General features: G+C 47.3%; 1 protein-coding gene and 1 pseudogene across 3 annotated transcripts; one reads left to right on the top strand and one right to left on the bottom strand.

Annotated features, from left to right (window-relative positions):
* Window positions 1-74,304: 74,304 nt before the first annotated feature.
* On the bottom strand, window positions 74,305-75,185 carry LOC142456208 (non-selective voltage-gated ion channel VDAC2 pseudogene; annotated as a pseudogene).
* Window positions 75,186-91,473: 16,288 nt separating this feature from the next.
* Window positions 91,474-209,266, top strand: PTN (pleiotrophin). Of its 3 annotated transcripts, none has more exons than XM_075557740.1 (5): window positions 91,474-91,570; window positions 189,359-189,474; window positions 191,260-191,433; window positions 194,770-194,931; window positions 208,616-209,266. In XM_075557740.1, exons 2-5 carry the CDS (start codon window positions 189,360-189,362, stop codon window positions 208,669-208,671), a joined length of 507 nt encoding a protein of 168 aa, XP_075413855.1. In that variant the 5' UTR covers window positions 91,474-91,570; window position 189,359; the 3' UTR covers window positions 208,672-209,266. The 3 variants fall into 3 exon arrangements, with proteins under 3 accessions (XP_075413855.1, XP_075413856.1, XP_075413853.1); XM_075557741.1 differs by lacking the exon at window positions 91,474-91,570 and adding an exon at window positions 92,467-92,642 and having other exon boundaries at window positions 208,619-209,266; XM_075557738.1 differs by lacking the exon at window positions 91,474-91,570 and adding an exon at window positions 92,467-92,642.
* The last annotated feature ends 34,987 nt before the right edge of the window (window positions 209,267-244,253 follow it).

The following is a 244,253-nucleotide window of genomic DNA, read 5'->3' as shown; positions in this document are numbered from 1 at the left end:
GTAAAGTGGACGTCAGCAGCTGGACTTTGGCCGCCAGGCAACACTCTGCCATTTGATCTCCCTGGGGACATCACGTGGAGTTTTTCCTAAATGTTCAGTCGTCTGTGCTCTCTCTCGGATGGAAGTCTTTCTCTGTTTCATCCGGGCATTCTGGCTGGCTCCTTCCTTGTTTGCCCTTGTGCTGTATGTTTTATCCATGGAGGGAAACCAGGAGGGGGGATTGATGAAGACTCAGCTGGATGGAGGGTCCCCTGGGGGCCCGGAAGACGAGGGTGGGGAAATGGGGAGTCAATATCAGTGGAACGAGATGGAATAAAAGGTCCGTGGTGAGGATTGTGTAGCCCTTCTTGGTAGGACTGAACGACTGAATTGTATGACACGTTCATTATCGCTCAATAAAAATTTTAAGATAAGTTGGCAAGGGGACAAAAGGAAAAAAAAGAACTTTTTTTTTTTTTAAAGAACTTTTTCTTATTCCCAGAAAAAGGGATTTGGCTATTGTATCTGGTCTCTCCATCCCACTGGGGATTCTTAAGGGCAGTAAGTCATCTGTGGGCATATGGCAGGGGCCTTAAAAGTCCTGGAAGTTGATACATACCAGGAAGACTTTGTCGCTATGGTTGGCGCTGGGGAATTGATTATTCGAAGGACTGTTTGTTGTATGTGATTGGTTGAGGAAACATTATACAAATTAGAAGGTTTTTATATTTCCATTGCTTGAAGAATGTTATTTCATGTCCATAGCTCTGTTTGCTTCTGTAACTTATAGAAATATACTTCAGATGTCAAGTGCAAAGTTGGAGCCCTGGTGCTGTAGTGGTTACGCCTTATGCTGTGACTCGCGCGGTCGGGGGTTTGAAACCACCAGCAGCTCCTTGAGAGAGAGACTGGGCTTTCTACTCCCTTAAACAGTTGCAGCCTCAGAAACCCGCAGGGGCTTGCTGTTCGGCAGCATTGACTCAGTGGCAGTGAGTTTGGTTTGGTGAGTGCAAAGCTATAAGGCTGAGCTTTCTAATTTTATTTTTCATCATCTTCTAGCACATGCATCATTCATAAAAGTATTCTTTTTCTTTATCACGAAGGTTTTTCATACATCATTAAAATAGGTTTCTTTGTGCATTTTAAAAAGTGGGTATTTACTGTAGCTGACATAGAACCCCTTGAATATCGTATCCTCAATCATGTGTACCATTTGTTGATATCTAATGAAGTAATCCATTTGGGAAAGAAGTAAGAAATAGCAATATCTTTTTGTCTCCTGTTCATGGGTAGCGATATTGAGGCATATTGGGCAAATGGATTGTGAATTGGAATCCAAAACATCAAAGATTGCAGCTTTAAGGGTAGGATTATACTTCCATGCAAAGAAAACAAAAATCCTCACACCTGAACCAACAGACAGCACCGTGATAAATGAAGGCCCGTTTGAGGTTGCCCAGAATTGTATTTTGCTTGGATCCATAGTCAATGCTCACAACACAGCCATCAAGAAATCAAAGGCCATACTTCTTTGAACTAGTCTGCTGCACAAGACCTCCTTAAAGCGTTAAAGAGCAAGTATGTCACCTTGAGGGCTAGGATGCACCTGTCCCAAGCCACAGTGCTTTAATTTTTTAATCGTTTTATTAGGGATTCATACAACTCTTATCACCATCCACACATTCATCAATTGTGTACAGCACATTTGTACATTCATTGCCCTCATCATTCTCAAAACATTTGCTCTCCACTTAAGCCCCTGGCATCAGGTCTTCATTTTTTCCCCTCCCTCTCCGCTCCGCCCACCCTCATGAACCCTTGATAATTTATAAATTATTATTTTGTCATATCTTTCCCTGTCCAACGTCTCCCTTCACCCACTTTTCTGTTGTCTTTCCCCCAGGGAGGAGGTCACATGTAAATCCTTATAATCGATTCCCTCTTTCCAACCCACCCCCCCTCTACGCTCCCGGTATAACCACTCACACCCCTGGTCCTGAAGGTATCATCCGCCCTGGATTCCCTGTGTTTCCTGTTCCTATCTGTACCAGTGTACATCCTCTGGTCTAGCCAGAACTTGCAAGGGAGAATTTGGATCATGATAGTGTGTGTGGGGGGGGGGGGGTAAGGGGGAACAGGAAGCATTTAGGAACTAGAGTAAAGTTGTATTTTTCATCATTGCTACATTGCATCCTGACTGGCTCGTCTCCTCCCTGAGACCCCTCTGCAAGGGGATCTCCAGTGGCCAACAAATGGACTTTGGGTCTCCACTCTGCACTTCCCCCACACATTCACTATGGTAAGATTTTTTGTTCTGATGATACCTGATATCTGATCCCTTTGACACCTCGTGATCGCACAGGCTGGTGTGCTTCTTCCATGTGGGCTTTGTTGCTTCTGAGCTAGATGGCCGCTTGTTTACCTTCAAGCCTTGAAGACCCCAGACGCTATATCTTTTGATAGCAGGGCACCATCGGCTTTCTTCACCACATTTGCTTATGCACCCGCCACAGTGCTTTAAATCATGTGCTTTATACCTGTGGAAACTGGATAATGAATAAGAATGATTGAAGAAGCGTGAATATATTTGTATTGCGAGGCACGCAGAGAACATTCACGGTGCCATGAATGTCAAAAGAACAAGCGAATCTGTCTTGGAAGAGGTACAGCCAGAAAACTCTTTAGAAGCAAGGATGCTAAGACTTAATCTCACATGCTTTGGATACATGATGAGGAAGGAGCAGTCTCTGGAAAAGGACATCATGCTTGGCAAAGTAGGGGTCTGAAAAAAAGAGGGGGAAGACCCTGGATTCGGTGGATTGACACAGTGGCTGCAACAATGGACTCAAACACAAAAACTGTGGACGTGGCACAGGACCAGGCTGTGTTTCGCTCTGTTGTACCTTGGGTCGCTAGGCGTCGGGAAGGACCCCAGGGCACCTAGCAACAGCAAACTGATGCTGCTGTCTCAGCATCCAGGCAGTGGGAGAGACTGGCCGACTTCGGTCCGTTCACTCCATATTCCTCTCTCGTCTGAGAAGGTCGAAGATGGGCAGGGGGCAACTTGCCCTCCACAGTATTATCAAACACGACTGTACTTCACACACCTTGGATCTCAGGGTGAGGAGACTCAATCGATTAATACTCCATAAAGCTGTGTAGTGCTCACACACATCAGGCATAGAGAATGTGATCATATTGAACAGGTGATGCAGGACACAAATCAAATGGAAAGGTTTCTGTTTGTGTGGCAGACTATCTGGGGCTTTGAGAATAAAGGTTCTAGCTTAGGGACTGCTCATTATGCAGTAGGCGCCATGCTAAAGTGCATCTACGTTATTTCGTTTCCTCTTTAACACATCACACTTGCTTATGGCGAGTGCATCTGGTTTTGCAGCCAGGGACGCAGACTCAGAGTGCTCCAAAGTCACACAGCCAGTGAGTGTCGAGTTAATGTTCCACCCCAGTCCAGCTTCCAAACCCTTGTCCTTTTACCCACCAGGCCCCGATGGTTTCCGAGTGGGGCTGCTACCCTCAAGGTCAGCAGTTCGAACTGCCAGCTTCTCCACAGGAGCAAGATGAGGCTGTCGACTCCTTTAAAGAGTTACAGTCTCAGAAACCCACTGGGGTAGTTGTACTCTGCCCTGTAGGGTCGTTCGGGGTTGCAATGGACTAGACAGACAGGTTTGGGAGGCGAAAGCCATGGCTGGCTCACACTAAGGTGAATGCAAGGAATACCAGCGAAAAGATTTTGTCTAGAGCCAGAGTTTCTAAACCGCCACATAAAGTCATTTCTTTTTAATGACCATTAAAAGAGAACCAGTTATTCCCTTCTGGGGAAATTGATCCCCCGCCCCCAGCCCTTGTAGAAAAAGCAAATACCAATGTCACGTTTTCTCATAATTAGTTCACCGAGTGTAACTGGAGCTTTGGGGAACCTGCCATGGCGAATCCCAGGAGAAGCGTTTACGTTGTAATGCTACATCTGGAAGACAGGGCCCTACTCCTGCCAGAAGATAAGCACGGTGGTGATTGATTGCCTGGTCGAGAAAGTGTCCCTGGCGTTTAGTGCCTGTCCCCTCATCACCGAGCTGTTCCTGGACCCTGCCTGCCCAGGCCGCCTCCCCCACCAGCGCTGACGTCCCACCTCTCGGGCCATCATCTCAGCCTCCTCATTCAGCCACTGCTCTTGCTGTCACTACCTGGGCAGCTGCACCTGGGGGCAGGGTGTACGTCCAGCTGGTGTCTGTTCACTTACTGAAAAGACTTTCACGGGCCCATTGAAGAGTTCTGATCCCCAGGCTCAGCGACTCCATTCCTCAAGGCTGGTTGCTTATGTCTAAGAAGATTTCTAGTTTTCTAACTTTAGTGTGCTCGTTCTGTTGGTTTTGTGTACTTTAAAAAATATGGTTCTGCGCAGCATTGGTGGTAGAGCGGTAAACATAGCGGGCTCCCCAAAAATACGGTTGCTTGCTTTCTGAGATTTTCCCCAACTTTGCCTTTGGTCTTCGTCATCGAGGGCTGCTGTAGCAGGCGTGCCACACAGGGTTCCTTTAACAGACTCATTCATTTTCTCACCATTGAAGAGGTTGCAAGTCTAGATCCAGGGTGCCAGCTCCAGGGGGGCTTCCTCTGTCGTCTCTGGGAGGGGAGGGGCTGTGTCTCGTTGGACCTTCTGTTCCTGGGTGATCCTCCCTGATCTCTGCTTCCGTCAGTGCTTGTCTACTCGCCTTTATAGCTCCAAAGAGCTGGAGTCAAGACACGCTCTACACTCAAACCTGCTTCGTTACAGAACTGCAGGTGTCGAGGTTAGGAGGGGGTGGGGGAGACACCATTCAACCAATAATTATCCCTTTCCTCCATTTAATTTATATTTTCCCTTTCTATCCCCCCACCCCCCCATCCTATTTAGTTGTGCTCCGCTCCCAGCAGTTCATCCTCCATTGGTGTCCTGTCTGGAAAGGAAGTCCTGGAAGGGCTCATTCACAGTTGGCCGGGGCTACGGTGCTCCAGGCCCTCTGCCCTTCTGTAGGCCTTGCCATTCGTTTGCCATCGAGATAGCAAAAATGGGTGACACTCGGTAGCTCACCTCAGACTGCCCCACTGCTTTTAGGTGAACAGCTGTGGCTACTATTTGGAGGTTTCCTGCTCTTGGTTCCAGTAGATGCCCCCTTGCTTCCCTGCACAGATGGGGGTGGATTACAGGCCCTGCAGCGCCTTGGCTGTTGGCAGATTGTCCCAAGGCATTTGTATCAAGTCTGTATGAATATCTTCTCCCTTGATTTCATTTTAAATTCACAGTAAATTAGGGGTTCTATTATCTAGTCATCGTATCTCTGTGTGGAGACCCAGGAATATTCACAGAGTCTGTTTCAACCATTGTCACCATCGTCACAGATTTCCTGAATTGTATTGTTGCTATGTTTAAAATCCAACAGATTACACTTTTAGGGATGGTCAGTGTATATCTTCTCCTGTACCGTTAAAAAAAAAAGAGTCTAACCCATTGTAATATGATTGAGCTATTGGTATTATGTATTAATTATATCTCTTTATATATCTATAGACCTAGATATATAGACATTCTTTAGTCATTAAAAAGACCCAGGCATAAAGGTAAAAAAAAAAAAGTTTGAGAATTAATCCATCCATTTATATTATAGAAGGAAAATTGCTATTAAAAGTAATAAAAACTAGTATTAATGTATTTTATGTTTAAAAATGCAACTAAGACAAGTCTCTTCACTTTTTGTTCTTTTTCCAAGAACTTTGTAAATCAAATATAATCTAATGTTTAAAAAACTAACTGGGATAATCCTGAATAAATAAATTGCTTCATATAAAAAAAAAGTCTATGTTCATGAGTCAAGAGTCTATAGTCACATAAAAGTTAAGTATCGTGAGAGAAATCTATTTCATAATACCTTTAATACTGCCTACATATTTTCTTTTAAAAATAATTTTTGAGAAACTTAGATGGGAGGGCTCAATGGTTTAAGGCTTCAGTTTTACAGCAACGAAGTTTCAACTTTGTAATTGCCGGATGTAACCTATTTCTTTCTGTTCTTAGAAATAAAAGTGACCATTATTGATCAGACATTAAATACCAGGAAACATGCTCCCCGAGGTTCCCTTGAAGCTTAGAGAGGCTGTCAGTTCTTGGATGTCACCCCAACCTATTGTATGCAAATGAACTATGCAGAATGTTTTACGTGTGTTTCTTCTTCACAACCATCACATTAGTTTATCCTGCTTTTAGTCCCACAGGGTGTTGCTGGAAGGTGTCCTCCAGTCAGTTCCAATTCCTAGCAACCCTCTGGACATCAGAGCAAAGCCCTGCCCAGCCCTGCTAATTGCCACTGAGGTAGCCACGGGTCCACCCATGCAGGATGAGACACTCAGGCACAGCCTCATTAAGTGACTTGTGCAAGGTTACCGCGTATCAGATAAGGATTAGAACTTGAATGCAACCAAGTTCATTGGATCCAGTTCCCACTGTTCTTCTGTGCTCGCTCGATAACCTCGCTGAAATTTGAGTTTATAGAATGTCAGCTCTTGATTTTATTCACTGCCTGGAGAATTACTAATTTCCTACAGCCGCCATAACAAAATATCACAAAGTTGGTTGTCTGGAAACAACCGAAATGTACAGTCTTACAGTTCTGGAGGAGAGCAGTATGACTTCAGTGGGTCAGCAGAGCCATGCTTTCTGCAAAGGCTCAAGGGGATGACGCTTCCTCGTCTCTTCCACCTTCTGATACTGTGGGATGTGCAGCATCCCTCCAGGCTCTGCCGCCTCTTCCCAGGGACAGCTTCCTCTACCTCCGTGTCTCCTCTTCTCTTTGTAAAAGGATGCTAGTCAGATTGAATTAAGACATACCCTACTCCAGTAGGACCTCATGTTAACTTAGTGAATCACATCTACGAGACTCGTCTTCCAAATAAGATCACATTCAGAGGTTCCAGGGGGAGAGAATGTATCTTTCGGGGGTACATAAGCATGGAGATTCAGGTATCCTTCAAAAGTCTATAACTTTTACCACCTTCTCATTATTAAGTAAGTTTTTGAATTGGATGCTGTTGTTGTTCATAGTGACCCTATAGGACAGGGTTGAACAGCCCCTGTGAGTTTGCAAGACTGCAACTCTTTATGGGAGTAGAAAGCCCATCTTTCTCTAGTGGTGCCGTTGGTGAATGTGAACTTCTGACCTTGAAGTTAGCAGCCCAACCCATAACCAGTGCGTCACCAAGGCTCCTATAGGGTTGCTATGAGTTGGCATTGACTCGATGGGAGCGAATTTGGTTTGGGGTTTGGTTTTGTTGATGTTAGGTCCCCTCAGACGGGTCCCCACTCCTAGGGACCCTCTGTACAAAAGAGCAAAACACCACCTGGTCCTGCACCATCCCCACAATTGTTCTTATGTCTGAACCCATTGTTACAGCCAGTGTGTCCGTCAGTCTGGTAGAGGGCCTTCCTCTTTTTCATTCACTGCTGCCCTGTGTTTTATCAAGTATGGTGTCCTTTTTCTAGGGACTAGTCTCTCTTGACAACATGTGCAAAGCAAGTGAGACCGAGTCTTGCCTCTAAGGAGCATTCTGGCTGTACTTTTTCCACGACAAATTTCTCCAGTCTTTTGGCAATCCATGGTGTTGGGTAGGAACTGGTTATTACGGATGAGTGGCTTTGGTTTCCTTGCTTGCTTTAAATTTCAGTGAAGAATACTCTTGACATAGAAAATCAATTTAAAACCACGATTTCCTTGGTCCACTTCTCCCACCCCTAGATTTCTATAATCAAGGACTCAAGGAACCCAAGTTTCTGTCAATAGCTCTCATTCTTGAAAGACAGCATTCTTGGCCGGTAGCTATTTCTTAGGGAAAGATCCCAAGTAGGATGACAATTTTCCAAAGAGCACACTGGACTAAGAACGCTAGATGTTTTTCCTCTTTTCTATACTCCATTTATTCTTAAAATGGGATAAATAAATACAGCGGAAGATGCCAATGGAAACATTGGCCCATCTTCAGACGCCTAGTGGGAAAGCTCTCACAATATTGGCCATCACAGGAGACCCCTTTGCAATGCCGCTGGGCTGTCTGCTGGAAACTCGGGTGTGTGGCCTCCTTTGTTTTGCTCCCCCATCCCGAGTTCCTTCCTCTGGGATGTCCCATTGGCGCATAATTTAGACTCAGACTTGGTTGCTCTCTCTTTTGAGACTCTTCCTCACCTTGGTTTGGCTCTTGTTGCCATGGTGAATTATTTCCACTCCCCGACTCATGGGCCCTCTCCAGATCCCCTCTCCCTTGTATTCACTCAAATGGTTTTTTATCACCCCTACTATCTCTCTGACAGACCACCTTCATTGTCGTCCATTCAAGCCCCACTTCAGTGTTCATTAATTCCTTGTCTTGAAAGTACCCCCTTAGATCCTAAGGACTAACCATGATGAATTTTCCTGACAGCTCAAATGCCCACGGTTTCTCCTTCCCTATTCACTGTTTTCTTGTGCTCGTTTTTCTTTCTTTTTTAATATATTCCAATCCTCCCCACCCCTTGTGGGTGGCACTACCCTCCTATTTAACTAGAAACCCCATGAATAGAGATGCTGCCCAATTCTATGCAGCCCCACTGGCACGGAATTGCTTCCCCATACACAAGTCTTCCTGTGAAATTTGCCATGGTATGTGGTGCGGACTAACAGAACCTTTCAGTGCGCATCTTTGAATCTCTTCGCAGCCTCATGAATATTGTTCCCTGTTGTAGAAGGCAGGTCAGCCCTGGTCCGTTTCCAAACAGATTCGGTTACTAATGGCCTGAAAAGATGGCTTTTTAAGAAGGGGGTTGGGGGCGGGGGAAGTCTCCCCAAAGACTGTGCGAAAGGCATAAGAATGGTTTCGTATTTTCCCTCGGCTGGGCTGCTTTCCCCAAAATCCTAGGGAAGCAAACAGTCCATTGTCGATGAAACGGCAAAGGAGCCACAGACAAAAGAAAATCAAAGCAGAAAACCCCAGGCTTTGAAAAACCAGAGTGCTGCCACTTGGATGTAACCCGGGCCTTAGTGTAGCGTAGGCGCCGGTGCCCCTTGCCTGAGCCTCCAGCTTGACTGGAACGCAGAACCCATTGGATTCCTTGGGGAGGCTTCTTGGTGATAACCGAAGCCTGGCTGCAGCTGCCTTGTGTGGGAAAGGAAGGAGGAATTGCACCTCTCGCTTCTAAGAGTCCCCTGCGTGTGAGCTTTCCGTTGGCTGGCCAAACTCAGAGAACATTGTCTTGAAAGTATTTCCAACATGGCAAACCAAGAAAAGCAAGGGCCAGGAGCAGGAGCGAATACAAAGAGGAGAGAGGCTTGCCTCCTGGTTTGCTTTTGAGCGGACGGGTAGGAAGCAGCCTGCCCCTAAGGGAATGGGCCATGAGATCAGCCGGCAGCAAAGGAAGCCATCACGGAGTTCATCGCCACAGATCAATCATCATCCGAGTGCTTCAAAGGGGAGTGAGATCATCTTTGGAGCATACACCCAGAATGTCTCCCCCACCCCCACGTCTCCTTAAAACCAAACCGTGGTTTGGCTTCGAGGGTGAAGAATGTCTGCCCTGAGCACCCGGCTCTTTGAAGAGCGCCTGTGAGCCATCAGCCTGACAGGGGCAGAGGGCAGGGTTAGACAGTGAGTGTATTTTCACGTGGGAGGAACAGCTCAGAAATGGAGGGTGAGAGGGTGGCGAGGCTCAGAGGATGTCACCCGTGTCGCCGGGTTGCACACAAAGAAGCTCGCAGGTTGCCAACAACAGCAAAACAAAACAAACATTTAAAAAACACAAGAAAGAGAGAAAACGGTCGAAAGGGGAGTTGGGGAATGCCCGACTCCTGACTCCAGTGTCGTTGCTTATAACACAAAAGTTGAAGAGAGGAAATGGCGTAGACCTTTTGAAGCGAGTCTTGTTCATTTCCATTTTCACTTAAAAAAAATTACATGACCCGGGCAATAAGAGCATCTACGTAGCGAGGGTCTGGGTAGGTGACACGGAATGTATTGTCGTACAATCCTTCTGGGGAGGGTTTTAATTCTGTTGTCTCCGTCTTAGCTGGGATTTTAAGACCCAACTTAAATGTCCTAAAAGTTTGCTATTATCGTTGTCATTATTTATCTCTTCCACCCCCCACCCTCCATGATATTTTCATTCGACTCACATGCATGTAAAAGTTGGACCTTCGATAAAGAAGGCTGAAGAAGAATTGATGCATTTGAATTATATGCTGGTGAAGAAGATGGAAAATGCCGTGGCCTTCCAAAAGAACAAATAAATCGGTCTTAGGAGAAATATAGCCAGAGTGCTCCTTAGGGGCAAGGACGGCAAGACTTTGTCTCACATCCTTTGGGCATGTTGTCAGGGGAGGCCAGTCCCTGGGGAAGGATATCCTGCTCGGTAAAGTAGAGGGCCAGTGGAAAAGTGGAAGGCCCCGCAAAAGATAGATCAACACCGTGGCTGCAACAGTGGGCTCCAACAGAACAATTGTGACCGTGGCACAGGGCCAGGGGGTGTGTTGTTCCGTTGTACATAGGGTCACTCAGAGTCAGAAGTGACTCAGTCACACCTAACAACAACAACACCCTCCCCCACTCAAAGCCCCTCCTGAAAGGCCTGGGTGAATGCTTGTGAGTCATGTCCTGACTTAGGACGTGAGCTTGTATCTCTCCTGCTCTGATCTCCAGTTGCAAAATATTTGCGTGGGCGTCACTTTTCCAGTTGGTTCCTAGAAGGTTCGCTCTACATAACGGTACTTCAACCTGCCCGGTCCAATTTGGAAAGTGTGTGTGTGTGTGTGTGTGTGTGTGTGTGTGTGTGTGTGTTTCTGGGGCCTTTGCAGTTCAGGTGAAAGCTTGAAAGCACTCGTGCATCGGGCCTTTGCACAAAAGGATGAAGTCCGCAATGTGGTTCTTTCTGTTACTGTCACTCTCTGCTGGGGCCGTCCTTCGCTTCTGGGTCAGTTGGGCACTCTCCTGGCTGAGCGGCTCTCCTAGCATCACGCTACGGCTCTCGCCCCAGCAAGCACAGTCCACGACGTCACTCCGAGAGCGCTCAGCATTCCTGCTTTCGTTTCCCAGCCTTTGCTCGTGAGGGCTAGACGCATTATGTGGGATAGAGCGGAACAGGGAAGGGAGACTGCGAAGACCATGCCCCGCCCCCATCTGATCAGGTGCCAAAGGAGGCCCTTGCGTCTCCACGTATTGGCATCGTGAGCTTGCGTGGTAGCCTACGAACCAGAGAAGGGCGGCGGTATGGAGGGACGGATAAAGTCGGTCCTTCCCCTCCTGGGCTTGCCAGTGCTGGGCGCCATCCAGCCAACTCGGAGCCCTGGTGACCCCAGGGACCGAGCTGGCTGTAACCTTTACAGGAGCTGCCGGCCAGGTTTCGGCTCCAGCGTGCCCGTTCTCAGCCCAGCGCTAAACTGTCGCACACCGACTGCGCAGCCAACTGGGTTTTAAATGTCCTTAATAACACAGTGACGGTGCATGGGGGGGGCCTGGGAAAATGACTCAACCTCACGGCGCCGCGTTTCTCCTCCTTAAAACGAGAGCATGGCCGCAATTGCGGCACCAATGGCAGGAGAAACCCACTGACATCAAAGAGCAACACCTGAGCGAGATCCTTCAACAGACAGACGATCCGCGTCGGTCTGCCTGGGTTCGAGAATGTCTAAAAGCTTGCTGTGTTCTGGGCTTCCCTCCGGTGACAGCGCAAGGGCGGAGAACGGCTTGTCCCATTCCACCAGTCCTCAGGCTGGGTGGCCGTGGGCGCGTTCCTCCCCTTGGATCTTGGGGCAGAGGCAGTGGACCTCTGAGACCCTGTCTGCTCTGTGGAATATTGGCCAACGAAGAGCCACAGGCGGAGAGCCCAAAGGTCTCACCTTCAATTCCTGAAAACAACTTTGGGGACCCTTAGGTTCTGCCCTCTATGGTGTGGGTGATATGTTTCTTTCTTTTTGAACATTTTATCATGCTGTTGGCGAATGCTGATACAGTAGATTCAAGAACACACATACAACTGGTCCTACGGCATTGATTTTAGTCCCTGCAGTGTGTCAGCACTCTCCTCACTTCCGTTGTCCCTGCCCGGTTCCCCTGCAGCTTTCTGTCTTCTTCTTTTTGCGTGGGGACAGGCTGCCCCTTTGGTCTCCGACAGTTGATTGCTCCGAGAAGCACTTGATTCCTGGTTGTGATTGCTTAACAGGCCAGTCTGTTTCATCCAAAGGTGTCCTCCAAGTGTAACTTTAGTTCCAAGTCTGAAGGTTCTCTCAGGGTGTTAGTCTCAGGGTTCCCCTAGTCTTGTGAGACCCTGCAGTCTAGTCTTTTTAAAACTTGAACTTTGTCCTAGGTTCTTCACTCACTGAGACTGGGGCTTTCTGTTGTGTTCCTGCTCAGAGCCATCAGCAGTGAAGCCGGGCACCATCTAGTTCTTCTGGTCTCAGAGTAGAGGAGACAGTGGTTCGTGTGGCTGTTGCTTCCTTGGGTTCCCATTGCTTCAGTTTCTTCACTTTCATCTGCTCCAGATGGGAAGCGAGCAACAGTTTAACTGCCAAGACCCCAGACACCTACTCTGTGACACGGGGAAAACATCGTTTGCCAGCTCTCTCCATGCTCCAGGTGTCTTCCACGGCTAGCGTCCTTCAGCAAGGTAGCAAAGCCCACCACTATTCGTTCTACACCTTTCAGATCTCCTTCTGACAAAGCACAGCCTCACTGCATATTTAAAAAGGAACGTGTAGCCAGCCAAGACGCGCTCAACTTTCTTCAACCGAGTTGCTGTGGTTATTGTTTGGTGCCTTCAGATTGGCCCAGACGCACAACCACCCTGTGCACAAGAGACCAAAATTCTGCCAGTGTCTATGTCATCCTCACAATTGTTCCTATGTTTGAGCCCGTTGTTATACCCGCTGTGCCAATCCACCTTGTCAAGGGCCTCCCTTTTCTCAGCCCCTCTACTATCTCAGACACGCCCCTTTCCAGGCATTAGCATGTCTAAAGTATGTAAGATGAAGTCTCACCATCCTTGCTCCTAAGGAGCACTCTGCCAGTACTTCTTCCAAGACAGAGCTGACCGTTCTTTTGGCCGTCCACGGTGCGGTCAGTATTCTCCACCCACACCATAGTTCAAAGGCATCTATTTGTCTTTGGTCTTCTTTATTCAGTGTCCGGCTTCCACATGCAGAGGAGGCGATGGAGAAGCCGATGGCTTTGGTCAGGTGCATATTATTCCTCACAGTCTCCTCGTTTGTCAAGCTGTTAGGTGCCATCAAGTCAATTTCCACTCACACCAACCCCAGGAGACAGACGAGCGTTGCCCCATAGAGTCTTCTAGGCTGCAGATTGCCTGATTTTTCTTCCACAGAGCTGTTGGGTGGGTTTGAACCTCCAACTTCTGGGTTAGCAGCTGACACTGTGACTGTAGCCCTGCCTTTTCTGGACCTGCAGCTCTGCTTCTTGCCCCTGGGCCTCTTTACCTCAGTAAACCCAGCTGAATTCATAGAAGTGAAGAGCTTTCATTTTCTGAAATCCAAAGCTTAATTTTTCCAACAACAAACATCTGTCTCAAGCCTAAATCGGGGAGATTTAGCTTGTGTGCTTTATTATCACTTAATTTCAAGTACCAGCACTCTTGCCTGTCCTGACACTTATGAGTGGGAGTAGACTCCGGAAAGATTTCTGTGGGTTCTGCCTTTTGCTGCGTGTGCATTTGGCTGGTGTCTGACAGGGAAAGCGATCTGGGCTGGATTTGGCTTTCCTTTTGCTCCAGGGAGATGTCCTTTGGCTCATTGTAGTCTTCTCACTCCCAAGAGCCTTCTGCTTATGCAGCGGTCAGCTGGCTGCCAGATGCCGATAAGGTACTTAATGTGCATCCTAGTGACCGGCTGACCTGCAGACCCGTAATCTTCTTGAACTCTAGAGCACACTCTCTCTGGACACGGGCCCAACTTCCTTTGTAGTCTTGGTGGTGTTGGGCTAAAACCAATAGCCATCCATCACGGCCCAGCTGAGTCAGATCTGCCGGCAGCTCTCGAGGAGTGAAATGTGAGAACATTCCCGGCAGCCAAACGACCTCTAGAGATTCCAGGGGACACGGGGGAGGGGGGTGGGAGCTGTCAGTGGATCCAAGGAGGCTAGTCCCACGCACCTCGGTGGAGAGAAGAGACAAAGCCATACAGAGACGTCCCGCTCCGACTCTCTGGGAAAGTCCCTGGAGGCTGGATCCCAGCCCCTCCTCTCTTCTCTGAACCTCTCTCCCACCCACAAGTCTAAAAGAGCCCAATTTACCAGCTCTTCCTTGCCCCCCGCGCCTTCAGGGTCCCGAAGGCCAGGAAAGCAAGAACAAACACACCAAGTCAACCTACATGGAATTCTCTAACCATTCTGGAGATGAAAGCCCTTCTGAAAACACAAGATTAAAAAAAAAGAACAAGAAATTAAGGGGGAAAAACGTCATCTACTGATAAAACAGTTCACAAAGGACCAAGTATATTCAAGCATCCATATTTCATTTGGATGCATAGGAAGGGACGGCATGTGATTGTGCAATGTAATTGCTTCACGTTTGTGAATTCAGTAAGGTGTCAGCAGAGGAAGACCTTTTACCAATGTAAAAAACAAAACAAAAAAACACCCTGTTGGTAGAAAGGTAGTATTGACTCCACCAAAACAGCCGATAGGATTTTGTAATCTTGGTGGTAGAAGTAAATGTATGTGTTTCTTGCTGTTGTTGTTCATAGTGACCCTATAGGACAGGGTTGAACAGCCCCTGTGAGTTTGCAAGACTGCAACTCTTTATGGGAGTAGAAAGCCCATCTTTCTCTAGTGGTGCCGTTGGTGGATGTGAACTGCTGACCTTGAAGTTAGCAGCCCAACCCGGTTAGTAGTTTTGTCCATTGCTCTCGTGTCAATATTGACTCACAGCAGTTCTGTAGGACAGGGTAGAACTGCTCCATATGGTTGCCAAGGCTGTAAGTCAGCGGTTCTCAACCTGTGGGTCATGACCCCTTTGGGTGTTGGCCGACCCTTTCACAGGAGTCGCCCATTCATAACAGTAGCAACATGACAGGGATGAAGTAGCAACAAAAATAATTTTATGGCTGGGGGTCACCACTGCATGAGGAACTGTGTTAAAGGGTCACGGCGTGAGGAAGGTTGAGACCCACTTCTGTAAGTTGTTATGGAAACAGAGTGCTCTGTCTCCTTCCCTGGAGGGACCCCAGACCCCCACTCAGGGCCACCTAGTCGATGCCCACTCCTAGTGACCTTATGAACTAGGGTACAACTGCCTCTGGGTGTTGCTGAGTCTGTACCTCCATACAGGAGCAGATACCGACCTCGTTCTCCCATGGAGCGGATGGTGGTTTCGAGTTTCTGACCTTGCGGTTGGCAGCTTGATGCATAACCACTGACCCACCAGGGTTTCTCTGGAGAGAAGAGTGTGTTTGAATCGCCCCCCCCCTTCCCCTTAGCAGCCACATTCTTCACCGCTAGGCCAAACAAGGCCTCTGACTTTGGACAGAAAGAGAGAATAGAAATCTAGACCAGAAAGGAGGGGAAAGAATGTCATCTAAAAAGAGGCATGGCAAAGAGTGGGCCACACATGGGGCGGCCAACTGAGAGGTTGGGGGCTCAAACCCATGGGCTGTTCCACGAGGCAGGGGGTGTAACTGAACTTGGGGATTCGCTGTTACTGAAGAGAAACAGCGGTTCTAGGCTCTGTGAGGGGTTGGCACGCAGGTGGTGCCTGAACAGAAGACCAGTGTAGTTCTTCACGGGAAGTCCCGGGAGTGCAGTTCACACTCTCAGCTGGTCACCACCGTGGTGGAGGTTCAAGCCATCCACAGGTGCATCGGAAGAAAAGTCAGGTGCTGCGCTTCTGAACGAGTCTCCATTGAAAGCCGTACGGACCACGGTTCTACTCCGACTCCTGCAGGCTCGCCGTGAGTGGGACACAAGTCAACAGAAACTGCGGTTTTTAAAACCTCAAGGAGGTTTGGATGCCACGGGCGGGTAAATGCTGGTGACGATGTGACCCTCTAGGTCTTGCCGGCACCCATCTCGTCGTTACTGATGGTCCCCAAGCCCCTCTGGGCCAAGTTTCAAACCCAGAGGTCTTAAGAAAGGTTGAATTTCTCCTCTTTCTGTCTCTCTTTCCAGCCCTGAGGTGTGTCGTGAAATAATATTGATGGGAAAGCATTTCTTTCTCCTCTGTGCCTGAGGAGCGGCAGTCTTAGCCATTATACATCCCATGACCTTTGCCCTGTTGGGCGTCAGCACGGATCCCATTTCGGTGCCTTCAGTTTGTTGGGCACGCAGCATGGCTGACCACACATAGCAGACATTATACAGCCCAGAGGCGTGCAGGCCAAGTGGGGCCCCAGCGGGCAGCAACATTGAGAAAGCGCATAAAGACATAGTCCGGAGCTTCCAAGGGGACCCTGGCAGGAGAGTGGATTAGATATTGGGCAGCTCACCGCAGGGTCGACAGTTGATGCCCACCAGAGCCTGGCCGCACCTGTAAATACAAGAGCCATGGCAATTCTCAGGAGCGGTTTCCGCCGTGTCCTAGAGGGGCGCTCTGGGTCAAAACCAGCCCGAGGGCTGTGACGCTTCCACCGGTGGCCAAGCCAGGGAGTGGTGAGCACAGCACTGACAGCTAGTCCCCCAAACCCGGGGGCTTCAAAGCCCTAAGTTGATTTCATTTGGAACGTGGTGAGTCTGCGAAACCTTTCCCGGGAGCCCTTTGGCTTCGTTTGGGTCTCTCCTGTCCCTGTTGGACACAGGGTCCCGTAAGTCCCAGCTGACTCCATAGCAGCTAACAGCAACAACGACTCAGTTAAACAACTCACCTCCATCCAGTCAATTCCAACTCGACACCCACACCACACCCCCATAGGGTGGAGTAGAACCCTGAGACTGTAAATCTTTCTGGGCATAGATGAGCCTTGTCTATCCCCCCACCCCCCACCTGTCCCCGAGAGGTGTTGGTTTTGAACTGCTCAGCTTGCAGTGAGAAGCCAACACAAAACCACTGTGCCATTAGGATTCGCTCCCAAAATCCAAACCGGCTGCCATCAAGTCAGTGTTGACTCCCAGTGACCCTCTGTTGGTTTCTGAGACTATAACTGTGTACAGGTGTAGAAAGCCCAGTCTGCCTCCCGCACCAGGACTATAGACTTCAGAATATGATCAATCCCCCCAGGAGAGCTGGAGGCTAGGATTCTGCCTGGCAGGCCGCAATGGAAGAGCCGCAGGCACGCTGGGCTTGGGAAAGCCAGATGCAGGTCTGTGGTTCTCAGGAAGCCCAACGTTTCATTTGCCTAGCCGTTCACAAGCTGTTCTTTGTTCGCCATTTGTGCGGTTTTGCTTTTATTTATCTTGACTTGTATACAGAGTTTGAAAATATAGATGACTGCTAGCACCTACGGGGATAAGGAAACATTGTGGTGATCGAATATTAATGTAAGACGGGCCAACTCACTGACCTGGAAAGACAGAACTTTCCCAGATAGACATAAGTGCTGAGGGTGGGGACCTGATGGTCTGTCTCATAATGTAGTTATTTCTGGTCATTTGCTGGGCTCCACAAACCACCATCTGGCTGTGCCAAGTCCTGGGGACATCTTATGCTGAACTGATTGCATCTTCAGAACTGGGATCACAGCCTAAGCAACCGCTTCAGGGTTCGTCAGATTCCAGATCCCAGAGCCGTCATGGGTCTTAGTCTAAGCCTTTCATTTCATGGATGAAAAGGGGAGCTTTTTCTTTCGGGGGGAGTTAGAAACATCAGATTCTATGGTATTCTCCACAGAGGACCTTGTGTGTGGGGGGGGTGGGCAGAGGAGGAGGGGTTGTCAATTTTCTGGTCAAATGTGCAAGACAAGCAAAAAGCCCAACAAAGCCCTTTGCTGTGGGGTTCGCTCCCAGCCACGTGACGCCAGGCCCGTCAGCGGAGGGCAGTGCCCCAGAGGGTTGTCAGTGACCGGCCTTTTGACAAGACATCACCAGACCACTGTCTGGACTTGAACCTTCAAGTCCTCATTGCATCCAAGCATCTGACTATTTGCCCCATCCAGAGACTCATGTGCAAGAGAGGGCCCAACATGAGCCGTTCATAGCGAAGAAAGCAAATGGTGCCTGGCTATCAAAAGATGTGCGTCTGGGGTAAAGGCTTGAAGATAAACAAGCGGCCATCTAGCTCAGAAGCAACAAAGCCCACATGGAAGAAGCACACCTGCCTGGGTGATCACAAGGTGTCAGAGGGATCAGGTATAAGGCATCAAAGAACAACAAAGCATATCATTGTGTGCCCACTTTCCCGATACAACCATTGAAGACAAATGTGTGCATAAGCAAATGTGGTGAAGAAAGCTGATGGTGCCCGGCTATCAAAAGATATAGCATCTGGGGCCTTAAAGGCTTGAAGGTAAACAAGCGGCCATCTAGTTGAGAAACAACAAAGCCCATATGGAAGAAGCACACCAGCCTGTGTGACCACAAGGTGTCAAAAGCCTCAGGTATCAGGCATCAAAGAACAAAAAATCATATCATTGTAAATGAGGGGGAGTGCAGATTGGGGACCCAAAGCCCATCTGTAGGCAACTGAACACCCCCTTACAGAAGGGTCTCAGGGAGGAAACGAACCAGTCAGGGTGCAGTGTATCAACGATGAAACAAACAACTCTCCTCTAGTTCTTAAATACTTCCTGCCCCCACTACTATCATGATCCTAATCCCACCTTACAAATCAACTAGACCAGAAGACATACACTGGTACAGATAGTAACTGGAAACACAGGGAATCTAGGGCAATGATCCCTTCAGGATCAGTGGTGAGAGTGGCAATACCAGAAGATGGAGGGAAGATGGGGTAGAAAGGGGGAACTGGTTATAAGGATCTATATATAACCTCCTCTCTGGGTGACAGACAAAAGGAAAGTGGGTGAAGGGAGACATTGGATAGTGTAAGATATGACAAAATAATTTATAAATTATCAAGGGTTCAGGAGGGAGGGGGTAGTGAGCAAGGAGGGGAAAAATGCCAGGGGCTTGTGTGGAGAGCAAATGTTTTGAAATAATGAGGGTAACGAATGTACAAATGTGCTTTATGCAATTGATGTATGTATGGATTGTGATAAGAATTGTATGAACCCCCAATAAAATGATTTAAAAAAAAGAAATACAAGGAGAGAGATGTGAGCATAAAGGAGGGATTCAGTATCCCCAAGAAAGAAGAACAGGGAGCAGAGAGTGTGCTTGGGGCCTGGAGTCACTGCCCTAAAGAAACTTCTGGATCAAGAGCAGCAGTTCTCGACCTGTGGGTCTCGCCCCCTGTGTGGGTTAAATGACCCTTTCACGGGGGTCGCCCAATTCATAACAGTAGCAAAATGACAGTGGTGAAGTAGCAACCAACTTAATGTTATAGTTGGGGCGTCAGCACCACATGAGGAACTGTGTTAAAGTGCCGCAGCATGAGGAAGGCTGAGGACCACTGGTCTAGAGGAAGATGAGTGCCAAGTGCTCTTGGAGATCCCCCAGGGACACTCGGTTTGCAGGTGCTGGGAAGGAGACACGGACCTTCCTTCCTCCGGAACGCTGAGCCATCGGAGAGAGGAGGCAGCTCCCTTAGAGCTGGCACCCTGAATTCAGACTGCTGGCCTCCTCAACAGTGCGGGAATCCACTTCTGCTTGCTAATGAAACGCCATCCACATGTGCACTTCCTGTCCCAGCAAGCCCGGATAACCAAGAGATGCCCTCTCGGCAGTGTAACTTCCCAGGATCATTTTCCTGTCTAGAGACGTTGTGACGGAGGAGCAATCTGTTGGAAGGCCGAGTGCCCACGGGAACGTTACCCACAGCACGTGACCAAGGGATTCCCCTTGCGACCTCTGAAAAATGCCCTTCTCAGGTCTCTGCCCGCTTCCATTCCCGTCAGCTCACAGCCTAAGGTCATGGTGACTTCATCTTCCCGGAAACTCCTCTCCCATCTACTACTCACTAGCTTCCATGACCCCTTAGCAGCCAGGCTTCTCTGGCTTCTCTGAGATTGGGAGCCCCATTTCTTCAGCAGGAAGGGGTTTGGGAAGAGGCAAGAAGGCGAGCAAGGAACTCGAGAAAGCAGCGAAGAATACAGCTCTAGTCATAACAACGCCTTGTTTGTTTTTAGGCACGATCTTTGAGAGAAGTTATCATCTAGAGTGGAATACTAATGGATTCTGGTTCTCTTTATGCAGAAGGAATCTTAAACAACCTCGCTCCCAGGGAAGAACATTAATCAGAGGCGAGCAGCGAACCCTGTGTCTAATAATGTTTGCGTAACAGTTACCCTTGGGTGTGTTGCTCCACTTAAAGATACATATTCATGCTTTCCCTATCCAGTACAATCGGAAATTATTTGTGGCTATGATTCTGTTATATGATCCTCTACTAGCTTGCAGGGAGGGTGTCAAAAGCAACAAGTATAAAGAACAATGCTGGCTGAATGAGCAGGGAGTTGAATTTGGCTTTAATAGAGGCCATCTGGAGATGCTGATTTGCAGGGGCTAGGGCCCTGGGAGCAGACCACAGCCCCCTGTTTAGCTCTGGGAGAGCAGAGTCAGGCTGGCTGGATTTCCTGGAGTCTCCTTTAAACTCTGAGAGGACTTCTCATCGGCAGGTGACGCCCATGTCCCTTAGCTGGGCGCCAGTGGTCCTCACTGGGCGACCCTTAGGAGCTCGTCATCCCAGAGACACCTGAGCTCTAACGCCCACATCTTTGTCGAGATCGTTCCCGGATGTTGCAAGGATTTTCCCAGCCTTCTTTGCTAATTAATTCCACGATCATAGAAGAGGCTGCATAGGCTTCCCCTCTTCTCAGAAGCTTGCTTTGAACTGCAAATGCCGGTCAATACATTTTAACTCAGCTTCGCCGGTTCTCCTCTTATTCTCCTCACCTGTCTATCCTTCATGTGTGTGTCTATCCATTCATCCATCCACTCATGCACCTCTCTGCCCATTTTAATGGTTCTTAAATAGACCTTGTCTGGTGGAGTTCTTTTACCGTCTTGATGTCTCGCTTGGATGAACTATATTTTCTCATCCAGGTGTTTTAAATTCATGCCCTTTCTTTTCTTTCCTCCCTTCTTCCTTTCTTCGCACATCTCTGGCTCTCTTTGGTTCTGATTTGTGACTCCGAGAAGCATCTCGGTGCTGTCCTGAAGATACAGGCTGTACTGCGATTTTGACTTCCGTGTGTGAAGTCCAGGCCATTTTCCCAACCCTGTTTCTTTCCTGGAGTCCGTGGGTGTGGCGTGCCCAACTGCTCCCCGAAAGAAAGGCTAGGGATTCGGGTCCACCCAGAAGTGCCTCAGAAGAAAGGCCTGTGGACCTACCTCTGAACACTCAGCCCTGGAAGGCCCCGTGGAGCACCCATCCACGCAGACACACACACAGAGTTGCCACAAATCAGTCAGCTCTAGAAGATGAAGACTCCGATAGGGTGTTTTTCTAGGTGCTTTGGATCCATGACACTTATTAATTTTATTTCTCTTATTTTTATCTCTTTCTTCTTGCTCCTTTTCTCTCCGTGCTCTCCTCTGAGCCAGTTCCAGATCAATTGTTGAGCCTCACCAAAGCTCAAAGCCTTGGGGTGGGGCATGCTTGGGGAGTGGGGGAAGGAGTGTCAGAGGGGGGTGTTCCACACGGAGATGCAGGGACGATATTGCTTACGGCCTATTCTGGAGAGGAAACACTCTCTGCTTTCTCTGTATCCATTCTCAGCCATCATGTCTTCTCCCTTCCCCTTGCCTCCCATGCTCAGCTGCCCACCTCCCTTCTGATGATTTCCAGGGCACCTACTTTGGCCAAAGGAGAGGTCTCAGCATGGGGCCACTGGATGCGTCTGGTCTGCCTTTGGTCCCTCATGTTGGCTACCCGGTCTCATAACGCTTGCTCTAAGAACTTGGGGCCTTTGCTTGTTGACAGATGGGGGACGGGCAGGGATGTGTGGTGCTGTATTTCTGGCTAACTCTCTATGACCATCGACTAGGGCAAGAAGAATAAAATGATATTTTTGGAAATGAATTTAAATTCTCTCTCATGTACACTTTTGTGAGTTTAAAGCCTGAAAAGGATTTACTATTTGAGTCATTTCACAATCTAGGCATCTAGCTTTCTAAGAGGACCTTCTCTAACCCCGTGCAAGTAGTTCCCTGTAGAAACTGCCATCAGGCACTCGTCGGTCCTTTCCCCTTTTATCAGCCATATTCTCTCTCCTCTCCTGCATCCCACCTGATTCCCCATGTATCAGCCAACTCGTCTTTCCCCTCCCCTGTCCCCAACGCTTCAGAGTCTGCCATCAATTTGGGTCCCATGAGACTTCTGGCATTCTTCCCATAAGAGTCATCAATGACTTGAATGCCAAAGACAGGGTTCCTTCCCCCGGGCCCCATTTGAAAATGTTCCTCACCTGGCTCCATTCCTCTTCCTCATCAAAACATGGGCATTTATTTATTATTGAAAAACACGCAAGCAAACATGCTTGTGATTTCTTGGGTTCCAAGAGGGCAAAGTGGAAAAAAACTGGAAAACAGGCAAGAGTCCCAGGTGGGCACCTACTTCACATCCATCCATGGATTGGGACATTCATGGGATTCCCTAATTTTCCCACCAGCTCGATGAGATTCAGTCATGGCGTTAGGCTACTGTGGACACTAAGGCTCAGAGGAATCAGGTGCTTTTCCTGCTGCCCCCCCCCCATTTGTAAGTGTCACAGCTAAGACTTGAACCCAACCGTTGATTCCAAATTCCATGTCCTCTGCCTGGAGAGAGCATAAGTAAGTTCTAGAATGATCTCTGGAGTACGTGCCTGGGTTGGGAGGGGTTGGAGCGAGGCTTTCCAGAGATTCAAGTTTGGGTACCTGCCTCCTTTATAGACCCCTGCCCTAAATACAGACTACTGTTTCTGCAGCATACACACCCCCTTTTGCAGTACCCTAAAAAAGGGTCTTCTACTAATGAGACATCTCTCTTTTGTCTTCCACAGCAATTCTGCAGGCAGTAATAGCTGGTGATCTTATGAAGGTAAGCTGTCCTACTGCCAAAGCTCTTTCCACCAACCCCATCCTCAGTGAACCTTCCATGGGCCCATGTGGCATCCCCCCACCTGGGCTGGCCACATGGGAAGAGGAAGGATGCATTTTAAGGGAAGTGAGCTGCAGGACTGAATGAGCCTTCCCACCATCCCCACATTCCCCACCGGCAAAGTGCTCCAGGATCCTGCTCCCCAGAAGCTGCCATTTCAGAGGAGAGATGCTTCCTTTCAGACAAGTCTGGAAATGACCACAATCTGTAAGGACAAGCCCCTAAGCAGCCCCTAGAGGTGCATTAACCACGTCAGAGCATCTTGCTGCAGTTCCACTTTGGGGAGATCCTAGTGACCCTAACAAAGATAGGCTCTGATCCACCTGGAATGTCACCTGTACTTATCTGTTCCGGTACGTTCAATTCTGAGGGAAGGACGCTGGCTTTAGAAAGGACATGGTTTAGAGAGTGAGGCCGATGGGTCACACAGCCTGTGTGCAGGCGCCTACTCTGCTGGCCTTTGCGCAACTGAGTTAATTCTCCCTGTGCCTCAGTTTCTTTGTAAAATGAGATCACAATGTTGTCCCTCTTGGGATGGTGGGTTGGCATGAGGACTGAATGGAACAATGCATGGAAAACTCTCATTACTCTGCCTAGTGTGTAAACCAGAAACCTAAGCCCGCCCCCACTGTTCCATTCCAACTCAGTCCATTCCATTCCAACTCAGTCCATTCCATTCAACTCATTCCATTCCAACTCAGTCCATTCCATTCCAACTCCTAGTGACCCTATAGGACAAGGTAGAACCACCCCTTTAGGCTTTTGGAGACTGTAAATCTCTATGAGAGCAAACAGCCTCATCTTTCTACCTCAGAGAAATTAGTGAGTTCGAATTGATAGCCGTGGGGTTAACCGCCCAACAGGTGTAGACCTCAAAAGCAAGCCATCGAGCCAATTTGAACTCACAGCACCCCTATAGGACAGTGTACAACTCCCCTGTGAACTGTTTACTCTTTATTGGAGCAAAATGTCTCTTTCTTCTTTCTCCCTCAAGGGGGCTGGTGGTTTCAAATGGCTGACCTTGTGGTAACACGTAACCCGGTACACTTCCAGGGGTCCTAGGCTCTGCAACATCTAGGATGTTACCCATGAGACCTGCAATCTCTAGAGCACAACCTAGGGCTGACGGCCAGCCGGTCCCACTTGAGTCCAGGCATGAGGCACTGTCTTGGGCTCTGTGAGGGCTTAAGAGTCAGCAAAGCCTATCTGTGCCCTGCCCTTGGACACCTTGTCAGTCAGAGTCCACAAAACAGCAGGCACTCAGAATCATTTCCTTTCATCTTGATGATCTTGTTCGTTCAGACAACAGATGTTCCAGGTAGTGAGTGGGCTGTCATACTTTAAGAAAGACTGATTGGAGGAACCGGCATCGCTGTAGCTGCCCGGTCCTCTGCTGTCTCTGTTATCAGTGTCTCCTGAGTGATTACGATGAGGAGTCCTGGTGGCAGTGGTCAAAGAAACCCACCGGCAGATCTCCCTGACCTGCAGGGTCAGAACCCACTCGATGGCAGTGAGCTGAGCTTGGGCACAGCATGGCAATACCTTCTTTATTGAGAGATGAAATGTGGGCGCTTAGGGTTTTGCTTTTCTTTATTTTTCCTTCCCTCTTTCTCTTTCCTTCATCTTTCACTCCCCTCATTTCTGGAGAAAGCACCAGAGGTATATTGAGTTATCGATTCATGGAGTAAAACTGGAAACCAAACTCAGCCACTGAATCACGTCTGACTCATGGTGACTCTATAGGACACAGTAGAGCTGTTCCTGCAGGCTTCCAAGACGTCCACATCTGAATGGGAGCAGACAGCCTCATAGTTCTCCCATAGAGCAGCTATGGTTTTGAACTGCTGACCTTACAGTGGGCGGTCCAACTTGTGACCACTATGCCACCAGAGCTCCTGATTCATGAAGTGAGTATTAGTACAGGCAGACCTAGGGGATACCTTGGGGTCGGTGCCAGACCACTGCAGTATGAAGCGAGTGTCTCAGTCAACCAAGTCACATGGGCTTTGGGGGGTCCCATTGCATAGAAAAGTGAGGTTGACATTGGATTGTAGTCTATGAAGCGTTCACTAGCATGACGGAAACTTGGGAAATATTGTGAGAAGAACCAAAATGGGACAGGAACTGAGCAGAGGCCACTGAGCAAAATGGCGCCGGTAGACTTGATCCAAGCAGGGTTGCTGCCAACCTTCAATTTCTGAAAAAGCCACTGCTTTTGAAGCATGTTCGAGTGGTTGGGTGCACAAGAGAGAGAGACTAGTTTGTAGAGTAGTCCAGGTAAGCCAGTATCCACACCATGGGAAGCTCTTGTACCACTGGACTTTACAAGATGGTTGTGGACCAACCCAATATTCGCAGGGTCAACATATCTCAGAAGGGCCCTGATGGCTCGGTGAGCCTCACCTTTCTAGTTCTCGGGTCTCTTGCTTTGTCATGGTCACACCAGGGTGCAGCTGCCTTAGCAGCTCTCTGTTTCAGCTTACAAGGTTGACTTCCTGCAAGACATCCCCAAAGAGAAGCCACACTGACTGATCCCAATGCAGCCCTGGGTGCTGGAGCAGCCGTGTGGAGACCCCTGCCAACACTGAGATGCTTACACATTCACTGACTTGGTTTTCCTCCTGCAGTCGGCATCATTGCTTCTGTTTTGTGAGATGGAGGAGGACTTTGTGGATTGGTGGTGGACATATGGGTTAATGTTGGACTTGTGGGCTTGGGCAGCGTTGGGTTGGGATGTTTTCTTGATGCACACTTAATCTTTACATAAAACTCTTATACATGAGTTGCTATGGATTCGTTTCTCTAAATTACCCAGACTAACACAGGTAGCTAAGAGTTTCCCACCAAACTCTTCAAGAATATCCCGTGTATTAAACTGTGATGTCTCGGGTAATCCTTCCTTTCCTTGTGTGGGCAAAGGATTCAGACTCACGGAGCCACACAATCCCACGCCACCAGGTGCCTCGGCCCAGCCTTTCTGAAATATTCAACAACAAACAAGCAAAGCAAACTCACTTCCAAACGGCAAATCTTCTTAACAGCAGTAGACAGCCTCATTTTTCTCCCAAAGAGTGACTGGTAGTTTCAAACTGCTGACCTTGCTGTTAGCCGGGGAACTGAGTCAAATCCGGACAGGCCATCCATGAAGTCAGCAACAATATGCACCAGTTCACAGCCTCAAAAGTCCCCAGCTGGTCGGGTTCTGGTCAACTCAATGTGGACTGCCTCACTCAGCCTCCACAGGGTGCCCACTGGTCACCTTGCCTTTAGACACTGGGCTCTCACTAATACTCAACAAGCCTAGCCCCCTCGTGCTAGGTCATGAACCTGAGACCAGTCAACCCGCCCTCATCTTTTGCTTTCCCCCCCTCTAAACCAAGTCCTCAGGTGTGAGTGGCCAAACTCAACCCGTCTCTTTATTGCTGCATTTCTCTCACTTCCACTCAACAAGTAGATCCAGGTGGTCACCTAGCAAGCATTTCAATCTGCTCACGGGCTCCCTTTAACATTCAGTCCCAGAGAGGAGTTTTCTTCATGGTTCCAGATTTTTTCCAGCTTTCTGACAAAGACTACTGGTTCCTGAGTACTCCAAAGCACTGGGTGGGGCGTATCTTTCTTTGCAGATGTGGCCTAAACCCATCTAAAGATCAAAGTTTAATGGCTGAAATCAAGTGGGCTTACAAACTTTCTGTTTTCCTACTCCCACATTTTCCCCAGAGCAGACCTGAATAAATAGTGTGGTTTTATCTGACGTCTGGCTCAACCAGAGGAACTACCATGAGGGAGAGGTCACACAAACATCTACTCTCCATCTGATGATTTGTTTCTCTAGTACCCCACTCCCAAGGTACCATAATGTATTAGTCGGGGTGCTTTAGAGAAACAAATCTACAGCAACTCATGTATAAGAGAGAATTTTATGTAAAGATTAAGTGCGCATCAAGAAAACATCCCAACCCAACGCTGCCCAAGCCCACAAGTCCAACATTAACCCATATGTCCACCACCAATCCACAAAGTCCTCCTCCATCTCACAAAACAGAGGCAATGATGCCGACTGCAGGAGGAAAACCAAGTCAGTGAATGTGTAAGCATCTCAGTTTTGGCAGGGGTCTCCACACGGCTGCTCCAGCACCCAGGGCTGCATTGGGATCGGTCAGTGTGGCTTCTCTTTGGGGATGTCTTGCAGGAAGTCAACCTTGTAAGCTGAAGCAGGGAACTGCTAAGGCAGCTGCACCCTGGTGCGACCTTCACAAAGCAAGAGACCCAAAAACTAGAAAGGCAAGGCGTACCGAGCCATTCAGCTCCCCGCCCTTCAATTAACCCCACATGTGTTTATCGGCCAGGTTGGTACAATAAACTAAATAGCTCACTACTCTTCTCAAATCTGTTGGCTCCAGGTTTAGGAGGAAAGCCTGCAGGTCCCCTTCTTAGCCATGTTCCTGCATGTCTCCATCCCCTGTGCTACCTCTCTCCATCCTCCAGCCATCTGCTTCCGCCATGACTAGACCTGATTCATCTTTGTGCCCCTGGCTTCTGGCCCAGAGCAGCTCCATAGATGTATCTGAGTAAAAGCATGAATTGTGAGTCTGCCCTCCTAGACTCGAAGAAACATCTAATCATTCAAGTGAAACATCTAATCATACAAAGAAAATATTGTGTCGTCCAACTTCTTGGGAGTAAACGCCTTCCTATTTGCTTATTGGCTGGACTATTAACTTCTGATGTGTCCTAAAACCACCATTTATAAGTCTCAGAAATGTGTAGGAAAAGGGCCCATTTATACTTCCCTAAAATGTTCACATATACTTTGGACATGTTATCGGGAGAGACCAGTCGCTGGAGATGGACATCATGCTTGGTAGAGGAGAGGGGCAGTGACAAAGAGGAAGACTCTCAACACGATAGATTGACATCGTGACTGCAGCAATGGACTCGAGCAGTGATTGGGACGATGGTGCAGGGCCAGGCAGCGTTCCCTTCTGTTGTGCACGGGGTTGCAATGGGTTGGAACCACTGAGGTGATTCAATATGTCAACATGCCTAGTATCTCATGAGCTTTGACTGTATCTTCATTCTGGCTACCCTGTTCTCAGGATGCCAAACTCTTTGTGTCTTTGTTTGTGCTTGTTCCCAATTTATTTTTGTAGAAATGATTCCATTTTCTTGATTACTGTGTTTGTCTGAATAGACTAGAGAAACAAATTCATAGACACTCATATGAATGAGTATAAGAAAGAGCTGTATATAAATAGTAATTGTACATTAAGAAAGCATCCCAGTCAGTCCAGATCAAGTCTATAAGTCTGATATCAGCCCATATGCCCGATACCAATCTATAAAGTCCTCTTCAGACTCAAGAAACACATGCAATGATGCCAAATGCAGACAGATCACAGGCCAGTGGGCGGATAGTCTTGTGGATCCAGTGACAGTGGAAGCATCTCAGCACTGGCAGGGGTCTCCATGTGGTTCCTCCAGCTCCAGGGCTCTCACTGCCATCAGCGTAGCTCCATGTGCCTTGTCAGTAGAGAGTCTGTCAGGGAGTAAGCAGAGAGAGGAAGAGTGTCTCCCACTTCCAAGGTGAACTACCAGAGTTCCCAGAATCCTCAGGAGAAGGCCATGCCCACACAGAGGCCCCATTGGCTATGACCAGATTGACAGGTTAGACTCCACCCCTTCACTCTTAATCCTCTCAAATTGACAAACAGTTATCTGGCTACCACAGTTACTTTGCTTCTCCCTAATAAGTCTGTGTCGGGAGATTTACAGAAGACACACCGGCTGGGGTGGCGATTTGGACGAGCAGGGGAGCATTGCGTGAGTGTGCACAGGAGGACGGGAAGCAGCTTTCGTCACCATGGGTCAGATTCCCAGGCGCCGTCGTGGTGTAGTGGCCACGCATTGGCCTGCTAACAACACGGTCAGCCATTTGAAACCACCAGCTGTTCTTTGGGAAATGGTGAGACTCTGCTCCTGGGAAGAGGACCCTCCGCAGAGACCCAGAGGGCAGGTCTTCCCTGTCCTGTAGCGCCGCTGCCAGTTAGAACCGACTCGATGGCAGTGAGTTCTTGTGGAGTCAGGCTCCTATGGGGTCCTAGTGGCCCTGCAAGGTCAGCAGTTCCATCCCAACAGCCACTCTGAGGGAAAAAGCAGAGGCTGCTGCTCCCGTCAAGATGGATCACCCCGGAAGCCCTGTCTACTGATTCAGGTTCATTAGCAGTGGGAGGAAAACTAGGTTTCAGAAGGGAGCTTAGCTACCAGACACCACCCCGGTCCTGGGTGTAGCTATTCTTCTTCGACTCAAGAGACAGCTAAGTCCACGAGGGAAGCTCTTCTTCGCTTCTCCAGCCCTCACCCTCTGGGGGGGGGGGGGGGACGGGGACGGGGGTGGGGTGGGGGGGGTGGGTGGTGGTGGGAGAGAAAGAGCGCGCGCATTAAGCTGCCGGCAGGCGTGGATTTCCTCTGGCTGTTCAGTATCCACGAGTCGCGGCCATCTCCTTGGGCGATAACGCAGCCCAGGCCTGTCCCTTCATCTCCTTGACTTTGCTGTGTCCTCCGTGGCTGGGGCCGCCTGCCATTGTCGCACCGTGAAGCCCTGCCCGCGTTCTGGATCCCGCCCACGCACCTTCCCTGCGTCTCTTCTTCAGCTCATAGAAAGCTACAGAAACGGAGGCAGCCTGCTCATCCAGGGACCGGACCACTGCTCACTCCTTCACCACGCAGCTAAAACTGGCAACGGGGAGATCGTGAAATACATCCTGGACCACGGTGAGTAGGCGCAGAGAACTTGCCCAGGACCATGCCATCCTCGAAATGGGTCGGGTCTCGGAAGTTAGCGGCAGTGCTCTCTGACTTTACTGCCGACTCCCCGCCAGCTCCTAGGGGTGGCAGGGACCGCATGCCACAGACACCCACGTTCCTTCACCAAGGAATGAGGAGAAAGGATTTTCTTCTTGTTTTTTTTTTTCTTTTAAGAAATGATTTTCTAGCGGGGAGGGAGGGGGGAAAAAAGGACCTGATGCCAAGACCTTAAGTGGAGAGCAAATGCTTTGAAAATGATGAGGGCAATGAATGTACAGATGTGCTTTACACAATTGATGTATGTATGGATTATGATGAGTTGTATGAGCCCCTAATAAAATGTTTAAAAAAAAGAAATGATTTTCTTTTTTATTTTTGTAATCATTTTAACTGGGGGCCCGTACAACTCTTATCACAGTCCATACATATACCCATTGTCAAGCCCATTTGTTCATTTGTTGCCCTCGTCATTCTCAAAACATTTGCAGAAATTATTTTCATGTTGAGAACTTTGCAGTATTTTTTTTGGCCAGTGTGATGTGTATGTGTGAGTGTGTGTGTGTGTGTCTAATGGAAACAACAAAAGGCGGAAGCAAAGTGCATCCTGTGCTTTTCTTTTTCTAGAGCTTCTTGTTTGGGGAGGTCAGCTGGCTGCAATGAAATCAGTTACCCCATCCTTGTCCGTAGTTCTGCATCCGGAGGCCTAATTGGCATCCTTTTCTAGTTTTCTTTCATCTACATTTGCGGTTTGCATCTCCTTTTTCTTTCCAAAAGAAGCCCCTCTTTGTATCCCTTGAAAATGCCCGCTGTTGTGACAGCCTCTAACGCAGTGGTTCTCAACCTGTGGGTCCCGACCCCTTTGGGAGTTGAACGACCCTTTCACAGGGGTCGCCTGATTCATAACAGGAGTAAAATGACAGTGATGAAGTAGCAATGAAAATAATTTTATGGTTGGGGGGTCACCACCACATGAGGAACTGTATGAAAGGGTGCTTACCAACTGGGCTTCTTCATTGCCTGGAAGCAGCAGGCACTGCAGCACCCTCCTCTCACCTGTGCCCTCTCAAAGCCTAAACTCATGTGATGACACCGATGCTGGATGCTTAGCCTCAGCCTCCCATGCTCACAGTGTTTCTCCCTGACTGGTTTGGCTGCAAACTGAAAGGTTGGTGGTTTGAATCCCACCTAGAAGCATCTTGGTGGGAAAAAGGCCTGGCTCGCATGCTGCTGAAAGAGCACAGGGGTTGAAAACCTGACGGCGCCCAGTGCCACTCTGACACCTGGTGTCACCATGAGTCGGAGTCGGCGCTACCACAGCTGCTTAGGAGTAATGGGAAAGGGTGGTGCCTGGTAGCTGAGCTCCTCGCTGAAGTCTTCTAGTTTTTCTCTCTGCCAACTGTGCTTCTGAAAGGCCCCACGTTAAAATCCCTGTGGGAACAGCTCGGCTCTGTACTCTTGGAGGACCCTTGTGTCGCAGTGGATTCAGCGGCAATGGGTTTGGTTTGGAGTTTGTAGGCGGGAGTTAGGGAATCCCAAACCCATCTGCACTGGAAAGCCCAGGTACGTAAGACATTTTTGTGCTGTGTCTGGAGCATGCTCATCCCACCTTCTCCTTCCCTGCATTTAAATCTTGCAGTGAGCTAGACTTGAAACCAATGGGAACCTGTTTTCTGACTGCTTCCCACACACAAGAAAACCATATCCCTGGTGTTTTCTCTCCCCAATAGTGGGTTCTCCAAAAGCTGGTAAGAGACAAGATATTAAGACTCAGTCCCTCCGCTTTGAAAAAGACCCCATTGTTTCCGTAGTTATCTCAGGGTATCTCCCTCACAGAGCTCAGGTGAGTGGGAGGGAACACCGACCTCTCGTTTTCCTAGAGCTCAGGTGTAACGTTCTCCAGCTGTCTTCTGGATCCTTCCCAGTCCTTGCTTCCAGGTAGGTTCTTTCTCCTCGCCTCTCTCTCTACTTCCCCTGGAGAATCAGTATCCCCCCCCACATGCACCCCCATTCTAGGTTCCACCCTGCATCATTGTATAGTGAAGTCTCACTGTAAGGCCACAGTCAGCTGCTGCTGTGACTGTGACTGAATTTGAGATGAACTCTCGAGTGTTTGGGGTCTCTCAGCCATGAAGGGCCTCTCCGGACTCTCTCTACACCTGACCGCTCATTGCCAGCTTCTTCAGAGCAGAGGTCAAGGAAGGGAGTATGGAAGCTGCCAGACAGCATGTGGTCAGGGCTGAGACGGTGCAGTGTCTCTGGCACATTCCATTGGCCGCAGTGAGTCCCAGGGCCAGTCCACCCTCAGGGATGGGGGGGGGGGATCTACCATTATGGCCCTGGTGGATCTACCACCCTTCCTGGCCCTGCCCTCCCAAAGTCTAGACGTACCGATGTCCCTGGGGTTCCCTGAAGTTGTGTTTCATATTTTTCTTTGGTTTTCGGTCTTCATTGACGATTGCCCAGATTTAGCAAATAAAATACAAAGTGTTCCATTCACTCTAGTTTTCAGATAAAAAAGGAACCTATATATACATATGCATATATACAATATCTGCTGCTTATCTGAAATGTGAAATTTAACTGGGTGCCCTGTGTTTTATCTCGTAACCCTAGCGGAAGCATTTGTCTCCATTTTCCTCAGCTGAGTCTTCCCGAGGCGGGATGAAGAAAGAGATGTGGGAAGAGTCTCTTGTATCACTTTGAATTTTCTCAAAGTGCTTCTCTCTCCTTTGACCCAGATAATAGGCCCGAGAAAAGCCCCTCTCCCCCAGTCCCCCAGGACTTGGTGTTTCTACCTGCAAAAGTAGATCAATACACATGCCCTGTGGTCGAAATAGCATCCCCAGGACACAGCAATCTCCCCAACCTTCAATCAAATCCTGCCAGACAGGCCCTGTCCCCCAGCCCCCAAGGACTTGGTGTTTCCCATTTCCAGTTCCTATCTGTTCCAGTGTACATCCGCTGCTCTAGCCAGATTTGTAAGATAGAATTGGGATCATGATAGTGGGGGAGGAAGCATTTAGGAACTAGAGGAGAGTTGTATGTTTCATGGTTGCTACACTGCACACTGACTGGCTCATCTCATCCCCGAGACCCTTCTGTAAGGTGATCCAGTTGCCTAAAGATGGGTCTTAGGTTCCCAATCTGTACTCCCCCACATTTACAATGATTTGATTTTTTGTTCTTTGATGCCTGATATCTGATCCCTTTGACACCTATGATCACACAGGCTGGTGTGCTTTTTCCATGTGGGCTTTGTTGCTTCTGAGCTAGATGGCCGCTTGTTTACCTTCAAGCCTTTAATTAATACTCCAGATGCTATATTGTTTTATAGCCAGGCACCATCAGCTTTCTTCACCACATTTGCTTATGCACCTGCTCTGTCTTCAGTGATTGTGTCAGGAAGGTGAGCATAACGGAATGTCAGTTTAATAGAACAAAGTATTCTTGCATTGAGGGAGTACTTGAGTGGAGACCCAATGTCCATCTGCTACCTTAATATTAAATCTATAAATATATGCACATAGATCTATTTCCCCATCCTCATATATAAATATATTTACATATGTACATGCCTGTATTTAGACCTCAATATGTGCCCATTGCCTCCTAGTTATTTCCTTCATTTTCGTTTGCTTTCCTCTTGTCCCACTGTCATACTTAGCCTTCATTTGGGTTTCAGTAATTCCTCTCATTTATATTACCCTTGATCACGCCCTACCAGGCCTTCTACACCACCCTCCCCCCCACTGATTTGGATTTCAGGAGGCTTCTGCCAGGCTGGGATTTGGGGCTTGCTACCAGTCTCACAGAACTGAGTAGAACTGCCCCAGTGGGGTTTTCTGTGCTGTAATCTTTGCAGAAGCACATCATCAGACCTTTCTCCAGGGAACCACTGAGTGAGTTCGAACCAGCAACCTTCCAATTAGTAGACATGCACTTAACCATTGTCCCACCGAGGTCTCCTTGGTGCCATTGTATGAATTAGTGAGCATCACTTTCTAGTGGGTCAAATTGTATCGTTTCCTATAAATGAATGTTTACGGCTCACCCAAGACCCCGGGCTGCCCGTGTGCAGGACAATGATCCATCTTCGAGGAGATGGAGGCACAGCCAGGATGCGCCGAATAAGCGAGGATGGTGCACCTTCGACTCATGGGCTCTGGACACGTTGTGAGGTGGGGCCTGTCCCTGGCAAAGGACATCGTGCTTGCTAAAGTGGAGGGTCAACCAAGAGGGAACTCCTCAGGGGGATAGTTTGCCACAGCGGCTGCAACATCAGGCACAAACGTAGCGACGGTGGTGAGGATGACCCTGGACCGGGCGTGCCCTTGTTCTGTGGTGCGTGGGGTCAGTATGGGTGGGGACCAACAGGATGGCACCTCTGAACTCTGGGACGCTGCAGGTCTCTTGAAGCTGTCCTGTTTTGATTGCTCATTTGGCTCCAGTCTCCCCTGTAGCTTCCTGGAACGGATGTTGCCCGGTTACAATGGAGTTGGTTCTTCCTCCCAGTGTCCCGATGCACAACAGAACCGGACGCTGCCCGGTCCTGCGCCATCCTCACAACTGCTGCTGCTGCACGCGAGCCCGCTGTGACAGCCACCGGGTCACTCTGTTTCCAGGAGGGTCCTGCTCTTTTAAGACCTCCCACCCCACCCCCCCAGCACCCCCCGCTTTAGCCAGCATCGTGCTCTTCTCCAGGAGGAACCGGTCCCAACGTACGTGAAATGAGCTCCCACGGTCCTCTCTTTTAAGAAGCATTCTGGCTCTACTTCTTGTTAGACCAGAGGCACCGTCTGAAGGCCTGACGCTGACGGGGCCCTGGTGAGAACAGTCTGAGAAACCACTTGGTTGGCATTGGATTTGGGGTTCTGCATACGTACCCTTCCCTCAGAGCCCTCTTTCCCACAGCCATTGGGTCTGCATCAGAAGGGAAACAACACACACACACACCACCCCAGCCCCTCCGAACAGTAGGACATTAGTTCCTTTTACCCACATGGATCAGTGAATCCGTGTTGAACATGCTGCAGGAGGCCGGCCTTTCCCTTGTCCCTAGTCTCTGCAGGGCCTGCCCTTGTACACACAGCATGCCGCTTTTCTTTCCGAAGTCTTGGGAGCCAGACCTTGGAAGGAGGTGGGAAGAGAAAGAGGAAGAAGTGAGCTAGGAAATCCATAGGGCAGCAGGGGTTGAAGGATGCCGGAGGATCCAGGGGGAACCCCCAGCAGCGCAGGCTTTTCAGCTCCTTTCAGCCCTCCTCTCGCCCACACCCCCTCCCTGCCTGGCCTCCCAGGGACCTTTGTGCTGTCTCCTCCTTTCCCACCCTGCACATTCACCCCACCACCCTAACCATAGAACTCTCCTGCAAGCGTTTCCTTTCTGGGCTTCCATGAGGTCATTTTATCTCCCCTCCAGTGGGCCCAGCCCCAGTCTCTTTCTTTCCCTGACAGGAATGACCACCTTCCAGCTGGGAGCGAATGACAGTGCTGTTCCCCTGCTCACTGCCAGCCCTCCCACATCTGGGCTGCCTCTGTCCCAGCCAGGGGGATTTGGAATGGGCTGCTGGCAGCATCAGGGAGTGTCAGACTTAGGAAATGAGCCCCCAGTGGGGAGGGCAGCAGAGGGACTGGGGTGGACTGGGGGACTCAGAGGCACAGTGTGGGAAGAAAAGGGGGAAAGTGTGTCCCACATTACAAGCACAATGTGGATAGGAGAGTCACATCGGCTAGGACAGAGGTCCCACACCCTACCAGGCACACAGAAGGCCAAAAAGCCATGTTTGGAAACCTTGATTTCTTACTTGCTTGTGAAGCCTGGCTTCTGTCCTGAGTTCGTGGCCTGCAGTGAACACAAAGGTCTCTCTCTCCTGAATATAGGTGCCTTCCTTCCATCTTGAGACACTGCCCACCATAGCCGAGTGCCCCAGCTTTCAATGATGGATCTTTCTCAGCGGAAAAAAGCACAATGCTGGCTGGGGTTCCATTTGGTTTTTTAAAATGTCTTTTGTTGATTCATTCATTGTTAATAACTCTGCTGCCTACATCTTTGAAGAGAGGCTCAGAAGGCGATTGGAATGATCCCTGCTTCCCTTTGTTATAAATGTGTCCATGAACAGGCCCATCAAGGCTCCCAGCCCAGCTACAAGGAAGTTCTCTTAGTGTCTCCAGTCCACGATGAGAAAGCCGCAGCACGGCCAGGCTGGGCAACTTGTCAGCTTCCATCAGAGGCAGAAGAAGTTTCCGGGTTCCATCAAAGGCTGATAAACGTGTCCATGGAGTAACTTTACAGGGGCTCACCCAGGTATGCCAAGAGATTTGGAAAGCAGCCACCTGCCCTACCCACCAGAGGAGGTACCTATTCATGGCAGTTCCATAGAAAGGCAATCCATCAGAACGCGTCAATTATCCAACCACATCACACACAAGTCACTTTTGGGGGAAGGTGGTTAGAGAGCTATGGCTGAAGCGCATCGACGTGGAACCCCAAATATTCGAAGGATACTCAGAGGGGAAGGTGGAACAAAGAATGTCATTGCCGGCGTCAGAGGGACCTGGGCTGAAAGCAGAGAGCACCGGAAAGATGTTTACCTGTGTTTCTGGGACTGTACAGAAGCATTTGGCTATGTGGATCGTACTGAATCATGGACAGCGCTGTAAAGAAAAGGGAATATACCAGAACACTTGGTAGTACTCAGGTGGAAGCATGACACAGACCAAGGGGCGGTGGTTTGAACAGAGCAAGGGAAAACTGCGTGGTTGAAGATCCAGAAAGGTGTGCGTGTTGGGATTGTACCCCTTCACCACAGTTACTCAGTCTGTATGCTGAGCCAAGAATTTGAGAGCCTGGGCTCAGTGAAGAAGAAAGCAGCATCAGATCGGAGGAAGACGCATCTACAACCTGAGAGATGCAGATGACGCAGCTTGGCGTGCTGAAGTCAAAGACGACTGGAGGCATTTATTGCTGAAGATCAAAGGCTACTGCTTCCAGTAAGCAAATAAAAATATTTTTTAAATTACCCATGACCCACTTCATGATCCATGATGAAATACTGAAGTTGTCAAGGAGTTTATTTTTCTTGATCCATAGTCAATGCTCATGGAAACAGAAGTCAAGAAATCAGCAACGTATTGCATTGGGAAAATCTGTGGTAAATGATCTCTTTAAAGTGTTAAAAATCAATGAGATTCAAGTGCTATGTGCATGCTAAGTGAATGAGGAATGGATTAAGAAGAACAAGGAAGCCCAAAGAATCATTGATGCCTTAGAATTACAATGTTGGCAAAGAACCTTGGGTTGCCATGGACTTCTAAGACAGAAGTAATCTGTCTTAGAAGAAGTACAGCCGGAGGACTCCTTAGAAGTCGGGATGGGAAGACTTTGCCTCATGGACTTTGGGTATGTTGTCAGGAGGGACTAGTCTCTGGGGAAGTACACCATGCTTGGGAAAGTAGAACATCCATGGAAAACAGGCACAGCGCCAACACATACCTTTGCTGCCGCATGGATTCAAACAGAGCAATGATTGTGAGGGCGGTCCAGCACTGGTGTGCCAGACAGTGCTTCAAGCACATCACCTGTATTAACTTTGGGACCTCATAACAGCCCTATAAGGTATGGCTATTATCAATCCCAATTGAAATGTGTGCTCACCAAAGGACCATGATTAAAGGCATTCAGTCACCATCTGCGACGTGCAGTAGCTGGAGAACCCACACTCTTAGTCACCATGTTGAACTTCGACTCACAGGAAGAGGGGAACACAAATGATTTTTTTTCTTTAAGAACTAATGTAGAGTAGATGCCAGGAAGCCCAATTTTAACCCCCTTTACAGCCGAAGAACTTAGTAAAAATTATTTAGGAAGATAAAGTATATCTGAAAAGTAAATTCACAGTCCACAGGTAGGGCCAAGCTGGTTTTACAGAAATCAGAGAAGACACACCTTCAGTCCCGTGTGGTCTTTCCAGAGGACTTGGTCTTAACAGTGTGTTAAGTTCAGACATGTGGTTAGAAACCCGAAGGCCATTCTGCATAGAGAATGCGGAGGGAAATCATCATCTGCCACTTGCCTCCGAGCTGGGAAAGTCTGAGCGATGTCTGGGTGATTATACAAGCGCCAGCTCGTGTGGGTGACTAGATCCTGTGAGAACATGGAACATGGGGAAGCAAATGAGGCAGGGTAGTTCCAAACTAGGGGGTGTCACTTAGCTGTTAATCAAAAGGTTGGCAGCTCAAGCCACTCATAGGAAACCCTGTGGGGAACTTCTGCTCCATCACACAGGGTCTCACTAGGTCAAAACCACCTCAATAGCCACCACCTCCACCACCACCACCTCTACCACCACCACTACCACCACTACCACCACCTTCACCACCACCTCCATCTCCACCACTACCACCTCCACCACCACCTCCACCACTACTACTACCACCACCACCACTACCACCACCACCACCTCCACCACCACCTCCACCGCCAGCACCTCCACCACCGCCGCCAGCACCACCTCCACCACCGCCGCCAGCACCACCTCCATCTCCACCACTACCACCAACACCACGGACAGTGCCAAGCTAACGACTGAGAACTTCAGCGTGCAAATACTGGGGAGTTCGTACAACATATGAACACCTGGAAATCTAGATGCATTAAGCTCTTTTGCTTTTTCTCAGGCACAGGCGCTGCGTGCTCAGCATGCTCCGGGCATGGGCTTGGTTGGGCATCTCTGTTTCAAATGAGGCCAACAGAAGGGGCATTTCATCAACTGCCCAGTGGGTTGGAAAGAGGAGCTGGTGTCTCATGCCTCACCAAGAGCACTGTGAGGGGCCCTGTTTTAGGGTGTGTTCTCCAGAGAACCCAAACCAGTGATGCTTGTCTGTGTTGCACACCGAAAGATTTATATCAAGAAATGACTTACACAGTGGTAGAAATACACAAGTCCAGTCTTGTCCGAGTCAGGCTTCTTTGGAGCCATGAAAGCCGATGAACAGGACAGCAGGATGGTGAAGCATAAATAGGCGGGGTACCGGTTGGTGGATTCAGAGGTCCAAAGTTGGCCAAATGAATCTGCCCTCGGTAGTCCACTGAAGGCCCCAGGAATCGGCAGGTGACACACCAGGACATCACAGAATTACATAAGATCCAGGAGAAGGCGAAGGGCCCAAGAAGATTCGATCCTCTTCAGTCTCTCTCTCTCATACCAAAACGCTTATGACATAAAGGAGGTGTCAAACATAATCTGATACATCATAACATAACATTAAAGTCTGACTCTTCTTCCTCTTCGAAAAAAGCATAGGTTCACTGCCAAGGAGAGTCACCAGAGCGCAGGTTGCCAGGATTCTATTTTAAGGATCAGAACGCCCTTCTCGCCTTACCATATTAAAATATCCCATAACTGGAACCCGGTATGGCAGTCTCAAGCATATTTATCGGTTGGATCAACCAAATCGAAGCCTCTGCCTTTGTGCCGGCCTCTGTGCCAAGGAAGGAAATGGTGGTGGACAAGGCACAGCTGAAAATGCCGAGGAATTTCCTGGTATCGCATGGGGCGAGAGAAATCGCCAGCTGGTTTTGTTATGGTTTGACAAGTGCCACGATAAATCAGTTGACCACGTGGCCCACGTGCCTGGGAGAGACAAGTGGGTAATTTGGATGATGCATTGGTGCTGACCCAGCGATGTGAAGTGGGGTTCCTATACAACTTGGAGGAACGTTTCAGAGGGCAATGACTGTGGTGTGTGGGGTGGGGGCGCGGGGGGGGGGTATGTGTGTCTATTGGTATTGATAGGACGAATAGAATACGGGCCCCAAAGAGGGCTGGGGACGGAGCAGTGTTACTGAAGATGGTGTTCTAAGCAGTGTTCGTTGGTCGAACAGATTAATTAACGATCTAATAAGAGAAGGCCGGCACATCCAAAGTTTCAGCTCCTGGGGAGGTTTGTATAATTGCTTGAGGCTTATGGATTGCATTTCTTTCTGGTCTTGGAAGGAATATTTTTACAAAAAGGTAGAATGTCCCCCCTTTCCTAAAAAGAGGTGATTGGATTACATGACAGCTATGCTCCCTTGAATGTGGTGCTGCCCCAGACCCCCTCTCAGGCAACCTGCCCAGGAAAGGAGGACAAGATCCCCAAAGCCCCCCTGGACCGCCTGGCACCCAAGATGCTCTCTGTCGCCCATTTAGCTGTGTTCCAGTTATCCCATGGAAGTTAATTCCATTTCTTTCATTTTTATTGAAGCTGCCTGAAGGCAGTGGCCGGGTCTTCTCTGGACACATTGTCTGGGGTGGACCGGAGGTGGACAAGTCAGGTGTCCACGTGTTGGCTAGTTGTTTCCGTATTATTCTTCTCCTCTTACCTCTTTTTCGTTTGTATGGTGTGTGTGTGTGTGTGTCTGATTATCCCAATCACCCAGTGACTCTTCTTGACCTTGATGTCACGGCAGACTAACACTGTGCTCCCAGCTTTCCTGTTCATGGGGAGTTTCTGACCTTACTTTTGATGGACACCTTGTTTTCTTCCCCCTTAGGGCCTTCTGAGTTACTGGATATGACTGACAGTGAAACGTGAGTGTGTCCGCCCTTGCGTAGTCTTGCTTGCTATCTCCAGCCCCTACCTAGGAGAAGAATGGACCCACCTACAATAGGTGACTTCAATGACCAGGGTGGGGCTCACCTTGTCTGCCCCCAGTGCCGAGTGAGAGGTGATGGCCGATAGCGCCACAAGGAGGGCACAGTCACTACTGCCCATCATGTAGCTCTTCCCCTCGCCAGGCACTTCTGCACCGCGCCTCTCAGATGCCTGCAAAGTCTAAATGAATCCCCGACCTTTGCCACTGGCCTGTGGGAGTCCCAGGGGCTCCAGGAAAGGAAGAAAGCCTGAGCCCTAAGGCATCCTATCACAGGGCGCATTGTGAGCATGATGTGTGCCCCTGGGGAATGGCAGCCAGAGTCATCTCCTGGGCTCTACCGGCCCAAGTGGAGCCCTGGCGGAGAATGCTATTGGCCTCAGGATGGTCCAAGAGCGGTCGCAACCAGGTCCCTCTATCTCAGGCTGGGCGAGGCCTCTTTCCCAAGCCCTTGTCCATCTTGGATGACTGCGTTCTCTGTAGCAGGCCCCCAGTCCCCCAGGATGAGCCTTTTGGTCCTGGACTCTGCCCTAGACTGTGCCGTTCCCTTATCCCTGTGTCTGCTCTCCCCCAGTAGCCACTCGAAAAGACTCCAGGTGGACAGAATGGTGTTGGCCTGGGTCTGGGAATCAGTCTCCACAGCTGGTACAGCCCTGTTCCTTTGGGAAGTCTGGCCTTTTATGCCTGGGGTCCTTGGGTCTTTTATCCCTGTTCACTAAGGCCCCGGGCTCTGGCAGACAAACACAGAGATCCACTGCTGGCCAGAGCATGTAATAGTGCCATCAAGCAACGCCTAATCCGAACATTAGTCGTCTGCAAAATCACCAAGTCCAGAACTCAGCACTACTTGAAAGAGCCTCTGTGATTGGCTCTCGCAATTAAAACACCTGTTAACAGTTGATGGCTCACATGGTGGGAAAGGCCTGGTCATCTGTTTCCCTAAATATTCCAAAACCCAAACCATGGCCAGCGAGTCCATTTCCACTCATAGCAACTGGACAGGACAGAGGAGAACCGCTCCCCAGGGTTTGAGACTGAAGATCTGTGTGAGAACAGACACCCTCATCTTCACCCTGCGGGGCAGCTGATGGGCTTGAACACCAACCTTGTCCCACTGCACCACCAGGGCCACCAAGAAAACCTTATGCCACAGGAGAGATCTCCTGAGTCACAGATGAACAAGACACACAAAACCCACCTCAGCTATCACAGGTGCCCCCCTAACCCAAGATCCTTCTAGAACAGCGATTCTCAACCTGTGGGTCTCGCCCCCTTTGGGTCGCCTGATTCATAACAGTGGCAAAATGACACTTATGAAGTAGCACCGAAAATAATTTTATGGTTGGGGGGTCACCACATGAGGAACTGAATTAAAGGGTCGAGGCATGAGGGAGGTTGAGAACCACTGCACTAGAGGCAACCAAGGTCTGGGGCAGATGGGAGAGGCAGATCTGCCGGGCTGCCCACCCCATCGCCGGTTTCCATTTCCGTCTTTGATTTAGGGGCGAGACTGCGCTTCACAAGGCGGCCTGCCAGGGGAACCGGGCGGTGTGCCAGCTCCTGGTGGACGCGGGAGCGGCTCTCAGAAAGACGGACTCCAAGGTAACTGCCCAGCGTGTGCAAGCATCCCCGGCCCTGCTGCCAGCCCTGCGCCTGCGCCTGTGGTGCCCACAGAGGCGCCCTTTTGGTGTCGATGGCAGTGCCCGTGGCCTTGGGAAAAGGAGGGGGGAAATAGAGTGCTTCATTGAGAGGGACTGCATTGGAAACACATACACGCGGGAGAGGCTGTGTGCACTTTCCCCTGCGGCTCTATAAACTCTAACCACCTCAGGAACTTTCCCCTGCCCCTGTGCCCCAGGGACTGGGGGCTCAAGTCTACCCAGAGGGGCATCAGAAGAAAGGCCTGGCGACCCACTTCCAAATCAGCATCCTTGTCCCCTGACGCAGCTGGGATCACCATGGGTGGGAACCGACCCTAGGCTGCCGGTTTCCTGGTCCCTGCAGATGGCCAGTGGGAGCTCAGCTCGGTTGGTGTTCTGGTTATGAGCAGGACTGCTAACCACAAGGTCAGCAGTTTGAAACCACCATTCGCTCTAAACCCCTAAAGAGTTACAGTCTTGGAAACGCACAGGGGGCAATTCTGCCCTGCACTAGAGGGTCGCTGTGAATTGGCATGACTACATGACAGTGAGTTGGTTTCTTTTTGTTTGTTTTTGATTTGGCAGAAAGCCAATATAGCTTTTTGGAGAATTGAGGACCTCTCTGGGATAGGGCCATGTTCAGAGACATTAGACTGGTTACCCAAGAGCTCCTTTGGACCCCCCACCTCCACCCCACATCCCAGCTACTTAATCCAATGACGTTTCAATTCTGAAATTTGTGGGAGCCCATACTTGGGTCCCATTTATGTGGTTGAGTTTTGTTTTTTGGTTTTTTTTAAGGGTTTCGTTCCATGCCTTTCTCCCTAGATGAACCCCAGAACTTAGGCAGAATGTGGATGAGAATGACCGTCCTCACTGATGGATGCGGAAACAGAAGCCTGCAGAAAGTTAAACATGACCTCGTCCAAAGAGCTGTGACCCGGCCTCAATCCAGCCATTGCGATTCCAGTCCAGGGTGGTGTGAGCCGGCTAGCTGTATCAGGCTGGGTTCTCTAGAGAAGCAAACCAGGACACTTGTGATTATGTATTAAAGAATATAGCAAAAAGGAATATGTCAGCTAATTAGTCCACACAGCAGCACAGACCGAGAGAAGAACCAGCCTCCAGAAAGCCACTTATCTTGGACACACCTCCAAAGGAGGTCATCGCTGCAGCCTGACTGACAGGCTAAGCCCCTCCCTATCTTCATACAGCTGCCGTTTGGGTCATAAAACTTAACTATTGCAGTAGCTCTCGTCTGGTGGCAAACCACCCCACGGCCTCAGCAGGGCGGGCCTAGAGGCAGGGTTTTACTTGTGGGCTGTAGGGTCTGTTGTGCAGTCTCACAGCAACGTGGTCCAGCACACTGTTGGTTTCTCTGAAGTAAAAGTGATGAACATGTGGCTGCAAGGAGAGTTAATGTTTTAATTGGACACCAGGAATGGTGTCGCGGGGTAGAGGGGCATCTATATAGATTCTAATCAGAGAGGCTGAACAGGTAGAGAAGTGAGGTGTCTGAATAAAGTCTGTTTTAAAGGACGGAGATCATGCTGCAGTGCCGAGAAAGGCTTAATGTAGCTTATACAAGACACACAAACACACACACACAGAGGCAGAGAGAGAGGAATTGAGCAGGTGAGTGAGCGAGCAAGCATGCGTGAGCTCAGCAGCATACCCACCCTATCAAGGGAGGGTCTCGGATAAGCTCTGAACATTATAGAGCATGCTGGGTAAATGCCAAGATAGGACAGACCACTCAACTAACTGCAGAGGGGCACAGAAAAGAATTTGATATAGAAATGAAAACCCTGTAAGCAGATGCTAATTCATCTGAGTTTGGAGCCCAGATAAATGCTTCCAAAAGCCTAGCAGGGGTCCTCAAACTTTTTAAACGGGGCCAGTTCACTATCTCTCAGGCCCATTGGCAGGCTGGACTATAGTTTAAAAACAAAAAACAAAAACTATGAACAAATTCCTATGCACCCATCTTATTTTGAAGTAAAAAATCAAACGGGGTAAAAACACCCGGCAGGCCGGATAATTGTCCGCGGCGGCCGCCTGTGACCCGTGGGCCATAGTTTGAGGACACCTGGCCTAGAGGATGGCTTAAGTTCCCTTAGGTGATTCACTGCGTGAGAACTGTCCATGAGCAGTTTGTGCCCTGGGATTGTCTCTCACTTCAGCACAGTGAGCCCGTTGTCCCATGCGGACCCCTCTCTCACTCCTGAGGCAGCAGCACTGTGGACACCCCCTTTCTTTGCAACCCACCAGCACCCAACACTGACTGAGGCCCCCGGCTCCCTCCATTTCTCCTCACCCATCACCACTGAGCCAGTTCTGACACAGGGCGACCCTGTAGACGATTCCTGGGGCTGTAAGTCTTTCCAGGAGCAGGCAGCCTCGTCCTTCTCTCACAGAGCAGCTCTCATAAAGATGTGTACACATATGTACATATATATACACAAACCACACCCAATACCATCAAGTCCATTATAGTGACGCTATAGGACAGAGAAGAACTGTTCCTTAGAGGTACTGACGTGAGAGAGCTTTATGAGAGCTGACAGTCTGATGTTTCTTCTGGGGAGTGGCTGCCAGATTTGAACCTCCTATGTTGCAGTTCGCAGCTCAGTGTTTAATCCACTATGCAATGCAAGATGCACATCTGTGTGTGTGTGTGTATATGTGTGTGTGTGTGTATCACTGGGCAAAAGGCTTGCCCTTGGCTATGACCTAGCAGATTGGAGGTTTGAATCCTCTGGAGATGCCCCCCAAGAAAGTCCGGTGCTCTGCTCCTGGAGTAGTTCCGTGCTGTCACACAGCGTTGACTCGACCGCCGGGGTCTGGTTTGGTTTGGATAGAGCCGCTGTTGTTAATTGCCATCACTTCACAAGCAGGCACACGGATCACCGAGCCTCTCCTTCTTCCGGGCACCTCGGGGTGGGTTCCAGTCTCCAGTGTTTCGTTAGTGGGTCAGCATTTAATCATTGGCACCAGCCAGAAACTTCTTTGTTTGGGATGTGTTTCCTTTATACCCACGTACTTGTCAACTATATACCTATAGAGAACAATATAGATGTATACACGCACACGCACAAGTACATCTATATGTGCAAATGTGCATATAGCGTTATCTATAATACTGAAAACTGGAACAACTACAGTGTCCAAAATAATATAAAATAATCACAAGAAATCATGTGTTCATTTAAAACAGTGATGTAGAGGAATATTTAATGTTGTAGAACCGTTTATGACTTATTGTTAAGGGTGAGAGAAGTAATTTTATAATCATATGTAAATAGAGTTTTATTTCTATATATAGAAATATAGAGAAAGACAAAATAATTATACTCCATAGAAGGCTAACTGTGTTCACTTAACTTAGTAGAATTATTGATGATTTATCAATCTTTGTACTTTTCTATTTTATCAAGATTTTTAAAAATTATCATCCATCACTATTAAAGTTTAAAAAAAATACTTAGGGGGAATGAAACTCAAAATAACTCACTGCCTCAGAGTCGATTCTAACTCATAGTGACCCTAGAGGACAAAGTAGAACTGCCACTGTGGGTTTCTAAAACGGTAACTTTATGGGAGTAGAAAGCATCATTCTCTCCTGTGGAGCCATTGGTGGTTTTGAACTGCTAACCTTGTGGGTAGCAGCCTAACACATAACCCACTGCTCCTATAAACGGGATATTTTATGTTTTGTATATTCATTTCTCCCTCGTGTAAGGTCTCGACTTGAGGCTTCTGAGGTTGGTCTGGCTAGGAAGGGCCTGTACTGGAAACCTCAGTAACTGCTTCCCCGTGTTCCTATTTGGTGACGTATTTCCCACCTTCACCCACAAAAGGCTGTGGCTCCAGAATCGCTGTGCCCCTGTTTCTTCCTGTGCAGGCAGATAGATTCTATGAACCCCTGATTCCTTAGCGATAAACTCTGCCTGTCCAAAGCAATGCGGGGCCCTGGGGGCAGAGTGAACCCTGAGCCGTGCTGCAGACAGAAAGATGAGCAGCGCAAAGCCACCAGGGGTTCCTCTGGAGACGGCAGAGGGGGCCTGTCTGTTCCTCTGAAAGATATACAGGGCCGTTCTCCCCTGTCGTCTAGAGTCTCTCAGGAGTCAGAATTTGCTCCACAGCTGTGAGTTTGGTTTGGGTTTGCCCCAGACGATATTGTCTGTCTTTTTAACTGACCTGCCTCCGAGGTCTGGTATGATGATGGTGTGAGATTGTGGGTTTAGATCTTGCTGTGGAAGGTCCTCAACTGGAAATATGGAAAGATCCTTCTGGCCAGGCCCTTCTGACCAACCATGCGTCTGGGGTGCTGGTGTGTGTTCGTTTGGTGTCTCACCCCATCTGTCGATCTCTCCTGCAGGGCAAGACTCCTCAAGACAGAGCACAGCAGGCTGGGGACCTGGACTTGGCTGCGTACCTAGAAAGCCATCAGAACTATAAGATCCTTGGCCACGAGGACCTGGAAACAGCCGTTTGACCCTGGCAGAACGGCAGAGAGCACCTGAGTGAGGACATCACCTACGCCCTCCCGGCCGCCGGGCAGCTCCCCTGGAAGAAGCTGATGGAATCCATACACCTGTCTCTCTCCTGCAGGAATCTCTCTGAGACCGTGCCACCAGTTTAAGGGCTACCGGGGTGGACCGCAGAATTCGATAGCCCGTGGAGGCTGAGGCAGGATACCTGGAGATGTGTGGGCGGCACCCTAGAGGTTTGATCCTTACTGCTTCCAGCAAGTAGCATGAACTTCCGTGTTCACCCGTGTAACTTATTTCAAAGATTCAGAGGCTTTCCGTAAAATGGCACTGCTCCCCCCCCCCTCACAGTGCACCCCGCTTCCCCTCTCCGAACCCTTCCCTGCCCCGCACCTTTGACTGTAACTTTGCCCCACCCCATTTTAAGAATACAGTTTTATCTGTTCTCTTCCCGTTTCCATCTCCAAGATGAAACCCACGAAGCCTCCTTAGGGACTCTTGGCATGCTTTCCCCCCTGCCCCCTCCCCTCCTTTTTCATTCCCGAGGAGCTGGGACGTGCCACGTGGATAATGTCAACTTGTACCATGCTGTATCGCTGAGGCACGGTGAGCTGGCCGGGAGTTGTCTGCGGTGCTCTGAGGTACCTCCGAGAGGTCACCCAGGGCCCAGCCCCGGTGGCTGGTAGCTGAGAGGGCCTGGTTCCGCCTGGGCTGCAGACCCAGCTCGGTACTGCCCCGTGCAGGCGTCACCTTGAGCAGCGGCTTCAACAAGGGCCGGCGGCTGGTCGGCCAAACGGCTCCGGGCCCAGGCATGACAGGGCTGAGCCGAGGAGCGCGTGCAGAGGCTGTGGTCGCAGGAAGTGGTCGGAGGTAACAGCATGGACGTCCACACGTTTTCCAGCGAGGATGGGAAACAGCAACTGCAGAAGCAGCCTCGTGCCCAAGACCAAGCCATCTTTGCTGAGCTAAGGGGACCCTTGGAGACAGTGATTGGGGGTGGGGGTGGGGCCCGTTCTAGGCTCTCGTTACTCCACGACAGTCTTGTCCCAAGGACAAAGCCTTGCTTCGGGAGCTCCACTGCCAGATTTCCAGAATGCCTGGATCACCCTGCGGACCCCTCAGCGTAGGACTGGTCGGGGAACTGCAGTCCTTCCTGACACCACCGAAGCCTCCTTTTCTGTGCATGGGGTAGTCTGTCATTGCCCTCTCTACCTTCCCCCACCAGCACCCCCTCGCCCCCCTGAGAGATCCGAGCGCACACCGCCACAGGGGCCTGGCCACGCCTGATCCAGATGCAGCTCAGAAGCGACGTGCCTGGCCCTCCGCCTGGACACAGGATGACCAGAGGGAAACCCCTCTCTTTCGGTCCCAGATTTGTGCTCCCCGCGAGGATGAGGCAGAAACAACTGTGGGTGTCCTGAGCATCTTGCTGCTGTCGGGTGCTGATGAACCCGGAATCAGTGGCCTTCCATGTCACCCTTGGGCACAAGCCAAGCACTGCCCTCTCACCTTTCTGCATGCCAACTCCAGTGGCCGTCCCTCCGGAGGCTTGTAATTTAAGAGCCCTTTGTGGGGAGGGAGGCTGGGGGACACACTTATTGGACTTTCACCTGGCCGCAGCCCATCATTGGGAAAGCATCGGCCATGACAGACTGTACCCAGGAGGAGCGGCCTCTCAGACGCCAAGGCTTTTATCCACCATCGTCTCAAAATCAAATTGTTGGCGAAAGTTCCAGCTGAGCGAGCAGGGGCTGGCTGGCTGCAAGGAACCTCTTTCCATGCATCAGTCCCAGAAACGGACATGCCTCCTGGAGGCGGTGGTGCAGGAAGGAGGGGCTGCAGTTGATGGATCCCAGAAGTCTGCAGAGGAGGAGGAAGGAGAGGAGGAGGAGGGGAGGAGGGTGGGGAGGATGAGGGGAGGGCCTCCAGGGGAGTTTCATCCTCTGCCAGTTCCCCTGCCCCTCTGCTGGGGCATCAGGGAGATGTCACAATGACAGAAACAGAACCTAATCCCTGGATCCGACCAGAAGCTGGCTTTGAATGGTACCTTCCAGCACCATGGAGCCAAACGAGGGGCTCTGTGTTCACCGGTGGGGGCTCAGATTTCTCCGTGCGGGTTTTAGAGCAGCCCCGAGAAAGCTAGGGGTGCAGGTGGCCTGGCGCCAACCCAAACAGTTCCAAGGCAAACCCCTGGCATGAAAACAGGCGAGGTCTAACTACTGGAGGGGTCCCTGAGCGTTTGGAAATCATTCCCTCATACCTCCCACCCCCTTCGATAAATATCAAGTCATTAGGGCCCCGTGTTACTAATAGGGGTGATGGATGGCCAAAGGCAAACACCCCCAGGGACTTGGGCTTTCCAGAAAAGGAGCAGCAGCCACGGACAGAACAAGCCCCGCATTGAGTGGCTAGGACAGCCCATCTACCTCCTGTAGCCTTCGCTCTACTGGTCACTGTGTGTGCCCTATGCTTCAGGAGTGCTGACGTGGCTTGCCTCCTGTCCGCCAGCCACGGGGCCGTCCGAGGAGTCTACTAGCATGTTCAGCTGCTGCTGCTTAGGAATGGCTTTGGCTGGGAAGCTCTTTCTACCCCATTGCCTGGTTCCCTTTCCTCACTGAACCGATGGAAGCCAATGGCCTGGCCTCGGTCTGAACACACACACAGCTTCCACTGAAAAAGCATCAGGATATGTACCCATAGGAAAGGATATTTTCTGCAAAACCCACTGAGACAGCTTTTCAAGTGGTGGCTGGCTTCTCGGGCAGCGTCCTCAGAACAGCCCTTCCTGCCACACAGCTGTCGGGCTTGGGGTTCCACTCTCAGACCTGGCTATCGGAGGGACGACGAACAGAGTTGTCCCTCAAAGACCCCATCTCAAACCTTAAAGCCAGTCGCTGCTGCAGCCTGCCTCTCTAGTACTGCCCTTCTGTGCGGGGAGCCGGCTCAGCTGTGCGGTATCACATTCAAGCCCTTGAGAAAGGCCCGGAGGGCGGGGACTTGGCTCTGAGCAGCCTGATTTTAAGGCCGCCCTGCTTTTCGCAAGCACCTGGACGCATCTTCTCTTTGATGGAAGACCCGCGTTGGCACCTGCTTGCGAGAACTGGAGGACATTCAAAAAGGGCTTTGCCTTTCAGGAGAGGCAACCAATGAAACAACTGAGTAGCATCCAGGAACGACTTCAGACTCCTTCTCCGGGAACGTGTCTTCCAACGTCCCAGCATCCAGCCGCCATGGCTCTGAACGGTGTCAGTGACTAACGCCCAGTGTTAGCGTGAGTTGAGGGTTTGAGCGCTCTTGCTGTGATCCGGCAGGTGATGCTTGGGACTGAGCATGCTCCAAAGTGCCCCCCATGGGATCATGTCTGCACTGGGCCTCACTCTGGTCTATGAAGTGTTTCCTGGGAACACTTGGCTTTGGGATGATGGCGAAAGCCTGTCCTGCCGTGGAGGTGAGAACCTAAACACAGTGCGATCTCTGAAGTAGAGGCGTTGACTAGCATGTTCAGCTGCTGCCCCTTAGGCACGACTGTCGCTGGGTCGCTCTTCCTACCCTTTGGTCTCGCCTCGTTCCCTGTCTGGTCTTCGTCTTTCCAGGGACAGTGGTAGGAGGTCCTCATCTGGTGGTCCATGTGCATCCGAACCTAGTGCCAGTTCCTTTGCCGCAGGGATCATTGCAAGGTCTCCACTAGCACCCCCATTTCATCCATGTCCAAGGACACGTGGGCCCGCCATGTTGTTCCAGAACCGGTCGCTGTCATTGAAAATGCTTAGACTTTTCCATTGAGTCGATGTTGTCGAGGGCTGTCAAGCCCGCCCTGACTCACAGCAACCGCGTGTACCACAGGACTAAACACCCCCCGGCCCTGAGCCGCCCTCACATCATTTGGTGTGCGTCCATTACTGCAGTCACTGGGCCGGTCCATCTCTTTCTGTTGTTGACCCTCTTCTATGCCAAGTGCAATGACTTTCTCCCGGGATTGGCCCCTCCTGATGACACGTTCAAAGTATGAGAGATGGGTAGCACCTTCTTTGTTCATTGAGGAAGTTTGACTATCAGGATGTGTATCAAACTCAGTCGACATGCCACCTGTGTGGAGGTCTTCTGTCCACCTCGCAGAGTTAAACCTTATTAACATGGATGTATGCTGTGGCTTGTATGTTCTCCCAGAAATGCTCCGTGAACAGGAAGAATAACTACAGAGACTTGTATTTATTTGTATACATAGATATATATGCATTACACATGCATATATTGTACCACACATAGATTTATTGCATAGATTTTTTAAAGAGAAAACATCCTAAAAGCATGTTAATCATTTTTATGTGTGTAGTTAGACCTACAGGTAAAAGACAGGGCTTTCTACTCCCACAAAAATTCACAGGGGCTGTTCTACCCTGCCCCAGAGGGTCGCTATGAGTCAGTATTGACTCAGTGGTAGTGAGTTAGCTTAGCGACGTCTACAGGCAAAGGTAAATTGAGAGACATTTCATTTATCCTTTGTTGTGTCCAGTACCACTAAGCATGATTTGGTCTCCTCAGCCCTTACAAGCACACGCATGACACTGACCTTGGCTGGTCCCCTAAAGCCCGTAGCCAAGAGGTCTTGGAATTCTTTTTGTTGCCTTCCGTGGGACACGGAGACTTGCCCGAGCCCCTTCCTTTTTCCTTGCTGCTGCAAACACTTTATAAGGCAGCGTTTTCCAGGCAAACACTCAGACGAATACTTAAATAGGGCCAACTGCTGCCAGGAAGCTGGTGGTCACTTGGATGGGGCCTGAGCCGCTTGGCTTCCGTCCAGGCAGGGTGACTAATGAAATCACTGAGAACAGCATGGTATTTTATTCAGTTGTGTGGTTTAAAGCTAAAAAATAGATCTTGATTGAAATGGCGCCTCATAAGCATCAAGGGAAATGACAGATTTCTCCACGTCAGCATCTTGGTCTCATTTCAGAAGACTCTTCCATTAGCTAGCTTTCCAGCAAACCTACAACATTTATTCAGTAAGATGAAGTAGCTTCTTCTCAGGACTTGAATGAGCCAGCTCAGAATCCCTCCATTCTCCCCATTCTCTGGACTCTAGATCTAGCTGATTCTAGACCCCAGAGTTCTGTCTCACCCTTCTGACTGGTCTCACCCCTGCCCCTGTGCCTGGCCCAGCCATCGCTCATTCTCAGTTCCTCCGGGCCCTGGCCATGTCAGCAGCCCTGCTGTGGGCCTGCTGCTGCCTCCTTCATCTGCCCATCACAGTAGTCGTTATCCGTTGCCTTTGAGTTTGTTCCAATCCATGGTGATTCTGTGCATTACAGAGTTGCCTGAGTCTTCCATAGATAGCATGCTCAAAATGAGTCAAAGTGAAATTAGCCCAGAGGACAAACAGATGGCCCCTGACCTTGAGCATCGTATAGCATTGGGACACAGCCGATGGCGGGAAGGACTCCCCCAGACGGTGGTGCTTGTGGCTGTGGAGTAGGATCTGGCTTAGGTTGACCTTGCAGTTAACAGTGAGACATCGCCCGCCTTGCGTCATCCTCACGACCGATTGTGTCCTAACACAGTTGCACCTCTTGTGTCAATCCCCCTCGTTCACGGATCGTCTGTCTGTTCCGTGACATCTTTTTCTAAAGATGGGACAGTTTTGACGGCATGCCTTCAGAGTCTTTCGTCCTCACTCTTCAGACGCATTCTGGTTGGATTTCATTGAAGGCTGGTTTCTTTGAAGGTGATTTCAGTATTCGTTGCTAACACTACGGTTGAGAAAATTTCCAGCTTGGTCGCACCATGAGGCTACACCATGGCTTCCTCTTTCTTTCAAATCTAATGATAAAGTCACCTAGCTTGACTGAGGTTTTGACTAGCTGTCTCCCACAGGTTTCTTAGAACCTTAAAATTGGAAACTATGAAACAAATGGTGTCTCTGGACAGCCCACCTCTCTGGACCTTTCGATTCACTGAACTGACAACAGAAAAAGAAAGTAGAAAGCCCTAATTTCTAGGCAACGGAAATATAATACAACTTAAAAAAATTCAATGTTATGATGGACAGGTACAGGAGAATTTATGCATATATATCTTCAGTCATTGATTTATTTATGCAATCCTATGCTCACTAACCAACTATCAATGTATTCAATCTATCGGTATTTCAAAAGTTCTCACTGTGATGCAGACAGTATAATGGGGTATTGCATGACTGGAGCACACCGAACTCTGAACTGATGTCTGCTGGTCGTCTGGGTGAGAAGTCCCACTCGTCACATCAGCTGAGCAGGATGTGATCAGCCCCACACAGGAGGAGCCCAGGGTTACAGGACACAAGTCACAGGAACATGCATTGGAGGTCACCCCGGCTTTGTCAGCCACTCCTCAAGCACCCTATTTCATTGCTGCGAAAACCAGGTGCTTCAGAAATACGTGATGGTGGATTGCGTTTCTGTCTCCTTAGAGTTTTGGTCCTGGGACCAAACATTGCAAGGCAAGCCTTCATGATCAGACAGAAGCACCCCTGAAATGAGGGCTGAAACGTGTTCCCCCTAGCTCTTAAGGACACACCCAGGACAAATTAGCAGCATCTGCCTCTGGTTTTGACTAAACATAAGGAAGGTCAAGTATAAATATTATTGCCCAGGAGAGTGACGTGGGCACTCGTAGGCCACGAGTTATATATTCTTGGAGCCATTGGGAACATTGCAACAGAGGAGGCGGGGCCACCCAGAAGACAGTTCTGGTCAGAATGTGTGCTTACAAGGACCTGGAAGGCGGACTGTGCCTTTTTGAAGGTTCCTTTGAAGACGCTTATGAGTGCTTGTTCATATGCACCATTCATTTAAACCCTGCTTTTTAAAATTCAATCATTTTATCGGGGGCTGTACAACTCTTATCGCAATCCACATGTACATCCATTGTGTCAAACACTTTTGTACATTTGTTTCCCTCATCATTCTCAAAACATTTGCTTCCTACTTGAGCCCCTGGTATTCGCTTAAATCTTCATTTTTGTCGTTGTTGTTTGTTTTTTTAATCTTGATTTTTAAAAACAAATCTTTAAAATCGTACTTTCAAAGTGAGAGACTTTAAAATCTTGTGGGGAACGACTTTTCGTTATCCCTGAAGCTCTTTCAAGCCAAGTTAGGAATCAAGGAGCCGGTGGATGAGAAGAAGCCATCATCTGGTGAGGTCCAATCCCTCCACAGTGCTCTGGACACGTTATGGAATTTGATGATTATTCCTAGGCGTGCCAGGACAGAGTCATATGAAAAGCCTGCCTCACATCCAATCTGCAAAATACTGTGATGTGATGTTCCTGGCATTAAATGTCTAGCATACCCACAGAGGAAAATTCTGCCTGGACGATATTCGGGAGCCAAGTAAATGCACATGAATAGCCATCACGGGGGAAAAAGAAAACCTTGGATATGTTCTCAGCAAGATCCTATCAAGAGCCTTCCCATGGAAACAGGAACACCCTAATCCTGGCTTTCTCCCTGGCTTCCTCGTGTCAATATGCTGAGCCAAATGGCATCTGGAATGGGATCCTTCCATCATGGGAACAACTTAAGCTGCCTTGCTGCTCAACGCTTCCGTCAAACACACCTAAAGCTTTCAGTGTAAGATAATTTAAACCAGCCGTGCAAACCTGTATTATTCACTAGCTCCAATTTAAATACTTTTTTTTAATGTTAGTACTCTACCATTTCAGTGCATTCTTTGATACCCTGGGGTTTCCGTACGGCCCTGCGAGACGGTACATTTGAGATGAATAGACCAAACCTCAGAGCAACGCATTCATTTGCACAGACTCACGGCTTTGATGGGGGCAGTTCAGCGACATGATCTCTCAGGCCTTCAGAAATGCCAGGAAAACGTGTCCACAAAGATGGTTTCTAAGTGAGTTTCTGCTCTTGCCTTTAACACAGATTGCCATCAACCACTCAAATGTCCGCAAGGTAGAAGGTGCCCCCATGGAGGACACGAAGTGACTTGTCCATGGAAAGAATTGGTTTGAATGAAGGGAGAAAAGAAGAAAATCTCCTAGGCTTGCTGACAGACAGACAGACAGACATATCAACCTGGGTGCGTTTTGAAGGAAAGGGTGGCTAGGGGGGCTGGCTATGTGGGCCACAGGCTTGGCTTTCATAAGAAGAAATGAGCATCCAGGGTGATCCCCTGCCTTCATCTCATTACCGGCACTCAGCACCTTAAGCACAAGTGCTAGCCTCCTCAGAAGTCAGCACGTGCCCATTGTGCCGAATGCCTGCGTCCGAAGTTGATGAATGGCTACAGAAAGCTAAGTCCACCTTAAGACCCACCGGTATTCTGTTGATTCCCATTCATTGTTGTTAGCTGTTAGGCGCCATTGAATCAGTTCCGAATCATAGTTCAGCTATGTACCAAACACACCCTGGCACTGTCACCTCCTCATTCCAGGTGTTAAATGGGAGCCCACTGTTGCAACCGCTGTGTCAGTCCATCTTGCTGAGGGCCTTCCTCTTTCTCACTGCCCCTCTACCTTACCAAGCACGATGTCCTCCTTGAACTGGTATCTCCCGACAACGTGTTCAAAGTATGTGCAATGATATCTCACCAGCCTTGCCTTTAAGGAGCTTTCTGATTATACTTCTTCCAAAGCGGATGTGTTTTTCCTGTGGTAGTCCATTGCGCATTCAATATTCGTCACCAGCACCATAATTCAACCGCATCAATCAACTCATAGCGACCCTCTGAAAAGTTTCTGAGGTGGTAAATCTTGAAAGGGGCAGATAGCCTCAATTTTATTCCCCGAGGCTACTGGTGGGCTTCAACACCCAACCTTGTGGCTAGCGGTCCAACTTGTAACTGACAGCACCACCAGGACTAGACCACATAAATACAGATGTCATATAAATATATGGGAAGTTGTGTTGTATTGGGGAAGGCGTTTCAAAAGGGTTCATGGAAAACTTCTATTATCTTTTAATTCCATTTTTCCATGAACATTTTGAAGCTCCCCCCACAGAGAGGAAAAACACACAGGACTGAAACAGCCTCGTGTTCTTCATCTCATTGCCAAGAGGGTCACCAGATGGACGAATCTTACAAGGGCCTTCAAAAGACTCATGGACAAGTACAATTTTTAAAGAATGGGAGTTTTCCATGAACATTCCTCATAATTACATCGAATGGTGCCTGAAATGCAAAGAAAGGGCTAACATTGAGAACACAAACGTTTGGGGGAACCAGTCATGCAGGCCTGTTGAGAGCCAAATCCTGCCGGGTGGCCATTTGGACAAAACATGAGTACGTGGGTAGAGATGGGGAAAGAAGCTGTAGAACATATGGAAGGATTTACTTTTTCCGAACATGCTAGTGTTTTTCATAAGGACTCCTGCTGGCTGGTGATGTGGGGCCTTGAGATGCTAACCGCAGGGCCAATGGTTCAAGTCCACTAGCCCAACCAGGGAGAAAGATGAGTCTGTCTGCTCCTATATAGATGTATTAGCTCAGTAACCCTCTGCAGGAATCAACTCAATGGCAGTGACTTGGTTTGGTTTGTGTTTCTCATAGCTGAACTTTGAGCAAGCTCTCAGGGGCGATGTAGAAGGAATTCCTTAATTTTTTTAGGGAGCTTGCATTCCAAGTCCCTTGTGATATTTCCTAGGTTTAGATTTCTATGATCTTTAGAGTGGGACAGAGCTGAATTAGGACCCTTTTATAGCTTCCTGGCAGATAGACACCCATTAAAAGATCAATATAATAAAGACAGTCATTCCTCATTTCCCCCAAATCATTTGGAAACAGGTTTTATGAGCTTACACATTTACCTTGCTCTCCCCAACACACACAACACACACACACACACAGCACAGACACACAGATACTTTGACAATTCCTAGCCAATCCTCAAATCTACATAACATTTCTAGCAGGCAAAGCCATCACAATTTCAAATGAAAGCAAAAGATCTGTAGCCCCTTTTTCCTTCTTCTTAAGAATTACTTTCTTTTTGTCACTTGCTGTGGGTGGGGTGGAATTAGGCAGGGACATGGAGTAGGGACTGGGACATCTACAAGTGGGGCCTCACCTCATGTCCCTAGCTAATGCCTCTGTAGTCATTTGGTCTCAGTGGTCGTTGGTTGCTATTGAGTTGGCTCTGCCTCATGGTGACTTTGTGTACATCAGCACCAAACGTGGCCTGGCCCTCAGCCTTGCCCACGGCCTTTGGTGTACCCTTGTCAAAGCTATTGAGTCAAGCCATCTGATGGAAGGGGTTCCTCACTGTTGCTGACCTGCCAGTTTACCAAACGCGATGTCCTCCCCTAGCCATGGGTCTTTCTGGATGACGTGTCCAACATAAACAAGATGAGGTCCCGCCATCCTCCCTTCTAAAGAGTGTACTGGTGGGAGCTATTCTGAGACTGATGTATTTGCTCTTCTGGCAGCCTGTGAACTAGTTAATATACTTTGCCAGCACAAGATGTTGTTCATTTTTCTCTCTTTCTTTCTTAATCCGAGTTCCCAGATTTCAAGTTGCCTGGGGGAAGGGAGAATGTCACGCTGGAGATAGCCTTGAGCAATGGGCATTTCTCTGGAGTCTTGCTCGGAGAATCCCCCTCGGCTTTCCCCCGACTCCCGGCACTTGGCTTGGGAAGGAAAAGGAGAAGCAGCGATTCGGGCCAAGGAAACCCCATGTCTCAAAACTAGTACCATCTCAAAGCCCTGCTCTTCACACTCGCTCTTCTGGCGACTCCCAGATAAAGAATGTGTGTCCTGACTGAACACTGATCCTCATGACAATTACACTGGAAAAGCACAGGGAAAAAAGTAGCTAAGTATCATACTCCCGCAAGAAGACTGAGGAGTATCCACGAGGAAATTTACAACCTACACCAGTGGTTCTCAACCTGTGGGTTGTAACCCCTTTGGGGGTCGAACGACTCTTTCATAGGGGTCGCCCGATTCATCACAGTAGCAAAATGACAGTGATGAAGTAGCAACAAAAATAATTTTATGGTTGGGGGTCAACAACATGAGGAACTGTATGAAAGGGTTGCGGCCTTAGGAAGGCTGGGAACCACGGGTCTAGACAAAGCAGAAGACTTGGAGTACGTGTGGAAGTGAGGGGGGTGGTTCAACTGGATAGAAGGAACTTTCTAATAGAGCCCTTAAAGGAAGGTGCTTCCCCACATGCTCATGGGAGATCAGACCTCTATATTGGTCCATGATAAAATTTGGGAAAAGCCAATGATAATTTAGGGAGCTTCTAATATACCCAAGTACACTCACTCCATAAGAAAAATTCAGACACGAAGATGTTCCTGGTTGGGGATTTAACTATAACTTTTTTGGGGGGGTGGGAGGCTCGTACAACTCGTATCACAATCTTATCACATCCATGTATCAAGCACATTTGTACATTTTTAAAAGGAGTAACGGCATAAGAGATGCGTAAAATGGTCTTATAAAACATGAACCAACTAAGTTGGTTCACCCCCTCATGTTTGTTTCAGCTTTGTGGGTAATTCTCTCAAATGCATTGGTGAGATGTGTCACTTCCAAAGTACCTTTTAGCTTGACAATGTGTTGCACCGACTCCCTTGGATCCAAATGCGTCCCAGCCTTTGGGGGGGGGGTGGGGTTATTCATAGTACAACTAATCACACAGTCACTCGTGGCAGTTCCTGCAACTCTGAACACACAGCCTAAGTCCTAAGACAACGAGAATTTGCATCTGATGCTGTTTAACATGCGAGTTGTGCATGGGGAAGGCAGGGGGTATTGCCGTCCTGGGGAATGAAGCGTGGACGCCGTTATAGACAAAATATTCTGGGGCTGTAGACTATTTTGTGAAGCACATCTCTGGGAGGCCCACGTCTCAGTGTGTCGCCGTAGAGGTTAGCTGGGCCATTGCGTTTAGACTTGTTGTTTTTTTTAAAGAAGAGTTAGCAGTGCATAAGTGGGCAACTACGAACCTGAATATGATGTGACTTAAGACTGACTGAAAGTGGCGGGCCCCATCTCTGCAGAGTCAAGGAAGGAGCTCCCCCATCTCAGTGCCGTGGGAAGGAGGGTGTGTGACTTCCTTCCACTTCCAAGTGAGTCAGTCAGTGTATCCTTGTGCTCAAGAGTCCCGGGTGGTGGGCTGCCCCCTCTCAGTGAGGTCTCCAGAGAAGCGTTGCCATGACATCCCAAAGGACTCATGTGTTCCAGCCTCGTTGTAGACCCATCTCAGAGGCCTGCTTGTGTGTGCCCTGGGGCCAGCTGGTAGGTGGAATCCGACAGGCCTCACAGCCATAGAAGTCTGAGGTCCACATTTTATTTCCAGGGGGATCCAGATATTAGGAAGTAAAGGGAGGGTGGGTGGAAAGGGTGGGATGTGGGAGGGAAGACTAGATTTCTTTTTTGTAACAAAGTCATATTTTTCCCTAATTTTCTTGCATTTCCTATTTATATAAAGTATCTCGATCACTGTGTCGCTCTCCGGAGATTTTTCGGGTGGAATTAACTCGGGAGACTGGACTCATCTCTGAAAAAGAACCCTGATTAGCTCCAGTGGCTTTTTGGACACTTTTTCTGTATTGTGAATTGTGTGGAAATGTACAGAATAAAAGTGAAGAACTATCATGCATGGCTTCCTGGCTTCTATTTCTGACGGCTCGTTGCAGTCAGTGTGTGGATGCTATCCTTAGCTGTGGTTAAATTAGATTTTCAAAAGCTGGAAGGGAGGGCAGGCTGGCCTGTGAAGCAGCCCCTGATGAGGCGGAAATCAAGCCTTCAAAAATAATGAGGGTCCCGCTTCTGTCCTGTGGCCAGATTTTCCTCTGGCGCCAGAGAGAAAAACTTAGATGTGAACCTGTGATCTGATTGGGGAGAGGTGGGATACAAGGGAGGCAAGCCACTGGATTGCGCCTTGTGGCCTTCAGAGAACATCTGGGTAGTGGTTTCAGGCACAATCCGAGCGTTTCTGAGTTGTGTGGACGGAGCCTTGAGTTGGAGGAGACCAAGCCAGCTGGCATTGATCAATGAGGTATCGGGGATGGGGACAGCACACAGGTTAAGGGGCCCATCAGTCTGCCAGCTGTACTCTACTCTCAGGTGTTCAGTGAAGTACAGACCCCTGTACAAGTGTGTGTCCATTGTCTGATTCTGGGGAAAGCGCCACTGGGAAGGATTAGAAAGCATGATGATTGGGGCTCAAACAGGACTGGGGATTGTGCCCATCGCCCCGGGCAGACCAGAAACGCACACAGTTCTCACGGCAGCAAGAGAGTCTACGGAGGGCCTTGCTTCAACCCCGAGACATAAGGAACCATCGTCTAGATGCTGTCCTGCCCCTGGCTCACAAGGGTCCAAAGCAAGACCCCAAAGGACCAAAATTTTAATTTCTTCCCCAAACAAAACTGTAGTTATAGGAACACAGAATTGCCCAGCATGAAGTAGGGTCAATTTCACAATGTCTGATATCCAGTTAGAGGCGGTCGGCCTGCAAAGACTCAGTAAAGCATAGTCCCAAAGCAGCGAAGAATCAGACATTAAAACTGACCCAGGGCCAAGTAGGTGCTAGAATCACCAGAAAATGATATTAAAACAGTTCCTGTGCTGGCATTCCAGGTGTTCAGAATTAAGGAAGCACAGGAAAATCTACATAAAAGTTTCAACTAGATTTTTGGAGACAATAATTACACTATCTGAAAAGAAAATCATACTGCTTAAGACGTGCGGTTGGTTAGACCCAGAAGAAGAAAAGATTAGTGAACTTGAAGACGTAGTAATAGAAATCATCTGATGTGAAACACAAAGAAATTTTAAGTAGAAAAAGTGTCAGCTGTGGGATAATTGAAAGCAGCCCATGTTGTCTCAGAGAAGAAGGAGGAAAAAAAATTGCCAAAGCACTACAAATTTGATGTGAAACTATAAACTCACAAATGCAAGCAGCACCACAAATTCCAAACATAAGAAATTTGAAAAAATGTATTTTACCAAATTACAACCATATCACTGAAAAACATTGTAAAGAGAATTTCTTTTAAACCAACCAGAGAAAGAGGAACAGGTGAGCAAAGTTCAGGATGACCTTTCATACTAGAATTAATGCAAATGCTGTGGGTTCAAATAAAGGACAGCCACTATAGTGTCTTGATAATTTAGAAGAGTCTTTATTCTGTTATAACCAGACTGCTAGAAATCGAAGCAATGCTCTGATTGAAACCCAAACACCCATTATCAGAGAATTTTATAGAGTGAGAGGTTATAACAAAAGCAGAAAGCAAAATTAATGTTTTCCTTCTTTAGAGTAAGTGAGCATTGCAGGGCACAGCATTGATTATAACATCCTGGTTAATAAAATAAGAATAGTAATATCCTGGTTACAACATCAAAAGGAACACGATTATTAATTACAACATTCTGATGCCAGGAACATAAGAGTGCATCCTAAAATCAATCACCAGCGGGGATTTCCGAGATGGGAAGTGGAAGGAGGCAGGTCATTCAGCAGTCAACATGGCATTGCGTGGCTAGGCGACCTCACAATTGAGAAGACAAAAAAATAACCCCAAAAAACAAGACAATGAAACAACTCTAAGGTACTGAAAGAAAACAAAATTCTTTCAATGTTTGTCTGAACAAAACTGTCATTCCACAAATATTTTTGGAAGTTTTTAAGGGGACTGGATATTGTTTCTATTGCTAAACTTTTAAAGCCTATCAAAGAAATAGGAATAAAAGCCATTTTTAAGCAAAATAGTTACTCTGGTGTGGTGTTTACACACCTTGTGCTTGCTAACTACAAGGTCAGTAGTTCAAACCCTCCAGCTGCTCCTGAGGAGAAAGAAGAGGCTTTCTATTCCCATAAAGAGTTACAGTTTGGGAATCCCACAGAGGCAGTTCGACCCTGTCCTATCGGGGTCCTTAGGAATTCACTCCATGGCTGTGAGCTTGAAGTTTGTGTGGAGTTCTATTCCTTGGAAACTTTAGCATTCATTTTTCCTTTAAAGTGTGTGTGGGGGGGTGGAAAAGTAGACGAGCAACAAACTATTTATACAGTGTGTTTACACATACACATGTACATACTCAAATACTCACATATGTGTGCTGCTGCTAATGTGCTAGTAAGTCAAGATCAAACTGATGCCAACGCCCGAGGACTCCATGCATGATAAGACAGAATGATGCCTGGTCATGCACAGTCTTCATGAGTGCGGGTCTATTGAGTCCATTGTTGCTGCTGTTGGGTCGTTTCATCTCACGGAGGATATCCCTTCCCTTACCAAACACTTCTCAGCCCCTCCTGATGGGCCTCCAATGTCTAACAGGTTAACGTGTTGGGCAGTTGTGCTTGATCCATGGGGTTTTCCTGGAGAATTTCAGAAGTTGATTATCAGGCCTTTCTTCCTGGTCTGAGAGCTCTGCTCTGCTAGAACCTGTCCCCCGCCATGGGTGACCCTACTAGCCATTGAGCTACCAGTGACGTATTTGCTAGCATCATAGTACGGCACTTATCTTTCCCCACGTTGTTTGCATTTCCTACCCCCAGTTTGGTCCCAGAGGCAATAAGTTTGATGGCTGAGTGGGCTGAGTGTGAAGCTTACTGTATCGTCCCCCCTTCCTCTTTCCCTTCTCCCACCTCTCAACTTCTGTTGACTTCATTCTACTGCTATCATTGTGAACGTGTATCCTTACTCTGGACCAATTTCAAAGGCTCTGTGAACTGTCGTTTGCTTCATTTTAAGAGTTGAAAGCTGAGAACACAGAGTGGCGTGAGCGTGACGTGTTGCTAATACCGACTGCAGAACCACGCGGTGTGCTGCCATTACAATTTTCTCTGCGGTGTCACAAGATTGAGGCCTCAATGACAAAGAAAGACCCTTGTGTTTGTCATCCAGTGCAATGGTTGTGCGTAGACTCTTTTTAGATCATACCACCTTTTAGTTTGTTTTGTACTTGGAGTGTTTTTAATGATGGTAGTACGTGGGACAATGCCCATGAAGATATGGTTAAGATGACAAAGGAAAATATATCTCATTCTCTAAGTATCCTAATCACATCAAAGGGCTTCTTTTATCCGTAGTGTTTTCCGAATCAATACAGAGAGCTGTGTTGGTCTGGGTGGACTAGAGAAACAAACCCATGGACACACATGTGTGTATAAGAAAGAGGTTTATATACAAGAGCAATTGGACATTGAGAAAATAATCCCAGCCCAGTCCAGATCAAGTCCATAAGTTTGTTACTAGCCCATATGTCCAATACCAATGTATAAAGTCCTCTTCAGCCTCACGAAACACACGCAATGAAGTCAAATGCAGGACGAGCCAGTGGGTGGCAAGTCTTTGCGTCCAATGGCATAAGCATCTCAGCGCTTCTCCAGCTTCAGAGGTCTGGTTGCGTCCATGTGGCTTGTCTGGCTCAGGGCACGAGGGTAGTTCCATGTGTTCTGTCAGCTGCAATGTCTCCTAAGGAGTGAAGTAATGAGGGAGAGTCACTCCTGCCTCCAAGGAGGAAATACTGGATTTCCCAGAATTCTCAGGAGAAGGCCAAGCCCACACAGAGGCCTCATTGGCTATGATCTGATTGACAGGTTAGACTCCACCCCCACATTCTTAATCCTCAAATTGACAAATGATTATAAAACTACCACAAGAGCCCTGGTTTTGAAACCAGTCATTGGATGTCCTTGAGTTGATTCCAACTCATAGAATCCATAAGTACAACAGAACAAAACACTGCCCAGTCCTGTCCTGTATCATCCTCACAGTAGTTGTGTTCGATCCCATCGTTTCAGATTGAAATTCAAGGCTATCAGTCCATGTCCTGAATGATCTTCCTCTTTTCTACTGCCTTCTACTTTACCAAGATGAATGATGTCCTTTCATCTGATCTCTCCTGAAAATATCTTCAAAGTGTCTTAGATGAAGTCTCACCATCCACATTTCTATGGAGCATTCTGGCTGTACTTCCAAGAAAGATTTGTTCTTCTAGCGACCCATGGCACTTTCGATATTCCTGGCCAACACCATAATTCAAATGCACCGATTCGTCTGTAGTCTTCCTTATTCATTGTCCAACTTTCACTTGCACATGAGTTGGTTGAAAATACCATAGCTGGTGTCCAGTTATCAAAAGATATAGCATCTGGGGTCTTCAAGGCTTGAAGGCAAACAAGCGGCCATCTAGCTTGGAAGCAACACAGTCCCACATGGAAGAAACACACCAGCCTGTGCGATCATGAGTTGTTGAAGGAATGAGGTATCAGGCATCAAAGAACAAAATATCATATCCTTATGAATGAGCGGGAGTTCAGAGTAGGGACCCAAAGCCCATCTGTAGGCAACTGGACATCCCCTTATGGAAGGTTTACAGGGAGGAGATGAGCCAGTTGGGGTGCAATGTAGCAACAAAAAAACATACAACTTTCCTCTAGTTCTTAAAATGCTGCCTTCCCCACCCCAACCCCATCATGATCCTAATTCTACCCTACAAAACTAGCTAGACCAGAGGATGTACACTAGTACAGATAGGAACAGAAACACAAGGAATCCAGGACGGATGATCCCTTCAGGACCAGTGGTGAGAATGGCCATACCAGGAGGGTGGAGGGAGGGAGGGGTAACCGATTACAGGGATCTACATATAATATCCTCCCTGGGGGACAGACAACAGAAAAGTGGGTGAAGGGAGACGTCAGACAGTGTAAGATATAACAAAATAATAATTTATAAATTATCAAGGGTTCACGAGGGAGGAGAGAGGGGTAAAATGCCAGGGGCTTACGTGGAGAGCAAATGTTTTGAGAATGATGAGGGTAATGACTGTACAAATGTGCTTTATACAATTGATGTATGTGTGGATTGTGGTAAGAGTTGTATGAGCCCCAATAAAATGATAAAAAGAAAGAAAATGCCATGGCTCAGGTCAGGCGCACTTTTGTTGTCCAAGTGACATCCTTGCTCTTCAACACTTGAAAGTGGGTTTGTGCAGCAGACGTATCCAGCGCAGTAGGTTGTTTGACACCCACACTGATTAAACTGCCTGAGTGTGGTCAACTCTCCTTAGCTTCAGCTTCCTCATCTGAAAAATAGGAAATAAACAAAACCAGTCAAATACAGTTGTGGTGAACCTTAGAAGAGACACAGGCTGGAAAATACTTAGAACAGTACCTCAGCATAGGAAGTCTCAGTACATCGCAACACTGAAGATACACCGTGCATGACTCCATTGACGAGACACTTATCCTATTTCAAGTTTAGTTCTCTGTGCTGCTGGATAGGATACGGACAAAGGGAGAAGGACCTCGGGGCTCCCACCCCAGATAGCTTAGCCACTTTGCTTACTCCATTTGGGTTTGGTGTTTACATTGAACTCCTAAAGTTTGCCCCAGTCCTCTGTACTTCACCCTTCCCCTCTAGTTGCCAAAAGGAAACCAACAAAGAATGTCTTCAAGCCTGGAGCTATCCAAACTTCCACAGGAATGAATAAGGTAGGACTCTGAGACCTTACTGTGAGAGACAATGTGAAACAAGTACTCTCAAACGCTTGAGATGGAACTGGGAAAACGAATCAGCGTGTCCTAAATCTAGCTTCAAATTGAGTCGGACCGTGGACACTTCTGATATAAGAAGAAGCCCCCGGGCAGTGCCCTTCAGAAACACATGTACACACACAACCCGTGCCAACAATTCTACATCTTTGAACCGTTTTCCTTCTTCAAATTTGTCGTCCTTCAAATCATCTTCATTCTTCTGAGGAGCACCAAGCCTCCAAACAGACAGGATACACCGCCAGCCTTTTGAGGAGTCTTCTGTAGTATTTAATAGCTGAGTTGCAAAACAATTTATAACTGACAATTTGTAAGTTTTTACTGATACACTTTCCTACAGATACCCTACAACCAGCTGCTTGCTTGAAGCCTGTCTTTCTGTCTCCCCCATCCAGGACACTTCATCTCCACACTGAAATTACACTTGGCTCTGCTTCTCTGAATTTAGTTTCTTCTGTTTCCACAGAAAGGAAAAGGCTTCTTCAGTCCAAACCTAAGGCTGGCCAGGAGGACCCTGATAGAGTCACATAAATTAAGCCCTTTTCATCATCACTGATGTTGGCTGTGAAGCCTGGGTGTGCAGGCTGCTTCCAATGATCTGTATAGAAAATCCAATGGTAGCCACCATTTGTGCTGGCTCAATGGGCTGCTGGCTTTTTTGCAGAAAGAGGTTCCAGCTGCTCCAGCTGCCAATGACGCTCATTCTTCAAACAAACCATCAGAAACAGGGCCCTCCACTCCCCTAGCAGTAGCCTCTGGTCGGAAGTGCATGCATACATCCCAGATAAGGCATGGTCACGTAGGTTGTCAAGAGAACAGTGAAAAGACGGAATTCCCTGGCCCTGACCTTGACCCTGACCCAACTCAGACTGTCACTCTCTTTATCTTGCTTAAAGAGAAGTAGGGAGGAGGTGTGAGATGAGGAACAAACACTGCTGATGTGGGGCATATTAAAACAGTTCATTATTTACTTTAGTAGGTCCACCCAAGAAAAACAAACCTCCCAGAGAGTTATCCATGCTGCTGCATTACGCATAGACTATGGGAATCTGGGCCCGAAACTGGTTGAATGCAGTTGCTTGAGTCAGCAGCGCCCTGCTGGTGTTCTCTAATTGTTTCTTGGTTTCCATGAACCCTGCCTCCTGGTATCAATCTTCTGTGGCCCCTTCCCCATCACTCTGGGTTGTCCCTCTTGCTAGTGGGGCGTTAGCTATTGGCGTCCAATTGGTGGGTTGATTCACACGTTTACATTGAGGGTTTATCCTGGTTGCTTCTTCCTGGAAGCAGCCTCATTATAAGAAAGTCCAACAGAGAGAAGGATCAGCACCAGTTCCTGCCTGTTCCAGCCCTCCCGGCTGAGGCATCCATCAGACAGGTGACTGGAGAGCCCTGATTGGGCATTCCGGTCCTAGCAGAGACCACATGAACACAGTGGACCTGCCCTGACATCCATGAACAAATAGATTTCGAGAGCCACTACATTTCTGATGACTTGAAGCACAACAGATCATTGATTCTAAGCACTAATATTGAAAAGTACTAATATTGAAAAGACTAATATTAAGTCAGCCCAAAGGACTTAACCATTTGTGGTCCACTTTCCTTTTGAGAAGACGAGTATTACCTTATTATTTGTTTTTATTGCAACAAATCATGAATCCGTAGCACCAGAGTGGCTGAACTACAGCGACCTATAGAGTCACAGAATGGCAGAGTTGGACTACACTCATTGAGTGTGTATTCTGCACTTCCAAACCCTCCATTTTTCCTATTAAAAAGAAGCTAAAGAGGAGCCCAGAAAAGGTAAGCTGAGAATACAGTTCACAGCGAATGGTTCTCTCCAATAGCTGCACTGTGCGGAACCTAGTGATTGCTAACCCTGCCTTGGAGCTGGCCTTGGGCCGCTTTTCACCCTGACGACCGCAGGTTGTCTTGTTGCCCTGCAGCCCGCCGTTGCAGCCACCATCACCATCATGCCCTGAGGAACGTTCTCTTTTCCACTGACTTTCCCAAGCACGGGGTCTCTCCTGACAGCATGTCCAAAGAATGGAAGACTCACTGGTGGGATACAGACAGGCTTTCCCCAAACCTCAGACGCTGCTTGCATCACATGGTAAATGACTGTACACTTGGAGGTCAACACAAGCTGCTCAGAGGTTACCTCCCTGAGGGTTATCAGCCATCTAGAGCCATCAGACTCTATAGTCTGTCCCACCCTAATTAGGGCCCGCTCCCTGCTGATAAGGATAGTGGATTATATCCTCGAAGGAGAGCCCAAAGATAAGGCGGAGCCAACTCAAAGAGGACCAGGGTTAGGCTGCCATCTTGACTCATGCCCCTAGCTGCTAGCACCTCCCTTCTTATTGCGTGTGCGCCCCTAGCTCATCCCCTTCCTGTCATGCATGTGCCTATTGTACGGCCCCGCCCTGTTACTGTGTGGTTACCTTATCATCGGAGGGACTTGCACATCGCCCAAGTGTATGGCACCTGTGATTGGAAATATTCCCTCTCCGCCTCCTCCTCACTCTGCGAGGACCTGGCTGCTGAGATCATGGCCCTCCTGGAGGTGAGCTTGCTACCGTAAATGTCTGACTCCTTTATTCTACTCTCTCTCTCCTCTCTCCTATGACTCACTATGATCTGTATATATTATAACCGCACAATTGTGCCTACGGACCCTGTGATTGTCAGCTGGTTTACTCTGCATACAGTACCTTCTGATTCTGAGAGGCACTCTAGGACGGGGCAGAATTTCCCCGTGGACTTCTGAGACTAAATCTCTACAGCAGTAGCAAGCCTCTTCTTTCTCCCTTCGCTCTGGTAGGCGGCTTCAAACTGCTGAACTTGTGATTAGCAGCCCAACACACAACCATTATGCCACCAGGCTCCAAAGTATGTGACAGGAGTGCTACATGAAAGACACTTTATCTATCGGTAGTGTTGGGTTTTGTGCGCAGATTAGCCTAAGACCTCCAGATCTGTGATCACAGCATGTCAGAAACAACACAGCACATGCTATCATCGAGTCTTGATGAAGAAGAGGATGAACTGAAGGACGGAACATATGCCAGTAGGAACAGGGCTTCCAGCCCTTTCCTCATCAAAGAAGCAGCCATGTCAGTGGTTACTCCCCACAGCAGAGAACTTCAGCCTCAGAATCCTTGACCCAAGAGCTCAGTGTCAAGTCCCAAGGCCAGATGGTTCCTAAGGAGCTCCAGCCCCATGCTTTCAGAGTACTTGGGTACCAGTCTATGTCTTTTTTCTTCCTTAAAACCAAGCAATAGCTCAGCTAGTAAGAAAATCTGCCTTGAGGGTCATGCCCTTTTAAGAACTGTACAGGGAAGCAAAGTGACAACCACTCAGGAAGTTCCCCGGCAAGCTTAGCGGGCAGTGAGGATACGGTCATGGGGGTGGTGAGAGAAGGAGGGCGAGGCTGGCCACATGACTCAGAGAATAGAACCCCTGCCACGGCACTGTGCACGCGGAAATGGTTGGCTGGGCACGTGCTTCTCTGTGAATAGTCTAACAACAAAAACATTTTTTTAAAGATGGAAAGCAAACACACACCAAAAAACCACAGAAATGCAGATTCCTCAATGATTTGGAGGCATTCTCTTTTCTTCAGGCTCCTGGGAAAGACAGCCACCAGTGGTCGTTCATGAGGGTCGCTGATGGTGCTGTGCACTAGCCTTGGCTGCCAACTGAAAGATCAGTGGTTCAAACCTATCAGCCACTCTTTGGGAGAAAGATGAAGCCGTCTATACGAGATTGACAGTCTCAAAAAAAAAAAAAAAGATTGACAGTCTCGGAAACCCTCTAGGGCAGTGGTTCTCAACCTGTGGGTCGCGACCCCCTTGGGGGTGTCAAACAACCCTTTCATAGGGGGCGCCTGATTCATAACAGCGGCAAAATGACAGTGATGAAGTAGCAACGAAAATAATGTTATGGTTGGGGGGGTCACCATCACATGAGGAGCTGTGTGAAAGGATGGCGGCGTGAGGAAGGTTGAGAACCACTGCTCTATAGGATCACTAAGAGTGGGAATTCACAGGATGGCAGTTTGGAGTTTTGTTTTTGGTGAGAGGAAGAGGTTACTCCTGAGTGTCTAAAACCATTTACGCCATGCGGAGTAAGCGGTAGTGGAGGGAGGGGGACTGTTCATGAATCACAACATCTGAAGCCAGGGGAGCTCCTGAGAGTTGTTTCTGACTGAGTCCACTGCTCTGCTAGGCTGCGGAGGTTAAACAGTTAACATTAAAACCCGGGAAAACCAGAACCAGTGTAAAAGTGGAAGGCGACCTGTCAGGAAGGGGAGACTCTAATATTTTCCCCTGAAATGAGCAGCAGAGAAGTGGTAAGACTGCACCTGTCAAAGGCAAAAACCTTGAAAGATGCTGAACCACCAGGCGGTCCTGTCACGGCCCCACTCTCACAGACTTCACGAGGTTCCCGTGGACTCTCGGTACGGAATGCAGGCCACGCTCCAGGATGGAAATGTCTCTTCTCATGTGGCCTTCTCTCCGATGTCCTCCTAATTTTGGAAAGTAAGCAATCCCAAAGGTTAATATTCCTCAGAATCCAAATGTTATCCGGCATCACAAAAACATGATGCAAAACCCAGGACGATGACAACTCAGACAGAGTCCAGATGACCCTTTGGGTCCGATCTAGCAAGAGCCCTGCCAAGGTATTCCAGTGGAGCAACTTCATCAGACAAACACCGTAACAAGACCTCCCGGGATTGTGGAAGAATCTCTTGGGATATTTGCAGACAGCTTGCTCTCGTCCTTGGCATAGTACAATAATCAGTTTTGTGTTGTTATATACCTGTGAATCCATTAGCAAAATAAATGTCTAAATTTTTAGTCATCTTCTTGTTGGCTTGCACCTTACAAAAAATTAAAAGTTAAAATATATGTGTCTGGGCTCAAGTAGAAAGAAAATGTTTTGAGAATGATGAGGGCAACAAATGTAAAAATATCCTTGACACAATGGATGTATGTGTGGATTGTGATAAGAGTTGTATGAGCCCTCAATAAAATGATTCAAAAATGTGTGTATATATTAGTATATAAAATTTTTTTGGTCAGGAAGTCTTTCATTCTGTGTTTAGTTCTTAAGTATTCATTTTTTTCCTTTCTTGTCAGATTTCCATTGGTGCCTAAGTATCTTCAGAGTGATCACGTCCCTGCTTTAGAGGTTGCACACAATACAAAATCACAATCTGATTGCCACCCTCGCTCTGCCTCAGCTAACTGGGGTAAGATCAAAGTTAAAGAGTATAGGAGGTTTGGGTGGGAAAGGGTACAGGATTAGGGTTCAAAAATAGAGCAGGAGACAAGCACCCTCACCCTACAGATGTGAAGACTATACTAGAGAGATGTCAACCCACTGGCCATTTGAATAACTTCTTTGGTGAACTGTCGCTGCATGGTCTCTTGTCCTTTATGGATTAGGTGGGTTGTCTTTTTCTCGTTAAGCTATGAGGAGTTATTTTACCCATTCTCAGTCCAGGATCGAAAGTAAGAGCTCACTCATCCTCTCCCTCGTAGATGCCGAGTGTGCAAACAAAACGAAAAACCACAAAACAAGAAAGAAAGACACACAACTGATGCCATTGACACTGTATGCTGTAGACAAATAATAATAATTATTATGATAAACTGCCTCTAAGTTAGATATTCATTAGAATCATTAAAATGATTAAGAGAAAGGATCAGGGAGGAGGAAACAAGGCTTCATTTCCTCATCAACTTTGCAGGTAACCAGCTTTTTATTTGGGGCTGGGGGTGGGGAAGCAATTTTCACGAATACACTATGATATTAACCTGAACCCACTGCTGCAGAGTCCGTGATAATTCCTAGTGAGGTGTAGAACAGAGAACTGCCCCAGAGAGTTTCCAAGAGGCTGACTTCCACACCTGCTTCCCCTAGAACTGCCCTCACGGTCCAACATTTTGTTGATCAGCCGAACGCTTAACCACTGCGCCACCAAAGTACCTTCTACGATATTAGCCCACTGCCATGTAGTTGATTATGACTCACAGTGATACGACAGGATGGAGCAGAACTGCTTCTCGGAGCTTCTGAGACGTGGCATCTTTGTGGGAGCGGATAGCGTCAGCTTTCTTCCGTGGGGCAACTGGTGGATTCCAACCACTGACCTTGCGGTTAGCCTCTCAGCTCAGTGAGTCAGCCACGACACAGCAGTGCTCCTTCTGCACTGTATTCATCCATGTTCACCGTCATCAAGTCGATTCCAACTCAGAGTGAGCCTGTAGGACAGAGTAGACCTGCCCCTGTGAGTTTCTGAAACTGACTTTATGGGTCTCGAAAGCACATCTTTATCCCACTCTGCGCTCTATTAGGGACCTCAAAAATATGGTTTGAGAAATTCTTCATTAGCAAAGGGTTTTGTTTTCTATTTCACTTTGGATATTAACTAGAAACATCAAAAAGAATAAAAACCTTCCTTTTAAAGAGCAAAACTATACTTTAAAAATTATATATATTTGAGAGCTTCTTGCACACATTGACATTGGGAAGTATTATAACTGGACTGATTAAAGCAATTGGCTCATTGTTTTGGATTACTCATTGAAAATACATGAAAGTTTAACTTAAAGTTGTCACGTGTCTACGTCGTATGCAAGGATTCATTCTCCACTTGGCTCTTGGAACCAAGAGTCTGGGAGCTCAACATGTCTAAAGGTGGAGTCATTGCTAACGGTCCGATTCTATTCTCTTTCGTAAGGGCTGGCTTCACCATCCAAGAAGCCAGGGTGCCACAGGTTACCTATCCTTGTGTGCTTTCCCTGTCACCACCTGCACAGCCAGTTGCCCTCTGAGCTTGTCAATTCTGTCCTCTCTAACCACCATCCCGGGAAACTCACGGTGGGTCTCTGCATTCTCATCTCACGATCTCGTCGGTCGGACTTTCAAGCTTTATCTTCCTCCTTTCTGCTCTCTCTGCTCAGTAAGAGAACCGTGAGAGTCTAAAAATGAAAATCAGATTATCAGCTGTTCCATGGCTTAGAAAACATGCCTGTAACCACAAAACCACCTTCTTTCGTAATGTTGTCAAGGTTATTCATAGATCTGACCTTTGCTTGCCTCTTCAAATTAATCTCTTAAGCCTGCTCAGTACGCTGCAAGGGTTCATTTGTGTGTGTGTCATCTTGGCGAGGCTACTCGGCTTTCTGGTCAAATCGTGCCTGGATGTTGCAGAAAAGGCATTTTTTAAATTTAAATTTTACTTTATTGGGGGCTCTTACAGCCCTTATCACAATCCATTCATATATCCATTTTGTCAAACCCATCTGTACCTATGTTGTCATCATCTTTTTCAAAACATTTTCTTTCTACTTGAGCCCCTGGCATCAGCATCTCATTTCCCCCTTTCCTCCCCTTTTCCTCCCCCTTGATAATTTATAAATTATTCTTTTTTTTTCTTCCATGTCTACACTGACTGTTGTCTCATTTCACCCACATTTTAGCTGTCCTTCCCCCTGGGATGGGGGCCATTTATCAATCATTGTGATTAGTTCCCCTTTATTCTCCCTCCTACACTTACCCTCCTAGTATCGCTGCTCCCTTTATTGGTCCTGAGGGGTTTATCTGTTCTGCGCTCCCTGTGTTGCGAGCTCTTATGTGTACCAGCATACATGTCTAGCCAGATTTGTAAGATAGAATTGGGGAGGGGGTGAGATAGAATTGGGATCATGGTAGTGGGGGGCAGGAGGGAGAGCATTAAAGAAGTAGACTCTAGAGAAAGGTTGTGTGTTTCATCGGTGATAGTAGTAAAGGCATTCTGTAGATGCAATTTACATTCACGATCACCTGACTTCAAGGAAAGCCTACTACCTTCCTTAGTGTAAGTGGGACTCATAACGCTGAAGGACCTTACAGAAAGCAAAATACAAAACAAAGGAACAAAATGAACAAAATAGAATCCACTGAATTTCCTGTGGAAGCAGCAGTCAAGAAATCAAATGACATAGTGCCCCGAGCATTTCTGCTGCACAAGGTCTCTCTAAAGTGTTAGGAAACATAGATGCCACTCTGAGGACTAAGGTGTGCCGGGTCTCAGCGCTGGCAGTTTCAGTTGGCTCACATGCGTGTGAAAGCAGAATTGGTGCATTTGAATAACGGCGTTGGTAAAAACAAGCAAATCGACCTCGGAAGAATGGCAGCCAGCGTGTGGGTCTCGTGTACTTGGAACCATTGCCAGGAGAGAACAGTCCTCGGAGAAGGACATCATGCTTGGTAAAGAGGAAGGTCCCCGAGGAGATGGACTGACACAGTGGCTTCAGCAGTGGACTTATACATAGCAACTATTATTTGAATGGCGAAGACCCGGGCAGCGTTTCATTCTGTTGTGTATAGGCTATGCCTAAAACCTAGCAATAATATAGTTACAAGTCAACGACTTAAAATAACCTAAATCCCTTTCCCTCTACGCACACAGAAACACAGAGACAAGTATAGATACACAGAGGGTCTGCATATTCTCTTCAATGGGGCTGCCTTGAGTTTGATAAGGACATCTAAGTTCATAAAATTATATGGGAATGTCTCATCTCCTACTCAGATCAGAAGGACTTTTTCATGTACACTTGTTTTATTCATAATTTGTAAATGTTCTGGGATACCAAACGTATTTCTAATGTCGAATTTAACGCACACACACACACAAATTTAACCTCATCTTAAAACATCCACTGATCCATCTCATTCAAAAGCAGCATCAAATGCCAAAAGGATCATAAAGCAGATATGCACACAGCTGCACAGTTTGCATAAAGGTCTATTTCATTCTTGGTGGATAGCAGATTTAACAGTTAAACACATTTAAATGATGTATCCGTGACAGCACGACTGCAGCATTGGTGACTAGATGACCAATTGAACTAGAAACCAGCTAACACGTCACTGTCTAAATGTTTAAAATACAGCTTTTAAATCATCTTTTGTGTTTTGATCACCTTTGGGGGGGGGGTGCTGTGGGGTTGGGTGGTGGGGAAAGCCTGCTGGTCACAATGGGCATATATTAAGGCCAAATCTTCTGATACCCATTCCCACAGGTCCCCTCAGCTGGGTTAAGGCTCCAACTCGAGGGTAAGCCCAAGTTTGTGGCCTCCAGCCTTAATCCTCTTCCCATCCACCAGAGCAGACAGTGTAAGCGTCACCCCAGGCCTCAGAGTCTGAGTATAGCCCACTCCAATTAAACTAGAGTTGTTGCCTTTTGCAGAAATGGAAGCTGTGGGATCCAACTGGTATTTAGCAGCAGTGCCAAAACGAGTCCTGTTGGTACCTGAAGTCCAAGCCAAGTTTACTGACCTGTCCAGATCTTCACAGACTTCTTGATAAATTGATCCTCCAAATTCTGTCCCACATTGACATTAGGGTGTAGCTGGAAGTCCCCAGTCCTGTAGCCCACTGCAAAGTTATTCCTTGTCAGCTTTGACTTGGCATGTCAAAGGTCATCTGATAACCCGCAGTCCAGCCCTCATAGCCAGACAGCTGAACCATGGATTGCAGGTCCAGAAAAATCAAAGTCAACATCACAGCCAAGGTTTATACACTTGCTCTTGTAGGAAGACTTGATTTTACCACTTTTCTTTCCTGTGTTTGGTGAGAAGGTAGTATCAAATGTCAACTTTAAACCTTGGCAAATCTGGTCTTCCATTGCGATTTCTGTTCCCAGAGTGTTATCAGTGTTCCATTTTTCTGTGAAAGTCAGACCACACGCACACCATTTATATTTGGTCTCCAACGTTCCAGTAACTTTACCAGTGTCTGTGTTAGATGAACCAGATGTTGAGATTTCCACACCACTGCAAGACATTGTTTTCACATCCAGTTTCACCCACCCCAAACCAAATCCTTTGTTGAAAATATCTCTGGCAGCTTTGCCAAAGTCAGCATATGATGGAGGAATGCACATTGGCCGCGCCCACCTCTGCCCGTAGGTCGCCATGGCAAGACAGGGAGGAGTGTTCTGGTGATCCCCCAGGGCAGCGGCCGCGCTGCCCCGCCAGCAGCTCAGGACACTCGACTTGCGCAGAGCTGGGCTGCAGCTGCCGCAACTGGAGGGCGAAATGAAGGAGACCCAGAAGGACTCTTAAAGATGGCTAAGCCTATTATATTGTACAGATAAGAAAAGTCAAATCAAGACACATTGGTGGTTCATATGTACAAAGTCGGGAAACCAACCGACCAGCTTATAGGGAGTATAAACTAGTCTCTCTCAATGTAGATGTGTGTGTATGTCTTTTTCTCTATATAGCTATATCTTCCTGTCTGTCTGTCTATAATCTCTGTATCTCCATAGACCTCTGACAGTTACAATGCAGTAGAGAAAATCGACAACTCTGTTAGAAGCGGTCACTTGCATTTCAGTGTTGACTGCTCTTTCCTGCGTAGATGTAATGGATTGGTGGAACCCTGGGTTCCTGGACTTCTGCCTTCTCCCCAAGCCTTCATTGCCATTGAAACCTCCACCAGTGTCAGTCAAACACCTCCAAATACTCCGTGTCCATCAACCCACCAGCAGGAGGAAATCTGAAGGGAGTCCTTACCAAAAGGACTCTTTGTTTGGAAGAATGCAAACATCTGAAAATGATTTGGCAGAGTTCATTATAACAAGATGTTGATGAGAGCATCATGGAACTGCCTTGCAAGACGTTGAGCCACCTCAAAAGAAACATACACAAGAAACTCCACTTTAGAGAAGAAATAACGTGTGACATTAGGGCCCGGCCAAGAAGTTGGACCATCACCAAGAATCAACAGATGGTCCAAGAAGCCACCTCAAAAGTGTGGGGAACCCCTATAAGATTTGGCTCAACCTGACTGATGCCCCAAAGCCAGCCAAGCTGTTAGATCTCTCTGGAGACGGAGTTGTACCTCGGTCCTTGGCTCCATGCGAGAAAGAATTCACGCCAAAGCCTGGCTCATGATCCAAGTGAGTTTAATGCGAGTTAGAAGAAGTTTCAGGTGGCCTTCAACTTAACTTTTGTCAAGTCTGGTGTGTGTGTGTGTGTGTGTGTGTGTGTGATTTGCTCTTCCCTTCCCCTCAAGTGCTTAGAAATGAACACGGTCATATTGCCAACGGTGCATGCTTTGTTTTCAGGAGAAGATGGCTTCAGCATCCACTCTGCAAAGGTGCTGGACACAGAGTGACAACTACTCTGAACGTGACTGGAAGGCACGAGCCCGCGGAATCATCCAGAAACCCTGATGGAAACCTCAACCAACGTCCTTCCAAGGGGAAGAGTTACTCTCTGTGTTACTCAGGGTTCCGTTAACTCCCCAAGAGCTTCAGGGAACCACCACCAAGCAAACGGTTAAAAGAGAAGAAGGAAAGATTATTCAATGGCATTGCTGTTCTCTTGGGTTCGTGCCTGGCCTGACATCCCCCTACTTCAGGACAGCTGCTGTGGCCCCTGTCAAGGGGCAGGGAGCAGGAGGGAATAAATCAATATATGAGTCTGAAATGACCAGAGTTCACCAAGGGTGCTGGCATTAACCGCTTTGTGTTTGGCCTTCCAAAACTCGAGTCTTAGGAAGAGAGAAGATGCTGAGGGGAAGCAGCTCCCTAGGCACCCTCCCACCGCCGGGGTGGGCTCACTCTTGACGAACACGCTGGATTTAAGGAAGACCGTTCACGGGTGACTTTGACTATTCCAGACATTGGAAATTTCAATAATAGAATGAACTCTTGCATAAAATAAGGCAGGTTTCTTCTTCTTCTCCTCTGTCGTTCGTCTCTCTCTCTCTCTCTCTTTCTCTCTCTCTCTCAAAACAGGAAGAGAAGATTGAGTTCTCAGGCTTGGCCACCAGCCCCACCCCTGAACACTGTAAAGGACTGAGTTGAATGGGTTTGGGTCTCTGAAAGGGCTCAGCCATTTTCAAGAGAGCACCGCTTTATAAATAACCATAAGAAAAAGCCTTATTATTATTGGATAGACATGGTAGGGAGACAGTTGGAACTCTCATCAAAGCCTGGTGGCGCCCCCACATTCTGTGTCAGCGCTGACGAGGTGGCTGTACAGCTACCCGTCGCCAACCCTGGTTGGCTGGGGCCCAGGTTACGGTGGGATCTGGCCAGGGGCCCCCGTGCAATGGGGCAGCTGGCGCCTGGCCCAGGGATTAGAAAGCTTTCATTTTTTGTCTCATTGATATTAGTCACAGAATCTCTTTTTCATGAACAGCAGGGGGAGGGGGAAGGGGGGGGTCCCAGGGCGCAGAGGGAAGCAGGCTGAAGCAGAAATCACCGCAAACCCGGAGCACAGGAACCCCAGGAGAAATAAGAAACCCCCCGCTTGCAACCTAGTTATCCAACATCTGCATCTATTTCGTTCTGCACATTTCGCAGGAAATGGATCGTCTGGTCTGTCTTTGAAAGGAAAATTGCTTTAGAGGCAAAGATACTGCAAGTTTGCCTTGGACAAACGAGGTATTCAGTATCTTAAGTCGTTTCTGGCTGCCACACTCTCCTCTCTCCTCCCCTTCTCTCTCTCTCACTAATGAACTAATGACTAGTCTGAAATTTCATCTCAAGGAGCAATTTCGGTACACATAATTTGTGGGTAAATTTCCTACCACTCTTGGATGTGTGTGTGAGCTCGGCTGTACAGCCTCTGCAGAAGACCCTGTGTAATATATCATTGGTTGACAGATTTTCTTGGGAATCCTTCCTCTGGAGAGAGAGAGACAGAGAGAGAGAGAGAGAGAGAGAGAGAGAGAGAGAGAGAGAGAGAGAGAGAGAGAGAGAGAGAGAGAACTTGCACGATCATGAATTTGAGATTGTGTGTGTGTGTGTGTGTGTGTGTGTGTGTGTGTTGTATCCTTCGCAGAATCTAACCATAATGACCATGTCCTAAACCCCGATTCTATTTGAGTCTTGGAAACTTTTCCTGCTGAGGTACATAGGATAAAGTCTGGCCTGAAGTCGTAATCATCTTGTCTTAGACACTTCTGCCCGGTGGAAATGGCGAGTCACTTCCAAAATAAAACTGGGGACCAGGAATTACTAAATAGCCACTGCTCTTAAAAATAAACCACCGGGGTCCAATACAGCATGGCAAGATGACTGCCTCTCACGTCTGTGCCCGACGAGTCCCCAGAACAAGGAAGCCAACTGGTAAACTCGAGAAAGACATAAACTGAGCACACGGGCGTAACCATGGCACTCTTGGTTACGTGCAGGGCTGCCGTTGGAGGTTGGTTTATTTCCTAGATACATTTTTGGAAACCAGGTGAGCAGAGAGAACCCAAATATAGCACATGAATACTTTGTGAAAAAGGTGTCATTTTTTTTCTTATTCGAGGATGATTACACCCACGCTTCCTCAAGTAACTGTCAGTAACGGTGTGGTATCTGTCCTTCCAGGATTCGTTGTGCGGATCAAATAAGCACATGTATTGGAAAGACGTTGTAAAGCCCGTCTCATTCAAAGAAAGTAGTGTTGCTGCTGTCCCCTTTGAACCAAGGCCATGTGTGATGGGAAGGGGATTGAAGGGAAGCAAGGCTGTATTCCTGTGACTCCAGGCAGAACTGGGAGATGTGTGGGTCCCGGGCCAGACCACGGCCATCAAGTGAGTGACCGGACCCAAGGAGCCACCTGCATTTTTGTTTGTTTGTTTCCTGGTGCAGATAAAAGTCAGCATTACAGTTATTAAGTGTGAACTAGCATGATGGTAAAGTCGGAAGTCTTAGGAGAATGACCAGAATGTGACACAGAGACAGGAAGTGAGCATATGCTGTTGGGAAAATGTAGCCCCTAGAGTTGCCGGAGGCAAGGTGATCACAGACCTGTGTGAGAACTTGGAACCCGGGAAACATGATGCAGCCAAGCACTGTGAAACCAGGCCCGTGTGCACACATGGCTTACGAGCAGCTATCAGCTTGATGATAACAGTTTAGGTTTGGGTTTGGAATCTGTCAAGTCGGTCCCGACGCAGAGGGACCCTGCAGTTGAACTATTCCCGTGGGATCTCCAAGGAAGCTTTATAAAAGTAGACTGCCTCAACTTCAACCCTTGGAGAAGCTGATGAGTTTGAACCAACACCCATTTGGTATGCAGCCCAATGCTTAGCCCACTGAGTCATCAGGGTCCCTTTATGTTTGGTTAAACAAGCAAACAACCCCACCCAACCTAATGCCACCAAGTTTAATTCAGACTATAGGATTTCTGAGGATGTAAATCTTTACAGCAACAGACAACCTCATCTTTATCCTGCAGCATGACTGGTGAGCTTGAACTGCCAACCTTGCAGTTAGCACTTCAACATGTCACAGGCCTTCCTTGACTTTGGCAAAACTCAGTGCAGGTGAATCAGTTCCAGCTCCCAGTGCTCCTATAGGACAGAGTAGATCTTCCCTAAACCTTTGGTTACAAGACTGTAGTAACTCTCTGTGGGAGCAGAAAGCCTCATCCTTCTGAGGAGTGGCTGGCAGGTTCAAACTGCTGATCTTGTGGTTAGCAGCCCAATTTATAATCCACAACACCTCCAGAGCTCCTCTGAGTTTGGTAAGGGTCTCTAAATTCCTAAACTTAATGAGAATGTCAACTCTCCAATTCAGAACAGAAGGAATCCTAAAAAGGGCTAGTCCCCCTTTGTTTTAGAGATAAGAAAATGGAGGTCAAACACCACTATCGCTTTGTACAAGGTTAGAAGCTGAGCAGCAGCAGCAGCTTGGGGAATCCAGCTCTGCTCATTTTCCACCCCCCTTGCCTCTCTGCATTCCTTCCAAATGACAGCTCCCTGGAGTTTTGGACAAATTAACTGTGGCCACTGAGAGAACTGGTAGGAGTGAAGTGGTTGGCACGGCTCAGAGTGGTGGATAGTCCTGGAAAAGCTTCATAGTGTGGGTAGAAGCTGTCTGAAGGGAGGATTAGGTAAATGCAGTCCATCAGGGAAGATCTTCTAGGTGCAGAGACCAGCAGGAACCCCAGGCACAGAAGACCCACTGTGCACAGAGGTACGGGAAGCTCCCAGGGGACAGAAAAGACATCTAGAAGCCTTTAGGAAATTAGGTGCATTGGGAAAGGCCAAAGGTTAGGCAAGGGTCTTTGATTTTACATGAAGCTGGACAATGTTCTCCAGTCCCTGGAGAAGGACATCAGGTTTGGTAAAGTCAGAGGCAAAAAGGAAAATTCTCAGTGGGATTAGCCCTGGGGCTGCAACCATGGGCTCAGACATAGCAGTGACTGAGGATGGGGCATCCTTTCCTGTGGTACATGGGGCTGCTATGAGTGGAAACCAACTTGACCCCACCCAACAACAGCAATGATAATGTGATTTCATATTCTTTTCTTTTAAATTGGAGTATTTTCTGATGCTCATTATTATTTATTTTTTCCAATAGTTCTATGGCACCTAATTCACATATCCTACAATTCAATAGTTCAATCACATCAAGAAGAGTTGTACAATCACCACCACCATCAGTTTCAGAACGTTTTCTTCATTCTTGTGCTCATCATTATTAGCTCCCCATTTCCCCCCAACCTCCGGAGTCAAAACTCAGGAACCATGAATCCAATGACTGCCTATCTAGATTTACCTATCTTGGATTTCTGAATCTGGAAAACATAAAAAAAAAAAAAAACCCAACCCAAACCAAGCAACAAACCAAAACTAAAAACCATAAAAAGCAAAAGAGATGGAAAACTCAATTTGAAAAGAAAGGAGAAAATATTTTAAAAATATATCAGAACGAATTGCAATGGATCATAAGAGAGACCAAATGACAGAGTGCTCAATTTTAACCTCACTGCATCTGCAATGATCCATTTTCCAGTGCATTCTGCATGCTAGCCAGAATATTCACATGCCTGGTCTACAGTCAGGGGATTCACCTCTTCACCTGGGGCTTAATTCACATGTATTTCCCCTTCTTGAATGCAAGACTGACAGGAAGGCAGGTTTCTGATCGATTGTATTTCTTTCATGCCCTCTAGTTCCATCCTTGCCTTAGGCTGGTAGGTAGGCTCTCTGGTATGATGGCGAGTTAAAGTGATGAAAACGGTCACACTGATCTTAGACAGAAAGCTGTGTTGTGCAGGGTCCTAGACCACCCTGACCTTCCAGCCTGCCATGCGTCTTTGCTTGTCCCTGTGATCCTGGAAACCATGCCACCGTTATTTCAAAGGGCAGGTTTACCCACAGCAGACAGCTTCCAGACTCAGAGAGACTAGGAAGGAAGATCGGGCAATCGACTTTTGAAACATTTGGCCAATGAAAATCTTCTGAAGAACAGCAGAACACCGTCTGGCAGATGGTGGGGAGAGGAGCCCCTCAGGCAGAAAGGCATTCAAAATATATCCAGGTGACTTTGATGTGGAGGGAGTCAAGCTCTCAGGACCTGTTTTTTTTTTTTTTGATTGCTGATGTGACATGGCTTAAAATGAGAAGAAACAGCTACAAACACCCATTCATGGTCAGACCATGAAACACATTGCGTAAGAATCTCGGGAAATTGGAAGTCTTCAACAATGCATTGGGAAGCAGAAACATCAATATCGTATGTATATGTGAGCTGGCTTCTGAGTCAGAGAGACATGTGACAAAATGAAGAGGAATGACGTCTCATCCGTCATCAGAAAGAACAAGTCAAGATCTGTCTTGAATAATAGTGTGGTTAGTAGTGGGGTAATAGCACATGCCAATAAGGAAGACGAGCTAATACAACGATTATTTAAATTTATGCACCAACCACTAATGTCAAAGATGAAGAAACAGGAGCTTTTTTTACCATCGTCTATGGCCTAAAACTGATCAAGCAGGCAAGGAAGGGCCTGTGGGGTGGTTTAAGATCTGGAAAGGTATGAGTCAGGGTTTTAGCCTTTCACTGTGCTTATCCAGGCTGCACGCTGAGCAAATAACTGGGGAAGCTGGAGAAGATGAAGAAGGAGTGGACTCAGAGTTGGTGGAAGACTCATTAGCAAACTGCGACATGCAGAGGACACAACCTGGCTTACTGAAAATGAAGAAGACTTGAACCACTTAATGTGAAAGATCAATGGCTACAGCCATTTTATAGATAACATCTCAATATGAAGAAAGCAAAAGTCTTTATGACCGGACCAATAAGCAACCTCATGATAAATGGGAAAACCCACCATTTTCAATGATTTAATTTTATTTAGACCCACAGTCCATGCTCATGAAAGCAACAGTCAAGAAGTCAAATGACATATTGTAAGTCTGTTGAACAAAGCTTATTGAAAGTGTTTAAAAAAGTGTTCAGGAGTGACGATGTCACTTTGAGGACAAGGTGTGCTTGACATTGCGATGGTATTTCCAATAGCCTCATACGCATATAAAGCTGGACAGTGATGTAGGAAGAACAAAGAACAGGTATGGTGTTGAAGCTTATTGAATATACCATGCGTGTCAGAAGAATGAAGAAATCTGTGTTGAAAGAAGTACAGTCAGCAGTACTGAGAAGGGAAGATGGCAAGACTAGATCTCCCATGCTTTGGACAGGTTATCAGGAGGGATAATGTCCCATAAAAGGACATGATGCTTGGTAAAGTCAGCGAAAGAGAGGAAGGCAGTCAATGAAAGAGACTGACACAGTGGATGGAAAAGTGGACTTTCAGCAGGGATTGTGAGAAAGATGCAGGACAGAACAGCATTTCATTGCATTGTACATGAGTGGGAACCAATGTGAAGGCAGTTAACAGCAAAAGAACACCATCAGAACAACTTTCCATTCTCTTAGCAATGGTGTGGGGCAGCACCTGTTTAATGCTGCCAACCAGTGAAGCTCACCAGAGCCTTGGTGTCCCGTGTTTTCAATGAGGCTAAGTCAAGTAGACATGATTGACTTCCTGGATAGGAGATCTCAGCCTCCAACCTTTCTGGAGGTCAGGTGATCATATATGACACAGTGTCTCCACTGTAAATAGCATGGTTAACCAGGAATGTTTTGGCATAGCCGAAGGAACTCATTATAAATGATATTATTCGATAGTGACTGGGGTCTTAAAGGCTTGAAGATAAACAAGCGGCCATCTAGCTCAGAAGCAACAAAGTCCACATGGAAGAACACACCAGCCTGTGTGATCGAGTGGTCCCAAAGGGATCAGTTACCAGGCATCAAAGAACAAAAAATCATATCATTGACTGCACACCTCCATGATAGGATCGCTGAAGACAAATGGGTGCATAAGCAAATGTGGTGAAGAAAGCTGATGGTGCCCGGCTATCAAAAGAGATAGTGTCTGGGGTCTTAAAGGCTTGAAGGTGAACAAGCGGCCATCTAGCTCAGAAGCAAATAAGCCCACATGGAAGAAGCACACCGGCCAGTGCGATCACGAGGTGCCCAAGGGACCAGGTATAAGGCATATTGCAAAAAAAAAAAGATATAAGTGTGTGTATGTATGTGTATATATGTATATATGTATGTGTATATATGTATATATATATCATATTAAATGAAGGGGGAAGTGCAGAGTGGAGACCCAAGGCCCAAGTGTCGACCAATGGAGATCCCCTCATAGAGGGGTTTAGGAGAGGAGATGGGTTAATTAGGGTGTGAGGTAGTATCGATGAAGAACACAGCTTTCCCCCAGATCCTGGATGCTTCCTCCCCCCAACTACCATGATCCGAATTCTACCTTGCAGGGCTGGATAGGACAGAGGCTGTACACTGGTGCATATGAGGGTTGGAGGTACAGGGAATCCAGGGTGGATGATACCTTCAGGACCAAGGGTGTGAGGGATGATGCTGGGAGAGTGGAGGGTGAGTGGGTTGGAAAGGGGGAACTGATTACAAGGATCAGGGACAGCAGAGAAGGGGGGAAGGGAGACTCGGATAGGGCAAGATATGACAAAATAGCGATGTATAAATTACCAAGGGCATATGAGGGAGGGGGGAATGGGGAGAGAGGGGGGAAAAAAAAGAGGACCTGATGCAAGGGGCTTAAGTGGAGAGCAAATGCCTTGAGAATGATTGGGGCAGGGAATGTATGGATGTGCTTTATACAATTGATGTATGTATATGTATGGATTGTAGTAAGAGTTGTTGGAGTCCCTAATAAAATGTAAAAGAAGAAAAGAGAAAAAAATGATTAGGGCAAAGACTGTACAGATGTGCTTTATACAATTGATGTATGTATATGTATGAACTGTGAAAAGAATTGTATGAGCCCCAATAAATTGTTAAAAATAAATAAATAAATAAATGGTATTATTCATGTAGACTATCTGATATGGTCCATGTCGTCCAGGAAAACAAAAACAATCTAAGTACACAGGATATTCAAAGGGTTTAGAGTTGCCTACGGAGCCCTGGTGGTGCAATTGCTTGAGTGCTCAGGTGCCCCCTGAGTAGTTGGCAGTTATAACCCACCCAATGACTCCAACAGAGGAAGACCTGGCAACTCGCTTCTGTAAAGGCCGCAGCCTATAAAACCCTACTGGGCAGTTCTTCTCTGTCACGTGGGGTCACTATGAGTCAAAACTGACCAAGGGCACCTACCACCAGCAAAGTCACTTCCCAGGAGATGGGAAACAGTAACTTTTCTCTGGCAACTTCAAGGACAAATTCTTCCCTGCACAAAAGCAGTCACATCCACTACTGATTATCACTCTAGCTGCAGGATTTGTGTAGGTATCTGCTTTAGGCTGGGTTTTCTAGAAGAAAAAAAATCACTGCAGTGTGTGTGTATTATATATAATATTATATATGTGTGTATATATGTATATGGAGAGATTTATCTCAAGGAACTAACTCATGATGTTGTAGAAGCTCGCAAGTCCAAAACTTTTGTGTTAGGCTCGAGGCTTTCCTGACTTGCATCATTTAAAGGATTGATGGGCCGTAAATCAATAGGCCAGCGGCAAGATTTGGGATCCCAGGGCTGTGGGATAACAGGCTGCTGGCTCAAGTGTCAAGAGCTGGAGGCCAAAGGATGGAAAATGTATATATGATTGGGAGAAAGCAAGCATTGCCAGAATGACTATATATATTAGATGCAGACCGCCCCACCCCCTTTCCCCTGGTTGGCTGCTCACATCAGATAAAAAATGGAGGATGATTTTGTAATATCTGCCAAATCAGCCAGCCACAAGGCACAAAACTGGACCATAGCAGCTCCCCTAAGAATGAAGATCTTCCTTCATATTTTTAAATTGCTGAGGGTTTTTTTTTATCAAGCATGGGGACTGAATTTTGTCAACTGCTATTTTTGTGTCTGTTAAAGTGTTTCTCCTTGCTTTCCATACTTTATTCTGCTCATGAGGTGAATTATATCGATTGATTTTCAACTGGGAAACCAAGCCTACATTCCTGGGGAAAATACCATGTGTTTTGGAGTGGGCTTTGTAAACACGGCAGGCTTTGATGTGATAAACTTTGTTAAAGGCTGTGTGTCCATGTTCATGAGGTATTATAAACAAGCAATGCAGGTTCCCTTGAGTTGATTCTGACTCACAGAAACCCCGTGTCTGTCAGAGTAGAACTGAACGCCATTGGGTTTTCATGATGGTGAGCTTGTGGAAATAGATTGCCAGGCTTTTTTTCTGAGAGGCTTCTGGGTAGACTCAAAACCTCAACCATTTGGTTATTAGCTGAACTGTTCACCCAGCTGTCCTGAGGCCCATTGATCAGTTACAGAATCACCTGTCAACTTGGGTGAAGAGGTGGAGTCTACTTTGTCAATCAGTTCATAGCTAATGATGCCTCTGTGTGGGCCTGGCCTCTCCTGAGGATTCTGGGAACTCCTGTGTTCCTTCCTGGAGGTGGGACGCACACAATCTCTGCTTCACCTTCCCTTGACAAGCCTCATAGAGCTACACTGATGGCAGCCAGAGCCCTGGAGATGCTTCCACTGCCATGGGATTCACACGACTTTCCACCCACAGTCTTGTGATCTTCCTGCATCCAGCATCATTTCATGTGTTGTGTGAGTCTAAAGAGGAGTTTATAGACTGGTATCAGACACATAGGCTAATATTGGATTTATGGACTTGATCTGGACTGGGCTGGGATGTTTTCTTAATATACAATTACTCTTTATATAAAGCTCTTTCTTATATACATCTGAGTGTCTCTGAATTGATTCTCTAGTTGACCCAGGCTAACACACCTTGTAATTCTGAAACTGAGAGTTTTGGGTAAGTCTTGGTGTGGTAGGTATATAATCTGTTGTCAACTTGAGACTTAAGAGTGAAGGGTGGAGTTTAGTCTGTCAATCAGATCGTAGCTTGGTAACCTCATTTGGAGGAGCTAAGAAGATAAATAGCTTGCTGGTAGCAGGACACGTTCATTCCCTGGGAGACATTCCTGCTGACAAGACACATGGAACTATACTAGTGCCCTGGAGCTGGAGGAGCCACGTAGAGACTGGATCCACAAGACTTTCCACTCTCTGGCCTGTGATCTTCCTGAATTTGATATCATTGTATGTATTGCGTGAGTCTGAAGATGAATTTATAGATTGCTATCGGACATATGGGCTAATATCAGATTTATGAACTTGATCTGGACTGGGCTGGGATATTTCCTCAATAGACAATTGCTCTTGTATACAAAGCTCTTTCTTATACACATACAAGTAGCTATGAATTTATTTCTCATGTCCACCTAGACTAAAACACTTGGTTTTCTAGAATGGTTGAGTCCACGATCCAAGGCCTGCTCCCCAGCTTTGTGAGCTTGGAACCTTGGCGTTAGCAGTTCTTGGCAGAAAGACCAGCACTGAGAGGGTTAGGTGAACAAGTTGGACTCAGAAGAGTTACTGTGTAGAAGACTGTTTCTCAGTTTCGGGAAGGCATTGTGGCCGACACTGTTGGTTGCTTCTCAATACGCTCCACTCCCTCCTCTTGCTGGCAGAGTTTATGCAGCAGTGTGACTTGGAAGGCTGATCCATCCTCAGCTCAGTGTGGGGCTGGCCAGCTCACAGTGTTCTTCAGCAGTGGAAGGCAGGGGGGAAATACAAGGAAAACATTTTCGAGGGAATATGGATTTTGATGCAATTATGAGTGACACACATTGTACCAAGTGGACTCTGGTGCAAGGGTTGGTAGGGTGAAGCCTATTTCTTGTGGTGCACCCAGTTACATGGATCCCCCACATGTACCATGACTGCAATAGGAGATTCCCAAGTGACGCCCGCCCAGCCCTAAAGGGTAAAACACGATGGGTTCTATTGGTCCCAGTGGTCACGGAAGGGTTAAAACACAGACTTCACCAACCTGTGTGTCTTGTGAGATATTAATTATTAATCAAGGAAAAAAAGCATAATGACCCCTGAAATCTCTCGCTGATAGAAGTAGGCGCTGTGATCTTGTCACGGCCATCACGACCGTCAACACTTTCATCTGGCTCTGAAAGATTTCAGAGACGAGGACTGCTTCAATGAGCCTTCTATCACATCTCGGTGACGGACGAGCTGCCCCTCTGCCTCCCAGGGATGTGGGAGAACGTGGGTGATTATCAGACATCTCTGCTTCCTGCCGGCCGGCCAGTGTGGAGGCGCACTGAGGGTCTCTTTAGCTCCCCCCCAAGCTGTCACTTTGTGCTGATAACTCGCTTCCTCCTCGTACTTATCCCCTGAAACCAGCAGCCTCGTTCCCTGCACACTCGTAGGACATGGCGTTATCAGTTGTCTGATTTGAGATCATAGACTCAGAGCCACACCATCTCAGCCTGGGAGCCTCCTTGGTTCAGGGTCCTCACTGCATCACCCCTGGAGAGGCGGGTCTCTGACTCAGGAGACAAACCCACGGCCCCTGAGCGCATTTGGGGATGAGAGGCAGTTATGGGAATCATGTACAGTAAGATGAAGGTCCCCCCCCCAACTCAAAATCACTGCCATTGAGTCGATTCTGACTCAGAGTGACCCTAGACAGGGGGGCAGAAACTGCTCTTAGGAATTCTGACACCGTAAGCCTATACTGGGGTATAAAGCCTCATCTTTCTCCTGCAGAGCGGCTGGTGGTTTCAAACTACTGACCTTTCAGTTAGCAGCCCATTGTATAACCCCAGAGCTCCTTTGTGCTCAGCCACTCACTAAAGGTTGGAGAGTGCCGCAGAAGAAAGGTCTGGCAGTCTGCTTCTATAAAGAAGGAATCCCCTTAAACAGAAAGAGAATGTTTTGAAAATGATGATGGCAACGTATGTACAAACGTGCTTGACACAACTGATGTATGGATTGCTGTGAGAGCTGTAAGATCCCCAATAAAATGAGATATTAATAAAAAGAAAGAAGAAAACCCTTTGGAACCACTGTGCTCTGTAACACACGGTGTCATTGTAAGCTGCATTGACTTGATCGCAGCGGTGTGTGTGTGTGTGTGTGTGTGTGTGTGTGTGATTGGTCGTCACAAAAAAACCAGACAGAGGGCAGGGGGTTATAGCAGTAGCCCCAGAGCTGGCCTCTCAGCATCCACCTGGCCCTTGTCAGGTCTGTCCCCAGAGGCTGTGTTGTCACCCCAGAGGCTGTGTTGCACAACTCCTGGCCGTGGACAAAGCTCTGTCTGACCTGGCAGCCCTTCCCAACATGGCTTCAGACCATGTCACCCACCACGGTTGTGTCCAGGGGTTGGTGGTTCAAGCATACCAGCAACTCCTCCAGGAGAAAATGAGGCAGGCAGTTAGGTTCTGTACAACTTTACAGCCTCGGAAATCCTAGGAGCAGCTCTACTCTGTCCTGTAGAGCATTTGGTTATGGTTATGCACCCGGTAGCGGCAGGCTACCTTTGCAGCTGTTAATATTTAAGAGCAGCAAAAAGGATCGCCATGGTCTTCTGGCCAGGAAATTCAACCCCCAAGGAGAGACCATATATGTGGAAAAGTCCCTTTGAGTGAAGAGAATGGTACGAAGCACAGCAAGGCCCATCCCTTCGCAGGGTCTACCCAGCAAGCTGCAGGGGAACAAACCTGAATGGCTTTCCTGGAAAGATGGACTCACCAAAGGGGGACAAGTATCCTGAAGATGGTGTGCAGAGGAAGGCAGCATGCGCACTCTCTCTCCTGTCATTTGAAAGTGATGCATTGGCGATGTGGAGAGATTGGAGATGTGGTGGGGACTAGCCAGCACCTCTCTTTTAGAGGGTGCCCTGAGTGGCAGACCGGCAAGGCATTCAGAGGCTGACCTGCAGTGGGGAGCTTCAAGTCCAGAAAGAGATATCTGGGAAGACAGGCCGGATGACCTGCTTCTGAGAAATCTCGGTCATGGAAAGCCGATGGAGCACACGGGACTGCCGCTGGTGGAAGCTGTTCTCTCCTCCCTCCTAAAAACTTCATCCATTGGTTCATTCACTCTTGCAGCGCTCTACCTGTCTCGCCACCTCTTGTTCCCAGTCAGCTTCTTCATGAGAGATTTGTCTAGGTATTCTTTAACATAAAAGCCCAAACCCAAACTCACTGCCATCAAGTCGATTCCAACTCAAAGCCAGCCCTGTAGGAGAGGGTAGAACTGCCCCTGTGGGTGTCTGGGCCTGTAACGCTGTAAGAGAGTAGAAAGACTTATCTTTCTCCTGCAGAGTAGCGGGAAGTTTCAAACTGCAGGCCTTGTGGTGAGCAGTTGAGTGTGTAACTCACCATGCCACCAGGGCTCCAGAATCCCTAGAAACACCTGGCCACAAAACAGCCCCTCCTCCTCTTGGGATTTGGGCGTGGTGCTAAGTGGCAATGTTCAGGAAGGTGGCGCATACATAGACATTTGTCAAGCCGAGGGCAGAAATGCAGCGTCAGATTTTCAGAGGATGGCATGATACTCCACAGCAGGGTGGGGAACCTCTGGCCTGCAGGCTGCATAAGGCCCATGAGCTCATCAACCCCAGCTACCCTCTCACCCCTCACCAAAGAGAAGCAGTTCCAGCCATCGGATTAGGGGTGAATTAATAAACCGTCTGATCAGTGTGACCCAGGAATGATGTCATAAATATCCAACTAGCTCTTAGCAGAAAAAAATGTCCCCCACACTTGAATGGTAGTGCTGGCGAGGAATATTGAAAATACCAGGGATTGCTAAAAGGACCAACAAATCTGTCTTGGAAGACGCACAGGGTGCTAGTTTGGGTAGACTAGAGAAACAAATCTAGGGAGACTTATATGTTGTGGGATACAGAAAGGTTTTCCCCAGGTTGTCTCCCCCATATTATAGGACACATGGTAAATGACTGTACACTTGGAGGTCTCTTCCTGAGGGTATCAGCCAGCCTGAGCAATCAGACTCTATGGCCTGTCCCACTCCCTGCTGATAGGGATAGTGGATTGTTTCCCTGAAGGAGAGCCCAGGGACAAGGTCAAGCCAACTCAAGGAGGACCAAGGCTAGGCTGCCATCTTGAATCCAGGGTCCAGCCATCTCAACACCTGTATACCCCAGGTGCCGCTCCTTCCAATTGTGTGCACACTGCTAGGATGTCCCCCTCCAATGAATGTATGCCTATTTGTACACACCCCGTCCCATTATGATGTAATCAGGGGTGTGCACTTCCAAGAAGGTGTATACATGCTGTGATTGGAAATATATTTGCTATCTCAGTTGGACCTGGCTGCTGAGATCATGGCCGTCCTGGAGGTGAGTGATTGCATGTTTTATCTCTTCTGATGTCTCTTTAATTCTACCCCTCAATTACACAACTGCCCCTTGGACCTGCTCGATTGTGGGGGCTGGTACCCCACAATATGTGTACAAGAAAGAGCAATTATGCCATGCAGGAAGATCACAGGCCAGTGGGTGGAAAGTCTTGTGGATCCAGTGGTGGAAGCATCTCAGCGCTGCACGGGTCTCCACGTGGCTCCTCCAGCTATAAGGCTCTGGCTGCCATCAGCAGAGCTCCATGTGGCTGGTCAAAAGAAATGTTTTGCAGGGAGTGAGTGTGTGTCCTTCCAGAGAGCTATTTATCTCCTTAGCGCTTCCAAATGAGGTCATCAAGCTGCGACCTGATTGACAAGCTAAACTCCACCCCTTCGCTCTCAATAGTCTCAGCTTGACAACAGATTATATAACTACCACATACAGCCAGAATGCTCCTTAGAAGCAGGGACGACGGGACTTTGTCTCACCTACGTTGGACTTGTCAGGAGAGACCAGCCCCCGGGGTAGAAGGTCATGCTTGGTAAAGTAGAGGGACAGTGAAAAAGAGGAAGACCTCGACTGGATGGACAGACAGTGCTGCCACACGCAGGCACAGGCAGTGCTTTGTTTGCGTGCTTGTGGTCGAGATGAGTCAGATCCTAATCCATCCTAACAAAGGCAACACCCTTCCTTGGACAGCCTTGCTGGGTGGACTCCTGCCTTCCTGAGATGGATGCAGAGGAGGTGGAATGACCAAGGCCAGGAGTGACAACCCAGGGAGGAGACGGACCCTTTGTATAGTTCCAGGATTCTCAGGTACACGTGTCTCATCCTTCTAAATCCGGTCCCACCCGCTTTTATTTCCGCCAGTCCTAAAAATCCATCTAAGGTTACAGAAACAGCCTTCGTCGCATGAAGGGAAGGAAAATGCCAGAAAGTCCTCCGAGTTTTGTAGCTCTCTTGGGGAGTACTCCGCCCACCTCTTGCCCCCCCACCCCCAAGGTTTCAATGTCAAAGGCTTGTCACGAAATAGGTCACCAAGGGAATCCAAAACGGAAAAAGTCCCCTAAAGGGAAGTGGCAGTTAATTGGGCAGCTTCAGACACCTGCCACTCTCTGTGACAAGCAGGGAGAGAACTTGGCAGGTTTGGTGACATTCAGGCAGGAGGACTGACAGTGGAGGTTGGTTACCTGCGCTGGTGCCTGGAGGCGGGGACTAGGGGCTGGCATGAGGGTGGGGAGTGAGCTGGGAAGGGGAGGCAGTGGTTGAAGATTGTTTGTTCTCTACCTCCAACACCATCTTGAGAAACACTTGGGATCCGAATGCTCCCTATGTTCTATGCAGGTCTCGGCGCCCCGGGGCGCGCGCAGGCATCCGGTGAGGAAGAAGCCAGGGTGTGTTAAGTTTGGGGGAGACATCTGGTGTTCAGTCTCTTTGCTTAAAACAAAAAGAAAAAAGAAACCAAACCCAAGATGCAATAAAGTTTGGGGAAACACGCCTAGCGTTCCATCTGTTTGCGGGGAGGTGCAGGGTGGGGGCGAATTGGATGAGGGTTGGGGAGAGACAAAGGCGCGCCGCGGGTAGGGCAGGTTTAGCACGCGCGCACGCGCGCGAGCTCCCGCGGGGGGCAGCCGGCCTCCTGCGGGAACGAGCGCCCCAATCAGCGCGCCGTGCCCGCCCCGCGCGCGTCCCCGCCCTCCCGCCCGAGCCCGGTCTCTGAGCAGACGCGCGCGTCCAGGTGCGGAGAGAGCCAGAGGGACGCCCGGGAGGCGACCGCGAGGAGGGCGCGCGGCGCAGCGCAGAGGCAGCAGCCAGCACTGGGCTCCGAGTGGACCCCGCGCCCGCGCCACCGAGCCAGCTCCGCGCTTAGGGGACCTACGGACTCTGAGTGAGTGCCTGGGGGGCGCGCCGCGCCCAGGTGTCGCCACCAGGTCCCCGCGCCCGGCTGCCCTGGGTGCTGGAGGCATGAGAGAGAGGGCGTTCTGTAGCCCCGGTCGGGGGCCGGTGCGGAGACCTGGGTGCCGGGAGACCCTGGAGAAGAGGAGGCTGCGGCTTGGGGAGGCGGTCGGGGCAGCGCCCCTGCCTGCCCTGGGCGACCTCCCCGTGGGCTGGAGGGCGGAGGGCCTTTTGTGAGACCTTGGTTTTCGGAGGTGTATCTTCTCCTGGGCGCGCAGGTCGCCGGTGCCTCTTAGTCCCGGGCTCCCCATGGCCCTGGAGCCGGCCATTTGAGGGTTCTTGGCAGGTTTCTAGGTGAGATGGGGCGGCCAGAAGAGGGTGGGGTGGGGTTGTTTCCCCCGGGTCGCTCCTACCCACCCAAGGCAGCTGGCAGCCCATCCCCTGTCTGCCTACTGGAGAAGCTGGAATAGGTTCACTGCAAAGTTTCAGATAGACCCCAATCCCACCTCCCTTGGAAAGCAATTTCAGTAACTGCTCAGCTCTGGCGCTTGGACTTTTCATTCCACCCATGTGGAGCTAGGGGCTGTGTCTTTCCAAAGTGCCAGAGACGTCCGTAGTCTCTTTCCTGACGGACGATGTCTCAGCCAGGGAACAAATGGGGTTTTAAAAGAAGGTATCCAACTTTCCCCTACTTCCTACAAAGAGGGTAGCGCGCGCGCACACCACACACACACACACACACACACACACACACACACACAACTCTGAAGTCCACATATACACATAAACACAAGCACATCTATAGGCGTCTTCTATTGTTCACTCCCGTCCCCTGGGACAGCTGCTTTCTAACTTTGGGGGCACTTGGAGAAAATCCTCCTGTGAGAAAAGGGAAGAAAAGCAAGAAAGAACAAAAGTGAGTCGCCATCAAAGTTCTAGCCTGTTACCATCTCTCTGCTTAAGGGTTCTCTGGGCACTTGGTTTTAGCAGCCTGAGAAGTGTGTGTGTGTGTGTGTGTGTGTGTGTGTGTGTGTGTGTGTGTGTGTGTGTGTCTGGGAGGAGTTTCAGAAGCCATCAGGAGAAGAACATCATGAATCAATCCCACAATGGCCTTGAGCCCCACTTTAACCAGCCCCTGACGATGACATGATACTCCCCTATGCGTTTGTATTGATTGTCATAGAAATATTGATCAGTGATGGTGGAGGAACAAAAGAGAAGCTTCCGGGTAGAGTGCATAAAGCTTTCAGTTTCCTTCTCCTGACGTTGCAGGCATTCATAGTCCAGTGAGATTCAGAGGGAAGTGGGGTGCTCAGGACCTCTCTCTCAACCCTGCCTCTGGGGCTGCGTCGTCTCAGAGGCACTGTATGGACGCATTCCCATTTCAACCAGAGGATGTGATGCTGTGTTACCGTACTAGGGACACAAACCAAACGCAAATGAGACAAAATGAATGCCAGCTCCTTTCTTCCGGAGACTTGTAGCCTTGGCGTTCTCCCATTATATTTAAACCGTTAGTCAGACAGTCACTCTTTCCTTCCACTGCTGGCAGATCAGTGCTCTAGAACATTCTAACCTCGAGGAGGGAAAGCCCTGTGCGATGGCTAGCCCCCTGAAGCTGTGTGTGGGCCGCATTGGGTTAGCTTGGGGGTGGGAAGGCTTTATCATCTGTTTGCACTGGAGCTACACGGAGATGATGGCGCCCTGACTGTGTCACTGCCTGGAAAGTGAAGTGCTTTAGAGACGAAGGGCGGTGGTTTCCTAGGTCTCTTCTCATGCAGTTGGCTTACTCACTTATTTGCATGTTCTTTAGCTCTTTGCATACAATGAGGCGTGAGCTGTGCTCTTGGACAGCATTTCAGCCGTGAAAGAGGAGTACCTCAAGCATGTTCCCCGCTTGCATCAATTAAAAAGACGAACACAAAACAAAAACCTTAGAGGTGAAATCTTTACAATGAAAACAACTTGCCTCGTTGGTGATGTCCTTGTCATCTTACTGAACTGGCTTTCTCAACGAATGCACACTGTAGTCTTATTTTGGACATTTTCTTTCTAAGCAAGTTCCCCCCACCCCCATCCCCCACCCCCATCCCCCACGCCCCACCTCCTCCACCACCGGCCCCTAGGAAACAGAATTTATTTGTCTTGTTCAAAATGGTGTAATAAATGAACAGCCCACGGAGGGTCAGATCGCAGACTGTAAGTGTCAGGTTTCTACCCACTGGTTGCTTTTAGATTCTGTCCAGGAGCTCTAGTGAGCACCGGGTTTTCTAGCTGCTGTCTTTACTGGACCACTGGGCCAGGTGTTTCCTCCTGTGAAGTAGTTGGGTGAGTTTGGCACTGCCGACCTTTTCCTTAGTTGCTGAGCGCTGAGCTTTTGTGTTTACCAGTGCCCCACCCTAGCTCCTGTCTACACATGCGTGCTGCCTGTTCATAAAAATGGTGGCCTGGTAATCTAGGAGTTACCTTTGACCTGGCTTGGTGACTAAAGAAAAATTCCAATGTATTCTACTCCTGGGTGATCTCAGCACAAAACCCCCAACCAAACACACACATGAAAACACCGAAACCTCAAAGCCGCTGCGTTCAAGTCGATTCTAACTCCCACAGACCCTGTCAGACAGGAAAACTAACTCCTACGGTGTCCAAACTGTACTCTTTATGCCAGGACTCTTCTCTTGGTGTGTTGTATTGTGGTGGCTTGTGTGTTCTGTGATGGTGACAGTTGTACCATCAGTATTTCTTCTTCTTTTTTAAGTTGTAGTAACTTTATTTATATATATTTTTTCCTTCTTTCTCATTTTTAAAAATCATTTTATTAGGGGCTCAGACAATTCTTATCACAATCCATACATACATCAGTTGTGTAAAGCGCATTTGTACATTCATTACCCTCATCATTCTCAAAACATTTGCTCCCCACTTAAGCCCCTGGCATCCGCTCCTCATTTTTCTTTTAAAAAAATCATTTTATTAGGTGATCATACAGCTCCTATCACAATCCATACATCCACCAATTGTGTAAAGCACATTTGTGCATTCGTTGCCCTTATCAGTGCCAACGGTATTTCAAATACCAGCAGGGTCACCCATGGGGAACAGGATTCAGTGGAGGTGCCAGACTAACGCAGATTGGGAAGAAGGACCTGTTGGCCCACTTCTGAAAACACTGACCACTGGAATCCTGAGTAGCAGTGGGGCGTTGTCTGGTGTAGTACCACAAGATGAGCTGCTCAGATTGGAAGACACTCAACCATCCAAACTCTGACCAGGGAAGAACTCCCTGCTCACAGTAGAGTTGACTGTAATGATGCGTCAGGAGCAGAACTTCTGAGACTTTTGTTAGTTGATGTGACATAACTTAAAAAGGAAGAAACAGTGGCAAACATCCAGTAATAATCAGAACATGGAATAAATGAAGTATGAATTAAGGGAAATGGGGAGTTGTCAAAAATGAAATAGAATGCATGCAGATTGCTAGTCTAAGTTTGAGTGAGCTGCAGTGGACTGGCTCTGAGCGTTTTGAATCACATGGTAATGACAAACTGAAGAAGAGCGACATCGCATTATCACAGAGAACATCTCAAGCTCTAGCCCCAAATACAACATTCTCAGTGATAGCATAATCTGCCTATCACAGCTAAATATTATCAGTTATCAAATAATATGAATATTATTCAAATTTATGTGCCAGTCACTAATGCCAAAGGTAAAGAAATTGAAGAGTTTTACTAATTTCTCTAGTTGAAATCGGATCACACAGGCAATCCAGAGGCATTGATACTTACTGGTGATTGGAATGTAATAGGTGGAAACAAAGAGGATGGATCAGTATTTGGAAACCATGGTCTTGGTGATAGACATCAAGCAGGAAATTTCCTGGCAGGATTTCGCAAAGCCAATGACTTCTTTCGGCATCTCAGTACCATTTTCAACATTGTTCATGATGACTGTACACATGAACCTCTCCAGATGGGACACATAGGAATCAAACCACACACATCTGTGGAAGGAGATAATGGAGAAGCTCAATATCATTAGTAAGAACAAGACCAGGGCCTGGCCTGGAACAGGCCCTCATTTGATATATGCAAGTTCAATTTGAACTGAGAAAAATTAAAACAAGTTATGAGACCAAATTCAACCTTGGGTATATCCCCTTTGAATTTAGAAACAAATTCAAGATTAGATTTGACACATTGAAGACTAATGACCAGAGTCCATATGAGTTGCGGGACAATATAAAGGAAATCATGCATAAAGAAATTGAAAAGTCATTAATAGACAATGAAAAAACAAAATTACAGAAGATAATTTGAAATTTTTTCTTGAATGTAGAGTAACTAAAGAGAAAGGAGGAAATGGTGATATAAAAAGCAACCACAAAAACCCAACAATTGAATAGAAAATGTCAAAGGGTGGCACAAGACGACAAATTAAATATTATAATGAAACAGGTGAAGACGGAAACGAGAAAACCAAAGGAAGACCATTTCTCAAGCTGCAAGAAGTGAAGAAAAAATTAACTCTCACATTGCAGTATTGAAGGATCCGGAAGACAAAGGTGTGAACGATGCAGGAAGCATCAAGAGATGATGGAGGAAATACACAGCTATTGGATCAAGAGTTGGTTGCTGTTCGTTTCAGGAGGTAGCATATGATCAAGAACTCAGGCTACAGAAGGAAGAAATCCAGTTTGCCTCAAAGGCACAGGCAAAAAACAAGGTTCCGGGAATTAATGGAATACCAATGGAGATATTCAGCCAAGAGATGTAACACTGAAAGCGCTCAGTGTGTATGCGAAGACATTTGGAAAATAGTTATTTGGCCAGCCAACTGGAAGAGATCCATATATGTGCTGATTCCAAAGAAAAGTAACACTGTTGAGTGGAGAAATAATCACAGGCAAGTAAGATTATGCTGAACATCATTCCTAAGTGGTTGCAGTAATACATCTATAAGAGCTGTCGGAAATTCAGTCTCGATTCAGAAGTGCATGGGAAGCACGTGATATCATTGCTGATGTCAGATGGATCTTTGCTGAAAGCGGAGGCTGCTGAAAAATGTTTACCCATGTTTTGATGATGAAAAGACATTCAATTGTGTGGGTCATAATAAATGATGCGTAACATTGAGAAGATTGGGTATTCCAGAACATTTCACTGTGCTCCTGTGGAACCTGTGCACAGACCAAGCCGCTCTTGCAAAACAGAACCAGGGGTTACTGAGTGGGATAAAATAGGAAAAGTGTGTTTCAGGGTTGTATCCTTTCATCATAATTATCCAATTTCAATTGATGCATCGGGGTAATAGATGGGATGCTTAGCAAACATCTCAGAAATTGGATTTTATGAAGACAAACTTGGCATCAGGATTGGAGGAAGGTTTATTAATCACGGGCAATATGCAGGTGACACAACTGTGCTTGATGAAAACAAAGATGACTTTGAGCACTTACGGAAGAAGACTGAAGACCCCAGCCTTCAGTATGGGTTAAAATTCAACATACAGAAAACAAACATCCCTACAACTTGATCAATTAGTCATGTTATGATAAGCAGAGAAAAGATTGAAGTTGTCAAGGGTTTCATTTTACTTGGATCCACAACCAACTTCTTAGGAAGCAACGATTAAGAAATCAAATTGCATAATGCATCACACACAACGCCGCAAAAGATCTCTTTCAAGTGTTCAAAAAACCCCCAAAGGTGTCACTTGAGGACTGAGGTGCATCTGACCCAAGCCGTGGTATTTTCAGTCACCTCAGATGCATGGGGGTGTTGGACAATGGACTAGGAAGGCCTGAGGAAGAACTGATGCATTTGAATCATGGCGCTGACAACGACTATTGAATATTCCCTCAGTTGATGGAGGGAGGAACAAATCTGTCTTCGGAGGAGTACAGCCATCATGCTCCTTAGAAGCAAGGACGGTGTGGCTTCAGATTACATATTCGGACATGTTATCAGGAGGGCAGACCCGGGAAGAGGACATCATGCCTTTAAATAGAGGATCTGCAAAGAAGAGCCTCGGCCAGATGGGCTGATACAGTAGCTCCAACAATGGAATCAAACACAGCAACTCTTGTGAGGATGGCACAGTGCCGAGCAGTGTTTCATTCCGTTGTGCATGAGGTCACAGCAATTAAAGACAGCATTCCTTGCAGGCGCAGTCTGCCTCATCTCTCTCCCTATCCCAGCCACTGCTTGGTTCCTACATTGATCAGCCAGGTCCTGAACTACTGGGCCATGAGCACTCTGAACCAGAGGCCAACTCAACCTAACTCATGGTCTGAATTACTCTGGGGCACCCAGCAGCGCAGAGTCACCCCTCCTCGATTACTTTTGTCTCATACTTGGGGCAGTGGTACACAGGTGGAACTCTAAACATGAGGGGTGCTACCAGCCCTGGCTGCCGTTTAAGTGAGTAACCATCGGGGTTTTGAACTTGGGTTTCCGGTTGACTCAAGGCCGTGGCATTGCTCTGGGGTAAAATAATATTCACAAATGGACATTTTCTTCTTTCTTATAAATCATTTTATTGGGGGCTCATACAATTCTTATCACAATCCATCCATCCATCCATTGTGCCAAGCACATTTGTACATTCGTTGCCATTATCATTCTCAAAACATTTTCTTTCTCCTTGAGCCCTTGATATCAGCTCCTCACTTTCCCCCTCCCTCCCCACTCCCCTCTCCCTCATGAACCCTTGATAATTTATAACTTATTATTTTGTCATATCTTACACTGTCCAACGTCTCCCTTCACCCACTTTTCTGTTGTCCGTCCTCCAGGGAGGAGGTTATATGTAGATCCTTGTAATCGGTTCCCCCTTTCCACCCCACCCTCCCTCCACCCTCCAGGTATCGCCACTCTCACCACTGGTCCTGAAGGGATCATCTATCCTGGATTCCCCGTGCTTCCAGTTCCTATCTGTACCAGTGTACATCCCCTGGTCTAGCCAGATTTACAAGGTAGAATTGGGATCATGACAGTGGTGGGAGGAAGCATTTAAGAAGTAGAGGAAAGTTGTATGTTTCATCGTTGCTACACTACACTCTGACTGGCTCATCTGCTCACAATGACCCTTCTGTAAGGGGGTGCACAAATGGACGTTTGCTTTGGAGTCTAATCTGCTTTTTCCCACCCATAATCATTTGGATCGAAGGTTCACTTTTGAAAGTTGTTCTCCATTCCTGATGTTTATGGGCAGTCTGACGTGTATCCATAGAGCCCTTTCCCATCCATTTACTCCCTCTTCTGTATGTGGCATAGCTTATGTGATGCCATTGCAATGTCTTCCTGGATCATAAAATAAAGCAAGCTCTCCTGTCTCATCCTCCCATTTAGGAAATAGAAGTTAACGCTTCTATGGTTTAGCTCTCAGGAGGATCAAAGAGCATGGTAACGAGGCTAATATTGTGGGTGTGATTATGTAGATCACATTCATCTCAAACTTCTGGTTAAGGAGTAGGTAAGGAATTCAGTCAATAAATAGGTCATACTTCATATAATTTGACAAATACAATTCAATTTTTTTGTACTGGGCTTTCATTTTTTGAGCCATTTCTAAACAGTGGGTATAAGGTGACATTTCAAATAAAAAGATCATCGTAGTGAGTTTTTTAAAAAAACAAAAATTTTAAGATCTGTAAACTTCATATATAATTAGAGAGAGAGAGAGTGAGAGCATGAGAGAGCTCATGAGAGAGAATAAGAGTGAGAGACCATAAACCAAAGAGAGAGTGATTTTTAAGTCTTGAAAGACATGAGTCATTGTGATTGACATTTGGACTCTAATTCTAAGAACTGGTTTTAATAAAAACCCCAAACATCATTTTTCAACATGATTCTCATGTTTGCCTGTTTTGTTCCCACTTCTTCCAACTTGTACATTTATCCGTTTCCCTGTCCTATGACTTTCATTTATTACGTTAGTGAATTCACTTGCCATTATTTCCCTTCCAACCATGGGCTCTTGTTTATTTCTTTCTTGATAGTTGGGGTGGTCTTTATCCGTTTGTGTGCACACTTATCAGAGATGCTTGCCTAAACCTTGGAATGCATAGATGGTTTGATTTGGCTTGCTGAAATTTTGGCATCGTCAAGCCTGTGTACTCTTCAATAGACTTGACTATAATTTTCCATTTTTATATTTGGGCACTGACTAAGGGCAGCGACACTTTCGTCACAGCAGTAAATACTGACATCATTCTCTAGTCAGTGACTCTACTTGGCTGTCTGGGAGCATCCAGGGCTATTCAGCTCCATTACACCTACCCAGCTTCTTCCCCTTCAATACAGAGTTTCTTACGGTTACAAATGGTTGAGTTGGTTGATCAGTCTTCTTTGTTATCTCCAGATGCCAAAGAGTAGTGTGTATTTCAGGAGCACAACTGATTTTCTTTTCTCTAATGGCTCATTGTGTTACTGTTGCAAATAGTTTGCGTTTGGTAGGTGGTATGAAGGTGGGACATCTTTTCTTTGAAGCTTCATTTAAAAATGAACACAACCATTTTTTCTATTATACATCCTTATTTATTTAAAATCATTTTATTAGGGGCTCATACAACTTTTATCACAATCCATACATACATCAACTGTGTAAAGTACATTTGTACATTCATTGCCCTTATCATTTTCAAAGCTTTTGCTCTCCACTTAAGCCCCTGGCATCAGCTCCTCATTTTTTCCCTTCCCTCCCCTCTTCCCCCTCCCTCATGAAACCCTTGATAATTTATAAATTATTGTTTTGTCTGATGTCTCCTTTCACCCACTTTTCTGTTGTCCATCCCCCAGGGAGGAGGTTATATATAGATTCTTGTAATCGGTTCCCCCTTTCCACCCTTCCCTCAACCCTCCCGGTATCGCTGCTCTCACCACTGGTCCTGAAGGGATCATCTGCCCTGGATTCCCTGTGCTTCCAGTTCCTATCCGTACCAATGTACACCCTCTGGTCTAGCCAGATTTGTAAGATAGAATTGGGATCATGACAGTGGGGGGGCGGTGTGGGGAGGGAAGAGGAAGCATTTAAGAGCTAGAGGAAAGTTGTATGTTTCATCATTGCTACATTGCACCCTGACTGGCTCATCTCATCCCCCGTGACCCTTCCATAAGGGGATGTCCAGTTGCCTACAGATGGGTTTGGGTCTCCACTCCGCACTCTCCCTCATTCACAATGATATGATTTTTTGTTCTTTGCTGCCTGATACCTGATCCCTTTGACACCTTGTGATCGCACAGACTGGTGTGCTTCTTCCATGTGGGCTTTGTTGCTTCTGAGCTAGATGGCTACTTGTTTACCTTCAAGCTTTTAAGACTCCAGCCGCTATATCTTTTGATAGCCGGGCACCATCAGCTTTCTTTGCCACATTTGCTTATGCACCTGCTTTGTCTTCAGCAATTGGAACACAACCAATTTAACCCTGTTCTACCCCCACCAATTTAGGGAAAGAACAGTTTGAAAGTCATAGATCACGGGTCACAACATGGCTTCATTTCTTCCACTTCACCGTGGAGCTTGTGGTTGTCCTTTGCTGTAATCTTCTTGACCTGCTTTGATTGTATATGCCCCACTTCAGTCGTTGCTGCTCCTTCTCTCTGTTTTTCCCTTTCTAATATTTTCCCCAACCTTCAAATATGGACATTCATTTGAAAAATGAAAAGATTTGACTATCTGCCTATCTACCTACATATCTTCCAGCCCCCAGTTCCTCAGTGGTGCTCATGTCGCCCACACCCACACCAATGCTCATGGGGAGATTCTCAAATCTCCCCATTCTCTCCTGAGCTCTAACCTTCTGAATTGTTTTGGGAATGGCCTTCGAAGGGACTGATTGGAGCACAATCCTATTTGTCAAGGACATTAGTGTAAAGGATTATACTTCTAAAGCTAGTGAACAGTCTAGTAAATGAGCCTTGGAAGTACAGTGGTTAAAACACTGGCTGTTTTCTGTATAGGAGAAAAGACCTGTCAGTCTTCTCTCATAAAGATGACAGCATAGGAAACCCTGTGGAACAGTTATACCCCGTCCTATAGAGTCATCAGGAGTTAGAATGGAGCAAATGGCACCTAGTGAACAACAAATATACCTCAGCTCATGTGAGAGGGGACACAGAGGTACACAAATATGTCTTCAAGCCACTAATGATCTACTCAGTACGTGTGAGTAATACGATTGAGTTATTTCCACTCATCTGAGTAAAACAGGTACCACAAGATATTTGTCCTAAGCTGCTCCAGCAGATGAATGATTGCTTTTTTCTGGGAGAAAGGGAATTGGGAATCACAAGACACTCCAGGAAGAGGTGTGGCTCAGCAATCACTTCAGAATCATGGTTGTCTTTTTGTCAGCCTTACTGTGGTTTGTTCTGGAGGTAAGACTGAATTCTCCATTCTTTCTGTTGTCATTTCACATCTGCTTTAAAACAGCAGAGAGAGAAAAGAGATTACATTGTTAGAATCTGGTCTGAGTTACTTTGATTCACTTAGAATACATTTAAACGTGAGATAGCCTTAGTCTGGGCGGTCTCAGGAACTTGTACACTGCTTCTCTGGACCCTTGTTTCTCTGTCTTGGTGATGCTGGAACTGCCCATTTTTCAGCTCCTGTCTACTCACCGCTAGCTCTAGCTCCCCCCTCCCCTCGCCACACTCACACACAATCAGCCAGGCCCTCTGTGGAGGTGGGGCTCTCGTTCTTCTCAAGAACCTGGGATAGCGACCTTGAAACCCTTAAATGCTTCCGAAGCTGCCTGCAGAGGGAGTGGATAAGTGATTGACCTTGAATGCCACTTTCACTTCCCCTTCACGCTCAATCATTTTGACCATATTTACTAAGTCTGATCCTTTGCTGCATTGTTGTTATTAGTCCCCAGTGAGTTGGTTCTGGCTCATTCTGAACCTCTGCACCACAGAATGAAACATTGCCCTGTCTGTGCCCTCCTCCCAATTGCTGCTATGTTGGAATCCATTGTCCTAGCCTCTCTGTCAGTCCATGTCATTGAAGGTCTTCCTCTTTTCCACCGACCCTTTCCTCTATCAAGCACAATGGCCTATATCAAGCAATGTGTCTAAAATACATGAGTCATCGTCCTCCCATCTGCCTTTCTAAGGAGCATCCCTACTCTATCTCTTCCAAGAGAGATATGTTTGTTCTTCTGGCAGTTCATGCTATATTCAGCATTCTGCGTTAATACCATAATCCCAAGGTCTTTGGTCTTCCATATTCATTGTCTAGCTTTCACGTGCAGATGAGGTGATTGAAAATACCAGGGCGTGGTTCCCCCAAATGAAAGCCACTGCAGTTGAGTTGATTCTCACCTGTTGGATGCCACCGGGTCAGTTCTGACTCATAGATACCCCGTGTACAACCCAAGGAAACACTTCCTGGTCCCTAGCGTTCCACACACTTCTTCTCATGTTGGAGCCCATCGCTGCAGCCACCGCGTCAGTCCATTTCACCACGGGCCTTCCCTTTTTTCACTGCTGCTTCACTTTACCACGTATGACGTCTTCTCCAGGGACTGATCTCTCCTAATAACATGTCCAAAGTACATGAGATGACGTCTCCCCATCCTTGATTCTAAGGAGGACTCTGGCTCTACTTCTTCCAAGACAGCATCTGGGTAGACTAGAGAAACAAATTCATAGACACTCATGTATATAAGAAAGAGGTTTATATACAAGAGCAATTGAATATTGAGAAAACATCCCAGCCCAGTCCAGATCAAGTCCTTACGTCCAATGTTAGCCCATATGGCCGATACCAATCTATAGAGTCTTCTTCAGACTCATGAAATACATGCAATGATGCCGAATGCAGGAGGGTCGCAGGTCAATAGGGGGGAAGTCTTGTGGATCCAGTGGCAATGTAAGCTTCTCAGCCCTGGCAGGGGTCTCTATGTGGCTTCACCAGCTCCAGCGGTCTAGTTGCACCAGGGTAAGTCCATGTAGCTTCTCTAGCTCTCAGGGCATACAGCCACCTGTCTTGTGAGCAGAGTGGCTCCAAGGACTCAGAGAGAGAGAGAGAGAGAGAGAGAGAGAGAGAGAGAGAGAGAGAGAGACTCCCACCTCCTCCAAGGAGGAAAATACAGGAGTTCCCAGAATTCTCAGGAGAAGGCCATGCTCACACAGAAGCCTCATTGGTTATATCTTGATTGACAGGTCAGAGTACCCCTTTACTCATAATCCTCTCAAATTGACAGCAGATTATGTAACTACCCCAGATTGGCGTGTCCCTTTGGAAAGCCCCAGTACTTTCAATATTCTCTGCCAACACCACAATTCAAATGCAAATGCTTGCTCAGCCAGTGCTTCTGGTCCCTTCTCACTTTCAGCAAGCAAGCATGCGCCATCTGCACATCAGAGGTTGTTAAAGAGCCTTCCCCCAATCTTGGTCCTGTATTCTAGTGCATATAGCTCAGGACTAAACATTACCTCACTGCCAAGTTCTTGTTTATACCCAAGCACATCCATTCTCAATCTCAACCCCCTAGGAGAAAGCTCGCCATCTCTGTCGTCTTCATCTCCCACATGCCCCACCTCACACAGCATTGCTGGTTCTCTGTGGTGTCTTCCTAATCCATTTCCTAGTCATCTCCCACCCTGTTCAGACCTTGTCTGGTCTCTGCTGATCAGTGCTGCCCCTGTAGTGGAAATGTAACCCTACCGCTCCACGTTCAATGCCGATTCGCTTACTTGGGAAAAGGGACACCCAGAACACGTGACTATGCTCATGCCTGGACACTGGACACTGAACACTGGGCACATAACATCAGGTCTTCAACTTAGGCTGTTAGTGATTTGGCCTTTCCTATAAATTTTAGGAGGATTTTTGGTACCGGGGGACTTCCACCATATGTGGAGACCAGCTTCTGCAGATCCCTTGTCGCTGGGGTTATTGATGCTCTTAATCAAGTCTTCTGGAGTCCCTCCTGCTTCCGTGGAAGCTTAGATCAAAGGAGGCAGTCAGTGACTGGAACCAGGAACCCGAATTCCATCACAGTCCTGCCTAAGGTTCATTATGGGATGTTGACTAAGCCCCCACTCTCCTGCATCCTCAAGTGGTTTACCTGGAGGAGGGGATGATGCTGTTTCTCCTGCCTCACTGGATGGCAGTCAATTGGGACGATGTAACATTTGTAAACCTGCAAGCGGCGAGGCTAAACATTAGCGACTCTGACTGAAGTCAGTGGCCAAGCTTGGTCTTTTTCTTTTGCCCAAATTCTATGGTTGTGACTGTCATTTTCTCAGGACCCCTGGAGATGACCTAAGATGCCCGGAAGGTAAGTTCCATTTGAGTAAACCCGTGTGAGGAAAGGTATGTGACAGGTGTGAGGAAGAGAGAGTGAGTCATAGAGGGGACAAAGAAAATATTGACAGTTGGAAGCAAGTCTAAACTAAAATGGTCTTCCACATTTTTGTTATGCATTATGTCTCAAAGTTTTCTCCAAGGTAGCCATTCTCAACCTGTGGCCCACGACCCCTTTGGAGGTCGAATGGCCCTTTCCCAGGGGTCACTTGATTCACAATAGTAGCAAATGACAGTGATGAAGTAGCAACGAAAATCATTTTATGGTTGGGGGTCACCACCACCACATGAGGAACTGTATGACAGGGTCGCGGCACAAGGAAGGCAGAGAGCCACTGCTCTCAGGGTTCCAGGGGCCTGAGCACAGCCATGATGGGGAGGGGCCACAGGACCGGGCAGGGCTTCCTTGTGTTGAACTTGGGGTTGCTCCAGTCAGCTCAGACTCGGAGCACGCCATGACATAGCCGAGCTTTCAGGAGTCTTACACAACGCACCGCACATTTACAAAATGGGTTCTTCTTAGGAAATGCAGGGCCCAAGCAGTCTCTGTTTATAGGCTACGAGAACCGCCCACATTCTGATGCCTGTACACACACCACCCGATGCCTTGTAAAAATGCAGATTCTGATCGACGAAGTGGGTCTCTTTTACAGGCTCCAGCGAGAGAACAGGGCTGCTGCCCTGGGGCCCCCACTTGCAGCAGCCACTGAGCTTCATTCAGTGGATTTGAGAGCACTGAGAGGGCTCAGAACTCCCCTCCACTCCCCGAAAAAGCAGCTCACGTTTCTTCTCCGTATTCAAAGAATAGTCCTAATGTGTGATCATTTGCAAAGACATTTGTAGACATCACCTGGTTTGGCACAGATGTAATGGAAGCCTCTGGAAGAGTCAGGGGTCCCCTCGGACAGTCCTTGGTTGTCCTGTTTCCCAAGAGGGACAGGGTGTTCCAGGTGTTGCCTCCCTAATACCCTGAAAGCTAGTGAGAAAGCATCCAAGCCACTCGAAACTGTGGAAAGGATGAGCCTGCTCCGGCTCGCGGGTGAGGAGTTCTAACAGGTTTGCCTCATTGGGTGGTCCAGCCCCTTGGAAGCAGAGCTAGACTCACCAAAGACATTGTGCCCGGCAGAGATGGGCTTTTGTTGGTCTCAGGACCCAGATGGAAACAACCAAGAACATATACCTGGGAAATAATCTCTCTGTGTGTGTGTGTGGTGGGGGAGGGGGGATTCTGTGTTTATCATAGCAATTGGTTCCCCCTTCCTCCCTCCACCCCACTTTCTGCCTACCCTCCTGATATTGCTACTCCCATTTCTGATCCGGAGGGGTTTATTTGACCTGGGTTCCATGTGTCATGAGCTCTTACATGCTCTGGTCTAGCCCACAGTGGAAGGCAGGACTGGGGTCATGATAGTCGAGGGTGAGGAAACCTCAAGGAACCAGAGGAATACTGTGTTTCATCGGTGCTTTACTGTGTCCTGGTTGACTCATCCCTTCCTTGTGACCCTTCTGTGAGGGCTACGAGATATCCCATTGTCTTCAGATGGGGTTTGTGTCTCTGCTTTGACCCCCCTCATTCTCAATGTTTACTTTTTGGGTTAGTGGGGTGGTGGAATCTTCTGGTGCCTGTTACCTGATTTCATTGACACCTCATGATTCCACAGGCAAGTGTGATTTTTCCATGTGGACTTGTTGATTCTCTGTTACCTGGCCGCTTGTTTCACTTTAAGCCTTTAAGACCCCAGACACTATATCTTTTGATAGCCGGGCACCATCTGCTTTCTTCACCATATTTGCTTGTGTATCCATTTTGTCTTCAGCGACTGTGCCAGGCGGGTGAGCATCACAGAATGCTAGGTTGTTAGAACAAAGTGTTTTTGCAACGAGGGAGGGCTTGAGTAGAGGCCCAAAGTCTGTGCCCTTCCTCCGTGTATTGCCATATAAATACATGTACATGGGCCAATACCTCTATTTTTGTGAATTGATATATTTACATAACTGCACAGCTATGCTTATGCCTCTATCATTGCTTCCTTGATCTTTCCTCTGCTTTTTTTTCTCACCTTCCTCCTGATGCACCATCATGCTCATGCACCTTCTCTGCCTCTTCATAATTCCTCTCAGCTCGATTGCTCTTGCTCCTACACCAAGAGTAGGCTCTTCTATGATGGTTTCCCATCTTGAACCTTCACTGGGGAGTGTGAGAACACCAGGGGTTGGTGTGCCGCTGAGCTGGGGCGCGGGGAAGGAGCCAGGAGTTGGATCTCGGCCTTCAAAACACAGCCTGTGGCTGTGGATAACCTAGTGCCCGGGGTGGTCCATTTAGTTCTTAGTACAGAAAACATCACACGTGAAACATGCTTAGTAAGACAGCACTTAGTACAGAAAACATCGCCCCCCATGTGCAGTCGGATGGGGTCCAGGGACCCTGGGGAGGGAGGTCGCTCCAGAGGGGACTTTCTATTGGAGCATCCCTCACATTATGGTGCCCGCAGGCCACACTGCTCCCGCAGCCTCTTATCCTGCGCAGGTAACTTTCACTATTGGAGCTGAGTCTCTGGTGATGGGTGTTACAGAGCAGCCAAATCTGACTCTGAGCTGTCAGACGAGTGAGGTGGTTGATTAGCTGTAACCTCGTGCAAAGTAATGATGGGATGTTCTCGTTTTTCACCTCTGGTGTCGGGACATCAACACACACCTGAGCAAAGGCCGTGTTTTTTTTTATGTTGAGAAAGATGGACTCAGGGTACTAGGTCATTAAATTTGGCAACATTGAAAACCAACCCTCTGCCGTGAGGTGGATTCTGAGGAGGAGCGACCCAATGTTGGGTTTCTGAGGCTGGGAATCTTCATGGGAGCACACAGCCTCATTTTTTTTGCTGAGCATCAGCTGGCAGTCTTGAACAGCTAACTTTTGTGGTTGTTGAGAGTTCTACCAGGGCTCCTAAAATTATAAAGCAGGGAAGAGAATTACCAGTCTCCAAAATAGACACCACTCGTAAGATTCTGATATGTTTGTGGAGTTACTTTTTAAATGTAATTTAAGAAGAAAGTGGTATACATACTTCTGGGTAGTCTGTTTTAACCAGCATATGAATGATATGTACTACATATTTGAGAGCTAGGCATAGGAGCCCTGTTGGCATAGTGGCTTAGGTGTTGCACTGCACTGCTAACCGAAAGGTCGGCAGTTTGAAACCACCAGCTGCTCCAGGGGGGAAAGATGAGGCTTTCTAGTAAAGATTTACGGTCTTGAAAACCCCCCAGACAGTCCTACTCTGCTCTATAGGATCACTATGAGTTGGAAGCAACTCGATGGAAGCGAGATTGGAGTTTGAGAGCCACATTAACACATGGGCATGTCATTTGTTTCCTTCCAATGGGCTGATTCCTACAAGAATTGACTTAGCTGGCAGTGGGTACATGAGGGAGCTCTGGTGGCACAATGGTTAAGTGCTCTGTTACGCACTGAGGTTGGCAGATCAAGCCCACCCTGTGGCTCTGCAGGAGAAAGACCTGGCAATAAATGCCTGGAGCGGTCACAGCCCAGGAAATTGTACTGGCCGTGCTACTCTGTCACAAGGGGTTGCTGGGAGCTGCGAGCCACTTGATGACACGTGACAAGAATCATGGGTACCTTTGAGTCCTACAGCATCTCACAGGGTCTTGAGTAGAGTGGGAGAGAAATGTGGGCCCAAGGCAAACATCACAAAGGGGACCAGACTTACTGGTTGGAGAGAGACTGACGGGACCACCAAGTGTATGGCCCTCAGCCCCCCTTCAGGTCTGTGTTAGAATTATCCATCATTCCAGATCCAGATCCAAGGGGAATGTCTGCCGAGGGCCAAGTTCCAAGGGTCAGGAAAGAAGGAGTAGAAACAAACCCCGGGAAGAAGTGGGAGGAGTGACGTGACCCTGAGGGGATTTGCAGTGGATGAGCTGAAGCCGTGTTTTGCTCTGTCAACGTTCGTCTAATCCACAAGACAGTTTGAAAGAAGGAATGATCCGGCGGGCGTGTTCGAGAGAAGTTAGGGAGCAGTGCAAACAAAGCAAAGAGATGAAAGAAAGCCAGCTAAGGTAACCCCGCGGAGCCAAACAGACAAATAAAAACCTCTGTCTTGATTAAGACTTTGGATGCTGAGATGAGCATGAATATAGCCCGGTGGGTTGTGTGGGTGTCAATTCAAAGTCAAGCTGAGTAAACAGCATCCTTTGGTCTCACCCTTGAGCCTCTTCCAGCTACACATCCCCAGGGAGAAAATTCTCCCCAGGGAGCCCCAGCTGCTTGGTTCTGCCCAGGTGCCCCCCTCACCCCACAGGGGTCCCCGGAGCCTGGGAACCTGAGAACTACTCTGGGGCCCAGAGGAGGGGCCTGCTGCTCCGTGGGTGGGTGAACGGACTCCTTTGATGCTTGTCCCTCCGGGCTGGCACCCTTTGGGGTGTTCTTTCTTTGCTCTGTTATTATTGAGAAAGGCTAGTACAGTTGGCTCCAGTTTAAAGTGAGCCGGGTCAACCCGGGGTTGACAACTGCATTCCCAATGGCCAAGGAGGGCACGAGAGTCAAACTCCTTTCCTGTCTCTGCTGACGTGGGATTTCTCTTGATCAAAGCTCGCCTGAAAGGATCCTATCCTAGCCTCCCGATGTAGCAGGTTTCATCTCAAGCTTGGGGCCTACTGGGTTGGCCTTTGGATGCATCACAGCTTGGGACTCACGGTCGCATGTCCAGCTGCGGTCAGTGAATCCTGCTTGGAGGGAGCAAGTTCAGCAGGAATAATTGGGTAGACATGGATCCACCTTTCTTGAAGCATAAAAGGCTAACTCTGTGGGCTTCTCTCTCAACCAGGGATGTTCTTTGTGACCCCAGGAGAGGTAGATGGACATGGAAGCCGTTAACTTCCAAGGCAGCAGAACCAAGGAGGGCAAAAGAAACCAGTACAAGTGGACGTACACTGAGGCCTTGGACCACTGTTGTCCATCGAGTCAGTTGCGACCCATAGCGACCCGTTGCACACAGAAGAAAACACTGCCCAGCCCTGCCGGTCCTCGTAGTTGCTTCTATGCCTGAGCCCATGGTTGTAGCCACTGTGTCCATCCACCGCAGTGAGGCCTTCCCCTCTTTCTCTGACCCGCCACTGTATTAGGTATGATGTCCTTGTCCAGGAACTGGTCTTTCTTGCCAACATCCAGGAATTCCAAAGACAGAGCTGATGCCTGGAGAGAGGGACACTCTCCAAAGCAGTGGGGAGGTTTCCCCTGCCATGGCTAACTGAACCACTCACCCAAAGCCAGGTGGTCCTGGGCCTGGCGGGCTCCGGTGTCACCAGGAGGCATCCTGAGGGTGAACTTGTCTTGTTGGCTTTCTGAATCTCCAGTGCCTGTTGGCACCACAGTCCCCTGAGGCTCAGCCAGCCCCAGCCCCTCCTTGACGTCCCTGGAGGGAATGTGAAGTGACAAAGCAAGGCAGTGGTCCCAGTGAAGACTTTGTGGCTCAGATGGGCCCCGAGCATTCTTGGATGCAGCGTCCTGAGCCGGACAGCTTGATTCTTGGAGCCAACTCTTCCGATGGGCCTCGCCTATTATTTCCACCGACTGCTCCCGTTCTTGACGGCCATCCTGAAGAGGGGAACCGAGAGCCTGCTCAATCGGGCTGAGCCACAGCAGGGCCCTCCAGCCCAGGGCTTAGCAGTGCATGGGGGAAGGACTTCCTGGGGGCAGTAGTCTGCCTCCGCTGCCCGTCCGTAGTTCTGATGGGCCATGGTAAACATTCTCCTTTCTCGCTTAAATCCAGAGAGAGCTTAGGGTTCTTCCTATTAAAATCCCCAACGTGCATGTGAAGAACCCACATCTCAGACCCGTCCTTGCCTTGGTTGGCTTCCAGGTCCCTTCCAAAGTGGAGCTAGGCTTAAAGCCGTCTTTCTCAAAGTGGGCGGTAGCCACCTTTAGAACTCTCTGGGAGACGTCCTGTCAAAGCAGATACCTACTCTTTCTCCCGGATTGCGGGCTATCACACAGTTTTGAAATACCTGGGGCCACTGACTTTTCCCTTTTTTCGGACAAGCCAAATAAGTGTGGGCACTTCTGGTTAAACCATTGCCGGGACCTCATGCACCAAGCCGGAAAGCAAGGCCAGACTTGGAAGCAGAAGGTGAAACTCCTTTTATTTCCACTGATGGTCCTCGTCAGCGAGGACGTTTCGTCCAAGTGTCCCTCCCAGGATGCCTGGGCGCCTCCGAAGTGACAAGGGGTTGCTTTGCTTTCTTCTTGGTGGCTTTTCAGCAAAATCACATACTGTCCCTTGTGAATGAGTGCACTTTCGACGGCTGCGTGGGTTTTGCCACTTGAGCTGCGTAGAGAACTCGTGGTTTTGTTTTTTTTCTAGGCCTACAGAGAGGACAGGAGTCTCAGAACAGGAAGCAAGGATGGCCATCAGAGATTGGGGATAGAGAGATCAAGGCACTGTGGCCGACCAGAGAAGTAGGACTTTTCCTGGGAGGGTGCGGGCCATCCCATCTGGATCATGATTGGATGTGAGAAGCAGATGACAACTCCAAGGACATAGAGCTGGTGGTCGTTTGACTTGGGTTCAGATCTCAGGCCTTGAGGGTCCCTGGGGCGACCACATACGGACTCTTTTAATGCTTTTCCTGCTTTATTATGACATGCGTGAATCTGGTAGGCGTGGTTCTGCCACTGTGAAGGAATATTATTGAAAGTTTTGCCCTAAATTTTTTTTATATATATGAAATAGCTGAAGAAATACTGACTGGTGTCTCCTGAAGCAGAGATCCAGATTTTATAACATCCTCCCTCCCCTGCCCAAGATAGCACCTGACTTTCATTCCTTCCCTTTTCGGTTGTCCCTGGGGAGAGAATTGCTCGATCTCCTTGCATGGCGGTTCATTTTTATTGACAGGGAGTCCTTGTATTAATGATGAGGTTTGGTTGAAGCCGTGTTGTTTCTGCTCTACCGCTCGCCTCTGTGCCTAGTTCCTATTGTTCTGCTGTGGAGCGTAGCAAGGGACACACTGTGGGCATTTAATCCATGCTTGCTCTGGAGGAGAATGCAATAGCATTAACCTGGCTTTAGCCATCCCACTGACCTGGCCTCTTGCCAACCCCAGCAAGGTTGAGTGTTACTTGGCTGCCTCTAGCCAACAATTGTGACATGAGCAATTGTTTTCTTTGGCATCTCCCGAGCTTTCTTTCTGCTCTATCCTTTGTTCAGAGAGGGTGTTTCTGTCATCTATGGGTGGGTCCCCTGAATTCAGCCTTCTGCTAGTGCGTGAGGACATCTGGCAGCCAGTCTTCATGTTGGCTAGTGGGCTCCTTGCTAAGCCCTCAATAAGGCAGTGTCGAGAACCTACAGGCCCCCTGGAGATGGCGTCCCAAGTCCAGGGAGGTTCTTTTCCTCTTTGCACACACTACGTCTCGGAGCTGAAGACCTGAACTCATCTCCCTTTCCTTACAAATATCACTCATCCAAATACACGGCAGCCAATACCGATGGCGCTCGTTCTGCTCAGTACCAGGGAGTCCTGTTTTCCACACGGAGGACAAAGTACTTTGCATGCAGTGCTGAGGTAATGCTCCCCCAGACTGTGTGGGTTTCCAGTATTTCTCTCCTTATTTAAGTTCAAGTGAGTTGTCCAAGGGCACCATCGATATTAGTTCAGATTGAATATTGTAGTCCAGACGCACAAACCACAGCCCCCTGTTCTCCTGGTTCTAGGACAAGAGCTCAGGAAATACTTGTATTTGCCAGGAGAGTGGCACAGCTCAGAGGGCGGCTGCCCACCTGAATCAAGGTCCCTTAACAGGCTACACGGAAGAGGGCAAACCAAACTCATGACCACGGAGTGGACGCCGACTCCTAGGTGAGTTTGGTGTTGTGGTTAAGGAGGAGAACGCACACGTAGAAGTGAGAGGCAGGCTGTGTGGAGACACTGAGGGGAAGGCCGTGCGAGGGAGTGCGTAGAGGGCAGTGGGAAGCAGTCCAGGGGAAGGAACTCCAGAGAAGAAATCAAAATTAAGAGAATTCCAAAGCCAAGATATGGTGTGTGTGTGTGTGTGTGTGTGTGTGTGTGAGAGAGAGAGAGAGAGAGAGAGAGACAGAGAGACAGAGAGACAGAGAGACAGAGAGACACACAGAGAGAGTGAGCGAGCAGGCAGGCCTGACCCACAGAGTGAGAGAGCAGGCTGTGAAAACGCGGGGGCAAAGGCAGGTGGGGGCACACGGGCTGGCATCGAGGGACTGGCCGCATCCTCCTGTGCCCCACAGATGGCACCTCCGCAGATGGAAGGCCGGTGGCAACCTTGCCTAATGAACATCTCGGCATCATTTTCCCCAACGGTGTGGGCTGCCTCTGTGTCTCTGAGCCACAGGTGGCTCATTCTCACATGTCACACCCCGGCGTTGTGTGTGCTACTACTGAACACGCACTAGACTACAGTGGGATGCCAACATCACTTTGCCAGGCCCTGCGAAACCCCGGAATTCCTGCCACTCGCTTCATCGGGAGATTGGCTTTATTGCAGTGGTCTGGAACCAGCCTTGTGTCTTTGGTGCATACCTGTAATAGCAAGGTCCTCCAAAGAAGAGGTGGCTGCACTTGCACGTGAACTTGTGAGCTGGTACAGGAAAAGGCAACTCCCCCAAACTCACTCCCATCGAGGCAATTCCGACTCGTAGCGAGCCTGCAGGACAGAACTGCCCCCGTGGGCAGTAAATCTTGCTGGGAGTAGAAAGCCTCATCTCTCTCCCCAGGAAAAAGCAGGGGTTGACAGAGACAAACGAGGAAGGCCCTTAGGGAGATGGAAAGAAAAAAAATGAAAGCAGGCTCTAAGAATGATTACTTTCAAAGAAGCAACAGATTAGAGGTGGAGCGAATCAGTTAGGTTTAAAAAAGTAATCCTCGCCGTCCTCTCCCACTCCCCCAGCGCTTGATCTTTTCAGTTTCTGGAAATCCTGTTCACGCTTCAGTGCCCCGCCTGAATGCCGTTTCAGCCATGGAAATCGCCTTTCTTCCCCGTGAAAGTGAATGCTTGCGCTTCCTGCCCCGCGATGGGCTATGGTGGGCCATTGGTGGGTGGGGCTTCATTCTATGAAACATGTTGAGCTCAACAAGCTGGGTCTGTGTTCGATGCCAGGAACATAGGCACACGCGTGACGAAGTCCTGGCCCTCCCCGGACTGGCTGGAGGACAGGAAGGGAGAGACTGATTCATCGGTGGGAAGCCCAAAGGAGATGCCCACTTCTGCAGCAGAGTGGCGTGTGTGTGTGTGTGTGTGTGTGTGTGTGTGTTGGTGCGTGAGTGTGTGTGTGGGGGGGGTCGGCTAAGCCAGAGAAAGTGTACCTTGACCTGAGTTGCCAACTGAGGAGGCTAACAGTCCACGGTAGGGGCGATCGAGGGGACCCTGACTGAATTCTGTGCCGGAGCGCAGGTTTTCTCTACAGTGACCACCTCCCTCTACTTAGCCGCAGAGCTCTGGGCACCACGCTCACTCCCTAGTACGTGAATGAATGAACAAGCGGATGAGCGAATGAATGCTTGAGTGAATGAACCGACGAATCGCTGATGCCTGGGTGGAAGGAAGTAATCAGCTAGGAGACAGTTGTTTGTGCGGATAAGGTGAGAGGAAATCCAGGCTCTCTATCTGGTGTCTAGTGCTGGGGCTGAGGTGTTGGGTTGCTGACCAAAAGTTGGAGTGGTCAAAGGGAGAAAAGGAGGCTATCCCCTCCTTTAAAATTTACCGTCTTAAAACCAGAAGTAGGACTGTTCAGCCCTACAGGATTGGAATGGCAGTGAGTCTGGTCTTTTGGCGGGTCATTGCTCTCTATTGGGAGATGGCCATATGAAACCCAGAACCAAACCCACTGCCATCGAGCTGATCTTCACTCACAGTGACCCTAGGGGACAGGCAAGGTAGAACTGCTTCCTAGGGTTTCTGAGGCTGTCAATCATCAGGGGAGCGGACAGCCTCATTTTTCTCCTGCAGCGCTCCTGTTGGGTTTGAACTGCCCACCTTGAGGTTAGCAGTCCAACGTCTAACCCATAGTGCCACCAGGGCTCCTTATGGGTGTATGAATGCAGAATGCCAAATGAGAGACGGAAGTTGACAGGCTAGGGAAAATTGTTGTGCCGTGGATAAGAAAGGGGCTTTCTGGTGGAAGAGCTGATTGGGAGGAAGAAGTGAGTACCCCCAACCTGAAGGGATTGGGGAATGGTAAGATTGGTTAACTCCAGAATGTAGCACAGGCAGGACACCCCCGCCCCCCACTCTCGCAGGGCTCTAGGAATTTTGTAGGCACCTTCAAAGTCAAGGAGAAGCCAGTTGATAAAGGTGCTCAGGCAGTAGTGAGTCTATCTAAACTAGCGGTTCTCATCCTATGGGTGGAAACCCCTTTGGGGGTTGAACGATCCTTTCACAGGGGTTGTCCGATTCATAACAGTAGCAAAATGATAGTGATGAAGTATCAATGAAAATAATGTTATGGTTGGGGGGGGGGTCACCACAACATGAGGAACTGTAGGAAAGGGTCGTGGCATTTGGAAGGTTGAGAACCAGTGGTCTACACTGTACACTGGGGGACTTCAAAATGCTCATGGAAAAATGGAATTGAAAGATACTTGGACTTCCACCACCAACTTTTGGGAGATGCTCACATTCCCAGGCTCATTGCTATATGTTTTTTCTGCACACTCTCGATTGAAGAATGTAGGCTAGCTCAACAATTAAATTCCACTGGCAGTATTTTTCCCACGTGGCTCCTAATTTGAAGAGTCCTTTGGGTGCCCCAGCTTTCAGGCACGCTCTCCAGACATACACAGTTAGCATCACATGGGATGGTTTGACGCCCAGTCTTCCAACAGAGGCCCGTGGGCCTACTGGCGCCATTTGCAATTTGCGTCTCCACAGGTCCGAGGTGCCCGAATGCCCCCACACCAGGCCGCATGCTTGTTCTTGGAGACCACTTACTTTCCAAGGCTCAGATGAACGATCGTCTGCCCATCAGGATCTGTAGTTAGACGCCATAGCTCATCGTGAAATTCAACACCGAGGGACAGCGAGAGCCAGATTGTTCAGGACCCATATATATTCATCAAACAGAGGGCTGGTTCTGGATGGGAGAAACTAACTCCTGGAGCTTTGTGGGAAGGACTCCTAGTCTTGGGAAGGTGACTTTGTAACTGGGTTGCTTCATTGGCCAAAGGGCCCACACCTTCCATGGGCTCTCTTAGCGTTGAGGACCCATCCTGCCTTTCCAGCATGTTCTTTGTCCAACTCCAGGGATCCTTGTCCACCGTGACGCAGAGCTGAGGGCAAAGAGATCGTTTTCTGCTCTTCTCCTTAAGCATTATTTGTTCAGCTTTGCTAAAAGGAAGTCCAAATTATCTGGTGTCCAGTCCCCCATATTAGAGAGCCAGGAAGTGTCCTGGGGACAGGATTTGGGGCAGGCTATTTTCTAAGGAAACCATTGAGGGCAGGTCATGGAGTATATTGAATTATGTTCCAGACCAGAGTTTAGTCAGCAAGTCTTGGTCCAAGCCACTGGGGCCCAGGCGGGGTCACACCTACTGATCTCAGCAAGGTTTTGCCTCAAAGGGTTCCTTTCACAAGCGGTTGCCTTCAAGCGAAATTGAAATACAATCTAAGACTCTTTTATCTGCAGAAAGGGGCCCTGGTGGCACAATGGTTAAGTGCTCGGCATCTAACCCCAATGTCAGCATTTCAAATGCACCAGCTGCTGGGGGTGGGGGATGGGGGGTGGGGTATGGGGGTGGGGATAGGGGTGGAGGGGATGGGGGTGGGGATAGGAGTAGTGTGGAGGTGAGGAGGGTTGCTTCTTAAAGATGACAGCCCAGAAAACCCCTGGGGTGGTTCTACTCTGCCCGCTAGGCGCCCTTGGGTCAAAATCGACCCTACGGCTCCAGGTTTGGTTTCTATTTTTCTACAAGAGCCCCCGGGGTGGCACCCAGGGCTCATTCTCACCTCCTTCACCACCACCCAGTCAAGTTGACTCAGAGTGACCCTACGGGGCAGGGTAGAGCTGCCCTGGTGGGTTTCTGAGACTCTTTAACGCTTCACAGGAATAGAACGTCTCAACTTTCTCCCTTGGAGCAGCTGGTGGTCTTGAACGGCTGACCTTGTGGTTAGCAGCCCAAGGTGTAACCTACCACACCACCTTGGCTCCTAGTAACAGAGAAAGGTGCGTGATTCAAGTTTACTCAGAGGTGCCTCCGCGGAAAGACCTGGCATTCGGCCTCCATGAAGACCACAGCCGAGGAGACCCGGGGCACGCTTCTCTTCTTCTGTCTTTGAGGGTCTCTGCGGGTTGGACTCAAAACTCCCCAGCAGCAGGTTTTGGGTTTGCTTTTTAGTTTATTTTTTTGGCGGGGGTTATTTGCGGATGACCTCTTTGGTAATTAAAAACAAAAAGACAAGCCTTTGGGGAGTGAAGTTTACAGTGTGCACCTGTGTGCTGTTGTCTCTTTCTCTCACAGCCATCGAGTCCAAGTTGACTCACAGCGACCCTACAGGACAGGGTAGAACTGCTCCCGTGGGTTTCCCAGACTGTAACTCTTTTTGGGAGTAGAAAGCCCTGCTTTCTCTGCAGAGTGGCTGGTGTTTCAAACTTCAGTCCTTGAGGAATACAGCCCAATGCATAACCACCAGCCCCCCAGGGCTCCTGGGTGATGTATTTTTGAATTGCTTTCATGTGTCTCATCTCATTTCTTACAATTGTAGACGAGCAAGGCGAATAGCAATCCTTTTATCCAGGGACCCTGGGTGGTGAAAGTGGTGAGCTCTAGACTGCTGGCCGAGAAGTTGGGGGTTTGGGCTTCAGGAAAGTTGACAGTCCAAGCCCAGCCCCAAAGCAGAGCAGTTCTACCTTGTGAGTCACTGGGTTGCCATGAGTCGGGCTCGCCTTGATGGGCACTAACACCAACACGTATCTTGTATCTGGAAGACACAAGGGATCCCCGAGGATGGAGGTGACTGCCAACCTGTGCTCTGACACGCCTGCCGGGTCAGCTGCACCCAGGGCGTGACTACGGATGGACAGCCTCAGATACCACCCAGACCTGGTGGCCCCGAACCTCAGGGGGTGGACCCAGCAGGCCTGCCTTTAAGAAGCCCTCCACGTGACCCTGACAATGGATGACATTGGAGAATCACTTGTTGAAGAAGTTCAGATCCTGGCTTGTCAAGGCAAATTTGTAACTCTGCAATTAAGTCTCCCTCTCACTCTCTTTTCTCCCCCTTTATGGCTTCATCTTCTTCTTCTTTTTTTAATTTATTGGTTTAAATAAGAACTTCTTGTGTTTCCATGAAGGTGTACTTGGCAACGTAGGTTTCTCATTCAACAGTTTCTCTTCACATTGTTTGGCAGGGTTGGCCGTCATCTTTGTACCGAGTGAGTGAGCATCCTCCTGGTGGCCATCCAAGTGGCTCTGTTTCCATTCATGTGGTTGCCTGCCCTCCTCCCATACGCTCGTGGTTGTTGAAGAGTAACTACTGACCATTATGTCCCATCCTCACTGCCATTGAGTCCGTTCTGACTCATAGAGACCCTGTGAGACGGGTAGAATTGTCCCAGCGGGCTTCCGAGACGGTCACTCTTTATGGGAGTAGAAAGCTTCGTCTTCTTCCCTCATGGATTCAAACTGCTGACCTTGTGGTCAGCAACCCAATGCATAACCGCTATGCCACCAGGGCTCTTGCTCTTTCCCTTGTTGTTGTTAGGTGCCATCGAATCCGCTCCGACCCACAGAGATCCTGTGCCCAACAGACCAAACCTCTGCCTGGCCCTGCGCCATCCTCACACCTGTTCCTGTCTACACACCTGTTCCCCTTGTTTTGGCTCCATCTCCTTGAGGGCCTTGCTCCCCCGCACTTTGCCAACCACGGTGTCCTTTTCCAGGGAGTAGTCTCTCCTAACAACCATGATTTCCGGAGCCTGTTGGTCATCTAGCTCCCAGGTGATCTCAAGCATTCGATTTGGCTCAAGGCTTGAAGAGGAACCACTGCTGAACCATGGCCTGTGGCAGTCCTCCAGCCTCAACCTGCCCAGGAGCTGTGGGCTTTTGGTTTTTGTTTTTTTTTTAAGGCTGTTGAGGTTCTGTTCCATACTCCTCCCTCATTCTACCAGAGCCCCTTTATTGTGGGGCCAAGATTAGAACCGTCTGTAGTGGGAGCCGGGGGTCACCTTGGCAGTTGTGGCATCATGCTCTCCAAGGCCGACCTGAGGGCGTGCAGTCAGGGGGGTGTTCTTCACATCCCACACAATGACTCAAGATCCCCCGCAGACTCTCTCAGGACGCGATATGGAGAGAAGTCGTCATTTCTCTGGGATTTCAGTACAGGACTCCAAGGGTTAAAAGCTACTTCGCCTTGTGTCTAAAGCAGCTTCTCTCGCATGTATATATTCAGTGTGTTAGGAGACAGATGAACGTTTGGCAGAGAAAGTGAATTTTTAAATTCTAGACAGATTACACCTGGCATGGTTCCACTGTGCTTAATTTTAGTTACTGCAGCTAACTAACACATCTCTCCACAGCCTGGTTCAAGCTTAGCCAATTAACTTGGAATCATCATACCAGGTGTTTTTTCTAAGCACTTACTATTGTTGTTTTTTTGGGGGGGGCAGTAAGCCCTTTTGATTCAGACGTGCCCTGGTGGTACTGTAGGACTGCCCTGCAGGATGGAGTCACCGGGCCTTTCTTCCATGGTTTCCTCTTGGTGGATTTGAACCCATAGCCTTCTGGTTGGCAGCCCATTACTTACCTGCTATGTCACCAAGCCCCCTGAGCCTTGACAGCACAGAGCTGGACAAAAAGAAAAGGTATTTGCGTATTTGCTTTCACTCAAGGTTGATTCTCATAATTTGTGGAATGAAGTATGTAGATATGATCTCAGTTAGTGGTCAAGGTTTAGAAGGAAATTAAATGAAAGGGGATAGAGAAAGGGGGGAAGAGAGAGAGAGAAAGAGAGAGAGTTTAAGTAAAATGTTTTTACTGTTCTTTTTTTAAAAAAAACATTTTATTAGGGGCTCATACAACTCTTATCACAATCCATACATACATCAATTGTATAAAGCACACCTGTACATTCTTTGCCCTCATCATTTTCAAAGCATTTGCTCTCCACTTAAACCCTTTGCATCAGGTCCTCTTTTTTCCCCTCCCTTCCCGCTCCCCCTCCCTCATGTGCCCTCCATATTTTATAAATTATTATTTTGTCATATCTTTCCCTGTCTGGTGTCTCCCTTCACCCTCTTTTCTGTTGTCCATCCCTCAGGCATTGTTACCTTTCAAAGATGTTTTCTGTCCCTGGGAGATATGATGTCTCACAACAAAACACAATAAAACTCAGTGCCATGGAGCTTGATGCGGACCCATGATGAACCTATGGGACAGGGCAGTACTGTCCCTGTGGGTTTCCCATATTGTAACTTTACAAGACTAGAAAGCCCTGTCTTTCTCCCTTGGAGCTGCTGGTGGTTTCAAACTGCTGACCTTGCAGTTAGCAGCCCCTTGTGGCACCAGTACACTGCCAGGGCTCCTCCTGTTGCTTCTTTTTTATCTTGGGAGCACCTTCGATGGATGAGAATTCGTTGTTAACAGTACCGTATATACTCATGCATAAGCGGAGTTTTTCAGCACACTTTAATGAGGTTTTTGTGGTAAAATTAGGTGCTGCGGCTGATATTTGGGTCGGCTTACACTGGAGTATGTACGGTAAGTACATTGTTTTACTTATTCGAATCACAGGCAGCCTATTGTAAGGACAACAGACAGACTATCCCCATAATAAACGTATAATCGGAACCTTCATTTGCGATGAGGACATTGTCTTTCAAAGCATGAAGCAGGGTTCGTTTGGATCCATTGCGTCTATTTGAGTCTGGGGATCAGATGTTCAGAGTCTAAAGGTGGCGAGGTCTTTCTTCCTCAGAGCTTCTGGGTGACATTGAACTGCCAACTTTTGGGCTAGCAGGGGGTGCTTGGCTGTCATGAGACCAGGCTCTTTCATTCATATTACACATTGTTCAAGCGTGTGCGTGTGTAGGCGGGCCGTGGAACATGTCCGCTAGTGCTAAACACTGTCATTGGACCGGACATACCACCGATATAGACAGTTGAGAGATGGGTGTTCAGGGGGAGAACAAGGGGCTTAGGTTGTATGTGTCATATTTTATTCCTCATTAAAACATAGAATAAATTTCTAAAAAGTTCTCCAAGTCCCTGGCCACACTCCAAGACATGAATATTAAGTCACGTTTGGACAAGGAAATTATGTTCTGATGGTCCTTTAAAGAGTCTGTTCCAAGTTTAGTCAGTGTCTAGCCCAAACAGCTTGTTCTTTTTATAAAAGGACAAAATAACAAACAAAGAAGAAAACAAAGCTGACTACCATCAGGTCGATTCTGACTTACAGAGAGCCTTATAGGACAGAGGAGCGCTACCCTCGTGGTTTCTGAGACTGTAAATCTTTACCAGCAAGCAGACAGCCTCACCTTTTACCGCCTGAGTGGCTTGTGGTTTTGAATTGCTGACCTTGTGGTTAGTAGTCCAACCCGTAACCCACTGCACAGCCAGGGCTCCTAGGTAAAGTAGAAATCCATATATACTAGCGATACCAGGAGGCTAAGTGGGGAGAAAGGCAGAACTGATCACAATGATCTACCTATAACCCCCTCCCTGGGGGACGGACAACAGAAAAGTGGGTGAAGGGAGACAGAGGTCGGTGTAAAACAGGAACCAATAATAATAACTTATAAATTATCAAGGATGAGGGAGGAATGGTGAGGAGGGAGGGAGGGAGGGAGGGGAAAAAACTGAGGGTTCAAGTAGAAAGCAAATATTTTGAGAATGATGGAGGCAAAAAATGAACAAATATGCTTGACAATGGATGTATGTATGTATTGTGATAAGAGCTGTATGAGTCCCCAATAAAATGATTAATATATATATAAACTATATTTTACTTAACCAAAAAAAAAGAATCCATATATAAATTTCATTTAACCCTGAGATCTTGCCCTTGAGAGACAAACCCTATACTTGACAGATGGCTGAGATATTGCCCCTAATTGATTTTGTAATTAGTGGAGGGTGGTGATTCCTAACAGCTGAACTGCCCTCAGAGTCTCTGTGGAAGCAGATTGCCAACTCCTTCTGCAGAGGAGCCCTGGTGGCGCAGTGGGTTCCCACAAGTCGGGCTGCTAATGGAGAGGTCAGCGGTTCAGAACCACCAGCCGCTCCTCTGGAGGAGTCAGAGTAGACTGGTTGGCAGGGAGTTTGGCTCACAGTTGGAATCTCAGGGTAGGTTCAAACCATCAACCTTTGGGGTTAGCAGCCAAACTCTTAACCATTGTGCCACCTGGTGGGTGGAAGTAAAGGTTTTGGGTGACAAAAGAAAGCTGTGAATATCGATCCCTAAATCTGGGTCAACGTGTTTGGTGAACAATTCTGATTTCTAAAGCCACAGAGACATCCCAATCTTATTTGCTTGCAAGAATTTGGTTGTACAGATCAAACATCTCTTTGATCCTTCAGCAAGTCACGCAGGCATCTAGCCTGCCGCTCAGCCGGCTTGATCAGTGGGGTGAGCCCCTGCATCTGAGGAGGGAGCATGGATGCCCTGCTGGGGGGTGGGCGCCTGCAGCTGGAAATGCGCTCGGCAGTGGCAAGGGGCTAACAGATGGGGCGCCCTCCCCTCACCATCCTGTGGGCTCTAAGGGGGCGCATTGGAGACACCGTATTGCATAATTAATCGTTATGGAGCCTTAGCCTCATCTTTTGAGGCTGTGAACGGTGAAACCAGAACTCGTAGTACCACAGGCCTTCCTCGCCCTGGCTCGCTGGGGGGAGATATATGCCAGCCCCGCGCGCACAAGGCCGGGAGGGAGGCCACGCATCCTGTGGATCCTGGCAGGCCAGAGAGCTGCTCCGTGGGAGGCCAGGGCTCTGAGAAAGCCTATCAGTCCACCAGCTAGTGTTCGAGGAAGTCAAGAGAAAGTGAACAGTCAACGCTTGAAAATGAAAGCAGAAATCAAAACCTTACAGCGTTCAGAAACGATTCTTTTCTCAGGTGCCGTGTCAGTCGTTGGTGCTCCCCTTTTGTGCTCCTGGGTGTGGCCCTGGCTCGTGTTCTCTCCGGATGGGTCCCAGCAGTGCTTTCTCCGTTGATCTCTCCCAACAAGAACGCCATGTGTGACATAGACAAATGGCCTCAACGTCTTTTGAATTAATACAGTGTAATGAGGAGGCCTTGGGCAGTATTCTGGTGAAGCCGTAGGTGAGCTCTGGGGCTGCCAACAGCAAGGTTAGTGGTTCCAACACACCAGCTGCTCCGCTGGAGAAAGCAGAGGCTGTCTGCTCTCCTAAAGACTCACCATTTTGGAACCCTCGACAGGGTCTTTATGAGTCGGAATGAACTCTACGACAGTGGCTTGGATTTGGGTGGCACAAACCTTAACACGATCTGAGGGCCACCTAAAGGGTGAAGCGTTCACCCAGAAGGGCCTTGGAAGAAAGTCCTGGTGGTCGATTTCAGGAAAAACAGCCATTGAGGCCCCTAGGGAGTGCAGTTTGGCTCTGACGGACAGCAGGTCTCCATTAGACCCCACTGGGTGGCAATGGCTTAGACCAGTGATTCTCAACCTGTGGGTCATGACTCCTTTGGGGGTTGCCTGACCCTTTTACAGGGGTCGCCCGACTCATAAACAGTAGCAAAATGACTCTCATGAACTAGCAAAGAAAAGAATTTTATGATGGGGGCCGGTCACTACCACATGAGGAACTGTATAAAGGGTTGTGGCATGAGGAAGGTGGAGAACTGCTGGCTTAGACGGTTTATTTTATACACACTTGTGTGTGCCAGGCCAGGTATGTGTAAAACAAACAGACAGCAAGACCACCTTTTCTAGAAGTGTGAAAGGATCCTGTTTGTCACTGCAGGAGGGTGAGGGGAGGTGAGCTGGGGAGTGGGTTCTGACCCAGAGCGACCCCGTGTACTGTGGAACAAGACACCCCCCAAAATTCCCCCCTCCCCACCCGTCTGAGTTCACTGCTGCAGCCACTGCGTCAGTCTGTCTGGTCCAGGTTCTTCCTCTTTTACCCTGTCCCTCCCCTTTCCCAAGCCTGATGTCCTTTCCCAAGGACTGGTCTCTCCTGTCCAAAGTATTTGAGACAGAGTCTCGCCATCCTTGCCTCGACAGAGCATTTTGGCTGCACTTCCCAGGCGGAGTGCTTGTGGTAAATTTCAATATTCTTTGGCAGCATCCTCATTCAAATGCATCCATTCTTCTCCGGTCTTCCTTACTCCGCGTCTAGCTTTCACGTGCACAGGAGGCAATGGAAAATTGCATGGCTTGGGTCAGGCTCACTTTCGCCCTCAGTCACCTCCTCTCTTTTCCACACTTTAGAGGTCTCAGGCAGCAGATTGACCCAAGGCAATGCGTCCTTTGATCTCTTGACTGCTGCATCCATGAGCCCGAAATTGTGATCCCAGCAAGATGAAATCCTTTACAGCGTCAGCCTTTTCCTCCATTTTCCAAGATGTCTTAGTTTTTCATTTGGCATTAAAATGTGCTGCTTTCGAGAACGACTGTATAGCCCATGTAGGATTCTTATTATTTTTCTCACATTGGTGTGGGCATGGAGGGGGCAGGGAGTGTGGGCAAATGATGGTGAAGCATGTTTAGGAAAAGGAAACAGGCGAGAAAGATGACCATAGGCCCAGTGGTGCCAGAGAGTGGCCAGCACTGGGGAAACTTACTGGTTGTCATTTAACTATGGCGGCACCGCTTGCATCTTCCAATGTAGAGTGTGCCCACCTGCACCAGCCCTACCCACGGACCGACACTCGGTGCCCCCTCTGGGCGTCAGAGCAGAACTGGGCCCCCGGGCTCTCCGTGACAGATTCTATTGAATAGACCACCAGACAGTTCTTTCCAGGTGAGTCTGGGTGGACTTGATCCTCCAACCCTAGCAGCCCATGAACCTATGCCTTGGGGGGCTTCAAAGACGCTGGGGATAAAACCCCGTTAGCTTTTCTTTCCATTTTCCCACGAACTTGTTGAAACCGCCCGCTGTTGGTCATGCACAGGAATTTTGCAGCGAGAATTCAGGAGCCATTTAATTTCCACTCTTTAGCATAGCGTGCAAATGCAGACGAGGGGCCTCTCAGCTTGTGGACTATGTATGGAGTGGGTGGACCTCGGAGGACCAAACCCCAGCAACCCCCTTGCCATTGAGCCCATTCCAACTTCCAGTGACTCTGCTGGGCCCAGCAGAACCGCCTCCCTTGTTTGTGAGGCCGGGAATCTTTATTTTATTTCTTTTATTTATAAAAATCATTTTATTGGGGACTCGTACAATTCTTATCACAATCCATACAGACATCCATTGTGTCGAGCACATTTGTACATTTATTGCCATCATCACTCAGAGCATTTGCTTTCCAATTGAGCCCTTAATATCAGCTCCTCATTTTCCCTCTCCCTCCCTGCTCCCTCATGAACCCTTGATGATTTATAAATCATTGTTAATTTGTCATATCATACTGTCCGACATCTCCCTTCACCCACTTTTCTGTTGTCCATCCCCCAGGGAGGAGGTTATATTTAGATCCTTGTAATCAGTTCCCCCTTTCTATCCAACCTTCCCTCCATCCTCCAGGTATCACCACTCTCCCCACTGGTCCTGAAGGGATCATCTGTCCTGGATTCCCTGTGTTTCCAGTTGCTATCTGTACCAGTGTACATCCTCTGGTCTAGCCAGACTTGTAAGGTAGAATTGGAATCATGACAGTGGTGGGAGGAAGCATTTAAGAAGTAGAGGAAAGTTGTATGTATCATCATTGCTACCCTTCACCCTGACTGGCTCGTCTCCTCCCCACAACCCTTCAGTAAGGGGGGTCCAGTTGCCTACAGATGGACTTTGGGTCTCCACTCCGCACTCCCCCTCATTCACAGTGATGTGATTTTTTGTTCTTTGATGAGGGCCGGGAAGAAGAAGCAGACTGCCTCATCTTACTCCCCTGGAACCACTGGGGGTTTCAACCATGGACCCCTCAGTTAGCAGCTGATGCTTCCCCAACACCACCAGCAGGTTCCCTTCCTGAGGAGGACAGTAGTGCTGACTTTGGACCGAACTAACAACCAAGAGAGTCTAAGTGAGCCTTTGCCCTTGTGATGCCACCGTGGGTGTTCCATAAGTCCTTCACCAAGTGACTGCTCTCAGCTCCCCTAGAACCTTGGAAACCCTATCAGAGTCCTTATGCCTCGATGGCAGTGGCTTTGAAAGTGCCCAACACAAAAACAAAGCCTATTGCTGATGAGTTCCCACAACCCAGCAGAGTCTGGAGAGCAAGCTGCCTGTCTGCATACCTCTGCAGGAGCTCCCAGGCTCTGCAGCAGCCTCTGTCCTGTAGTCTTGGCCATCTGTCAGAATGCTCATCCCAGCAGGCTCCCAACATCCTTTGTGGATGCTGAGGTGCCCCTGGAGATCTCTGTCAGAGTCTGCAAAGATGGAAGACAAAACCCTGCAGGGGAGAAGTCCCAAGCTTTCCATTTCAATGACTACAGAGGAAGCGGAAGGAACCAAAAAAAAAAAAAAAAAAAGGAATGTGGGGCCCAGCTGTCCAGTGAAAGGACAAAAGGAGGTTTGCTTGAATTCAGCCTGGATTTAAGGTTTTAAGATAAAACACTCCAATTGAACTCTCTGGCTGTGGGCGTCTTATCGGCGCCGGCAGCCCAGCCCTCCACAGAGATGCAGAGAAAGCTCACACTTAGAAACGCTAACATAGATGGAGCCTGGACACTGGTAAATAGTTTCTGTAGGTGACTTCCCGTTATCCTCCCAGGAATTCAGGTGAAGCTGAGAGGCGTTCAATGCCGGGGATTGACTTGTGTCTCTCCCAGATGCGCTTTGGAACCCCAAACCCTGGACCTGCACATATGACTGTTGGGAAAGAGGGTGTTTCTTTTCTTATTCTAAGGAGTGGGATGGGTAATCAAAGGACCAGAACAGACATAGAGACACCTGGGGGTGGGGAGGGGAGTTGCCACATGAAGGCAGACATGAAGGGAGGTCTGTCCATCTATGAGTCCAGGAATGCCAACTATTGCTGGCAGGTCCTAGAACCTGAAATAGAAAAAGGAGTCCCCCCCACCCCTACCTGCCTCCCCCAGCCCTGGTCCCCACAGGAACCACTACTAGCCTGCTGAATTGTGGGAACATGGATGTGTTTTCTTTAAAGGTCTTAATCTCTTTCCATGTCCCTCTGCTTCACCAGACACGATGTCCTTCTCAGGGACTGGTCTCTCCTGATGGCCTGTCTCCCAGGAGCCTCTGACTTGGTCCTTTTAGCAGCTTGTGGAACTGCTTTCAGTGTTCTTCTCCAGCCCCACAATGCAGACGCATCGATTCTTCTTTGATCTTCCTTATCCAGTGTCCAGCTTTCCCGTGCACATGCGCCAATGGGAAATACCGTGACTTGGGTCGGGCGCACCTTGGTCCTTAATGTAGCATCTTGCTGCAGTGGTAGAGCAGCTAATTCTTTGTGTTGTGTGTTGTGCCTGGTGCCCTCACCCACCTTGTCTCACTCACGTGCACCGATGCGGACATTGAGGCTTCAGGGAAGTTAAGGACTTTTCCCAAAGGCATCAACCAGACAGCAGCAAAAGCCAGTTTTGAGCTCAAGTTGCCCGAGTCCAAGACCCACTTGCTGAATGACAGCATACACTGAAAGATGGGCAGGAGGATCGCCCTGTGTCCATTGACTGCTTAATTCCCAGCCCTCGTGGCTGTAGGTTATTTCCTGGGAAGGACTGGGAACCAGGGTCAGTGGAACTTGGAGCCAACCTTTTGTTGCCGTATAGTTTTACGTAAGTGTTACGGGTGCAGCACCCAAAGGGTGAGTTTTTCCTGTGGACCCACGGAGAGGAAAGGCTGTGTGTGGAAGCATCTGTGGACTTCTACCTGCCACCGTGCTCTCTGCGGCCTCTAGGCTACCTGGAATGGCCTTCCTTAATGGAATGACTAAGAGTTGTCCATTTCAAAGCCCCATCCACCAACAGATCCTTCCACTGGAGGGCTCAGTTCTTGGGTTCAAGGCCATCTGGTCTACCAGTCCTTGAGGCTCGGGGCACTCATATACTGAGCCTTCCTCATCTGTCCCATGCCACAGTGTAGTACTTTCCTCCCAGCCAAGACTCGGACCCATTTGTGGGAGGGGTTGCGCCTTGTGTTTTTGATTTTTCCGTCTAGTGGGGTCCCGGAAAAGCAGCATTATGTACAGACAGAGGGCTTGCCATTGGGTGCTTCCATGGAAGGTTCTCTCAGGAACAGAAAGAGTCATCAGGTGAACTGTCACTGCATTGGCTGAGAGGCGGGGTCCAGAGGGAAAGGTGCTGGGCAGGCTGCAGTAGTTTGAGGTTTCTGGGGACAGTGAAGTCAGTAAAGTTTAAAGGATCCCTTGGTAATGTGTGGGCACAGGTTTTGGGGGTATAGGGACTACCATTTTGGGGACCTCTGGGATTCCTCTCCCTAATACTGTGCACCCACATGTTCACATCCTCTGCCTGGCTAGAGAGTCACCAGAATGGAGGCTGAAGAGCTGAATGCCTGAAAGAGTGATGGATCTGGAGGTGTTTGGTCGTTTAATAAACCTTGATGTGCCACATAACTGTCCCTGGCCTACGGGGCCCCAGTGGTGCTGTGGGTGAGATACCGGGCTGCTAACTGCAGGTCAGTGGTTCAAATTCACTAGTTGATCCTTGGGAGGAGGAAGAGACACAGGCTTAGAGCCCTGTGGAAGTCCTGTTCTGGTCTACAGCGTCACTGCGAATCAGCATGGACTCAAAGGCGGCAGGGTTTTGATTCGGAACCCGGGGTGGAAATTGGCCACATGCTCCCTGGTTCCTGAGCTGGGGACACCAATACGCATCTTGTAGAGGGGCTCCCAATATGGGGTGCATGGCAAGGAGGCATGGCGAGCAGGAAGCCTGAAGTGCTGCTGCTTCATCTCTCCCTAGACCTCTAGTCCTTAAACCAGGCTTACAAAGAGATGGTGTTCCCAAAAGACCAGATAGATACCCTCACTGCCACCAAGTCGATTCTGACCTAGAGTGGCGCTGTAGGGCAGGATAGGCCTGCCCCCTAGGGTTGCCAATCTTTACAGAAGCAAACCGCCTCACCTTTCTCCTTGGTGCGACTGGTGGCTTCAAACCAATGAGCTTTCCGTTAGCGGCCATGTGCCACCAGGGCTCCTTGGTCCTCTAGCACAGCGACCAAAGTCTAATGAAGACTGCTTTCTCTCTCTCTCTCTCTCTGTGTGTGTGTGTGTGCGTGCGTGCATGTGCAGAGAGAGAGAGAGAGAGAGAGAGAGAGAGAGAGAGAGAGAGAGAGAGAGAGAGAGAGAGATCAACCTGAAGGAAGGAAGCCTGCATCCCTCACAGGCCAGGCCTGGGATGGGGGCCAGACAAAGCAGTTAATTGTGCTCGGCTCCATGCAGGGGCCTGGGAAACGCCAGCACAGGGCTGCGCTGTGACCCATTTGGCACGGGCTGAGCTGGCCTTGCATATTTCCACAGCCTCAAGGGTCAAACACCTGGGCCACCTCCTGAGTGCAGCGCTGTTCTTAGAGATTGAAGCGGGTTCCCAGAGCTGCAGCTGGCTTGCTGGCAGGAAAGGGCAGGCCTTTCAGCTCCCCTGTGGCCTTATTGTTCTTGCCCAGGCCCTGGACAAGCCTCTCCAGTGCAGGCAGACAGCGAGCTGTGCCGTGGGGCCCTCAGCCGATATCCAAACCAGCCCCTCCTATTTGAAAGACAGGGGCCCTTGATAGGTGCTTTGAGGTGGCCTTCGCCCGCTTTTGAAAAGCCAGCTTCTGAGTGGGTCATTTGGACAAGGTCAGCAGTGAACACATCACTAAAGTCCGCGGGAGCACTCTTTGCTTGCTTGTTCTCCAGAGGGATTTTCTCCTGTGATTTGTGTGCCCTTCATGTGGGGGAGAGTAGGTCTGGTGGCACAATGCTTATGCACCAGGCTGTGGTTCCAGCCCATTCCACAGCTGCATGGGAGAAAGACCTGGCTGTCCATCACCTCTGCTCCCATGGTGATGGACAGAGCCAAACACCCACTGTCATCAGGACAATTTCACTTGTACCAACCCTCCATTCAGGGTTCCTGAGACTGTTGGATAGTCTCATCTTTCTCCTGGGGACCCCCAACCCTGAAGTTACACCCTATGAGGTAGTTCTGCTCAGGTGCATGGGGTCACCCAGTTCCAGGGAGGGAGATAAAATAAGTTGCTCTCCTTACTCTACGTTTACACAGTAAGTGCGAGGACAAGCTGAGGCGGGGTGGGCAGTGGGGGTGCACTCTGATATCAAAGTCCCGAGACTTAGCAGTCCTACAGAGTATCCTGGTGATGGCACTGCTTCCAGTCTGAGGACCACACTCTACTGAGAGCCAAGGCTGTGGGCACAGAGGAAGCCTGAGCCCATCACCTGCAGAAAGCAAGAGGGGGCTTGCGAGGTTATTTATCAGATGTTTTCTAACCATGTTGAGTAGAACCCTCGATTTTGGAGAGGTGATTAGCTGCAGCAGGGGGGACCCTGGGTGGAGTAGAGGGTTGCAAATTAGACTGCTAACCACAAGGTCAGCAGTTTGAAACCACCAACTGTTCCATGGGAGAAAGAGAGGAGGTGTTCTATTCCCACGATGTCTCAGAAGGCATCAGAATTGAGTCAGAATTGACCTGCTAGCAGTGAGTTTGGGTGTAGATGAGTTGCAGGAGGCAATGAGAAGGTTCTCAACTTTGGTACCAGGTGGAAGCAGGGCAGCTGATTTTAATTTTCCTAATACAGTGGCATCTGTAACCTGTTTTTTTTTTTTGATGTAGGATGGCTTGCTACTTCAAAGTGAAACTGCCAACCTCATCCTAGAGTTTCAATATATAAATGTAGAAACCGAGGTCAAGAGATGCACCTAAGCACACACAGTGTGTAACTGGATCTCGTACCTAAGCACACACCGTGTGTAACTGGATTGTGTACATAATTCTTCCTTCTATACAGTTCTGATGCCACTACACTCTTTTCTCTCTGCCCTAATGCCACCATCAGTCTGCCGCCTTGGGTTTCAGAGCACGGGGCACTACAGCCCACATTTCTCTGCTGCAGGCTGTCAAGAAGGGCCGCCGAGGGAAGTTGGAGTCACTTAGAAGTTTAAGACCCTGAGTTTTGTCGTAACCAAGATAGTTTTCCAAGGAGGGTTTTACCTGGCATCTGAATGAATTGGCAAAGGTGTGAGTTCAGCTTAGTTTGTTGTTCGGCAACCTACACAATTAAATGGATGGATGTGAATGATAGTTGACTGTGTGAAGTTAGGAGCCAGAGTAGCATCATGGCTACGTGCTCGGCTGGTAATCAAGGTCAGCAACTCAAAACCACCGTCAGCTCAGCAGAAGAAAGATGAGACTTTCTACTCCTAAAGAGTCACAGCCGGGAGACACTCTCTCCTCCCTCCTCCTCCTTTCCTTCTTTGCTCAGACCTGGCTGCTGAGATCATGGCCGTCCTGGAGACAGCAACTATACTTATGTGACTCAGCCTCATCAATACTTCCTGCAGCACCCATGCCTATTGGGAGAGAACCACTACTCTTTCAGGCACTACAAGATGATTGACAGATAACTGAAACCCAGCCCAGACTGCCTTCAGTTGTGCTACATGATCAGCAAGAAGAGAACTGTGCACACAGTCTTTATTCTACCCATGGGGACAGATGACAAGAGACTAGTATGCAGTCAGCAGTTAAATACAAATACAGCATAACCACAATGTCTCGGAGATAACAGGAAATTTCAGTTTATACAAAGAAACAAGAGAGTGGCTCAAACAAATGATCAATACACAGAGCCACAACACCATTTTCAGGAAGAAAAGGCATTGGAATTAGATGGTAAAGAATGGTGCTTAGACCCTTCCAATAGATTGATAAAAAGATCAACAAAACCAAGAAAAACACACACACAAATTTAGAAGAATTCAGGAAAACAGGATAAGGGCAAACTGACAAAATAAATAAAAATTAGAAATACAGTAAAGAGAAATCCAGATGATTAATACTAAGATTTCAGAACCAGATACTGGCATGAACGAGCAAAGGAGTAGAATCAAATAAATAGAAATCCATATTATTGAGTTTGATGAGAAACTTCTCAATACTAATCTGTTGAGAAGCAATAAAAGAACAAAAATATTCAAAGAAAGTCCAAGAATTAGGCTTGAGAAGCAGAAAGAAAATGTTTTGAAAATGATGATGGCAACATATGTACAAATGTGTTTGATACAGAGGGATTAACAATCTGGAAGAGAAAACCATGGGACCAATGGTTCCAAGGGGTGGGGGGACATGGGAGACAGAAGGTAGGGGAAAGAAAGTGGGTGTTAACAAGCCCAGGGACAAGGGAACAACAAGTGATCTAAAATTGATGGCGAGGAGGGTATAGGATGCCTGGTAGGGCTTGATCAAGTGCAATGTAACTGAAGAGAATTATTGGAACCCGAATGAAGGCTGAACATGATAGTGGGACAAGAGGAAAGTAAAAGGAAATAGAGGAAAGAGCTAGAAGGCAAAGGGCATTTTTAGAGGTCTAAATATAGGCATGTACATATGTAAATATATTTATATATAACGATAGGGAAACATCTATGTACATATATTTATATGTTAAGTATTAAGGTAGCAGATGGACATTGGGCCTCTACTCAAAAACACTTTGTTCTAATAACCTGTCATTCTGTGATGCTCACCTTCCCAACATGATCACTGAAGACACAGTGGGTGCATAAGCAAATGTGGTGAAGAAAGCTGATGGTGCCCGGCTATCAAAAGATATAGCATCTGGGGTCTTAAAGGTTTGAAGGTAAATAGGTGCCCTCTAGCTCAGAAGCAACAAAGCCCACATGGAGGAAGCACACCAGCCTGTTTAATCATGAGGTATTGATGGGATCAGATATCAGCCATCAAAAACCCATAACAAAGAATCATATAAACGTGAATGAGGGAGAGTGCAGAGTGGAGCCCCAAAGCCCATCTGTAGACAATTGGACATTCCCTTACAGGAGGATCGCGGGGAGAAGACGAGCCAGTCAGGGTGCAGTATAACACCCATGAGACATACAACTTTCCTGTAGTTCTTTAATGCTTCCTCCCTCCCCCTATCATGACCCCAGTTCTACCTTACAAATTCAACTAAACCAGAGCATGCACATGGGTACTGATAAGGAAACACAGTGAATCCAGAACAGATAAATCCTTCAGGATTAATGATGAGAGTAGTGATACCTGGAGGGTAAGGAGAAGGTTGAGGGGAGAAAGAGGGAACCAATCATAATAATCTATTTAAAGCCCCCTCCCAGGGTGATGGACAACAGAAAAGTGGGTGAAGGGAGACACCAGTCGGTGTAAGACATGAAAAAAAATTATCAAGGGTTCATGCGAGAGGTAGGGGAGGGGAGAGAAAGAAGGTAAAGAATGAGAAGTTGGTACCAAGGGCTCAAGTAGAAAGAAAGTGTTTTGAAAATGATATCAACACATGTAGAAAGGTGCTGGACACAATGGATGTATACATGGGTTGTGATAAGAGCCCCTAATAAAATGATTTTAAAAAAAGAGCCACAGTCTTCAAAACCCACAGGGGAAGTTCTAGCCTGTCCTTTAGGGCCACTGTGAGTCGGATCAAGTCACGGGCCGTGAGGTAAAAGTGGGGAGCCCCTAGTGGTGCAAAGGGTGAACACCTTCAGCTGCTAAAGGAAAGGTCTCCACCCAGCGGCACCTTTGGAGAAAGACCTGAGGATCAATGTAAAGAACCAATCAGCCCTTGTAAACCCCTAAGTGGTACAGTTCTACTCTGACACATGTGGGGTGCAGTAGGAGGGAGCCCACTTGATGACAACTGGTGCTGAGTGAGTCAATTTATGAACTATGCAACAGGTTATGAAGCACCAAGGGAGCAGGGCGCTCCACAGAGCACCATCTGGCAGGATGGGCTTGCAGTGACGGACCGCAGCAAGTACCACAATGTATATGCTACCTCTGGACATCTGTACAGTCGCCCTTGCGGGTCGAAGGCTAGTTAGGCGTCTAAAGCAGAGCCGGGGGTTCTCACAGCGCCTTTCACTCCATTCTGCTGTGACTCTCTTTGCATATGCTTATCATCATTAAAGTGTGTTACATCAGCAGCAACTCCACTCATCCGGCTGTGGCCCAATACTTAGCACACGGCACAGACAAGTGACTGTCACCACTGCCGCGGTGGGTGGGCTACTCAGCACAGACCCTATTTGTGAACGTCTCTGCCTGGGATGCTCTCATTTAAGGTATTACACAGCTTTCTGAGCATTTTGGCAGGGCCATGTAGCCTGAAAATGTCATCCCAAAGCGAAGCAAGACAACAAACTAAATTCACTGCCTTCGAGTCAATAGCAACTCAGATTGACATTATAGGACAGAGTAGAACTTCCCTGGTGGATTTCCAAGACTGGAAATCTTTATAGGAGCACAAAGCCTCATCTTTCTACTGAGGAGCAGCTGGTGAGTTTGAACCACTGACCTTGCGGTTAGCAGCCCACCAGGTAACCCACTACACCACCATAGCTTCTCACACATCAGGATTTTCTTGTGCCTTCTTTAATGCCATGTCCAGCTTCTGCCCATCACCCTGGAGCTCCATAAAGAGCCTGTTGGATGATCTCTGGCCAGCCCAGTCTAGCTGGCCAGTGCAGGATGACACTGCAGTGCGAGGCTGTCTGTTCCTGGGTGGGTGGGGGACATTTGAGGGGATCACCTGAACCTCAGCTAGGGTACCTGAAGTTCATCAGATCTCCCGGCTTCTTTGGAGGTGGGGAGCACCCTTCCTCATGCATTTTCAGAAGAGTCATTCCTCTGGGAGTAGAATTCAAGCCTTTATGTGAATTTCCTTGCTCCTTTGCTGGTTCTGGACCTGCTGGCTGAGGGCCGAGCTTGATAAGGAAGAGTTCTGAGTGGCCTACAAGACAATCCCCTCTGGCTACTGCGCGGAGTGAATGATAGAATGGGAAAATAGATTCAGAGCTAAGTTATGGGAACAGTTCCTGAAGCATAGTGCAGAGCTGGCCACCTCGGCCCCCAGCGGGAAGCTGTGACCAGCACTCAGATTACACTGTTTCCCAAAGTGGCCACAGAAGAGGCGAGGTCCTTGGCTGTGTCAGAGGGCCACCAAGAGTGCGCTGCCAGCTCCAGTACCAAGTTGGTGTGCGGCAACCTGCCCCAAGAGTCTGATAGCCCAAAGCTGGCTTTGCCCCAGCCCTGGTGGTGCTGTGGCCAATGCCCTGAAGTTGCTAGTAGAAGAGTTGTTGGTTCGAACCTGCCAGCACCTCACTCCACAGGAGAAAGATGTGACCAGTACTGCTTCAGCCCTGAACCCCGCAGGGCAGTGCTCCTCCGTTCCAGAGTCAGACGACACTTGACGCCAGCAGATGACTCAGGTCCCAGGCAGGTCTCTAGCACCATGCTTCCGGACCACTCTAGCTCCCACCCAACTGCAGGACAGGCAGGTTTGCGTGTGTTTTTACTGACTTCAATTGAATGAGTTTATGCAGTACAAAAGAGAGACTTATTTGAATAAATGGTGACTTGTCCTAGAAAGGGTTGCTCTTTAATCAGACTGAGTCAGGTGATGTGCGTATGCACACATGTGTGTGTGTATACAATTGTGATCTGTGCCAGTTTTCCTTAATGGTAATTTTAGCTATATATTTATATACACAGCGATGCACAGGTGGAGTTTAAATGTTAATACGTCTGTACAAGTTAGTTATTACTTAAAGATCGAAAATAGTTATTCACTGACTATACCATTAGAAACTTAGCACTTTGCCACATAAAGAGGCCTGCTCGTGGGTTGCCTTACACTCTTCCACAGTACGCGAGTCTGTTGAAGTTGATGCAGGAAGCAGATCCACAGGAACCAGTGGACAACATCCATGGAAGGCTTTCTCATTTGCAAGTACAGCAAGCAAACAGTAAAGACTAGGGTGTATAGTTAGCAAGTGGGTGGCCTCAGAATACTACAAGACTGAGTGTCAAAGAGATGTGATTTCTAGCAAGCTTAAACCTTCAACTCCCTATGACAAAGAACATGGGGAGGATCGTAGTTCCATTGAGGACACCTGTATGATGCGACTTGTTTTCTGTATTTCTGCTCCATGGGAGAGAAGCAGAAAAGGAAGTTACTCGTTGGGCTGCGATCTGCACAGTCGGCAATTCGAAACCAGCCTCCCCTCTGAGGGAGAAAGATGGGGCTTTCCACAGTCTCAGAAACCCACAGGGGCAGCTCTGCCCTGTCCTCTCAGGGTGCTGGGAGTTGGCATGGACGCGACGGCAGTGAGTTTGGTGTTTTGGTTTGGAAGAAGGTTGGGTGGGTAAAGCAGTCAGCGGTGTAGACGGAAGACAGGGAGTCAGGTGTTAACTTGATTCTCACAGCAGTCCTCTGAGGTCGAGTTGAGTTATTCTTCATGTTGATTGATTTCTGGATTCTCTCCTTTATCTGTTATGTGCAAGTGATTTAAAATGAGACTCTATCTCTCCGCCCAATTTAAGATGCTTCTTTTTTGTCACAAAGGGAATGGAACTTTTGCAGACCCGATCTCGCCAAACTTTCGTCTTCCTTTGGGCCCAAACCAAAACACAAACTCGCTGCCATTGGGTCTCTTCTGACTCATAGTGACCTCGTAGGACAGCTTAGCACTGCCCCTGTGGGTTTCTGAGACTGTCACTCTTGATAGAAGTAGAAAACCTCCTTTTGCTCCCCTGGAGTGACTGGTGCTCTTGAACTGCTGACCTTGTGATGAGTAACCACTGCACCACCAGGGCTCCTAGGGAGAAGTAAAACAACCTTGTACATCAGCCACCGTGGACTCTCCAGAGAGAGAGACGTTGTCATTATCATTTTGTGTCATCAGGCTGATTGTGACTCAGTCACTCTGTGGGGCAGAATGGATCTGCCCCAGAGGGTTTCCACGGCGGTCGTCACCTTTAAGAGAGCAGACTGTCACGTTTTTCTCACACAGGGCGGCTGGTGGGTTCAAACCACCAGCCTTTCAGTTGGCAGCTGACCTGCTTAACCACTGAGCCACCAGGGCTCCTCTCAGCGAGATGGATAAATTCATGTGGTTGCCTGGTGGACTGAGGATGCTGCAGACCTTAGTCCTTAGTCACTTCCATTAGAAAGTGATTACAGCTTAATAATTAACAAATCAGCCTTGAACCCTGTTGTCAGCACTGACCGCCCATGGCCAGTGAGTAAGTGCTGACTCATAGTGACCCCCTGTGGGTTCCGGGGCTGTAACTGTTTATGGGAGTGGAGAGCCCAGTCTTTTACCCTTGGAGCTGCGGGTGGTTCCCAACTGCTGACCATGCGGATCGCAACCCAACACCTAACCTCTACAGCAGCAGGATGCCTACTCCGGAACTAGACAGTCATTAAGATCCAGTCCTTTCTGTCTGGAGACACCACCCTTATCCCATGCTGGCAATGCCCGGTGTGTTTCCTTGGTCTCTTTCAGCTTCTGATCAAAAGCTGTTTCTTCAAACCTAGTTTTCCCCACTTGGCATGCACAGCCCACTGAAGAGAGCAGCCTCTTTCCTCAGGCCTTCAGAGAAACGAAACAGCATCGCTCAGTTTTGTTCTGGAGCGCCTACCCACCACCCACCCATCAGGGTCTACTTTCTTCTCATCCTTCCTCTTGTTGCCCCAGTTTTATATAACTATCTGAATTCAAGGGAAGGCCACCCAGTACACCAGGTAAACACACACAGGTGGTGAAACTATGTGGAATCTCTGTTCCCTAGAGATTAGCCAGTAAGCCCCGTAAGCCCATGCTTACCTCGCTTACTGGGTACTCCATCTCTGGAAGGGAAGGTCAATTTGAAAAGAGCTTTTGATTCTGTAGGACGGGTCGGGGAAGAGACAAACCTAGGAGCAGAATCTTGGATGTAGTGGTAAAATGTGAAACTGGTCAATATCAAGGAGCCCTGATGATGTAATGGGTGATGCATTAGGTTGGTAACCACAAGGTCAGCAGTTTGAGACCACCAGCCACTTTGTGGGAGAGAGATGAGGCTTTCTACACACGTAAAGAGTTATAGTCTCGAAACCCACAGGGTCAGTTCAACTCTGTCCTACAGGGCCATTATGTGTCATAATCCACTTGATAGCTGTGAGTTTGGAGTCTTGTTGGATTAGTTAATAAGTCCAACTGAGAGACACTTTACCTTGCTTATTGCTTAATCTGATACTGTGGATTGAGAGAATAAATCCACCTGCCAGTCTCCTTGTTAATTGGTAATTGGCCATCAAGTCAGTTCCAACTCATGACTTACTTGATGGACAAGAGAACACAATGTCGTTTGGTCGGGCGCCAGCTCTGGTGGTTGCTGGTGTGTTTCAGTCCGATGTTGATGTGCCAGCCCGTCTCACCGAGGGCCGTCCTTGTCTTTTGGACTCTCAATGTCATCCAAACAGGCTGCCCTTCTATCCCGACAGGTCCTCTGCGGCTCACAGCACCCTCGCCAGCCACAGAACACTAAGCTTTCCTGGTGTTATGTCCGAAGGAAGCGAGCAGAACGGTTGCCATCCTTGCTTCTAAGGAACGTTCTGGTTGTACTTCTTTTCAGCCTGATTTGCCCTTTCTTTTGGAAGTCCGCAATATATATGGGGAAAGAGGGAAATTCATGATTTTTGAGGAGCAATCAATACGGGGGCCTCCAAATCCTTAGGGAACCTCAGACATAAAATTTAAAACAATAAACAATAAATGAGCTCTGTCTGAGGTAGTTTTTCCTCCTCCTGGACTAGATAGATATTTAATAGGCTCTGAGATGAGATTGTCTGCTCTGTAAGGATTTAGAGTCTCAGAAACCCCGCGGTGCAGTTATGCTCTGCCCTATAAGATTTCTGCGGCCCCTGGTGGTGTCCTGGGTCGTGCATTGGCCTGCTAACTACAAAGTCAGCAGTTCAAAACCAGCAACCACTCTCCAAGGCTTTCTTCTTTTGCAAAGACTCACAGTCTTGGAAGCCCCCAGGGGCAGTTCTGTCCTGTCCGAGGGGGTCCCTATGAGTTGGAATCTACTTGAAGGCCGTGTTTATAGAGTTTCCCTGAGGTGGAAAGGACTAGAGGGCAGAGAGTAACAAGCAACATCACAATAAACAGTGAAGACACTGAGGTTGCTAAGGATTGCATTTTCCTTGGATCTACAATCAATGACTAGGCAAGCAGTAGCCAGAAAACCGAATAACATACTGCATTAGGAAAATCTGCTGCAAGAGACCTCTCTCAGTGTCAAAAAGCCAAGATGTCCTTGTGAGGTTGAAGGTGTGCCTGACGCAGGTCATGGCCTTGCCAGTGGCCTCAGAGGCATACTACAGCTGGACAGTGGATAAGAAGACCGAAGACTATTCGGTAACTTGGAAGGATGAGGGTGGCAAAGAATATCGACGACACCAGGGGCTGCCCGAAGAACAAACAAATCTTGGTGGAAGAAGGGTCAGCAGAATGCCCCTTAGAGGTGGCCATGGGCTTTGGACATGTTATAGGGAGAGACCGGTCCCCGGGGAAGGCTTTAATGCTTGGTCAGTGAAAGATCAAAAGACCTTTGTGAGGTAAGTGACATAGTGACTCTGACAAGGGGTTCAAATATAACAATGATTCTGAGGAAGATGTAGGACAAAGCCTTGCTTTGTGGGTTGTGCACAGGGTCACTGTGCATCAGGGAAGATTGGACAGCTTCAAATAGCCATGAGAGCAATCAGAAAAGTGAGTCAGAGAGACCGAGATTACTAAAACAGAGGCATGTCTTTCCATAGGAGCCTGCACCCTTTTTGAGTGCAGGAGGACAGAAAACGATTCTAGAGCATGTTCCACCCCTTGCCATCAAGCTGATTCTGACTCAGAGCAACCCTGTAAGACAGCAGAACTGCCATTTGGGGGCTTCTGAAGCTGTAAATCCTCATGGGAACAAACAGCATCTTCTTTGTCCAGAGCAGTGGCTGATGGGTTCATCCTGCTGACCTTGTGGTTGGAGACCCAACACGTAACCAACGACATCACCGGAGCCCCTTCCAGACGAGGCAGAGTCCATACACAGGGGGAGCTGCTTTGTGCTTCCAAAGAACACTGGAGATCTTGTAATCCCTTTTCACCCCAGGTCCCGGCACCCCGGGGATGGAACAAAGGCAATTGTTAGTGTGTTTAGGCAAAGAGGTTCACGGGTGTGTTCTGCCCCTGGCTCTACCTATCAGCAGTGGCTTCGGGCAGTTACTCAATGTCGCTTTCTATTGGGAAATATTGTTAGCATCCTTGGGCAGAGATGAGGTTTGTTAAGGCATTATCTGAAATCTAATCTCAGAATTGTAAACAATATCACTTGGAAGATCTGACCATCTGTCTATATTTATCCATCCATCCATCCATCCATCCATCCATCCATCCATCCATCCATCCATCTTCTCCATAGAATATTCTTAACAAAGACTAATTAAGAAACCTGGTACCTGCCATTAGCCCCACCATGCGTAGACATTTGCATGACTTGGAGCAAGAGACTTTATCTCTCTGGGCCTTTCATCTCCCAAAGCAAGCATGGAGTAGACCAGATGGTCCCAGTGCTGTACTCAGCTCTGCAATACTGGCGGCTTGGGCTTGTCAACCTGTGCAGTTTGAGTTCTTTATCAGGCAAGGATGGATAGGAACTACTTGGTTCTGGATAAAAAAACAAACTTGAAAACATGGATTGTTGGGAAGAAAAATAAATATGAATCAAGTCTGATCCCTATCCAGCTAAAGGCACTCTTGAAGCATAATGGAGCTTGCCATGCTGACATTTGTCTAGTGACTTATTCTAGCATGCATGTCTTGAATAACTTCCATGAGCCAGGTTTGGAAATCCGGTGACTTGTACCTTCTCTCTTTTTTTTTTTACCATAAAAATGTGTCTGTCTCTTTTATTTTATTCTCTTTCCTGTCCTCTATGATTTTTGTTTTTTTTTGTTTTTTACTAATTAATTTTTTTACATTTTATTAGGGCCTCATACAACTCTTATCACAATCCATACATATACATACATCAATTGTATAAAGCACATCCGTACATTCTTTGCCCTAATCATTTTCTTTCTTTTTTTTTTTTAACAATTTATTGGGGCTCATACAATTCTTATCACAGTTCATACATATACATACATCAATTGTATAAAGCACATCCGTACAGTCTTTGCCCTAATCATTTTTTTCTCCTCTTTTCTTTTTTTACATTTTATTGGGGACTCGTACAACTCCCATCACAATCCATACATATACATACATCAATTGTATAAAGCACATCCATACATTCCCTGCCCCAATCATTCTCAAGGCATCTGCTCTCCACCTAAGCCCCTTGCATCAGGTCCTCTTTTTTATTTTTTCCCTCCCTCCCCGTTCCCCAACTTGTACCTTCTCTAGTACAATACAAATAACTATACGTCTCCTTCTGGCTGAGAAGGGAACTTCTAAGCCAGTCAATGGAGGCTCTCTTGGGTGCTGCTGGGTGATAGGAATGAGCTTTCTTGGTGCTTCTCCGTAAGACGGACGAAGCTCAGCATTAATGTCTCATGTCCCCTTGACCAGCCTATGTCCCCTGATGTTTGGGCTGCATTTCAGTTTTGGGTGGCTGTGCCACCCAATCAACCTTGACTCAGAGCCACCCTGTGTGATGGAGGAGAATTTCCTTTTCTGGGAGCAGATGACCAGCTTCTTCCTCCTATGAAGCTGTGGGGTGAGTCTGAACTACCCACCTCTGCATGTGGCAGCGGAACACTGAAGCATTTCACTCTAGGGCTCTTTTCATTGGTTTGCTAGTGCAATTCCAACCTTTAATTCTTACTTCAAGAGTTGGAGGTCCTTGGAAGTGAGCTAAGCACCTGAGATGGCATGGTGGATGGCGGAGCTGGAGGCAACGGTCTGCAGCCAGGTTTCTTCATGCTTGGCTGGCTCCACCGTCTCTCATATGGTTTCAGCAGCTGATCTGAGGTCAAGACTACCCAGCTGCCCCAATGGAGCAAGACCTGCAATCTGTTTCTATAATCATTCTAGCCAAGAATCCCCACCCACACACCCCAGGGAGTGCTAGCCTGCACTGCAGTGTCTCCGTGAGTGAGATTTGACAAGAGGACACAAAATTAACAACAGCAACAGAGAAGTCAAGGTGAGCTGGTTTTGCCCATGAGGAACTTCAGGAGAACTATGAGTTGACTAGCCTGGCATGCACAGATAATGGGGAAATGATTCTGAATCCAAGCTGAAGGCCACGCAGGGAACAACAGAGGATCCATGTGGACACAGTGGGTTAGGTGCTCAGCCACCAACTGGAAAGTATGATTTTCAAACTTACTAGCCCCCTTCTCAAGAGATGTGGCAGTCTGCTTCCATAGAGACGACAGACTTGGAAACACCATGGATCAATTCTGCTCTGTCCTGCAGGGTCACTGTGAGTCAGAACCAACTCCAAGTGCCCAGTCACCATGACCAAACCAAACTCACTGCCATGGAGGCAATTCTGATACATTGACATCCTATTAGGACACCATAGACCTGGTCCTTTGGGCTTTTTGAGATGTTTTGAGTTATTCCAGGAGTAGACAACCTCATCTTTGTCTTGTGGAGTTGCTGGTGGGTTTGAACCACTGAACTTGTGGTTACCAGCTCTCAATGCACGGAGCTCACTGTTATCATAACAGCCTAGAATAAATTGCTCTTTTACAATGAGAAGATATATCTAGATAGCTGAACTTCTCAGGAGTCATCATCCTTTGAGGTAAGGCTTCTAGATGCTAGCAAGGAGGTACATGAACTCCGCAGATATTTCCAAAGCTGCTGTGGGCGGGGCGGGGGGGGTGAGAAGAAAACTACAATTTTTGTTTTCCTTGGTCCAGATTTTTGTTTCTCTTAAAAAAAACAAACAAACCCCCAAACCAACAAATGGTGAACTAAACTGTATAACCATTGGACTTGGCGCTGTTTCCAAGAGTTTCTATTCAGTTTGCAGGGCCTCATTTATTTCCAGTTCTCACTGCTCCCAGGGGGCTGGAAACTCAGCCAGGGCATCTGATTTATATAATTAGCCCTCCGTGAGCCTGGGCGGACTCACGCTCCAGCATGAAGTGAGGTGCTGTTGAAGAAACACACCCTCCCTTCATCCGCCTCCCAGCCCCCCGCCCCACTCCAGCTCTCATCTGTAAACTGATTTTCCAGGGAAAGCCACGGTGCTTCCGTCCAGTGAGATCTCACCCGCTCGGCGTTCTCCTGCCAGAGCTTGAAGCCCATCCCTTTCATCATAAGGGGTGAATAATGACAGGCCCTTTGGAGCAGCTCTCACCCAAGCCCCCCTTTAGAGATGGCGGCTGAAGGGACAAAGGCTAGTGTTTCCGTCAGGACAGATGTCGGGCAGATCAGCCTTGGAAATACACGTTGGCTCACATGGCCACGACCTAATGAGAACCTGGCACACACCCAGCGGCCTTGAGGCCACTCTGCCTCCGCATTCGCGTTCCAGTTTGGGCACTTGGCATGGGCGTCTCCGGGACTGGGCGCGGGGTGGCGAGGGCCAGCCGGCCAGCAACGGGCTCCAGCTTGACCTCAGAGGCTTGTCCTGGCCAGGGGTGCTAAGCAGCATCTGCGATCATTTCTTCCGGGAGAGGTTTTCCCAACTAATTTCTCAGTCCCATTACGTGGCTTTGGGGATATCCCGTGGCCTTGTCCCCTTGACTGGGCTAAGTGTTCGTCACTGAAGTCCCAGCGCTTTCCAGGGAGGACTCTATTGGCCTCCTCCTCTTCTTCCACCATGCCACCTGACTCCCCGAGATGCCTCTTGTTAGGAGGGAGACTCTTCCAGAAAATGTGGATGATCCAAAGCATGTCAGGGGAGAGAAGATAAAAAAGGAAACTGAACACAGACGGGCCCGCTGTCAGCATTTCTGGTGAAATCCTGTCAGAATCCTCCTTTTATTTATCGCCTCAGGAGATGGGGCGACATGATTTCTTTAGGCAGGATCCCCAGGCAGTCATGATGGCGGTGCATTACAGGTGGAAGAGAAATGGCATGAAGTTCGGAGAAGTTTAACGAGGGGACAAAACTTTGTGCAGTGTCAAGAGTTTTTTGGTTTTTATTGGAGGAAAGGGTTGTTCTTCCACATGTGAAATTTCGTGGTCACTAGTTGGAGAGAGACCTCAATGTAATACTGATTGTATGCTCAATTATACTGCCCAGAGTTACTCTATGGGTTGGTCTCAGCCTATTACATTGACCAAAAGGCCGTTAGCCAGGTTGACTTGAGCCAGTTCACGTTGTGGTGTGGCCCTGGGCACTTTGATTTGGGCACAAGTATTGGGTAAAAGGTGATGGGCCAAATGAGGGGTCCAAAGTTGTTGTTCGCTGTGTCCTCACTAGACCCCTGACTCATACTCGTGACGACCCCATACAGAATGGGACGAAATGCTGCCTCATCCGTTGGCAATCCCTTGATGGTCCGTGGACTGCACTGTTGGGGGCCAGATGGATTTCCCCGGTGGGTTTTTGTCAGTAGATGGTGAGGCCTCTCCTTCTAGGGCAGTGGTTCTCAACCTTCCTGATGCCGTGACCCTTTCCTACAGTTCCTCTCATGTGGTGGCGAACCATAAAATTGTTTTTGTGGCTCCTTCATCACTGTCATTTTGCTACTGTTCTGAATTGGGCACCCCCTGTGAAAGGGTCATTCGACCCCCAAAGGGGTGGCAACCCACAGGCTGAGACCTGCTGTTCTAGGGTCTCTTAGTCTGGAAATTCCACTGACTCCTGCTAGGCATTGTAATAACACACAAGCCATAAAACACACGGGCAGACAAGTGGTGGCTGTGCATGAGGTGTGACAGTCAGGAAGCAAACTCAGGGCCCTCCTGTGATGGGGGACTCTCTAACCCTGAACCACTCACCCCTCACTGCCCAAGAATGGATCTGCATTGACCAGCTCACCACCATTCAAGAGCATGTCCTCTGCATAATGCAGGAGGCCATGTGGATTCAGCGTCTTACTCTCAGAGCAGGAGTCCCACCTCATCTTCTGCCAGCAGCCAAACAGTGCCTCCATGATCCTTACGGACTGGACCACCCCACTTGTGCAGGTGACCTCAGGCTGGGGTTCTTGCTTTGAGTAGGCAAACTCACTGCCATCCAGTGACTGAAGCATAGTGAGCCCCTGTGGGTTTCGTGACTGTTTACGGGAGTAGAAAGCCCTATCTGTCTCCACGGAACTGCTGCTGGTTTCGAACTGCGGGCCACGCAGATCACAGCCCAGCGTGGAACCACTACCCCACCAGGGCTCCCTGTTTTAAGCAACTGGCATTCTGTCTGGGAGTGCCTGATTCCTCAGACACAACTCAGCTTTGGGAGGGGGCATGGCTGCTTCTCAAGCTCCCAAGACTTGCATTTGGGGGACTTGCGATGCTCACTGCCCACTCAGGGTTCCTCTGCCTTCCCTCGCTCGCTGGCACTCACCACGGTGCCCTCCCTGCACCCCTTTGCATGCTTTTCAGCCACTCGGACTTCCTCCTTCATCTCCTGCAGATTGATGAATGAGTTTCATTCATCTTTCTCTGCCTCTTTGTGGTGGGGGCTGGGTGGTCTGTGAATAGCACTAGATGCTGCCTGCTCCCATTTTTCCACTTGGCTGTTGGGTACCATGGAGACAGAAGACAGAGGGAGGCAGCAGTGTGGGAGGGGCTGGGGTCAGAGGTCAAGAGTGGCCACCTTTTGAATGGAAGTGTCTGATTTCCACTGGGGTTAACATATTGTCACCCCCAAGGAGCTGTGCGAGTACTTGGCTCTCAGAAACCTGGAGGCCAAGGCAGGGAGGAGTCGCTGAGAGGGAGATCAGAGGAAAGGGGCGGGAGCAAAACCTATCATTGTCTCCCAGGGCTTTCAGGATGGTTCTCCATGACGCCATCGCCAACGGGAGTCATTTTTCTTCAATTCATTCTGCAGGTCTCTGCAAGGGCTGAGCTTGGGGACCAGGGACTCTAGCTTTCCTCCACTTCATTTCAGACCATTTAATTCCATGACAAACGATGGGCAGTTGGCAACTTTTCACTGGGGAACGTGTTCTGCCATATGTGAAATGTATGGCCACTTCTCAGAGGCTTGGCAGGGAGCAGTGTCTAAGAGGCGGTTTGGAGCCTTTGGGGCATTCTATATGTGTTTAAGTACAGTTGGCTTTGTGTCTCAGTGAGTGTTTCATGGGTAAACTCCAACACTGTAGAAGCCGCTCAGTTGGTGAGTTAGGGTATTTTTGTTGCTGTTTTTGTCCTCACTCATAGGAAACTTTTAAACTTTGCTCACGCCCAAACCAAGCCATTACTTCCCCTCCTGAATTTGAAAAGGCTTGGTCTCTATTTTCGTCTTCTTTCTGCACCTGGTGCCGGCCTCTGTGAAGGTTTGATCGTCACTTGTGGAAAGGATGGAGGATGCACAAATGAAAGGCAGAATGACTCCTTCTGCAATTTCAGTCTGCTGGGCGATCGCTTGGTTTTTAGGAAATGATTCTAGGATGCACTGCGAGGTATATAAAGAGTAGCTTTGGTGGGATCAGGCTTGGGGTTTTAGCTGGGGAAGAGTTTTCCATTGTAATCAAGTCCAAAACCAAACTCCTTGCCCTCGAGTCATTTCTGACTCACAGCGAGTGACCCAGTGGACAGAGGAGAACTGCCCCTGTGGAATTCTGAGGCTAGAGATCTTGACCAGAGCAGAAAGTCTCATCTTTCTCCCGTGAAGCAACGGCTGGTTTCAAACCGCTGAACTTGTGATGAGCAGCCTAATCTGTAACCCAGTGTTTCCTAAAGTGGGCTCTGCTGTCCTCTGAGGGGGATACTAGAACGATCCAGTGGGGGCTGCAAACGTAGGTACCGACATTTTATTCTGGTAAATTTCATTGCCAGGGGCTGGGATGTGTGGCGTAATTTGTTTTCCTGAGAAGGGGCGGCAGACCCAGTAAATCTGGAAACTTAAGGTATAAGGCATTATAAAATTATGCTAATAGTTAGGCGGACTCCTCAGACATGAAATAATTCAACTATAGAATACAATCAAAGTAAGAGTGCTATACAGAACAGAAGCAACAGAACACCCCAACATCAAGTCGAGGCCAGCTCGGGAGCACCGCGCATGTCCGAGATCTCCGCTCCGCAGTCTCCAGGGCTGGTGTTTTTGACGCCGACTACCAGACCTGTCTCAGAACTGCCTCGAACCACCAGTCTTTCAGCTAGCCGTCAGCGCTTAATGGTCTGTGCTACCAGGAACTCGATTCCACAGAAGAGTCGTTCTCTGGTTGGCAGTTCAACGGAATCACCTGGGAAATGTACAAAGACTTCACTCTGGGCTTCCTGTCCAGCCGTCCAGCTGTGCATCCAGGTTTCCATAGGTTTGCAAAGATCTAGAGTCTAGAGAGCCCCAGATAGGGTCCTTGATACGTTGGAATCTACTCGATGGCAGTTGGCTTGGTTTGGGGTTGGGGTTGTAGGACATGGGAAGAGAAGAGGGAATAAGCCTCGCCAGCTAAGAAGAGCTCCTGAAGTCTAAAAGGCGTATCTGACAGAATTCCACTGGGACACACAACAATAAGATACAAAGGAAGTTCTATAATGCCCAGGGAGCGGCCCCTCTCCTGCAGCTGGCCATAGAGACAGTGTCTTATTGATCAGACTACAATAAATACTATACACTGAATACACACACTACACACACACACATACCCCAGAGCTTTCTCTGGAGTCCAGACAACTAATAGGTTCTGTTTCATAAAGGAACCGAACTGTACCCAGTTGGCACAGTGTTAAGGGACATGATACATTTTTGAGAAATTTGCTCATAGTGATACCACAGTGTGTTACCATTACATGGTGCACCCCACACATTCCAATCTCCAGCAGTGATCTCCTCTCCAAACGATTCCAGCCTGGAAAACCCTTTGAGGCCACATCTACTCCATAACACACAGGGAGGCTACTGGTTGGAATCCTCTCAACGGCACCTAGCAACACCCACGTCAAGAGGAGAGCGTGCCATGGGAAAGGCCATCCAGACATAAAAGCACCAAGAACCCAAGTATAAGCTGGGAGCTACCATGGCATTCTCCTTGGCAAGATTTCCTCACAACCACGTGAACAAGAACCGTGGTACTTTCCGGAGTCCCTGGGGAACACACCCAGCAGAGCCTGGGGGAAGATGGAGCTGCTGGTCCAAGACAGCTCCTGGCGATACTTGGTGTTGATGTATGGTAAACCTCCCTCTTTTGACTCCATTGCTGATAGTTTCTCTTCTTCATGGGATGTCTGACCCTTTTTCACCGATTGGGAGCTCCAGTTGTCTAGAAAGTTCACCGTCATGTTCATAGCAGCCAGCCTTTTCTTTTTGTACCAAGAGTGAAATACTGTGTTACAGTTGTGACCAAGCACACTTACCATGTCCAGCCATTTAGCAACTGAGATCCACCAGATGTGGTGTGTTGCTTAGATTTTGTTTGCTCCTAGCAGTGCTGACTCCTTGATGACACTGAGCTCCTCCAAGGATGAGTCTCACCTCTGTAATATGAGTTGGTGATGATACGAATTGCTCCGCCTACCTCACTACCAAAAAACTCACTGACATGCAGTCGATTCTGGCTCCCAGTGGCCCTGCAGGACAGGCAGAAGGGCTCCTGTGGGTTCTCCAGACTATAACTCTTTGCAGGATAGAGAACCTCATCTTTCTCCCTCACAGCAGCTGGTGGTTTTGAACTGCTGACCTGGAGGTTAGCAGCCTGGCACATAACCATTCCACCACCAGTGCTCTTTACCTCACAATGGAGTTGGGGCCAAGTGAGAAAACCTACAGAGCATTGTTTGTAAATCCCCCAATGAATTGCTTTCTGTCTATGAGAAGCCCCCAAAAGTTGGTGGAAAAATGGAAATAAATGGTAATAGGTTTTTGTCCATGATCTTTTAAAATCCTACTCATGTGGAAGCATTTTAGACTATCACTTCTATATCAACTTTTCTTCAGGCTCTGGATAATTCTTTTGGTAGATAAATACATTTTAAAATGTTTATTGCCCCAAATAATGAATTTAAACTTAATTCTTCGAGGGAAGAAAGCAGTCACATTGGGCCTCCACTCAAGTAATCCCTCTATGCAAGAACACTTTGTTCTATTAAACTGGCATTCCATGATACTCACCTTCCCAACACGACCGCTGGAGACAAATGGGTACATAAGCAAATGTGGTGAAGAAAGCTGATGGTGTCCGGCTCTCAAAAGATATAGCATCAGGGGTCTTAAAGGCTTGAAGATAAACAAGCAGCCATCCAGCTCAGAAGCAGCAAAGCCCTCATGGAAGAAGCACACTAGCCTGTGTGATCATGAGGTGTCAAAGGGATCAGGTAGCAGGCATCAGAACAAAAACATTTTATCATTGTGAATGGTGGGAGTGCAGATTGGGGTCACAAAACCTATCTGTAGACAACTGGACATCCCCTTACAGAAAGGTCTTGGGGAGGAATAGAGCCAGTCAGAGTGCAGTGTAGCAACGATGAAACATACAACTTTGCTCTAGTTCCTAAATGCTTCCTCCCCCCACTATCATGATCCCAATTCTACCTTACAAATCTGGCTAGAGCAGAGGATGTGCACTGGTACAGATAGGAACTGAAAACACAGGGAATCCAGGACAGATGATCCCTTCAGGACCAGTGGTGAGAGTGGTGATACTGGGAGGACAGAGGGAAGGTGGGGTAGAAAGGGGGAACTGATTACAAGGATCTACATATCACCTCCTCCCTAGGGGACAGTCAATAGAAAAGTGGGTGAAGGGAGACATCGGACAGTGTAAGATATGACGAAATAATAGTAATTTATAAATTATCAAGGGGAGCGGGGAGGAAGGGGAAAATGAGCTGATACCAAGGGCTCAGGTAGAAAGCAAATGTTTTGAGAATGATGAAGACAACAAATGTACAAATGCGTTTGACACAATGGATGGATGGATTGTGCTAAGAGTTGTGCTAGAGCCCCCACTAACATGATTAACAACAACAAAAGAGGCAGTCACAAAAGGAAAGTGCTGGAGAGAAAGCTTGCTGGAGCCGTTGGCAGTTGGCATTGAGTCGGTTCTGACTCCTGGCGATCCCACGTTCAACGGGACAGAATGTTGCCCGGCTCAGCTCCGCCGTCACGTGGGTTAGTCTCCACGAGTCTTGTTGTTAGTGGTGGACTCCGTACAGTTGGTTCCCACTCACGGCAACCCCGTGCAAAGCAGAATGAAACACAGGCTGATCCTGCACCCCCTCCTAACTGTTGATTATTGCAGCCACTGTTAATCATACATTTTTCTCTTGAGAACCTGGTCTGACTTTCCCATTATACAAACATCCTCTATTGCCCATCTCTCTCCTCTCTCAAATTGTCTATCATCTACCCTCATCCATCCAACTACATGTCTATTCAGCTACCCACTCACCCATCCATCATCTGTCTCTCTTTTCTACCTACCTACCTACCTACCTACCTACCTACCTACCTACCTACCTACCTACCTACCTATAAAAGGAACAGGTATTGTTTTTGAGAGAGAAAGGGACATCAGGCACACTAACCTACAGACTTGGAGGAAGACAGGACCATGGGCTTTTATGACAAGATTTTAAGCTGAGACCTGATGGAGGGGGCATTTGAGGATTTGGATCCAGTGATAGACTTTAGGGCTCCCCTGGCCTTTTCAGTGAGAGAGGAGGTTCTGTGCTCCTGAGACCAGGTGGGAGGGACTGGCTCTTCGCGGAGTTCAAGGAGGATGGCTAAGATTCGCGGGCACCTGTATGCGCATATCAGAAGGAGCATGGGTGAATGAGATGGCAGGAGGAGTCTCTGTTCATGTTCAGAGTTGTGCATTTGATGGTAATGTCTCTTCCACCTCTGGAAGTATTAGCAATCCCTGCCTCTCTTCAGGGGGTCTTTGTGCCATAAATGGTGGGTCACTGTCCCCCAGCCACCTCCCAGGGAGCTTCCTGGCACCTTGGACAATTAGTGTGGCCTCACTAGATGCAGCTTCTGTTAGAAGGCCTTGGGTATGAATTCTGGTTTTGCTTCTCATGATTGTTTTTATGACTCAGCCTTGACTTTTGTAAGATGGCACGAGCAGCCACTGTCCAATGGGGACCTTGGAAGGGTTACGTGAGAGGGGCCATGAGCTGAGCAGCACAGGCTGTTGTTTGAACACAACAGTAGTGCATTGTCTCGTAGCCTGGGAGCCCATAAGTCGGGGTGTCGGCAGGGCCCTACTTCCTTTAAAGACTCAAATGAGAGGACCTTTCTTTGCTCTTCATGGCTTCTGGTGACTACTGGCAGTCCTTCCACGTCTGCTCGTGTCTTCACCCAGCTTTCTTCCTGTGAGTCTCTGTCTTTGTCTCCTCTCGTCGCCTAAAGACAGCGGTCATGTCGGATGGCAGCTTAGCTCATGGTGTCTGCCCAGACCCTCTTTCCAAAGATGCTCACGTGCACGGGTACCAGGTGCAGGACTTCATCATGTCTTTGTGGGTGAAGACACGAGTCAGCTGTCACCACCAGACATTTCTGTGCTTCTCTAAGGCTCAGTGAACCTTTCTATTCAATACCAGGGACAAGGAGTACACCTTATGTTTTCAGTCCCACTCAGACGCTCTTCTTTGCAGTTGCGTGCCTGCCATTGAGTGGATTCTGACTCACAGTGATACTCCCCCCTCCCCCGTCTCCCGCCAACCAACCACTCCCAGTAACAGAGTCAAGCTATCCTCTTGGGATTCCTAGATTGCCAACGTTACAGGAGCACATTGCCAGGTCTTTTCTTTGAGGGAGCTACTGTGTAGATTTGAACCACCAACCTTTGGGGCAGCCGCCAATCCTGCAACGCTAGCACCACCAGGACTTCTTTGAATATGAGCACAGGGGCCATGCATTGGCCTGGGGCAGGACTCTGAGTGGGTAAAGTCGGGCAGTGGCTACTCTGATCTCCAACCCAACCCAACCTGCTGCCTTCGAGTAGATTTTGACTCGCAGTGACCAAGTCTCTGCAGGGTTTCAGAAACCGTAGATCTCGGCAGGAGTGGACAACCTCATCTTGCTCTTGTGGAGCAGTGGGTGGGTTTGAGCCACTGACCTTGTGATTAGCAGCCCAATGCCTAACCCACAGTAGCACAAGGGCTCCTGTGAAAGATGCTAGCAGTTAAATCTGATCCCACCCCGATGTGAGACAGTTGTTGGAGAATTCCCAGTCAAGTCTAGCTCATAGCTACGCTACCGGACAGAGCAGAACTGCCCCAGAGGCTGCTCTTTGCTATCATCTTTACGGAAATAGCTGGCCAGGCCTTTTCAATGTATTGTCAATGGATGGGTTTGAACTCGCAGCCTTTTGGTGAGCAGCCAAGTGCTTAACCTTTGCATCACCAGGGCTCCTCAGGCACTCCTTACACCAAACTCAAACCCACTGCCATCGAGTCGTTTCTGACATTAGACACACTTTAAACTAACCCCCAAACCGCCACCATCCAGCTAAATCCTACTCATTGTGTCCCCAGGGACAAAGTAGAATTGCCTCTTTGGATTTCCAAGACTGGAAATCTTCATGGGAGCAGAGAGCCTCATCATTCTCCTCCGGGATGACTGGCGGGTTTGACCCATTAACCTTTCAGTTAGCAGCCCTACTCGAAACTCACTGCACCCCCAGGTCTCCTTAGAATCCCTAGAGTTTCCCAAGCACTCCTGAACGGATTCCCCCAGGGCCACAGGAGAGAGAGAGCTGCTGGCTTCTCATTGGCGTGGCGGGTCAGGCCTGAAGCCATGCCATTTCTCCAAGTCCCTAGAGATTGTCTGCCTTGCTTGATTGCTTTTGCCCGAAAGCACATTTCTGGGTAAGGAACCAGAAGGAGGGGAGCAGTTTTGCAATCCTGGCAGTAACTTCGCCCCTGAAGAGGGGGTGCCAGGCACGCAGGGAGTTCAAAGGACTGCGTGCAGAAGGCAGAACACAGGCCTGCTGTACAAGAATCGGGTGAAGCCAGCCTCAGAGGTGAAGGCAAGTTGCTCTCACTGCGGCGTGCGGCGCCACGGAGACTGTGGAAGTGATCCCGACAACTTCAAACTGATCAGCCACGTCGTGGTTTATTTACTCATATTTTGATTTAAAATTTTGTTTTGTTTATTTTTTAACCCAGATCCTAGGGAGAGGCTTCGAATGCTTCATGTCCAGCGGTATCATGGGAAAACCCTTGGAAGGATCAGAAACCCCCGGGGAAAGTGTTTTGTTTTGTCCACCCACTTTAAAAACGTTCTTGACTCGCTTCAAAGCAGATGAAAGAGTTGGTACATTCTGTTGTCTTCCTGGTTGGCCATGTAATCCGTAAGCTGTGGGCAATGTGGCCAGGGCAACGAACAGAAACCTGAGAGCATATTTATACAGCTAGTGGGATACAGGCGGGGAAGTCAACATGTAATCAGAATTTGGATTCCTACATATCTCAGGATTGCAGACGGTTTCTGTAAAGATTGGGGACCATCTGGTTTTAACGTCCACCAATTTGTGTTGGACTCTTCAAGTGGTGGTGGGGGCCTCACTCAACCCTGCCTCTTCATCTTTGGGTTCGGCACTTTGTGCTGGGGCTCAGCAGGATGGCTGCCGGAAAACAGGCCGTGCCTTCTCTGCTAGCTATAGTGCGAGCGCAGGAGAGGTCTCACAGCTTGGAAATCTCAAACCCAACCCAGCCCACCCTGCTGCCGTCGGTTCGGTTCGGATACCTATTGACGCTAAAGGACAGAGAGAACTGCCCCAGAGAGTCTCCCAGGCGCTCATCTCTGCAGACGCAGACAACGGCCACCGTTTTTCCCAAGGAGCATATGGTGGGTTCGAAGCATGGAACTGTTCAACTTGCAGCCAAGCACTGCATTACCACACCACCAGGGCACGCAGCAACTCCTATGAGCATTTCCCCATTCCCTATCAGCATAACCCAAGGAGCACGGATACTTCGATGTAAGAATCCTCTCCCTCGATGGAGGCTACCCAGGTCCCATTCCCAGCCAGTGCACCTCAAGTTCAGCCACCACCAGTCTGTCCTTGGAGGCTTGTATGTTGTTCTGATGCCGAACAGGTTCCAGTCGAACTTCTACACTAAAGCAAACCAGGAGGGAAAGCCTGGCAAAAGCCAGTCCAGGAAAACTGGATGGCACGCAAGGTTCGGGCCCCACACTTATTGTGGGGATGGCAGGAGGAGGTAGCATTTTGCTCCATGGTACGTGGGACCCACGCAAGGCAAGCTAACAGTAATGGCAACATCCACCAAAGGACCGTATTGAGCCCCATGAGTGTCCTTTCTAGCTAACTTATCTGCCCTTCAGGGTGCGCGCCATCTTACCTTTATGAAATATCTACAGGCTCTTGGCTCTCTGGCTTTCCATTGGCGTTGGCTAATACTCTGTGAAGAATTCAAAGGATGGGATCCTAACGAGGCCATGTGTGCAAGTCCCTTCCTCTCTGTCTCACTCTGCAGGTTTGGGGATTTTCCGTGACTGGTCCTCTTCAAGTTGCCCCTCCTAGAGTTCTAGTTTGTCAATTGTCCCCTTTCTTTCTGCCTCAGGCCCCAAGGAATTGAAGCCCATGAAACGCTCACCTCTGCAGGCCTCCACATCCCCCCATGACTTCCCTGCAGCTTTCCCCCCAGTTCCATCGAGTGTACTGCAGCTACCCTCCATCTATCAGGGTTGCCATCCTTTTGTTTTGAGGTTCCTTGGTTTGGATTCCACATTTTGGTTACCTGCCAAGCACGTCAAACCTTTGTACCACCCCGAGACTCATGATCATGAAACTCTCCTGCGTGAGTCCACAGGTGCACGTCACCTTCTGTTTCATGCCACGACCTCCGTCCCACCCAGCCTTGACCCTGCTCCCTGACTGGCCCTTTCAGAAAGCAGAGGTCTTACAAAAACATTGGGAAAACTGAGTGTGAGCATCTCATAGCATATTTCATTTAAAAATACTTTTGTTCATTTCTTTGTAGAAGCTTCCCCGAAAAGCATCCATTTCCTTCCCTTCTGTTCATGTTTATAGTGTCACTCTCTTTGTCTTGTGCACTGTGGGGAATGTCTGTATGGATTGAAATCGACTTCTCTGTGGAATATCTTTTCCAACTCTTGTGTGGTCCTGAAAGTAACCTAACACCACAATCCGCTTTCTAGACGCCAGCCTACTCAACCACGGGGCCTGGCAGGACGTCAGATCTGCCTAGATTTTCAGGGTCGGATGGAGACCAGAAATGCTGGGACCCGCTCAGATGCTTAGAAGCATAATCACGTCTCTGTGTTTCTCTCATGTGCAATTATAGCTAAGTGCTGTGGGGCCTGGTATTGTTAGCCAGAGACGGGACAGAGTCTCCTCTGTTCCAGCACAGCGCAGCATGTTGTTGTTGTTACTGTGAGGTGCCACGAAGTCGCTCCTGACTCATCGTCACCCTCTGCACACCACACGGAGACACTGCCCAGTCCTGTGCCACGCTCACAATCCTTCTTGTGTTTGAGTCCACGGGTGCAGCTACCCTGTCGGTTCATCTCACGGAGGGGCTCCTCTTCCTCGCTGACCTTCCGCTTCTCCCAGCATGGCATTTCCCCCTGGGGGGATGGTTCCTCTCAATGCCACGTCCAAAGTAGATGGGCCTCACCATCCTCCCTCCTGAAGGGCGTTCAAGCTGTACTTCTGCCAAGACTGTTTGTTCATGCTTCTGACTGTCCATGGTTTATTAATTTTTTTTGCCAATACCATAATGCAAAAGGATCGATTCTTTGGTCTTTCTTATTCATTGTCAGCTTTTGAGTGCTTGTGAGGTGACTGAGAACCCCAGATCTTGGGTGGGCCCCAACACAGGCAGTGTGAAGCCAGAGGTTCCTTTTACTCAGGCCACCTGAGAAATATGCAACAATCGAACACAAGAACGAGCAGGTTGAGGTTTCTTAAAAATTCATAGTATATATTTCATCCATTTGCCTGAGCTACTCTATGATTCAGAGCAAACTTCAGAGTCTCTTCTGACATCCACTTTGACAATGACCTTGTGCTTTCCTCATGAATGATGCTCTTGATGTCCTCCCACAGCTCACCAGGTCCCCTGTCTTTTGTGGTCAATGCAGCACATCTGCTCTTGAGACATTCGAGAAAGTCAGGCCATCATACTTAGTGAGGTCATCACGCTTGGTAAAGTTCAGGGGCAGGAAAGGGAGGAAGGCTCTTGACAAGATGGACGGACACAGGGACTACAACCATGGACTCAAACACAAGAACCCTGTGAGGATGGCACAGGACCGGGCAGTGTTGCCTCTGTTGTCCACAGGGTCACTGTGCATCACAACCAACTTGTTGGCACCTGACAATAACAACCTACGTATGTACATGCATGCACATGCACATGTATACGTATATATGGAGCATTGATGGTGCTCTGGGTGAAGTGTTGGGTTGCTAACCAAAAGGTCAGTGGTTTGAATGCACTTTCGGTAAAGACTGGCAGACTTGCAAATCTATGGTTTACTCTGCCCTCTTGGGTCCCTTTGAGTTGGAATGAACTCAACAACAGTGGGTTTTTTGTTTCTGAGAGAAGACTGGGGAGGACAGCTAGTCATACCAAGTGACTCCGGGCATCAGCTCGCAGGAGGTTGTGGGCTCCCAGACCAGAGCTGCATGGACCAGTGTCTGCACGTCACCGCCACCTCTCTGGACTCGCATCGCAATTCCTTCCTGGACTCGCCTCTGCCTTGCTCTTCCAACACTGGTGTGATCCTGTTTAGTGTCCTCGTGGCCCAGGGCTTAAGCTTGACTGCTAACTGAAAGGTTGGCAGTTCAGACTCACCCAGGGCCGAAGACCTGGTGATCTGCTTCCATACAAATTAAAAGGACCAGGCATGGAGTCGATGCTCCCTCATACAATCCCTGCAGGATGGGGAGGAACTGCCTGGAGGGGTTTCCCAGGCTGTACTCTATAGAGAAGTCGGCCACATCTCTTTTCCTGCAGGGTGGCTGGTGGATTGCAACCGCGAATCTTGCAGTTATCAGCTGGACACTTTACGGAGGCTTCCTTCCTATAAAGAATCCCGCCTTGGAAACCCACCGGGCGTTTCGACTCTCTCACCTGGAGTCTCTGAGTAGACGGCATGGTTTGTGTTTCTATTGGAATCTTTGCTGTTTGGGAATCCTCCAACCTTAGGGTAGCACAATCCTCTACACCCCACAGGCTCTTTTGGATTCTAAGAGCAATATTCACTGTCGTTACAAATGACTGACCAAGGCAATATGGTCTAATTTACCAGGTGACTTCACCTCCATCTCTCTCTCTTATACAGTTCAGCTGAGACCGGGTGGCATGTTTTCATCAGCGCTGATGGGGGAAAGTTGGTTTGCTTACTCCTTGCTCAACCGCAAGGTCAGGTCCAAAGATCGGGCTATTGTGCGAAAACTGGCATCATGTGCAAACGAAGGATGACCACACAGTGGAGGGGGATTCCACGTTGCTGTCTCATCATGAAAATCATGCAAATCACCTCACTTCAGAACTGCTGAACCGCATCACTCCTCCATGGTCCAGTTTCATTGTCATCTGACTGCCAGGCCATTGAGGACCATGGCCCAGCCAAGCTGAGACCTCATGTTAGCCATCCCGACGGACTTTAGTCTGGCCCCACACCTTCATGCTCATAAGTGCCAGATGTGTGCTCTCAATGCGGAGAATAGTCCGGCCATAGATTTCTTCCAGTCGTCTTAAAAGTGAAATGCCTCATAACGGGACAGGAAGTGAGGGGTAGGTGCAGAGAGAGGTGCTGCCCAATAGAAAGATGAGGCTGTGAGAGGATGTGTGGTTTTGTTTTCTCTTGTAAACATGTGGAAACCTGTGTTGTTAATGAGCCAGGTGACATTTTTAATAATACATTTCGTCTGATTATATCAAATTTTTTAATCCACCCTGCCATCTGTCTATATTTTTCATACGGTGGTGATGCTGCGCAGTCATCTTCCCATGCTGTATCTTCAAAATCCACTGTGTTTTTTCAGTGACAGCGTGTCTCAATGGAGACTAGACCCATATCAAGTGGTGAGGGCCGTTTTACTGAATAGCCTTTTGTGAAGCAATGGAAACATTGTACTGTTGCCAGGCAGCCATGGGTCCTCTACACCAGCACATTCCGCTGCTCTTGGCATGGCATCCGGGCAGTGGTGGCGTCAGCTGTGAGGATATCAGAAATAGAGTCAGTGTTCTTACGTGGTGTGCACTCAGTCCCTGCGTGGGCAAAGTCGCTAAGGTGCCAGGCCGCTAACTGAAAGGTTGCAGGTTTGAGTCCACCCAGAAACGTATTGGGAGGAGTACTTCCAAAGACCCAGCCATTGGAAACCGAACTCAACGCAGTGCTACTTTAGTAGACACAGAATCACCATCAGCTGGGGTTGGCTTGGTGGCAACTGGTTGATTTCTCTTACCAACCACAAGCCTGATCCAGGAAGTCCCTCTCTTGATTTTTTTGCAAAACTCTCTCAAAGAATGAGCAGGGGTCAGTTTAACTTTACAACACTCAGAGTCACCTGCAATAAACAAGACACCGCAGCAGAAGACAGGCGCCCTAGTGGGGCTGAGGGTGACGAGTTGGGCGGCTAAGGTCCAGTTATCGGCTTGAACCCCCGAAGCCTCTGTGTGGGAGAAAGAGGAGACTGTCTGCCCCCATACATGTTTTCAGGCTCAGAAACCCCAAGGGGCAGTTCCACTCGGTCCGATGGAATAACTGAGTCAGAATTGAATTGCTGGCATTGTGTTTGCTTGCTTTTTAGCAGGGATAGCTGACCATTTGACAACCCCACCAGTTACTAGTTATCAGCCCGCAGAATCCATGCCATTCCACAGCAGCCAAAACTCCAAACTGCAAACTCACTGCTCATCTATATAGCCCCCCTGTGGGTTCCCGAGACGGTAACTGTTTATGGGAGTAGAAAATTCATTCTTTCTCCCTCGGAACTGCTGGTGGTTTCGAACTGCTGACCGTGTAGATCGCAGCCAAACACAAACCCACTGTACCATGAGGGGTCCAGGGGCCAGTGGCAGTGGCCTATAAATTGATGTGTCCTCCTTCCATTCCCCAAGGGGTAAAAATGTACAGTTTCATGAGGGCATGCACCTGGAAGGCCTGTGGTAGACACGCTTATTGGATACAGCCATCTGGCTTCTTTCTGGTGCCTGGGTGGGTGGCAGAGCAACTTGCCAGCAGCCACACCCTCTCGGCAGAGCATGGCATGGCCTGGTGGGGAGTGGGCTAGCTTCGTTTGGCTTCTGACTGCATACTTGGCCGCCAGGCAAAGCAGTAAGAACTGAAGCAAAAGAAGCACATTGAAGTCTTCAGAACGAGGCCTGCTAAACACCATGTTGCAAACTGTGCCTGCAGATGGGTGCCCATCACGGGCAGTGTGGGGGCAAAAGTCAAGTCCAGGGAACCCTGCTATGGTCACATTCTTAGCTGGGCCATCAGCAGTCCTCCTTTGGATCCAGACTGCGTTGGACACTCCAGCAATGACCAGAAAGAAGGGCTCCACAATGATCTCGGCAGTGCAGTAGCTACAGTGGCAGCTACGACAGCCACCCGTCAGCTTGTAGCCCCGGATAAAGCCCCCCAGGTGGGCCTGTCCTGTTCTGTCCACATTCTGTCCTGTATAATAAGTGTCTCAAAACTCTTCTTTGACTGCTTTTAAAGCAAATATTAGACATTTTGTGATTTCACCCGGGAATGTTAAAGTTGTTATTATTTTTTAATTGCAACCGTAAGGTAAGGTTTCATCTTATAAAATTAGCATGGGGGATTCCATGCTCTGATAGTTCTTTTGCTAGAGTATTAAAACCAAGGTTTCAGCTTTTTATCGGTTTGATTATTATAAATGTTGTTTTACTGCACATTTGGGTTACTCTTCCTCCTTTTGGAAGACAACTCTGCAGAATGTCACCAGTCACTTACTTGACCCTAAATGGGTTCTTTGGGTACATGGCAATAGGCATACCAACTCCCCACCCCACCGCCTGAAAAAGCCCCAATCTCACTGCGCCTGTGAGTTTCCGAGATTGAACCTCTTAAGGAGAATGGAAAGCCTGGTCTTTCCCCCAAGGAGTGGCTGGTGATGTCAAACTGCTGACCTTGAGGTTTACAACCCAATGCATAACCACTCTCAGAATTCCTAAGCACCTTTATTGGTTTAGAGCAGTGCAGCCCTCTAAGTGAGTTCATGCATAAATCAGGACCCTTAGTTTTATGGGTCCAGACACACAAGTGTTTCTGGAGTGAACGACACTGGGTCATCTGAGGCAGAGGCCAGAAAATACAGCCCAGGAAGAGTGGACAGCTTGGAGGCCTGTCCAAATTACTGCTGCTTCTGAAGTGTGTCCAAAGGAGGCCCCATAGGTTTCATATCAGGTGGAATTTTTGGGAATCATTTTATTGTGGGCTAGTGCAACTCTTATCACAATCCATCTGTCCATCCACCTATCCATTCATCCATCCATCCGTCCATCCATCCACTGGGTCAAGCACTTTTGTACATTTGCTGCCGTCATCATTTCTAAAACAGTTTCTTTCTACTTAAGCCCTTGGAATCAGCTTCACATTTCCCCCTCCCTCACTCATGAACCCTTGATAATTTATAAATTATTATTATTTTTCATTGTCATACACTGACCGATGTCTCCCTCACCCAGTTTTCTGTTGTCCATCCCCCCAGGGGGTAGGTTAAATGTAGATCATTGTGATCAGTTTCCTCCCTCTCTCCCAATCGTCCCCTTACCTTCCTGGTATCGCTACTCTCTACATCGGTCCCACCAGGTGGAATTTTAAATGATCGGAACCGTTACTTTCTGCAGAGAATTTCAGATTCATAGTATGCTCAGTCCACCCAACAGGTAGGTTCATCAGCACTTTGACTCAAGTCAAAACTAGGTGCCAAGACCAGTGCACAACATGTGGGCTTCCAGTGTAGGCATGGGTGCACGGTGATGTCCATATTTCGCTCTCAGCCCTCACATAGACCTTGGTTTGTAGGAAGTACCAAGTCACTTCAATCAGGAGTCCCTGGTGGTGGTGTGGTTATGTATTGTGCTGCTAACTGCAAGGTCAGCTATTTGAAACCACCAGTTGCTCCACAGGAGAAAGACGAGGCTTTCCAGTGTGAAGATCTACCGTCTTGGAGACTCTCGGGGAAGTTTTATTCTGCCCAAAAGGGTCTCCTGGAGTCAGCATGGACTCACTGGCCAGGAGTTTGGTTTGGTTAAGGTGCTTCAGTGCAGTTTAGCCAGAGGGACAGTCCTGGACAAATTATTCTGTTCAATGAAAATGAATGTAGCATTTGCTTTTCCTAAAATAACAAGGTAGTACAGGAATATAGTATTTATAAAAATGGAAACCATTTCAAAAGCATTTAATAGAACGTAAAACCTCCCACATTCTGAAGATAACCCACACCAACAATCTGGATTGCTACATGTATGTGAGTGTGTGTGTGCTTTTATCCTTTTTTTGCCTTTATACTTAAAACAATAATAAAATGGACAGTAGTGTACAAATGGCACCAGCAAATCCTCGTGTGAATAAATGTGCTTTTTGGCTTCTTGTGTCGGCAGATATAGCTAGCGTTTTCACGGCTACATAGAATTCCTTTCAGAGAGTGTGTGGGGACTCCTGTATTCCCTAGTGTTGGTGTTTCTCTCACAACACAGCTTCAATAATTTTGAAGATTAGTGCAGCATTACAAAACTACCTTGATTGCTCTTTCTTTTGCCACGTGGACTTTAAAATTTTTTTATTACATGTGATTCACATATCATATAAGTCAATGGTTTAATCATATTGCGAGGAGCTCCGCGGTCCTCCCCCATCCACTTTAGAAGATACTTTTCTTTCTTGAAGTTGTTGTTAGCTCACCGTTTCCCACAAGCCACCTTTGCCGTGTCACTAGGTAATGATTAATCCAGTTACTGCCGCTAGATTTACCTATCCTGGCTTTCATAAACAGTAAAAACCATACAAAATAAGATCAAGACACATTAAGAAAAAACACATTGCGACAAAGTAAAGCACAGAAAAATCTCAACCAAAGAAGAATGCAGAAAATATTAACAACAGAAACAAGTTTGAAAGGATTCTAAAGGGAGATCAATTGCTAAGGTAATATATTGTAAGCTACCTGCGTCTCTGCCACACGTGACCGTACAGCGCTCTCCTCTGATAGCCAGGCTGTTCACATCCCTGGACTGTGGTCGGAGGGGGTTAAACCACGTTAGAATGGCCCACAAGGAGCCCTGGTGGCACCTGCTGTTAAGATCTTAGCTGCGGACTGCAAGGTTGGCATGTCAAATCCACCCGGTGGTGCCCAGAAAGGACACCTGGCTACTGCTCCCGGAAAGATTCCAGCCAAGAGAACCCGGTGGGGCCATTTCTACTGCTTTACATGGGGTCGCTGTGTACTGGCATCAGCTTCTGGAACCAGAGGCGCCGCAGCATGGCCGATGTGGGGGCACTGGTAGAACAGTTTGGTGTAAGAACAAAAGCAACATTTGCAGACAGAAAACAGCTATTCTTCTTTCTTCAGATAAGAAGAGAGGCCGGGAAGGAACATAACAGCCTTGTTTTACCCAAGTATTGTCAGTGATCCTTGAGAAGAAAAATTGTTTAATGAAAAGTGCTCTTGTGCCAGGTCACCGGGGTGGCCACTCCACTGCATCTCCAAAGTCTCCGGGCGGGCCAGTCGTTTGAGGCCTTCCGCTCCGGTAAAGAGTTACTGTCTCTGAAACCCACGGGCGCACTTCTACTGTTCCACACAGGGCCGCAATGAGTCAGAATCCACTCATGGCAGTGAGGTTTTTGTTACAGACCACAGGTTTCTCTATTTGGACCTGAATCCACATTTGGTAATAATGCCTGCTTTTCCATAGAAAAGAAGAACCTTATTAAAGAAGTCACCTTTGAGAAGTGCATGCCCTATAAGACTTTTAATTCTGTAGATTGTTGTTAATGGCCATTGGGTTGGTTCTGATCCAGGCAGTCCATGTTCAGAAGAGTGAACCATGCTGGGGCCCTGGGTCATCCTCACAGTTGTTGCTATGTTTGATCCCATTGCTGCAGCCACTGTGTCAACCCTTCTCATTGGAGGCCTTCCACCTTTTCATTGCATCTACGCTTCCAATATAGAGCTCCTTCTTCAGGGAACGGTCCTTCTTAATTAGATGTCCAAAGCCCACGAGACAAAGTCTAGCCATACTTGCTTCTATTAGACATCTTGTCATATTAAAAAAAATAATTTTATTAGTGGCTCATACAATTCTTATCAGAATCCATCCATCCATCCATTGTGTAAAGCGCATTTGTACATTCGTGATGCTCATCATTCTCAAAACATTTGCACTCCCTTAGCATGACTCCTCGTTTTACCCCCTCCCTCCCTGCTCCCTCAAGAACCCTTGATAATTTAGAAATTGTTATTTTGTCATATCTTACACTGGCTGAAGTCTCCCTTCACCCACTTTTCTGTTGTCCGCCCCCCAGGGAAGAGATTATATGTAGATCCTTGTAATCAGTTCTCCCTTTCCACCCCACCCACCCTCCACCCTCCCGGTATCGCCACTCACCCCACTGGTCCTGAAAGGATCATCTGTCCTGGATTCCCTGTGTTTCCAGTTCCTATCTGTACCAGTGTACATCCTCTGGTCTAGCCAGATTTGTAAGGTAGAATTGGGATCATGAAAATGGGGGTGGGGTAGGGGAGGAAGCATTTAAAAACTAGAGGCAAGTTGTATGTTTCATCGTTGCTGCACTGCACCTGACTGACTCCCTCTTGTCATATTCAGCAGAGGCGCTATCATTTAAATTTCTGATAAAGCCAGATATCTTCAGGTTAAATTCTTTATGGACAAAGACCATATGGCGCATTTTTTCATGTCCACAGGATAGTTTATATAACAGCACTAAGTACATTGTGGTTAAAATTTTAAGGGTCAATTTAAGGCTGTCCTCATTTCTAAAATTCCTTCAGGAAAGACAAATGTACATTTTCTTCTATCCTTAGAACACAGCCTAAGCAGAAAGAAACTCTATGCCATCTAATAATAGCCAGCGAGTTTTAAATATGTGTGGTGGGCAGGTTTCCCCTGGAAAACAACTGTTCTGTAACAGAAGCACTATCAACAGAGGGCTCAGAGAATTGGGTCACAAGCTGTGCATGTGGAATACCAGAAGAGGAGACCGAGCCATTTTACCAGCAAGGCAGCAGATGACCCTGTTTGGAGAGCATGCCTCACTTATTCAAAACGTTGCTTTGTAAATATACCACTGCATGAGATTTTAATCAGTAGGGTGGTTGCTCGTGCAACCTAAGTAAACTGAGTCATCAGTATTCCAATCAAGTTGACATCTTACCTGGCTTCACAAGTAACTACCTCTTCAAGTTAGGCTGAGTTTTGCCTTCTATTAAATCTTCAATTTTGTAGCCTATTGAGTGCAGATTAACAATGACCATACCCTGTTTATTGTACATTGACTTGGTGGGTTTGAGCAAGGTAGAACTACCTCATGTAAGAGTTGAAAACGCAAGTTCATAATTATTTCATCCGGCCACGTATCGGCCTGGACGTTAAAGAATATTGAGTACCATGCAAACATACGTCCGTTGGTGGCGACTCATGGTAGACGCCTGATCTGTTGAGTTTTCAATGGCTGAGTTTTTGGAAGTAGATCACCTGCTTTCTCTCAGAATGAGCTCGAACCACCCACCTCAGGTTAACAGTTGAGCTTGTTAACAACTTCTACCACCCAGGGACTTCTTGGGAGCCCTGGTGGGGTCGTAGGTCACTCGTTGGGCTCTGAACCACAAGGTCAGCAGTTCAAAACCACTAGTCACTCTGTGGGAGAAAGATCAGGCTTTCTACTTTCATAAAGAGGGGCAGTCTTGGAAACCCAGAAGAGCAGTTCTACCCTGTCCTATAGGGTCAGTATGAGTCAGAATTCCTTCGATGGCAATGCGTTTGTTTGTAGTGTTTGGGGCTTTTGCAGGACCTCTTTGATGCATGCCTTTGAGCTGGTTGGAACTCACAGTGACCCTCTGTGTCCACCGTGGGGACCCAATGAGGTGACCACCCTGTTTTGCCCATAGGCTAGAACTGCCTATAGGGTTTTCTGGGAGGTCGTTTTTACAGGAGTTTTCACCAGGTCTTTTCTCCTGTGGAAACAATGGTGGTTTCAAACCACCAAATCTACTACACACTGAGCTCTGCTAGCCATGAGGTCAGTGGTTCCAACCCACTAAGTTCCCTGTAGGAGAAAGATGAGGCTGTCTACCCTTGTGACGATTTAAACTTTAAATTTTAAAGTTTCAGAAATCCAGTGGACAGTTCTACCATGTCTATAAAGTTGCTATGCATCAAAATTAACTTTAAATTCAAAATTTAAACTTTAAATTTTCAAGTCGGAAACCCAAGGGATTATTCGACCCTGTCCTATTAGCTTGCCAGGAGTCAGAATTGATATAATGGCAGTGAGTTTGATTGATCATATGATATCTTTTAGATAATCCTTGATTATCTTATCTATCTCATGGATATCAATATTATGAAATGAGTGGTTGTTCCTTTAGGAAAAGAAGACATTTAGGGGTGACTTGACCCTAAATGATCCTAAACTAAATTTTAAAAACATTTCTCATTTCCTTTCATTTCATACTTATATCAATAAACTTGGCTATAACATTAATTTTCTTTATTTCCAGATTACTACAGACTTGAACATCAGCCAACCTAACCTCCAGAATTAGACCAACAAATGACTCACGAGATAATATCAACTATCTGAAGCGTGTTGAGCACATAACATCTTTTGTTGGTTTTGACTGGTCAGCATTTTCATTTCATTCATAGGTTGATCAATTCGTGAATTCAGTAAATGTGTACTAAGTGCGTAGACACTTCCAAGTAGAGAGGCCGGGCTTCCTATCCCTGTACACAATCACAGTCTGGGAACCCCGCCATGGAGGTGTGGGAGTCTGCAGTGACTCTGTAGAAGGGAGTTTGCTTTGGGGGGTGAGACACTTCCATCAGCAAAGGGGGAGAAAGACATAAAGCACACTGTTTTCTAGCTACATGAAGTTGCTGGATTTATATTCCAAGAAAACCAAAATAAAACTAAGGTGCTATGATTAAAGAAAATCGCATGACCTAGATCAGTAGCTACTTTACTTCTAGTTCAGAGTGCTCTGTACAAGACCACCAGCATTGAGCTGTTAGACATGGCGTCCTCTGAGTTATTTGTGCATCCTCTTGCCTATGTACAGATGGCCAGGAATTCAACCTCCTGCCATTTTGATTCAATGGGAGGTACAGGAAATTGGTTCTAGTTCAGTAGAAGAGAGAACTTTCTAAGGAATTGGACTTCTCAGGAATAGAGTGTACCCATTGGCTAAGGAGCCCTGTTTCGATAAGGCTGTGTGTGTGCTAAGCCTGTAGCCAAGCAAAGTCTTCATGTTTCTGGTGAAGCTGGTTGTCTTCCATTACTTACGCGGGTATTGATGTAAATGCATGCAAGTGCAGGGCTTTCCATGTGTCGCTGCTGGATTCCCAGCCATGAGGTTAACTATTTTGGCAAGGGGGCTGCACAGGTAACGCTGTCTACTTCCTGTCTCATCATATGTGTTGCAGGGGGTCTGTACAGGTCATGTTGTGCAATTCCTGTTTCATCATATGTGCTGCATTATCTATTTGCCGCTGTCAAGTTGATCTGCATTTCTACTCCGAGTAGAACTGGGCTCCGTGTGGATTTTAAGGCTGGGAACATTTGGAGTCTGCCCTCCAGCCCCCTCTGGGTGGGTTTGAACTGGCCACCTTTTGGCTAGGAGAGGCTAGGACAGTGAACTGGGATTGCTGGCAAAGCTTGGTGACTGTGAGCTGAAGGGTGTGGCGACCCTGCTCTGAGCACACCCCGGGGTGCCATTTTTCCAGCAGCACATGCTCACGGTGTGTCTCTGTGCCTCATTTTGGCCATTCTTACAGTATGTCAAACTTTCTCATCACACGGCTGCACACTAGACTATAGGACAGTGAGCACGTGACGTGGGCATAACCAGAAGGTTCACATGACTTGCTGTATTGTGTCACTTCCTTGTTCAGGTGGTCTGGAACGGAACTGGCGGACTCTCTGAGCTCAAATGGTTCACTGTTTGTATCACCCAATGACTCAATCGTCCTTTCAGAACAGTCTTAGGATATTTTCCAAATACTTTCCAGGAACTGTAAACCCAAACTCACTGCCACGGAGTCAGTTCTGACTCACAGCGACTCTTTGGCTGGGATAGAATTGCCCTGGTAGGTCTCTGAGACTATACATCTTTTCAGAAGAAAGCCTCATCTTTGTCTTGCAGAGCATCTGCTGGTTGTGAACTGCTGCCCTTGTGGTTAGCAGTCGGATGAGTAACCCACTACACCACCAGGGCTCCTCTGTGGCCGTCAAGTCATCATTCGTCGCCCAGACACTCAAATAAGGTTTATTTAGCACGACGTGCTGTTTTGATCTCTGTCATTCTTTTCTAAACCCAGATGGTTTCCTTGACCTTTAGGCTAAAGGTTCTGAGGAGGGAGCTAGGTCTTTGGCCTGGAGATGGTGGAGCAGACTTCAGAACCTCCTCTAAGGATAAGGGGGGTAGGTAGGCTGAGTCTCTTCCCCTATTCTGAAACCGACAGAGGCCCTGGTCTGAGGTCATTTACCAACAGGGCATTTAGCAAGTCTTTAGGCCAACACCCCCCCACCCTCCCCAAATGATGGAGGGCCATTTATTTGCCTGAGAGGTAGAAGCGTGATTGAAATGAGGTCCTGGGGGAAGCAGAGAATGAAAGTGGGTTTTAGTGAATCCGGTGAGTGGTCAGTTTCAGGGAGAGAGGAGCCCCCTGGTGATCTGTGTCTATAAAGATTCCAACCAAGACAACTTCAGAGAGCCCGGTTCTCTCTAGCACACTGGGTTGCCAGCAGTAAGTGTCTGAGTCTTAATGTCCAGTTTCCATCAGCAGATTCTTCTCCCCCTGCCCTCCCCGCCAACAGCATTTCCCCCAGTGAAGAAGGAAAAGGACCGGTCGGATGGAATGGATGGGGTTGGTCCCAAAGTAGCACAGGACAAGGCCACTTGGTATTTTCAGCTCCACTGATGTCACGCTTTGGTTTTCCAGGAAGCCACTAATGAGGTGCATCCCCCCCTCCCAGATCCTCCCTTTCCCAGAGCTACACGCTGCATATTCATGGAGGCCTCTCCTGGATTTCTTTCTTCTCTCCTTCTCCCCTGCCCCCAGCCCCTGCTCTTCTTTATGTTCGAGCCAATGAGCTCAGCCTGAAATGAAGGCTGGTGCTGTAGGAATGGCCAGGCCTCCGTTGGAAAGAGTCGCTGACAGGCGTGCAAATCAAAGCTGGCCGTGTTGGGCGCTTCCGTTCTTCCAGGGGAGGCTGCAGACTTCCACCCAGATGGCTTCCTGGCCCATTGTTTGCCTTCCCAGCCACGGTTCCTGCTGTGTAACCCGCATTCAGAGCCTGGCCCTGGCCAGCTGAATCCCACAAGGCACACAGCCCATCTCCCCACCTTGGGGTGGGTGGGACACCTCCTAGGAGTGTGAGAACTCGGGATGGGGAGAGGGGGGCGGGTGATGGTGGTGGAGGGTTTAGCATGGCTGATAGTGCGGGAAGGTTGGAAATCAGGCTCTAGGCTCTTGGCTAGCTCTTGGGCCTGAGAAAGACAGCGTGTGTTCTACAGTCTCAGAAACCCACAGGGGCAGTCTACTCTGTCCTCTAGGGTCGCTGAAGGTCGGCATCGACTCCGTGGAGGCGAATTTGGGCTTGAGTGGTGCCCTAGCCCAGTGTAGGCTAACCTAGACAGGAAAAATGAAGAGCTCTGGGCCACGGCAAGCCGGTCCATAGTGACATCAGTGTTGAGGACAGGGATGCCTAATGCCTTCTCTTACACACGTCATATACACAGATCCAATCGTTGGGGCTGGTGCCACATGGCTACTGACTTTGCTCCTGAAATTACCTTCAGACAAGTCATTTGCCGACCACGAATAAACATCCCAGAATGCCTTCAACATGAAGAGAGCTAACGGAAATCTCGTTCTGATGCCCACTTTCATTTCCCTAAGTACATGTGATTTGCATGCATGATCAGGAGATTCCAGTGTCCGGAAAAGGACACCAAGTAGAAGGGCAGTGACAAAGAGGAAGACCCTCAATGACGCAGTGGCCGAAAGGGCTCAAACATAACACAGGTTGTGCGGAGAACGCAGGCCTGGGTGGCATTTCATCCTGTTGTAAATGGGTCACTAGATGTCGGGGTCAACTCCAGGGCCCCTAACAACAACAACACCAACAACAACAAACACAGGGACGGATTTGCCTGCTGAATGATGTTTGGCTAAAATCTTGTCTTAGCAGCATCTGTATGCTTCCAGCAATGGATGGAAAATAGAATGGGAAGATAATGGAATTTCAACATTTTGATGCCCCTTCCCGGATCATAAGCCACGTTATTTCTCCTAAGCAGAGCCTGGAAAGGTCAACCCACTGACCTTTGGATTAGCAGCGGAGCACGGTAACAACTGTGCCTCTAGGAAGTATGAAAAACCAACCTGCCTCACTGCTGTCGAGTCATTGTGACTCACGACGACCACCTGAGGGTTTCCTGAGACTGTAACTGTGATGGGAACAGAAAACCAAGTCATTCTCCCAAGAAGCTGCTGGTGGTTCCAACTGCCAACCATGCGGATCTCAGCCCAGTGCGTAACCACTGCACCACCAGGACTCCATGGGGCCTCTGAAAAGGAAAATGAGGGACTGGGAGAGGGGACGGAGGGGAAACAATGAGCTGATGCCAGGGGCTCACATGGAGAGCAAATGTTCTGAGAATGATGAGCGTAACGAACGTACAAATGTGCTTGACCCAATGGATGGATGGATGGATTGTGATAAGAGTTGTATGAGCCCTCACTAAAATGATTTTTTTTTTTTAAAAGGGAAAGTGGTCACTGTCTTCGACCATACAGGTGACATCATGCTGGTCAGAGGATTAACTCTGGACAGCAGACCTGCTGAAAGATGTCGTGGGGCTCCAGGAAGATGGGAAATGCCCGTGCTGCTGGGCTCGGAGCATGTCACACGCAGTGCCTCGGCTTTCAGACTGGTCAGGGCCAAATCTGCCAATCCTGGTACCTTGTCAACATCATAGTTTGACCAAATCGTATCTCACGAACTTGTATAATGTAACCAGGGATTTGTGAGTGCTACGACCTATCTGTAGCATGAGACCCCCTTACAGCGTCCGTCATGCTGGGTTCCCATGTTTCCATGCTGACGTTTCCAGCACACACGTGGCCTCCCCTTCCATAGCTGCCCGTCACGTCTTATTATGTCAGCTTCTGAGCATTTCCAAGGCCTCTTGCTTCTTCAAATGATATATGTTGACCACACTTTCATGTTATGGAGTCTTGGTGGCACTGTGGTCACACAATGGACACCTAACCCAAAGGTCAGCGGTTCGAAACCACTCGCAGCTCCGTGGAAGAAAAGATGCGACTCACATTTTCCTTCTCTGAAGAGTATTGTTGCGGGTGCCTGGGAGTCGCTTCTGACTCAGAGAAATCCTTTCTCTCCAGCTGTTATTTGAGAGATTCTTCACAATTAGGTTTTCCTTAAAGTCCATGGACACACTTTTTACTGAGGTGAACACTTTATTCCATTAAAAATCAAACATAAGCCCATCACAGCAAGTTGGTGGGTGTGGGTGTCCTTGGCATTTACTGTTAGTTCTTGCTGTTCTCACGGGAGAAACGTCGCAGGAAAGGGTCCGTGGACTGGTTGGGAGGACTGCTGGAGCTCCAGCCACCTCTGGTGATGGAGCAAATGAATGATTTAGTGGCTGAATGGCCATTGTGGATGGAAGAGGCTTGAGCACAGATTGGACCAGGAGCCTTTTGTGAATACGAGTGTGCAGATCATAGCAAAAATGATGGCTGACGGAGCACAGCCATTGCAACTTGAAAATAAAATCAAAAGAGTTTAAAGAAAAATGCTTAACTTGAAGATTTCTTCAGCAAGATGAGCTCACGTGGATGAAACCAGAAACCAGTGTACCTCTGTCATGTTATGGAAGGATAAATCAGAAGGTAAAGACATTTTCATTTGTGTATTTAAAACAATTCTGCCCCTCCTGTGTATCATCTTTACCACCCTTTAGAGGAGATCAAGCATGAACTCAGTGGAAAATTAGTTAATTAGTGAAAACGAGTCATAAAATCAATCTGTCACCGTCTAGTTTTCTTTCTAACCTATGTTCACAAGTGTGGGAGACTAGCTGGGAATTCAGGCACGTTGATCTTATTGTCCTAGGATTTTATATGAGGTGCGCATGCCGTAGTTTATGGACTGTTCTTTATATAGCTGGTGTTAGGTGCCCTGAGCTGGATCCAGCTCATAGTGGCCCTGTTGAAAGGGGACAAGCTACCAGGGGTCCTGGACCCTCCTCACAGTTGTTCTTATGTTTGAGCCCATTGTTGCAGCCACTGTGTCAATCTACCTTGTCGAGAGTGGTAGACTCTTTTTTAAAAATCATTTTATTGGGGGCTCGTACAACTCTTACCACAATCCATCCATCCATTGTGTCAAACACATTTTGTACATTTGTTGCCATCATCATTCTCAAAACATTTGCTTTCTACTTGAGCCCTTGGTATCAACTCCTCATTTCCCTCCCTCCCTTCCCCACTTTTCATCCCTCCCTCCCCCTTGATAATTTATAAATGATTATTATTTTGTCATGTCTTACACTGTCCCATGTCTCCATAGACTCTTTTTCTGCTGCCTCTCTACTTCACCAAGCATGATGTCCTTCTCCAGGGACTAGTCTCTCTTGATAACATGTCCAAAGTACGTGAGATGAAGTCTCCCAAGGAGTATTCTGGCTTTCCTTCATCCAAGACAGATTTGTTTGTTCTTTCTTTTCTGTTTTTAAACAGTTTCATGGCATTTCATTCACATATCATACAGCTCAATAGTCCAGTCATCTCAGGAAGAGACATGCCACCTTTGATTTGTTTGTTCTTTGGGACACCCACGGTGCCTTTGATATTCTTTGCCAGAACTATATGTGAAATGCATCCATTCTTCCTCAGTCTTACGTATTCGATGTCCAACTTTGACCAGTGTACGAGGCGACTGAAAATACCATGTCCTGCGTTAGAGTTATCTTAGTCCTCAAAGTAGCGTCCTTGCTTTTCTACACTTTCAAGAGGTCTTGTGCAGCAGAATGAAATACTGCCCGGCCCTGCGCCATCCCCACACTTTTGTTCAGACTTGAGCTCATAAGTGCAGCTGCTGTGACGATCTACCCCCCTTTTCAGCGCCCCGCTGCTTCACAAAGCATGATACATTTCCTCAGGGACTGCTGTCTCCTGACAACGTGCCTATTCCTTCTTTTGTCCATGGAGTTGCCATGAGTTGGAATCAGCTTGGAGGCCCTTAACAACACCACCAACAAAGAGGTCTTGTGCAAAGATTTCCGTAGTAGAGTAGGGAAAGGAGAAAAAGATAGAGTTGAAAACCAAGCCTAAATGGGGATCAATGGGCATTGGACATGTTTTCAATGTCTTAGAGAGCTGTCAGACACTGGTAACACCATAATGAAGGGACGAGCCCAAGGGTGGCTGTGTGACCTCACCAGCCCCGCTGTGGGAGAAAGATGTAGCAGTTTGCTTCCCCAAATGGTTATAGTCCTGGACTTGCTGTGGGGCAGTCCTGCTTTGTCCTATAAAGTCAATATGAATCAGAACGGATGGACATGGCAGTAATGGGTTTGTATTTGGTAGAGACTAGACCACATAGCTCTTTGTTGTTGTTGTTTGTTGTATGCCATTAACCCGATCCTGACGCAGAACAACCGCATGTGACAGTGGGGTTTCCAGGACTCTCATCTTTACCGAAGCAGGTCTTTTCCCTGGGTTGCTGCTTGTGGGTTCCAACCGCTGACCCTTTGGTTAGCAGCTGAGAGCTTAACCACCGAGCCACCAACGCTCCTCAATGTGTGTGCAGTTGTGAGAAAAAGCAGCGCCATTCGGTGTAGCTTTGGGACAACTTGCAGCGTGATCTCCGTTGAACCGCAGAGACACACACAGAGAATGTGGCCTTTTCTATTGTCATTCCATTGTCTTCGGAATAAACCTTACTTATTAGATTCATTTTGAAAGAGGACGGGGCTGTGTGGATTGATCAGAAACAACCGACCTGGGATGCCAGTGCTTGTTTCATGATAATAATTATCATTTCTGTTCCGTCAGAGTACCAAGGTTCACAAATAGATGTAGGAAACGTCCTGCTGCCCAAACCTTTGCTGATAAAATTCAATGAGCCATTTTCAATGATGAGACAAAATCATTCGAAATCACCTTATCTTCTTCCTCTCGAAGTAACTAACAAGAGAGAAACACCTTTTCCCCCCCAAAGGGATACATTACCCACCTGTAGCAGCAGACAACCCATCATGAGGTCTTCCATTTTGTTACGTGGGTGCTGGAGGCTTCGAGACAGCAAACCTTTCTGAGCTCATTGTTGAGCCAGGTGGACCATTGATCCTCGGTGATGGGCTTGACTTTGGTTGCGCTCTCCCAGGGGACAGAGTAGACAAGGTTCTTGCCTGGGGTCACAAGCACGTGTGTATTGCACAGAAGTAGGTTGGACCAACTCTAACAGACAGACTCACATTTTTGTTTTTCTTTTTACATTTTATTAGGGGCTCATACAACTCTTATCACAATCTATACATATACATGCATCAATTGCATAGAGCACATCCGTACATTCTTTGCCCTAATCACCAGACTCACATTTTTGGAGAGGAAGGAATGCAAGCCACTCTTGAAGCTTCTCAAAGGTAGATGAAGGGCAGTTTAAATGAAAAGACTAACTATGTATTCGTAATGATGATGTATTAAGTAAAAAAAAAAGCAATGTCAATAGGAAATGGAAAGCTTTCCTTACATGCGCAGCCTTTCCCAGTTCAAGCCGCAGACCCCACTGAGTCCTTACTGCAGAGCTGTTGCTTCTGAAGATCTGGTATTTTCAGGACCTGCTCAGCCACGCTGTGAAAAAGACCGTCTTGTTTGTTTGTTTGTTTCAGCTGGGAATCCAATCACACAGTATCTGCAAGAGTGTATTTAAGTTGCAAACATCTCACAAATATACAATTTGGGTGGGGGGGCGGTGCAAAAACATTTCAGTAAGTCTAATTGTTACTCTCAATACCCAAGTACAGTCTCTCTGGAGACAGTGTAACATTTGATCCAAAGCCGGCGTTCCACCTTTTGAGAGAATACTGTGGTTTATTCCCACGGTTCTCATATTCTGGTAATGTGGTGGAATAAATTGACCTTCAATTATTAAACCAATCTTGCATCCCGGAGTATAAAACACTGCCAGTTGTGATTTATTATCTCGGCTTTATATTTGTTGCATTTGATTTACTGATAGTTAAAACACCTTTTTATGGTTGTGTTAACTAGGGATGTTGGTCTATAACTTCTTGAAATGCCCTTCTCAGGGTTAGGGGTCATGTCCAGTTGGTTCATGGTGTTATTTACATCTTTATACCCTTCTTGAGCTTTTATTTACACCTTTTATCAGCTACTTGGGAATTTTTATTTATTGTTCATCTCTCATTATGTGCTGCTCCTTTCTCTTTTATTTACTTTTATTTCATTCTTAAAATGTTTGTATTGTTATTTGGGGAAGATTTACAGAGCAAATCCGTTTTCTGATCAACAACTCTTGCACGCTTTGTGATGCATCTTGATGGCAGTCTCCACAATATCACTTCACTTTCTATATTTCCTGTTCCCATTTTGTTTTCTTACCTAACCCACTAGCCCTCTGAATTTTGTCTTTGGGCAAATACTGCCCTTTTGATCACAAATGACTGGTTATTCTAAGGTGTGTGTACCACCCCACCATTATTTTTCACCTTATAGTTCTGTCTATTGTGTGGCTGAAAATTAAGCCACCGGAGTGAGCTCAGTTCCAGGCCTTACAGGTGACCAAGGGCCATAGTCTTGGGGCTTCCAGCTGTCTCTAACACTACCAATGAGCTCAGTTTCTTCTATGATTTTTATTTTGCGTCCATTTTTCCCTCTTCTATTCTATGCATAACCTTCCAATGTGATGACTTTGAGAACGGTGGGCCCTGGCAGTTGGGTACCATCGATTTCTTCAGGTCTCCAATTTGTGGAGACTGAGACTCCTATGGCGCATTAGTCTGGTGGACTGTTTCCATGGGTCTTCCATTTCATTCTTTGCTCTGGCCAGGATGAGACATATTGCTGCATCTTAGATAGCTTCCCACAGACCCTGAAGACGTGTCTTTGTGGACTGTGTTAGTGGACCTTAGTGTCCCTTGAAACCCTATCCCTGAGCCTCCAGGCCCAGCGACTCAACCCCTCAAAGTGTCTGGTTATGTCTAAGCCGTTTGCATTACTCGGCCTCCAGCATGTTCTACCAATGCATGGACGTGTTTACAAGTCAAGTTAATACAAATGTACATGCATCCTGGGTCAAAGCTATGCCTATCTTAGGCATAGTCCTGCAGTGCAGTGGATTATTCACATGATGATTCTAGCTCAGGAATATGACTATCCTAGCAGGGCTTTCTCCTCCTGCAAAGTTACAGTCTCAGAAATCCTCAGGAGGCCGTTCCATTGCTGTCCTATAGGGTCACTGTGAGTGGACAAGGACTCGAGGGCAGTGAGTTGTTTTTTTATTCTAGCTGCACCCTTTGTTACCCCTTCCAGAGGACCTTTGTTTCCTAAAGGATCTGGGGGAAAGTGGAGGAAGGTCCTGCTTAGATTCTATAATTCATCTGTTAATGATTCTTAACAGGGTCAATTGTGATCACCTTCCTGCTCGGTATAAAATGAGTCAACTCAGAAGCAAGAAGGGCGTCTCACTACCAATAAAAGAGAAGAAGCAGGAGTACAGCATCTGCTTTGGGCCCCGAGGTCCTTGTGCACTGAAGCTCCTTTGCACCAGAGGCATGGCAGGAGAGCTGCAGTAGCAGGCAGTAAGACCAGGAGCCAGAGCACGAGACAGACCAGTGGACTTCCCAGCCCACGGAGCAAATAGAGCTGATTGCGTTTGGTCAGTAGACTGGCTTATGGAGTAGGATGCCTCTGGACCTTTAATAGGGGGAACTAGATTTGCTGGCCCATGCAACTGGAGTAGGGTGCCTTTGGGTGTTAGTCTGGGTACATTAGAGAAATAAATGCACAGAAACTCTTATGTATAAGAGAGAGTTTTATATAAAGCTTAAGTGCACATCAAGAAAACATCCCAACCCAGTGCTGCCCAAACCCACAAGTCCAATCTTAGCCCATATGTCTGACATCAATCCACAAAGTCCTCCTCCTTCATCTCACAAAACACACGCAATGATGCCGACTGCAGGAGGAAAGCTGAATCAGGGCATGTATAAGCATCTCAGCGCTGGCAGGGTCTCCACATGGGTGCTCCAGCACCCAGGGCTGCATCGAGGTAGGTTCATGTGGCTTCTCCTCAGGGATGTCTTGTAGGAAGTGAGCCTTGCCAACTGAAGCAGGGAACTGGCTAAGGCAGCTTTACCCTGATCTTACCATCAGAAAGCAAGAGACCAGAGACCTAGAAAGGTGAAGCTTACTGAGCCATGTATCCCTCCACCCTTCAATTAACCCTACATGTGTTTGTCGACCAGGTTGGCACAATAAACTTTATCGCAACTGGCCTCTCCTAACAACATGTCCAAAGTATGGTCATAATTATTCACTGCCCTACTTTCACATGCATATGAGGCAATTGACAATACCGTGGCTAGGATGAGGCGTACCTTAGTCCTCAAAGTAAAATCCTTGCTTTTCAACACCTTAAAGAGGTCTTGTGCAGCAGATTTACCCAATGCAATGTGTCTTTTGATCTCTTGACTGCTGTTTCCATGAGCATTGAAGCAAGACAAAATTGTATGTTCACTAAAAGGACTTTTAAAGAGTTATTTGTTCTCTGGTAGGCTTCATTTTGTTGTAAGGAAGTTGTGTGTATGTGTATGGGCATGTACAACCATTTAAATGTGTGATTTCAAGTTACAGTGGATTTTGAAGGATAACGTTTGAGTATCTCGGAGGTCCCCCGACACTACTCATTGCTATCTGACCAAAGAAGTGTGGGCAACTCCACTGTATTTTAAATACAACCATATTCATTGTGGGCTCTCTGGGTCATTCCGAGCCCAGGTTTAACAGTGCCTAACAGAGCCATCTGAAACTCTCTCCAAGATTCCTGCTTCCCAGGTGGGACACCTCTTGTTTCTTGTAGAGTCGTGCTTTCTCTGAGCTTGTGCTGACCGAGACTGCATTGCCTCCTACACATCCCTGGGAGTACGAGGACACCATTGCTTTGCCACGTCTTCCCAAACACTGGACCATCAGCAGGGCCACTCCTCCTTCGTTTTAGTAGTGCTCTAGTGAAAATGAACATCTGCCTTCTGTCTGTGACTTCTGCTTTTGAGTCATTCCACCTGAGCAGAAAGAACCCCCAGTTATTAGAAATGCTACTTGGAAAGAGTGACTTGGAATTACACTGCACTGGTAGTGTAGTGGGTTAAGCATCATGCTGCTAACCTCAAGGTGGGCAGTTCACATCCCCCAGCCCCTCCTTGAGAGAAAGAGATGGCAATCTGCTTCCACAAAAATACCATCTCAGAAACCTGGTGTAGTGCAGCGCTACTCTTCCCTATCCAGACAGACAGACAAACTCCTCTGCTGTACTTGGCATCTGTGAGTCAGAACTGACAACCCCCACAGCATGAATGAGAATCAATTCCAGGGCAATGGGTTTGGATTTGATAAGAGTGAGGATTTCTAATGTCTTCCTGCTATGGCTCCAGCTGATCTACGCTTACTGCTTTTATAGCAAGCTGCATTATTTCCGTGGGATGGGTTCCTGATTGCCCCCAGAGCTTTGGTTATTCCACTGGAAATGCTTCTCATTCTAGATCTACTTAGGAAAAGCAAACCATCTCCAAACATTATATCGCGATTCCCCACTCTCTTCCTTTGAGGACAAAAGAGCTATTATTTATGGAATACCTAATATGTGCCTGTCAACGTGCTACGTTTTTTATATCTGTGATCTCATTGTAATCATAAAATAAATCATGAGTGGACAATAATAAACTCAAAGCTTACATAGACAAGCAGAATGCAGAGAGTAAAAGAGATAGATTATTTTACCAAGATCACAGATGGAGGATCTTCAGTGTTTTTCATTCTAATATAGGAAAAATACCACCCCAAATTTTCAATTCTTTGTCTTAATACAATTACAGTTGAAGGAACTAGATGGCTGTACATGTTAAATATTAATTATGATATCCTATTGAGGGAAGAGGCTGTAGATCTCTAATTCAAAGGTTAAAGGACATTGTTAATTCTCACTTCTAAAGCTAATTGTGAGCATCAGATGGATCTTAGCTGAAAGCAGAGAATATGAGAAAGATTCTTATCCATGTTTTATTGACTATGCAATGATATTCCATTGTATGGATTATAACAAATTATGGACAGCATGACAAAGAATGAGCATTCTAAAACATTTCACTGTGCTCATGAGGAATCTGTGCATAAGCCAAGAGGGGGGCATTTCAACAGAACAAGGGGATCCCCCAAACTCACTGCTATTGAGTCAATCCCAGCTCATGGGGATCCTATAGGACAGGGTAGAATTTCCCCTGTGGGTTTCCGAGACAGTAACTCTTTATGGGAGTAAGACGTTTCATCTTTCTTCCAAAGGGAATACTACATGACTTAACATTAAAAAAACAAAGATGTGTGTTAGGATTGTATCCATTCATCATTCACCAATTATCCAGTCTGCATGTTGAGCAAGTAATCCAGGAAGGTGGTGTCTACATGTAGAAGAGTGTGGCCTCAGGCACTGAGGAAGGCTCAAGAGCCACCTGCAGTTTCCAAGCACGCATAGCTTGCTGAAAGCCAAGAGAACCTGAAGTACTTACTGATGGAGACGCAAGATCGTACCACCTTCACTACTGATTACAATTCAACATGAAGGAAACAAAAATCTCCACCACTGGACCGACAAGTAACAACAACATGATACATAGAGACTATTTAAAATGCGAAGAATTTTATTTTACTTGGATGGAGCCACAATCAGTTATGGAAGCAGCAGTTGGAAAACAAAACAAAACAAAACAAAAAACCAAACAAACAAACCATGTTACATTGGGCGAACGTGCTGCCACAGACCTCTTTAAAGTATTAAAAGCAGCGATGTCAGTTTGGGGACGAAGGTGGGCCTGACCCAAGCAGTGGCATTGCCAAGTGTATCATATAAAGAACTGATGGCTTGGAACCAGGGCATTGGTGACAAGCAGTGATGATTAGCCAAGAAGAATGAACACGTCTATATTGAAACACGCCTTGGAGATGAGGATGATGAGGCTTTGTCTCCAGTCCCTTGGGCATGTTATCAGGAGGGACTGGTCCCCGGAGAAGGACATGCTCCGTACAGTACAGGATGAGGGAGAAAGAGGTGGATCGACGCAGTGGCTGCCACTGGGGTCAAACATGGCAACCATTGTGAGAATGGTGTGGGACCAGAGAGTGTTTCGTCCTGTTGTATGAAGTGGTCATTATGATTCAGAACGGACTTCATGGCCCCTAACAGTGACAACAAATGCAACAGCCAAGGATACTAAGTCTTAGAGAAATTAAATGTACTGCCTTGTATGGATCAGCTGGAGGGGGGATTCAAATTCAGATCTGACTTACTCCCAAACCCTTACTTTTTGTTTACTCCACCCAGTTGCAGAAAATATATATTCGAAGGGTTAAGAGGAAATGAAAAATTTCTCAATTTCTAGAGGTCAATCTCTAGTCATCTTTGTTATGCTGTGTGAAACCAATATGGAAATAATTCAAGTGACCCGTGGCCCCTTTGAACTCATTTGGCTCCCCCACATAATTGAATAAGCATACTTTTCCATTATAGGAATTCCCTGAGTGGGAAGTCCGTTACATTTCCATTTAATGCTTATTTTAATTGAGTTTTCGTTCTCATTCCTGCATTCTTCTGTGTCTTCAGCGTTCCGTTTCAAATAGGAGGCAATTTTCAAAAATCCTACCCACTCTTGCAAAGATTAATAGGGAGCCGAGGGGAACAAGCCGCATGACTTTAATCAGTATGAATGTCTTAGTTTTATTACAAATCAGAACACCTGTGAGGTCGTTTGTTTAAAATAACTAAATGATGATTTTTATTTTGAGAAGGGAAGAGTACACAGCTTTTCTAAAATTTGTTTGGTTGACGTTATTTTTCTTACTGTGACATTGGAGGATAATCCCATGGCTCGTGAGTTGACCGTGACTCAGAGCGGCCCTCTAGGACAGTAGAACTGCCCCCAGCATCTCCTCGGTTGCTGTTTCTTTGTGGAAACAGACCGTCTTGTCTTCCCTGTAGAGCAGCTGGTGGGCTTGGGCCGCTGACCTTTGGGACAACAGTGGAGCGCTTAAGCACTGCGTCACCATGGCTCCTTCTAAGCTCGTAATCCAGATTATAAACTGAAAAGGAGTCTGGCTTGACGACGTTGCCTACAAGCTGTCAGTGAAAGAGATGGTTGATTGTTGGTCAAACCTCGAAAAACCGGTTGGAATAGAATGGAGGAAGCACAGCTAGTGGAGGGTAATGGAAGGCTGATTACTGAGTTATAGAAATTACTGTTTGACAAAATGTGACAGCCCAAAAAAGGAACAAGTGGGTGGACCCTGGTGCATGCGTGTCCGTGAGAGATACCCTAGTTCTCTGGCTCTTTATCAGAAGTTATTCTTAGCATCTTACCTAGATAACTGAAAACCTAAACCGCTGCCACCGAGTCCGCTCTGTCTCAGGGTGGCTTGTTGGGCTCCCTGGGCTTCAGTCTCTTCAGGAGCAGACAGCCTCAGCTTTCTCCTGTGGAACTGCTGAGAGGTTTGAACCGCCCATCTTAAGGTTAGCAGTCGAATGCTTACCCCTCAGCACCACTTAGATCAGCCTTTATCACGCTAGTTTTCACCCAACCCACAATAAGAAATTACCTTGTTTGGGAAGTTGCTTACTTGTCCATTTGCTTGATGTTAGTTTCCAGCATCCCCATAGAACCACCGTGGAGGTCAAGCAGCTTGTGTATCTGGTTGATTCCTTATCCCCAGTGCCTGGGACCAGCTATGACAAGGGAGGTGCAGCTCCTAATACACTTATTTTTGAATATGGCATACGTGGAGAGAGTGCCGGCGGTGGTTGCAGTCTCAGTTAATGTTAGCAGCCGTCTAGATTCTAAAGTACTTAAAGCTCACTGTTGGATGGACTAAGGACTCTAAGTGTTACATGAATGAATGCTTTTTGATTGATTCAAGGTGACCCATCTACTTTAGACTCAGCTAAAATCATTCCTGATACAGAAGAAAGGACCGGCATTTGACTTTGTAACTGAAATTATCAGGAAAAAAAGAGAAAGATGAATGGTTAATGCTCCCCAAGCAGAACTTCTGACTGTAAGGGACTTTGTTTGCCTAATAGAAAATTTAATAGAAATTAAATCCTTCAGCTTTACTGGATTTCTGTCTTAGCATAGTTCATGAAGGAGACAAGGAAATGAAAATCCGTTGGGATATAATTAATTACAATTCCCCCCTAGAGTCAGTTTCCTTAACTTTAATTTACTTTATTCATGGAGCTTCAACACTTATTAGTGATGGGGATAGCTCAACAATAATTTCCATACACCGGCACCCATTGATGGTAGCCTTCGACTCAGTGGATAAGCCCTATGAAATTAAATACAGATCAGCAGGACAATTTGAAAGACAGATTGCAATAGAAGGACTCGAACCCCAAAGCACATGCCCATTGAGTTGCGTAGCTTTTGATGCACAGTGACCCTGCAGAGAGGGGCTCTGAGACGAAACCTTCCAGCGGGTAGCCATTCTTCTCTTTCTTTCACAGAGTGGCTGGTGGGTTTGAACTACCAAGCTTATGGTTAGCAGTCCAGTGTTAAACCCACTGTACCAATAGGACTCTTATGGTAGAAGAAGAACGGAAACCAAACTCACCACCATTGAGTCGATTCCGACTCATAGTGATCCTATAGGAGAGGGTAGAACTGCTCGTGGGGGTTCTGCGACTGTGACTTTTCATAGGAGTGGAAAGCCCCATCTTTCTCCCATGGAGCCGCTGGTGGTTGTGAGCTGTTGAGCTTTGGATCACAGCTCAATGCGTAGCTGAAGCAATGTAGCAAGCCTCTACCTCCCATTGTGTTATTTTCCTCAGGGTGAAAATGAGCCATGATCCCGATCATTTCTTGAAGGTCACTGTTCTTAATTTCGCATTCATGTTAGGTCCCTTTGGGTTGAGAACAGGCAGGGTTAAGCTCTGTATGGGGTGAGCTTTTGCCTTAGCTTTGGACAAATAAGCAACCCGCTGTGCAAATATCACAAACACTTGGATCTGCTATGTGCATATACACCCATTACTCAAGTAGTTACTAGAATCTAGAGGGGCCAACCCTGGAGCAATGAAGAGCAAAGCTCAGGATCTGGCAGGATGTGATTCTGCTAGACATAGCATCCCTTTGGGTCAGAACCGCCTTACAAGAGGGTCCAAGCATGCTAACCTGGGTGTTGTTTGGGCACCCCTGAATTTCCAGAGAATTTTAATCATCCCTTTAAAAGGCCTTTGAATCTCTTCTTTTAAATAACCTTTGCTGGATTTCTCTACCCCGACAATCTAGATGATCAAAATAGAGGCTTTAACAAAGTGACAGGCCAACAGGAGGGAAGGGAGGCAATGGTGCAGGGGCAAGGTCATTTCAATGCCAGCCACTTGCTGACCACATCTCGTTGCTCAGGTGGCTTCACTGGAAGCAGCGGCCTGTGTGCATTTCACTAAGAATATTTCACAGCACTCATTGTTTATCCGGTTCTGAAGATGAGGAATTGTTCTGGTTTAATTTCAGAAGCAGAGAAGCGTGCATTTGGACTCGACTCTGCTAACTCTTGACATCAAGAAAGAGCATCCTACTCGAAGAAAGCCAAAGGCCATTAAAAAGGCTAGAGAGAAAGAAAAGGTCAAAGTGGGTGTCAGACGGGGCCCTGAACCTTACTCTTGAACACTGAGTAGCTAAAGAAAATGGAAGAAACGATGAAGTTAAAAAGCTAAACAGGAATTTTTAAAGGGCAGTTCAAGAAGACAAAACGGAAGTATTGTAATGAAACGGGCAAAGGCTTGGAGTCAGAAAGCCAAACACGGAAGGACATGCTCAGGAGATCGCAAACGGGAAGAACTTCCGAAGGAAGAGGCCAAGTCTTAAATTATAATATCGAAAGATTCTGTAGGCCAAAGAAGGGGGACGCGATACCTAGACTCCCTTCACCAAAAATAACTGCTAACCATTCCACCCTTTTAAGATAATCAAAAGCATCGAGATTGAAGGAAGAAGGACACGCTTCACAGAAGGCGTGAATGAAAAGCAAGCTTCCAAATAAAATCTTTCAAGAAGCCGGTGAAGCCCTGGAGACATGCGCCATACTATGCAAATCACTTGGCAGGCAGCTAGCTGGCCAGCTGACCAAAAAAGACCCATCCTAGTGTCCATCCCCAAGAAAGAGGATGCAATAGAATGTGGAAATTAACAAACCATATCATTTATATCAGCTTCCAGTACAATTAAAAATGGCTTCAGCAATCCATCCACAGGGACTGTAAGAAAAACCAGCAGGATGCAGAAGAGACTAACGGCACAGAATGTGTCCTATTGTTTATGCAAAGGCGTTTAACTCCGGGGATGACAGCAATCTATGGACAGCATGGAGCAGAATGGGGTTTCTAGGATATTTTACTGTGCACACGGACCAAGATACGGTCAGACAAACAGAACATGGGATGTTGCATGATTTGAAATCAGGAGAGGTGTGTGTCAGGGTTGTATCCGCTCACCACAGTTACTGAATCTCTAGGCTGACAGAGGAATTCAAGAATCTGGGCTGTGTGAAGAAGAATGTGGTGCCAGGGTTGGAGGAAGGCTTATTAACAACCTTTGATATGCAGATGATACAACTTTGCTTGCTGACAGTGAGGAGGACTTAGACTTTCTGATGAAAATCAAAGATTTCAGCCTTCAGTCTTATGGCAGTTACATGATTTGTCAGTTTGAGGAAAGGGTGGAGTCTGGCCTGTCGGTCAGGTTGCAGCTTGATGACCTCATTTGGAGGTGGCAGAAATAAAGCTCACTGGAGGTGGGGCACACTCACTACCTGTGAGACATTCCTGTTGACAAGACACAGGGAGTTACGCTAGAGCCTTGAAGCTGGAGGGGCCACATGGAAACCCACACCAGCATTGAGATGCCTCCACTGCCACTGGATCCACAAGACTTCCTGGGCATGTGGGTTAATATCGAACTTATGGAGTTGATGTGGACTGGGCTGGGATATTTTCTTAATATACAAGTACTATTTTTTATTTAATTCTTTTTTTTAAATCAATAAATCTTTTTATTGGGGCTCATACAACTCATCACAATCCATACTTACATCAGTTGAGCAAAGCACCCTTATACATTCGTTGCACTCGTCATTCTCAAAATTCACCTTCCACTTGGGTTCCTGGAATCAGCTCGGTTTCCCTTTTTTACCCCTCCTCCCTCCCCGCTCCCCCCTTCCCCCTGGTCCCTTAATAGTTTGTAAATAATTATTATATCTTATCTTACACTGCCCGGCGTCTCCCCTCACCTACCCTCCCATTGCCCATCTCCCAGAGAGGAGGTCACACATAGATCTCCAAGATCGGTTCTCCCTTTCTACACCCCCTTCCCTCCCAGTGTCGCCACTCCTACCACTGGTGTTGAGGGGTTCATCCGTCCTAGATTCCCTGTGTCTCCAGATCCCTACTGCACCGCTGTACATCCTCTGGTCTAACCAGGTCCGCAAGGTAGAATTGGGGTCATGATAATTGGGAGGGAGGAGGCGTTCAGGAACTAGAGGAAGATTTTGAGTTTTATTGTTGCTACACTGAACCCTGAGTGACTCATCTCCTCCCCACTATCCCTCTGGAAGGTATGCCCAGCTGTCTACAGATGGGCATTGGGTCCCCATCACGCACTCCCCCTCATTCACGGTGATGTGATTCTCACCACCACCCTGCCTTTGTTGTTTGAGACCTGGTCTCTTCTGCCCTTCACGATCACCCATGTTGGTGTGCTGCTTCCGTGTGGGTTTTGTTGCTTCTTGGCTAGATGGCCGCTTGTTTGCTTTCAAGCCTTTAAGTCCCCAGATGCTATATCTCTCAGTAGCTGGGCACCATCAGCCTTCTTCACCACACTTGCTTATGCACACCTTCGTCTTCAGCGATAATGTGAGGAAGGTGATCACAATCCAATGATTGTTTTTGTTCCTTGGTGTCTGCTACATGGTCCATTCAACACCTTGTATTTGCTTAGGCCGTGTGCTTCTTCTCTGTGGGCTTTGTTGCTTCTGAGCTAGATGGCCGCTTATACAAGTACTCTTTAGATAAACCTCTTTCTTATACATATGAGTGTCTATGAATTTGTTTCTCTAGTCCACCCAGACCAACACAAGTATGGACTACAACTCATTGCAAAGAAAACCAAAATCCTCCCAAGTGAACCAATGGGCAATGCCATGATAAACAGAGACAGTATTTAGGTTGTCAAGGATTTCATTTCACTTGACTACACAAGCAGTACTCGTGGAAGCAGCCATCAAGAAATCTAATCATGTACTGTACAAGACCTCTTAAAAACACTAAACAGCAAAATTGTCACTTGGAGGACCAAAGTGCACCTGGCCAAGCTGTGGCATCCTCCACTGCATCATGTGCAAGTGACAGCTAGACAATGAGTAGGGAAGTCCACAGCGGAATGATTGCTTTTACATTATGGTGATGGTATAGCACATTGAAGGTGCTGTGTGCTGTCAACAGGACAAACAAGTATGTCTTGAAGAAGTATGAAAAGGATGCTCTTTAGAAACCAGCATGATGAGTCTTTGCTATATACTCTTTGGACTCATTATTAGGAGAGGCTAGGAAAAAGAGAGCATGCTTGGTAAAATCGAGAGTCAGTGAAAAAAGAAAAGATCTGTGATGCGATGGATTGCCAGTGGCTGCAACAATGGGCCCAATCATAGCAACCCTTACAGGATGACTGGCGCAGGGCAGGGGAGTGTCTCCTTGGGTTGTACATGGGGGTCACAATCACTCGGAGCCCACTCGAGGGTACCTCACAGCATCCACTCTCCAAATCCCCCCCACCCCCCGATCCCATCTCCTCCTCATCCACTCTCACTTTAGCGACGCTGGGTCTGGCTGAGATGGAAAAATATAGATGGGCAGGCAGTTCTGACCGGCATGGGTCTTTTCTTTCCTAGAAATTAAATGAGTTTAATCTGATTCAGGAGAAGGCTTTTTGAATAGCATAATAAAGGCAGACCTCAGCCATGCAAATCTAGAAATGCTAAGGAACACGTTAAGAAGGTGATTTAAATAATTTTCCTATTATTAAATGTGTAGTGTGTGTGTGTGTGTGTGTGTGTGTGTGTGTGTTGATTTGTGGAGAGTAGCGTTTTTCCCATTTTGGTTAAGTGGCCCCATTTTCCCAGTGGGTCCCCAGGGGTTACTGGGAGGCTTCAGAGAATCAGCTCAGACATGCAGGAGCCTCCTCGCATTGGCTCAAGATGTCCTCTCCCGGCTGATGAGGGGCCACTGCTGACGTCTCGCAACACTCTCATTCACACCCATCAGAATACTCGGGGCCTTCTTAGGGCACAGGGAAGGGGAATGTCCAACTCAAACGTCAAGTCCTCAGTTTGAAACACATGACAATGGCGGGGGCCAGCATTTCCCACGGCACAGAAATGGACACGTTCAAACGCAGTCCATCACTTTCTTGTCATCTCTTAGCAGGAAAAGCAAGTTGTAGAGGAGAACAATCCCAACCCCAATAACCGCCGCTCCCACTCCTGAGCGTATGGAAACAGCTAAATATCCATCTACTAGCGCGTGTGGGGTGGGGTGGGGGGATCCTCAAAGGTAATAGCCAAAGGTCATGACCTTCCTTTTTTTACACGAAATATAAAATACCAAGAACATGTCAGATAGAGTCATCCACTGGGAAGTGGGCGTGTCTTGGGGCATGGCTTCCTCAAGCATGTTTTGGCAAGGTGACCAGATTATTCCTTAGTGGTCACAAATGTTTCAAATCGTAGACTAGGCCTTCCCATGGTATTTTTGAATTACGATTCATAGCCACTGTGCAGAATTTTCAAGGAGCCCCAGGAGGTGGAGCATTGGGCTGCTAACTACCAGGTTCACAGTTTGGACCCACCAGTCCGTGTAGAGAGAAAGACAGGCCATCTGCTCCCTCAGCCTTGGACCCCTGGGAGCAGTTCTACTCTCTCCTGTCAAAATTGACTCCATGGCAGTTGGCTTGGTGGATAATTTCAAATAATGACAGTGATATCAGCAAATTGAGACTTTTCAGCAGGTATGAGCTCACAAGTGTGTTTAGTATTTACAAGTGCGCTGTCTCTGTAGCGTTCTGCTTCAATCACCAGTTGACCCATGGATGATGGTGATGATGATGATAAGATGGCAGCCATCATGATCATGGGGAATCATAAAAGGCTTAGAGATGTTGGTCATTAGCAATGCATTTAAATAAACACACACTTGGGTGGATGCTCCATTTACTGTATTCATTTTCATTACCACGGTCAGTTGTGGGAATCATCAGGAGTTTGTCTTTGGCTTTAGCAATGGACATGTCAAGCTCCTCTGCTCGGCCTACATCTCTCCTGTTCTCTCTCTCTGCCACGTGCCGAAGTCATCTTTGCAACGGGCTGCATGGAGAACTGCTGCCGTTTGTCAGGGAGTTCTCGAGTGATGGCAGGAGAGCCCTGACTGCGGCGATTCTTGAGGGGAGAAATTGAATTCTGCTCAAGAAAGTTGCTATGACGGTCCCAGAGATGGACTTCCACAAGTGGGAGGCACAGAGCCCTTCAGGAAGGTGTTCAATAAGCCTCCTCTCTGACGATGATTTCCTTCCTCTCCCTTGTGTGTCCCTAGAATGCAGTCCCTACAGTACCAGCAGCACCCCCGAAAAATTGCAGCTGCCTTACTGGCCTTCCTTTTCCTCTTGGCCGTGGTGGACAATGCGGAAGCCGGGAAGAAAGAGAAGCCAGGTGAGCAGACGGGTTGGGACAGCCCATTGACTCTTTTTTAATCCTTCTTCCCTCCCTACCACCCACCTCTCTTCTTCTTTGCCTTTCTCCCTCTCTCTCTCCCTCCCTCCTTGCCATTCTCTGGATTCTTTCCCTCCCCTTTTATGTCCCCCCACTGAGGCCTGGGGGGTGGGGGCTGATTGTCATATGATGCTGCTGTGCAGGCAGCTTGCATGCAGGGGACGTTGCATGGACGTCACCCAGAAGCCACAGGCCCTGCTTACATTGCCACCAGTAAAGCCCTGCAAAGACATTGGTAAATCTCTGATTGTGCAGAGAAAGCTGAGGCCCAGACAGGATAAATCAGGCTCCCCACAGCCTCACAGGAAGCAGGCTGTAGAGTTTTAGAGCCCTATCTGAGACCCACCATGCTCCTATGATGCTGTGTCTCTATAAGGTGGCCCAGGGATACAGCGATTCCTCCCAATAGGTTGCTTTCTCAATTTTAGGCATAACTCATTTTGACTGTCTCTCCTTTTTAAAAAATACTTTTATTGGGGACCCTTACATCTCTTATCACAATCCATACATTCATCCAGTGTGTCAAGCACGTTTGCACATATGCTGCCATCATCATTTTCAAAGCAATCTCTTCCCACATGAGCCCCTGATATCAGCTCCCCATTTCTTCCCCCTCTTCCCTTGCCTGCCCTCCCTCGCAAACCCTTGATAAGTTACATATTATTATTTTCATATCTTACATCATCCTCTGTCACTCCTCACCCACTTTTCTATTGTTCGTCCCCCTGGGAAGGGATTATAGGTTGAACCTTGTGATCGATTCCCCTTTCTCCTCCACCCCTCCCCTAATCCTCCTGATAGCTCTACTATCATTGTTAAGAATTAAGGTTGCAGATGGACACTGGGCCTTGACTCAAGTACTCCCTCAACACAAGAACGCTTTGTTCTAATAATCCGGCATTCTATAATGCTCCCCTTCCTGACATGGTCGCTGAAGACAAAATGGGTACATAAGAAAATGTGGTGAAGAAAGCTGATGGTGCCCAGCTATCAAAAGATATAGCATCTGGGGTCTTAAAGGATTGAAGATAAACAAGTGGCCACCTAGCGGAGAAGCAACAAAACCCTCATGGAAGAAGCACACTAGCCTATGTGATCCTGAGATGTTGATGGGATCAGATATCGGGCATCTAAGACCCAGAACAAAATCATGCCTAATATGAATTGGGGGTGGAGGGAAATGGAGCAATGCCCATCTGTAGACAATTGGACATCCCCTCACAGAGGCGTCACAGGGAAGAGATGAGCCAGTCAGGGTGTAGTATAACACTGATGGAACACACAACTTTGCTCTAGTTCTTTCTTGTTTCCTTCCCCCCACTATCATGACCTCAGTTCTACCTTACAAATCGATTAGAACAGAACCTGCACACTGCTACAGATAAGAGCCTGCAACAGTGGGAATCCAGGACAGATGAACCCTTCAGACCCAACAATGAGAGTTGACTCTCTTTTTCACTATAGAAAAACTTATGTCTAAAGAGAGCTGTAGGCATGTGGCACACTAAAGTCCTTGGTTTGTAATAAGAACTGTATTTCGTTCTAGCACCTTCCTCGGTTTTCCTCCTCCCTTCTCTCGTTCATTTACTATGCCGCCGACTTCCGACTTTTAACCAGGCACTGAGGAGTGAGGTCGAGAGGGTAAGGCTCTCAGGGTTGCCTTTGACTACAACTAGGAGTCCCAGCTATTCTGCAGACTGATTGTTTTTCCATCATTGTTTCCAGAGAAAAAAGTGAAGAAGTCCGACTGTGGGGAGTGGCAGTGGAGTGTGTGTGTCCCCACCAGTGGGGACTGTGGGCTAGGCACCCGGGAGGGCACCCGGACCGGAGCCGAGTGCAAGCAAACCATGAAGACTCAGCGATGTAAGATCCCTTGCAACTGGAAGAAGCAGTTCGGAGGTACGTCCAGCCTATCGATCCCATTTCCCACTGTGCAGTAACGTTCTGTCTTTGGTGAAATGCTCTCTGGAACACGACTACGGCTTGTTTAACATGGCTCTGTTTCATCTGACATAGAGTAGCCCTGGGGTTTCTGAACCTCAGCCTTAACCGGCAGTTGGGCCAGATGATGTCTTCTTGTGAGACCCTGCCCTTCACTTGGACCATCATCCTTGGCTTCTCCTCTGGTTTTCTCTGGCATCCCCACCACCAACCCAGGAGGACAACTACCAGCGTGCCCACCTATTGACCAATGTCCCTGGGGGAGGAAATGGCCACTGGTTGAGAACCCCTGCCATCCCCAATAGGAACCTGAACTAAATCCTCAACCCCAATAACAGTATTCGCTGGGTTGGCCACCTCCTTTCACTTTTCCACTCAGTTCCTTTCTCATTTCTCACGCACTCCCTCTCCTTCCCGTGAGGTTGGCTTCGCCTTCTGAGACCCTCACCCCCTATCTCCACCATAGAGAGAGCTCTGGTGGCAACTGTAGGATCAGCATCAAAAGACTGGTGACATAGTGGTTATGCATTGCGCTATGATCCACATGGTCAGCAGTTCAAAACCACTGGCAACTCCAAGGGAGAAAGATGGCTGTCTACTCCTGTAAACAGTTACAGTCTCGGAAAACCACAGGGACTTGCTATGAGTCAGCATTGAGTTGGAGTTACTAACCACCTCCAGGCCAATGATTCAAACCCACCAGCTACCGTGTGGCCGAGGCTAAGGTTCAGCCTTAGAAGCCTTCCATTGGGTCACTGAGTTGGAGTTGACTTGGCGGTGCTGGGTGTGGTTTGGAGTCCCTCTCTCTCCGCACGAGTTCAGAGAGTTGCTTACGTAGGAAATCACACAGGGCTGCTCATGGCCACCTTCCACAGACCCTCCTCTTGAGGATGATTGCCAGCCCCACCCTAGCCTCATCCTGCTACTCAAAGGACATACTCCACAGTCTGGACTCTGGGTCCTCCTTGGCCATTGTGGGGCAGCACACTCAGAGAGCCGCTGCCGCTTGATCTCTAGACACGTGTGATGGCTCATGGCAGTTGCAGAAAGGTTTGCACCCACCTTTCTTCCACCATCCCTCCCTTAGGGGCACATCTATTGGGTGGAGGTCCATCCCGTGAAATGTGTCATGGATTCAGATCCATCTGGCCTTAGACTAGATTGCACACATGGAAGACCTCTCCCTCCCAATACCTGGTAATAAATGATAAATAAAAAACCCACAGTAGGTCTTAAATAGACGAGTCTCTAGAACCTATGGAGAACACTCAAAACCCAATGGCACAGGAATGAAAACCTGCGTGTAGAAGTAGTTAAAGACCTTTCGGGGCGTTTCAGCCGAGAGGACATGCAGATGGGAAGCAAACAAAGGGCAAGCGTTGTGCGGCCTGAGCCATTAGGGAGGTGTAAATTCAAACCACAGCCGTATGTCCCACGCCACGGAAGAAGAAACAGAGTGCTACTGTTCAATAATCATGAGGATGGAGAAGTTAGGTCACTCAATATGGCCGATGGGAAGGTTTAAAAACCAACAAAATGAAAGAGAGAGAGAGAGAGAGAAACGTGTTGCTGTTCCAGCTCATAGCAACCCTGTCAGAGAGAGCAAACCATCAGGGGCTTTCAGAAGCAGGCGGCCTCATCTCTCTCCCAAGTGGCAGCTGGTAGGTTCGAACCAGCCACCTTTGGTGAGCAGTTGAGTGTTGCTTAACCACGGTGCCACCAGGGCTCCTTCTAGAGTAGCGAAGCCTCATAGAAACATGTGCAGCTACTCCTGACCCAGCGAACCAGGAGCTGAGCTTGTGGCCCAGCAGTCGTAGCCAGAGACGTACAGCTTTCACACCCACACCTGACTCGGGGTCTACAGCAGCTTTGCTTGCGGTAGCTGACACTCTGAGGTCCATGAATTCCTCCAAAATTAAAAAAACTACTGGTGTCCTATTGCTTCTGACTCACAGCGACCCCATAGGACAGAGGAAAGCTGTCCCACAGGGTTTCTGCAGCTGGAAATCTTGATGGAAGCAGATGATCTGCATGGTCTCCTAAAGATGAGTGTTGTCCTTAGAGACCATGAGTCCGTTCCGACCCATAGCGACCTTCTGCACAATGGAACTAAGCAGTGGATGGTCCTGCGCCAGCCTCACCATTGTCCCTGCTCTTGAGCCCGTTGTTGCAGCCACTGCATCAGTTCATCTCGTCCAGGGCCTTCCACTTTTCTGCTGCCTCTCCACTTTCCCAAGCATAATGTCCTTCTCCAGGGACTGGTCTCTCCTGATAACAAGTCCAAACTATGTAAGATGAAATCTCGCCATCCTAGTGTCTAAGGAACACTGCCTCCAAGCATCAGTGACGGGGCTCCCATGGCTGGCCTGTTGGTGAGCAGCCAGGCGCTTAACCCACGGCACTACCAGGCACCCTCCCTGCCATCCTTTTCAGTAATAAAAGGATGCTAATGGGGACAGTACTCAGCGACTTGGACAGACCCGAGGGAGTCCTGCTGAGGCAAAAATGGATTTCACATGGTGCACACGGTGTGGCTTAATTCATGGAATGCTTTTTCTTTTTTAATTACTTTATTGAGCTATAATTAACACATCATATAATTCAGCACCTCAATCGTATTAAGAAGGGTTGTGCAACCAGCTCCCCAATCAGCTGTGGAATAATTTCTTCCTCCTTGGACCCATTAATGTTGACTTCCCAACAGCTTGCAGGGAACAGAATGATAGGGATGGAGGATAGATTGTGGGTTGCCAGTTGATTAGGGTGGGGTTTAGACCCATGTGGTTAGCATGGGGTAAAGACCCCGCGGTCTTTCTTAATCATACTGTGCTGCCTTTGAATGCTGCACAAGCCTGGGACTCTGGTCACACTAGTTAAATCTCTGTGCTTAGAGTGGCGAAATCCCTGGTTGTATAGTGATTATACGTTGCGTAACGGAAAGGTCAGCAGTTTGAAACCACCAGCCGCTCTGCAGGACAAGTAAGAGGCTTTCTACTCCCGTGAAGAGTTACTGTCTTGGAAAATCACAGAAGCAGTTCAACCTTGTCCTATAAGATCACCTTGAGTAGTTATTGACTCAATATCACTGAAGTGGTGACATGGCAGATGTTCTGACCCTCTTCTCTATTGCCTGATGGGAAATTGGGGGCAAGCTATCGGGGTCTCTCTGTATGCCTTCTTACAATCATCTGCGAATCTACAAGGGTTCCAGACTAAACCTTGCAGGATGAAATTGTGGCTTAAGGATCGTGTCCCTCCAGGGGGGTCTCACTGCGATTTCCTTTTGGCTCTCAGCGGAGTGCAAGTACCAGTTCCAAGCCTGGGGAGAATGTGACCTGAACACCGCCCTGAAGACCAGAACAGGCAGCCTGAAGCGAGCCCTGCACAACGCCGACTGCCAGAAGACCGTCACCATCTCCAAGCCCTGTGGCAAACTGACCAAGTCCAAAGCTCAAGGTAGGTCCCTGCAGCCACCACACAGCCTGGGCATCCAGGGATTCACTGACCCAGGCAGAGTCTTCTGAGATGGCAACTGAGACCTCCCAGCAGGACATCTTGGGAGAATTCCCTAAAGAAAGGGATTGAAAAAGTCCTGCTGTTGAGCATCCCACGGGTACTTGCCTGCAGGCTGTGGATAAGTGCAGGTGAAATGCCATTGGGCACCAAGATAATCAGGCTATCCGGCCACAGGCAGCAAGCAGCAAGGTAGGTAGGTAGGTCACCAACAGTCAAACAGATGACAGGGCCAGACAGTCCCCAGCTCAAGGAACGTATATTCCAATAGTGTGGCAAAACAGGTCTTGAAGGAACCTCAAGGTAGAGTAACACGGTTCATGGGTTAGTTGTTCCACAGGTAGTGTAGCTTGAAAATGGAGGCACAGAACAAGCAAGTCAGCCACACACTGGTCCAATGATCAAAGAGCAAGAAAACCAAGAACTAGAAAGGTGAGGCTCACTGAGCCATTTATCTCTCCGCCCTTCAATTAACCCCACATGTTTTTATCAGCCAGGTTGGCACAAAAAACTTTAACTATCTCAGGGGGTAAAGAGCACAAGTGTGTCCTTACCTTTAGACGTATCACAATGAAAAAATAACAAATACAAAAAGAAGTCAGAGACATTTAGAGGAAAGGAAGTACTCTGGGCAGGTGGAGGGGACAAGACCCCCAGCACAAGTGAATCAAATGAATGCCCTCACAAACGAATTAGTGAAGAGAGTTGTGTGGTAAAGGATCCTGGTAGCATAGTGGGTTAGATGTTGGGCTCCTAATCACAAGGTCGGTGGTTCAAATCCACAAGAAAGATCAGCGTGTCTTCCCCCATAAGGGTTTATCATCTGAGAAATCCTATAGTGCATAGGATACTAACCTTAACTGGCCTTGTTGTTAGATGCTGTCCAGTCATCCCCAATGCCTAGTGAGCCTATGCCCAACAGAACGAGACATTGCCCAGTCCTGTGCCAGCCTCACAATGGCTCTTATGTTAGAGCCCACTGTTGCTGCCACTGTGTCTGTCCATCTTGTCAAGGGTCCTCCTCTTGTTTGATGCCCCTCTAATTTACCAAGCGTGATGTCCTATTCCAGTGACCTACTGTCCCCTTTTCAGGGGGGAAAAAAAAGCTCAGTGCCCCCATGGCAATTAAAAACATTTGTTCTTTAGCCCATCATTCAAGATAAAGCATAGGCATCTGCTTTTATAACCCCTCTTGGATCATTCCAGGGAGCCCTGGTGGTGTAGTGGTTCTGCATTGGGCTGCGGTTCACACGGTCGGCAGTTCCAAGGTAGCAGCAAGATTGGGCTCTCTACTCCTGTAAAGAATTACAGTCTCGGAAACCCATAGGGGGTTGCCATGAGCCAGCATTGACTTGATGGCAGTGAGTTTGTTTTTTTGGCTTGAGGATCATTCCAGCACCCCTTGGGGGTTGGTATTGCTCACTTTGGGAAACACACCTGTAGATGGGGGTATAGGAGTAGAAGGTGGCTTGATGCCAGTGAGTTTGGTATTTGGTTTGGCTCTTTTCATTAGACTGGCTGGTATTTTACCCTTTTTACAATTTCCCATCCAGTTAAATGTAGTCAAGGTTAAGATTTCGTTCAGGGTATTGTCTTGAAGTATTTTAAGTGCATAGCTGTCCTGTAGTTTTATGATGTGCATGACTTGAGGGATATGTTTTGTCGGCTAGGGGACTGCCTGCCCTGAGGGAGCTCTGGATTTTATACAGGCACAAGCTGTGTGTTTTATAGGTCATTCAAATGCAGCCTTCCCTCTGTGCATATCATATACAACATTGTAAAGCCATCTTTCCTGCTGAAAGGAGCCCAGCTAGCACGGTGGGTTAAGGGCGGCTGCTAACCCCAGGCCCGCAGTTCAAGCCCACCAGTCACACTTTCGGAGAAAGATGGGGGTCAGTCTGCTTCCCAGAAGATCTATGGCCTCTGAAGCCCTAAGGAACAGGAACAGTCCTATAGGATCACTGTGAGTTAGGATCAACCTGATGGCAGTAGGTGTGAGGGGGGATTGTCCCCTTGGGCAATGAAAGGTTTGTGGATGACTCTAGGCCACCAGGGATTTGTCACACTCCTGTGTGTAACAGCATCACCTCTGAAGTTCCAGAAGCGGGCCTTCCTCTGGCTTTGCCAGTACTCTGCAAACTCTCCACTTGCCATCACCCAGATTTGGGATGGCGCTAGATTCTCAGTGGCAAACTCACCGCCATGGGGTTGACTCTGACTCTTCACAGCCCCATAGGGTCGAACTGCCCCTGTGAGTTTCAAGGCTGATGGGAGTAGACAGACTCACCTTTCTCCTGAGACATGGCCGGTGGCTTCCAGCTAGGGACCCTGAGTTAGCAGCCCGGCGTATAAGGAGGATGGCACCAGGGTTCTGACTGCCCACCCACCTTTGCCGTTAGCAGCAAAGCCTTTACCCATTGTGCTAACAGGGCCCCTTAAATATCTGGTGTAAAAAAAGATTCCTACTCTCTTGCATTCATTGTACTTACTTTGAGAGGGGTTTGTACCCATTCACATCTATATTCTACCCCCAGGACAAGAAAGAGCATCCATCTCTATCCTCAGACTTAGAAAGTGCTGGGGAGGCCCAGTCTAAGCTGACTGTTCCTTGGGGCCTCGGAAGCTCCAGCACCAGGATGACCTCAGAACATTTGAGGGTCCTGGGTCCTTGTTCACATGAGTGCCATTTAACTAAATATAATGTATCAATAGTTTCAGGGAGGGCAGTTCTTCTTGAGTCCCATAGGACAGCATGATGCCCCCTGAGCCCCCAGGCTGGTGGGCACAGGGGTATTGCCAGGTGTGGGGGGTGGTGCCATGGAGGGACACCTGGGTAGCCACCTGTGTTTCTGATGGTTCAGGGAGCAGATAGTATTCCTCCCTGCCCTCCTCGACACCAAGGATTCCGAGGACACAAGTGTTAAGCAACTGGCTGCTAGCTGAAAAGTTGGTGGCTTTAACCCACTCACCCAGCAGCTCCTCAGGGGACCACAGATCTGGCGATCCGCTCCTCTCAAGACCAAAGCCTTGAGTTCTGCCTTAAAAATCTGACTAGATCAGAGAACCACACATCGGTACAGATAAGAGCTCAGGACATGTGGAATTCAGGACAGATAACCCCCTCAGGAACAGTAGTGGAAGTCTGGATATGAGGGGAGGGGGATGCGAGGGCAAGTGGGAGAAAAGGGAGGCCCGTCACAAGGTTGGATATATAGCCCCACCCCGAAGGGGCTGACTAACAGAAATGTGGGTGAAGGGAGACAATGGACTGTAAGATACAAAATAATAACAATAATATATTATTAATCAAGGAATCACAAGGGTGGTGAAGGGAGCGGTAAAAAAAAATGAAGAAGAAGAGGTGATACCAAGGGCTCAAGTAGAAAGAAAATGTTTTGGAAATGATGATGGCAAGAAATGTACAAATATGCTGGATATAATTGATTTATGGAATATTATAAGAGCTATAAGAGCCCCCAGTGAAATGATATTAAAAAACAAGACCACAGCCATGGAGCCCCTGGGGATTGTTCCATGGGGTCGTCTTGTACAGCATACTCACATCACCCCAGCTCTCTTTTTTTCTACCCTAAGAATGCTGTCATCTCGCTTCCCTTTGGGGACAGCCTATCTTAGGCCTGGCAATGTGTCTTTAACGAACATCCACCGTTCATGTGTAAGACGATGCCTCCCCTCGGTCCTCGGTCGTGTGCAGCTGGTCATTGGATGGGGATGCACTCAGTGAAGTGATGTTCCCAGCAGCCTCGGTTCGCTCCCCACTGAACAGGTTCTGCGGGGGGTTCTTTGACAATAAGAGAAATTTCCCGACGTCCTCTCCGAACCCCTGGGCTCAGACATCTCTCACAGAGGGTCGTGACTGCAGTGCTGGTGGCTGTGTCCCGCTGAGGGACTTTAAACTCGGTAGAGGGGAGGTGAGGGGGCAGGTCCTACCACAGGCTAGCCCAGGCTCCCTCTCCCCAGAGGCCCTTTATGGGGTGCTATTTGCTCAGCCTGGGCTTGCCTTCCAGTGTTCCTCTCCTTGATTGCGGGAAGCACACATTCAGTGTGGGAAGAGGTGTTTGTTTATTCCGTATTCTTCTTGTGGAAATACCACGGAATAGCTGTGTGTTATTTCCCATCTGTGATTCCATATTGGGGCTCAGAAGGTCTCATTCTGCCCCCCCTCCTGTTAGCATTCCCTTTTGTACAGTCAACAATGAATGCCTCATAGCATGTTTGTAGAGATAGCGTGAAACTGTCAGAGAAGGACGAGGCAGGCTGCTTCCATAGGAGTCCGGCCTTGGAGACCCCGCGGGGCAGTTTGACTCTGTCCTACTGGGCTCTGTGAGTCGGATTGGTCTCGTGGCAATGGGTTTGAGGTGGGCTATTAGATCCAGTATGTGGTGAATTCTACACTGTATCTGTAACTCGGGGATAAACGTGTGTCCTTCATGGACCTGTGGGGGAAGCAGAGGGATCAATCTAAATTTTGGCACAACATGACAAGTGTCAGAAATGAGGGGTGCATGGGGGGCTGTCGCGTTGTTTCTGGTTCATTCGTGTAGCCATCAGTTGTCGCCAAAGCCTGCTCTGGGTATCCCAGCCATTGGTGATGCAGGCTTAGTTCTCAAGACAAACGGGCTTTCTTCCCTCTTATTGCTAAATTGCAGTGGAGGTGCTGGGCAGACCACGAAGAGAAAAGGGATAAATAACAGAAAATAACAGGGCAACTGAAGACAGGACCAAGTCGCCATTAAAAACAAGTGCAGCCCTGTGGTAGAGTGATCAGGGTGATCTAGGGGCGAGCCTCTTCGAGAAGGGTCTCTCCATATAAGGGTTTCTGAGAAGAAATGAGGGAAGTAAGTCCAAGGTCAATGAGGCCAAACAAGAGCTCTATTCAAGAACTAGAAAAAAGATTAGTGTCCCACCATGCCAGGATTCCCTCTCCAGCTCCGGTCTTCACCTTCCTGGGATAGGAACCCTCAGGGGCGAGCGCTTCCCTGTCTCTCCCCATGCTGAGGCTGGAGAGGGCAGAAGTCAAGTCCTGTCTACCTTGAGAGTTAGTGCATTCCACCTGGGCTCCCCATGGGTCAAACTGTCCTCTAGGGCAAGGCATTGGATTGGGTGTTGCTTAGTCTATGCTAATGAGTCCTCTGGTGATACCAACAATTAAGTACTCAGCTCCGAGCTGAAAGGTTGGCAGTTTGAGCCCACCCCGGGGGGCTCCTTGGGAGAAAGTGGTAATCTATGTCTCAAAATTCAGCTGCTGAAAACCCAAGGGAGCCTGGCTCCCCTCTGACACAGCTAGTCACCAAGAGGCGGAGTCACGGCACTCAACAGTTCCCTGTTTGGTCAGTGAATGTTCTTGGATATGAATGAATGAATGAATGGGTGGTTGGATGAATGGATGGGTAGGGGGATGGATGGATGGATAGATGGATGGATGGATAGGGGGATGGATGGATGGATAGATGGGTGGATGGATGGATGAATGACTATGTCTAGGAGGAATGTCCTAGTCTGTCCCACAAGGACATAACAATTTATTTGCTGGCTTCAGTAATGTACAGAAGCATCCCTGTCCAGGCACAACAGGGTCACCTGGAACACGTGTCACCCGGGCATCCCACTCCCGTTTTCATTAAAGATGCAGGGCCAGGCAGCTGGGAGAAGCAGCAGCTGTAAATACCTGTCGGGCTTCCTTCACTCTGTGCATCTGCCTACATCTCCCTTAGTGCATTCCCTGTCTGAGGCTCATTAGCTGTGCACACACCAGACTGCCATCGAGTAATTAGTATTAAGAAAGGCTGCATAATAGAACGATGTGAACGCTAATTAGTTGGAGAGTTGAGGGACCTGCTCCTCCCACTGCAAAAAAACAACCCAAGAATAAAACTCTTTCATACATCTCCCTTTGAAGACTGTGTGCTTGGACTTTGAACTGGAGCAACTGTCAACAGCATTTGCCCAGCATTGTTGAGCACAGCTTCTGCTGGTGAGTGTGCAAGGTGTGCCTGGCATCACCTTACACCCTCTGCATGCATGGTTCCCCTTCACCTGGGCCACTTGCAGTCACATTCACAGCCAAGGACACTAAGAGGGAACTTGCATAAGGTCACTGAGTCACAGGGTGGTCACCCTTGGACTCGAAGCCCCACAATCGGTTCCCAGATTTACTTGCTGTTCCCCCCAGGGCTTCCCCAGCTCCCTGCTCCCTGAGAGATCTCTTGAAAAATTTGCAAAGAAACTCCAGAATCTCCATTACATTAACAATATAAAGGCATTAATATCAGCATTAATTTTTTAAAAAGAAACCTATTGTGAAGCCTATTCGGACTCCTGGAGACCTTTAGAAGAGCCCTCATAAATCCCCACCCTTTTCTGCTGTGGAACCAGTGACCTGTGATGATCACGCAAGCATCTTAGCCTCTGTGCCACCAGGTATCCTCACTAGTAGCATGTCGGGGTCATTTCTGATAGAGTCGGTTTAGTGGTACAACTCTTGCCCTCTCTCGGGAGCTGTGGGTACGAATTCCTGACCAGCGGGCAACCACACCCACCGCCTGTCAGTGGAAGCTTCCTTATGGCTGCCATGCTGCAGGGTTCCATCAGAGTGGCCAGAGCCCAGACTAAGAGGGGTAAAAATCAGCTATGAGAATCTGTGGGCCTGATCTGCAACCTGGTTGGGGATATCGAAGGCCTCCATGGGGACAGTGAGGTCAGCTGTTCAAACCCATCTCCTCCAGGGGAAAAAGATGAGGCTGTATACTCTGATAAGGTTGGCAGTCTTGGAAACCCACTGACAGCTGTAAGTGGGCAAGAATAATATGCTAGGGCCTGGCTGACAGTATTTTGCCCAAGCTTGTCTTTATGTTGCATTGAAACCAAAGTGCAGTGTAGCTGAAACCAGAGGCCTTTCAGGGGCTGAATCCTTGGTGGCAAAGTGGTTATACCTTGGGCTGCTAACATCAAAGTCAGCAGTTTGAAACCACCAGCCACTCCAAGGGAGAAACAAGGGGCTTTCTACTCCTATAAAGAATTACAGTCTTCATGTGGTAAAGAAAGCTGATGGTGCCTGGCTATCAAAAGATAGAGTGTCTGATGATGGCAGCATATGTGCAAATATGTTTGATACCCTGGAAGAATGTATGCATTGGGATAGGAGATGTAAGAGTCCTCAATAAAAGTATTTTTAAAAGATATAGCATCCGGGGTCTTAAAGGATTGAAGATAAACAAGTGGCCATCCAGCTGAGAAGCAACAAAGCCCACCTGGAAGAAATATACCAGCTTGTGTGATCATGAAGTGTCGATCAAAGAACAAAAAAGATCATATCATTGTGAATGATGAGGAGCGCGGAGTCAAGACTCAAAGCTCACCTGTAGACAATTGTACATTCCCTTTCAGAAGGAAGAGACAAGCCAGTCAGGGTGCAGTATAGCACCAATTAAACATACAACTTTCCTCTAGTTCTTTAATGCTTCTTCCACCCCACTATCATGACCTCAATTCTACCTTACAAATCCAGGTAGACCAGAAAATGTACACTGATATAGATAAGAGCTTGAAACACAAGGAATTCAGGACAGATAAACCCCTTAGGACCAATAATGAGAGTAGCGATACCAGGAGGGTAAAGGGAAGGTGGGGGTAGAAAGGGGGAAGTGGTGATCACAATGATCTACACATAACCCCTTCCCAGGGGGATGGACAACAGAAAAGTGGGTGAAGGGAGACAGTGGTCGGTTTAAGACATCAAAAAATAATTTATAAGTTATCAAGGGTTCATGATGGAGGTAGGGTGAGAGAGGGGGGTGAAATGAGGAGCTGATATCAAGGGCTCAAATAGAAAGAAAATGTTTTGAAAATGATGATGTTAGAATGAACTCAATGGCAGTGAGTTTGGTTTGGTTTTGACAAACTCCCCAAATCCAAACCCATTGTCTTCAAGTCAATTCTGACCCAGGGTGCTACAGGACAACATCGAACATTGTCCCATAGAAAGTCCAAGGTTGGGATCTTCTTGGAAGCCACTGCCACCTCTTTCACCTGCAGGACAACTGGGGGGGGGGGGGCTCAAACCACAGATATTTCAGGTATCAGCCCAACACTGAACTCACTGTATCACCAGGGCCCCTGAAGACATATCTAAACCCTTGCCACAAAACTGATTCCTACTCTTAGCCAATCCCAGAGGTGGTTTCCCAGGCTTTGTAAATCTTTACAGGAGTGGACAGCCTCTTTTTCCCTCCAGTAGAGAGGTTGGTAGGTCTGAACCACCAAACTTGCTGTTAGCAGTCCAATACCTGGTGGCACTTTCATCCAGTCTCTCATCTTCTAGTGATCTCTCTGAAGACAAAATATATGGCATTTTGTACACACATTGCATCGATATTTACAATAATGGGAAAGAAGAACCAGCCGCAGGTCTACAGAAGCAGAGTTTGCCCTAAGTATGGAACAGAATGATGTGAATTATGTTTCCAAGTCTTTTCAGTGGTAGACATTCTAAAGCCCTGGCACTGCAGTGGTGCTGTCTGAACGTTGGAGGTTAAATCTATGCCGCAGTGATCTGCATCCTTAAGATGACAGCCAAAAGTGCCCATGGGGCATTTCCACACCGTCATATGGGGTCACTGTGAGTTGGAACCAAGTTGACACCCAATCACAATAAGAACAATACTACCTATAATCCATCAATACATTCCTAATCAAAGTGTATATATATTACTCAAAGTCCTAGAATGAAAGCATAAATAGTACTCATTGCTAACAGTGTGACCTCTGTATGAGGCAGTGATGGGTAATTTCTGTTAGTCTATGTAATTTCCCCCCTTGTATGAGTCTGGAGTACTGTTATCAGCAGAACAGTAATAAATATGTTTTTTTTAAGTACAAACAACTCAACGGAAAGTCTCTCTTCCCTTAAGGCTCGTCCACTCAGGTATACTTTTCCCCTGTAATAATTCATTCTCCCTGGGGCGATGCTGTGCTTGAAATCACATACATAAATATGTATTTCTTGCTACCTAATCCATCTGCTAGGCAGTCTAGCAGCAAGATGAATAGGTCTTGAAGCTCTAAAATAGCTCGCACACTGTACCCAGGATCTTTAATATAAATATATACTTTCAGAGCACTCTACAGTTTTAGAAGACTCACAGAGGAGCAGCTGTTAAAACTCCAATGTGGGCTCGATGGAAGGAGTCCCTGAGTGACAAAATATCAAGCTCTTAGCTACTAACTGAAAGGCTGACAATTTGCACTCACCCGGTGCCCTGAGCAAAAGCTCTGGCGACCTGTTTCTGAAAAGTCAGTTTTTGCAGATCCTAATGAGCGCAGTTCTACTCTGCCTCCTGCCAGGCCGTTGTGTGTTGGGATTGATTCTGTGGCAACTGGACTTTTTGTTGTTTTGTTGTTGTTGTTGTGTGTGTGTGTGTATGTGTGTGAAAGAGAGGTGTGTGAGAGAAAGAGAGGTCTTTGAAGACAGAACTGTGCTTAGTTTGCCATTATAAGCTAGCATTTGCATAGTCCTGATAGAATGAACTTTGGTGTATATTTCTCAAATGAATAGGTGGATTTTTTTTTTAACACGAATGAAAATGATAGTGGACCCCACAACACCAACCCTAGAACTGAGATGATGGCACTCAACAACCACAACCACACCAAGAGCACTAGAGCGAAGACAATGCCACAGAAAACCAACACTAACGCCAGAGATGAGATGATGGCAAGCAACAGCAGCAACCACCACCACAACAGCACTGGAGCTAAGACAATGGTGCTCAACAACAACTCTAGAGATAAAACAATGGCGCTCAACAACAACTCTAGAGATAAAACAATGGCACTCAACAACAACTCTAGAGATAAGACAATGGCACTCAAAAACACTAGAGCAAAGACAATGGCGCTCAACAACAACACTAGAACTAAGACAATGGCACTCAACAACAACTCTAGAGATAAGACAATGGCGCTCAACAACACTAGAGCTAAGACAATGGCACTCAACAGCAACATTGGAACTAAGACAATGGCGCTCAACAACAACACTAGAGCAAAGACAATGGCTCTCAACAGCAACACTGGAACTAAGACAATGGCGCTCAACAACAGCAGCAGCAACACTGGAGCTTGAGGGGCTCCTGAAGGTCATGATTTCATAGGCTGCTCGTGGTGACCTTCCTGGGATGCTAGCACAGATTTTATTATCTCATGTCCATGAGACAGATGCTAAGGGATTGATTTGCTCAAGATCACAGCTGGGAAAAGGCTGCTGTCAATCAGAATCAGTTCTCTACCCAGGCTGGGTACGTAGCATGGTCTTGACAGAGGGTCATGGTCTCCTCGTGGGTCCATGGCCCTGATGCCTATGCATGCTTCCCTGTTTACCGGAACTAGACTTGCCTCTCAGAAGCCCATGGTGTGTGGGTGCTACAGCCTAGTTCATACCAGCTCCAGCTCACCTACCTCATCCTCTCCTTTGCTACCAGTCCTTGCTGTGAACTGGAAGAATTCCCTAGGCTAAATTTTGGGTTTGCTTGCGAGACTGAGGACATGGCACCCAGATCCTATGATCCCATCAATGAGAACAACACAGATTCTCCCTAGTGGAGTTTTAAAAACTTTAGTTTGTGACATGGGTGAATATTTATAGAGCAGATAATCACTTTTATATTCCACAACACACATTATGTTTCCTCTTTACTCATTTATCCCTGTATTTCAGTCTCCCATCACTTATCCGACTTCCTTCCTGCTTTTTCCATTCCTTTTTTCCCTAACCTCCTTGATCTTGGCTCTTGGACAGATGCTGTCCTTTTGATCTTAAAGGGTTAACTTTACGAAGGTGTGTGACCCTCACTGGTGATTTGGTTCCCCCTCTGCTAAACCAAACTAAATTGCCATTGAACTGACTCTGACTCATAGAGACCCTATAGGACAGGGTAGACCTGCCCCTGTGACTTTCTGAGACTGTACCTCTTATGGGAGTAGAAAGCCCATCTTCCTCCCTTGGAGAGGTTGGTGGCTTTGAACTGCTGATCTTCAGTTAGCAGCCCAACGCATAACCGTCACATCACCAAGGCTCCATACGGATCTCTCTATTATCTGCCTGAAATTTGTAGAGTGTTTGCTTTTGAGCTCATTGGGACTTGCTGAACACTTTGAAATACATTTTAAATACCACCACCTGTTTCTCTTCCAATAACAGCGTTTACACATCTTCCATCCTCTCTCGCCTCTGTTCTGCTTGCTGTGGACATTGCCTTGGTTCCATGGTGCTCTCATCACGGAAATAAAAGGGGCCGCCATTAAAGGACAGAAGTTTATTTGCTCCCAGTTCAGGAGGCTAGAAGTCTGAATCCAGGGCACCAGATCTAGGCAAAGGGTTTCTCTCTATCACCTTCGGGGAAGGCCTTAGCTCTTGGAGTGTTTCTAGCCCTGGTGTTTCTAGGTCCTTTGGGGACTTCTACGTGGCATCTGTCTTCAACAGGCATCCAGGCTTGTTCCTGGGTCCAGATTGCTCTTTTGCATACTCAGAAGTGATTTGGTGTAGGACCCACCTGACCCTCATTAACATGGCAGAGGAAACCCACCTCCCATACAGGACCTCACCCTCAATTAACAGTAAGCGTTCTGACAGATTTTGGGGGGGGGGGCACAATTCAGTTTATAATAAAGGCTATTGTCCATCAAATCACACAACTAGAAAGTGTGGCCTATTAAAAGCCCCAGTGATGTCATGTCGAGTTTCCTATGTGGTGATGTCTTGTGAGAATCCTCCAGGGGAGCAAACAAGTCACTCTGAGCCAGGTGTCCTTCCCACACACATGTCAACAAAGACTGACAGGTGTGTTGCTGCACTCCCTGCTCCTCTCATCCTGGCTCTTTGCTGTGTGAACTAAGGTGTCCCGAGTGTCACAAAGGAGCTCAGCTGCCTTAGAAATCCTCTGGGGCTGGTTCTAGTCCACCCTATGGCGTCTCTATGACTCAGAATTGACTCAGTGCCACACAATAGCAACAACATCAACTGATTCCCATAACCTGAGATCGTACTAGCTCTTAACAAAATTTAGCATAGCTATTGCCTGACTCCGGACAATGTGCTTTTCTTTGCCCACCTAGAACCCCTATTGATGTACCTGGGGCTGTTATGACAGTGAACTGCCAGGCTGGTGGTTTGAAACCCCTCGGTAGCTCCTCAGAAGAAAGATGAGGCTGCCTGATCCCATGAAAATTTATAAAGCCATGGGAACCCTACGGAGGGTCCCTATGAGTCAGATCTGCCCGATGGCAGTGGATTTGGGAACCAAGCACCAAGCACTGAAGCCCCAGATGCAACTCAGATGAGGTTTTCACCCTCGTGGGAAAAGGAACATGTGTGTAATCATCTATGTAGCCTTCTTGACCCTCTATTACATGTTTTCCTAAGGTGCAAGGTCTATGAAACGCAGGATGGGTGAATCCATAGAGCCCCAAACTAGAATAAGCATTCCTGGGGGCTATAGCAGGGGAGGTGGGGAGTGGGTCAGAGTGAGCTGATGTCAGAGTTCAAGAAGGAAGAAAACTGCATTCAAACGGTTGTAGTGATTGTCCAGTTCTCCTAGATATGATTGGTATGATGTCTCCTAGATATGATGTCTGGGGTAGCTGCTAATAAAATGGCTTGGAAAAAAATCTCAATTTTGCTGAGTGGAACCTCTGAGGGGTTCTGGGAAGGCTCCCCTGAGGAAGTGAAATGGAGGCTGAGGTTTTAAGGATGCGGGTGTTGGCACGCCGCATTTACTTCACCTAAGATCAAGAATTCCCGACAGTCCAAACTCCAGTCAGAGTGCTTATGTCCTAACTGGTCCTTCAGGGGACATTCAGGCCAAGTTTACAGACAGAGGATGTAGCAGAGAAGAGAGCACTTCCAAATTGTTTGCTCAGAAACAATACCAACAGCCAGCTCCTTGGAAACGAGAGCTATGCTCAGCTCTCAGAGGTCTCCGTTGTATGGTGGCCGGTAGCCTGCTCATTCTCTGAGATGCCCATCACTGTGTTCATTCTAGACAGTCTTATGTATACCAAGTGAGCACCACCCGTGAAATCACAAGCTTTTCTATGCGAGCCTGCAAAGGTAGCTGTTTTTACTAATGGTTAGCATGCTCAGCCACTAACTAAAATGTCAGAGTTCGCGTCCAACCAGAGGTGCCTGGCAACTTGCTTCTGAAAACTTGGCCATCGAAAACCCTTCCATTGTAAGCCCCGTCGAGCACAGTTCTACTGTGAGACGCCTGGGAAATGCTCAAGTCCAAGCCCAACAGGGTTTTATTGGCTTCATACAGAAGGAAGCAAGTCATGGTCTTTATGTCATAGTAATTTCCTGGTGTCTGTCTGACACACACACACACACACACACACACACACACACATTTCTCAATTTACCAAGAAAACTACCAAGTGCAATGACTGTCTCTGCTTCTCGGGATTGCCTTTCAGGCCAGTTCTAGAAAGGATGGTTTTTTCCTCTCTCTCAATAGGCTTGCTCTGAGTCCCGTCCGAATCGACTCCGTGGCAGTGGGTCTTGTTTCGGTTGGTATTGTTTATTAAGGGGGTCTCTCTTCTTTTTCAATCCCAGCAGAATCTAAGAAAAAGAAAAAGGAAGGCAAGAAGCAAGAGAAGATGCTGGATTAAGAGCCACAACGTCCTTAGAACAAGAAAATGACATCAGCAAACAGGATCATTTAACTATTGCATTTATATCTACTCTAGGCTTTTTCTTCCAGGATTATCTATAGCTTACGTACATAATAGACAAAAGCAAAAAGAACCGATCTTTTTTTCTTTTTTTTGTCGTAGCATTTTAAGAAATGTATACCATTGTAGCATTAGGGTCTTATAATAAAGGACAGTAGTCCTGTTTAGAATGTTGACTTATAGTACATGATAAATGATAGAATATTGAGGTAAGTTTCTTTGAAGTTATGTGATATTTTACATTTAAACCCTTTTTACCCCCCCTTTCTTTTGGCAACAATTTAAATTTTATGACCATGTAAACTACTTCTCTTGTTAGGTAATTTTTTTCACTTTGAATTTTTTTTCCCAATTGCAAAAAAAGTCTATACTAAACAAAGCAGCAATAAAATGTAATCATCCTATCTGAGGAAAATACTTTGTTTCCTGCCAGTGGATTTTTTCTTTCTAAATTTTGGTCAGCAAAATGTGTCTGTGGGGGGAGCATGCCCTGTTTCACTGTTGATTTTTTTTCAAATTTTAATAAAAGCATTAAATATGAACTTCTTAAACTTTGGCAGAAATATTTGTTTTCTTGATGCAATTATTTTTCCACTTGAGAAAAAAAGTCACAAGGAAAAGAAATAAAAAGAAAGAAAGAAATCAAGGTAATGCTGAGAAGGAATAAAAAGGTACTTTTTTTGTAGGCAACTATTTGACATTATAACACTCCCCTCTTTTGACTCCCACACAACCTGAGTCAATCTGTGACCGATGAGGATGTATCTGTCAAACGAGTGAAATCATTCTTGCCTCAAATGTTCCAGAGGTTTTCCTTCCTTCCTTCCTTCCTTCCTTCCTTCCTTCCTTCCTTCCTTTTCCTTCTTCTTCTTCCTCCTCCTCCTCCTCCTCCTCCTCCTCCTCCTCCTCCTCCTCCTCCTCCTCCTTCTTCTTCTTCTTCTTCTTCTTCTCTCTCTCTCTCTCTCTCTCTCTCTCTCTCTCTCTCTCTCTCTCTCTCTCTCTCTCTCTCTACTGTCTATCAGTATTTATGAGGGAGCCCTGGTGGCATAGTGGATACATGTTGGGCTGTGATCCACACAGACTGCAGTTCGGAACCACCAGTCCCTCCTCAAGAGGAAGATGAGGCCTCTACTCCCCCAAAGAGTTATCATCTTGGAACCTCACAGAAGCAGTTCTATCCTGCCCTGTAGAGTCACGACCAGTCGGCATCAACTCGAGTCCCGTATTATTTATAAAGTCAGACTGACTTTAACACTAGTGTCAAAGGGCAATGCTCTTCTTCCCTTATCTTGAGTAAGATGGAGCTAACTGGTTGTCAAGGAGTCCTGGTGTCCTAGGGGGGTTAAGCACTGATTGGGATGCTAACAAAAAAGGTGTTAGTTCAAACCCACCAGCCTCTCTACTGGAGAAAGACGAGGCTGTCCACCCCTGTGAAGACATACTGTCTTCCTCAATTCTACACAATTCCATGTTTGGAGAGTGAGGAGAAAATCAGCCTCCCAAGGATAAGGGGAACAAAAAAAGTTTTATAGTCGCAGAAACCAAGAGCGCTCTTTGGCTTCATTCTGGGGTGGCTTTATGAGTTGGAATTGACTCAGAGGCAGTGGGTTTGGGTTGGTTTGGTTTCCCTAGTGGTTGTCAAATCCATTCCCACGTTTGATAACCCCGTGGGTAGAACTGTGTGCTTCATAGGGTTTTCAGTGACTGGGTTTTCATACGTAGATCTCCAGGTCTTTCTTCCAAGGAAACTTTGTTTGGTCTTGAACCTAGAACCACTAGAGTAGTGCCTTAACCATTTAGGGCCCCACTCCCAGGTCTCATGAGAGTCAGGATCAGAGAAACAAAATGTGGAATGGCACTTTGTGCTAGCAATGGTTAATAAGCCAAGCATGTCTGCTCTGTTACATGCCATATGATGCGTGCCAAGGACCATCTGTACCGCTCTCCTGTCTGCTGAGCTTCTAACTCAGCCTGTGGTACACTTCCACGAATCAGAGAGAGAAAGTCTTGAAACATTGCCTGGGATTGTGTTTAAGCATTTCTATTGCCAGAGTCATCTCTAACGTTAAGGTGACAAGGAGCCAGGAGGGAAAGGGAAGGAGGCTGAGGCAAAAATCCAACCAACCAAACCACAGAGAAACGACTCTACACTTAGGAAAAGACCAAGATCCTGGAAAACACTCTCACCAGCTAGAGGGGAAGAAGGAAAACCAGGCACCCCAAGTGTGATTGACAGAGTGGAGGGCAGCCAAAGATAAGCAGATGCTCTAGGAGATGCACTGACACTGGCTACAATGGGCTCAAGCATAGGAGCAATCGTGAGGAGGACCTAGGATGGAGAAGTATTTGTTCTGTTGTGCATAAGGTCTCACTGGGTCTGAGCTGACTCGATAGCACCTAGGAACAAGCACAAGAGAAAACCAGCCACCTGACATGTCCAGGGTCTAACAAAGCCGAATGGCTTCACTTTGACACGTGTCCCACTTGAAGTGGTCATCAAATGTGCAGGGCCATCTCTTTCTGGAGGGCCATCGTCCTCACCCGGGTGGTTTCAGCTGTTAGCTGCCATAAGCTTTCCCCATTGTCCTGAAAGGATTGTTGAAGAAAAGTGATCAGAGCCCCTATTTGTCTTTTGTTTTCCACACAACCAAGGGAGAGGGTAACTAGGGAAACAACATGCTTGGTCCACCTGGCTCTGATGATGGGCTAATTCAGAATGTGGCCTCCAACTCTCAAACAGCTCCCACAGAGTGGGGCAAACCCCTAAGGTGCACTGCTCTATCCAGTCACCTGGTAACCAGGGCCACAAGTAATGACCAGGTGGACACCAATGTTGCTAGGAGTCAGGTGCATTCCTGAGATCCAGCAAGCATTAAAAAAATAATGAATAAACCCCTATCTACCATGGTAACTGGAAGTCTCTTCTCAGAAGTGATGGTTCCAACATGTCCATAGTGATATGATGAGGGAGATGATGGAGACAATGACTCTTCTCAGCTAAGTTACTTTAGCATCTAATCTAATGCTCCACTTGAACTAGAATCATTGAGAGAATCCATTTTCTCATGGATAAGTCTAAACTAGGGGGCTTCAATGGTTTAGTGGTAAAATTCTTGCCTTCCATGCAGAAGACATGTATTCAATTACCAGCCAATGCACCTCATAAGAGTCCTCGCCTGTCTGTCAGTGGAGGCTTGGGTGTTGCTCTGATCCTGGATAGGTTTCAGTGGAGGCCTGAGACTAAAATGATCAAGTTGAGCATCAGCTTCCAGAAAACAGTCAACGGAAGCCCGATGGGTCACAAAAGTCTAACTCCATTATGCACAGGGCTCGTCCCGAGTCTGCAGCAGTTAACAGTGTGCAGTGCAAACCACTGACAGTCCTAGGAAGACCTTCCAATCGCAGCACTCAACCTTTGATGAACTAACTGGTGCTGCCCTGTAACTGCAGAGCCCCTAACCAAGCGCAAAGACAAGAGCGTGAACAGGACATGCGGCTGTTTTACATGCAGACCTGAAGAGCACAAAGTGATCTTATGACTGGAGGCCAGAGGAGAGAGGAAGGCGAAATCAAAGGCAGTGTGTGAGAAGTGGAGATTTGACAGACAGCCAAGGCCCAGAAGGGTGGGGATACCAAAGAGTCTTCAGCCAATTTTGCTATCCTCCCTCTCACTGCTCCTCCAGCCTTGTTTAGCCAAACCAGCCCATGAATCAGTAATGAGTTAAGGGGTACGGGAGTAAAATCTCCCCAGGAAAACAGTCCAGGAAACACCATCCTTCTGAATTCCCTGGGAGAGCAAATGTGTTTGGCTGAGCTCAGAATGAATCTGAGCAAACCATCAAATGGCTCTCTGATCCTATGCTAAAAACAGAATCAGGATGCTAATCTCTGATCTATGTTCCTAGGGTCTATCCTGTTGATTCCAACTCATAGGGACCCTGAACAAAACTGATGCTTGACTCCATTTTTGCAAGCCTGTGTCAATCCCACTCATTGAATATCTTCCTATTTTTCACTGGCTGTCAATGGAAAATGCCATGGCTTGAATCAGGGGTACCTAAGTCCTCAAAGTAACATCTTTTCTTTCCAAAACTCTGAAGAGGTCTTGTGCAGTACACAAGGCAATGTATCACTCGATCATCTGACCCCTGCTTCCATGGGCATCGATTGTGGATCCAAGCAAGCTCAAATCCTTGACAACTTCAAGCTTTCCTGCATTTATCATAACGTTAACCTATTAGTGAAGATGTTCTTCTTTACATTGAGTTGTGATCCATACTGAAGGCTTTAATTCTTGATTTTCATCAACAAGTGCTTCAAGTCTTCCTCACTTTCATCAAGCAAGGCTGTGTCAGCAAGCATATCATAAGTTGTCAATAAACTTTCCTCCGACCGTATACCACATTCTTCTCCTATAATCCAGCCTCTCCAATGATTTGCTTTCTGATGCATAGGGTGTGAAATTCAACTTACTCTTAGTCCTCAGAGTTATTCAGACCCATTTTGGCTTTAAACATTGTGCTAAATTCCACAGAAAGATTGAAAACATAAATAAGGTCCCTTGGGTGAAATCAACAACAAAAACAGCAGACTATTTGGGATTTATCTAAGATGTTCCAATAGAAAACACCAATTGGATAGAGCTGACCAGCCTCGGCAGCATCACTGAATGTCCCAGCCAACTTTCCTTTCCCAAATGTTCTGAGCTCTGGGACTTTTGTCCTCAAGTTTAAGTCTCAAGGAGGAGGAATGGAGCTGAGTCTGCTCTACTTCCTTACACCACCTGAGGGTGAAGGCAGTCTTCCCATCAAACACCTGGGAGATGGAGATGCTCAGCAGCCTGAAGGGGGCTCTGTCAAGAACAACTCTTCAAAAATAAAAATTTAAAAAAGAAACCTTCATTGACCAGGAGGTACCTGTTCATCTCCATGACACCATCTCCCCACCCTTGTACTGTAGTAGACACTGACTCACCTTAAATAAATGCTTTCTGCTATAGCTCACAGCAACTTCTGTATAGTAATATGAAACTTACCTGATCCTCGGCTAGCTTCATATTTTTTAAAGATATATTTGAGCCCCTTGTTGAGGCTATTACTTCAAATCATCTCACTGAGCATTTCCCTTGGTTTTTGCGGATCCTCTCATTGATCAAGCAGGATGTCTTTTTCTAGGAATTGGTCTTTCCTGATAGCGTGTCCAATGTGAGCAGGACACCCTCACTTCTGAGGAGCACCCTAGTGTTCTTTTAGCTCCGTGTAGACATTTTTTATGTGTTCACTCTTCACATCGTATTCGCTTTATGCTCTGGAGAGTTATCAAGGGAAATTCTACGCAAGTGGGTGAGTGAAAAGGTGTGGGTATAAAAACATTCTCCAGAAGAAATCATCGCTGAATACAAAAAGGCTACAGATAACCACTCCTCTACTGAGAAACCCGTGGAGTCTTAGGATAAGAGAGAGAGCACAATTCTCCCCATAAGACCTAACTTGACTCCGTCATTCTATAACTCCCAAATTAGATTAGTTACAATGTTTTCAAGTGAATAATACAAGTAAATGTGCCCTGGGAGGAGCTGAGTGGAGCACTGGAAAATACTACCTTCCACAAACTGATAGAAAATTTAAATCAGAACTTTATCAAATCTGATTGTGGGATTTTCTATTGGAATGAAACAGAGATCGATATTCCCATTCATCCTCCAGAATAGCAAGAAAGAGAAAAGATAAAAACTACTGAGTCTACTTTGAGGAAAAAGTATAGCGTCTTGGAGGACCTTTATATAAAGAGAAAGGCAGAATGGTATTCTGAGTGTCCGCCATGTAAAGCCTGCCTCACACTCATCAGGACCCTAAGTCCCCTGGGAATAGAGGATATGTTGTTAGGTGTTCTCGAGCCCATAGCGACCCATTCACAAGTGAAGGACAGACTGCCTGGTCTTGCACCATTCTTATTGTTGCAGCCACTGTATCCTCCATCTCCTTGAAGGCCTTCCTCTCCTTACTGCCTCTACTTTACCAAGCATGATGTACGTCTCCAGGGACTGGTCTCTTCTGACAACATGACCAAAGCTTGTCAGATGAAGTCTTGCCATCCTTGTCTCTAAGAAGCATCCTGGCTGCATTTATTTCAAGAGAGATTTGTTTGTCCTTTTGGCAGTCCATGCGACTTTCAATATTCTTTTCCAGCACTACAATTCAAACACTGTAGTCCACATAGACTAGGGAAACAAATTCATAGACACTCATATATAATAAAGAGCTGCATACGCAGGAGCAATTGAATATTGAGAAAACATGCCAGCCCATTCCAGATCAAGTCCGTAATTCCAATACTAGTCTATACATTCCTCTTCAGTCTCATGAAACACATGCAATGGTACCAAATGCAGGACGATCACAGGCCAGTGAGTGGAGAGTCGTGTGGATCCAGTGGTGGTAGAAGCATCTCAGCGCTGACAGGGGTCTTTACATGGCTCCTCCAGCTCCAAAGCGCTAGTGTAACTTCATGCCTTGTCAGTAGAGAGTCTCCAAGAGAGTCAGTATGTGTCCCGCCTCCAGTGAGCTGTTTATCTCCCCAGCGCTTCCAAATGAGGTCATCAAGCTGTGGCGTGCTTGTCAGGCTAAACTCTCCCACTTCACTCTAACACTCAAAGTGACAACAGATAATATAACTACCACAAACACATTCTTCTTTGGTCTTCCTTATTCAATGTTCAACTTTTCACATGCAGAGAAGGCGATGGAAAATACTGTGGCTTGGGTCAGGCACACCCTTAACCCTCAAAGCAAACTGTTTTCAACACGCTAAAGAGGGCTTGTGTAGGAGATTTGCCCAATGCAATGCATCACTTGATCTCTTCACTACTGTTTCCAGGAGCATTTGATGGTGGATCCAAGCAAGGCAAAATCCTGGACAACTTCAATTTGTTCTCCATTTATCATGATGCTACCTCTATATTATACTCACTGCTATTGATCAATGCTGACTCATCAATGCTGGAGGGGCTCTGAGACTGTAACTGTTTATGAAAGTAGAAAGCCCAGTCTTGTCCCATGGAAGTGCCAGTGGTTTCGAACTGCCTACCATGAGGATTGCAGCCCATCAGAGAAAAACATATCATAATTTTAGAAATTCACTCCACCCTGTGACTTCTCTTCTTGGCATCAAAGATGAAGTGAAATGCACTGTCCAGCTAAGTGCATTCACTGCAAAGACTGCAGAACCACATGGTTTTAAAAACGATTACTTTAAAAAGAAAACAAAAATCAACAGCATATATTCCAGTATCTAACTTTTTGAAGAGGGCATAATTTAAGGGATGTAATCTGAGCAGGTGGAATGTTGGATGGATTCCTTATGACTAGGCCCATTACAATCCATAACACCGCTTTGCCACCCCACTCATGGCGTCCCTATGTGTGCTAGAGTCTAATTGTGCTCCTTAAGGCTTTTGTGGTTGATTTCAGAAGTCAATCACCAGGCCTTTCTTCCAAGGCACCTGGAGGCAGACTCAAACCTCCAGCTTTTGGACTGGAAGCCAAATGCCTTGATCATTTGCACCACCCTCCGATGTCCATAATGATGATGCAAAGAGAGCCCAAGAGCTCTGTCTCTCGATTATTGCCACATATTACCTTCTGTTCTTCAGCAGTGGCTTGGCAGCTGCATCCTGCACATCAGGGAAGGGCATGGAAAATTCTGACATCACAATGCTAGGCTCCTGGTTGTGGAAGGAAGCCGCAGAGAACAGAAGTAGGCGTAGAGCAATTGTATCAATGCACGTTGTTTGCTCTCACTGGAGATATAAATACTGTGTCAAGTAAAAGAATCACAGAGAACGTATTTGTGGCCGTGCTTTGATCTTCAAATGTCCTCATCTGTAAGATTCTTAGAGAATCATAGCCCTATTCAGTTCTGAGGTGCCTGTCGTGAGTGATATGAATTCTGGACTCCTAAGTTGGCATAGTATTTACACATTGGGCTACAAACTGAAAGGTCAGTAGTTTGAAACCACCTCAGGAGAAAGATAGGGTTTTCTAGTCTCATAAAGAGTTGTAGTCTCAGAAACTCACAGGGACAGTTCTGCCCTGTCCAATAAGGTTTCTGTGAGTCAGCAGCATCAACTCAATTGCAGTGAGTTTGGGGTTTGGGGCGGGAGGTGGGGGCTGTTTTCTGTGACATTTCAGCTCGTGTCTTAAGTGTACAAAGTCCAAAGTGCTTGGTCTATATTCTGTGATATGACTCTTACTTGGTGCAGTGGAGGGGTGGAGAAATAGAGGAAGATCCTCACCGAGATGGATCGACACAGTGGCTGTAAAGAGCTCAAACAAGAACAATTGTGAGGATGGTCCCGAACTGGGTGGATTTATTCTGTTGTGCCTTGGATCCACGATGAGTCAGACGACTCGACCAAACCCCACACAACAATAAGTCCAAGATGCTTCTATGGAGGCCACTGGATGCCTGGAAACCTCTCTGAAGAAATAGTTATTACGTTATGCTTTTTAAGAACTGGAGAGATGTAAGTGGAGTTTTCCTGGGAACCTTCTTGTCATGAATATCAGATCATTCTGAATGTCTATGAATTCTCTGCAATCGTGTTACTGTAAACATTTTTGCAAGGCGTTCCTCGTGGTCATAGTGTGGAATGGACACTCTATCAGGATATGACCTGGGGTTTGATTACGCCACTGAGATCCCTCTAAGTTGTGTCTTTTCTTTTCTTTCAAAATCATTTTTTCTGGGGCTCATACAGCAATTATCACAATCCATCCATCCATCCATTGTGTCAAGCTCATTTGTACATTTGTTGCCATCATCAATCTCAAAACATTTCTCTTTCTATCAGCTTCTCATTTTCCCCTTCCCTCCCCTAGTCTCCCTCCCTTATGAGCTCTTGACAATTTATCTTTTTTTTTCTTTCATGTCTTAAACTGACTGATGTTTCCCTTCACCCACTTTTCTCTTGTCCATCCCCCTGGGAGGAGGTTATATGTAGATCATTATGATCGGTTCCCCCCGCTCCCCCCCAACCTTCCCCTTCCTCTCCTGGTATCGCTACCCTCAACATTGGTCCTGAGGGGTCCATCTGTCCTGGAGTCCCTGTGTTTACAGCTCTTATCTGTACCCGTGTACATGCTCTGGTCTAGCCGGATTTGTAAGGTAGAATTGGGGTCACGGTTTTGGTGGGGAGAGAGCATTAAAGAACTAAGGAAAGTTATAAGTTTCAACAGTGCTATACTGCACCCTGACTGGCTCTTCTCTTCCTTGTGACCCTTCTCTAAGGGGATGCCCAATTGCCTACAGATGGGCTTTGGGTTTCCACTCTCCCTCATTCATAATGATAGGATTTTTTGTTCTGGGTCTTTGGTGCCTGATAAGGTTGTGTCTTTTCCTAATGAACGAGCTATCTCCAAGTTGCGTTTTCTCCACGTGTGTCCCACAAGAAGGAATGAACTAGCATTTGCGGCCAGGAATGGTCTAAGGCTAAGTGCCTGGCTCAGTGGAAATATTTGAAAAGGTGAGTTCACCATTTTCCAAGTTTATTTAGGTCATTGACACAGAATGTCATCTTCAATGGCCTGGACATCCCAGACACCAACTGGTTGGCCAAGACAGGAGGGGGCTTCAGAATTTCATGGAAAAAAAGGGGGATTAAAAGATAATGGGATTTCCTCATGAACTTTTTGAATCCCTCTCGTGCATCACGGCTCTTTTCTCAGCCTAGGTTATGGGTGTCATTCCTATAGTCTGTTGTAACACTTCAGCTCACCTATCAGCCCCACAAACTCCAACAATGCCTACACGGTCTGTGCCCCACCTTCTCCTTCGGCACCCATCTCCATACCAGGTGATGTTTTGTGAGCAACAGGAACCAAACATGCCTGTGTGTGTGTGACAAACTTTTGGGAGTCCCTTGTACCACTGAGTGGGTGGCTTAAACAACAGGCGTGCATTCTCTCGCCCATCAGCAGGCGGTTGTTATCAGGGCCGTCCAGTCCGTTCTGGCCCATAGCGACCCAACGGCAACAGAACAAAGCACGTCCTGGTTCCGCAACATCCTCACCATTGTTCCTATGTCTGAGCCCACTGTTGCAGCCACTGTGTCCGGCCGTCTCACTGAGGGCCTGCCTCTTTTTTGCTGCCCTTCTGCTATGGTATCCTACAAAGACTGGTCTCTCCTGACACTCCAGGAGAGGGTGGGGGTGGGGTGGGGAATACTTTCTATTCTCCCAGCTCTGGTAGCCTCAGGTGATCACTGGCTTATATCACTTCCCCTCTGTCTCTGTCTTCACATGACCTCTCTGTGTCTGCTCTCCCTTTATCACAAGGCCATCATGCAGATCAGAAGAGGGCCCGTCTTACTATATAAGACCGCATAGGTACTGATAACATCTTCAAAGACAAGGTCTCATTCACAGGCACAGGAGTTAAGGTATCTTTTAGGGGAACACCATTCAATCCATCACAGGAAGGATAGAGAATGAGCAAGTCCTAAGACAGCTGAAATGTGCACAGATATTCTGAATATCCAAAGAGTTCCTCACATGATTCTGTTCAGGCCACTTTTAGTACCTCAGGGTACTCAAAAATTGGGGCATTCTTTGGGCAAGAACTCTGACCTAACTTGGGCTACATCGTCCCTCCTCCCTGGCCAGAGGACCACGACCTTCAGAGCAGCAACCCACAGGAATCACGTGGAAATGAAGTGAAGCATGCTGGGAAAGGTAGCCCTATGTAGATCCCTTGGCCTTGTGGGACCGAAGGAGCAACATTTGCCCAGGGATACAGCCCAGGAAGCAGAAATGACAGGAAACATGGACTATATATGGAAATGGGAAACATAGGAAGGAAGCGGGGATTACAATCCATGTCATGAAACATGTGTGAATTTTTGTATGGAAAACCAGCTTGTTTTGTACATTTTTATCCACATCACAAAAGAAAGTTCAAAAATATATCATTCATAGACAAGAAAAAGCAAACAAACCAACATGAAGCAGGGCACACTGGTCAGAAGTAGAGTGAAATATTAAAAACAAGGTATTGACATACTAAATGGAAATCAGCATAATTTGTATTTATTATATGAATGATTGTATAGTCTAAGGGTGTTATTACTGTACTGTGTGCTTTTTATAACTTACTCTCTAAGCTCTCACTGCCAGTAAGTCATTGCGACTCACAGTGACCCCCTGTGGGTTTCTAAAGCTGGAACTGTTTATGGGAGTATCAAGCCCGGTCTAGCTTCATACATGTTAACTATTAAAAACAACTGGAAAATAGGGGATTCCAGAGTATGCATACATGTTGCCATGAGCCAGGGCCATCCTGTATGCGACTTGAGGGTTGAGACTGAGCTTTGTTAGGACAAGAAGCATTGTTAGCATTTTTCATTAGGGACTGCTTGCACCTAAGGAATTGCAGTCTGTCACCTGGAAGTCGTTTGTAAGATACATTAGAACAAGGAAACCCTTGGCACGGGGAAACTATTTAGGATGTTGATGGAATTCCAACCGAGAACGAGTGAGAGCCATTTGGATCTGATGTACTTTTTGCCTGTGGCCACCTGATCACTTTCTCTTGATTATTGCTTTTCTTTTTCTTCTGTCATTGTCACCTTACCTTTTTCTTTGAGATCCGAGCTGACTCAGTAACCCACGTTGCTTCGTGCCCTGGAAGTCCAGTGCCCTGTGGAACGGCTATAGGTCAGAGGAAACCGATTTCAAGGGAGGGCTATTTGCCTACCCTTCCTGATTTTCTGTCTCCCTGTGGCTCCATACTATTCACACAGATCTGGTCACCTCAGCCACCAGACTGAGTTAGTTCCAGCGTGGGTTTGGGGACCATCCTCTCCACCTTAGTTACTAAAGGTGATCCATCTCAACAGTGTGAAGTCTGGCATCACGACAATCTTGCTTCTGCCACAAATTTGGACTCCCAGCCTCCAGTACCCTGAGATAATAAATTCCTGTCCCTATAAGTCATGACATTTGTGGTGTTTTCTTATGGCAGCCACAGGAAGCCAATGCATAGAAGAGAAGAGGTAGGCCCCACCTCTGTGTAGGTAGGCCCACCTCAACCTGTGGGTTACAACCCATTTGGGGGGGTCACCTGATCCATAACAGTTGCAAAATTACAGTTATGCAGTAGCAACGAAAATAATTTTTTAGTTGGGGGGGTCACCACAACATGAGACACTGTATCAAAGGGTCACAGCATTAGGAAGGTGGAGAACCACTGGTCTAGACTCTATTCCAAAACCCATTGCTCAGCTGACAATTCTTTTTAAAAAATTCATTTTATTGGGGGCTTTTACAACTCATCACAACCCATCCATCCATCCATTGTGTTAAGCACATTTGTACATTTGTTACCATCATCATTCTCAAAACATTTGCTTTCTACTTGAGCCCTTGGTATCAGCTCCTCATTTCCCCTCCTTCCTTCCTCCAACCTTCCTCCCTCACGAACCCTTGATAATTTATAAATTATTATTATTTTGTCATGTCTTACACTGTCCGACATCTCCCTTCACCCACTTTTCTGTTGTCTGTCCCCCAGGAAGGGAGTATATATAGATCCTTATGATTGATGCCCCTTTCTACCCAACCTTCTCTCCACACTCCCAGTATTGCCACTCTCAACACTGGTCCTGAGGGGTTCATCTCTCCTGGATCCCCTGTGTTTCCAGTTCCTATCTGTACCCGTGTACATACTCTGGTCTAGCCAGATTTGCAAGGTAGAATCGGGATTTTGATAGTGGTAGGAAGGAAACATTAAAGAGCTAGAGGAAAGTTATATGTTTCATCATAGCTATACTTTACCTTGACTGGTTCGTCTCCTCCCCGAGATCCTTCTGTAAGAGGATGTCCAGTTGCCTACAGATGGGCTTTGGGTCTCCACTCCGCACTCCCTCTCATTCACAAAGATATGTTTTTTGTTCTTTAATGCCTAGTACCCGATCCCATCAACACCTCGTGATCACACAGGCTGGTGTGTTTCTTCCATGTGGACTTTGTTGCCTCTCAACTAGATGGCCGCTTGTTTACTCTCAAGTCTTTAAGACCCCAGACACTATATCTTTTGATAGCTGGGCCAGGAAAGTGAGCATCATAGAATGCCAGATTAATAGAACAAAGTGTTCTAGCATTGAGGAAGTACGTGAGTAGAGACCCAATGTCCATCTGCTACCTTAATACTAAACCTATAAATATATGCACATAGATCTATTTCCCCACCATCATATATAAATATATTCACATATGTACATGCCTTTATTTAGACCTCTATAATGCCCTTTGCCAGGATTGTCTCTGACAATCCTTATCTCACACCCAACATGTTGGGTCTTTTAAAAATAGATACAAAGCTGGCTACAATTCGATATTTTATGCATTTGTAGATAAAAGCATTTATGCTTTCTCGATAGTAATATTGACACTTTTATTTTTATGACAGTACTGTGGACTTGTAACAGTGTAAGCCACACAGAAAACAATACTACTACTAATAGTAGAAAGGGAAGTATAGATGCTGGACTGCTAGCTATGAGGTCAGTGGTTCAAATCCACCAGCCCCTTTGTGGAAGAATGATAAGGATCTTTGTCTCAGAAACCCTCTATGCTCTAATTGTGCTACTGTGATGAACCGGGCCACCCTGTGAAAGGGTCGTTCAACCCCCAAAGGGGTCACGACCCACCGGTTGAGAACCACTGCTCTATAGGTTTCTGTGAGCCGGAATGGACTTGATGGCATTGGATTAGGGTTCTTAAAATAGTTCCCATCTGCCAAACACTGTCCCGAATATTTCTTGTGGATTATCTTTTTCACAACAGTGATTAATAGTTTCATTTTATAATTGAGGAAACTGATATATGAAGAGACTAAATAATGGATCCAAGGACACTCAATACTGAAGAATAAAAGAAAATGAATCATCAGTCACAGTTGAAGTCACTTCTCCACCCATTATCATATCACATAAAAACTACACAAACCCAACTTTATGTGAATGTGTATGATAGCATTTCCCTATATTGAAATTAAAATAGAGTAAGGTTCCTTCAAAGGAGTTCTGGTGGTGTAATGGATTACACCTGGAGCTGCTAATCACAAGGTCAGTGATTCAAACCCACCAGTCACTCCATAGGAGAAAACTGCAGCTCTCGACTCCTGTAAAGATCTAGAGGGTTGGAAACCTCACAGGGGCAATTCTACTCTAACCTACAGGGTTGCTTGAGTGGGTATGGACTGAGTGGCAGTGAGTTTGGTTTTCTTAGTTACAAAGTTCCATCTGTTGTTTGTATGTAAGTTACCTGTAGAAGCCATCTGATTGATAAAAAGCCACACTGAAAAATGAATCACCCCAATGTTCTTCTGCAATGGAATGTCCAAGTCAACCCTAGCCCGTAGCCATGGAGCTAGTGCTGATCATAGCGACCCTATGTGACAGAACAGAACGTGTCTGAGGCTGTACTCTCTACCGACAGAGAGGGCTCTCTTGAGCAGACCATCTGGTGGGTTAGAACAGCCACGGTTTGGTTAACAGCTGAGGGTTTATCCGCTGCATCACCAGTGTGCAAATGCTGTACCTGGGGAGCCGCTATGAGTTTTGGTACACTGCTTTGTTTTCTATTGTGTCTCCTCTCATTGTTCTGAGTTTTACATTGTTATAAACACATCTTTGTTCTAAGTATAAAGAAATCACTGCATTGTTGAGGCTAATCCATGAAATCCCTATGACAATTAAAGAACAATGGCTATTCATTGCAGCAGGTTAGTTCAGGCATTGGCGAGTAGGGAAACCAGACAAAGAAATGGCCCTTAAGGGTGCTTCCTAAGTCAAGGTCAAAGTCTTCCCGGTGCCTCTCGCTTACTTTTGCTGCTGTTTTTCAAGTGCCTCTAGCAAAATGGCATGCTATCAGGAGACATTTTCATAACACCCAAATTGCTCTGGAGGTAATGGATGTTAATGTTTTTCTACAGACTTATTTAAAACTATTCTCTGAGCGCTACAGCAAGCAGCTCTGGAGTTTGAAACCAGGTCAGATGGGAACCGAGCATTCTGGGAGACATGGCGTCATCATCCTGTTTGAACTGATTCACACACTGGAGATGAGCTCATCTTCTCTCTCTGGAGAGCTCTGCCAGCCTCAGTATGCAGAGGCCCACCAGGGGCCGCTTACTGATGGGTGGATCCCTTCCACTCCGGCCTCAAAGGACTATTGCAGTAAGCACGTGACCATAGGATCCACTGGGCCAGTCAAACTTTTAAAGAGCTCATCTGAAGTGTGAGAGGGGTGCAATACCAAATCCCAGCATATGTCGAGCAGCCAGATTTAACGAGCAAAAACACAAGATTTCTCAATAAATTGAAATTTGGGTTAAACATAATCATTTTTTAGTGCACGTTACATTTTAAGTCACTTTACCATCCATTATGATATAAAATGAAAACTACACATTTTTTACTGATTCTTATCTTTAAAAAATCATTAGGGGCTTTTACAGCTCTTACCACAATCCATACATGAATCCATTTTGTTAAACACATCTGTACATATGTTGTCATCATCTTTTTCAAAACATTTTTTTCTACTGGAGACCCTGACATTGGCTTCTTATTTCTCCCCTCCCTCTTTCAGCCTCCCTCCCTCATGTCCCCTTGAAAATTTATAGATTATTCTTTTTCTATGTCTTACACTGACTGCTGCCTCACTTCGCCCACTTTTCTGCTGTTCACCTCCCCACCACCCTGCATTGGTCCAGACGTCGATCATTGTGATCGCTCCCCCTTGACTCCGCCCCCAACCCTTACCCTCCTAGTCTCGCTTCTCCCCTTATTGGCCCCGAGGGGTTTATCAAACACTATACACTTATATGAAGATGTATTATATGATTTAGCCTGGAAACATTTCATGGAACATGATCACAAGGTCAAACCTCTCGCAATTAAATTGATTCTGACTCCCAGTGACCCCACACCACAGGGAAGATCTGACCCCATAGACTTTCCAAAGCGATCATCTTCACGGAAGCAGAAGCCCGTATCTTAGGTAAAGATTGACAGTCTCAGAAACCCTAGACGAGGGTTCTGCTCTGTCTGACACAGTCCCGAGAGTCAGCACCTATGGAACCACAATGGATGGGACTGGGTCGTGTTTGGTTTGGTGACCAAGGTAGCAAGAATGTAAGCCTGAAGAAGTATGATTTCCTTGACTTCGGGCACTTCCTGGGACATGGGGGCTTAGCATGTTCAAAATCTATAGACACCGAGGACTCACAGAAAGCAAAGTGAAAGGGGCTTTTCAAGGCAGATGGTAAAAGAGAACATCGCAGGGCTCAGAGCAGTGGGCGGGCTGCAGTGGATGCACTGTGTGAGACCAGAGGATTATGTTACACTGTGGGCTCAGGAGGTTCACGTTTTGAAGGCAATCAAAACTGGAGGCGGAGTGTTGATACCCAACCACCAGCATCCAGGAGGTTGCAATTACTTTAATGACCAGCAAGGCCCCAGGGGTAGCTCAGAATTCTACCTGCAAGCAGTTAATTGGCCCCACGTGGCAGCCCACAAGGGTGATGTTGAGCAGCGACAGTCAGCAACAGGGGGAGGAGGGGAGTGGAGGAACTGGATGTGGAGGTGGCCGCCCCTGAAGAAGCCATGCTCCCTTGCCCAGATGTCACACAGGAGCAATAGCAGGAGCCCAGTGATGGAGGATGTCCGGGCCTTCCAGAGGAAAGACCACACCACACATGGTCACGTAATGAGCCGCATAAGACAATGACTCCAGGTGTTCTTCCCCAAGTGGGTGGCTATCCGCCAGAACATTTAGATACATTGGGAGATATTAAACAAAGAGTCTGAGCATGCTGATACCCCAAAATCCACATCATCGTGAACTGTTTTTAGAACAGCGGCTCACAGGAAGATGAGAAATACAGTACCTTGGATAAACTAGGCCAACTGGGACCCCTTCACCTGCAGACCCACTGAGGGACCTTTGTCTAGTCCCAGATGTGTGATTCGAATAGAGCATCGGTTCTCAAACTGTGGTTCGTGACCCCTTTGGGCGTTCAACGACCCGTTTACAGGGGTCACCTGATTCGTAACAGTAGCAAAACTAGTTATGAAGTAGCAACAAAAATAATTTTATGGTTGGTGGGGGGTCACCATAACATGAGGAACTGTATCAAAGGGTCACGGCTTTAGAAAGGTTGAGAACCATTAGAATAGATAGACTTGTGTGGAGACTCATTTCCACATGGAGTATTAGCCTTAGGTTAAAGCTGTCATAGTGGACATCAAAAGAACAAGACCAAAAACTCCAAAAGTACCCCTCTCCCCAGCTAATACGGTAAGCCAAATACGATATGACATCCTGGGAGATGGGAAGGAAGCGAGGGTTCATAGAGATTATTGTCACCACCAAAAAAACCCCAGAGGATTCAGAGGTGGCAGTCCCAACCATGTGCCCCTTTAGTCTGCCAGTTTGGCTGCTTGAAAACAGGAACGGAATTTGAAAAAATGGGTAAATCTGTTGTACAAGACGTCTTGAAAGTGTTGAAAAGCAGCAAGGATGTTATTTTGAGGACGAAGATGTGCCTGACTCAAGCCCAGGTCTTTTCAGTTGCCTCCTATGCACATGAAAGCTGGATATTGAACAACGAAGACCAAGAAGAATCAATCAATCAATCCATTTGAACTATGGAGCCAGCAAAGAGTACTGAAAGAACAAGAACTCTGTCTTACAAGAGGTGCAGCCAGAGTGCTGCTCAGAAGCAAGGACGGCAAGACTCCGTCTCATGTATTTTGGATGTTTTTGGAGGAGACTAGTCCCTGGAAAAAGGCATCGATCTTGGTAAAGCAGAGTGGCCATGAGAAAGAGGAGGATCCTTAAGGAGACGGACTGACACAGCAGCTGCAACAATGGGGATGAGGCTTTTTGCTCCCAGAGAGATTTACTGCCTCAGAAACCCACAGAGGCAGTTCGACTCTGTCCTGTAGGGGTTCTATAATATCATGGTTTAAAAAACAAAGCCAAACAAAAAACAATATTCACTGCCATCTAGTTTATGCTGACTCATAGTGACCCTATAGGATGGGGTAGAACTGCCCTTAACAGTTTCCAAGACTGTACCTTGTTATAAGAGTAGAACGCCTCATCTTCCCCCCCAAGAATGATTCTTAGAGTAGATGAATATTGCCTCAGGTGAGTCATATGCAGCCACTGATTTGGCACATATATGCATTCCAATTGGAAATAATAATAATAATAATAATAATAATAATAAAAAGAATTAGAAAGAGTTTGAATTTGTTGAACAGACAATATTCATTTTATAGTTATGCATCAGGAGGAAATCAACTGCCCCATCCTCTGTCATACCAAAGAGGTACAGGCCACCTGGCAGCCCATAGAACATCAGGTCAATCTACAATGCCAGTGGTTCCAGGACAATTGGGCAGAGTGAGCCTGTGGTGTCTGGAAGACACATGTGCTCAGTGAGGTGGGAAATAAACTTTTTGAAAACTCAGGGACTTGACACGTCAATGATGTTTGAAGGGTTGGGCTGTTAACCACATGATCAGCAGCTAGAAACCACCAGCCACTCTGCAGGCGAAAGATGCGGGTTCTATCTCTGTGAGGATTTCTATCCCTGTAAAGCCGTAGAAACATACTGGTCCAGTTCTCAATCCTGCCCTGTAGGGTTATTATGAAACAGAATTGACTGGATAACAGTGAGTTTTTTGAAGACCAAGGGGCTTCCTTGGGGATCTATCACTTCTCAAAGTAAAAGATGAATTGCCCCATCTTGCATCTGTTATCACAAAGCAAAGGTTTGGATATCGACTAGGGACTGTCTTATGTGATGGCTAAGATCAGGTTAGTCTGAAGAGTCATATATTTGTCTCTACACATGGAAAGAAGATTAATTCTACCTCTGTGTGATTCCATCTCTGAGATGTCATTTTTTCCCAATTGTAAATGAAGAATAGGATGGGAAAGTTATCTATAGCGTGCTGGTCCTACATTTTGATATTCTACTGTCTTTTCTTTTCTTTAACGTTGGAAATTGCATGTGGGTCTGGGAGAAAACTAATTTATTCCCAAGTGTCAGAAAGATTTTCCTCCCGTCTGAGCTCTGACTTGAACTGAGTCTTTGACTAGTCACCTGTCATGAGCTTTGCTTGATAATTCATAATCGCATTTCTCATTGCAGATGGAGTTTAAATTATTTCTTTTTGATTTCTAATTCAGTTTGTAAGATTCTTTTTTCAAGCTATTGTTGGCAACTGGGAGCTCCCATGGATTTTTGAAAGCTATTTAAACCATAAGTAGATTACCCACAGAGAGTGAATTTATGAAATCACCCTTCTATAGGTCATGGTCAAAGGCAACATCAAAGTACAGTGGCTGTTGGGTCAGTCAAGGAACAGAGCTGGGTCAGCGTGACAGGACAAACGTAAGACATCAAAGAAGCATGTGCCAATCAAGACCAGGGACAGAAGCTGGGCTCTGGGGAAGATGGCGACCATGAGCACATGCCCAGGGAGAGAGCCACTTAAAACACCTGCAGAGCCACCAATCATCCTGCTAAGACCACCGAAGCATCAAACAACTCTGCAAACTCATGCTGAACCCTCCTCTCTGAGGCTACCCCCCCATTCCATTTAGGTTACCCCACTGCAGTCCAATCGACTCTGACTCATAGTGACCCCGTGGGACACACGGGAGCTCTCCTTAGAGTTTCTGAGATGGGAATCTTGACAGAAGGAGACTGCTGCATATTTCTCCCAGAGAGTGGTGGGTGGGTTCCAACTGCTGATGTTTTGTTAGCAGCCCAGTGCTCAAAGGGGTCAAAAAGCAATTTATAATGTCTAGGTGGGAAACAACCATCCTTCTCACTGCGAATTACATCCACCGCCACTGAGTCAATTCCGGCTCAGAGCAACCCTGTAGAGGGTCCAGAGGCTGTAAACGTCCATAGGAGCGGATAGCCTCATCTTTCACCCTTCACTGGACTCTGCTGGCTTCAAATTGCTGACCTTGACGTTAGCAGCCCAACGTTTATCTGACAGCACCTTTGGTTTCACCTCTCTAGTGGCTCACTGCCATCGAGTCAATTCTGACTCGTAGTGACCCTACAGGGCAGACTAGCTGCTCCTGTGCATTTCCAAGACTGTAATTCTTCATGGAAGCAGAAAGCCTCATCTTTCTCCCAAGGAGTGGCTGGCTGTCTTGAGCTGCCAACCTTCTGGTTAGAAGCCCAATAAGTAATCACTATGCTACCAGGGTTCCTGGTTTTATCCCTCCACCCCTTTGAAGGAGACCTAGTAGCCCAATAGTTAAGTGCTCAGTTGCAAACTACAAGGTTGGCATTTCAAACCCACCAGCTGCTTTTTAGGAGAAAGATGCGGCAGTCTGTCTTCAAAAAGATTCACAGCCTTGGAAACTCTCTGCGGTGTTCTACTCTGCTCTATAAGGCTGCCACAGGTGGGCATTGACTAGAGGCAGTGGGGGGAGGGATACACATTTAATGTGGTTCGTGTAAACGCACCCTGCCCCATGTACCGATAATTCAATCAGGAAAGATTAGCCGATGGGATGCTGCCCTGTGGGAGTAGTAGCTGTTCTGCAGCAGTCTTCTCCCAAAGCCGCTTCGGTTTTACATAATGGTGTGTGAAAGCCCTACAGTTGATGCGGGTCATTAAAACCGCGGGAGTTGAAAGTACTCTGAAAATACATGAGCACGCTAAATTATTCAAAATAGCCTCGACTTCATAGCCTCATAGCACACATTCATCATCATGTTTACTTTCTTCCTTCTGAATTTTTATAGGGATAAATAGAATTAAGCCCAAGTTAGGAAAAGAAAAAAATTCAAATCATGAGAAAAATCTCATTTCCAAGCAATGGAGTGCGAAGTAAGCTTTAACAACCTTCCAAAGAAGACTCTTCACATTTGATGAGCGTAGAGAGGAAAGAGCGACTTCAAGATGGTAAGGGGTGGGGGACAAGTTCTTTCTCATATCAAGAAAGCCTGTCAGGTCTGGAACGACAGCCATCGAGCGCTGCTCTCAGGATGTCCCTGTGCAGAGAGTAGCTGAGAGAAAGGTATGCATAGACTGTGTGTGGCTACGCAAACAGAGGGCCATCTTCTGGCAACCCAAGAGGCCCACCTGAGAAGGCCAGCTTAATAGACGGAGATGGAGAACAGGTTGCAAAAGGTTCATTTTCCTCTTGGTGTCCCAGTGCGTGATGCTTGGCCTGACTAATGCAATACAGACGGACATATCGCCCGGTCTTACCTGATCCCCACACTCATGAGCTATTGAGTCCGTTGTTGCAGCCACCATGTCAATCCGCTGCTGCACTTATTTCAGTGGTGCTACAATATATACTAAACACAGAGCTCATAGGAACAAACTATGTGAGCAATATGGAAAACTTAGGTTGCAGTTGTTGTCAGATGCCATTAACTTGGTTCCTACTCGGTGTAGGTGTGTATGCGCTGAGAGATTCTGCACCGTCTTCACAATGGTTGCTGTATTTGAGTCACTGGGTCAATCCTTCTCCTGAGGGCCTTCCCCTGGGCTGACCCAGCATGACAATAGTGTCCACAGACACAGAACCAAGTTCTCCAAGGACTGGTCCCTCCTGACCACGTGTCCACAGGACTTAACACAGAGTCTCACCCTCCTAGTTTTTTTTTTAAGAATTCTAGCTATACTTTGTACAAGACATATTTGTTGTTTTTTTTTCTCTCGTTTTTCTGGCAGAACATGATACTTTCAATATTCCTTGCCAGCACAATGCAAATACATAGATTCTTCTTTGGTATATCTTATTCAGTGTTCAATTTTTCACCTGCACATGAGGTGACTGGAAAGACTGTGGCTTGGATCCGGTCTACCTTAGTCCTCTAAGTAACAGCCTTGCTTTTCAACACTTGAAAGAGGTCTTGTGCAGCTGCTGTACCCAGGGCAATGTGTCTCTTGACGTCTGACTGCTGCTTCATGAGCATGTGGATCCAAAGTGAGACAAAGTCCTTGGCAACTTCAACCTTTTCTCGCTGTATCATGATGTTAGCTAGTGGTCCAGTTATGGGGATTTATGATCCTTTACAGAGGGTTGTAATCCAGACTCATTCATTATCTCCATCAGCAAATTCCTCAAGGCCTCCTCATTTTCAGCAAGCAAGGTTGTGTCTTTTTGAATATCAAGTTGTTAATAAGCTTTCCTCTGATCCTGATGTCATGTTCTCCTTCATATAATTTAGCCACCCTGATGATGTGTTCAGCATACAGATTGAGTAAATATGGTAAGAGGATACAACCCTGGCACACACCTTTCTTGATTTTACACCAGGCAGTACTCATTTGTTCTGTCCCTACAACTGCCTCTCATCCACGTACAGGTAGGTCCCACCTGAACACAATGAAATGTTCTGAAATTCCCATTCTGCAGGCTATCTATAGCTTGTTAGAGTCCACACAATCAGATTCTTTTGCATAATCAATAAAACACAAGTAAACATCTTTGTGGTAGTCCCTCCTTTAGCCAAAACCCTTCTGACAGCAGCAGTGATATTGTGATATTGTTCCACATCCCCTTCTGACACAGGTCTGAACCTCTGGCATCTCCCTGTCAATGTACTGCTGCAAATGTTAGTGGATGGTCTTCAGCATGTGATATTAATTATATTGTTGTATAATTTTCACGTTCTTTTAGGTCACCTTTCTTTGGAATGGTCATAAATGCAAATGTCTTCTAGCCACTCAGCCCAGGTCACTGTCTTCCAAATTTCTGGGCATCGTTGATGAGTGCTTCCAGTGCTTCATCAGCTTTTTGAAACATTTAAATTTGTATTCCACCAATTAATAGAGACTTGTTTTTGGCAAATGTAGAAACCATTTTGTAGATCGTACTAGTAGAGAAAGCAGTCTGCCAGGAAAACAGAGCTGATGAGGAAGAAAGATGGAAAGAAAGGTCAAGAAGGAGATGTTGTTCCTTTGTCCCACATGATCTAAAATCGATGGCGAAGAGTGTTGTTTTATTTTCTTTTGTTGCTTTGTTTTGGTCTGTCTTGTTTTTTGTGCATATTGATATCTCTGCAGGTCTATCTAGATAAAATAGGTGGGTTAAACAATCTGGAGGAGAAAACAATGGGTCCCCCGGTTCCGGGTGCGGGGGAGGGGACATTAGAGAGGGGGTGGTAGGAGAAAGGAAGTAGGGAATCTAAAATTGTTGGTGAGGAGGGTGTAGGAGGCCTGGTAGGGCTTGATCAAGGGCAATGTAACCAAGAAGAATTACTGAAACTCAAATGAAGGGTGAACATGATAGTGGGACAAGAGGAAAGTAAAAGGAAATAGAGGAAAGAACTATGAGTCAAAGGACATTTATAGAGGTCTAAATAAAGGCATGTACATATGTAAATATATTTATATACGATGGTGTGGAAATAAATCTATGTGTATATATTTAAGGTTTAGTATTAAGGTAGCAGATGGACATTGGGTCTCGACTCAAGTACTCCTCAATGCAGGAACACTCTGATCTATTAAACTGGCATTCCATGATGCTCACCTTCCAGACCCGATCACGGAAGACAAAGTGGGCGCATAAGCAAATGTGGTCAAGAAAGCTGAGGTTCTTGAGTCCTTGGGATCCGCTTCTCATATCCCCCCTTTCTCCCCCTTCCTCGTAAACCCTTGATAACTTATAAATTATTATTTTTTCATGTATAGCACTGACCTATGTCTCCCTTCACCTATTTTCTGTTGTCCTTCCCCTTGGGAGGGGATTATAGGTAGATCATTGTGATTGGCTCCTCCTTTCTCTCCCCACCTTCCCCTACCCCTCCTGGTATGACTACTCTCAATATTGGTCCTGAGGGGTTTATCTGTCCTGGATTCTCTGTGTTTCCAGCTCTTGTATGTACCTGTGTGCATGCTCTGGTCTAGCCAGGTCTGTAAGGTAGAATTAGGGTCATGATAGTGGAGTTGGTCAGAGGGAGCATTAATGAACTAGAGGAAAGTTGTATGTTTCATCATTGCTACACTGCACCCTGACTGGCTCGTCTCCATCCCGTGACCCTTCTGTAAGGGATGTCTGGTTGCCTACAGATGGGCTTTGGGTCTCCATTCTGCATTACCCCTCAATCACAATGATACGGTTTTTGGTTTGGGGTCTTTGATGCCCGATACCTGATCCTATTGATATCTCATGATCACACAGGCTGGTGTACTTCTACAATGTGGGCTTTGTTGCTTCTCAGTTAGGTGGCTACGTGTTTATTTTCAAGCTTTAAAGACCCCCTGACACTATATCTTTTAATAGCCGGGCATCATCAGCTTTCTTCACCACATTTGCTTATGCACCCATTTGTCTTCAGTGATGGTGTCGGAAAAGTGAGCATCATGGAATGCCAGTTTAATAGAACAAAGTATTCTTGAGTTGAGGGAGTACTTGAGTAGAGACCCAACGTCCATCTGCGACCTTAATACTAAACCTATAAATATATGTGCGTGGATCTATTTCCCCATCACCATATATAAATATATTTACATATGTCTATGCCTATATGTAGACCTCTATAAATGCTCTTTGCCTCCTGGTTCTTATAAAGCTCTTTCTTATGCATATATGAGTGTCTATGAATTGATTTTTCTAGTCAACCCAGACTAATACATATCCTTGTGTAATGTTGAGTGTATAAGGGAGAGGTCTGTAGTGAGACCTCCAAGTGTTCTCCAAGCAAATTGTATTTATATGACCGTTGGCACCACAATCACCCAGGCACCGAGGCTCAAAACCCCAATGCTACCCCATGATTCAACTTTTCCCTTCACTCACTAATATCTTATTGCCACCAATCTCTGATGAGCACCTAGTTTTACCTTCCAGAGTGCTCTCTCAGTAGCCTCTGCAAGATTTATTACTGTTTGGTCTTTCAATCTTCCTAATGCTGTGACTGACCATTTAATACAGTTCCTCATGTTGTGCTAATCCCCCCAACCATAAAATTATTCTCTTTGGTACTTCATAACTGTAATTTTGCTACTTTTCTGAATTGTGTGATCCCTGTGAAAGGGTCTTTGGATCCCCAAAGGGGTCACAACACACAAGTTGAGGACACAGAAGCTGCAACAATGGCCTCCAACTAGGAATGATTGTGAGGCTGGTGCAGGACTGCAAGGTGGTGTGTCACTCTTGTGGGCATAGGGTGGCTCTGAGTTGGAATCAACTCAATGGCACCTGACAATAAGAACAGGAATACACTGTAAGTTTGCTGGAAAGCTAAATGGGCTTTTTCCTGTGTGATACATTTTGTCCACTTGTTAGTGGTAGGTGTTCTTGATCGACTCTGACTCAAAGCGACCCTGGGTGACAGGGGTGACAGAGGTGAACTGCCTTCACGGGGGTCTCTTGTCTGCAGTTTCAAAGGGACCATCCAATCACCAGGTCTTTCTTCTCGGGGCTGCTGGACAGGCTCAAACTGTCAGTCTGCTGTCAGCAGTCGAGCACTTAATCATCACACCATCATGGCTCCTAATCTCCTTGCCCATTCCCACATCTTCTCAGGCTCTGGGGTCATAATGTGTCTCCTGGCCTCCTGGAGGACGTGGAATTTGAAGGCCCTGCCCTCTTGAAGCTGTTTAGGGTTGCAGAGCCTATGTTAGTCTGGGTTGAGGAGAACAACAAATCCAGAGACACTCATATGTGTTTAAGAGAGAACTTCATACCAAAGAGCAATTGCACATTAAAAGAACATCCCAGCCCAGTCCAGATAAAGTCCATATATCTGATATCCCCCTATATGTCAATACAAGTTTGTAAATTCCTCTTTAGACTCACGCAGCCATGCAGTGGTGCTGAATGCGGGAAGATCACAGGCCAGTGGGTGGAAAGTCTTGTGGATCCAGTGGTGGTGGAAGTCTCTCAGTGCTGGCATGGGTCTCCATGTGACTCCTCCAGCTTCATGGCTCTGGCTCCATCAGTGATCCCCAGAGGCTCACTGCTTCCATGCCCTGGCTTTGGGCCATCAGTGACATCACGTTCAGGGCCATCAGCTTTCCAGCTGTGCTGAAGTTCAGCTTGACCCGTGAGTGCTGTGACCTGCCTGGGTTTGGAGATGCCAGCAACAGGTGAGCTGCAACTCCGGTGCCACACCCTGGGTCTGGCGCATAGGTTGGGTAAGAGTCTGTATCAGGCCAGTCTTGCTAGTTTGTGAGTCAAAATCGACTACATTGTCATTGCCTGGGGGTTGGTTGAGTGAGATGAGGGCAGGAGAGTGAGTATATCTCAGTCCAAGGGAAGCCTCCTGAGAGGACCAGCCTCTGCAACCACAATGGCTCAAACACAGGGACGGCTGTGCGGACGGTACAGGACTGTCCATTCTGGGCTACATTGGGCGGTCAAAATCAACTCAACATTACCTATCAACAGAAGTACTCATTCTTAATTATATAATCACATAATATAAATATACAGAATATAATATATATATTTAACCAATGGTTATAATCTGGCTTCTTCATTAGCTAATCATCCTGGAAAGAGGTGAGAGAGGACAAGGAGTAACTAGGGGAATTTTGAGCCCTGTAAGATAAGAGAGCCACTCCCCAAAATGTCTTGGCCCAAGCTCTTGAGTTAGCATTCCAAGTCATTGTCCCCAGTGTCTCCTGGTGCCCCAGAGGACAAGGACCTCCTCCGGAAACAAATGCAGGCAACACGTCACTAAATATTCTCTAGTGGCCACCTTACATAATGGAACAAGAAAACGTGAATTTAACCCAGGTACACCAAAAAGTACTGTAACAGTCAACAAGGGGGGGAAAGCCATTATAAAACACTTCATCCTATTAAAAATTATCCTTTTAAAATTAAGCCTTTAAAAATCATTACGTATTTTAAAGGTACAGCCAGCCCTCTTCTCTGGGGACTAGACTTTAAACATGCAGGAGCCACATGTGACTGGTTGGCTACTGTGCTGGGAGAAGCAGCTCTAGGAAGAGGTGAGCTCTTATCAGGACAAATGCAGGCAGCGAAGAGCACAGAATTATTGTGTTTGCACTGGGATCTCCGTCCTCCAGTCCCCACAGTGTGCTAGGGCAGCCAGACAAAAAGTTTCCACCGGAAAACAAAGCAGAGGCCAAACACGGTGTGTGAGCAAGGAGCAGGCAAGCATGTGCAGAGAGCCCCCCTGCGTTGGTGGTGGTAAGTGTCCCGCACCCACAGTCCTCATGCCTCAGCCACAGGTGGTGGAGCCCGAGCTGAGTGCCTCAGCCATCTGATGTGAGCCCAACACATGGATGACTATTTTATTAACACTGCTTGAAACTGAGGCCAATACATTTCCAGCACAGAGAGGGGCCTGGCGTCTAGTTTGAAGGGACGAAGGGCACCATCATGTGGAATCTGATGGAACTGCAGTGAAATGAATGTCCCCATTGACGGGGGGAAGAGGCATATATGACTATCATTGTTCATCCCACTGGGAGGAAGACCCTCACCAATGCCTGTCCATCACATTAGGAAATGCACACTCAACCTGGAAGAGACCCAGAGGAGGCTTGTAAAAGACCTGTGACCCTGTGATAGAAACAGGGTGGACTACAGTCGCTAGAGAATATGTGATCAGAATCAATGCCATGGTAAACGTGACAGGGGGCTGTGTGCAAATCTCTGCAGGCTGAAACCAACGTTTGAAAGGATAACATGAAGATAAAGTCAGACGCTTCAACAGGAAGCTTTGGGGACCTCTTTGTTCTAAGAGGAGAAAGCGATCTTAAATAAATTTGTCACAGGTAGGGCAAATCTGTCGTGGAGGAAGAGCAGCCAGGATGCGGCTTAGACGTGAGGATGGTGAGACTTCATCTCACAGACTTTGGATACATCCTCAGGAGAGACCAGTTCCAGGAGAAGGACATCATGCTTGGGAAAATAGTGGGGCAGTGACAAAGAGGGGGACCGGCCATCAATGAGATGGATGGACACGGTGACCGCAACTATGGGCTCAGGATGGCGCAAGACTAGGCAGGGTTTGGTTCTGTTGTTCACAGCATGGCTTTGAGTGGAAACTTCTTGAAGACCCCTAACAACAACAATAGGACAGATGGGTGAACCTTTTTGATGAATATTTAAACCAGCAGGGTCAACTTTTAGGAAGAATTACATGGCAGGATGCTTTCTAAATAGCAAATTGCTTTAGCAATATTAGAGAACTTGGCCTTCAAGGACATTTCAAAAAGCTCTTGGAAAAATAGAGTAGAAAGATCATGGAAAATTTCCATAATCTTTCTGGAGGACTCTCATAATTTTAAGAACAGCTAATACATCCTCTTTCTCTCAGTTTTCGAAACAATGAAATGGCACCTAACATCATGAGAAAGTTTCTAAATATTCACACTCCTACAGCGTAGGGTCATATTGTTGTGAAATGAATGAAAATGGAAGGCAATTCTATGATCTCCAGGAATCTGCGGCTGCAAAAAGCACCATCCTGTGATTTCACTTCACCTTTCGGGTAAGATCTTATTTTCATACCTTGTTTTCCATCTCTAGGACCAAACACTTCCCCACCCCAGCCATACCCATAATGTCTCCCCAGAAGATTCAAGAGCGTATTAGGAACGAGGTGGTTTTTGAGCCCATCGAAAAGACGACGTGATTACTAGGTGCCAGAGCGACTTCAGCAACTAAGCAAATGTCAGGATGAGTTGGCTCTGTTTCCATACTCTGGACACCCAGGATGTAATTATTTCTGCACAACATTTGAGCAGAATTATTTCCTGATTAATAATAGGCTGCGGTGTGGCCTGGATGAAGATTCAGTGACGCCAAAGCCCTTGTCTCCCGAGACATTCAGCTCCTCCTAGATTCAGCCTAATGGGATCTTGCTCGGCTCTGTGATGAGTCGTGTCCTTCTGAGATTGAAGCAGTGACATGACTAAATGCTTCGAGACATGGTTATCGGATTTGCAGAACACATCAAGATGGCTAATCTGGTAGATGTCAGAATCAAGTTTTAAAGTGACGAAGGCAACAGTTTATTTAAAACTGAAGCCAAAAGAGGGCTGCAATTTAATGAAGACAAATGGTTAAGCATTTTGTTTAAAACGGACCCTTGGCTTGGAAAAAAAAAACAATACAAGACTTTGTGAGAAGCGATTGGTATTAAAAATGGGAATAAAGATGCGTCCCATAACAAATACCCACACAATCTTCGTTTGCAAGAATGGAACCGGTGGGTCTAAACCAACTTTGATCCTCGACTTGCTGTTCTCTGTGCTCGGGAGGGAGCACCCCAAATATGGTGCTGACTTTCGTGCTGCCTTTAAGGGAGAGATGTGGAAGGAAGGCCTGGTGAGCTGCTTTCATGACGATCACAGTAAACGAGACAAACAATGACAGCTCTAGCAGCAGTTCTTCTCGGTTACCTGTGCCGCCCGTGACTCGGCATTCACTCCAACAACAGCGACAACAGCGGCGGCAACACCCGACAAATTCAATGGTGTCAAGGAGAGGCGTCTGGGATGGTGAGAGCCCAAGAAGGCAATTTTCAAAGAAGCTACAGATGCTTTCAACGAGGCCTGGTGGCCCAGCAAGCTGCCAAGCAAAGGCTGGTTGCTTGAACTCAACAGCGGCTGCGAGGGAGAGAGGTGTGGCTGTCTGCTCCCCTTTACAGCCTCGGGATCCCCGTGGGACAAACTCTCTCCTGTAGCCTCACTAAGAGTTTGGGTTTGGTTGATCATTATTTTTGGTTTTATCTAGGGACTAATTCACAGGTTGCAGAATCAAAAAGAACTCATGAGGCGGAGCATCCCCCTCATTCAAATCCCAGCACAGCCATGAACCAATGGGCTCTCTTCAGCTAAGTGGTTTAATGTATTTGGGCTTCAGTTTCTGCATCTGTAAATCACTTATGATAATAAATAATGACTAAGAGGCTACATGGTTGACAGGGCATAGATTTGGAAGAGGTGTTATACAGAAATAGACACATTTAATTTCATTTTCTTGGGTAGAAAAAATAGTAGGGATTGATTGTGAGGATGGCTCCAGACTGGGCAATGTTTCCTTAAGCTATAAATGAAGTTGAAATGAGACTGAGCCAACTTAGGGGCAACTGGAAACTCTAACGGAAGGATAGGTGATTTTATTTTAACATGTTCTCATCATTTGAATCATCCCAGGATGGGTGAAATTGCCTCTACAGGCAATGAGCTCTTGGTCATTCAAAGGAGTTGGAATTGCTCGCTGGAAGTAGGAGTCAGGAGGTTCCAACGGTCAGGACTAGGGCTGACTACAAACAAGTTGTTGGAACTGTGACATTGACAAAGAACACGAACGATACCATGGGCTGGCCAGAAGAACAAACATACCTGTCTGGAGGGAAAAAAAGTCAGACTGCTCCTCAGAGGTGAAGATGTACATTTTGACACGTTGTCAGGAGGGACCAATTGCTGTAGAAAGACAGACACCGTGCTTGGTAAACAAAGGGGGCAGTGAGAAAGATAAAGACCCCCAATGAGATGGATTGACACAGTGGCTGCAGCAACGGACTGACACATACCCATGAATGTGAGGATGGCATTGGACCAGGCAACCTTTTATTCTGTTATAGAAAGGGTTGCTGCCAGTCAGAAACAATCCAAGGCACCCGATAGGCACAATTCTCCTTTAAATCACCACGCCATTTAGTCTTTCAACAAGTGGCTCTTGCTGCCAGGCTCTGCGAAGCCCAGAGGTAAGCAGGTGACAAGCCTGAGCCTCCAAGCCCATGAGGACAGACACACACACTCAGGGAGTCACATTGTCCTGGGTTTAAAGGCAAGAATGGCACATCCAAGTAGAACAAAGGCAGGTTGGGGTGGGGGTGAGGGGCATCACCCGAGAGGACCGCAGTTGACATGTCTGGTCACATTTCTTTAGCCACTTTAGCTCATCTTTCCTTGTATTTGAAATGCCCCCTTCAGACACTAGAACAACAGAGTAACTTGAGAGCATTCATTGGCCTGAGACAAGTACCTGTCCCCAGATTTCTCTTCTGGCTTTCCCTTCAAAGCCCTTCCTAAGCCCTGCTGCTTCAAGTTTCCCCATAATTATTCTTGGAGATTAGAAAAGGCAACACCGTCCATTTCTTCTTTGCATCCTCAGTTTTTCTTTGTTTTACTTAGGCCTGATTTCATTGCTCTCTGAAGACTGAGGGGTAGCCATATGGAGATATGACTGAGGCAGCCAGCCCTTCTCTGGAGCGCCTTCCAAGAATGTGGTCTGACAATAGGCTGTCACTCCAGGATGAGGTGCGGAGCAGGGACAGATTACCCATTAAGCAAGGTTTGCATGTACTTGGGGCATCAACAAAACAAGCGCATCAGTTTCTCAATGCAAAGATGACAACAGGACACCAGGAAAAATGGACAGAAGGTCTTGTGTTAGACTGGGTTCTCTAGAGGAACAAAACCAGAATGCAAATAATATAATATATATATTTATACAGATAGAGAGATGTATCACATAAGAAACAAACAGTTAATTAAATTATAAAGCAGTACGAATAGCTCAGTGCAACTCACTCCCGTGAGAGAGACACTGCAGTCCTTCAAGTCTTGAGGGCCACCGGGTAGTCCTCTATAGAGCAATTCAGGGTATCTGGGCACAGGCAGCAAACAGCAAGGCAGGTCACCAACAGTCAGCCAGATGACAGGGTCCGACAGTCCCCAGCTCAAGAGATGTAAATTCCAATGGTGTGGTGAAGCAGGTCTTGAAGGAACCTCAAATTACAGAGACACAGTCCACAGGTTAGGTGTCCCACAGATAATGTAGCTTGCAAATTGAGGCACAGAACAAGCAAGGCAGCTGCACACTGGTCCGTTTATCAAAGAACAAGAGACAAGAAAGGCGAGGCTCACTGAGCCACTTATCTTTCCGCCTTTCAATTAATCCCACATGCGTTTATTAGCCAGGTTTGCACAATAAACTAACTACCTCAGTCTTCTATGGTCCCGTCCCACATAATTGAAGCATTTTATCTTAGTGGGTCTCTTGGGAGTATATTATCTTTCTGAAAAACAAGAGGTGGGGGTGGGTTGTTGAGTCTAACTCTTGCTACTTTCACCCATTGTACCACTGGATCCAACTTAAGTAGATACTACTGGGAAAGGATGGGGTGGATTATATTAATAAATAACAAGCCTGTGGTAGTTACATAATCTCCTGTCAACTTGCCAAAGGGTGGAGTCTAGCCTGTCAATCAAGTCGCAGCTTGATGACCTCATTTGGAGGTGCGACAGAGATAAATAGCTCACTGGAGGCCAGATGCACTCTCTCTCTGCTTTGTCTTCTGCTTTCAAGCCACACGGAGCCATGCTGATTGCAGCCAGAGCCCTGGAACTGGAGGAGCCACATGGAGACCCATGCTAGCGCTGAGATGCTTCCTTCACCACTGGATCCACAAGACTTTACACCCACTGGCCTGTGATCTTCCTGCATTTGGCGTCATTGCATGACTGTGTGCGTCTAAAGAGGAATTTATGGACTAGTATCGACATATGGGATAATATTGGACTTATGGACTTATTCTGTACTGGGCTGGACTGTTTTCTTAATGTACAATTACTCTTTGATATAAACTTCTCGTTGATTGTGTTTATCTAGTCTACCCAGACTAACACAAAGCCTGATCTCTTTTGAGAAAATAGTTTTTGCATCCTCATCTGTTGATCCGCAACGCCAGGCAGGGAGGCCAGCAATGCTTTCTGCCATGCTCTTACCTACTTCCTGGGAAACAAACAATGGAAAATGCCTGTTATACCATCAATGGAATGCTTGAATCTTGTGAAAAAAGGAAGCGTGAAAGTGTATTGAATTCCTCCAAATATGTTTTCCTTCTTAAACAGAGCACACACCCCTGACGGAGACAGCATCAGACAACCCAAGAAACTAGTGCAGGAGTGTCCAACTAATTTAAATAAAAGCATTTATAGAAGAACCATTTCATTCTTAAGTGAGAACTATGTCTACAGATTCCAGAAAGACACATTTTACTCACAGAGGCATGCATGATTCCATAAGAGAATATCAAACAAAAGGTAAGCCGTCCCCACTATGGTTATTGCTTCGTATATATTCCTAACTTTCATGATCACAAACTGCACAACAGAATTCTTATTTTCCTCTCTAAAGAGGCTTGGAAACCCTCAGCATACAACAATTCAAGGGAGACTCAAGTAATTATCCTTATTATGTAAGAATGTAGATATTGTTTGGCAGCTACATTGTGACAAAATCATGGATGAATTTTTAAGAGTAAAGAAAAGAAAGGAATAGTTTTAATTATAACCATTAGATCTATCTAAAAGAAAATACAGTAATTTGTTGTGATATTTGCTTTCTGACCATTACATTTTCTTTTAGTGTATCTTTTCATTTGCTCATTTATAATTATAGCATTTATTATGGAACAAGCATCAGAACTGAAGAATGAATCATTTAAAACAAATTAGTGAAAGTCCATTTTTTATTTTGTGGGAGAGCAACAGAATTTTTTACATGAATTGTTGAAAATACTAAGCTCACTGAATCACTTTTATTTTTTTGCAGTACATATATGGAATATTATTTTTGAACAGAATATGGTTTACAGAAAAAAGTCTTAGTAGCCCACACCCAATGAACATTTTTGTGAACAAGTTCATCACATTTCATTAAAATGGTATATACCATTTTGGGGTTCAATTACTAATATTATGTTGCTGATCTTTTGGGGTGCCATCAAGTCATATCCAACCCATAGCGACCTTATGCTCACCAGAACTAAGCACTGCCCAGTTCTGTGCCATCCTATAACTTGTTCCTGTGCCTGAGCCCATTGCTGCAGCCACTGTGTCAGTGCATCTCATTGAGGGACAGATGTCTCCAGACAACATGTCCAAAGTCCTTGAGATGAAGTCTCACCATCCTTGCCTCTATGGAGCACTCTGGCCGTACTTTTTCCAAGATAGAGCAGCTTGTCCTTTTAGCCATCCGTGGCACTTTCAATATTCTTCTCCAGCACCACAGTTAAGATGCATCAATTCTTCTTTCATCTTCATTACTCATAATGTGCAGTTTTCATATGCATAGGAGGCGATGGAAAACACCATGGTTTGAGTCAGGCTCACTTTCGTCCTCAATGTAACGTCCTTGGTTTTCAATACTTTAAAGAGGTTTGGTGCAGTAGAGTTACCTAATGCAATATGTCTTTTGATCTCTTTGCTGCTCCCATGAGCATCGATTGTGAATCCAAGCAAGACCAAACCCTTGACAACTTCAACCTTTATTCCATTTATGCTAATGATAGCCATTAGTTCAGTTGTGCGTATTTGGGCCTTCTTCAGATCGAGTTATAATCCATACCGAAGGCTGCAATCCTTGATGCTCATCAGCAAGTGCTTCAAGTCCTCCTTGCTCTCATCTGCATTTCAAAAGTTAATCAGCCTTCCTCCAATCCGGATGCCACATTCTTCTTCATATAAGCCAGCTTCTTTGATGGCTTGCTTGGCATATGGATTGAATGACTAGGGTGAGAGGATACAACCCTGTTTCTCACCTTTCCTGCAGTATTCCCTGGTTCTGTTTGCACAGTTGCCTCTTGATCCATGTACAGGTTCTGAATGAGCACAATGCAGTGTGATGAAATTCCCATTCTTCTCAAGGTTAGCCATAGTTTGTTATGATCCACACAGTCAAATGTTTTTGCGCAGTCAATGAAAGACAAGGAAAACATCTTTCTGGTATTCTGGTGTCTGACAACAGCATTGCTATCTCTTGGTCCATGACCTCTTCCGAATTCGACCGGAGCCTCTGGCAGCTCCCTATGAATGCATTGCTGCAACTGTTGTTGGATTAACTTCAGCAAAACTTTACTTCCATGCGATATCAATGATATTGTTTTATAATTTTCTCATTCTGCTGGGTGATCTTTCTTTGCAATGAGCACCAATATGGATATCTGCCCATCATTTGGCCAAGTAGCTGTCTTCCAAATTTCTTGGCATGGATGAGTGAGTGCTTCCAGTGCTTCGTCAGTTTATTGAAACATTGCATGAGGTATTCCATTAATTCCTGGAGCTGTATTTTGACTAGTGCTTTCAGTGCAACTTGAACTTCCTTCAGCACCATTTGTTCTTACTCATGTGCTACCTCCTGAAACAGTGGATGTACATCTGACAATGACTTCTTTTTGGTACAGTGACTCGGTATGTACTTTCCATCTTCTTTTGATACATCCTGCATCATTCAATATTTGCCCATAGAATCTTTAAGTAGTCCAACTGAGGTTTGAACTTCTTCTTGAGTTCTCTCAGTTTCGGTTATGCTCATGTGTGATTCCTGTTTGGTTCTCTCATCCCAGGTCTTTGCACATTTCATTATAATATTTGACTTTGTCATCTTGAGCGAACTTCTGAAATTCTCTACCCAGATCTGTGACTTCATCATTTCTTCCACTTGCTTTAGCTACTTACA

The sequence above is a fragment of the Tenrec ecaudatus genome, chromosome 9 (genome assembly GCF_050624435.1).
Source record: "Tenrec ecaudatus isolate mTenEca1 chromosome 9, mTenEca1.hap1, whole genome shotgun sequence".
In the NCBI taxonomy this organism is placed as follows: domain Eukaryota; kingdom Metazoa; phylum Chordata; class Mammalia; order Afrosoricida; family Tenrecidae; genus Tenrec; species Tenrec ecaudatus.
The sequence above is the reverse complement of the archived record's forward strand: the minus strand, read 5'-3'. Positions and strand labels throughout refer to the sequence as shown.

What these genes read in the sequence shown, in the direction of transcription:
- PTN (XM_075557740.1), top strand. Translation starts at nt 189,360, where the DNA reads ATGCAGTCCCTACAGTACCAGCAGCACCCCCGAAAAATTGCAGCTGCC. An exon ending in CTGGAAGAAGCAGTTCGGAG is followed by an intron (nt 191,434 to 194,769) that starts GTACGTCCAGCC and finishes TTTGGCTCTCAG; the next exon opens with CGGAGTGCAAGTACCAGTTC. An exon ending in GACCAAGTCCAAAGCTCAAG is followed by an intron (nt 194,932 to 208,615) that starts GTAGGTCCCTGC and finishes TTTCAATCCCAG; the next exon opens with CAGAATCTAAGAAAAAGAAA.